Source organism: Typha latifolia, chromosome 6, assembly GCF_019914945.1.
Source record: "Typha latifolia isolate L0001 chromosome 6, TyphaL0001v2, whole genome shotgun sequence".
In the NCBI taxonomy this organism is placed as follows: Eukaryota; Viridiplantae; Streptophyta; class Magnoliopsida; order Poales; family Typhaceae; genus Typha; species Typha latifolia.
In genome coordinates, this window is record NC_133091.1 from 4,896,800 (window position 1) to 5,185,157 (window position 288,358).

Below are 288,358 nucleotides of genomic sequence, written 5' to 3' on the forward strand. Positions count from 1 at the left end.
TTTTTGAAACAAACTTAGTAGAAGCATAATTTCTTAAAAATAAGTAAATAATTAGCAATTATATAGTTTTATAAATTAAACACTAAGCAATGAGAAGAGTGTTAGATTATAAAATATAAAATAAAATAAAATAATCTATTCTAGGAAATAAATAAGTTTGGAAGTAATCTAATTAGGTTGTAACACTTTTGTGCTTACACCCAGTCTTGCTTGGGGTTGTAAAGATGAAGCAAAGGCTTGCCTCTCATTGACCCAGTAATTAACCTCAATGGATTTAACCTTCCTATCAACTCAAATGGGGTAATTAACACTAGGGCGTCCTTTTTGGATCCGCCACTTGTCGTCGCTAGGTTGGCGGAACGGCTCTGTGATGTTTAGGTGGAACTTGCAAGTTGGAAGGAAAGTGATCACAATAGTTACCTACTTTGATCAAGCAAGTCTCCGTTGAATAAGGGAATTGTCACTTTCAACCATGCACTAGAGAGCGACAGTGGCCACTCGTCTTGTTCTTATCCATGGTTAGATAGCTTTTTAAAGCTTTTACTTTCATTTCTATGGAGAAATGGAGCTCATGTTGACTGCTGAGCTACCATATATAATATGGGGAAAAGGTGAGATGTAGGTATTAATATCCCTTTCATGCTATACAGAGAGCCAAACACGTACTAAATATCTTGTGATTGGGTTTAATGGTAGAAGATGGCGGATTCAACGTTATTATATTCTGCCACTTTTGGAGAAGAAAACTAGAAAGACATATACTTCAGATTCTTTGCAAATTTTCAAATTTTTTTGGAGAGGTAGTCATTGCAAATCTCCAATATATTGACAAGCCACTATGCAATATAATTGACACGATTCGACTATGTGGGTTAAATCAGCCGAGTCAGTTGACTTAAGTCGAATCAAATTAAGTTAGTTAATTAATTTTATTTTATTACTTCAAATTTTAAATAATTTAGATAATCTGCATGTGGACCCGATCCGCTAGGACTTTACTTCTATAAATAGGAGCGGTTATGTGTTGATTATTATCATTGCATGAATATGAGTTTAGCCAAATTATTCTTATCATTTTTATTTTTTATAATGAGTTTAGCCAAATTATTCTTATTATTTTTAACCTTTATTATAGCCGTTAGATCGCCCTAATTTTTATAGGAGTTGATTTTCACAATAGAACCCTTTCAAGCATCCAAACCCTAGCCACTATCTTCAACCACGAGCCAACAAACTTTACGGCCATCCGTCGCCCTCTGACGACCACCGCGACATAGGATAATTACTATTTTGCCCTCTTTTAACATTTTTCTATTATTTTATTTATAAGTTTTTATCCCTACGTACGTTCACGTAAAATTAGAATCATTGGAACCTTAACTCATAGGGCTACCACTATAAAAATATTATAATTTTCTTACATCCAAATTAATCCAAATTTAGTTCGCCAGAGACATATAACTACAAATATCACATAGTCGTCATTTAATTATGGAATAGGAATAAGCTTATTTTAGAATAAGTCTCATTATTCTAGTATGGTAACTAAATAATAACTTACATTATTCTGATAGAGTAATTCACCATTCTCTTCGTCTTATTCCATACAACTATTAAAAAATAACTTAATAATAACTCACAAGATAACACTTATGTATACATCCCTTCATCTATAATTAATTTTCTCTCTCTCTCTTCACTATCTTTTCTCTTAAATACCAGTCATCTCAGCTATAGTTAGGGATGCTAAAAAAGCCCATGAACCCGAAGCCCGTCCATGTCCAACCTAATAAAATCATGTCATAGCCTATCCCAAGCCTGCTTTTGACTCGGTCTAACCCAACCCAAAAGTATATTGGACTATCTTGGGATCAAGCCGTGTCCAAGCTCGGTCGAGCCCGAGCCCGTAGTGCCTAGTCTGTCCATAAGGTCCATAGATAATGGCCCATCTTTTGAGCTATGTTCATCCGCAATTAGTTTGACCCAAGTAGATTTCGCAACCGCTATTGTTATTTATATTCTTTAAATTTCAAATATATGTTTTTATTATTGTGCTCATGAAAGAGCATTAGCAACAATCACAAAATTTGATTGTCACTAACTTGGTCGAGATTGGAAACAATTATGGAAGTGAGAACATTTAGAAATTTTTGAATCATATAAAATATTATTTCTAGACTTTTAGAAAGTATTCTACCATATAAAAATATTCTTTCCAAACATTTAGATTCAATTAGATATAGTATGTTAGTCTGCTCATAATTGGTCCGCTTAATAACATGCGCATGGATTGGACTGTGTCAGAATACTTGAACCAGACCTAAGCTCGGACCTGGCCCAATACTAGTCTAGGAATGGACTGGGCCAGACCTTGTCCAAGCCTAAGTTTGATTTTATTTTTTCTAGATTAAACACAACCTGATCCATGATCACCCCTAACTGCAGTTTATATTTTCTCTCTCATCTTCTTTTCTTTATTTTTTTTTAGTGCATATTTTACATAAAGTGCGAGCTTATGACTTTACATTATCCCGCAGTGTATATTTATATCCTTTAATGGATTGTTATTTTACATATAGTGCGGGCTTATAATCCCACATTTTCTCATAGTGTCGGCTTATAATCCCACATTATCTCATAGTGCCTATTTATATTCTCTAGTGTATAATTAATTTACATAGAGTGTAAGCTTATAATCCTCGTAATGCTTCTTTATATCCTTTAGTGCGCAGTTATTTTATATAGAGTGCAGGCTTATAACCCCACATTATTCCGCAGTGCTTCTTTATATTCTTTATTGTATAATTATTTTACATAAAGTATGGGCTTATAAACCCCGCATTACTCTGCATTGTCTCTTTATATCGTCTAGTTCATAGTTACTTTTCATAGAGTATGGGCTTATAATCCCATATAGTGCGGGCTTATAGCTCTGCATTATCCCATAGTGCCTCTTTATATTATATAGTGTATAGTTATTTTATATAGAATGCGGGTTTTATAACCCCACATTATCCCTAGTGCCTTTTTATATCCTCTAGTACATAGTTATTTTATATAGAGTGCGAGTTTATAACTTCGCATTATTTAACATGCATCTTTATATCCTCTAGTGCATAGTTATTTTACATAAAGTGCGGGTTTATAACCCCACATTACTCTACATTATCTTATAGTAAAAGATAATTATAATAAAAAATAATATTTTTTAGAATAATATTATTTACTAGTAGTACTACTTTAACATATACTCGATAATACTTTTGTTATTTGGTTTAAAACATTATCAATTTCTAATACAATTTCATTATTCTTCAATACTTTAATATCAACTTTATGTCACATCAAATATAATTATTACCCTTATACTAGGATTAAACTAAATATTAGATAGCTTAAACTAGTATTATCTCTCTTATTTCACAAGTGAACACATGCATAAAGTTTCCACGAAGCTAAATTATTAGATGATGGCTTAATCACCATCTTATAGAATTCGAAACTTAACAAGCCAGCCTTCTCAAGTCACAATGCACCCTGCTCAATTTGTTTTGGCTAGGATATTATTGTAATATCCTGAAAAAAAATTTGGCATGCACATGACTTGCACATGCACCCCTTTTCTCTCACCCCTCTCTATTTTCTTATGCTTTCTCTTTCCTTTTCCATCAATTTCTTTTTCTTTCCTTCTCCCTGCTCGCAGCCCATTTTCCCATTTTTCTTCCCGCCTCACCGTGGATCGAAGCACCGAAGCTCCCCCATTCATCAGGTAAGTTTAATTTAAAATATACTAATTAATTTGTGTTTCTTCGTCTTCTCCCCCTTCTCTCAGTTTCACCAAAAATTCAGCCAGCCAGCAAACCTATGCCTCGCCGCACTATTTCGAGAAGCTTGCCCATACTGCTCTCTCCCTCTAGGTACCCTTAATAGATACCCTGAACTCTTAAGGGAGGCTAACCTCGTAGCCTCCAGTCGTTGTTGGAGGGCATTTTTTGACCGTCTCCGTCGGCTTCGCTACATGATAGGTGGGTTAGCTTCCTCTTCACAATGAGTTTCCATTAGATGCTTGCATTTAGACCCTCATGGTCGGAGTTCACCTCCCCAACTAGGATAAGGGATGATAAAATATATTATATTATTGTATAGTAGAGCCCATGCATGATGTCCTAGTTTGTGGATCCTAGACAATCAAGCACGCCATTCCTCAGGCTTAGATGTATACACTTACGAGAGTCAAACCCTTTATGATATTTATGTCAAAAATCACTATGTCATTAACTCCCATTGGCTAGCTGGCGACCTTTGGCTAATTTGGGATGACTCTGGGTGCATCAAGGTCTTGGAAGCCTCACGGAGTTACATCTTTGCGCTGGTCCAAGGTCCCTCGTCGAAGTTCAATTGGATCCTTGGCGGCACCTACAGTAACCCCTACCATGAGGAAGACTCCGAGCTTTAGAATGCCATCAAACGCTTCGCTCAAGGTCCCCTCCCCCGTGCTTGTATTGGGGATTTTAACAACATCTCTAGTCCTGAGAAGAAACTCGGTGATGCAATAGCAAACTTTGCTCGGATCAATGGCTTTAGCTCCAAAATCTCTATTGTGTGACTCATGGACTTGGGATACTCTTATACACTTGGTCCAATAGGAGGGATGAGCACAGATTAGTCCAGGTGCATCTTGACCAGGCTCTAGCTTCGCCTTCATGGAGTTGTCTATATCTCTCTACTCGCATTATTCATCTACCGGCTATCTCTTCCAACCACAACCCTCTTCTATTGGACTCCACCCCTACTAGCAGGAAGGAAACTAGGAGCTTCAGGGTGGAAAACTGGTGGTTCAGTATAGAAGGCTACCGCGATCATTGCAAGACCTCATGGTGCAATGCGTATTCTCCTTGCAGACCCCTCTCTACCACCATATCCTCCCTTACAAGGGCGGTCAAGGAATGGGCTCAGTCGAATGCAAGTTCCTTACCCAAGAGCATCAGCAAGTTAGAAAAGGAGCTCACTCAGCTCCAAGGTAGTCCTAACCTTGGCATTGATTGGCTCAAGGAGAAGAGCATTAGAAGCCAGTTGGAGGATCTATATCTCAAGCTTGAAGTCTACTAGAGGCAAAGATTAAGAGCTGACTAGCTTAAAGCAGGTGATCGCAACAGCAAATTCTTACATTCTTTTGTGTCCACGAGGAAAAGAAGGAACTCTATCCACTCACTCAAAATGGACTCTGGTATTTGTACTCACCATTCGGAAGGGATCAAGGAGGCCTTCCAAAAAACTTTTCACTTTGGTTAACCCTTCTATTTTCAATACCTATTCTTATTTGTCAAAATTGATCACCTATGTGCCAAGCAGTGTTGCAGAAAAGTTGAATGAAGCTCCCATAGATGACGAGATTGAAGAGGTGCTCAAAAGCTTAGGCCCAGATAAGGTCTCGAGTCTAGACGGCTATATGCTCGCTTCTTCCAATCTCTTTGAGCGGAGCTGAAGGAAGGGATCTGCAAAGAAGTCAAAAGGTTTTTCTCGAGTGGAGCTATGGACCCAACACTCAACAAAACCCATATTATCCTTATCTCGAAGAAGGATGATCCCTCCACCACCGGTGATTACAGGCCCATCAGTCTCTGCAACATCATATACAAGGTTATAACAAAGCTTCTAGCCTTGAGAATGAAACCCTTGCTTGAGGACCTGATCTCCAAGGAGCAAAATGCGTTTGTGCCGGGGAGACAAATATTAGACTACCATGTCATCGCTCAAGAGATCCTCGCCATATCAAATCGTCCAAAAGCAATGTTGGAAGCTTCATTTTTAAGGCAAACTTTTCAAAAGCATTCGATAGGATGGAGTGGTCCTTTGTGCAAGGTTGTCTAAAGCTATACTGCTTCCCTGAACCTTCTCTAGCTATACAATGAGTTGTATCTCCTCTTTCCCTCGGTTGTTTGATCAATGGCATAGCTAGTGGAAAGATTACCCCTACAAAGGGCCTAAGGCAAGGATGTCGCATACCACCTTATCTCTTCATCCTTGGGTCCAACATCCTTTCTCTTGTTGACAAGGGAGGCCAGATTGGGCAAGTTTCGCTGTACCTGTCCCGCCAAGGGTGCCCCAACAATCACTCATTTGATGTTCGCGGATGACCTTATTCCATTTTGCAGAGCCTCAAACAAGGATGTCATCATGCTCAAGGAGACTATCAACCTCTACTGCAAAGTCTCAAGCCAAGTAATTAATATGGAAAAGTCGTCTATTATTTTTAGTAGATTCACCAGCCTTGAGCAGCGACTGTGTCTACTCTCTAGATTAAGAGTTTAAAAGTGGGTGATAAATATCTAGGCTGCCCTCTTCTCCTTCCCAAATCAAAGTTAGAAGCTTTCAAATTTGTCACTAAATTTTTTTTACATAAGCTGTTTGGATGGAAGGCAAAATTGTTGTCCCACGCCAGCCGATTAACCTTGACCAAATCAATTCTCTCAGCTCGATATCGATCTATTTCATGGGCACTGCCATCTTCCCTAAGACCTTACTTAATAAATTATGGGTTTAATGAGGGATATTTCATCAGGTTTTCAGCTGGGTAGCTCCCACATCTATTTTAAAAGATGGGACCATGTTTGTCGGCCTATCGCTAATGGTGGTCTTGGTGTGCACTCTCTTGAGCTCACTAACAAAAGCCTTGTAATCAAGTTAGCCTGGAGACTTTGTGTGCAACCTTGTGAATTCTTGGGCTCAAATTCTCAAGGTTAGATATTTCTGCAAATCCTCCTTCTCGGATGCAAAGGCTGGTCGAAAACCTTTTTGGACTTGGGCGATGATCTTGAAGATGTGTGAGGTTTTGAAGGACAATATTACTTGGTCCATAGGTGATGGCAAATCTATAGAAATTTTGAAGGAAATGTGGCTCCACCAGATCAACCTATCAAACCTCTCCCTCCCTAGCTATATTCATATGGTGCATGATTTCTTAAGAGGCTCCAAGTGGAATGCTACTCTAATTAGAAGATTATTACCTCTCGAGATAGGCACACGAATTATTAGTAAATACATGGGCCTGGCCATTGCAAGCTTGCCGGATAAGGTGATTTGGATGCTATCCCTTCAGGTATTCTCACTTGTAAATCGGCCTACAACACTCTCTCTAAAGGAAGCTGGCATAGTTCCCCCTCCTCGACAAATCATAAGCGCATCTAGAGGCTTGTTTGGGGATGTAAAATCTCCCTTCCTCGTATAAAAACCTTCCTATGGAGGGCTATTGTTAGAGCTCTTCCAGTCAAAGCTGCCATTAAAAAACACATTCGGGAGCTCGAGCTAAACTGCACCTTTTGCAAAACTGAAGTAGAAACGGTTGAGCACCTCTTGCTCCAATGCTTGTTTGCTAGGGCAGCCTAGTTCCACTCAAGGCTTAGTCTAAAGGTAAAGGGCTCTTCGGTCAGCTTGGGTGTTTGGATTCTCTCTCTAAAAGAGCATATCACTGTCGAACAGTTGGCTTATACCTTTAGTTTTCTTTGTAATATTTGGAAGCTCAGGAACGAAGTTGTCTTTAGGGTTGTCCTCCCTAACCCTAATGAGATCTGTGATACAGTGGAGGTGGGCTATTAGTGGTCTTCCTTGCTCGACCATCTTTCTTAGAAGCTTCTCGAGTGCCAGCTTGAGGAGGTTACATCAGCTTCTCCCATGTTTGGTGGCACTGTTTGCTAGGTTGATGCAGCCTGGCAAGGTGGGCATGAAGGTGGCATGGGCATATATATTTGCTCTCTCCCTGGTGGTCCTCGCAAAAGCATAGCCCTTTTTTTGAATGATTGCCCGTGTGCTTTAGTTGGGGGGGTACTCACTTTTCTCCGAGGTTCGGAGACAACAAAAGATTTCGCGTCGTCGTCTTGTTGCTAGTTCTTCTCTGACTCCCGGTCAGTTGTTAAGGCCATAAATGGTTGCAGTGAATGTATCCATTGGATGATTAGGCCCATTGCATTAGAATGCTCCAGGTGGATTTCTGCTAACCCCGCCTTTAAAGTTTGTTTTACGGACAAGAGTAATAACTCCATGACCCACAACTTAGCTAGGCTACCTAAGTGATCATGTCACTAAGGTTTGGACTGAGCCTCCTTATGACTTTGCTTGTACTACCGATTTCTAATGCAACTTTGGTCGCTCGACCCTTCAAAAAAAAATGGTACTCAATGATTTAGGGTGAGGATGCCCACGGCTCATAATTTTTAGACAAGTGGTGCTAGGATGTTATGCTGAGGAATTGGGTGGGTAGTATAGTATAAAGTGTATTGTTGACTTATGATAATGTGCCTACAAGGTGCTTAGTCTACGGTGACAAATAATTAATCAATCGTTTGCTAAGATCTACCCTTCCTCAGGGTTGATTGTGTTGTACGAGTACGAGTGTTTATGGGCCTAGTGTCAAGCGTGATGACTAGTCATAGCGGGGTGGAAAGAGTTATCATGCGTCGAGTCGATCGTATTAACCAAAACATTGTGTGCATAACTTATAACTATTATGATGTCTAGTTATTTATATATTTATGCACTATTCATGTTGGGTGTATTTTATATCTATTTTATCCTCCTAGTGATAGTGTCACAAAGTGTTAGATTCACCTATATTTGACATATATTGTAGATTGACTACTATCATGACAAGAGCTTTGTAGCAGTTTGCCTAGTCAGGCGTTACGCCTATTTTTATTTTCATAGTGTAAAATTTTATATTATGGATAGATTATTGTGGCCTGTGGCCCCTTCTTTAACTTTTTACTATTTTTGATCGTATTCAATATTGATCATATGTTGCTAACTCTCCCACTCTTCACATGAATCATATGTGAGGCAACCTCACAAAGGAGTCATGTGCCCACGAGCTCAGGATTTCCACATATTATACTTCTTTACATACTATTTTAACATTTACCTTGAAATCAATATGAGAAATGCTTAAGTTATAAGACAATTTTGACAAAAAAAAAAGAAAATGAGAAACGTATATATTACATTGCACTTTAAAAAAATTGGGATTTTCATCCTAATATCCCCGACCATCCGTTAAGTTAATTCAAGTTTCTGAACTCTATATTAAATATGTCAAGTGCAATCTTAGCATTATGTAATTTAGAATAAGGCAATTGATATTAGTTCATGATTCATTATTTTCAAGGTCATGCTCGCGTGTTAATGACTCGATCACGAAGCCACGCTATAAACAAAACTCCAAGAGTATCCAAATCATTGTGCTAAGTTAGCATACATCTCACAAAGAAAGGGAAAAAAAATAGTATTTATTCCCTTAAGTCTATTGGATAATACTAGTTTTATGGCATGATTTTGAGATAGAGAGAGAGACGTGTGGTTGGTGTGTGATGGTATCTCTCCTCCAACTCATACGTAAAAAATAATAAAATAAAAAGTAAGACATTGCAACATACGGGAATATTTTAAGGAATATTTAAGGATTATTTTATACGCACATCTTAAATATATATTTAAGGATTACTTATATTTTATTATCTTAACTATATATTATGTAATGATTATCTTCAATAACTTTATGCAAGAATTTATATTTACTTTTTCTTTTTGCAATGAGTTTAAACAACTATTTAATTTTGGGTTGATGTCCAGGCTCCGGCCATTCCATGAAAGAATTAGCATTTGGCCGTTCGTGTTAATAATTTTACGGAGTAGTCTAAGAAATAGTGTCTTAACTTTAGGATTCGCATACCAATGCTAAATAAGTAAAGTCCATGTGATATATTTGCTTTCATATTCGAGTAGAGCAGTGACTTACTACTAATTATAAATAAGTGAGTATTTAATTATAAAATATATTTAAAAAAATTATAATTTATAAATAAGTATCACTTTTACACGAATCAAACACCTCTTAAATGTCAAAGTGGGACCAGTGACTTCCATCTCACACTATAAGAAAATTTAATTATTAGGAGTATTTTTGTCAACCGGTTAGAATTTAGATGGTTGAAAAAGTTTATCTTGTATAAAGACACATAGTTCGATTCCGTGCACGAATAAGTTTATGTTTTAGTAGCATTAAAGGAAGTTAGCTGAAATGTCTTCGTCATCGATGCCATGAAGTTGGATGAAATGTCTTCGTCGCCGTTCAGAAATGTCGATATAGTCGACGATGAGACTAAATTAGGAGAGTTTAGAAATTCCATAAATATTCATACTCCTGTTCGAGATTAAACCTCAGATGCGATGCATGTATTCATTACTTGTGGTAAAAACAATTTAAGAGATTAAACTTTTTAGGTTATATTAGATTCAGTATAAGAATTAAACTCTACTTCCATTGGAAATTGGAATAGTGGCTTCAGATTCTGGTTAATTTGTTCAAGTTCCAGTCTGAATTAAGTTAGGCATAGTCACATTCATTCTAGTTGATTGGAAAAAGGAAAGAAAAGAAAAAGATCATTGGTAATGGAAGTGTTAGGAATGTAATTTTATTTATTTATTTTGTTCTCCAAGAGCTTAAGCCATTTGAGAAATAACAAAAGCAAGGGTTGATAGAACTATATTAGGCTTCTTGCGATATCCTTTTAATTTTAATCGGGCCTTAAATTTCATGAAGCTTCTTGGGCTTTTTATTGTGTGTGTGTGTGGTCAAACTAAATCAAAATACAGGCCCAAAGCTGTTTATTAAGACTTTATTGTAATAATTTCAAATTGGCATTCGAGTATTAGTGATAATTTGACAGCCCCAAGCTAAGGATTAGCTAGGAGCTTTTTGCAGGGTCATATTGCGTGCAACCCAACTTGATCAACAAATTTCTACCCTGCCAACATCACTATAGGTGAGATCCCCACTCTTCCTATACTCCCGCTGCCTTGACCCCTAACACAATACCACCTCCATCTCTCAAAACCAAAATGATACATCTTCCCTCTCTCTCTTACTGCTTCTCTTGGAAACAATTCTTATATCTCATACATGAGCTCCCCTCTCTTCCTAATAACTACCTCCTACCTAAGTAATGGCTCGCTTAAATATAAATGAAATCACTCATATATTCTCAAAGCTAGCTAGTATCCTTACCTTCGTAGACTTCCAAACCAGCAATCCAGATTCCGTCGCACTACATCCTCCTCTATCAACCTCACCTCCTAGGGAAGACCTTGTCTCTAAATGTTCATCTTCCCCGGGCTTAGGAAGATTAAAACATAACTCTATGTAAAAATTTATCCTAACATGGTAGTTCACTACTGAGAAGGCAACCTAGCATTCCTAGTTACTAAGAGTAAGATGAAGCTTATTACGTATAATTATTTGCAAGGTTTGGAGGCCTCATGACAATCTAAAACCTTCACAGCATCCTCCATAAACCTCGTGCAAGTATCGCCTTTCTCTCTAAAACTAAGTGTGGAAACATCATAGAGCTCTCGATTGTCTCCTCACCTGGAAGCTAGTCACTATTTCATCGTCACCATTATCTAGGGTGTCTCCCTTGATTACGACCAGATCCTTGCTTGGGTCTATGGTGATCCTTGCCATGATGACGATAATCCCTCATTTGGTCTTGAGACTCTTCTTTATCCAGAGTGTCTCATTTGATGCATCTTCCAAGAAGGAAGCTAGCCTTTCCTTTAGCCTTGCCATGATTATATCCTCCACCAAGAAAGTCTATATGTTTTGCCTCGTGAATCTAGGGTTTGCTAGTCCTGCATTCACCTAGTCAAATAAGTAGTCTAACCGCAATCTCGTTAGGGAGAGATTATAAGGCTAGTGCCTCTTCTACTTAGTGTCCATTCTTTCCGACGGCAAGGTCTTGCACTTAGATCATCTCTAGTGGCCACTTTTTTCTTATCAGTTCACCTCCGGAGAAGGCTAGACCCTATCACTTTCATTTTGAGAACTAGTGGACCTTGGAGGACTCATTTTCTCACCTCTGCAAGTCAGCATAGACACTGCTAACTTTTAACAAGTTTATCTCCACAAACCTAATCTCTTTTACAAGGCATATCAAAACTTGGGGGCTTCTTTACACTCACAAAATCTTGGAAAGAAACTATGAGATGTTGAAGTGGAGATCTTGTAGTGATCAAAACAATAAGTACTTTCATTCATTGTTCATGCCTCATAAGAGACGCAACACTATCTCCTGCCTCAAGCTCAGCGGTAGTGTCGAGTCGAGCTCAAATGTTAGTATCATGAATGAGTTTGTGAGGCACCTCAGGTCGACCTTTGTCGCCTCTAAGCCTCCTCGCTTTTCATGATTCACTCAGATCAGCTGGAACCTTCTCCCTAAGCTCCTTGATAGTGATGTAATTGGCTTGGGCACTTTGTGTTTGTAACACTCTCTATAAGCTTGTCATTAAGTTTTTTTTATAACTTTATTAAGCCGCTGCTCACAACCTTGATCTTTAAAGCTCAAACAATTTTCATGCCTGGTCACTAGATTATAGACAACCACTTCGTGGAATAAGATATGGTCTCCTTCCTCAGCTCATCTAGAAGCAAGCCCAGAGTATTTATGCTAAATGCTAACTTATCAAAAGCTTTTAATTCTCTAGTATGAAATAGTCCTTCCTAAAAGGATTGTCTTGTTCCTTATGGTTTTCCAAGTGATTATATTGTTTTTTCTTTTGTGAATGCATTTGCTCCTCCTCGTTATCAATCAAAGTAAATGTTCAGGTTGAGAATTCCTTCAATCCTTCTAAAGGACTTTGGCAGGGATGCCCTTTCTTGCCATACCTTTCTATTTTGAGCTCTAATGTCCTCTCTTTCATCCTCAACCATGTCTTAACTCCCAAAAAGCTTGAAGGGATGAAGCTAGCAAGGGTTGCTCAATCTATGTCCCACTTGATGTTTGTACGACCTCTTGCCATGTGGGAGTGCATCTGCTATAGAAGTCATCGCTCTATTTGAGTGCATCAACCTTTATTATACTTTATTCGGCCAAGCTATTAACCTCAACAAGTCTGCCATCCATTGTAGTAGAAGAGTTAGCTGTGCAACTACAGCTCTAATCTCGTCAGCATTTAAAGTTCATGATCTAGCAGAAAGGGCGAATTATCTAGGGTCATCCCTCCTTCGGCCAAAGTCAAAAGCAAAAGCATAAGCTTACATCCTTGACAAAGTTTAAACAAAGCTTACTGGTTGGAAATGTAAGCTTCTATCTCATGCAGGTCGCTTAGTTCTTATTAAATATGTTCTTAACACCATACCCACCTATTTCATGTCCGCCTACATCCTCCCTCAGAATATACTCAATAAGCTTAACGCTATCCTTTGCAAATTTTGGCAGGATTTTGAAGGGGATAGTCGATATCTATACCTCCTTAGCTGGAAGAGCATTTGCAAACCCTTTCGTATGGGGAGCATGGGATTAGTGACTTTGCATAGATTAACAAAGCTATAGTCCTAAAACTTGTGCAGCGGTTGATCAATAGTGCTCAATTCTCACGAGCTAGTTTACTAAAAGCTAGGTCCACCTCCTTCTAAAATGCCACTCTAAAGGTAAAAGCCTCATGGACAATGGAAGAACACTCTACGGTGGTTTGGCTCCATGCTTCCTTCTTCGGCTAGAATCACTCCCCTTGCTATCCTCTATGTTCTTGTGGGGTTTCCAGACAGCTTTCTCCTAGCTTTGGTTGGATTGCTTTCTGGTTAATAGATGTTTTTTTGTCTTTTTTTCTTTTCCTCCATGAGAGCTCCATCAAGGAAGAAGATGGAGGTGGGGTTAGGCTGGGCCAAACCACACTCCTTATGTACTTAGCCTCATGCAAGCTCCGATTGGGCCACGAGAGCTTGGTAAGGGTGGGATGTGGGTAGCCCACAGCCCCTCCCTTTCCTTGGACTAGGGCCTAGCCCAAATAATTGGTTTATTTTTTTGTAGCTATTTTGCTTAATACTGATTTTTTTTAAATTGAGGTGATATAAATCTAATTATTTGAAAATGACAATTCATTTATTTAAAACATTAGAGGGCATGAACCATAGTAATTGTGAATAATATTTTTATTTAAATCAATTATTTATAATAAATATTGGATTTAGTATTCTTAAAAGTTATTTTTGTCTAGACCAATAATTAAACTTACCAAACTCAAGATGAAAGGACCATGTTATGTTTTATTAAATAGTTCAATGATTAGATTCGTTTGCTTATAATGCAATTATATTCATCATATTAGATACACATTCGTACGAGGAGGATATTTGTGACGCAGAGGGAAGCAAATAATTGGAATGATTTCAAACAAGTGACTTCTCTATAATCTAAGAATTATATAAACATAAGAGGATGGTGCTAGCATTTTGATACTATAATATTATTATGACATTCATATTTATTTATTATTTATTAGTATTTATGTATTATTACTTTATGAGGACTAAATATATATTTTGCATATTAATTGTATGTTCTTCAGCAATGATCATGCCATGTGGCATGCTCTTATCACTGTTGTAAAACATAGTCTGGCCCAAATCTTGAAGCCTTATGTAGCTTGATCTTGAATGAATTGAATCTATGGATCTCTTTCCGGAAAAAAAAATAGAGCTAAGATTAGAGGTGTCAATCAAGTCAGATCAAGTCAATCTCAAGACAAATGAACATGGCTTATTAATAAATAGGTTGGAATATTAAACATGTTTCAGTTATTAAATGGATTTATAAGGGTTTAATGCTAGTTTGACGACCTCAATATTGACTTTGACCAAGGATTAGATTGATCCAAATTACATAGTGGCAATCAAACTATGTTAGGTTGGGTCAGTTCAAGCTAACTCAAACATAATCTGTTTACCATTAAATATAGTCACAATGTAACACCTACAAAAAAAAATTTGCCGCACGCGCCAAGCGCATGCGTTACCCTAGCTAACCCCCCTCCCCTCATTTTTTTTATTTCCCAACCATCACTATTCATCTTCTTCTCCACTTCACTCTCTCTCTCTCTCTCTCATTCTGTGGTGTTGCAGATGCTGGAGCTGACGAAGCCTCAGCACCGAGTTGAGCTGAGCTAATCCAAGCTCCCAAACCATTCTTGGTAAGCCCCTAACCCTCTCATGTAGTTAATCTATTTTCGGTAGCTATCTTCCCCACTTCACCCTCACTAGAGGAATTTGTCGACTAGTGACTTCAGCTCCATTTCGACCGGTCCGAGAGCTCCAATATCGGTATAGAAAAGGTGGATGCTCACCTTAGTAAGCTTCGAGTTCTTTTGAAGGGGGGAAAACCTCCATGGTCGCCGATTATGGAGTGCATCCCGTCACACCGTTGGCCACCCCGACCGATGGATAGTTTGCTCCCACTCCTTCCATTGAAGGCACTGGAATAGTTTTCAAAACCCTCTCCACAGTGGGCTCGAGCTTGTGCTCCCTTCATTGCCATCGAGCTCGAGTTCCCCTCGTTTCCCATTTTCTTTCCTCTCTTTCTGGCTGCCATCCTCCATTGGGTAACGAGCATTCTCGTCGCCTTCCCCTAGCCTCGGGGCTAGATCGTCGGTAATGGTAGTCGCCAGGCATTCAAGTTATTACACTGTCTCGTTAAAACTAGATTATGATGATAGTAGGAATATGATTGTGAAGTGAGGATATATCTTTAGCGATACCCGACAATGCAGGACCATGGCGTCTACTGATGAGCTAAGGGCTCTTGACTATTCCGTTATGGGCAGTGATGATTTTAGAGAGTGAGATATAGGCTTATAGTTGAGGTCCTTAATTTGATGACCATAGACAACCAGTCACATGCAGCGTCGCTAAGCATATTTCAGCAACATTACCACTAGATGTATATATACATCTTTGATGCATGAGATGATTAGTAAGCATGTGTTTGTGATGTAATGGATAGCTCTTTGAGCATATGTGAAATATGTGATGGAAGGCTCGATGAGTATGTAATGATCATTCATGATTAAGACTATTTTGGAGTATGTTGATATCTAACCCTCTATGACTCTGTGTGAAGATGATAAAAACTAGTATTTGAGACTTATGCAAACATGTGAATGCTAATGATTGAGATTGTGTATGAGTAAGATGTTTGTATCATAACTTTATACTTATGTAAATTTATCTTGATATAACCAAGAATTGGCATGGTCAAAGATAGTACCATACAGTCCCTATAGTTTGCATTTATAAAGTGATTCATTGTTAGTCATTTCAAATATGCTTATTTTAATTGTTAGTAATTACTGGCATGCATTGGAACATCCAAAAAATTGTGATTACATTATTATAGATTATATAGATTCTACTCGCTAGGCCGTGTGCTCACCACTTCTTGGTGGAATTATTTCAGAGATAGAGGAAGCAAACGTCGATAGCAAGAAGTAGCTATTTCTACTTCACATTAGAGTTTATATACTTGTTAGTTGCATTTAGCCCTGTGAGGGTATTATGATTTGAGATGTATTCGAACATGTATCTTTGATGGCTTGTTGTGGCTCATGCGACTTATATCTGAATTTATATTTTTGCTCGGTAACATTTATGGTATAGAACCTTTATTTCGTATACTTTGTGGAAACATGTTACTAACATGTTACATGATGTAATACGTGGGGGATTCACCCATTTGATAAATACGTGTATTTGGAGGTTTGTGTGTTTCACACAACTAGTTTATTAAACGAGTTACATGTGGGTGGAGAGAGTGGGAATAGGGCTAGGGGAGAGGGAGTTCCGGGACATTAAATAAATATTTGTCCTTTCTAAGAAAGCTATATAACATTCTATATTAAACTATGCCTTTTATCCTATCTATTTCTCCTTCATATTCCTCTTGTCTCTAATCCACTTCTGTGTTTTATTATGAGGTTCCTCCCTTCCAATTGTTAAACTTAGCAAATCCCTACAAATTGGAAGTCTTAAGTGTAATGCGAGAATAGTTTATCTAGTCAAGAAGAAAGGTTTCTGAAATATATTAGTGGAATACTATAAATGATAGAAGATCGGATATACACACATTATTAATATAACATCATAAAAAATAAAGTGTAGAAAGATAATTATAAACTCACATTTTTATGTGAAAAAGAAACTCTTAAAACCTAGAGTAAAAACCCATGGTTCCAGTTTAGGATTGAGCCAATTATTAAAAGTGTAGCAATTATAAGATATGCTTATAGACTACCCATACTATTATATCTACAAGGCTTTGCTTACTAGAACTCAGTAAGTACTACTTACTATGATTAATTTCCAACCTTGGTAACTCTTGAAGATGATAATATTATCTCATGATCCTCGAGGTAAAGTTTTTTAATGTCTAAAAAAATAAGATATATAGAAACATATTCGATAAGTTCCATTGCAAAATCTCCCAAACTCGTCATCTTGATCTCTTTCTAAACTTCAAAGTCAAGGCTCCAATAATTCAAAAATGCTTTAAGGTTCGGTCTTAAGCTCCTCCTATAATAGACCAAACTATCTTCAAAAATTTACAAAATGAACTCTGAAAATTCAAATCCACACCCCGTGGATTCAAACCACTTAGGGCATTCAAATGCCCTCATGAAAGCTCATTCTAAGTCAGTTTCATTCCTAAGGTGGTTAAAATTCTTCTTCAAAAGCTTGTACACCGAAAAAGGTCTCGGACTTTACGAAAGAATCATATTTTGGGTGGTTAGAACCACTATACCAAAATTATCAAAATTTCATATATGTCTTCTTCTTGCAAACCTACAATATAGATTGAAATCCATGAGTTCAAAATTCTAAATATTCTAAAAATTTTTGGGGAGATAGAATTTCTAATTCAACTAGGTTTAGTGATAAGAAAAAATAAAAGTCCAAGACAAAGCCGAAGTAAAAAATTAAATCCGAATTAGTTCAGAAAAATTATACCCTACTAGGTTTGAAAAAACTGACTAAGAATTGTATTTAAGAAACTGAAATCAAGTAGAAAAATTAAATTTGAATATTATTCTAACCACAAAAACTAAACTCAAATCAGTGAGTAAAAATCCCAATACCAGTAGAAAGCAAAAAGTCGAGTAAGAGTATTAAAAAGAAAACACAACAAATACATCACAACACATTTTTTTAATATAGAAAACCTCTCTCGCATAGAGAGGAAAAAATACTATAGACTCGCTTAAAGACGTATTTCACTAAGCAATATAAACAAGATTTACTTATAACTCTTTTTGACACTAAAATGTCGTAGTGTAGCATATGATTAACTATACTTATAAAGTAAATAGTCTCTCCTTCATAAATACCAGAGCAGTAGATCAACTCCCCAAATGCAATGTGTTGATAGTAGTAGATGTCAATGTAGACGATGTCGTTTTTGGATCATCCTTTATTGAAGCATAACCACTTGGACATATTTAAATGACTCACCTCGCAATTAATAAAAAATATACTTCATGAGGGATCCTACTTGTAAATGATTTTTTTGAAGTCCTTAAGTTTGATTACTTCCTCTAATCCTATATATCACTGTATATAAAAGTGAAGAATATTTTTTACTTCGAACTAAGATAATCCATAGAGGAAACTACTTAGGTTTTCTTAAGTATGTCATTCTAGTCATCTGGATGCCATTTACCTAGTCCAAGTGAGAGACTCTAGTAGTGAATCTATAGCAAGGAGTTATTGAACCTTGCTTATTTTGATATAAAATCTCACAACCCCTTAACTATAGAAAACCTCCAAAATACCTCTTCCATTAGTTATATGTTAGAATTTTTATTAAAGATAACATGTGAGTATTAGATTATCAATATTAGACTCTATGGGCCATTTTAACAATGAAATTTAGAAAGAGAAAAGAAAAAAAAAGTTGGAAGGTAAAATGATTATTTAAAGTTTTTTAATATTACCTTTAATGTGAAGGTTTTTCATAGTTTAGGAAATTAGTATGCACTAAAAATATACTAGGTAATGTATGTGGAAATAGGGAATAGGATATTTAAAAGCTATTTGGTGGCAATTACATAAAAATTTCAAAAAAAAAGAAAAAAAAAAGAAAATAGAGTAACAGTAGGTTGGGGAGTGAAAGCTCACAATTTGTGTAGCTTCCCCATCCGCACTATACATTGGCTGTCTTTTGGGCTTGGGGAGGTCGAGAGATGGGGAGGCTACGGTGGGCCGCAGAGGGGCGGTGGGAACTGGACATGGAGGCGCCGGTGACTATGGAGGGTACGGCCCGGCCCGTCCCCGGCCACCCTTTGCCGTTGGGCCTCTCCCGTGGGCCCCGCATCTCCCGCCCCAAGCAGCTCGACTTCATGCACCGTTTCATGGCCTCTCCCCTCGTCCCCTCCTTCGCCGGCGACCCATCCAACGGTGGCTGTGGCCTCCTCCTCCACCACGCCCACACCTTCCACCTTGCCGAGAACTGGTAATGACCCAATTATGCATTTCTCCTTTTCTATCTCCATATATCCGTTTTGGTATTAACCAATATGCACTCGTAGTGTTTGATAATTTTCTTGTGAGAGATGTTTTGTTGTTTTGTTAGAATGTGAGGTGACCAAGTTGGACTCTTGTATAGATTTGGAGGTTTTTGATGTTTAGATTAGCTTTGTGGAGGTTTTCTTAAAAGGATTTGTGGGTATTTAATGAGTTAGAATTTTCGTTCCTTAAATCAGTTGTGGTGGATATAGTCATTGCTATTGCAAGTAAGCTACCTGAAAATCATGGTTGACTGAGGATAAATGCTTTGTTCCAAGTTCACTCGTTCAGCGGAGTTCTTTTCACATTTGTTTGGATTATCTTGTAGGCTGCACATTTAATTCCTCTTCCTGCACCAATTTGGCAAATCATTTATCTTTGCATTTGAACAGATATTTTTTTATGGATCCGTCATATTGAACTGATAGTTACTGTAAGGAGGTTAAAAAAGAAATTTGCGCAAGATAGAATTGTTTTTCTTAAGCCCATTAGTTACTACCTCATATATCAGTAGTTTTGTAGATTATGTAATTGGAAGCATTACTATGACTATCTTTCTTCAGCTCAATTTGGTGGACTTTACTATCTCTTTTACATATGTTAGGAAAAAAGAGGGTTTGTCCAATTTAACCCTAGTTAGGTTATGATTATTGTTACTTGAAAATAATCTTTTCAGAAATTAGGATAACGCTGCTTACATTTTCCCTCCTTAGGGATCATAAATTAATGCTTCATCTTCATTTTCTCACTTATAGTCATTATTCCATCATTCTTGCCTAATATTTCAACTTAAGGTACTATTGCTATTATACCAATTAGTTTGTACTTAATAGGACTGTCAAAATAATCAAGCCAGCTCGAGCTAGGCTCAATAAGGCTTGGTCATGCTTGGATCATTTGTAAATGACCTGTGCTTGATTCATTGATTTAGGCTCAAAATTAATTTCAAGCCGAGCTTGATTCATTGGTTGAGGCTCAAAATTAATTTCAAGTTGAGCTTGATCATAGACAAACTTTCTAACTTCTTAAGCTCGGCTTGATACGTCTTAAGGTATAAATTCTTAAAATTTAGAACCATTCGATGAAGATCTAAAGTTTCATAGTATCATCTCAACAAAGCATGATTCAATTCAAGCTCGAATTAAACCTCAATCAGTTGAATTAGGCTTGGCATGAAATATGAATCATTGTGATTTTGCCTTTAAACAGCTCGTTTAGGCTCGAGCTCAACTAGGCTTCAATTGAAACAAAATGAGCCAAGCTTGATTATAGTTAGGCTTGAAATTAATTTCATGCCAAGTTCGGCTTGAGCAAGATTAGGTCAATCACACTGTTGGTTATTGAATGTCTGGATAGAAGCTATACAACCCAAAGAAGTGAGCACAAGAAAATGTTAAGTACAATTTACATGTTCCTATAACTCTATTGTACTACTTTTTGTTGCCTTCATTTGTACCAAGGCCATCAGAATGTCCTAACTTCATCAGCATGACATGAAATTTGATGGAAGTCCACGTGTTGAGATAGGTATGGCACTAATATTGCTAGTTCAACAATTGATTTAGTAACTCTTCATATTCAGGAATTCATAGGCAATTATGGAATTCATTTGGTTCTTAATAGTGAGGAGACTCTAGCGGTACAATACCACTAGGCCTTGAAATTGTTGGTTACCTCTTGATCGTCCCTGGCTTCTTAATGATTGGCCACTTGATCTGAAAATGGCTGAATCTAAGTCCATCCAGGAGTCTTTAATACTTATATGGACCTATAACTCATCCATATTCCTTTCAGAAACTTGAGCCATACCACTAAGAGTAAATTAAGAAAGCCTTAAAGAACTAGATAGCATGGAGGATTTTATGTCCATGATATCTTTTCACCTTGTAAGGATGTTTTCTGGAAAACATGAATTTTAGTCTCAAGCAAGTCTATAACTTTGTTGTTTTTGACAAATTTTATCTTGCAGGAATGTTAAGTAGGAGTTTTTAATATTTATTTGTGTTTATCTACCAAAACTGAAGACAATTTTTCATTTATTCAGTTTTAAGAAAGACAAAAGTTGTGCAGGTCTACAACTGTTCTGGAGCAGTTCCATATACAGAAACTTCTATCCTTTGTGACAGAAAGAGTACCAAACTGTCTTGAGGAGACATCATGGCCGAAGACCATAATGAGGAACATACGTGACGTAATTTCTCTAGGTTTTGGTACAGAACTTCTAGTTACACCAGATTCTACATTACTTCTTGAAACATACAATATTACGAAGGAGAGTCGAGGCAAAGCAATCTATCATCATAAGGCAAGCTATCTCCAGCACTCTTACATTTATGGGTTTTAAACTGTTGTGCAAACATTTATATTACTATACTTTGTTGGAATGAATTCCAATATTCTAGCTTTTTCAGATTTAGGTCCATTCAATTATCTGAAACTCTGAAAGTATGATGTGATGGAAATGGATAAGTTTTTTCTAGTTCATCATGCTCTTTATTAGTGTTGCTTGTGTCTTATCATGTCGCCAAGCATTCTATGCACTTAGAATTATTCCTAATATGCTGGCTTATGAGCATATATAATTCTTTACTCTGTGCAGCTTCCTCAACACAATTTAACATTGGAGGCGGCTTGGCCTGCATTATTTGTTGATAAGAGAGGGACATACTGGGATGTCCCTTTATCATTGGCAATTGATCTTGCTTCAATTTGCTCAGGTTCTGGCTTGGACTATCATCTATGCTTACAACATAATAGTGGACAACCAAAGCACTTTGGTGTTGATCAAACCAATGAGGTGCCAACCTCTCTCCTGCCAGGGTTATGTGCAAAAGCAGCCTTTTCCTTCAAGAAAAATGTAGACTTTTGGAGAAAGAAAGAAGGGAAGCTAAAAATGGTCCAACCTTATGATGTATTTCTTTCTGATCCTCATGTTTCGGGTTCAGGGATCATTGGTAAACCTCAGATTGCTCTTTAAGTGTTCACTTTGTGAGATGAAATATGTGACTATGTTGTTTCTTTGTTTTCTGTTTCATAGATGTTTGAAATATTCTCTTAAATGAAGTTAGATTTCCCTCAAACTATTGCTTTGATCAACTCTCAAATTATACTTCTTTTTCTTGTTCCCAGATTGTTTGTCTTACTGATGCCCTGCTGACTCGTATGGCTTTTTGTGACTCTTTATCCTTTAAATGTTTACATACTTTGGTTACTTTGAGTGTTCTCCATTAGCAGCCAATATATATTACAAACTGAACTTTATTTATGTCAATATGTAAATCATTGAGTTCGTACCACTTGATTTTACACTAAAATTTAAGCACCATTCTTTCTGATATCTTAATCAGAACCTTCGAGAGATTTTTAAGAGCTCTCGTGGGACTTGGAATATTGGAATTTTTTTCTAGTAATTGGTGCTCCAGTCCTTTTCACTATCCTTGATCATCACAATCTTTATTAGAGAACCTCCTGTTTTTAATTTGGTTTCCACTATCTGTTCGTTACCCACACTACGAAGCAATATGCTTATCCTGTAAAACATGAGTTACCATTCAGTTGTTAGCTCTATATCATATCTGGAACATGCAATTTATCTTCTTTTTCTGTAAGAATATTTGTTCTTGTATTCGCTTAGTAAGGACTTAAGCTAGTTTATATTTTCTCTCTTCCTCCAATCTTTTCTAATAATTTGATTATACTTTGTAACTACTGGATGATGGATTATTTGCTAGAGTGATAAGTATTTTATTCTTGTCCTTGCAGGTGCAGTGACCAGTGCATCCTTCGGAGATTGTTCAGCGAGACTGTCTGTGGAAGATGAGTCTCATATATGCAATGAATATAGGTTATATGTCCACAGAGATAAATTTGCTCTATTTGCCGATCTCTTTGCATCTGTTTCTTGTACAGCACAACTTGGAAATTTTCAAAGACGTTTTCTTGATCTCACGAGGTTCAATGCCCGAATAGATGTTCCTTCAGGTTCAACATTTTTAACTGGCGCAATTCATCTTGCACAAGATGTCTACCATTCACGTCAACTGGCTACAGATGCAATCCAAGCTATTTGTCCAGACTTGATAGTTTCTCTTCAACAACAGGTCACAGTTTGTTTCTTCTGTAGCAATATATGTGGTTCTGTCTCTCTGTAGATCTGTTACTACACTGCTGTCATAAGGGCTAGATTAGAAATTTTAGGTTAGAATATTTGAAAATTTTAAACATCTTTATAGCCATTGAATGGGCCTAGGGATTTACAAATGCTAATCCAAGTGATCAAAAAAAAGTGAAAGACCATCTCTCTCCACCTTTGGATTAAATTATTGGATCACAAGGTGCACTTAATGGCTAAAAGGTTGTTAAAGGTTTTCTATTCTTTTCTGCAAACTTCTTAACTAACGGTTGTAGTCTGTCTCATAACATAAATAGGTACATGCACAGATGCTAATGAACCCATCTGGATGCTCCAATTGTCCATATCTGTTGGAGACATACAGTTGCTTTAAATTCTATTTTCTCTATTAATTTCTTTCTAGGCTTGTTTTCCTTTATTTCCTTGGGAATTCTATGCTCTACTTTATTTAAATGAAAAACCATACTTGCTGTAAATGAGGAGATTCCTTAGATTCTTAATTTTCAAATATCTTCTTTTTAGACTTGTGCTCCTATATTTCCTTGAAAATTTCGTTCTTTATTTTATGGAAATGAAAGCTGGGTATAAGGTACAATTGGATCGCCCCTATTGGTTTTCCTCTAGGTATAATCCATCTGCATATTTGCCAAACTCATGCAAGAGAAAACTGAACCAGTGTTATATAGAATGACATCTGTTCTTCTTGGCTTCCGAGTTCTCTCTGATCTTGTGGGATTCCTGTAAACCTATCCCTCTTGTTGTGGTTGAGAACACTATGATGTCTGATTTTTGCTTGAAAATCTCCATATGAACTGCAACAAAACATTTGGGACAAACTAACTATTAAAGCTTAGGGCCTAAGCTATGTAATACCAATTGTAGCAACTCATTGAGGAACTAGATTGGAGGGGACCAGTGTGATATGTTTTTTTTTAAAACTATCTAGATCTTTTTATATTCTAAGGTACCATAAAGTATCTTGTACGGGTCATCATATTCTTTCCTTTACATCATACTTTGCTTTCCTGGTATAAAATTTTTGAACAAATCATGTGCGACATTCATCCATTTCATTTCCAAGTACTTGTCTGCAAAATTACCAGTTAATATCTTATTTGGTTGCAGGCTTTTAGCCTTATTCTGATAATTTTATCTAGAAGAACTGTAACTTCCACAAACTTTAAATTAATGTTTGTATCTATAATTTATATAACTTTTACAAACTTCAGGTTGGTTTTAATCAGAGTTAGACCAATATTAAAAATCTTTATTTTCTAAGAGGGCATCATCTCATTCCCTGTTACAGATAGTTGGGCCATTGAGCTTCCGAGTCGACTCCAAATTTGCATTTGACTTGAAAGATGGCAATTATTTCCCTCGGTTAGATGAGTCCGTGTTTGCGTTTGACTGGGCTCTGAAGGTTCTTGGTTCAGCTAGAGCAACAGCTTGGTATTCCCCAAGACATAAGGAGGCCATGGTTGAGCTTCGATTCTTTGAGAGCTGAAGTTCTTGGGCAAGTTTCCCTCTTCATGAAATAGTCTGGCATGTTTAAAAGTAGGTTAAATCAATGTTATCGCCAAACTGGATGCAAAATCTTGCCATGATTCTTTTTTTTTTCTTCAAACTCCTATGTATTTTAGTTTTTTTTTTCTAACTCTTCCCATGCATTTAGATGCTTCTCATTGTCGGTTTAAACTTTAAAGCACAATTTATGACATTGAAATGTGAGATCCTTGTTTCATGCCATCTTCATTGACCAAAATGATGATCTAACATCCACTTATTTTTCCAGAAGTGTACTCATCAGATTCTTGTTCCTCATTTTCACCATGTGTTAGAGAGAGCAGATAATCAACAATCTTCTAGTACGGGTGTAATGGAGCTGAGCTCTGGTCAAGCTTGATTCCAAATTAATTTCCAACCTGAAGTTTGATTCGAAATTAATTTTGAGCCTGAATTCAAAATTAATCTAGAATTGATTCGGTCTTGATGTGAGCCAAGTTCAAGTTAATTAATTATACTGCACAGTCAAGCCTATTCATTTCAATCCTAGATTGAGCTTGGATTAAACTTGAATTGAATCAAAATTTGACTTGATTCAACAATCAATCTATATGCAAATAATTTAAACTACGAAAACATAGAGATTACAGAAACCTAAATTAATAAGTAACAAATAAATTATTAAATGTCACTTGGATCAATATTTCCTTCTATGGCATGATGGCTTAAAAATATATCTTTAGAGTAACTAACAAAGGTTTATATTTAATTATATCAAATATATAATTTTTAAATACTATATTATTCATTTTTATCCTATCGAATGAGCTCTTAATCAAGCTTAGGCTCTAAATTTCGAGTCTGGCTGAGCTCAAGCAGGCTCTAGTATTTTAACAAGCCTACTTATAAGATGTAATGTAATGTTCCACCTCAGTCTACCTCCTGTTGCCAGAACTGAGCATCCCCCCTGCCATTCTGGGTATTCGAAGATGCTGCTAGGGCTCCAGTGAACAGTGCAATTGTAAAACATTTTCAAATTAGGGGTGAAAACGGGTCGGATAATGTCAAGTCCGACCTAGTTCCGTATCCGAAAAGAATAGTATACAGGTTGAAAATTTCCTATTCAATCCAGATTTGAATATGGATAGAATTTTATTTTTAAAAAAAATTAGTTTTCTTGAGTCCACTGCGAACTTGTTAACTAGTTTAGTGTTAAGAATTTATATATTTAGAATTTAATATATTTTACTCTCTGAACCTATCATGCCTCAATATATTGCCATTTAAGTGCCAAATCAATAAATGAGACGGGATGATATATTGATGGCTTGGAAAGCAATCTACCTGATAATATAGCTTTAAAGAGTGTGAGAGTATTTTCTACATTGATAGATAGATTTAAATCGCTTTCTCAAGGGCGATGTACTTTTAAAAAAATATTACGTGGCAGTTTATTTAGCCAAAAAATGTAGTACTTTAATAAATACTTTAAAAGCTATAATAGAACGATATTTTTTATTGGTCTAAGTTTGCATGCTAAACAATGTATCCAACTAGGTGAGTTAAAACTTATTTACCCCACTGTTGAGCTTTGGTCATTATGAATGTTTGGTATGATAATTTGCACGTATTTGTGTATATAAAATCTCTCTTTGGAGTTCGCAATTTTAATTAAAAAATTGTTATTCCCCAAAAGTGATTCTACTTATGTTGGCATCCATTAATCCACATATGCTAGAAGTCATCTCTCTAGTAAATAAATTTATAACTCATCATTTCGATCTTTAAGGGTATAATAGGAATGAAAGATATTACCGATTCAGCAGATAATTTTTTTTTAGATATATAATCTTGCACATTATTTTTTAACAATTATATTATCTTAATATTTTATTAAGTAAAAGACATATATATCATTAACTGAGAGTAATGTATATATATCAAAATAAGGGTATTGATGTCTTTTATAATTAACTTGATGAAAATTTAATTACATTTTATCTTTTTGATTATTTTTGATTATTTACATATATCTCCCATTAGTTTAAGATTGATTTAAATTAAATTTTAATAGATAGAAATAGAGAATTATATTTAAATTGAAGTTTATCTCCAAATAATCAAATTTAAATTAATATTAAATGATATCTCCTATAATTAAGGCATAATTATATTTAAGAGAGAAATCTTAATGGAAGAAAAAAAAACGTGTAGAGTGCTTCTTCCGTACCGTAAAGTTAATTGTTTATCAATCAGTTTGATGAAGATCTAATGGTTAAGATCTTCAAGGGTATAACAAGAAAATTGAAAAGTTAGGCACATATAATTAATCTTCTTAACTAATATATTATTTTTCTTACGTAATGTGGTTTTGGAACCGGTACCGGTTTTGGTATGAAAACTAGCTATTATAACTGTTGGATTAAGATTATAATTTTTAAAAGTGCATTGAAGTATTTGCCTAAGAAGTTTTATTAGGTAAGACATTTTATCAAAATCTCCCGTAGTTTAGTTTCGTGTGTTCCAAGAGGTAGCATCTATAGTATTACATGAGAAAGTAATATAAACAAAAAATTTATATCTTGTTTATTTTCTCGATCAAAGGTTGAGAGGATATATTTTGATATCACTTAATTGAAGTGAACATTAAGATGTTATAGTACAAATTTTATAGTTGTAAAGCCAAATGGCCTCTTAGGTACCTTGCTAGGTAAAGTATTGTGAGCTTTCACATTGTTAGTACTGCTCGTGTAACTGACCCACATAATAGGGAGAGAAGAATTTACCTTTTGCATCAATAAATAGTAGATAGAGTAGATTGATCAATAAACTTGGTCCATCTACTCGTTGATTGCAATGACAACAAAGAGACAATTGTCGAAAAACCAACACCTATGCAGCTCTTGATGGATAGATAGTAGTTTAAACTCTTACTGAACCAAGTGTGCTTTCGCTAGGAGATCATTTTCATAATGGCTGAGGAAAATGTACTTGGCGAGGCTAAAATTGGTAGGGAAAGAGCAAAAGAGGATGCTCACCATGCCTACGATGTCATCTCCCCAGAAGAAACCAACTCAGAAAACTGGATCCCCTCATGTAGGCTCTAGTGAATCCTTAAGAGGGTCGAAGCCAAGGCCTATTGCTGGAGTGACTTGACTATCCTGGCTGTCATGTCGACTAATAATTTAAGAGTCTGAATGCTAGATACTAAAACCAATATATTAAGCTATTTGATCTAGACTTCAAGTTGTGTGCGTTGCTAAATTATTACTTCAAATTAAATGATGTCGAAGTCTGCTCCAAGCTGTCGCACTGTCAAGCTACTCCTCCAAGCCAACCGCACCACTGAGCTAATAATCGAATCGATTCGTTAAGCTAAGATACTAAACAATTTTCTCCATAATAATTAGTTAGAGTTGGAATCGATCTTATTACCGTTTTAGTCATAGGGAATGAAACCTACTAATTCTACAATAATTGGTTGGTCATGTCTATTAATAATCGAAAGAATCGTGATGGATGAGCTAGAGACACCCTCGAAGATCTTATCATTTCAAGATTTTGGATATCCTACGTAACAAATAGTTGCTTCATTGAGAGAATACCCCTTAGGTGCATAATCCAAATGTCAAGCCATAGTAATGAGGAGTCCAATCTGATCTCAAAGCTCGCTAGCAACCAAGTTGCGCAAGCAAATTGGCATTCCATAAGCAAGTGATCCATAGTTTCAATCGCAGCCTAGCACACCTGGCATGTAGGGTCAATGGAGGGTATACAAATAACTCCATTGTAGCCCCATATGAACTTCCAGAGTTTGCAGCTATCTAAACTGGCATAGGAGTGGTCTATGCACCCTCTGAGACGATATTAAAGGCATATTTAACCAAGAACTCCCATGTGAGGTCTGCTTCCATATAAGATGATCATACCGAGTTGCTACTCCTTGCCCAATGAAGACGTTGAGGATAGTTTTAGCTGCCTAGAAAGTAGGCAGCAATCCTCACTCTATCTCAGCTCAGACTTGTGATAATATCTTTGACAAGAGATATACCAGGCGGGAGAGAAAAGCTAGATAGATCAAACTACGAAAGCCAGGGTCATCAAGTATTAAGATGGAAGTGTCATCCCTAACAATCCATCTGACACTTCTTCACATTGTTCCTAACCTACAAGATAGAATCCTAGATCAACAAAGCAAATGAACGTGAGCCTACTACCCAGAAGGAGTGCCATGGGAATCATCTAGCTTATAATAAAGTGGCCCAATCATTGGATGGCTGCTTCAACATGGGCTAAGCAAGCTTCATCATTAAAGCTTGATTAACGAGGTTAAGATAGCAAATACCAAGCTCATCGTTTTGCTTAGTTCTACATATAAGGCTCCATTCCCTTAGATATGTTTATTACCATCAGAGAAGCCCCTCCAAAAGTCCCTCATAAGCCCATTTATCATAAAGATGAGAGTTTTGGAGAAGAGGGAGAGAGCCATAAAATAAGACAAGGCGTACTGCATGAGAGATAAATTGAGCTTTCTGTCTAGTTGTTGGATCTTATCAGCTAAAAAAGCACGTCTCGGCCTTGGACTTTGGGAGGATAAAAAATTGCTAAGGCACATTTCTCCCACCTTTAGTTGTCTCGCCTTAAGACCAGAGATGATAGCGTTGTTGTTGCATTGGTCGATAGATTTGCTAAGATCCATGGTTGACTTATTAGAATTAATTGCTTTCCTAAACATTTTATAGTAGATCAATTACCTCCTTAAGATCTGAAGCTTCCCTAGTTGAGGTTTTGCCAAACAAAAGTAAGTTGATCAGCAAATAATAGATGCATAAGAGGATTAGCTCCTCGGAAAGCCTTGATAACAATGATGAATTTGCACTTTCTGTCCTCCTCCAGCATATATGAAAAGATATTTTAGCCTAGGAGGTAGGGCGAAAGAGGACATCCTTGGCGAAGGACCCGAGAGGGAAAGAAAAAAAAACCTTAGAGATACAGACACCGATTAAATCGACAAACTCAGTGTGGATATCATATAGCTTAAGGTAGACTATTATAAACTTCAATTCCATTATATCAAAAGCCTTGGATATATCAACTTTGAGCATGAAGAAACTTGGCATTTAGACCTCTTAAGCTATCATCTGGTTGTTACTGATGTGTCAACCCAAAACAAACGCCTTTTGCAACTTGGAGATGATACCATCAAACAGAGGTTTGAATAGGAGAGCTAGGAGCTTGGCGATAAATTTGTAAGTAGTATTACAAAGATTAAAATGTTATTAGTCGCCCACAATTGAATGAGCTTCTTTCCTTGGTATAAGGCATAAGCATTATATTTGTGGAATTTAAGTCATTTTCCATTTTCTTAGTAAGTAGCACCCCATAGAGTCGGCTAGAGAGATTGAAAGAAATGAGCACTAAGTCCATCCAATCCGGGAGAATGGTCTGGTCCAAAGATTTTGAGCACACAATTTATCTCTTCATTTGTTGGAACCACGCACAAGGTCTCTATAGAAGAAGTAGGGATTTTTGGCAAGGAGGGCAAAAGACGATGGCATAACTTCATAAGAGAAGGAGGTTAGAAGTCTTATATATATCTTTAAAGTAAATAACAAAAGCTTCCCTGGTCTAGTGAGGGTATCTAGTCGTCGTTGGGCATTTTGGTCGAGGAGATGCAATTGCGCCTCTTCCAAGCTATGGCGGTGGATGAAAGAATGCAATACTTTGATCTCATTAGGACAACCACCTTATTCTCGATCTTTGATGCTAGTATATTTGTTCTTTCAAAAGTAGGTCTTTGTATATGCTTCTTAGAGTTCTTACTTTAACCTAGTCTTCTTAATTGCAAGCTGAGTTCTGGAAGAAAACAAGGTTGCACTCGATACTCTTTAGACGTCTCTAGATGTTTATAGGGTGCAAACTGACCCACAAGCTAATCTTAATAGTAAGGGCTAGGTTAGAGGATAAACTATACTTTGGTTGTAGGAGATAGACCAAATAAACTGATAAAATGGAGTGTAAGAATCGATTTTGAGCCACTAGCTCTCGAACTTAAACCTCTACTTTAGCTTATGGCTAATAAGAGAATTATTAAATTATTGCTAGCTGGTGGAAGACTCGAACGGCTTGGCCAAGGCAGGCTAGCTAGGGCTTTATTAAGACATTCTCTAATAAGATAGTAAGGAGACTGCATGTCCAACTAAATGTAGGCCGATCTAGCAAAATCAAGATCCATCATTCCCACTCCACTTATCTAGGAAATAAAGGCCTTGTCTTTAGAAGCACTAACCAAGGAGCCGTCTTTCTTCTTAAGTGGAGAGGCAACATAGTCAAAGTCTCGATGCAATAGAGGGGAAGGAGAGTGTTGCTGGCATAAAAATTGATTTTGGAATAAAAGAAACTACCATTAATGTGGTAAAGATTTCCATAAACACCCTCTACTATCTAATTGTGTTATGTGGATGAGCCCCCCAAAAAAAACAAAAATACAGTTGAAGATGGATTCTAGGAATTTCAGGCATGTATTTTTATCTAGAGTGACCATAAACTGCTAGTTAGCCCAATGAAGCTAACAACAAAGTCATTCTTGAGGGGAAATTCGAGTGTAATCAAGTTAGCTGTATTCTTGCAATGTTTTATTTTCAACTGAAAAAGCCATGTTCGATTGTGTACTATAGAGGAAGCTTAAAAAATCTCAATTGTTAGGGACCCTTTGCATTGTTGATGATTCTAAGCTATTAGTTTTATTGCTGGCCGAGCGTAGTTCCAGTTGCCTCACTAGGGATAAGGATGAAGTAATATCAAATAAGCCCTATCGAAAGAGAGTGGAGGGTGAATGTTTGGTATGGGAGAAAGAGGAGCTCACCTTTTGCTTGCTTGAGAGGTGATGCAAGAGCTAGGATTTCTTTTCCTTTCACTTGAAATGCTTTTTGCATGGGATGCTTGCATGGGAAGGATGTTGGCCCTACTCCTAATAAATGTGTTATCCTTTGCATAAGTGAGTTTGACTAAGATCTAAGCCTATGATTTCTTTAGCCAATGGCCGATGGTCTCTAGTAGCTTCTTCAATTGATAGTAGGCTGTTTTTTGTCGGAGGTGACAATTTTTCACTATTGAGGTAAGGAAGGCTTCAACTTGGCCAACGAGGATAGTAACCAGACCACAATTGTTGCTAAGGAGAGGAGCAATAGAGATTTTATTAACCATCTTACTCACTCTGTCTATCCCTAGAGTGAAAGGTATTTCTAGAGCCAATAAGGAGTCAATAATAGGGGCTAGGTATCGAGGCATTTAGTACACATTGCACCTATAGTGGATGAGTGACCAACAACTAGCTTTGACTTTATGAAGTTGCTTTACAACTTCCCTGAAGGAGGGAAGAGCCATGATAGGTCAGAGCTCTGTAGTGTAAGCTAAGGATGTTGGACGCCTTATTCACCCTCCTTGAAAGCAGAGTCTAGTCAATTTTGGAAAGTTCCTAGGTTGGGGAATCTAGGTTTTAGAGATTTAGCAGTTTGCCTTGAATGTGTTCAGGATAGTTACTTTTGACCTTCAACTTGAGCTTGATGTGGAGGATACGTGATACGATCACGCCTCTGGCTATGGAGCTCTGATACTAGCTTGATACAATCTCGCCTTTTTGGTGAAGGGTCGATCTCTTCCAATTCTTGATCTGAACTAGATCTGGCACGAAACTTTGAAATAAGATCCCGAAATATGCCGCCGTCGGATCGACGTGAAACTCTGATATGTTGTAGCCCCAGAAAAGAGCTTTCCAACAAATCTAGTTGCAGGCGAATCGGATGTGGGGATTTCGAGATATCGTCCGATTTGTGGACAAAGGTCAGATGGTCTGTTTTGGATCCGTGGATGGAGGCACGTGATCCTAGGTAATGGTGGTTGAAGGTGGACCGGCGTTAATGTGGTGGCACCGGTGAAAAGTGATGGTGGAAGGGTTGTGGTTGATGGAAGGATTAGGGCAAGTGTTGGATAGATTGGACGAAGGGGGAGAAGAGGGCCACCCCTAAGGGACTAGGGTGATTAGCCGGACGAGGGAGGTTAGAAGCGGCGTCGCCGGGGATTGAGATAACGGGAGCGAAGAAGACGAAAGAGGCAAGACAAAACTCAATCTCAATAATCAATAATAATTTTGGTTGCCATACACACCCTTTTATAGGCTAACCAACAACTCAAATTAACCCTAAAACATAATTTTCGCCGACCGCATTCAAACTCGCCCGACCGCGTTCGAACACATCGAATTAGCTCTTCTGGATTTGCGAACTCGATGCAGGCGTTCGAACGTGGGAGCGAACACGCCTGTCGGTATTTGCGAACGCGATGCAGGCGTTCAAACACTATCTTGACTCACGTTCACAACCCTGTTCAAAAACTGCGTTCGAACTCACTCCACCCGCGTTCGAACGCGACTTACAGAAAACTTATTTTAATGGAAATTAAACATTAAAACATGAAACAAAAACACTCCTAAAGTGAATCCATGCTCGAGACGACGTCGGTGAAGTCCGAATCGTATCAATACGTTTAGCTCTTCCATAGAAGGGACAATATGAGGAGGTCGCTCATATTTTAATAGATACCCTAATTGGCTCGATCGAGCAATAAAATAAAATGGGATCCCAACAGTGGTTTGAAAATATTCATCATGACACGAGCATGGATGGACCTTATCCAACAAGAAGAGTGTGACACCCGCACTCTGAACACGTGCATAGCACGAGCCCACACGACACGTGCATAGCACCTGACCAATCAGTTTGTTACTGACAATCAAATAAACACGTAGTAACATCATAATTTTCTCCACAATATCTAAACTAAGAATAACCCAAGTCTAACTGTCAACAAAGATACGTATAACCTTACTTGGGCCCCACACAGCCACAACACATCATCAAGAGCTTTTCACAACTACATATACACAACAGAGGTATATACATAATTATACAAGTACAAAGTCACCGCTAAGGTATAAGACAAGGATACGATACACTTTGGAGGATGTCTACTATTACATCGTATAAGATAACTCAACCGGCATACAACACTAACCACACCCTACTCCTCACGCACCAAAGAAGACCTCTAAGGGAGTATCCTGTTCTTCTCAATCACCCGGGTTTTTGGAAAGTAGAAAACAAGAGAGTCATGAGCTAAAGGCTCGGTGAATAGACCTTACCCCGAATCGGTGATGCTAAGCAGAGAGTAAATCAAGTACTGGATAATATGAATCAGAAAGAGTATCATGTCATGAATGAGTAAATGAATGTGTCCTCAATACTACATAAATGAAATATAGATAACATGTCATGTCATAAATAATAAAAATACATAATCCTCGACAATGAATAAACAGATCACCACGTCATATGATCATCATAACTCTCTCAAATATGACACACGATGCATGCCGACCCCGACAATGCTATGATATCGTATAAAATTATATATGATGTATATTGACCACTCAATAATCGTGTATGTCGATAATAATGAAGTCATATGCATTTCTTAACATCACGATCATTACCGACATCTCGGTATAATATCGTCATACTAGACCACTATGCACACCAATACCCACACCCGGTCTCAACATCATGCCCGAAGGCTCGAGCATACTCGCCATCCGCAAGGAGTATCTCAAATATAATCATACCCCGCCACCTGCTAGGGTATCAACATCCATCCAAACCGGGCACACACATAGTTGATAGAAACATCGTGAGGATAACTCACCACATATGCCCTAGCGAACGGCATGTGTCTGAATGTCTGCTGCGCACACAGACTAACGACATCAGACGTAAGGCCAACATGATCGCGACCATGTCGAGCGATCAATCATCCACCAAGCGCGTCCTAACCCTCGCGCCCACTCGGGTATCCTCACGCTTTCTATCAACTATCCTATCAATCACATTTCATGCTTTCCTTCTAAATGACAAATCATATGCATATATCTAGTACGATAACAAGTCAATGCATAACAGGAATTTAGGTGGAATAGGAATCAAGAGAAAATGATGCAATGTAGTCTCCAACTATATCGTTAACACATGCATACTCATGCTAATCTATTACATGCATACTCATGCTACAGATCAACTCGGTAAACAATCATAACAGTAGAATCATCTCTGATCATCTCTATATATATCACCAATGTACTCTTATTCCAAATCAGCGTAATCGAATGCATGATAAAATATGCTCGACTATAATCATCTCTAGATAAAATCATATAATCATGCTGAAGGCCAAAACATGCATATACACAAATATATAATATAACCTAATTTGAGAAAGGCGTCTAAGAGATAAGACTACTCACACCACTGCAAATACCAGACCACCACTGGTTCACGCTATTATGATATCAATCACGCCTCGATAGCTAAGTCCACGGAATCTTGAACAGGGGGGTCGGGATCTGAAATTGTTTATAGCAAATATGTCAGTCTTTCTATTAATTTAAAATTAACCAGACAAAAGAATAGTTTCTTATTGTAATTATGTACTCTTCAAATATTTGTTTTTGTTATTTATCAATCATAATTATATTATGTATTTGTGTATTTAGAATATATTTTATCTGTCTATTATTCTCTTTGATAATTAAGAAAATAAGAATTAAGTTACTGTAATTAATTACGTAAAAATATACGTACATAACCCTAAAATTCCTTAGGATTAAAATAGTAATTTATATTGCAGGCATTTTGCTAAACATGGTATAATTAGAACTATATACTAGCTATGATATAATTATATTTAATTTGTATAACTTAATTACATTAAATTAACTAAGCTAACCTAATTGTGCATATATATATATATATATAGAAAGAGAAGAGAGAGAAAATGAAAAAAAAACAGAAAATAGAATTGCATTTAGTGCTGGGCTCAGCCCAGCACCATGCACAGCTAGGCGCTGGGCCGAGCCCAGCGCCACTTGCAGGGTGCAGACAGAGGAGAGGAGGAAAGAAGGAGGAGGAGAGGAAGAAGGAAGAGAAGAAGAAGGAGAAGAAGAAAGAAAAAAGAAAAAAAAGAAGGTTGGGCCATGGGGGAGGGGTGCGGCCGCTGGTGGCCACTCAGCGGCCGGCCTCTCGCCGATGGCTCGATCCTCCGGCGGTTCCGAGAGGAAGCCGACAAGGAGAAAAAGAGAAAGAGAGAGAGAGAGAGTTAGAGAGAGGGAGAGAGGGAGGGAGGGAGAGAGAGGGAGGGAGGCTCACCGGAGCTAGAGGAGGTGGCGGCGGCAGTGGGTAAAGAGAGAGAGTGTTTGAGAGAGAGAGAGGAAGAGAGAAAGGTCAGCGAGAGCTCGAAAGAGAAAGAGAGAGAGAGAGAGAGAGAGAGAGAGAGAGAGAGAAAGAAAAGAGGGAGAGAGGCGGTGGGGAGGGAGGCTGCGGCGGCGGCAGCGGCGGCGGGGGCCCACCGCGCCAGCTGGCTCGGCCAAGTTGGCCGGGCCAGCGCTTGGGGCGCGTGGCGCCCATCTCGGCTGCCACTGCATGGCACGAGCTGTCGTGCCATGCAGTGCAGGAATAATTTTTTTTTTTTTTTAACCTTGGGTTATTACAAAGAGTCTAGAGTTTTCGAGGTAACCAGGGAAACGACCTTTGCCATTTTCTTGGCTATCTTATGGGTGAGGTATTCTAATGGCAATCCATGAAACTGGACTTATAATCGCAGTGAGAGAAGATCCAACTTTTGATGGGTAAGTTTGGCTTGAACTAGTTGAGAACAAATAGATCGTGCTTGAAAGACCATGGTGAATTAGTCCAAGTATGCCATTTGTCGCATTCTTTCTCAAAGACGGGGAAGAAGACACACATGGTTGCTTCTATGAATTACATTATACCTTCTAGGTTCTAGGCTTTGGTTAGGGAGCATTTAAGCACGATAATATTAAAGCTCTATCTGTAACAAGCTCATCGACAAGACAAGAGTTAGGTTTTCTAAGTAGAGATGTTATCTTTGTGGAGGGGAATCACCTCGTCCATACCATCATTAGAGAAGAGAGATGAGAAGCTCTTTAGCATCTCCCCATACTTTAGAGGAGGTAATGAAGGCTTGCGGGGAGGGGAGAGAAAGGCATGGATGATGAGGAAACAGAGGAAAGTAGATGTTTACGTGAAGATGGTGAAGAGGGGAGACAAAAGTTGCGAGGAGGAGAGGGAGGAGCTAGTGAAAGACACTAGGATGAGAGTGGAAGGAGGTGAGACTTCTTATAAGTAGAAAAAAAAAACAAGATGAGAGAAAAGTAGATAGTCGAGAGGAGTGGCGAGGTGCAATATCAGGGAAACACCTAGCCAGGAGCTTAGGGGAGAATCTAGAAGATTAGGGAGTTATTTGCATAATTATAAGAAGCGGGCAAGATATTGACCCGATCAAGGGTTGGATCACTAAATTATTGGTTCAACTAGTGGTTTATTTGGTCAGATTACTGATTTTTTTAAAATATCTAAATAATATATAAATAGATCTAATAATTCTAAAAATAAATAAATATCTAGAAAAGTAGTATGAATTGTTTATATATCTTTCAAAACAAATATTATTTATATAGATACCATCATGGTTATTTCTAAGCTAAGTTATTTAATATAAAAGATAAAAAATACTATTAACTAAGAGAAACACTTGAAAAAAATAATAAGGATATTTTTGTCTTTTTATATTTAAATTGTTCGAATTTTAATGATAGTTTGTTCTAAGTAGTATTCACGCAAAAAATAAGAATTTTAAAAGGAATACATGCAAAAAAAAATTATATTTTAAGAGATATACGTATAAATTTAAATTTAAATAGACATACAAATAAATAAGAGACTTTTTAAGAGTATATATACACAAAAAAAAACTAATTTAAAGACAACATATATGTTATAAACTAAATATTTTTAAAATTTTAGGACTAATATAACATTATGATATAGAATAGAATAATCAAATATTAAGAATAATTATGTAATTTTGTAAAAATAGTTGATCCGGCCGGTTTATCAAAAATCAGCTAGGTTGCATAATTCATTGATTCAACCACCGGGTCTGTTGATTTTTACGGAATTGATTGCTTATTCGGTCTAATGACAAAACTGAACCGAGTTAGTTATTAGTTCACCACCCAGTCCGGTGCGATTGTGGTAACTATGATTAGTTGTTATGCTAGGTGAGGTAGGGACAAGCAAAGTTCTAATTCCTCGCCGACTTCAGAGGCAAATGAAGCAGGAGAAAGTTGACGTTATATCAGAAGTTACAACGACAAGTCAACCACTGATCTGAAAGCCTCTATCCATTGGTCGAGCACTGCTACTAATGAGTGGGTCCCCCCCCGGCTTGCTTGTTTAAGCCCCCTCTCTAAACGACGAAAAGCGTCTCCATCCTTTATTAGGAAGTCGTAGCTAATTTCTGCTCCAAATTTCTTCGACCACCCTCTATTATTGGGGTTGTATGCATCAATGAGCCAAGTGGGACCCATCTATTTGATGCGATCTTTCGCCAATTGGATGGAGGAGTTCTTCCACGTTGGCAAAACTCTTTCATCACTTCAACCCAAATATACCTCGTCTTAGGGTGCACGCTTTCTCAACTTAAAATATCATAATGTTGCTATATTCTTTAAAATATAAGAATTATCGTTAAATTCTCCTGGTTCTTTCATAATCATTATTATAATTAATTTTTAATAAAATATTTCTAACATATTATTACTAAAGTTAATAAATACATGTAGATGACTAAAAAATAAGATATATTTTATTGTTTATAATGTTGAGAAGTTTAGACTATATTACAACCGTTAATTTTTCTATCATTAGTGGCGCTAATATTTTTCACCATGAGACAAATTACTAAATAACCAAATTATTTCTCTTATCATCAAATCAAACTATATATCTATGAGAATAGTTAAGATTTTTTCTTTTCATATTTCTATTAATGATTAGGCAACGAACGATTGCAACTTGATCTGGAACCAAGCGAAGATAAACTGTAATTTATGGAATGATTTATATAAACTCGGACTTCCACAAAATTTTAAAAATTACGTCGAATGCCATTTCATTTGGATTGTGACTCCACCGTCTCCCCAGTGAGTAAACTAAGACCAAAAGCTTTTTATATAAAGTAGAGAAAAGTGGGTCTATTTGGAAATTGGCAAGAGGGGTAAAAATGTAATTATGGTTTAACTTCCCGAACTCGTCTACGGAGAGACCCGCTGACGATAGAACAAAATTGACAAGCCGGAAACTATCTCTAATCATCTTCAATCTTGAGGCAGTTCAGAACTCTCCCTCCCTCTCTCTCTCTCTCTCTCTCTCTCTCTCTCAACTCCCCTTTCGAATGGGAGGAGGAGAAGTAGAGCAAGAACCTCTATTACCTCCAAAACGCCTCCTCCACTCCCACCTCTCCAACCCTCTCCCCCTCTCCTCTGAGATCTCCTACGCCACCTCCACCTCCACCTCTGCCCATGGCTCCGCCCCTCACCGCAAATCCTCCGGCCTCCACCGCACCCGCACCGCCCCCGCCATGGCCGTCCTCCGCGACCTTCTCCCTATACCTGGCCCAGATCTCTCCAACATCAACCCCCCGAATCTCGCCTCCTCCGGCTCCGTCCTCAACACCGCCGCCCTCCTCCTCCTCCTCTACCTCACGCTCGGCGTCGCTGTCTACTCCGCCGCCTCCCCCGACGGATTCTCCGGCGTCGAGACCCACCCCGCCGTCGATGCCCTCTACTTCTCCATCGTCACGCTCTGCACTATCGGGTACGGCGACATCGCCCCGCTGACTCCGGCGACGAAGGTCTTCTCTTGCCTCTTCGTCCTCGTCGGGTTCGGGCTCATCGACGTCCTCCTCTCCGCCGCAGTGTCTTACGTCCTTGATATCCAGGAGGCCGCCATCCTCGCCGGATTCAGAACCGGGTACCTCGTCGATGCCCAAAAGGGCCGGATGCGGATCCGCTCTAAGGTCTGGTTTGAATTAAAACTTCCACCAAATTTTCGACTATAGGAATATAATTTAGTAGGAGATTTAAATCTTGTGATGTTTTCACACAAATCCGAAAATGTTGGGTTCAATTTGCAAATTGTGAAACATAGGGGGAATTTTGTAACTTTGTTTTTCAGTTTTTTCGGAATTATAACTCAATGTTAAATTTCAAACAAAATAGGTAGCCCTCGCTGTCGCCGCCGTCGTGCTATGTGTCGGGGTGGGGACCATTGCGCTGTACTTGCTCGAGGACTTGAATTGGATCGACGCAGTCTACTTGTCGGTGATGTCGGTGACCACTGTCGGATACGGGGACCGGGCGTTCAACACGTTACCTGGTCGGATATTTGCATCGCTCTGGCTGCTGGTGTCCACGCTAGCGGTGGCGAGGGCCTTCCTGTTCCTGGCCGAGGCGCGGATTGATAAGAGGCATCGGAGGATCGTGAAGTGGGTGCTGCATCGGGATTTGACGATCGAGGACTTGTTCGCCGCTGATATCAATCAGAATGGCTTCATCAGGTTGGTTCATCCTAAATTCTCTTCTCTTCTTATTTCCTGCTCCCAAAATTTGGTTCCTTTAATATGGAACTCAAGATTGCTTTTTGAATGCAAGAGTTAGTACCAAATTGGTTCCGTCAGGTAGCAATTAGTAGCTGATAGATGGCGCATCTAGTTTCTCCATTCGTTGTATATAACTTCTGGTGAGGGCTTACTTTGCAGATTAAAGAAGTAAACCACCATAAAATTCAGTTAAGCCAAAAGCTTCATCATGTGATGCAGTTAAGCCCAAAAACCAACGTTTGGTTTGGTTCAATCGACTGTTGATTGCCTGCATTGTTCACATCAAACAAAGTCTAGGTTTCGGATGAAACTTCAAATCAGTCAGAAACATCTCTTAGGCATCTAGATTGTCCCTCTTGGTGCTTCATTCAGATAGATCCACTGGACACGAGTTGCTCAGATCGCAAACTAGTTGCCTTATTGCCTAGCACCTGCAAAAGACAGCCTAGTGCTAAGCGACGTCATACGCAGCGAATCTGAGTTTCTATCAGAAGTTTCTAAGTGTAGCTTAACCATAGATATTTTATAAGTGTTTGTCCAATATTATTTGTATAAATATATTACCTATTTAGAAAGTCAGAAAATGAGGTTAAAGAGAATGAAATAAATGAAGCTTTAAGTTCATTGGTCAGATCGATGTACTCTCAAATGGAAGGGGATTTGTCTGGTTCCTAACATAAGTCTGATCTTGAAGTTCATATTTCCATAGAGTTTTAACTGGTGCAATACATACATAACTTGCAAACACTCATACATGTTGGGATCTCAGACAAAGTGGTCTTAATGAGGCAACCTTGGATGATAGGAGACTGAGTTTAAGCTTTTAAATTTTACAAATGGATCTTCCATAAAAGAAGAAGGCAAATGACTGACTGCCCCCCTATGCAGGGTACATATCTGCAGGCTAAGGTTTTCGTGTAAGGTAAAAACCAAACAGATTTGCGCAATTGTTCAAAATTTCTCCTTTTCTATCTTGAGCTGGAAGTCAGATTGCACTCACAAGAATTCATTCAATTGTGCACTCATGTGCATAGGATGACATATGTCCTGCAATAACTTGTAGGAAATTAATACCATATAGTGCAATGCAGCAAGTATCCATCAGAAACTTTGATAAAAAGAAATTCTAAATGTTGTGAAGGATGAATAGTGCCACCCATATTATCAGTTTTGATAGATTTTTTTTATTTTATCCTATAAAACTCATGATTTCATATATTTGTATTGCTCAAGGACAAGGGTACTCATAGAAATGTGCTTCTTTAAGATTTCATATATTTGTATTGTTCGTGAAACATATATCGTTTTGCTAGCACGAGTGTCAAACATAACGCACTCATTCGAGTGCATTAAGCACACCTTGAGCAGTACTCAATCTAAAGGCCTTTCCTAAAATGTTAATTTAACCATATTCTAAGAAGTGCAGACATGAAAATAGGACACAAATACGGCACAATACAGACACGGGAATACGACAAATCTTGAAAAAACATAACACGATACATTAATATGATGGATTGCATAGGCGAATATGTGATTTTACAGTAATTTTCATTAATATTAATTTCCTTGTATGTGTTAACTCGTGATTATTGCATTATATTTCTATAGCATATGCAGGAAATTCCTAATAAATAATTTATATTATCAACTTTTATAGTATATGATAAATTTTATATCTAAAGTTTCTCAGGATTGTCTAAAAGTATTTAAGAAGTGTCCGAATTTATTCTATATTTTTTAAATATCAGATACATTGTAAAAGTGTCAGACACGTGACTAACGAGTGTCCAACAAGTGTAGGATACGGACATTTCATGCTATTTGAAGTGTCCGTGCTTCATAGACCGTATTTAATACTTCTTCATTGAAATGGATATCTCAGTGACACAGGATATCTAACCAGATATGGACTTTTTATGTAGTTTGAGCAGTAATTCTTTATCTTTATCAGAGGTAATCAGATTATCAGAGTTTCAGTCTCAGAAAGGAAGTCATTTTCATGTTGTTTTAAGTACTGTTATAGTTTATGATGAAAAGTTATATAGATGGCATGGATTGTGGGATGAATCAGAAGACTATCCATGATAAGCTAGAGTAAGGTGAGGATTTTGTTCTAGATGAAAGAGATTAGCTATTGGACTATAATTTGATTTCTCAAAAAGAAAAAAAATTACTATTGGACTATAATTGTATTCTGAATGGCCTAAGCTATAAAAGGCTTGACTGATATTACCAGTTAATTTGAGAAATATCATATTCATTTTATTGGTATTCAATTGATTAAATAAATCATTGGAATCCCCAAAAATAGCACATTCTCGAAGAGTTGTATATTCCTGCTGATCAATGATGATTGCAATATGGGGCTTTCAGTATTCATGCGGCTTTCAGTATGGGCGTAGAATAGTTTGATGGACTATTGCTCAGTCAATTAATCTAGTCACCCCTTGCTTCTATAATGGGTGACCATCAAGCTTGGTGAGCTTATCACTTGTTTGGAACTGCTCTTAATTAGCTCCATTAGGTCTTACTTATGCTGCACAATAGAAATGCACTCCCATTATATATGATGATGAAACTGCTAGATAGATGTGTATTGTTTCTTGCTTCCCTTCAGTGTTCCTTTTAGCAGAAACAATTCTTTTTTCAATCCATTTTTCAAATCTAGATAATTTTTATGCACATATTCCCTGTTTGTTTGGATTAATAAACTTTCATTTGGTTAACTGTATAAGGCTAACAACACTTTAAACGTGGTTTTTGAGTCAAACAGTTAGACTACTTGTCAGATAGTGAAGCTAAATATAGCAGTTGGAACTTTACAATATCCAACTCTTAATACTTGCCTTTAAGCTCCTAAATAATGCAGTATAATTGTTCGTTGTTCTTAAAATTTATTGTTTTTTATCATCACTTGCTGCACCTACTAATGAGACCTGATTCTTGCTGTTGCTTGTTTCACTCTTCAGTAAATCAGAGTTCGTCATATACAAGCTGAAGGAAATGGGAAAGATCAATGAGAAGGATATTTTGCAAATTTGTGACCAGTTCAACAGACTTGATACCAACAATACTGGCAAGATCACCCTCCCTGATCTCTTAAATGCTACCAGATGACCCTTAAAGTTAGTGCCACATTCAGTTGGAGTAGAATAGCTTCACACTGCAATCTAACTGCAGGTGGACGTTAAATTCTTCCATCTAATGCAATTATTTCTTTTGTATATCAGTGACAACTGTAAATAGAATACAAAGTACATCAGCACTTGGAAAATTTATAAATACAATTTATATATACGAGCCTTTTCGGAGAAAACCAGTTCATGCGATTGCAGATCTTATTTGAGATGCTACTTGAATCGCCAAAAAATTGTAGTTTCTGGTACTTACGTGCTGCTATACCTATGGGAAGTTTTCAGGATGGAGAGAATACAAGAGAAGAGAAAGCAGAGATGCTTGTTTGGACAGAAATTGTACAAAAAAATAGTGAAGAAAGGGAGGAAAAGAAAGTGCCTTTAATAGTCACTTTTTTCTCTCTAAAATTCGAGAGAAGATGAAAGAAAGGAAGAAACTAAATTACATTTCCCATTATCTTCTTTTCTCTAGCATATCTAAACAAGAGGACAAAAGACTCTCTCTCTCCCTCTCGGTTTTCTCTCACGTTAATATCAGCAAAAGCAGTGCTGGAAAAAGTCTTCCCATGAACACCTAAAACCTAATAAATGTCTCACATTAGCCAACCAATTAACAACATGAGTACCATCTAAAGGCCATCCATTACCCTCCGACGATAGTCAAATATTTTGTCTAGTTTCAACCTTTCTTCATTGTTTTATTTTTATCTTTACATCCCGACTTTGGAATCACGTCATTCCAAAACCAAAAGATCCCTAACTCAAAGTTTACTATCCATTAAAATATTAGAATTTTCTTACGAACAGATCAATCTAGATTTAGTTCGTTACAGTGGTATTAGAGTCATCATTCCTTGACCTATAGTAAACACGCGATCCAACCCAGGGGAGATTGCGGTCATGAAAGACTAATAACTAATCTCCATTCTTGTTAAGGTTTCCTTGACACTACTGGCCATCACTATTGACAAACCACCTGTGTGGGCAAAATCGTTGGTAAAGTCTATGGACTTGCTGAAAGAAATTATCGAAAGTGAGAATCAAGAGGATCGAAAAGGATCCAAGTCTTAAGGGCAGCTATCATGACCTAGCATCATTACCCTACGTTGCTAGTGTCATCGGACACAACGAAACCAGCACTCCATGACCAATATCTTCAACTCGTGAGGGAGGCAAAGAGTCGGCCAAATTGTCGCCAAAACACCACCTCCGATTGTGGAAGAGTCCATGCCGCCTCTATAGACCCAGGCCATCGTAGTCACAACACTAGATTAGCTTCCAATAATGGGCTTGACATTGTCTATCCCAACCATGGTGGAAGCTAAGGCCCAAAATCCTCGCTTTTTATCGATAATGATCTAGGCCCCCTCGACCCAAACTATCACGTCTAGTCCCTTCTCCCGGACCTTCGCACAGAAGCCAAGTTAGAGACAAACACAAGAAGCAATAGCCTGATTGCCCACAATGGTCCTCTTCATTACAACAAACCCAAGTATTGTGTCCTCAGGGCCAGCATTTTAGCGACCATCAGCGGCCACGGTCAACTTCCATTGCCCTACTATAAGCACGTGGCGGACTTCATAGCCACCAACGAATGTCTGATAGTCAGGCTTGACGCCCCTTCTCTCTACAGCCTTGACTAAGCCTTATCTCACAAGAGCTCCACTATAGTGGGGCCATGGGTACCAACATGCAACCACCAAAGACCGTGGGGATCGTTAGGAGCACTTTGTGGTGTCCCGTGCAACTAACCCAGCTCAAGGAGAATAACCTCCTCCCACTGTCGCATACCAGTGTTCCACCGCCACGGGGACCAGCTAGAGGCTAACTGTCGGTGACCCATGACAAAACCCAACCGTCGCCAGCGGTGCTCTTAGGACAAAACACAATTTTGGGCCAAGAATTGGGGTTATGGCATTTGCATGGAGGAGATGAAGTGCATGAATCTCAAGGTAGGCCGAATTTTTACAAATCAGTTCAACCATCTCGTGCAAATTAGTTTTGGACTCCTGAGCATGCCCTTGAGCCCGAGTGCGAGCTTGAGGATGACTAGTGGAATGACCTAGTGGGCTTGTGTCAATCAACTGAACCGAACCCGCATGCAACTCGGGCATGATGTGAGCCAGACTCGTGGGTCAATAACCCATGAGATCAGCATCGACTAGGAGGTCACTTGGACCATGATGACAAGCCACATTTTGGGATTCAAGCTCGGACCATCAAATTTGATTTTCTAAAATTCTCATGAGTTCATGAGGAGACCTACAAGACTGGACCTATCTAGCAAAGTAATTTTTCACGTACCATGGCACATCTGATCATTAGAAGGTCTAACTCACATTATTCTACTTAGATGGCATGGCAATGAAGTGGTACCAATCGGTAGAGCAGATTCAACCGTTCAAGTCATAGTTAGGTTTGACCCAGTATAAGGACTTCGAGGCCATGTTAACTAAGCTAACTCAGTCAACAATAGTTTAGGTTTACCGAGAGAAGTTCAAACAAATTTGCAACTGAGTCACTAATTGGTCAAACTCGGCGCTAAAGAGCACGTTGATCAGTGGGCTTATGCCTAACATTCAAGCTAAGATTAAGACTCTAAAGCCCACTACTTCTGAGGAGGTCTTCTAATTGGCAGTTTTGATGGAGTCCATGTTAGATCAGCTAAACCATATCTATAAAGAGAGAAGGAAGATGGCCCAAGCTCAAAACCCACTAAGGCTGCACCTACCCCGCCCAACCCTGTACAAACAGCCCAGTAGAACCAACAGCAAATCACACACAAATTTATGTTGAATGACTTAAAAGACCACAAGAAGAAAGGCTTGTGCTTCTACTATGATGACTGATTTACCCCTAGTCACAAGTGCAAATGCTAATCGACTCACGTCATGTTCTTAGGCGATCTTGAAGAAGAATAACCTGAGTCCTCCAGCTGGCATGACAAGTTATACAAGTACAAGGATGTAAAGAACTAGTCACCTTAAGGACTAGGTGTCGAAAGCATGGTGAATTATTATGATTTGACCATAGGAGTCGAGTCAGTCGAGTCGAATCGATTTAGTTAGTTAAATTTATTTATTACTTTTAATTCAGATAAAGTGGATGTAAGCCTAATATGACAAATTGGATTTGACTCGCTATAACTCTAATCATATATATAAATAGGATAGGCCATGAGTTATTTATATATATGGAATGATACTAAGTTTAGTTATTTTACTATCTCATATTTATTATTTATTCGTAACCGTCAAATCACCTTACTTTCCTAGGAGTAAATTTTAATACTAAAAATCTATCAAGCTGTCAAACACTAGTCACCATCTTTCTATCATGTAGCCGACCTCCACCATCCCATGGCCGTCTGCCACCCTCCAACAACCGTCGGAACATCAGATATTTATAATTCTATCAAGTTGCGACCTTCATTCACTGTTTTATTTTTATTTTTCCGCTCCAATCTCAAAATCACATTATTCCAAAATCAAAAGATCTCTAACTCACGAGGGTACTATCATTAAAATATTAAAAATTTATTATGAATAGATTGATCCAAATCTAGTTCTTTAACACTCTCTAGCTCGTCCTCCTCCTCTCTCAACTCTAGTCACCTACTAACTCCTCCCTCTTTCAACTGCCTTCTCCCCTTAACTCATAGTGCTGATCTCCTCGTCTCTCCTCTTCTTTTCTCAATCACAACTCTACCCTACATCATTATCCTCTCTATCTCCACTAATATCACAACCAAATTGCCCACCACCACCATCTCCACCAAATATCACCATAAAATCGATCCATAACAACGGGTACCAGAGCTCTGGTACGATGGTTCAGACAAAACTTTGTCTAATAATTAGCTCATCCACTAATAAGTGGGTCACTATTATCAAAATTCCAAGCCGAACCACGAGTTGAATTATAAAGCAATTTAAACTATGGGTCACGTTATTTCTTTCTTTCTTTTTTCTCTTTCTTTCTTTCTTAAAAATTTACAAATTATATCTTATATTTTATCTATTTTATAATTCACATCTCATCTTTGAGGTTTTTATAACTCGACCCTTACTTTTTTCTTAAAATTCTTATTTAATATTCTCCATTAATTTAAACGGTACCAGCAAAGATATATTTAATGATGTACTAAATAATAAAAAAGATAAAGTTAGAAGAAAAATAAGAAAAAAAAACCTAAAGTCCAAAGAAACCGAAAAAACCTTGGCTCACCTAATTGAAAACAAGTGAATTTTCGGTGCAAATAATTAATTTGTAATTGTTACAAATTTATGTCTTACTTGGCTAGCAAGCCCGTAATCTTTAAAAATAGGAAAAAAATATCATTAAAAAGTAATGATAATATTTTTGTACGAACAAATAAAAAAAAATACTTTGACCTATTTTTCTTACTCCTTAAAACTATTTTTTTTTAATTTTTTTGTCATATTAAAAAGAACAATTACACTCTATTTCACAACCAAATACTCAATATTTATAGACTAACTTAAGGTATCTAAAATATTTTAAAAAAAAGTTCTAATTAGCCGAGTTTAGGAGTTAGTCCCAAAACAAAAGGAGCCTAAAAATTTTACTCATAATTTAATCACACTTGATTAGTTTTCCATATCCAACGTCACTTTTTCCCCCACCGACCGACCCAATTCAACTTCTTCGGCTATTGATTACTTCATTAGTTTTGGACCTTCTTCCAATCACGACAACCAATCCAAAAAATACGAACAATTTGCACCAAAAATTACTAATTCGTACTCAGTTTTCGTTGCATGATCATACCTAAATTTATAATTTATTTATCTATAATGTTATTTTACTAGTATTAAGAGGAAACAGAGAGAGAGAGAGAGAGAGAGAGAGATTGTCTCTTTCGAAAGATAGATATAGACTTTGTTTCTAATCAATTTAAAGTTCATATAGAGTTGTGGATTTTGTACATAGATTTATTTATTCCGTCCAAATCTATAAAAATTTAAACAAGTTATAACATGAAAAAGAAAAGACTCAGGATAAAAGAAAAATATAATGGCAAATTGCATTTTTTTTTTTTGTGTGGTTCAGCTCAAATTTGACGTATATTTATGTAACTTTTTTGTGGGTTCAAATTAAATTATAAATGATAGGTTTTATATCCAAATTAATCGTATAAATAATGAAGCTATTCAAATTATTTGGGCCTTTTGATTTAAATAAGTAAAATTTGAACCATGACCTTCCGTTTTAATACCATGAAAATAATTGATAATCCATCAACTGCTCTAGAAGATTGAGATAGAAGGATCGTTTTTATCTTTTATATATATACCAAGACAAATTTGCTGTCAAAAAGCTAAATATTTTATGGTGATTTACGTTACTGACGTTGACCATGCAATGTCTCGAACACGTGGAAAATCTTGTACCCTAAACCCTATACCATACTCTAATACTTGGAAGAAAGGACAAGTAAACAACCCATCTACTACCACTCTCTTAGATACATTTGGAATCTTTCCAATACTTAATTAACTCCTTAGCAATTGCTTTCCATACTATCATATTCATATATAAATATACATCTTGTTGCTTTGGAGTGTGGAACAAAACAAACTGGTATTTATTCTTTGGATTTATAGACGCTTCTTACTTCTTAGCTTAATTTGTTACATCTCTGGGGCCCACTCACCTAACTCAAAGGGGTGTTGGCTTTCTTAGTCGCCAACTGCCATCTTATTCTCCTACAACTTCACTTTCTTCTCATTTATTGTTTCTTTTTTTTTTATAGAGAATGCTAAATATATTAGAATTTAATTTTCACAGTTATAACCATAACTTATGATTCTATCATAATTAGCAAGCCAATCAGCAATATAGTTAGCCTCTCTAAAACTATGAATAGTTTTTATTATTTTAATAATTATAAGTAAAATATTTAATATCGGAAAACCAAATCCTCCGTAGCCTATGCAGGTAGGTTTCGTGACACTATTCAATGAGTTGATTAAGAGAAATAAATCTAACTCTATGATGATGTTCAAAAAAATTTTATCCTTTAGAAATAGTAGCGTCTCACATACTGGGATCGTTTTTGCTCTTAGTACTAATTTATACCCGCCACGTCTAGCCCCTGCAAAGAATAGAGTATAATTAGCTTGTTGAACTATGAACCTCGCTCTACCATCTATATTTACCTTCCAGGCGGTGACATATTGTTTCTTTCTCGTTCATTGGAACTCTCTTCGGTAACCATTTTATTATTTATTTTATTTTTAAAAGGTAATTCATTTTCAACATACAATTGTTTCTTCCAACGAGATTATCTAGAAAAAAACATAATCACTGGATCATTAAATTAATGGCATTTGATGTGAACGTGGAGACCAATCTGTATGATTCTGAACGACCAATCCTCGTGATTCGCGTCAGAGGTTTCAACGCCCAATCTCTAGTCGACACGGTGAACGTCGTTCTCTCTCTCTCTCCCATCTCCTCTGCGACATCCATTCCTCCTGCCCTCCTATTTATGGACGCAGCTCGTAGTTCATTTCTCCTGCCCTCTGTTCATTCCTCTCAGAATTAGCCGACCCGATTCATATCCTGAACCGGACCGGACCGGACCGGACTGGCTCGGACCTTCTTCAGCCCGGCTAGGCGTTGTGCTCTTCAAAGAGGTGAGAAACTACTAATAAGGAATTATTTCTTTTTATCCGTACTTTTTTGTGCAATTTAGAAGCTTACCTTTGTTCCCAGATTAATATTCCCTAATTTCTTGCTCTACTACATGTTTCGCTAATTACTTACTAATTAGATACTAATATTTAAGACTACAATTAGCAAGATTAGTACCGATCGTACTTGTCTTGCCTAAAGATTATATTATATAGGCAATTATTTCTAAGAGCATTGTTTAGAAATTAAGAACCTCTTTAGTACGGCCATCACATAGTGGTGGAGGAGGTCACAGATGGGCATAAATTCTTTCGTACTTCATGAAAGAAATATTTTTATTAAAAATTAAAAAAAAAAAAAAAGACTTGCACTTATGGACGTTTGTTTTGATCCGAGTCATAGTTTGCTTATTTTATTTTATTTTTTTTTTTTTTTTTGTAGCTAGGAGAATTAGCCATATACATACTGACTCATGATCCATTAAAAGGAAAATTAAGCCCTTCACTAAACTGTTAATCTCAAATATATATTACTTTCGTTATCAGCTATTGCTATTTACGTCAACCTTTTTTATGCTTGGAATCATTTGCTAAAAAGGTGTTAACCTTTTAGCTCTTTTTGGAGTATATGTTTAATTTGAGATTAAGCTACGAACTCGATTGGTTAATCTTATTATTTTAATTTTAATTTTTTAAAGAGTAAATTTAATTAGATATAAAAAAAATAAAAAAATATTTAATTACTGAACCAGTTTAAGAGTCCCTAAACTAGTTCAGAGAGGATCTCTAAACTCAAAACAAACAAGACCCAATGAGCCAAAGTTACCATTGGCCTTGAGATTTTAGGTTTCGGTGAAAATGATGAAATAAAACATAATCGATAGTAAATTCGAATCTTAGCAAATGTATCGGTCAATTAAAATATAAGCATTTTAGATTATAAAATATAAAAATTATTATTCTATAACAGCTAAATTTTTAAAGCAGTGGGTGAGTTAATAAGAGATTCATCTATTAATTTTACAAAATATTATAATAATACCATGTACTTTAGTGATTCTGTGATCTAGGCCACATAACAATCTGGCCACAAAAATATTTTAAATATTTTATAAAATATAATATTTGTATAACTATAGACTAATATAACAGCATGATATTTTGAGCCACATCGATATGTCTATTTCTATGTGAGCTAAAATAGAGCTGAGCTTGATGATCATGTATCATCTAAAAGAATATCTGACCAAATTTCGAAGGCAAAAGCCTGTTGCTCGATTGTTGCATCCAAATTATATATATTGTCCCACTCGAAGACAACTTCCCTAGCAAATTGCTCCCCGGTCCCCACCTAATACGTGGACTCACATGATTCTGCTCTTTCGTGGAGCCCACCTGAGTTGTCGTCCTGACGTGTGGTCCCGTTCTGCCACGTAGCAGCACATCTCTATGTTCGTCCCTCTCCACGTCAGCAGCCTGCATGACAATAATGCTCAAGTAGCGGGTGGTTCTCCCTTAGAACGTACCGTAAAATGTATTGATGACTCGGACTTTCCACGTATCCATCAGGGGTTAGTTAATACCCGCTACTCTTGTTAACGAATAGGATAACTTTCCTTTTCCAATATGAATGCGGGATAACAGACACGATAATAACTTAAATTATCATATAAAAACTATGATATATTATGCTAAAATCTATAGCACAATAATTCACATAAGAAAATTACAAGAAATCTATGGCAAACTACTAGGGGGAAACCTTATTTGATGACTTAGAATTCTGTCGTATGCTAATTAATTAATCCAACTCATCCAACTTCACCTAAAAAAGATACAATTTTGTCATACCCAAAGCATTATTCATAACAAGACATCCAAATAAACTGGCCTTCATTTCAGTATAACGTATTCCTCCATTTGGTCTTATCCTCCTTACCTCTTGCCTCTTGCCTATTCCTTCTTACCTCAATAATGCAAGCAATCCAACAAAACCATTTTACGTGGAGCCACTTGGTCCCTTTTAGTGCCCCCCTTCATAGTAATAAACATTCCTCGTGATCATTGAAGAAAGCCACTGTTACGGATAAGGCATAAAACCTCCACCTATTCTCCGAATAGAAAATCCCGATAAAATAACACTTTTCCCTCGCTTTTCCTATTAGAATAAGATTGACGGGGATGCACGAAATAGAACAATATTATCCATGCCAGGGGCATTTTAGTAAATGGCGGTCACCATATCTCACGGCAAGTTTATGAGAAGGCTTTTTGTTAATACGTTGCAGGCGAAGGAGAGGACCGGTTGGGATCCCGTCACCGCCCTCCCTATAAGTAGCAGTCCTCCCGCCCCTCGCCCCCAACCCCCCCTCCCCTCTCTTTGCTTCTCGACTCGAGTCCTTTCCTTCTTCCCGGATCTCGCGATATCTGAGCTCGGAGTGGGAGCCGTTAATGGTGAGGGAAGGAGGTGGGGGATTCGACTGGGGAAGTACGAGATCGGGAGGACGCTGGGGGAGGGGAATTTCGGAAAGGTGAAGTTCGCGAGACACGTGGAGAGCGGGCAGGCGTTCGCCGTCAAGATCCTCGATCGGAAGCGGATCCTTGAGCTCAAGGCCGATGACCAGGTAATGGAAATTAATCTTAGACGAGCCCTTTCTTCTATCTGTTTGTTCTTCCGAAGGGTATTCCGGGAAGAATATTCGGGGGGAAAAGGGGGGTCATTATGGGGATTTTATTTTGATCTTTGATCTTTGATCTTTGGAGTGGGAACAGATAAAGAGGGAGATCGGGACGTTGAAGCTGTTAAAGCATCCGAACGTCGTCAGGTTACATGAGGTATCGTTCTCATCATCCACTGCTTTGAATTCTTTTCGTTATCTACTAATCCGTCTTCTTGCAAATAAGTGCCTGGTAAAGTGAAAAATTACTCCGGTGCATCATGGATCGCTTTAGCTCTTTCTATAAGTCAATGAATACTTCTTGTGTCTCAGATTTTTTAGTTTGTTTAATTAAAACGAGCTGAGTTCGTCTCCCTCAGCTCCAGCTCATTCCAATGAGTAGGAAGGTGGCTTTTATTAGTAGGCGTAGAAGTATAATACTAGAGAGGATGATTGTTTTTATTTTAATTTAGCCACGTCAGCAATTACAAATAACTACAATATTTACCATATAAAGTTATATTAGTAAGTTTATCTTTTTATCTTCGTTATAGTAAGTTTTATTGATCTGGAGGCTGATCAGTTTACTATATCGACTTAGTTTAAGGATGCATACATAAATTTTAACGGTTTTTGGCTATTTTAATTCTGTCGGTGTTTTGTTTGTCTTTTAGACGCTTAATTTATCTTAAAATTTAAATATGAAATTAAGTATGTTTTGGCACTTTTTCCAAATCAGTGTGTTATATAAAAAATTAAAAGTTATTAAGAAAATTACTATGTGACAGAAAGAAAATTCATATAAGTTGCTTTAGGGAAGAAATTTCTCAATATAAATTAGTGAATTGGAAACTAGCTTATATAGAAATTTTATACAAGACTTAGTAATTTTTTAATAATTTTTTAGATTTTGACATAAGTCACTGATATATATGAAAATTAATTTTATATTTAATAGTCAGTCATCCCAATTAGTAGTTTGACATACCATCACGCACCTAGTTAAGTATTTTAAGATTTTCATTGGAGGAAAAAAAATTGGGAGGACTGGTTTGGTCAAAAACAACGCCTTGAGGACTAAACTGCAATAAAGAAAAGTTAGTTTTCCGGACGTCACCCACCCGTAAGCCGTCAGTTAAATAGGTGAGCCGTTTGGTGGGCCCATTTGAATCAACCAATGGGTACATCGGGTCCGTTCCACCTTTTCTGAACGATTCGGACCGCAGCATCGCATGTGGACCCTCTTTATTACAAACTCCGGACCCCATAATTCACGATAGCCAATAGGAGAAGCCCTGCCTCCGATTATTTGTGGGTCCCGTTCTTTAAGAGATGGGGCCCTGCCATGTGAACCCCTAAATCGGACCTCAAGTTCGGTTTTCTGCATACTAGACTACTAGTAAAACGCTTATTTCTATGGTCGAAATCACAGCGACTTTTGAGTTGCTTAATAAGCACTACATATTGGTATGCAATTCTTTCCCGATACGCTTGCACCACAAAGTTGCTTAATAATCTAATATTTAATTGGATGTATGGAGAAAATATTAGTAAAATAATTTATATAAATTTGTCTTTATATGCACTAAATTTAATATTAATAATCTAAATATTTTATCAATTTAAATGTGAATATACTTTGCGTATAGTTTTATCTTATTAAAATCTACAAATATATTATTTTAGAATATTTTGTTTTATATACACTAAATACATAAAAGTAAACAATAAAACTATACATATTAATAATTTAAAATTTCAAATATAATATTGTTTTCTTCTTTTGCATTATATAATTGTCAATCCAATCGTTCCTTTCTCTCTTATAACAACAAAGAGCAGATACCAAATTCCCAGAAATTATAGGTTAAATTTATGAAGCTGTAAATATTTGAATTTATTAGTAATGTCAAAGAACTTATTGTGTAATTCCACATGCTTCAGCCATTTATGAATCTGCTCATCCATTCGATGATCCTTATTTAGTTGGATGCAGGAGACCAAACAACTTGACTGAATGAAATAAAAGGATCTAAATCTAATTAGACGATTCCAGATGGTTGGAAGTAAAATATAGCTTGCTTATTGTTGTTATGTGTATCTCTTCCAGTAGCCAATGACAATTGTGTCTCTCAGGTTTCAGCAAGCAAGACTAAGATCTACATGGTTCTCGAATATGTAAATGGAGGAGAGTTGTTCGGAAAAGTTGTAAGCATAGTTGTTTAGTCTCACATTGTTTTAGCTTTTAAACAGAGTTATCTAACATGCTAGTTTATTCTATCATTAGGATTTGAAGGGTAAGCTCTCAGAGCAAGAGGGTAGGAAGCTCTTTCAGCAGCTAATTGATGCTGTAAGCTATTGCCACGAAAAGGGTGTCTATCACAGAGACCTCAAGGTAAATAAACTTTACATTTTCTAGAGTTGTTTGCAATCAGGTAGTAGTAATTAATATGGAAGCAAGAGGAAGAAGGAGAGAAATGTAGTGAAAACTGCCTGTTCGTATACACTTCATCCACATCCTAAAAATCTCATAGGACTTCTAACCTCCTATCTAACTCCTAAACTTGATCAAGAAGTAAGAAAGATATCATACCCTTACTTACACCTAAAATTACCAAGATGATGGACACCATAATACATGAGAACTATGACATTTGTTCCTCAGCATCTTATGAAGAGGTTAGATGATAGTGATGTGGCCTGCTTATTCTTCTACATTCATTTTGTTAAAACTACAATATATATATATTATTGGCATAATAACTTTATAAATTTATTACAGCCCGAAAATGTTCTTGTTGACGCAAAAGGGAACATAAAGCTTTCTGATTTTGGCCTCAGTGCTTTACCTCAACATCTTGGGGTATGTGATTATATATTTGTCTTGATCATATACTCTAATTCAAATTTTACGCATATATTTATTCGTTCACCTTCTTACATGTCAGAATGATAAATTATTGCATACAACCTGTGGCAGCCCTAACTACATTGCTCCTGAGGTAAGAATATTAGTTTCTTTCCTCTACGTTGTGAACTTATACTCTTGCTTCATGCAATACCTAAGGTGACAAGTTCTTTTGACTATTAAAATAGGTCCTTGCAAACAGAGGTTATGATGGTTCAATGTCAGATATCTGGTCTTCTGGTGTCATTTTGTACATTATTCTTACGGGAAATCTTCCATTTGATGACAGAAATCTTGCTGTTCTTTATCAAAAGGTATGTAATTGAATCGAGAGAAACATGAAAAAAAATTGGGCTAATTAGTGCTGTACCATTTCATAATGCGATTTTCTTGGTTGTTTTCAGATATTCAAGGGAGACTCGAAGATTCCTAAGTGGCTTTCTCCAGGTGCTCAAGATATCCTCAAAAGAATTCTAGATCCTAATCCAAGTACCAGGATAAATATAGCTGGAATGAAGTCACACGATTGGTTTAAGCAAGATTATATTCCTGCTGTCCCCTATGATGATGATGAAGATATTAATATTGCTGATGCAGCTCTCCCTATCAAAGAGGTACTGGAAGATTGATTGCATGACATTTCCTAATATTATAATGATGCTGTTAGAGATGTTAAAAATGCAAAGCATCCTTCTGTCTCTTGAAGCATGATGAGGCGGATGATCACAGGGCACCCTCCCATATTAATGCTTTTCAGCTGATTGGAATGTCTTCATACCTTGATCTTTCAGGATTTTTTGAGAAAGAGGTAAATACATCTTCTTTTCTTTGCCCTATTGGTTATATATTCTCGGTCGAAATTATCAGGAAACTAGACTCATAACTGGTTGGGAAAAAAAGATATGTTATAATAAATTTGATACCATTCTGCTCATTCAGACCACCTACTAGCCTAGTACTAATCATGTTTAAAGCTCATATGTTTCCTATAGTCTTCAATGGGTGCCATAGTGGTCAAAGCTCTGCTCTATATATTTTGATTCAGAACTGCAGCTTTGTTAATAGGGGGCCAACTTCTAATAATATTCATGCTATTGTGCACATTTGTAATTATAACATGAAGTTCTCAGGACAAGAATCATTTGGTTACTGGCTATTGCAGGAAGCCTCTGAAAGGAAAATCAGATTCACTTCAAGTTATTCGCCAAAAGATTTGTTTGAGAAGATCGAAGGTATTGTTACAGAGATGGGTTTCCAAGTACAGAGAGGAAATGGCAAGGTTAGTACAATTATATTCTTCCATACAATACAATCAGGTAGCACTTGTCTTTCAAAATGTTAGAAGCTCTAGAAAATATAATTCTTTTGATATGACTTGCAGCTGAAAGTAAAGCTGCACCTCAAGGGTTCAGCCAGCCTAAATTGCCCTGGGTCTCTATCAGTTGCTGCCGAGGTAAAACATTGTGATGTTCATTTTCTTGATCTTAGTAGGAATAAATATGCATCACCTTGCACTGAAATAGTGATATTCGGTATATGAAACTACTGTACACACACACATATTGAGCTAAAAAACTAACTATATGACTGTGTTCAGCTATTTGAGATCAGTCCATCTCTGTATGTAGTCGAATTGAGGAAATCATACGGTGATTCTTCATTGTATAGACAGGTATTATTTTCACTCTTTCTGGATACCAACTCCAAAATATTGTGAATAGAGTAATTTGTGCATTGCAAAAATCCTGGATAACCTATTGGTAATGGATGCAGATGTGTGCTAAGCTATCAGATAATTTGGGTATCTGTAAAAGCCAGCAGCTTCTGATGACGCAGTCCCTTATGACAGAGGCCTGTAAGTTCACCAGCGAAATGACTCATGCTGCTTTATAACTAGTCCTATTGGATTGTATAGAGAAAAAAGATTAGTGTACAAAAACTTTAGCAAGCTTAAGAATAGAAGGTTGATTGTTTCTTCGAAGGCCTTATGCTCTGGATATTTGTGGAGTCATGCTGTTTTGAATATTTGAGTGAGGCAGAAATGAGAATGTAAATATCTTACAGAAATAAAACAAGCAACTCCACAATTTCAAGGTTAAATGCTTTAGATAGCTTTAGTTGTGACATGATTCCATGTTTCACTGATACTATGTAGAAAGTAATCTTCTGATTGTTAGTCACTGGAAAAAGTATATGCTAAAAGATAGCTGCAAGGTGGTGGTGGCACATCAAGAGAGAGACTTCCATGCAGCTTGACAATTTGTAGAACGAAAAATCCATTAAAGCTTGATTATAGTCAACATCTTGACGTGCAAAAAATGATGAAATCAGAAATACCCTGTATACATGCATCCTTAAATTTTATAAATCATTATGCACAACATCAGATGATGTTCCAGAGCCAGACAAGCATCAACCACTTTACGTGTATTTTATAGGCTATGGTACATGGCCATTGATCAGCTTATAACAACAAATGACAAAACAAATTTAATCTATTATTTAATACTTGTGTGCAGCTTCAGAAGAAACCACCGATTGTTTTGCTGATCAATGAGAACCTTCTATGCCTTTCTCTCTGTAGTTCTCATGCTAAAAGATGCAAGAAAAAAAATCTGTGAAGGTCCCATAAATACTCTTATTGGAGAGCCTTCAATCAGTGCCTATTTAGGTGCCCATAAAACTCTGTAACTTTTGTAATTCTGATCTACAATAAAGACGAGACTCACCATCTTCACCATTGCCACTCCGAACCAAAAATTCAAAGAATCCAAGTTCATTCAGAAATTTCATTGCATGTTTATCTATCTTGACCTCGTAAGGATCTTTTCAGGCTGAATTGTCATGTGACTTTTGGGTTGTATCTGAGGAAATGGGAAAACGGTTGCCATCTATGCAGGTCATGTGAATTTTCTCCTTCTTTCAGCTAAAGATTTTCCTCACACTTGAGTCAGTAGAAAACCAGAAACAAATTTTACAAGAGGGGAGCAATAAGAGAACAGGTTAGTGGTCTCACTGCAGCAATAGACATTGATTTTTTTTTTCCTCATCTGCCTAACCAGAAGTGGTATTGGGTCATTATTTCTTCTCAAACTCATGATTCACCAGTAGTCCCTGCAGGAGCACTCCCCTCCAGAAAAATGATGGAAACGATTTCGGTCCCTAACAATAAGTTTACGCTCATATATTAAAGATGCAAGTTTGATAGCAGAATGGCAGTCCTCACACACTCGAAGATTCTTTGTTATTCGGATGGTTGACTTTGCAGGGGTGGTTAGAAGCCCAAAAGCAATTGCTAACTTTTCACTATGTTCAGTCAATGAATACTCCTTTGCTTGTTCATCAATGTCCTGCAAAACCAAAGATGTCATTGGCCTGTAGCCGGCCTTCTTTAGCCGGCCCATCATTTCCTCAAGCATTTTATAGATCTCATTACACCTAGGATGCAATTTATCGCCAGCAAGAAACTCATGAATTGCATTGTCAATTTCAATCGAACTGCTTCCCGGAACCCTTTGAATGTTCTTTCTCCTAATCATTTTCCTCATCTCTGCGACACCATTCCACTGGTTGGCCTGTGCATATATGTTTGATAACAGCACATAGTGCCCGTCTACATGAGGCTCCAACTTTAGTAGGTTAGCAATAGCTTCTTCTGCTATCTCTACATTTTTATGGATACGACATGCCCCGAGAAGTGCCCTCCAGACAATTGCATCTGGCTCAAATGGCATGTCTCTAATGAGCTGCCTTGCCTCTTCAATGTGGCCTGCTCTTCCTAAGAGGTCAACCATGCATCCGAAATGCTCAATCCTTGGTATAACAGCATATGCATCAATCATAGACTTGAAATAAGCCCTACCGTCATTCACAAGTCCAACGTGATTGCAAGCGCTAAGCACTCCAATAAAAGTAATTTCATTCGGTTTAATGCCCTCCTCTATCATCTTACGGAAGAACTCAAGAGCAACCTTCCCTAGCCCATGGTTTGCGAGCCCTATGATCATAGAACTCCAAGCAAGAACATCCCTCTTACGTAGCTTGTGGAACACTATTAAAGCATTATCAATATCCCCACACTTGGAGTACATGTCAACTAAAGAAGTCCCAAGCCTTAGATCTATTTCAATACTGTTCCTCTCAATAAATTTGTGGATCACCAAGCCAACGCCCAATGCCCCTGTGTCACCACATGCAGACAAAACGCTAACCATTGTGACCTCATCTGGCACCACATTCGCCAACTGCATCTCGTTAAACAACTTCAATGCCTCATTAGACTGCCTGCTCTGAGCATACGCTGAAATCATCAAGCTCCAAGAGAAGACATCCCTCTCACAAATCCTATCAAATATCTCCCTCGCAGCACATACATTGCCATCCTTGGCGTAGCCACGGATCATGGTATTCCAAGAACAAACATCCCTAATACACATCTCATCAAACAAATTGCGAGCCTTTTGCATGTCACTGCATCCCACATAAGCCGCCAGCATAACATTACACAAAAACAAATCTCTCACAGGCATTTGATCAAATACCCTTCTTGCAACCCCAATGTCTCCCACCTTCGCATACATCTCCACCAACGCAGTCTGCACAAACAAATCCGATATGAAACCAAGTTGCAGAACATGGCTATGAATATTTTCACCCATCCTACGCTCATTCGACCTCGCGCATGCCTGCAAAGTCAACGAAAGGGTAAAACTGTCGGCAACCACCGGCCCTCGAAGCCTCATATCGTGAAACATTCTTAAAGCTTCAGATGGATTTTGGGCTTGCAAGCAAGCACGGATCAAGGTATTCCAAAGGAAGGTGTCCGGGGAATCGATTTGGTCGAAGAGGGATCGACCATGGAAGAAGGATTGAGGAGAAGGGAAAGAGAAGCAACGGCGGAGGAACTTGGCGAGGACGAAGTGGGCGTGATCAAGAGAGGTTTTGAGGAGGATGGAGTGGATTTGGAGGAGGTGGTCGAAGTTTGTGGCTTCTTGGATTAACTCCATTGCTTTGCGTTCTAGGCTTTTGAAGGGTGGGATGGTGAGTGGTATCCCATGGTTCGGGAGGAGCATTCCTCACTGATTCTGGTTCTGAGTTTGAATTTTAACAACAATTTAATTTAACGGCTATAAAAGGAGGGAGCGAGTAAACGACCAAGAGATTAAGATGAAAAAGTTTTCCCATGTTATGTTATCTTCTTAGTTCTTATCGGGTATTTGCATGATGCGGGTGTAATCGAGTACCAAGGAAATTTAATTCAGATCAAGTCTAATTCGAGTTGTTGGGTTCAAACTCAAGCTTGAATCAGGCTTGATATCTGTGCTAAGTTTGATCAAATCATCAAATCAAACTTTGAATTGACTTCTATTTCTATTCGGGGGACGAATGCCGTACGTGTAGCACCGCTCTTCACACGACCGTCGAGCTACCGAAAGAGAGAGAGAGAGAGAGAGAGAGAGAGAGAGAGAGAGAGATATGCAGAGCGGTGCTGCGAAGAAACTCTTGGGTTTCTCTCCCAATTCTCGCCCCACTCTCTCTCAGGTACAGCAATTCTTCTCTATCGCCCTCCCCCTCTTCTTGATCACCAAAAGTTCGTACTCTATCATTCGTCCAGAGAATGGTTTCTAAAAATTTTGAATCTCTACTTTCTAGGGTTTCTTATATGGAATTGCCCCGTTTAGTTCTTGGCTCTTAGATTGCGATAGAACCACATATTAGTATTTGGTTTGATTCCTTTTCCATATCTCCTCATCCTTCTGTTTGTTTGTTATCCTAATTTGATCAGCAATGTTGCCCGTGATTGAAATGCTAATGGTTAATTTCTTGATCCTGCAGTTGGGGTCAAATGAATTAAGGTAATTAAATTGGGAAAAAATGTATTGCGTACTGGAACACTAATTTCTGAGTAAACATAAGTGAACATGAAATTCTTGATGTGATTCTGCCGCTGTTGTCGGTCATATACCACTGGGTTGTTTACATAGGATTAGTTAGATGAGAGAGATCAACAAAATACTGAGCCGAAAAAGTATGTCAATTAGCATAGAGTTGTGAAGTATGTTTCTCAGACAAAAGAAGGAATTGAGTTGCCAATGCATTTAGTAGATAGAAATTATGGACTCCTGTCTTAAGAAAGGTTTTGGAAGACGGGAGATAACCTATGAGTAGCAAAGTGAAGCCATAGAGTAAAGAGCAGAAAGGTAGAAAATGCTTATGTAACTGCGGCAAATTAACTTGGGACATAGCACTATCATCATCAGTGAGTTGTTGATTGACCATAAAAACATAATCCTTATAAATTTTTTGCTACTTAATTTCTTATTGTGAGATATTACATAGCTATAGTGCTATACAATTGATTTACCGCTTGAAATCACTAATTTTATCGCTCCTCTTTTACTCACTGACCTTGTGACTTAAAGACTCTTTGACATCTGAATTGCTTGTGCAGATTAAGGCAGCATATAGAAGAAAAGTGCTAGAGTCTCATCCTGATCTTTTCCCAGCACATGAAAAATCCCAAGCTGAATCAAAATTTAAACAGGTGCATTTTCTTGGGCAGAAAAGAACTATTCCCCATCTTGATTGTTTTGGTTCTTTATTGATCTTCGAGCAACAAAATCTAAATTATGTCATCCTTCATTACATTGTCTTGTTTTGGAGGAAAATGAAAATTTTATTGTAAATTGTCAAGTTCTAAGTTACCAATCACCAAGAAGCTTTATCACACACCATGTTGAAAGAAATTCCCCTATCTTTCATATTAGTCATTTGCTTTTTCAAAAGAAGTGACATTATTGACCTATTTGATTTATAGATAGTATAATCAAACAAATATAAAATTATAAACAAGATGTAGTTGTCTGAGGAGCACAAAGCAATATTAGAAAGGAGAACTTCAGCCTGTACCAAATGAGACTCAAAACAAAGCATCAAAGAGAGCATCTTCAAAGAAAGAATTCTGCATCATTGCTCATGCTAAATTCCTAATGGGATGCTGAAACAATCCATATAGACATATAGTTACTTGATGTACTTCCTTTACTCCTATTACTGATTTGACCTCACACCTTCCAGGTTTCGGAAGCCTACTCATGCTTGCAGGAAGGTATGTGCTCTCCCCATGAAGCTCCATTTAGATTCTACATATGATAATTTCCAAAGTCGCTGGCTATAGAAGTTGTGATAGGTTGCTCAATCATAGAGATGTAATCTGTTTTGTCATTACTGTGGTTTAGTCAATTGAGTTATCTTGGTAAGGTAAATATTAAAATTTATTGGAGATGGATATTAAAATGCTTCAACAGAACATGAAGTTTCCAGATTTGATCAACTTTCCTGGATTTGCCTGATGTGGTAGGTTTAGTTCGGACATTTTATGCTCTACTTGGAGGGATTTCCTGTATAGTTCTAGAGGACTGACTCATTGTAGTGGGTGTGTAGGATACTATTTTATCTTTCATTTTATTGAAGTTATTTTCTTTTCTTTGATTGCCTGCATATGGCAACTATCTTTTAGAACATTGCAACTATATGTGAAGATCAACCTCCAGTTGAATATGAACTAAAATTTTCAAATTATGTGTCTATATTCAATCATTTTGTTTCATTTTCATCTCGATTTTGTAATAATGTCTCACTTCCATTTGTAGGTTCTTATACTTCAGATAAACAACTATATCTTCACCCACAGTTACTTATATTATTATATACTCTTGAAAGCTTGAAAACTGTTCTATATTGCAAGTTGCGACCACTTTTCTGGTTTTATTCTTTCGAACTGGATGTTTCTCCACTACGAATTCTATCTTCAGAAAAACAATGCCTAATAGTTTATTGTCATATATGTTGTCAATGCAATCACTTGTGGATGTAAATGACATACCAAGTATTTGAACTTAATGAGCTGTAAATTTTGAATTTAATGAGTCATTGAGATATTGTGGAATAATGAGCTTCAATTATTCAGAGATTTTTCTAGTATCTTACTACTTGTAATGTTTTTGTAAATGTGATTTTATACTTCTTATTCTTGCAGGCACAAGATTCGGAAGTCCTATGGAAGGTACATTTATGTTTGACCCATATCAGTTCGTCTTACTATAGTACTTCTGTTGATGGTATATATATATAATAGGTACATATGTGAGAGTTGTGAGAACTGGTGTTCCCACGGGATACGGGAGATCCAATCGAACTTTGGTTAAAACCCCATTTGTCCTCCTAGTGCTGGGAATCGTTTCCTTTGGTGGCTTGAATGCTACAAGGTAAGTAAAGCTTTCAATTCCCCTCAGCTTCTGTATGTTCCTGTCTTGTATGACTGGTGCTGCATCATTTTGTATTATGCAGGGCATACAAGAGGCAAAAGGAGGCTTATCCTTCCCACAATCCATTTCTACCCTAATTAATACACCAAGTAATCTTTCAGGTAAATAATTTATATACAATATAAGCATACATATACCAACTGAGAGGCCAGCAGCTGTCATTGATCTTGAATGTGTTGATTGTCTGTGTATCATAGCAGAAAGGTGAACTAAAATTTATAAAGCTCCTCTTTGAGATGCATAGATATATATATATATATATATATATATATATATATATATAATTTATTTATTTTAAAAAGTGCACAAAAGTGCCTCAAGTATCCCAACAAATACTAGGACATCCACCAAAAAAAAAATAGAAAAATCTCTGTGATCTACCAAGGGCTGCTAACCAATTTGCAGATCGAATGGTTGATGGAAGAAATAGATATATACAATCCAACCGGTGGAAGATGTCAATGAATGTGTCTGATTTGGGGGTGGGTCCTTCCTTCTCTACAGGATCAGGATGTGAAGCCGAGATTTCAGAGTCGAATTCGATGAGAATGTTTATTTAATATGGGGGTTGATCATTGGTGCGTTGGAGAGCCAGCTTGAGGCCTCGGCTTGGACAACCCAAAAGAAGGCTTCTGAAGTGTCTGAAAATACTTCATGACCATGGTTTTGATGAAAGCCAGTTCCTGGGAAGAGGTTGATTGGCCCCAGCACAAGAACTCATTTCTGTTCTTCTAGACCTGCCAAAGGCCTTGACTAAATAATACACCGAAGGGTAGTTTTGAACTTGGGTAAACCCCTTTTAACTATTTGAACATTATCCCATTGGCCATTCTAAAATGCTTTTGCTCGAGAGCAGTAAATGAAGAGATGATCAATATCCTCTGTTAGCGGAGTTATCGTAATATAAAGTCATCTTGATTCACAAGTCGTTGAGTAAGTTCCTTAACCATAATAACTCACATACCCCCAATTGCCATGCCTCTATACTCAGCTTCGGACACTATACTTTGTTACTACTGGTTGCTTTTTACTCCTCCCGAGTCACAAGGTTTCCACCTACAGAGATGAAGTATCTTCAGGTAGATCTTTGGTTATCAGCATCAGTATAACCTTCAACCTTGAGGTGACCATGTTTTAAGAACAATAAACATTTACCTGGAGCATACTTCAAATATCTCAAATATGCGCTCAACGACAATAGATCATCCCCTTCGATCCTTCCATCTTTCTTACATTGAGTTTGGTGGAAAAGAAAGGGCTAGCCTGATTGAGTCCGTCATACAGACGACGTTTGACAAAGCATCATGCCAGCCCCCACTTAAACTTCCAAAAGAAAATTATAATTTTTGGCATTCTGGTCCAAGTGATATGCCAACCATCCCAGGTAGGAACTACACTACTTGTCTAGGCTCTGCAAGGAGGATTATAGAAATCCAAGAGGCAGTAGTGTGGCCAATAGGATTTAGGACAGTGGCCCAAATCCACTTATCATGACAGGGAGCAATAGGAATCATAAATAATACTATCTGAAATATCCCCAATAGGATTCCCCATTCCTAATGACTTTGAGTAAACTCTTTTCAAGGGTGGAAAGAGTCATGAAAATGCTTATAAAGCACTGGCTTTTTGCCCTTTGCCCATAATTTGCACCAGCATGAGTTGAACCAAGAGCTCATTAATCCTCACAAGCAAGTTCATCACCCTTGGCCCAGAAAGGCTCATTCAAAATGGAAAGAGAGACAGGAGTACTACTAAAACAGATGGGCAGGGAGGAAGTCAAATGGTAAATCTCAATCAAGGTAGCATGGCTTCTTTTTATTTTCTTTCTTTTTCCCTTTCAAATTGATCGTTTCCTTCATAGAAAAGAAACTCAAACCTTCAAAACGTGTAGAGATATCCTTTCATGACTTTTAAGTGGTGTTTTCTTTTTCCCCACAACATGAAAGACTTAATTCATGGGTTCCATTTTTCAAGACAATCAGACTGCACGAAAAGTCTATGCAGTGATCACATAATATATGACAGCGATGTAAAAAAAAAATAATGGAAAGCTTACATTTAACACCCTGCGTTTTAGACTATTTATGTTTTACGCATTACTTTCCTCTTCTTTTTTTTGACTTATTTACACATTACTTTTGCTTGGACTTAAAAACAACTCCATATCTTTTTTATTTTAAATTCCAAAAAAACACCTAACCAATAGTTAACAACGATACTGCAATAGGAGGATATTTGATCAAGTGTCAAATTGAAACATAGAACTATCCAAAATATTTACCGCTATGTTTAGGGGAGAAAAATAGATTAAGTCCATTATGTTGACTAATTGAAATATTATTAAGTCTATACAGGCATATTTTCTCATTTGAGATTAAGTTAACCTAGAAAATGAATTAACTAACATTCGTCTGATAAGATGGAGGGTAAGGGTGTCCACTTTGTAAAATAAAAGTTATGTTACTTTCTGCAACTCTTCCAGTATAAATTGAACTCTTTAGGGCAATAGTTAGCAGATAATAGTTGCACAAACTGGACGTTGCTAATCTCTTATAATATATTGTAAACCAGCAGCAATATCTTTCTCCCAGTAAGCACATATATTAATTTCCCTATACATGAAAGAAGAGAGATTTCTGATGAATAATACAGAATCCGGCGGCGGGGAGTTATGGCAAGGGTTCCTGTGAATCTCCTAGCCGAGACAAGTGAAGGTAAGCATCAGTGCCTACAAAAGAGTAGATATAGAATAAGAATTTGCATGAGCATGAAGAAACAATTGAATTAGAAGAAAATTTATTTATACATTTCTAGAGTTTTTGACCAAATCAACCCTATTACAAACTCTTTTTTTTTACCGAAATAGACCACCATTCAAACTTAATACTAAAAGAGGTCTAATGATGATCTAATCAACATTTTATGTGTGGCAATAAAAAAAAAAGAAGTAAAACAGATTTAGTTGAATTTACCAGCATTTTATCTAAATGCTAATAATAATACCATTTTATTTTGTTAACTTATAAGTATAAATGTTGAACTTATTAGTGTGTATATCTAAAAGTAAAAAGCTGATCTTATATAACAGTTATAATGAAACAGACCTCTTTTGGTATTAAGTTTAGAGTATGGTCAATTTCGATAAAAAAAGTTGAGACAAGCTAGTTGGTCAAAAACTCTGGCATTTCTACATGTATCATATTCCCGGGAGGATCATGACAAAGTACCTAGGATATGACTGAATTGTTAATGTTCTCTGACATTTATCTCAAACTAAATGAAATTAAAATTCAAGATATGTTAAAATGAGATAATCAAACAGACCATGGCCATAACTCTGGCACATCATTTGCATGCTTCATCAAAAGAAATTCTAATAACTAGTATTGAAGGTAGAAAGGGGAAGACAAAGAAACAAAAAAGATTTGACTCACAAAAACATGAAAGAGTTATAACTCATACCAAGTTACCAACATAAGCTAATTGGTGTTTCGCATCTTTCAACTCAAATAATTTGGACTAGCATTAAAGAGCACCAGACATGCAAATTCAGAACCAAGAAACCAAGAAAAGAACAAATAGATACTACCAAGAATCGAGTATACTACCAAGAAAAGAACAAATAGATATCATGGATCTTAATATACGATCAAGCACTAAAACATACAAATCAAACTAAAAGGATTATTCTGGAGAAAAACTTGCATCAATAAATGCTTTTACTAGTATGAAAGGCATCAGCTTGCTACTGAGGTTGAGAGAGATCAATTCAACAATACAACTTTCAAAGATTGAGAAACTTATAATTCATTTGGTTAGTGTATAAGCCTTAAAACATAAATAAAATTCTTATGCACATTTTGATAAGAAAAATGATGTGATAACTTTATCACACACCCTCTCAACCTGAGATAGAAAAACATGCATAATTTAAAGTTATACATATTGACCATACTTAAGCACGCTTCTAGAGAGAAAGAGTGATGTTTTTTGTGCTATCTACAAAAAAGGGGATGCTAATTCGCACATAAGAGAGTGATATGTACCAACAAAACCGTCTAAGAAAAGGAAAAGAAGTTGAAAAAAGGACAGAAAAGAAAAACCAACAACAAAATTATGTTGCAGAAAATAGCATGTTAAACTTCCCAAGTCCTATATATTACTAAAGAGATTTGATTCCTCCAATTAGTATATAAATAGTAGAGAGGAGCAAATTTGTGGCTTAACTTATATCCCTCTCTTCCTCTCTAAGAGGAAGGAAATGGGGAAGTGTAACAAAGGGGAAAAAAAGGAATAAACACACTGAATGGTGTAAAGAGGCAGATTACAACAAAAGTTTCTACTAAAGCATGGATTAGTAGTTATAAGAGGTGAACTAGCATAGCCTTTTATCATGCTCCGGATAGTTATTTAGACAAACAGATGTGCTGGTCTGATGCTCTTATTTGTCACCGCCTGTCCTTTTTCCTTTCTATTCTAGCCCTTCAAGTGATCTACTTCAAACATAAAGAAAAATTCCTTGGTCCCATCTAATTCTAACATGATAAAACAGATGTTAATCGAAGCATTATAAATTTCGACATCAAGAAGTAAAGTGAAAAAATTATAGTCATGTTTTATATTACATTTGTACCTAAATAGACCAAGTTCAACACCTTTGTAAAATCAAAATTTATAATTTTTTGCCTGTTAAATATGCCATCTTTTTGAACCACAGGTGGAAAGCCGGTGAAAGACAAATGCTGGAAAGAAATTGAATAAGTATTCAGCTTTAAAGAATAATGGTCATACCATATCCTTCCATTGAGATAATTTGCAAATCACCTCCAAAATATCGAGCATAAAGACGACTGATGGGCAACCCACAACCATATCCAGCCATAGTTACACCTTCAGTTACTCCTTCATAACTCTCATCCAGTGGGTTTGTTGCTGTACTATAAAGATAAGTGAAAATCTTTGAAAGACCACTTCTTGCTATTCCACCACCTTCATCAGATATCTGCATTTGGAAGAGATTGAAAGTCAATGAAAAACTTCAAGCTGCAAACTTGGGCAAATACATTTCCAATAAAACTATTAACTCAACCCCTGCGGTTTTCAAGTTTATAGTATCAGTCCCCATGGTTTCTTATTTCAAATTTATAAAAGAGGGATGTGGCTTGAAATTTTATGTATTAGATCATTGTGGTTTAATATCTATAAAAGATATCCTTATGGTTTAGTATCTCATAAGTGTGATCCTTGTGGTTTGCTACCTTTTCAAAATTGCTCCCTTAACTTTAAGGGATAGAGAGAATCATTATGATAAAATAAAACATAAGGACTAACTAAAAAAGTCTGAAACCACAGAAATTTCTTTTACAAAACTAAAACCACAAGGAGTGATTTTATAAATTTGCAAACCAGATGGATCATATATATAATAATTAAAACATAGGTAAATTTTTCAAGAGAAGCAAACCACAAAGACTGAATTTGTAATTTTACCTATATATTCTATACAAGGAAGAGCTAATATGAAATTAATGTGTTTGCAATCATGTAGCCAAATATAGATGAAGCTTAAGATAAGGCTTTAGAGCAAGAACATTTTTTATTTTTATAATAGGAATATACGATTACACTTCCAAGTGGACACCAAGGTTCACTGACATACAGGAAGATCTAAATCTGGTTGGTAATAACTAGTTAGTGATCTATAAGTAAGTCCTTGATATAGTAAATCAGGTTACGACTCTCACAATCTCATAGTAAATCAATAATAACTTTCAAAATGTTAATGAATATTGTTCTCTTCATAGTTCCACAAGAAAAATGTGTAAAGTTTCATCAATTATCCTCTGCCCATGATGTCTCGTTAGCAGAAGGAATTACTTCTCTTTATTTTGGATAAGAAAAAGACTTACAGTTAATCTTTGCACTAGAGTTGCTAGTATGGATAATTCTTGGTAATATGAAAAATAGAAAAGAGAAACAATAGACGCAATAATATAACCGAAAGTTTGGAATAACATACTGTCCAAGATAAATAAAATTCCATTGTGTTGAGGTTCAAGTTTTCTAGATTTTAGGACAGCCTTGAAGAACCTAGCATAGCAGCAACATCAAAAATGTAAGGGGACATTAAAGACTCATACCTTGATAGTAACATCCTCTAATCCATCAGTAACAATTATTCTAACAGGGGGCGGCTCTTTATCAGAATCCATGAATCGTTCTTGGACTGCACGTAGTGAGTTCTTTACTAACTCAAAAACCATAAGATGCAAATGTGATGGTACATACCTGTATCAAAGTTTCGAGAATTTTACCAAAAGATAGGAAAAAGACAACCAATAATTTGTAATTAAGTAAACTTGCCTCTGAAATTAAGGAGTACAAATTCACAATGCAAATATGGCATTGACCATATAAAAACAAAACAGAAAGAAAGCAATCAACTGCAAATATGTGCAGGCAGACCTAATACACAAAGATTTGTTATTAGATGGATTAATTTATGTAACCATGGCGCAAGAGTTCATACTTGCATAGACATTTAGAGGCCTAGAATATGGTTGATAAGTTACTGCTACAGAGAATCAGAGATATCCAACTCTTCCAGAGACATACTGTGAAAGAAATAAAAAAACCAAAATTTGCAGGAATAAAATTATTAAAGAAAGGAGAAATACCAGTCAAATCACAAAATTCGTGAAAAATAAAAACAGAATGTATGTTACTTAAACTCTTTCTTCAGAGGGAGTGAGAAAATTTTCCCAGTAAGCATGCACAATGGACTTGCCTTCGTTGGATTATCAACTGATCAACCATAGTACCATATCACCTAAAGTAGATTGATTGTATGATGCACGTTTATGCATCACCTTTGCCTGATATAGAAGTACATAATGATAGCTTTTCAATTAAAAAATCTATAAATTTCTTGAACATTGATTCCTGTCATAGAACCGTATACTAGCATTGTATACTCCCTAAAAAAAATACCAATACGTGAAAGCATAACTTGCTATCTTTTCTTTAAGATAACCGATAAAGACTTACGGAAAGGTAAAACTAGGATCGCCATAAATGTCAATTTCAGGAGCAGATCCATACTCCCGCAGACAAATACTGCGTGCATCCTCACTAGCAGCCCTGGCCATTTGCATGGGAGATAGTCTAGTGCTTATCAGTCCAACACAACCAGGTTCTGGATCAGGGTCATGCAATGCTACATGCTGCCCTGAATTCACCAAAGACAGATCTATTACGATAGTGAGAAAGCAACATATTTGTTCATTCCTTCACATGCATATCGTTGTAAGAAATGTTATTATTGATATTACTAATTAAATGGTGAACTAGTTATAATAGATCAAGAAGAAATGAAACAACAAAACCATTTTAGGAAAAGAAGAACAGAGGAATATACTGACCTATCAGCATACGAATACCAATCCTCGACAGGTAAAAGCGGTCAAGAAATTGATGAATTTCCTCCAAATCTCTTGGAAATATCTTAGGGTCCAATTCTTTCTTCAACTGCTGTACACCCAAAGCCATTGTCGGTACCACATTGTTATGTCTCACTTTGATCATCTTGATCATTCGAGTGAAGGCTAACTCATCACTCATGTCTTTAATTTCTGGAAAGGATCGAATATCATGGAAAGAATCCAGATACCAATCACGTACCTTCAGAATAACATAAATTTATTAGTCCTTAAAGGACCTTAGGTTATCTGATTATGCAAATATTATGTGGCCCTAGGAACAATGAGCTTACAGGTAAAGAATTATGTGATAATGATGGACATCGTGAAGACTATTAATTGCCATAAGATTAGAAGCGCCAGTCAAGAAGAAGTAATATTATTGTGGGTAGTGAAAATAAATTAGGAATACAGTGGACGCCTAAGACCCTCATGGAAAGCAAAGCCTACCTAACTAGTTTGTATGCCGAAGAAATAAATTTAGCATGACAGATACAGGCAACTCTCTTTCATATCCAACGTGTGAACCCTCATATATTGAAGGATGAACATGAATAGTTCATCCGTACTCCAAGCCCAATAGAAAAGCCGAGGACACCAGAGATTCACATATGAACACCTCGCAAGCAAGAAGAGATATAGGCTCATCAAATCCTAACGCAAATACTAAAATGATCCAATACCATAGACAAGAACACCCTTAAAAGAAAATACTACATCAAAAAATTAGCGTAGTCCTCTATATAACTTAATTTTTGACTTTTCTTATTCATGCGAAAAAAAAAAAGGAAAACTTGGACTCCCCATGAAGTAAACGGATGTGGACGAACAAATAATAAAAAATAGTAAAAGAAATCTGACGCAAGATACGAGAAAACCCAACAATTCTAATCACGAAATCTTGACAAAATAGTTAAAAAAAAGTTCTAAACTTTAAGGACGCATTATCAAAATCGACGCGAGAAAACCAAAACCCACATCCCAAATCGCACCCAGAACTCGAGAAGAATCACAATATCCAAAGAAATAAAAGAGAAAGAAACCCTAGTATACCTTCAAGACGGCGGTCTTCTGAGACAACCCGAAGGGCAAGCTCTCGAGCTCGATGGCCCTCCTCGCGATCCTAACCGGCAACTCCTTGTGAAGGAACTGGGCGGAGATTAATAAATTCCTCTCCATGGGCCTGGAGCCGAACTCCATCATGTACCTCAAGCTCACCCCATTCTGCTTCATGGCTCCCCATCGATGCACCTCGTCCACCGCCGCCTTCGAGAACGACTCCGCCGCTTTCTTCGCCGCCATTAGAAGCCTTAAGCGACGTTCAGAAGAACCCAAAGCGAGAAGGAGGAGGAAGCATGGAGAGATGAGATTGAGGAACCGGCGTTGGGGAGGACGAGTAAATGAGCGAAATTGGATCGCAAGGGAATTAAATAACAAGCACGAGGCCTTTTTGCTAATTTTGCTCTCTTGTTCTCATCTCTAGAAATTTTAGTTAAAGTTAACCTTTTTATGGTTTTAGTGGACGTTATCGAGCGCCCAGTGACCGACGCACGACGACACGTGCCGGTCGGAGTGACGTGGACCTCCGGTGGTATGATTGCCATTGAAACGCTGACACGTGGGGACCGAGATTAGTGGATCCTGTTACACGGCATTTTTCGCGCTTGAAACCCGAAAATGTAACCAATAGAGAGTTTTAGAAGATTATTTTTTTAATTCATATTTATCTGTTAACTAAATAAATAATTTAGATTTATCTACCGTATAGAAATTAAAAAATAAAAATATTTGATTTATATTTATTTTGAATTTAATATTTTTAAATTAACCATTTGGATAGACAAGTTTGTGAGCAGTTTTGTTTTGGTCAAAAGCTTCTTCAAGTATTTATGACCATTTGCACCAGAACATCAAAATAGATTTCAATTCTGTGCCAAAATTACGTTTTACCTCTTGTGATATAGTTTAATTTTAATTTACGCCTTGTACTTTAAATTTAAGTACTTTAACCCCTTGTATAATCGATACCAAATTATAATTATTTAAATCGACCTAGTTTATTTGCATAAGTATTTGCAGTTATAACTGAGTTGCTAAACGGTCAAACTATTATTGCCATTATTAAGTAAGGCTTTTACATCTAGTTGTAGCTTAATGTAGACCACAGAGTTAAGTTAAAATCGGATCAAACTACTGAAGAACATACTGTAATTTATCATTTTCGTGTCCTTTACAAACTGTTAAATATTAGAAATAAGAAAAATTATATGTATACTCTTTTTGTAGTTGGGTTTAATTTCACTTCACCAATTATTATTTTATTTGTATCAAATTATCTCTTATGGTTATATCCAAATTAAAATTAACCATACCACATACCGAATTTAAAGATACTCATTAGATATAAAGTTAGTAGAGTATTAAAATAAGTTTTTCAATGCATCTAAAATAATATACTGTCTCTATAATTTTATCTCTAATAAATATCTTTAAATTCAACTTATAGTACGATCAAATACGACACTATAGATAGTAAAATAAATTGAAGCCTAACTAGGAAGAAGGGTGAAAGATAATTTCCCCTTAAAAACTCTACAACAAGTAAATTCCAACTTAAAAAATAGAGAGAGAGAGAGATGTAATTAATTCAAATCACCTCCCTTTTCTGTATCATTGCCTCACTCAGATGAAAATAAAAAACTATGTATGTTCATCATGGGTGCGTAACACGGCGTTCAATAATCCTAGAGTCCGATGGTTCCGGGGTCTGACGTGGCATACTTCGTTTGGCTAGCTGTATGCTGACTTGGAAAAAGTTGTACTTATCCACGTGGAAGATGCCCTCAGCATTTGCAGTTAGTAAGCTGGCACTCCACGTCTAGTGTAACGTTCACAATTATTACCATAATTTCCTCTCGATAAAGACATGTAGAAAAATTTGGAGAAGATGAGGATCCTTGAAGAACTCGAGTTTAAGGTGAGAGAAGTGATTAATGCATGAACAACGTTGGTTCATAGACCAAAATTTATTTATTACTGGGAGAGATTATTTATCACATCCAGTTGCTCTCTGTTCCAGCGACTTGAAGTCTTACGGTGTTAATCTAATATAAATATCAATTTTGATCCGATTTAAATAAATTTAATATATTAATTTTAACTTTTAAAAAATTTGTCAGAAGTTTTGGGGGAAATTAAATTTCCCCTTTAATTCTTTCATTCAGAACTAGCATTGGAATACTAAAAGACCCATATAAATAATTTATAGATATATTATTTTCACACCCAAAATTAGTTTTAAAAATTTTAAATAAAAAGATTTTTTTTTAAAAAAAAAGGCTTAGCAATCAGCAATCAGCGTAACCTCGGCACAAGATTGCACTATACTGGCACAGCCCGAATGCTCTATTGAGAGCACAAGTGTCGGTGGGCCATCCTTGGTTTTAAAACTATAAAGATTGCTTGAGATAAAGAGTTTATTTTAAGAAATGTAGAGGGGAAATTCTATCGTTACCCATGGCCCAATGGTAAAGACAGACAGACAACATCACTTGCACCGAAATGTGGCTGGTATTGAGCATATTAGAATAATGGCTCACACGTGAAAACGAGAGAGCGGTGATAGTGGTGGGGGCTCCAGTGAGTGCTTCGTCTACATCCTTCTGTAGCTCATATTACAATTATAAATCCCCATCTAATTTTATCCGAATCTCCTACTGGTTTTAGATTTGATTTCCTATTCAAAACTAATGATATAAATGCTCGTATTACTATAACCTGCAGAATCTAATAAGTGTTTCAGTTTAGAGACCCATCTTTTTAATGAAATTGTAATTTATGTACTATATTTTTATTATTTATAAATTGAGTCTTATAATTTAGTGAATATGTGCAGAGAATATAATGAGGATAGATTTAAATTAACACAAATTATGGCATATAATATCAAATAAGAATATTCTATTAATTAAAATTATATTTATTTCTATGGACAAATTATATTGTATTGCAAATTAATAGATCTATAAAAATATAATATCAATTATTATAGTAATCAACCCTCATCATTGAGGATTACAATCAATCTTTATAAATTACGGTCTCAAGATACTGTGTCGATCTTCTTTCTTTGTTTAGTGATAATTAGATTCTATCTTATGACTATTTTATTTTACTAGGAATAAAGTAGAAATATAAAATAAAATAGGAGAAATTAGTTGCAAAGATTGTGAGAGCAAATGGGATCATTGGATGACACGGTAGTGAGGTGGATAGATAAGTACTTGACCAAAAGTTCTCCTTGCTGGATTCGTGCGCACGTAGAATTCTTCATTCATCTCTATCTCTAATTTTTTTTTTTAACGTCTGGATATCTTCTACTGGATTGCGTGCATTAATCTTTTCCAGATTGTTTGAGTAAAACAACAAAGATTGCATGATATTTTAGCAACATAATCTACTTAGACCCTGAACTATTTTTTATATCCACTCATACCTTTGAACTTTTCTTTAGTACAACTCCCTATAGATTGAAAAAGGTGAAATAACAAAATATCCCTCTATTTTCTTTAGTATATTAAAAATTTTCTTTCTTCTTCCCATTAAAATTAAATATAGAATGATTACATTGTTGCCCATGTGATTTACATGTAACAATTTATCAATAAAAATAATAATAAACTAGCAATCAAAGGGTTGAATAATCCCTATTTTAGCACAATCTGCCTTTAGGTTGGTTCGAAAGAGCTCGCTGTAGTACCCAAAATTTCCCAGGATATATAATTAAAAATCCCAGTGAAATTGTCATTTCCAATGAATAAAAAGTCTGGTGCATAAATAGTTAATATTTCGTACAATTATGAATCTAACAGCATATACTCGCAATAAGCAGGTTAAGAGTTAGTCAAATTCAGTATTAGCGTATGAAAAAATAATACTAATGGTGGATTATTATACTTTGGAAGAAAATATCACCATGGAAAATTATGTCCTCAGAAACTAAAAATAACGGTATGTGGCGGGAGAGGCATATGATTACATATGACCACAAAACTAAACACCCATCATGCTTTGCTCGTCTTAACAGTGGGGTTTGAAAGAAATTTTCAATGAATTTGACACACGGTAGTTGAATTTTTCTCTACCAACATGAAAAATATGCACGATCACCACTCATGAATGAGATGACCAACTTGCGCTCACAAAACCAAGCAGGCACGTACGTACTTGAAATTTTCTCTATTATAGTAAATATGGCCAGAAAGTAAGATGGCAAATTGAATCCACGGTATCACAGAGAAAATTAATAGACAAGTTCATATATCAGGCAATAACTTTGTGTGACTCCCTTGTAATAGTTCCTTCTCTACTTCATGAAGATAAAAACTCTGTGTACATCAAAGGAGAGGCCCAGCTAAATACAGCACCGAGTAATGAAGTACAGCTAAATTCTCGAACTGATGGTCAATCAAGGAACAAGAGACAAACCACAAGAACGGTGACAAAGTGAGGCATTACTATACAAGCCGAGAAAAAACTAAAGTCTGTGATGGCTCATCTATTTCCGTTAAACTTAATATGGTCAAAAACTCCAAAAATAAACACCAAATACGTGGGGGTATACATATATACTGACAGTACTCCTATCACAAACACTACTGGAATCTGTGGAAAGCTTTGGTTGACAATAATCTTCTTGTAGTTTGAGCAGGCGGTGCCAATCCAGGAATATCTCTGATGTTTTTGTTATGTGGGTTGACGATCTGGCAAGATAAGCAATTTTTCGAAAAGGAGAAAGAAGCTGCTGGTATAAATCCGATCAAATAAAATTTATAGATATTAATACATCATGCATGTCTAAGTATCTTGTGCGACAGTTACAGTCAGATACAAGTGTAGGGGTTCACCAGATATCAACAGAACAATATGCTTCACATTAAAGTAATAATAGGTCTACAAGGGAGAAAGTGGGAAAGAGCAAACATAGGCATGAGAAAGATTTTCTTCGTAATCATCAGTCAGGCCATGGGGAATATCTTAACAAATCATAAGTATCAACAAAACATTCAAAAATGACAATATCAAATAGAGAGAGTAGGTTGAGTTAAGAAATTGCTAAACATACCTACTACTGATTAGGTTTCTACTTTCAAATTTCAGCTATGTAGTATATGAAGATTTTCATTTACAAACTATTTAAATATTAGATAATACGTAACATGATAAACCTTTTATATATCATTAAGAAAAGCTCTGGAGAAGCATACCTTTACAATGATGATCGCAATTACACCACAAACAATCAGAAATAGCAATGCCATGATGCACTTATCAGTAGCCATCTGGAAGCACAAGTTATGACATTTATGAGGGAGCAACTGAGATTACATGAGAAGAAAACTATGGATGTATATGTTAGAATGTGGATCAGAGCCAACCTGCCGACCAATCTCTTTCACCAGTTGAGAAGCCTTCTTAATAGAAAACTGAATCGTATCCAGCTCATTGACAATGCGACCCATTTGTTCAGTCTGCAGAATCATAGCATTAACCACTCTGGGCATGAAAACAGCATAAACTGGAAGTCGAGAAAAATCCATTTATCATCAGAACTATGTGTATATGCATGCTAGCATCTTAGGCTTCTAGGGTTCTCAACTGACTAGGCTGGACCAAAGCAAGCCTGGTCAAATGAAAATTACTGCATATGAAAAACGAAGGTAACATGAATTGGAAACGACTAGATCAGGTCCATGGAAAATGATTGTACACGAGCAGGAGACTATAGTAGCTTGGGGACATTTTTTCTTTTATTTTTTATTTTTTTCCCCTGATGCCATTTGTTTCTTTTCTTTTTGGCTATGCTAATGCGGGAAAGGAACAGACCTTTCCAAGTTGACAACTGTAGATTGGATAGGTCGAAAAGTACCCTTTTGTATCTGCTTTGTGTGAGATACTAATAAAACCTAGGAGTCTAGCAAACATGAAAATATAATGAATATAGTGGATACTTTAAAAGAAGGCCTGAGCTAGCTGCTTTTGGTAGAGGAGGTTTTGTCATGCGAACCGGATGACGTTGGATCACATCATAAGGATATTGGATTTGATGGATCAAATCTATTTATTTTTTAATTAATTTATATTTATCTCTTATGTAAACCTAGTTAAATCATGTAAGCCTCTTAAAATAAGTATAATTAAGTCATGTAAACCTCTAAGGTAAGTCCAATTATGTAACACCCCAATTTAAAATAAAAAAAAAAAAAAAAAAAAAACCCCGACTGACGTGCGTCAGCCTGTCAGCCTGCCACCCTGCCCTTCCCTTCCTTTGCCGTGCACGCCACCCATCTCCCTCATCTCTTCTTTCCCTCACCGCAGCCCCTCCGTTCTCCTCTCTCTCCCTCGTGGTTGCCGCCAGCCGCCGAAGCCGCCGAGCTCACCGACCCCCCCCCTCCGGTAAGCTTTCCTTCCCCTCCTTCCTTTCTTCCCTTCTTCCTTCCTCTCCTCGGCCTCGTGCTGTGCCGGACCCATGCCGTCGCTGTCCCCGCGCTGCGCCGCCGCAGCCCATCTGCCTCTCCGCCTTCCCTTCGTCTCCTCCCTCGGATGGGGAATACCGAGGGGGGGTGGGTGGGTGGGGCGGGGGGGTTGTTTAACCCCCCGTGATCCCCCTCCCCCTTTTCTTTTGTGGGCTGCGGTCATACCGCAGCCCATCGAGCCTGGGTGGGCTGCGGTCCAGACCCCCAGCCCACTAGGCTTGGGTTGGGTGGGCTGCAGACCGCAGCCCACCAACCAAGCCTCTGGTGGGCCGTGGTTGGACCCAACCCACTTCGGCCAACCTTGTGGGCTGCAGCCCAATTGCAACCCACCTTGGCCCCTTGCCTATTAGGTTAGGTTTGAGCCTAACCCAATACCCCTAGCCCAGCCCTTTGGGGACCATTTAGACCTTATAACCCCGTTTACTTTTTTGCACCTGATTTAATTAGCCTGATCTAGTATCATGTGAATTGTAGGATGACATAAGACCCGCCCTAGGAGACCCTTGACTCATGTAATTGCCAACCATAATTACGCTAATAAGATAATTGATTCTATTAGTTGGCTAACCTTACATATGACTTTACTTGCGTGAATTAATAGGATTGACACCGCGTGAGGAAGATTTTGGGATTCCGGACTAGCTGACGAGTTTTACCATACCGAGACCCCCCAGGCGAGTAGAGTTATACAAATCTAGAATAACATAGAATAACATAATTACAGTCATTATACCTGTCATGATACGGTAGGAAATGTCAGTATTAATGCATGCAGTTGGTACTCCCTGTTATATCTTTTGCATATGTAGTTATTTATAACCTGTTCATCATAGTATCATGAGGATGTTAATGTGTATGATAATGCTTTACATGTGTCCTGTATGGTATACCATTGCATAGATGTATGATTGCTGTGAATATGGAATGTAATGATCATGATGACTATAACATGCTTTATACACGCATAAACACTGCACCACTTCCACCTATCATTAGTAGTCGAATTCTGACTAGGCAGTACCCCTACTCACTCAGCCCAGGGTTAAGGGTAGAGTGTATCATATATGTCTATACTATTAGCGGCCTACACCTGAGGTCGGGAAGCCTGTGTGGCATTCAGGTAGTTATACTGCATAGTTAAGACTAGATTATGATGATAGAAGAACATGATTGTGAGGCGGGGATATAACTCTAGCGGTACCCGACGACGCAGGGTTAGGGCGTTTGTTGATGAGCCGAGGGCTCCCGATTCTCCCGCCGAGGGCGGTGATGATTTAGAGAGAGTGAGATATGGGCTTACGACCGAGGTCCTGAGTCTGATGGCCACAGACAACCGGTCACATGTAGTGTCGCCATACACGTGTAGGTGACATTACCGCTAGATGTGTATATATCCCCCCTCGATGTATGAGATGATGGATGATTGTTTCTTAAGAGTATTTACCCTGTGCGGTGAATAGCTCGGTGAGCGATGATAAGTATGATTATTGCCTTGGTAGACATGAGATGACTAAACTGCTATTTTATTGCTATGCATAACATGTAAAACCTATGATTGAGATGTGTATGAAAAGAGATTGTCTCAAGCTTCATATCTGTGTGAACTTATCATAATACGTTTAGGAACTAGCATGTTCCAGGATAGTGATTGGTAATCTTTATCAATTGCATTGACTTAGTAAATTGTGGTAAGTCATTTCAATAAGCATATCGTTATCGTTAGCAAATATGGGCATACATTGGATATATACATGCGATGTCATTAATTTAGATTGTATGGATCCTACTCGGCTGGCCGTAAGCTCACCCTCATGGCGGTATTATTTCAGAGCTAGGGGACGCAGGTGCGGGTAGCGAGGAGTAGCCGCTTTTCTTTCCAGTGTATTAAGCCCCTGCGAGGGTGTGATGATGACGTTGTATTTTCTTGGACTTTAGCTTTGTATTTTGGATGTATATTTGGAAGACTTGTTGTGGCCTGTGGACTTGTATCCGGACTCTTATAATTGAGTTTATTTATGGTGAAATTGTGCTGTTGTGTGCCTTGTGAAATCCTTGTACTGACACGTCATGTGATACACCGCGTGGGGGGGATTTACCCACGCGGTTTACACGTGTATTTGGAGGTTTGGGTGTTTCAAATTAAGTCATATAAGTCTTTAAAACATATCCTAGTTCGAGTCATGTAAACCTTTAGGGCTAGTCCTAGTATGACTCATTATACCCGACCTCTCTATATATACATATATATGAGAAGTTAGACTTTTTTTAATCATCCAAACATTTAGAAATTTATAAAGTTTAGCTAATTTGTTATTATCGCATTTCCCGTTTTATCGTAGCCGTTAAATCGTCTTTATCTTCATATGAATAGATCTTAACCGTAGAACCCTTCTAAGCTTCCAAACTCTAACCACCACCTTCCTTCACGAATCACTCTACCTTATAATCGTCCACCACCACCCTTGGTCGTCTGCCACCTCACTGTTTTATTTTTATCTTTCCACTCCGACCTCAGAATCATGTAAACCAAAGCTATTAGATCCGTAACTTGTGAGGCTACCACCCATAAAATAATCATAATTTTCTTACGTCCAGATCAGTTTAATCTGGTTTGTAACATTTTGTAATTAATTTGATCATAATCATTTGATTTTCTTCTTACAAGCATGTCAAAAAAGATCCAGCATAGCACTAAATCAAATTGCAAACATATGCAACTAGGCCCATTATAACTGAAACTGCAGGCAAAATGTAAGGTGGCAAGCAAGTAAAGTTACCTAAATTTGTTCATGCCCTTTTAACAAATACAAGACTCCTCACTTTCAATGATACAATAATAAATATTCCAAGATCAACTTACTTGCCCCTTAAGATTTGCAGCAGTTTGAGCTCCTACTTCAACAGTTTGCTCAACGACCTGCAAGACAACTTTCAGATGAAAATCTAGAAAGTGAAATGATGAGAGACAAAAGAAATTGCAAGTTAACACCGCACCATTTTTGAACGTTCAATAGCCTGATCAGTCTCATCCATTTTCTTCCTTCCAGCATCAACGAGCTCTAGGTTAGACATCGCTGAAACATGAAACAATTAAGAACCATTCTGAGATGCATATCTCAACTACTACTAGAAAACTCAAGTTTATGTATACACAATTAGTTGCTAGAGATGTGAAGCTTCAAAAGAGCTGAAAATAAAGGAAAACAACAAGACATGAGGAAAGGAATTTCTGCAAAGACAGACACTGCAATGCATAACCCCAACTATGGAAACCGAGAAGAGATTTCCAGTCCACAAGATGGATGTGAACGGAGCTGCATATTCCTTCTGGTTCTTGTGTGTGAGACGAGCACTTTGTGCACACAGACTGTAGAGAGGGGGAAGCAGTGGGAAGATCACACATTTATTAAAAACTCACTACTAGAATCAAGAACTGAATGGCCAACTTCTAGCAGCCATATATATGAAGAAAAAATATCTAATTCACTGTGCATATAAAGACTGGACACAGTAGCAAGGATTGCATGTCCATTAAATCATAAAATTCATTAGCCAGTAGGCATGTCTAATCATCAGATATGATCACTATCTATCCTCTTATATTGGTTGCTTGGACAATTCATCATTCAAACTAGAAACAGACATTAACATGAATAATATTGTCAGGAATGCTTAGATACCCCAGACATAAAAAAATAGCACCCTATAATCTTGCTTAATTGTTTCATTGGTCATTTTTTACCTATCATGTTTTGGATATGTACTTTCAAGTCACAGTTTCCCAGTTGGCCAGTTCCAACACATATATTTACTATTTAGCAAATACTCTTACCTTTCGTGATACTAGGACTTGCATGCATAAATAAATCTAATCTTGTATGTCAGAATTTACCACGCAAGTGTAAGCTGTCTCAAGAATCCTAGTGAACCTCACTATGTATACGAAAGCAAGTAAGCGATACTTCCATCTCAGTATACTGGAAACTTGTCCTAGTAAATATTCACATGGAACTGCATTAACAATCACTAAAGTAGTCCAAAACATGATTTAACTCCGATATTTATTCTAGGCATCAATTAGGTAATTACACCTTCATGAACACATTTTATCCTTCTTTCCTAGTACATTATTTTTAAGTATCAAATGCAACATCCAGTATGCTGTATATCATAAGCTCTGAAAATCAACTTGACACCTACTATTCCTATCTTATCAATGAGCTAATCATACATAGCAGTGTTTCAAGTGTTGACATAGAGTATCTTCTCAATGATTCTCATATGCAAAGTCCAAACAGCCGGTAATTTCTGGGTTGACACTATTAGCATAATTAAGCACCAAGTTTTAAATTTTCATAGCAAACAGAGATGCCACCTAATCCTTTGCTTCAATAAAATGCTAACGCAACTATGTATACTCCTCCAATGCATCCCTTAATGTAGAATCTTCAACCTCATTAGATCATCAACATACCTACTACCTCTTAATATACTTGTACAAAATTTGTAGTACTACTAATAAGTAATAACAAAACACAATGAGCTCCTCCAGTGTCACTGAAATGTGAAGAAATTAAGGATCACCTGATGCCATTTGCACATTGTCCTCAGCAACAGGATCACTACTTCCAGCACCCATATCAAACAGTTCAACTCTTTTGTTACCGAGGCTACTTTGGTACCTGCAGGTTCATCATCGTTGGAGAAAATAGATATCAATAAGGAACAAATCAAGAATAGAAGAGGATACACTTTCATGAAAATGATTCAAGAGAAGGAATTTGGACACTATAGAAGGTCAATTTGGTTACATAACAAAAGGCTAAAACTTAACAATAAGAAAACAAAAATATGTCAATGTCTCCTCTCCCGCTATTCCTGATGTGAGATGTTGCTGCAAATGCAGCTAATATAAAATGCGCAATATTAAAAATTAACAAAAGGATACATTGACCCTAAAATTGCAGAGAAACTAAAACACCATAAAATGGTAATTGGATTTAATTTCCAATCAAGGAAACCAAATGTCAACTAGTATTAACCACAATCGGATAGAAAAAACTTGGCAGCTATGTATTAAGATAAGTTGATAACAATGAAACTAACTTGTATTTCCATAGCCTCTTAGAAATGACATCATGCTAGTTATATTAGTAGATGACGAATATTAGGAGAACATCACAGTATCACAGAAACCTTAAAAGTTGAGCTAGTCTAGAATAATATGTTGGCAATACTGATCACAAATGCTAATCTTCAATTTGCCCAAGAAAGACTGTTCCTATTCATATTCAACAAAACAAATATTCAGTATTAAAAGTACGACAAGAAGTTCAGAGAATAGTTTGAAAGACAGAATATAAGATAAATTTGAGAAGAAATCCAGATACCAGAACTTCTATCTTTGTTTACTAAAGCAAACCATAATGCACAGCATCTCTTAAACCATGCTGCAAAACTTTTTTTTTCCAGCAGATGAAGCAATCACATGCTTACTTTCCAGTTTTTTATTCCCACCAGTTACCATTTATAAATGGCTCAAGTAATTAGCAGCTCACATATAATAGTACAATCATAACAATAGTAGTAGAGGTAGCGATGGTAGTAATAATAATATGAGACAATAGAACAAGTCCGAAGGCTGTCCTTCCCCTTCCTCTTAAAGCTTGCTCTACTTCAATAATGGAAAAGTTGACACCTCACTGGGAATTGTTAGCATGATCAGTTGGAGAATGCTCAGAACCTTTATCAAACTATTCTTCCAGTATAAGGGACTTTGTCAATTGTTATAAAGTCATTACTGTTACAAACTGAAAGTACGGGTTATGCCATGTATAATGGTACTAGTTTAAATTTTAACAATTCTACTTGTTCAAGTAAATTCTGCTAAGAAAAACACAACAGGAGAAAATGTGGTTAGAAAACATAATTAATTGCATTAAAGCACTTTGGGATGATTCTTTGCTAATGGAGATCTTTTCAAGACCATAAAGCCTCTACATTTCAATGTGGAAAAATATTACTATGGCCAAACTGAGGTCTTGATAGCTCTGAAACTTAGGACTCGAACTATGTGAATGAAACATTTTAACCAATTTAAGAGCCTCATAAGCCAACTAAACTTAGGAAACAAGGTAGAACAATCAACAAATAAAATCCATAAAGTGCATATTCTATTTTCCTTTTTCATAATCTCCCCAAGATGGATCTCAATTAAAGACTCTCTAAGCATTTTCTATTGTAACCTTGCAAGTACATGACATTTCACATATCTAAGCATTCAAAGAAAATGATTTTTCCCTGAAATAGTAAATATAGTCTTTGTATTGCTCACATGATCATATTCAAGTACAAAGAAACAATATATTGATATCAGTACATACACCAACGAACATCTGAATAGCAATAGTTTGACAAGACTAATAGAACATCTTGAATAGGAACCTCAGTATTCTTTCACTATAAAATTTGTATTGCAAAGTACAACAAGAAAAGGGAAGATAAGATAAATAAGCTTGTTTTTGCACTAAATATTTCAAGACTTACGTTTTCCTCAAGGCAACATATGAATTTAGCTCTTTGATCTGTCATAAGGCAGGAAACTGATAAGATTGGAGCAAAAATAGACGAACTGAAGAGAACACAAGGTAAGATGAAATTACAACCATGGATTGCTTCTTCTCATTAAGCTGCTTATTAACCTCAGGAGGATTTTGACTCTCTTCATCTTTAAGAACACGATCAAATTCTTTGACTAAACTGTAAAGCAAGTTCTGCAACTGTTACATACACATGCTCCAAAATGGGTTGTCAAAACAAAATTTCGCAGTGGAAGTTAACAATTAGTTCCAATTGGAATAAGTCACAAGTGATAAAAGTGCATTCGTTGTCATGAGTTCAGATGCCTATGTGAACTACTATATAGTATGTATAACAGATATTAAAAGCTGAAATAGTCTGTGAAGATTCAGCAATACTGGAGAATAGAGAGAACAAGTTAATTTGACCTACAATTTACACTCCCTCATTTTTCCAGTGAGCTCCTCCAACTGCTTGGACTGTCTATTAGGGTCCTTAATCTTGTCCAATTTCTGGAATCCATTTCTGCAGCAAAAGGAACAGTTTCACAAAATGAAGGAGCAGAACCAATGACATACTTGCAATAATATATTCAAGCAATCTAAAGTAGCAATTTATAAGCAAAAGCTGAATGCAAACAATATGTCCAAGTCCTACAATGTGGTAGAAGTGCATAAAAGAAAATACTATATCTTAGTGTGAATTTTCATTCGAATCTCTTGCTATACGGTGCCAAATGGACCTAAAATTCTTCGCAGAGGTTTTAAATTTTTAGCAATTTCTAAACCCATATATAGCATACAAACCTTTCAGCTCTGCCAAGCATTGATCAGTTGGGCCAATTGGGTATGCCAACTATTTGGACTCCTAGAGTAACAGCGGTAAAAGCTATATCAAATCAAATGATTTACATGACACCTGCACCGGCTCACTCATAATGGTTATGGGAGAGGTAGGAGCACGACGATCTCAGCAAGATCGCCGGGGGAGTGACTGTGTCAAACCTTAACCCCACGACCTCTGTTTTTAAACATAGAAAATCCTCCTTCCCCACATCGTCTTCTCCTTTTCTCTCAATCTCCCCACGTTTTTCCTTCTCAATTGAAGGTGTTCATTGGAGTGCGCATGCAATTGGAGCATCACCAGAGCAAAAGGACTCCATCTCTCAATCCGAGTGAGTTCTCATGCCGATCACCCTTCATTACAATTTTTATATTTGATCTTTGTCGAAGAAATTCTCCTGGCACCGACCTCATAGCAACATTGCACCGGTCTAAAAAATATCCATCTCATCGCCCTTGTGTTGCAGGTACCATTATTGGGATCCCAAGGTGTGCGAGGGAGGCTACACCATGAAACCTACTAGCCTCTCACTGCCAATTTCCCGACCGATGTCCGGCCACTGACGACAATTTCAATTGCATGCTCTAGCCCATTATGTTTTCCTCTGTTGGTCGAAGTTGTAGGTCTCCATGTTTGGAACTTTTGATACCTTGTGGTTCCAATGAACTTAAGCCCCAATTCACTTCCGGAATATCTTTTTCCTAATTCTAAAATACAACTCCTTCTAGAATAATAGCTAAACATTATAATAGTTCTATTCCAAAATATAAATACTACTTATCATACATCTTATACCACACACTAACCCCATTCTCAATTTACCATTGACTTGACTACACGTTCTCTCAATATCTTATCATGATTCATCACTCCTCACTCATCTCTCATCTCTCAAACGTCTTATCATTGTTTGATTATAATCCATCTCTCCACTTTCCTCTCTTTTAAACATTTGACTACAAGTTTTCTCAAATATCTTATTACAAATCATTACTTCTCTCTCATCTCTCAAGCATCTTATCGTAGTCTTATCATAATTGATCTCTCCACTCTCCTCTTCTAAACATCTTATCAATATCTTATCATAATTAATCACTTATCTCTCTCTCAAACACCTATAATACATAATACCACCTCATATAATAATATAATAATAATATTATTATTATTATTCTAAATTCTAAACTTAAGTTTATATATTACATAATTGCTTAATAATACAATATTTAGTTGGACATAACAAAAATGTATTTATAATCTAATGTTTATAATATTTTTTATTTTACATTAAATAAATAAAATTTAACTTAAAAAGTATAAATGTCAATAATCTAATATTCCATGAAAATAAGTACATTTAAAAAGTACTATTATTATTAAATATTTTTAATCCTATATATTTAAATAGAAATATATATATATAAAAAATTTCTTAATAATATAATGTTTAATTTGATATTACAAAAATAAGATTATAAATATCTTATTATTAGAATAATTTTTATATCTACTAATAGCATCAAAAGTATAATAATAAATAAACATATATGTTAGCAAATTAAATATTTATCCAAATATAAAATAATATATTTACTATCTAAACTATGTATAATAAATTTACTATTTAAACTATGTGTTAACCCAATCAAATCTTTCTTTATTTAAATAATAAAATAAGAATTTAAGAAAAAATAAATATATGAAAGTGTATATTTTAATATTATTATTAATCTTATTTTTAAGATAAAATAAAAGGCAAATTTTCCATGTAAAATAAAATTTTATTATTGTTGACTATAAAATATAATAATATCTAAAATATTTTTCATTATAAGCACTAAATATGTAGAATTTAATATAAAAAGTATAGATACTAATAAAATAATATTTTATAAACTTTAAATATATTACAATTATCATAATATATTTTTATAATCATTGCGCACCTATTTCATAATATATAGTCCACGACAAACATAAACAATTGCTTATAAAATAGTTAATAAGAAGTATTGCACATATAGCAAACATTGCATGAGTAATTATCAAGCATTGCACGTGTACCGATGATATCTCAAGCAATGCGCACCTACCGACAAACTCTCCCCTATTGTGCACATAGCAGCAACTTCTCAAGTAATGCACAGTAGAGATTAAGCATTACACAGCTAGTGGCCTCCAAAGCATTGCACAAATAATGGCGCAATACAAAAGCATAGCAGATGTATTGAATGATAATGCATATATGGATGGCATGCATGGCATACATAGAGCCATCCCATTTAATAGTTAATCTATCTCATCAATCTATTTTATTTCAAATCAAAAGATAATTTTATTAATTTTAGAAGAAATAGAATACTATTTTCCTATCTTTTCCTTCACTTTATATCACATCAAAAATAATTATTACTATTATTCTAAAATACAAGTGAGCATAATAAAAGTTATTCCTAGAAATAACAAATAGGAATTGTTATTCCTATTTTAACCCTATTCCCAATGTTTCAATAGGCAGCTGCAAGTGGCAGACATCACCCCACCATCTAGTGCCTAGGTGGAAGGCGGGCGACAAGGCAAGTGACAAAGCGGTCTAGCATTTTTAATATAAAAAAATTAAAATAAACATATATAATACAAATATATAATATATGTAAGTTGTAACTAATATACATTACATTAACACTCTAATAACTAATTAACTAATTCCTCGTTTCAGTGATTCACTAATTCAACAAAAATGTCAGAAACGAATTAAACCTAAAAGTTAACTCACTAGTAATCAACAAATTAAGTGATTAACAGTAACACATTTTACTTTAAAAAAAATTTCAACAAAAACAGAGAATATTAAGTAATTAACAATCTTAAGTTCTAAATTAACTAGAGGAATTAAGTAATAAGAAACAGGAAAAAAACATATTATCATATAATTACTGAATTAATTTCTGAATTAAGTAATTAACTATCTTAATTAACAGAAATAGATAAAATTTTGGATCTAATGGTGTAAAGTACACATATATCAACAAACAAGTGTCACTGTTTTAAACTAACAAGTGTCAACTTTTTTAAATTTCTTTCACTGTTTTAAACTAACATGTGTAGCTGTTTTTGAAATTTCTGTCACTGTTTTAAACAAGTGTCCCAACACAAGTGGTAGAAGACCAAAACCCAAGAGGAGAATACATAGGTAAGGTAGGGATTTGGAAATTTTGGGTTTCTAGATTTTAGTTTAACCAATTATTGGATCGGGTATTTTAAAAAAAATTGAAAGCTTGCACCCATAAGCCCGAAATGCATTGGCATGTCGTCCACAGCATGTCCCGACGTGTCGCTAGAGTGTCCCGACGTGTCCGAAATAGATTTTAAATTTTATTTTTTAATAACGGATGCTTCGCAACGTGTCCGCCACGTGTCAGAGCCATGTCGCCGACAACAAACACTGTCCTTTACGAACACTAGACATTTGACAATAACAAAAAATACGATTATGAGATTAGAATTATAGCTCGAGTAGTACCCAATAATGTAGGGTTATGAAGTCCTCAAACTATGTGCTCATGATCCTGCAGGAGTATGTGGCAAGAGATAAGAATATGTACTTATCATGGTTCCAAGTTTCGGCCAATCCTGAGTGGGCTCAGCCGAAACGAATCGGGTCCAGGGTCTAAACTAGTCCAATGACTGGTTTTGGCCTGGTATCGGCCGATACCCAATCTATTTCGAGTCAGGATCGACCGTATCGGCCGAAACTAACCGAAATCAGGAGAGAAAAAGGGAGAAAGAGGAGAAGAGTAAAACAAAGAGAGTGAGAGCTAAACAAGCTCGTCGGAGGGAGTGAGAGAGAAAAAGAGAAAATACCTAAAAAGAATCGAAGAGGGAGAGACCGAGAGAGAAGGGAGTCGGTGAGGGAGAGGGAGAGTTATTGGGAGAGAAAGATAGGAGAGAATCGGAGAGGGAGAGATTGAGAGAAGGTAGTCAAACAAGGGAGAATGGGAGAGAGAGAGAGAGTTAATGAGAGAGAAAGATGAGTCGGTGAGAGAGAGGTAGTGCAAGAGTTAATGAGAGGGAGGAAGAGTTAGTGGGAGAGAAAATTAATAAGAGAGCTTGGGAAAGAGAGCTTGATAAGAGAGAGTTAGTAAGGGAGAGAATAAGAATTTGTTTTTATTTGTATGAGAGGGATAGTGTAAATGGTAGAAAGAGGGAGATAAAAATTAAGAAAATAAATTTTCTTTTTTTATTTTTAGATTTATATATAAATAAGTTATATTTATATTTTTTTTTTTTCTGTATTTTAAAAATTATTTTAATATACAAACCAATACGAATGGCCAATCTCGATCCTGATTTCGATACTTGGAACCTTAGAGCTTATGAACTAAGGTCATTAATCTAATAACCACACATTATTGATCATATACAGCGTCGTCAAGCATGTACAGGTGACTTTACTACTAGATGACTATCTCTCCTTAATGAGGATGAGTTATAACATTTTTATAATCTTAAAGTTTATGTGGATTGTGATTATGACCTTGTAGCTTTATGTGAACTTATTATGTGGAATGTGGATTCAAATTTATATTAATCATGAGTAGTCATTAGGAAAGAATTTATTTACTATGCATTTTACTGTGATATTTTTTAGCATGTTATTTCTTATTCATTGTGTATTATATTACTCTTAGACTATTATGGATTAATTTGATGTGCTTTGTGCTCATCACATCTGGTAGAATATTTTACAAATTTAGAGAAGAGCAGCAACGATATCAAGGAGTAGCTATTTCTAATAGATTATTAGTCATTTCCTATTCATTAAAAAATTAGATAATGTATAGCCCCTGCGTAGGTATTTCATTTTAAGAACATGTATTTCTAAAAACTTGTTGCGGTACGTGGTATTTGGGTATATTGTGTTTCAAATTATTTGTATTTATTATAATTTTTATCTTCAAAACTGTATAGAAATATTGACCGATATATCACGTGAGAATTATGTGAGTTCCATTCATGTAAGAGAAACGTGTATTTGGAGGTGGATGTTTCACCTAGTTACAAGATCTAGTAGATGTGGAAGAATATTCCTCATTACTTTACATTACACAAAGCATTTTGTAGATATATATAGTAGCTAGTAGCCTAGTACAGCATATTGCACTCAGCCGATTGCAGGTGCCTTGAAGCCTAAAGCGGTTTCTCTAAATCAACCTTACTGAGCAACGAATTTGTTGAAATTATGAACTAATAACTCAATAGACTTTATATACTCTTCAAATAAAAGATGACTAAAACAAATTAATGGTAACAGTCAGAAAGAAAGGATAAGATATAAAAAATAACATCATTGAGAAGAAATAAAGAAAGAAAAACCTATCTTTTTTAAAGATAGCCTATCATAGTATAAAATACTTGAATAAATTATTTTGGCTTAGGATGGCACCAACCATGAACTTGGGCATCATTCAAGGCAGCCCAACACATTATATAGTGAAAGGGCCTAAAACCGGCAAGTGGACTGCCATTGTGGATGCTAAAACCATTTTTCAGGACAATGCTCATTACAAGATGACACAATGAGAATAAATGAGTATATGTACAAAGATATGAAGATTAATGGAGATAGAAGTCCTATTTTACTTGACTTTAGTGAGAGACTTCTCTTATATGAATTTGAGTTATGACAAGTACAGAAAATCTTTGCCCTCATAGAAAGCAATCTCGTTTCTCGATTGACAAATTTTACCTATGTTATCTATATTTATATAAGAAGAGAGCAGAGAATGAAGTCAACAAATAAAACAACCCCAATCATCACCAACATGATATCCTAGTTATAATTTATGAGAGATTTCTTCTCTATAGGGTCAAGAAAAAGATAGGCATGTAACTTTATATGTACCTGAGATGACTTAAGTTGATAAGGATTTGCAACATGCTAGATCTCAAAGTTTATGACCATATTTAAGGTATAAGTATAATATAGGAAGACCAGCACAACATTTTCAATTATATAGGATTTTATGTAGAATAAGAGATTGAATTCTTGGCCCAATCCACTTAATGAATCAACTTTTTCATGTGTTATAAGCCCGGATCGCTGTATCATAAGAGGCAACATTTTATTCAACAATTCTTTGCAAACCTCATATCTTTGATCTCTAAAATGTTATTCCTTTTTTCTTTTAATCCAAACTTTTCAAGATCTCATACACATTGAAACTTGCCAGTTGCCACTTATGGGGCTAGACCAACTAATTGGGTTCTTAGGCAAAATTTAAACTGCACTCCTATAAATGCAAGATTAGAAGATAAATAATAGTTTGATGTTAATAATAATGCTGCTATATATAAAAACCTTTTCTTCATAGTTAAGATCATCTCCCATTAACTAGTCTTTCCTAAAATTTTCTCTCCTGTAGTGTACCCCTAGCTGCACTCCAAATTAATAGAACCAAATAAATCTCTTTATGGTATTGATGATTTATTTGTAATGTATGCAGCGGAAGCAATATAAGTTTTGTCAGAAGCTCTAACACTCTTGTTAAGTACCAACAAAAGAGGGGATGGAAATGAAAGGATTATTTAGAAGATACCAAACTAATTATTATCTTTTATTTCTCTCACGAATCATCCCAATACAATTACAAAATGGTCACTACTCTTGACTCTTGATATTCAGAATCTTAGGGTCTTAAATTCAGGACCCTTCAACTCCTTGACTTAAGGACTTAAGACTCCAATTAGGAGAGACAAATGCTGCAATCCATCAAAATTTAGTTTAGAAATAATCTCTTGTTTTTTTTTCCATCAAAACATATCTGGTACATTTATCATAGAATGCAAGAGTTGTGATTAGAACGAAAAGACTAAGCTATAGAAGGAAAGAGAGAACTTACTGGAGAACCCGGAAGATGTCTTGGATCTCCCCATCGATCTGTTCTAGCTCCGCGCTCATCGGCAAGCTACTCGCCATTGTCTTCCCCAAAAAATCACAATTCCCTCACAGAAGTCGCCCAATTCCGTAAGTTTACACCATTAGCGGACTCAACCAACCGTGCGGATAACAATACATCAGTGATAGGAAGGGAGGAGACGGCATTGATACAAGGATTAGGAACTGGGAAAAGGAATCGCTGACCCAAGCGGTCACCGCGATTGCGGCGGACGAATCATGGAAGGAACGAATCGAGTATACCTAGGGCTCCGTCGTAATCACTGGAATAGCTCCCTCGAATACTTTGTTATCCAAGTTCAACATGACCCAGCGCGAACACTGCAGCGGTTGATTGATCAAAGTAGTTGACGGACGGTCAGGCTGAGATCGGACGGCTAGGGTTACTTCAGGGATGATGGCTTATGAGTCGGATCGTCGCATCTCCGGTTGCAGGAATTTACTGCAGAGTATTGCCAAACTGTTTTCTTTGGTACGGAAATAGACAGCCACCAAATTTAATAACAAAATATTCTGCTTCACTGTAATTGTCAGTGTGAAAGCCTAAACTTATCTAAGAAGAAATATTTTAACAATTCAAAGTCTTCCTTTGATATATATAAAAAACGTGCAATTAAAAAGTAACTAAGGCAAACTTAACTTAATCTAAAAAATTTTAAATAAATCGTTGATCAATTCAGTGTTTTATATATTTATAATATTAATAAGATTAATATTTTATTTCGTTAATCTTACATATATAAATGCTAAATTTGTTAGCATTTTTACCTATGAGCAACTTACAGATATATTGAAACATACTCTTTTTTAATGTCAAGTTTGGAATATAGCTTATTTCTATAAAATAATTTTGAGACAGGACTAGTTTAGTCAAAAAAAAAAAACTCTTTGATGTAAGCCGAACATTCGTTGTTAAATATTTTCCTGAGAACTAATTTTCTAAAGTGAGATTGTAGTTAGGTCTAACATTATTTACATATCTAGCATGTATCGGAGCATAATGAGAGAATATGTATGACATTATTAAATGCATGAAATTTTATCTTCATATTGTTATTGTGTTTAATATTTTGGAATAATTCTACTTAGACCCTAAACTATTGTTTTTTTATACATACACTCCCTAAATTTTTTTTATTACCTATAGGGTATAAACTAAAAAATATGTTCTTCTATACTATCTTGAACTACCAACCAACTCTAAAAGAGTTAGTAAGATATCTTCTGTATGATTAAGGAGGTTATGGGTTTAAAAAAAAAATATCTTGAACTTAAAAAAAACTTATATATATCTTGAAATTTAAAAAAAAATAGATAAAAAAAAGTTTAAAAAGTATACAGAAAAGATGGTATAATTTAGAAGATTTATGTAGAATTATTCTTAATATTTTTTAAATAATATTTACTAAATTTGCTAATAACACCGTTTATTCGAGCAAGTCTAAATTAAGCCTAAGCAAACTTGAATTGAATCGGTCTTGATTCAAACTTTAATTAACCTTGAGATAAAAGCTTAAATTAATAGTGAAGGTATAATAAAGTTACATTATTTTGGTCGAGCCAACTATGATCAAGCTTGCTCCGAATTAATTTCAAATATATTCTGCAGATCAAACTCGAATTAGCTCACTTTCAGGCCAACTCAATTATTTTGACAGCCCTACTACCGACACCATAATGAAATTGAAAGCAAAGATAGGAACCTCCTAAGAATTTCGTCATGTACAGATGTAGAACATATATGGATAACCTAAATTCCTCTCGGGATCTCAAATTTAGCTTTCCTTACCAAAATTTAGAGAGAGAAGAAATTTTTTTGATGTGGCTGTTTGGATAATTTTTAAGTTATATTTTTGACTCTCTCAAGTATCGTTCTATATAACTTTCAGACCTTCAAAGAAAAAACTGGACATCTCTATCGATGCCACCACCTTTTTCTCCTCCTCACATCTCTCAATTCTCTATTTTTTTCCTCCAAATTTTCTTAAGCTATTCAAACATGATAAATTAGATTAATCCAAAGGAATCCTTTAGTTGTGCTTTTCAATTCCTACATGAAATTTTTTCCTAAGTTACAGAAACAGGCCTATAGAATGACAGACAGAAACCTTAAATTTCACTATCTATACTCTAGAACCTTCTGATTTTACTTCATATTCTTGCAAATAAAAATACCTAAAATTTGTAGCTGCAGAGCTGGAATGTCTCCTGCTAGGAACTCAAGTTGCGAGCTATATGATGCTTGAGATTGTTGATATATCATACAAAGGTCTATAATTTATCTTTAAACACCGTTTCATTGGAAGAGCATGGTTTTTAACCACAAAACACATTTCACAACTTTGTACCTGCAATGTCTAATATCAATGTTATACATTTTGATTTAACTTATTTCACTGCGTAGTTTGGCAGAATTAATAAATCATATTATGGGCATATATTGATAAAATCAATCAAGTTTCATAGTTCATATCATGATAACAATGTTTAGCATTAGAAGAAACTACTTAAAGATTAAGAACATAATAAACATCCACGGCACTTCAATCTTTGGCAAAACTCTTTGGTGGAATGTGATGCATAGAGTTGACCTGCAACCAATTAAATCAGACAATATAAATTCAACATAGATTGAATATTCCTTATACTTTATGTAGCTTAACAAGGAAGAAAACTAAGTACTTGGCGTCAGCGTTCTCTTCATCTTCTTTTCTCTCTTTTCCATTTAAAGTCAAAAAAGGAAGCAGCTAAGGTAGTCATGCAATTTTACAAATTTAGTTTTGATTCTAGAATTTTTGAATCTCCTCAAAGATAAAATTCAAGTGACTTGCCCTTTGGGCTTGCGAAGTATGCTAATTTTTCAGCAAAATCAATTATATAACAGATGTCCGACTCCCAAAATCAAAGATAGGAGCAAAATGACCAGACTCATATAGTCAAATATGACATGCAACTTAGTCTAGAGTATAATTCTTACCATGAGGAAAGGGCATCAGTAGGAGACGATTGACCCAGAAAATTACCTCCTTAAAGCGATCTTTGCCAACAGCACCCATGCACCGCGGTGCTATCCTGTACTAGCACAGCATGTGTGGATCGGCACAGGCAGTGCCAACACAACAAAATTTGTTGTATGGTGTTATATCTCTACAAAGTGTGGAAAACCTAAATTCGTGCAAAGATTTTATTAGTATACATTCTGTGAAGGCAATGTAGAACTCCACTTGCATATTTTCCTAGTAAGACACAGGAATTCATGCTGTTGGATATCTACTTTTCAGGGATGCATTCTCTCATGTGAATAAGAGATCACTGAAGAAGGAATCAGAAAGGCAATCTTTAGCAGACTCATATAAGCTTAAACGCTTTTTCAATGACCGAAGCTCCCGTTCGTCCTTTGCTGTTCGTTTCTGGAAATGAAATGCTTAGAAAGTTAGAGAATATTACTTTCTTCACCGTCGTGGTGCAGAATTAATTTTTCCAATTAATACTAAAGAGATTCGAACAAGTTGAACTTACAAACGATTTCTTCAACAGCAAGATATCTATCAGATAAATTAACCAGAGCACATTTGTCTTTGGAAAGCTGCATAATTACGAATATTAAAAAATACAGTTGTACTTGCTGAATAGAAAATCTTAGTAACTGAAGAAAAAATATATATCAATCTTTGTCCAGATTATTGTTGGTTTAATTGTTTCCTTCCCTGTGTCTTTACAATAAATCTAATACTAATTGCACCATAAAATATGGTTTGGTTCTGATATAGATGAAAAATTACACACAACTTACTAACTGCTCTATTGTGCACAAGAAGTATCAGGTCCAAAGTAGACCAAGATTTCATGAGATTATGGAATACCTAAATAGTCCAAAATACTGCACATTATGAAGGAACAGCTGAATAGTGTAAACATAAGTTTTACCTTTCTTCCCAGCATTCTTCAGTTACTTCTTTCATTTTCCGATAGGTTTCTGACTGCATTGAAAAATGAACAATTAATTGGATTGCAAAGAATGTTCAGATATCAAAGGTCAGTGCTTAATCTTGTCTTTACCTGTTTATCTCCTTTTGGTCCCTCAAACAATCCAGGATCAGCAGATAGATCAAGAAACAGTATAGCATCCCCTGTAAATTAACATAAAACATCACAAATTCCATCTGAAAATTCATCACTAAAGATATACGTTCAAAAATTTTCTTATCAAGAAATTTTGGGATAAATATTTGGTACCCAGACTAGCAAAATACCATTAGACTTTATATTATCACTGAAAGTCAAATTACAACTTACAAGCACACTGAAAAGGAGTGATAGTTGAGCACACTAATGGATGACAGTTCAGAAATAATTGTCACTGGAGGGAAATAATGTTTGACACCATCAGTATCACAAAAAAGGAAAACTATGTAGTGCGTTGTTGCATATCCAATTATCAGTTTATATCAGCATTTTTCTAAATTACAACATGCAAAAGCTGCAATCTTTTGCCATTGGACACAAGCTAAAACCTAGATATATTTGATTGTTTCATGCAATACTTCCAGTAATGATAGATAGACCAGCTTTTCGACAGAGAAAATAGGTTCTGCATTTTATCTAAAATGCTCTCATATGGAAATATATGAAATATATGGAAGTTCTCATCTGACTACTCTACATTTTTTAAGGTTCTGTGAGACCTTATCTAAACTAACAACTTGTAATGTTACAGTGAGATACTACAATATTATATACATGCACCCTTAAAAATACTCTATGAGGAAACGTCCTTGTATGTTTTACAAGAGTTCATTTCATCTGAGCTATTGCAAGAAAATCTTCCCTAACAGATACTACTGAATTAGAGTCAGAGTACTTTAGAGGTCACTCCATGTTGATGTGCAACGAGTATAAAAAAGTTTAAAGAACAAAGAGATTTATGACAGTGGTAGAAACCAACAATTTAGCTTACTATTTGGGTCAGCTACATGATTCTTTTCTAAAACTTGCAAGGATAGCTAGATGGCAACTCTAATGAAATGCAATTGAAATTCCCTATAGAAACATATGATTAGGTTGTTTCTTGTAAATGACATCATAGTATGATGGTTAAGGCTTGCTCCATACGCCGCGGTGGTATGGGAAGGGGAACAATCTTCCAGTAATGGAGCCTCTTCCAGTTGGATCACTTTTTGTACATGGAAACATCTAGTTTCGACCTTGATAAGCTTAATTTTTCATTGTCAATCAACTACATTTTTTTCTTTCAAAAGCGATAAATGCAAATGATACATTATCTTAGCATGCACCAATAACCTTTTCTTTGCACAAGATGATCAATTATGTCAGCAGTGGTTGAACATGGTTTGAAGTTTCGTCCGAAACCAAGATGCCTTGTCCAAAATGCTTCACATTTCGGTCCTATTTGATCCAAAACTGCTTCTAAGCTAGATTTGACTTCAGTCAAACTTGTACATAAGTCAATATTAACCTCATTGCTTAAAATGTTATTAGATTTTGTGTGAGTGAAAAAAAGATAAAGAAGACTATTGATCAAAAGAAGCTCAAAATCGATATAACGAAACTAGAACCAAAACTGGCCGAAATGTTTTGTTTTTTAAGCAAGCCAAAACCATACTCGAAACTGAAACTTAGAACTATGGGTTGAAGATGTTTAAACTTTAAAAGAGATTTTCTCATAGTGGTCAACAGAAAACATATCAGAATAGGAACTCTAACTGGAAATCTACATGTAAAATATGTTTATGCTAGACTAAGAATGTTAATCATTAGGCAATCAAGCTTAGATGCAATATACCTTTCCTATTAATACAAAACCTGAAGGAGAGAAATCACCTGTATTGATCCGAGAAAGGGTGAAATCAATTATCGCAGTGATTAGACCGAAGGTCCTTAAGCACAGTACCTTTCCTTGGATAGTGAAACTAATTGACTCCGTTTCATTGCGAGCCAAAAGAATATTCCCCCTGAAAATCATCCAAAGATTGTTAAAAAAACAATATGAACAGATCTTCTAAACAAATTTACAAAATATTGAAAATGACAAGTCGACCAATGCAAATCTCGATGTTCAAATTCGCATGCGCTTTCTGCCACAGCTAGAGAAGCAGTAACCTGCAACAATCAAGTGGAAACCAGTAAACCTTAAAGTGCAAGAATTGCTAGTTAACCTGATCGATATAAAAGTATACTAGCCTACCTGCACTAGCAAACTTCGAGCCTCATTATAGTTTAGGAGTACAAAGCTTTCAAGATCTCTACCCCCATCAGCTAATACAAACACGATATAGCACTGAAATAATGGTTATCATTTATCAGAGATCAACTAGAGAATATTATAAACTTCCTAACAATGTTATATCACCAGATTAAAGTAATTTTAAATGTTCATGCAAAATACTTCAAGTTAAGGGACCTGTTCATCTGAAAATTCCTTTGGATGATCATTTTCTGAACTATGCTTTGCATCCCAGTCTTCCCATGCACTGACCAGTCCAGAATCATAGGGACCTCGGCAAACCTTAAAGCTAAAGAGAACATATTTATCATGATCATTGATATGCTAATGTTAACCACTAAGTGATATGCTGAAACTAAAGTCCTTTTGGAAGAAGAAATACTTCTTTACAGCATTTTGCAACCAAAACCATGGCATGCATGGGGAAGAATGTCTCTTACATACTCTTTCGTTTCTATGAACCCCGTGCACGAATTCTCATTATTAGTTTCCCCCTGTTCTATCCTTAAATTATTCAGAGTCAAAGAAAGCAAGACTTCTTCAAGAACCTCTTCAGATTTCTGCAATAACAAACATGAAGTTAGAAATTGATGGAGTTTTAATGAAGGTACAGCTTATAAGTTGATGTGTGTAGCAAACCTTCTGTACTTCTCCATTTACTAGTGCATCCCCATCAATTGGAACTACTTTGCATACTGTTTTACCTGCTCTAAAGGCCTCTCCATATGTCCCTTCGCCAATTTTTATAATGCTACTCGGCTCACTGTTTTCAAGAATGAAATAAGTTGTTACATAGACCTCCTAAAAGTGGAGTGTAAAAGAATTAAAAACTCAGAAAAATCTGAGAGATATAGCAATAACAAATTCTACATAATCAGTAAGAATCAGACAATACACCTATCCTTGATTTAATCAAGTCACTGTCTTGCAGCTAAAAAAAATGCCAATCAGCAGCCTGCAGTGTTGCTATGCACTCATAGCCACATTATATGCTCATGGTAAGTGAGCACAGAAAAAAGTAGTTATTCTTTTTCTTTTCTGAAGATAAGGTTTATTTATACACTTTGATAACCAATCCGACAACATAGTTGTTCTTCCAATATATGATAACAATTGTAAGAAGTTATTTAATGATTATCTGAGTAGCAGGCCAGGAAAGAGAAGTTGGTATGATTTAAAAGTAGAAGAACTAACCAATAAATGGAGAAGACTTCAGCCAGACTAACTGGAGCAGACTGCCGGCAAACCATTAAAAGCTGAATGAATGCACTCAGACATTCACCACTCAATGATGGCAAAGACACAGGCCCCTTCTCAATTTCTCCTTCTAACCCTTCACCTATATCAGCTTGCTTCAGAACCTCCACACCTTCAATATTATCACCTGTTATGATATCATCTTTTATGCGAAGTGCATCAAGTGAAGTCACGACAAAGTTTTCGTTTGAGGCGCCACTCAAGCTGCTATCAGCAGCTCTTGAAGTAATACTCATCTGATAAGAAATATGTGTAGAGCAGATCCTTGATCGCACATCCTGTTCTGGAGTTTTCTCAACAAAATTATCACAAGCATTGGAACCACTATCTGCAGAGGGAATCAGTGGTGTTTCCATAATTTTGAACATTGGTTGCAAAAGTCCACATCCGGAAGCAAGCTTCAAGATCTTCCACCTCTCTAAAATCAAAGGCAGATCATGCATGATGCTATCCTGCTTTGTGCCCATGGTCCAAGTGCTAAAGTTTTTGGGTGAAGGACTCTCTTCTAGCAGCTCAAAGGCATCTACTTCTTGAAAGTATGCCTTCTCCTTCCTGAAATCCAGAGGCTCTGCTGCAGCTTTCTTCTGTAAAACCAATCCAAGCTTTCTAAATAAACCAATCAATACTTCCAACAAATGAAATCACTTATGAATTAGAATCGCACCGAGCGTGGACCCTGCTTCGGTGGTCTCTTAGTGGCACCCCCTGGTTTAGGGTGACGACGAAGATCCACTCCAGCAGCAACAACGATACTCTCCCTTCCTCTATCAACAATGACAAAAGAAAAAAGAAAGGAAAAGAAAATGAAGAGGTAGAGAATGAGTAATCAGCAGCATTGTGAAGAGTCGAAGTTGCTTTCAGTAACATAATGTCATAACCAAGTAGAGACCCTAAGTTTTGAGTTAAGAGGTAGAAACAAAAGAACAACAAGCCAGACGAGATGAGTGGCATCTTACACAAGAAATCACGCATAAAACTACAAAGTTTCGAATTTCTATAACCAAATAGAAGCCTTAAATTATTTAATGCACTAGAATAACAGAAACGGATGAACTGCAAGAGAGGAATCACATGCTTCAACAGAACCTAAGTATATTTACAAATAAAAAAGGGGCTAAATTAAAAAAACATGATATGAGAAAACTGAGTAAAGTTACAAACTTTCTCAGTTAGAGCACCCTAAAAGTTCACGAAAAAGAGTAGCAACTACACTAATAACGAGTTTTAAATACCTGATGGAAAGGGATCGCTTCCAGCTAGTCCTCTTGCTCGGTGCGACGCTCACTCGCCTCGCTCTACTGGATCGGCTCCTTTTGATAATCAAAATTAAGAAAACCAAGAATTTAAAATTTTGCAAAAACCATAGAAAACCCTGAAAACTTTAAGGACATCGTATGGAATGTCTACATCTCGTCGTCTCTAGGATTAGTGCCTTGTGCTCTTCGCCGTCCATAGAAGACGGCGATTTGGGCATTTGGACGTTCTCCATCTTGGGATGCGATCTCCTCCCAGAGATCGCCGCCGGAGCCTGGAGAGATCGGAGAACGAGATGTAAACTGAGGAGATTAACGGAAATAGAAGAGAGAGAGAGAAGGATCTAGGGTTTCGATTGCTTACCTTGTCGGCAATCCATCGCCGGGATCCCGGTGCCGGGAGAGAGATGAGAAAAGACGCAGTGCGAGAGGTTGGACAGAGCAAGAGAGGGAATTTTGAACTTGGTTTTGGGCCAGAATTCACATGAGGCCCAAACAAAACCTCTCCAAAACTCTCCCGTACGTTTACAGACAAAATTTCCAACAAATTAACTGCACTCTAGCCTTAGCCTAACCCTAATGTATTATTAGTCTTGAATCTAACATGTCCACTATTAAAATACTTTTGAAAAAAAAATTGGGTTAATTTTGTTTAGACCCTCTAAACTATCACTATTTTTCATATACACTCCATAAATTTCTTTTTATTACCCACATATATTCTCTGAACTAAAAATATATATATCTATATATATCATTTTAAACCAGGAAAAATAATAAATATATGAACCTCTACATTAAAACAGACCCTTAGAAGTGAAGAGAAAGGAAAAGAAAGGTTTATCCAAATAAGCTGAGAGAAATTTATTCTTTTTTTTTCTCTTGTATTCTCTCTATCCAAATATAAATGTATTTCTGGTTAACCAATATAGATATGATTAAATTGTTGGTGTAATGTTAATCACTTTCATTCAAATTGACTATGAATCACATTTTTAACCTTTGATTTTTATTTTTTTTTCAAAGCTAGATAGATTGTGTTATTAGCCATAGTTACTATATGTGTGTCTTGGCTACAAGTATAAAAGTGCATTTTTTTTTTAGTGGAACACTGCATACCAAAGGAAAAAAGCTCTAGGCAATATAAAAAGGAGGAAAACAAGTTTTTTTTTTCATCCATTCATATATTTAGTTTTAAGGTTTTCTGTTCTTGGATGCGAGAGAACTGGGAGCATGTATAAAGATAACATGGTTTTTCTTATTACTATTCTATTTGAAAGTTCGTCAAATAAGAAGCTATGTCATGCTTCCATCTTGATCGATGATATGTATTGATATGAAGTTATTGAAGACCACAAGAATCGCTGCAAATGAGAGTTTAGCTTGGAAACTTATGATTTTCATGAACTCTGCATTTTTAAAAGAGAAAAAAAAACTTTATTGCAAGGTACAAGACATGTCACAGTTCAATAACAAGCAATGTTTATATACACCTTAACTATCATATATTCTTCGTTCATTAATTATCACTCCTCAATTAAATTAGACATAATAGTAAATTTTATCCATACTTTAAAGAAAGCATCTATTTTACAATATTTAATATTTGTTATCTATGTTAGTGAGAGAGAGAGAAAGAGAGAGGAGGTAAAAGTTACTTAGTTCTCTTTTTCATTTTTGAAATCTTACGTAGCTTTTCCTTTTCTCTTGAGCTGATTGACACATTCCTATGCAATATGATCAAAACTAGAACATTTATAATGTCATATTTTGCCCACTTGATTTTTATATTTTTGTTTTGTTGAATTGTTAACCAACCAAAAATTTGCATTTCTAGAATTTTTCTATTTTGCAAAACTATTGTTCTTCCCGAATTTCTCATCTATGAACTTGAAGTTTCTTAAAAAATTTAGTGAACTTTTTCACAAACATAGTCAAAATCATAGTTTCTAGATCGTCTCTAATAATAGCTAAAACCATGCTTATAGAGAAGAGAAAAAGCCTAACGGGAACTGACCTTTTTAAATTTTGAGAGAGTTGACTCAAAAGTTTACAGATGTTTATACCAAGTGTTCAACAATCATAGTGTCAATATCTTTACTTTATTCTACGACAGTAAATTTAGCGTAAAATCTATCAAGTAGATGTTACGATCCGACCATATGGGTTAAGTCGAGTCAAGTTAGTTACTTAGTTTTATCTTATTATTTTAAATTTTAAATAAATTGAATAATCCGTATGTGAATCCAATCCACTATGAATTTTACTCCTATAAATAGGGGTGGACATGTGTTGACAATTATCAATTGGGAAGAAATCTAAGTTTAGTCAGTTATTATTTTCGTTCTTATCTTTTATCTAGCTGTTAGATCGCTTTATTTTTCTAAGAGTAGATCATAGCCGTAAAAATATCCTAATCTTTCAAACTCTATCCACCTCCTATCTCCACTAGCCACCCTACAATACGGCCATCCACCACCACCCTTGGCTGAAATGTCAGTTGCTACAACTATATGATAGTTTCACTCATTCATATAGTGACTGTTTTGGAGGATCCCAACAATACGAAGCAATAAGTTGGTTATTAGTTTATTTTATATGATTACTAAGTTTACAGTAGGAATTAGTAGGAATCTGCCTTTTTTTAATTCCAACTTTAAACTATAAAGAAAAAACTAACGAGTCACATATTAAGCATAGCAATTATACCAAATAGTCAATCAAATTTTTATTCAACCTTATAGAATTAGAATTGATTACTTTTTATTTAACAGAAAAAGAAAGAAGGAGTTTGTCATTTTTTGTTCTATCACTGGATAGAATGGGAAGACAAGGTGAATTATTCGTCACAACTTCAGATAATTACCATTTTGTCCTATTTTGATATATCTCTACTATTTTATTTTTAACTTTTCATTCTGGCTCTGATTTAGGTAAAATTATAGCCATTAAAATCCTAACTTATGATGCTACCTCCACCTAAATTTCTATAATTTTCTTATGTCTGAATCAGTCTAGATCTGGTTTGTAACATTGGTATCAGAGCCGACATTCCTTAGAAGATGGTTAACACGCGTTCCAAGACCAACGAGGAGGGATCGGCCATGGAAGACCATGATCTCATCTCCGCTCCTATGGGAGTTGATCTAACGCCCCCACCATCACCACCAACAGTTGACGATAAGCCGTTGGCATGGGCGAAGGCATGGGTAGAGTCCATATACTCGTTGCGAGAATCATTAAGGAGAGCCACGAAAAGTTCCAAAAGGATTGAGAAGGCAATCCAAACCTTAATGGCCATTCTCCTAGCTCAGCGTAGCCAGCCCGTGCCGCCCGTGCTGCCAGCGTCGCCGACCATGGCAGAAATAGCCCAACCATGACCACCAACTTTAAATCATGAAGGAGGTGGAGAGGAGACCCCTCCTCTGGTCGAGGAGGAACACCTTCCGTCCCTGTAGGCCGAGCTCATTGTTGCATGGATGCCAGAGCAGCCGCTAGAGACGCCCTGCGAGTTGTCTTCCCCACCCGAAGGGGGTGCTAGGGTTGAAAACTCTAGCCTCCTACCGACGGCCATTCGATAGCTCTCGGCCCCCGCCACCACATCTGCTCCCTTCCATGAGACCCCTGCACCTGAGCCTAGGCTGCCATTCACACTGGCACTAGCTGGAAGACTACAAGCGACGATGGTTTACGCTGCAGCAAAATAGTGGTAGATGGCTGCGTGTCTAATGTTCCAACGACCATCGATGGCCATAGTTGACTCCCACTGGCTGACTGCAATACCGTGGTGGCCACCGCAATTGCCGGCGACCATCGCATGGCCGAACCCGACGGCCACGCTTGCGATGATATTAATCGAGCCAAGCCACGTCGAGGTGGCTTCCACAGGCCTTGCTACCGTTGGGGCTCCACAGCAGTGGGACTACGACCACCAATCGCAATCGCAGGGGGTTGGGGGACCCAATGGCGAGGCACCATGGCCACCGTTGTAGCCACCCGTGCCCAAGGTCAATATTTGGCTTCCATCGCTGCTCACCGCTACAAGGACCGGCTAGGGGCCGATTGTCGGCGACCCAAGACCGAACCCAGCCACCGTCGCCCCCCATGCAACTTGTGGCGGCGCCCCTAGGCCGAATTTCGAATTAAGCCCTAGGGTTAGCTTTTTGGGTATTAAGTGAGAGAGATGAAGTGCATGTATCTTAAGGTGTGCTAAATTTTAGCGATCTAGTTTAATCAATTTGCACGAACTAGTTAGGAGGCCATGAATGAATCGGTGGGCCTGCATTATCAGATTGAGTCGTATCTACATGTAGACCCGTGGGCCTATGAGCACGACAAAAATCAGAAGATCTAGCTTGTGTACTAGTCACCTTGAGGATAAGGTGTCGAAAGCGTGGTGGATTGTTACGATTCAACCACATAGGTTAAGTCGAGTCAAATTAATTACTTAGCTTTATATTATTATTTTGAATTTTAAATAAATTAGATAATCCATATGTGGATCCGATCTACTTAGAATTTTGCTCCTATAAATAGGGGTGGACATGTGTTAATAATTATCAGTTGGGAAGAAATATGAGTTTAGTCAGTTATTGTTTTCGTCTTTATCTTTTAACTAGCCGTTATATTGTTTTATCTTTCTAGGAGTATATCATAGCTGTAGAAATATTCCAACCTTTCAAACCTTAGCCACCTCCTATCTCCAGTAGACACCCTGCAATACGGTCATCCATCACCACCCTTGGCCATTCGCTACCCTCCGACGACCGCCGCAATGTCGAATAATTATCGTTTTACCCTATCCTGACCTATTTCCACTATTTTATTTTTAACTTTTTATTCTGATCTCCAATTTAGGTAAAATAAGATCCATTAAGTCCTAACTCACGAGGCTATTTTTATCTAAATTTTTATAAATTTCTTATATCCGAATTAGTTCAAATTTGGTTCATAACAGTAGAAACCTAAAAATTTTGCACACTATCTTGAGTTCACTATATCACTGAGTTTAGCATAAAACTCATCGAAAGTTTCATTCTCTTCCATGCGAAGAGTTTCACAACTTATATTCAAATCTTTAAAGCTTCAAAAGCTTAATAGGAATGGTATCCTCATGTGTGGTTTATAAGATAACCCATGCATCTCTAGCAACCTCATATGTAGATATTCTTCAGAATTCGTCCGAAGAAACACAACTAAAAATAACATTTATGATCTTGCTATTCTAGCCAACTTTCTCATAGTTTGACTTTTTCCAAGACTTAACTAGTTTTTAAACATGCTCATCATCTACCAAGTGCATTGGTAGACTCCAGCCGTTTACACGATAAGCCAAACACGCTCACCTATAGGTTTTATGAAAGCTCTCATCATAGCTTTCCAATAACCATAATCCACTACATTAAGAATAGGAAGTCTAATTGATGATTGCTATTTCTATGAAAATTCATGCCAAGCGGATCACTTTTAAGTTAAGAGAATTTGGCTCTAGTACCATTTGAAAATATTTAGATACATGTATGTATCTAACACTTAAACATGATTTCCAAGTCTTGCTTAAATAAGAATGAGGAATAGTAATTAATAAGTAAAGTAAAGATGAACACCGAGATTTTTACGTGAAAAAACTCTAAATAGGTAAAAAAATTATAGATCCAAACTCCGATCAAACAAATCACTAATAACTGTATAAGATTACAAGACTGACTTACAAAATAACCCGTCGATCCCCACGATTTTGTTTGACTCAGTCTTGATCGCTAGACTCCATAATTCATTACTTCCCGTGATTAATCTCCAATCTTAGTAGCCTTCGAGGTTGATTTTCAATCTTGGTGACCCTTAAGGCATGATGAAGAAGACAATCAAAGCCTTAGTCCTAGTTGGAGAAAAATATTATTTCTTCAAAAGCAATAATCGATGTGCTTAGGGTTAGGGCATCTTAACCCTTATATACTATAAATATAAGGCATAATCTAAGTTAAATATGGTCTCATGGAATCCCAAATTTTGTAAAAACTCTATGGTCTATTTGAACGTATGTTGTGCTTGTTCGAATGCCTAACTCGATTTTCAATTGCATTCAAAAAATCGAAAACAACTCTCTATATCTTTGCGCTTCAAATGCTCGAAAACCTATCTCTGTATCTTCAAACGCCTATTAGATGCATTCGAATGTCCTTCAAATGCGTCAACTTAAAATATTTAAATCTCAAAATTTTTCAATCCAAATCTTATCAAAATTTGTAGGTATGCTCATATACATGAATAAAAATATTTATAATATTTTGTACATATTTGACACCACTAAAAACCTAACAATTCAGGTGAAAAAATATCATACCTTATCTACTACTACTGCATATCTTATCTCAATGCTAGTAATCAAGAGTATGGACCTCATAAGAAGCTAAGCATGGATATTGTTAATTTGTTATTCTGTTGTGATATTATTGTTATTTGTTTAGGATACTTCTAATTCTTTTGTATATGTAAATTTATATAAGAGAAGTCCAGCCAAGTTTGGAATTTACGTTGCGTTTTCCACTACTCTTCATACTCATTTAATTTATTTTAATATAACTCTATGAGTAATTAATGCAAAAATCTAGTGTATATCACACCTTGTGTTAACACTATATAAACATATATGATATAAGCAAACGTAAAAAAAAATTATAAAGCAAGTAGACAAAGAATCACCGTCTTATAGCTTAAGAAATAAGATATGACTAAAATATACAATTAATCAAGCTATAATATAGAGACTTGCACAAAATAGTCTATTAAGATAAATGCAAGTAAAAAAAGATAGCAAAGTAGCAAAATAGCAAAATAAATAGCATAAAAAAATAAGATCTGACCCTTTCTAATTAATACGAAAGTGATTTATTCTAAGATGACATGTTTTGATACCAATTGAAAGTCCTATATTTTCTCAAATGATGGGCTTGTCTTGCTGCATTTACTCTCATACAAATGTATTTTTTAAGAAAAATCAAAATAAATTAAAAAAAATGGGTGGTTTGTCTTGGTAATGTTTTCTAATTAGATTGTGCTACTATCTAGATAGATATTTATATAAAATATTATTTAAATACCTTAAGTGAAAGCAATTAAGTAATCATCACAAACACCATAATTAATTTTCTAACATAGAAAATCTGCCTCCTCTCATTACTCACTAGAAAGGAAAAAATTATAGTGGGGAAAGACTATAGTAGGGAGAGACTATAGTGGGGAGAGATTAGCGGCTACTTATCATTCCTCAAAATAATGGTGGTGAGCGGTAGGATGAATAAAATTTAGTTTCGTGGCATCTTTTTCTACAATGTTTTAACTATGGTAAGACCTTGACATATGGAAGGATTTTCTATCTTTTATAGTGGGGAGAGACCCAACTAAAGAATGGTTAAAATTCTTTATTTAACTCCTCCAATCTATATCAGCTTGAGGCGATTGGCTACAAAAAATAAAGATCAGTCGAATAGATCAAAGATTAATTGAATGAATTTTAATAGTTCTTTAGATAATGCTCTCAGATTCAAAAATTTTAGTCACCGTTCGAATGTGAACAGTTTCATTCATGCCGCAACTATAATTTCGAAATAGTAAACTTCAATCTGATTTAACATATCTATTTGAAATTAGAATAAAGAGTTTGACCACTGTAATACTTGCATCACCGGGCACGCTTTCGTTTAACATATTTATTTGAAATTACTTTTAGTAGTTTAAAAAAAATGAAAAATAAATTATAAAATTACTCTAATTATTAGAGACAACCTCGTAACGAGAAATAATTTGTCATATATTTTTCTTGCTTTTTTGTTACTCTACCAAACTAAAAATATTAAATATCTAAAATTTAATTTATTATATATGACTGTGTTAAGTATATCCATGTGGTTTGAAAACCATTAGGACATACCGATCTCTTCATGAATAATATCATCTACAAAATGGATTGAATTAAGATTGTATTATTATCTTCTAGATAAAGTTAGCTGTAGATTATACAATACTAATAATTATCACAGTAGAACTCACGTAACAGTGATGTCCTGAACTAAATAACTATGATAACTTAGTAATTGAAGCATAGATGAGCCAATGATTAACTTTTTTTCTAAAACAATTATAAGAAAAGAAAGTTACAACACTAAAAGTTAAAGCAAAAGTAGATAAATGTATATAGATCAAAAACTATTATTTTTGAATACTAATGCTGATCGATATAAGAATCTTTATTTTTACTCTATCATTTACAAGTATGTCTCTTCCTGTAAATTATATAGAGAAACACATTTAACTTATAGACAATATATTTATATATTATCAAAAAATATTTAATCTTATGCATCAGCCAAAAGATTGTTTTGCGTTGTTAAATAGTAATATCTTGTTTTAACGAGCTAATAATTGATCTCTAGAGGCATATCAATTTGGTAATTATTATTGGTGTATAGGATTTCTTATAGATCCGTGAGTAGAATTATAAATTAATATTATTTTATTTTTTTATAAACAATTTTCTCAATTCTACTGGGAGAATTTTCTTTTATTTACTACATCCATGTCAAAGTTTAAAGCATCAACAAAAGTATCAGTCATCTTGCATCTACAATTATCACCTCTTGATAATAATAACCTTACTCTCTATTAACCTTTTGACATATAAAATCATAAAATCATACGGTTGCTAAGAGCGTAGAATCAATAAGAGCCTTCATGGTTGCTAGTCATGGTAAGTTATGATCAACTAAAATAATTTTTTTTTAGATAGAGTTCTAATATTAAGTTAATTACAATTAGACTTTTTTAACTATTATTATTTTCCACATATTTCTCTAGAAGTTTTTAGTGAGACGCAACTATCTGAACTATTAAAAATATCTTAAACACTCATTCTATTTGATTTCTGTTACGTTTTCTATTCATAAGTTATCAAGTGCAACTCATGTGAATAGTTATATTATATATTTACCGGCATGCTGTTTAGTGATGAAGATATAAAATTTAGTATACTACATACACTTACCTTCGTAGTGAGTTATATTTTAGTTTTTTTTTGTCTATGACATTAGTCTTTTTAGTTTTTCAATTTTTCAGATTTTTTAGAGTTTTTGACTAAATTAGTCATTCTTTCTTTTTACCAAAATAGACTATCTCTCAAACTTATTACTTAATGAGATCTAATTCACTGTAGTCGTAACAAAAATGTTAAACTAATCAGTATTTTTAAAAAATACTAATCAATTCATCGTTTTTATTGCTAGCCATATTTTTTTCCTTAACTGCTGAAAGATTAAGTTAAAGAAATTTATATATATAAAACGCTGATCAGTTTAACATTTTATGTATATAAATATGAATTAATTAGTGTTTTTCTTTAGAGATAAAATACTGATTAGTTCAGTATTTTTATTAGGGCTATACACCCCTATTTAGTAATAAGTTTAAGGAATAATCTATTTCAATAAAAATAAATTGAAACAAGACTAGTTTGGTTAAAAAGTCGAGATATTTTTGATAATTAAAAGTATGTATGTGTCGTAAAATAATTTAGAGAAGATAAAAAATATTGATAGTTCAGAAGTTATAAGTATTATTGTAAATTTTATACCGTTATCTACATAAAATTGATCCTATTTTAGCAAAAGAGCAAAATGGAAAATGTCACTATGCTGTAGAAAATAGCAAGTTGGTCTGTCGGTTTCCGGTGTGAACGCCAGGACGGGTTTTCTGACTTCCTTCTAAAGCTTTCGAGTTTCGAGTTTCGAGTTTCGAGTTTCGAGTTTCGAGTTTCGAGTTTCGAGTTTCGAGTGCGCTCTCCCTCTCCCCCTCTCTCTCTCTCATAATTCCTCCATCTATAGCTCCTATCTCGATCTGGGGGTTCGCAAATCGCATCACCTGAGGCGATTTTCCTCTGCTAGGGTTTCTTTTATAGAATCTCCGACCTTTCGCTTGCTCTTTCCCCCTCGATTTGGGCAAGATGATTTGAAGGTTTCTTATGGTGGAATTGCTGGCAAATGGCCGACAGTAGGCGATTTGCCGTGAATCCTCAGCTAGGTCTGTCTGTCTCTCTCTCTCTCTTTGTTCTCTTACGTTTTCTCTTTTTTCAATCTCCAATTTCCTTATTTTTGCTCGAAATACATTGGCACGAAGTGAGTGCTTTACGAATTGATACTTTAAAATTTGATATTTTATTTTTATTTTGAAAAATTGTGGCCTTTTAACTGTTTGGAATCCGAGGTTTGAATGGGGAAGGAAAACTTAAGGTTTTGTTGTAAGCATCTCTGCTTCTTTCGAGTAATACGTTAAAAGGAGGAATTTTGATGGGTTTTTGGAATATTAATCCCGTCTTTCTTGTATCAATGTTTTCTCTCAAACATGAAGTTGGGTTCTTCTGCTTCGCGTATTAGGGATAGGTTGGCTGGACGGATACTTTTACAGTTTCGGTTTGTAGGAGTGGGCTTGAGTACATTCTAGATGACAAGTGCATTATATCAGAAGAGAGCAGTAAAGCTTTAATTAGCTCTCTTTTGTGATGCTGTTCAGAAGTCATAAGTTATACGCTTCTGATTAGTTAACTTATATGCTGTTCGTCTGATGGATGTCATTGGCTTGGATTATGAGATATCTGGGCATGTTGGTATAGCTTCATTTGGGACTGGCCTTAAAGTAGAAACGGAAGTATGTGCCACTTGATATCGCTGACCTGGGTAAAGAAGATAGTACATTGGAAGGACAAAATATACATCTATCATTCTATTTAAGAAATCTTTCAGTTCAAGCAGATTCTTATCTACAGGCACTACAACAGCTTGATGTGGTTTATAGTCCCTAAAACAACCAGAGAACTGAGCTGAATTTTAGAGGGAACCTTTTGTTACTTACTGTATACCTTTAGTTAGTACAAATGGCTAAATTCATGATTTTGGGATTTTTCCTGTATAGGTATGATTTTGGGATTCCTTATCTGGAAGATCAGTACATGACTCCGAAGTTGTAAGATGAAGCTTGACTTAAGTACAGAAAAAAGACAAATATAAGAACACGATCAATAAAAGGCCCTATGTTTAAAGATTTTAACCCTGTGGATAACATGAGATTCTGATATTGCATCATCTATCTGAGATCTAGCATACTAGGTTACACCTTGTGTTGTACCATCAGAATATTAGGGTATTAGGTATAAGATAGCTGTTGGGCCAATAGAAAACTGGCTTAAGATAGAATAGGTTAGTATGCAATTAAAAAGAAGGTTTTCTAATTGGACAGGTATAAAAAACTAACAGTCCGATTCATATAAGCACAATAAACAAAGGTCCCATCTAGAATGAGAACAATAAAAGGATGGTAATCAAATGCTAGTTTTGTTTACAAGTAAGAATTAGTGATAAATAACATTTGTTCATCTCATAACCAGACTGCGGAAAGAAATATTCTTTAGCAATCTATTGTCAACTCCTCAATCTTGAATCAGATTTTAAATATTCCTTTATAAAGCTTATGATGATTAGACTCCATGTCAAATTTCCCTCTGATGAGATGAAAATAAAAATATTTTAATTGGAAATTTCGAATAAAGGCAATATAATGCCCTTTGGAACTGAGAATTAGAAATTTCGAATAAAGTCAATATAAATATTTACTTTTTGTAATTATATATATATATATATAATTTTCAATAAAAAATGTTTAGTATTAGTCAAATCAATTTTCATGTGAATTAAACCATATATTGTATTAATTGGATGATAGCTCAGTGGTCACTTGCTTTTAACAATACAGCTGCCCCATGTTCGAGTCTAATATGTAAACAATTTGAAATTAAAAGTGGTATTGGCTTATTAGACCCTTAGGTTTTCTTTTCCTAGACATCCTAAGCATATTGAGCCTTAAGATTTTGATAAAGGGGCCTCAAATGCATGGGTAGATGGACTAGGGTAGGCTTCTTTTAGGGCCCTAAATGCTTATACCTCTTCCCCATTTAGGGTGCTAAATGTAGTTCTATGGGCCTTTCCTAGCAGGGGCCTCTAGGCTTTTGACAATGCACTTGATCCATGTTCAAGTCTAATCTGTAAAAATTTTAAAATTAGAAGTGGTATTACCCTATTAGACCCTTATATTTTTTTTCCCTAGACATCCTAAGCATATTGGGCCTTAATATTTTGGTACCGGGCCAGCACTAGATGGACTAGGGTGTGCTTCTTTTGGCACCCCAAATGCTTAGACCTATTCCCCATTTGGGGCCCCTAGCTGGGGGCCCTAGGTGATTAAAAGTTGACTGATCTTGGCCCGAGCGTAAGAGTAGTTAGAAAAATAATATCTAATACCACGGGAAGACATTCTAGTATGAAGAGCAGTGCTAGAAACATGCAATATTTATGTTAGTAAAAAAGTGGAATGCTAGAATTCATGTCACTCCTAAAGTAGGAATTGGATAACATAGCATAGAGAACAGACACTGTTATGGAAGACGGTAACATACTTCAACTTGGAACTTTATTTCTCAAAAGGTCAAGATGAGTAAATCAAAATGTTGAAGCTTTAAGAAAAAATACCAAGGTTCCAAGTATCGGAATTGGAATCGGCTATCCAAAAAACAATATGTATCAATAGTATCGACTTATATTTTAAAATAATTTTTAAAATACAGAAAATTTAGAAATTTTTTAGAAAAAAAGTATAACAATATATAAATAAAAATTATTCATATATAAATTTTAAAAACTAAAAAATAAATATTATTTTCTCAATCTCTCCCCTTCCCTATTACTCACTATTTCTCCCTCACATAAATAAATTTTTTTTATTTTATCTCTCCCACTAACTCTCTCTCTTATTAGACTCCCCCTTACTAGCTCTCTCTCCCATTAATTCTCTTATCAAACTCTCTCCCCCACTAACTCTCGCTCCTACTATCTCTTTCTCTCACTAACTCTCTCTCCTTAAAAAAAAACTCTCCCTCACCATCATCGACTACACTTGTCTCCCTCTTTACGATAGTTTTTTATTTTTCCTTTCTCTCCACATCTTTCTCTCCCTTCTTTTCCCCTCTCTCTTCTTCCCTCTCTTTCTTATTGCTGCAACCCATAAACTCTCTTGTTCCCTCTCTCTCTGTCTCTCTCTTCCTTCCTTTCTTTCTCTCTCTTCCTCCCTCTCTTTCTCTCTCTTCCTCCCTCTCTTTCTCTCTCTTCCTCCCTCTCTCTCTTCTTATCCATACTCATCTCAGGTAGGACTGGTTGATATATCAGTCGAAACTAGGATCCACGAAAAATACCTCAATTATTCATTGCCAAATTCAGTGCTAAATTCATGTTCAAAGGTTGAAACCACCTCCCATACCCTAATACAGTGAGTATGAGAGAGAGAGATAGAGAGAGAGAGGAAATAAGGAGAAAACAAAGAAAGGGAATCATGTTCTTGTAATTGAAAATTTGAAACAACTCACTCCTCCAACATGATGTAGCTGCTGAAGGCTTGAAACCTCAAGAAACTCCAAAGCATCCCCTCTAAAGCTTCTGCATGGCATCCAAACTAACTTTTCTTAGATAAATAAAGTTTCACATGACATTTTAGCTTAGCGCTTAAGCAATTTAATAAAGACCTCAAAGTTCATGGGATATGACTATGACATGGTATAAATAAGGCTATATGACATTGAAAAAATAGAACATAACATGCTAAAATAAATAATAATACAAACACATAAAAGGATTGTTGTACTAGTGGCACGTGCAGTGTTGATACCCAATGACACACCTCTAAAATAGGTTTTTATAGGGTTTTTATACATATTTTAGTTTTAATAAATGTATTAAAACCTATAAGAATATCAATTATTCATCATTTAAATGAGCAAACTAATAACTATAAATCATTCAAAAAATATGCGGGTAAAAGGATATCAGATATTCATATCTATATCCAGAAAATTATATCTGACTCGTATCCGAATTTGTATCCGGACTTTTTTTCCAAAAATCTTACCCGTATTCGAACCCGTATCTAGATCGGATAGGAATTCTTTATCCGATTCTAGTCGGATATAACTCTGAATCATTTTCACCCCTATTATTATGAGAACAAGTCACAATGATAATGCTAATACAGGACAATAATCACAATACAATTCAATATTATGAGAACAAATAACTAGCATTATTTTTCTCTTTGCATATTACCTTTACAAGCTGGAAGATTGCAAATTGCTTTGGATGGAGTAGGCAAATCTGTGATTTTAATACACAACATTATTTTTCTCTAATGCACTAGTTTGTGATTTTTACCTTAACCCTAATTTGTGTTTTCACTTTTCAGCATTATATTAATGCAACATATGCAAGAAATTCCTTTAATAGATGATTTCTGCTATAGATTTCCACAGGATACAATAAGTCTCCTGTCCAAAATGTTATCTAAAAGTGTTTAAAGTGTCTAACGATTGTGTGAATTTATTTTTATATTCTTTTAAATATCGGATACTTCTTAAAGTGTCCCACACATGTGTCGGGCACAAACATGACATGCTGTTTGAAGTGTCTTTGCGTCCTAGCCTAATAGTATGTAACAAAACTCCTTCATGAAGATGAAAATATGTTATGTTTGAAGTTAAAGATTTTGTTTTCATTAAATTTCGAGGAAGTTTGTTTTAAATTTTAATTGTCCTTTTCTTTTTCTTATGAACCAATTATTTTGCATCTTAGAAGATGTTGGTGCTAGCAATGTTAAGATGCTCACTCTAGATTATCCTCATATGTTGGACAGATATTGCACAGATTTTGCATGAGGCAAAAACTCGTTGGCTTCGTCCAAGTGAGATTTGTGAAATTCTTCGGAACTACCAGAAATTTAAATTGACTCCTGATCCGCCATACAAGCCTTTTGGTATGCATTTAGTCACTGTTCTCATATGCCCACATGAATGGTAGAGGTCCAATATTTAGTTTGCTTCATGAATGGGTACTCATATGCTCAAACGAATTGACATGAATTGTGCAATATAAAACTTGCTGCATGGATATGCATATATAAATGTGTAAGTCTGTGTGCATGGATGTGCATATGCGCATGCACAAGTGAATGCACCGATATATGTGTATGCATGTGGGTGATTCAGATGGTCTGCTGTATGTGGCTTACATGTGAAGGTTGTGATTGTCCTTTAAGATCATGAATTTGATCTCGGACAAATTTATGAAAGTTTTCTTCCAAAGCTATGTATGCTTTATTCCATTTAGCATGATTTTCATTTATAGGTTTCTCAACTAACCTTTCTCAGGTTTTCTGATTCACTATGAATGGATTAATATGTGTAGAAGACAATGGACTACTAAGTCGTGTTATTTCTTGTTGATTTACATTGTTTTATGTTCAAGTTGATTCTAAGGTTGTTGGTGGGCAAGGTTAGATTTTATTGCATGGTTGAAGCCAGAATTACATGCTGATACCTTGCAGGCATGCAAACTAAATCCCTTCGGAACAATGAGTCAGCGACACAGAAGTGCAAAGGATTTGCTCTTTGTTCAAATTATCTTAGTGCTATCTAACTTATCTTTTTAAGTCTTTTCTATTCAACACCTTAATACTTTTTCTCACTGTCCAGACCCCATATACCATTTTAAATAGACATACAAGTAAGAACAAAAGTAGATGTAACAGTATTACTTATTGGTGATCACATGCTCTATGCTTGGACTTGTTAGGCATTGGAGATATGCTAAAAAGCATAAAGTGATCCAGAGTTGGTATACTAGGTTCATCTTTCTTCTTTTACGAGATAATTTAGGCTCAATCCACTATCAGAGGTAATAGCAGATATAACTGTAATTCTGTTTATTGCATGCATTTCATAGGTTTAAGCCTCCCTTCTGGGTCATCTTACTCAGCTATATGTACATATCAGCAACAAAAAGCAAGCTCAATAGAAACACATAGGCTCTATTATCTATAAGAGAATTTTGATATCTACATTCGACATTCTTTATGGATTTGTGCATATGCCCTCTTAGTGGCTACGGTTTTATACTTTTATACCATACGTGAGCCTAGATATCTTATAACCATGGGAGTAAAAGAATTACATAAGAGAAGATGATCGATTCGGATTGGTATGTAGTTATTACCCCATGCTCAGCTTTCTATTTTTCTCCCTGGTTAGTCAATAGGATGTGTCTCAACTCTCAAGCTTCCTTTTAAGATCTCCTTAGATCAAGAAGGTACTTTCTAGTTAAGCATGCCTGAAGCTTGAGACCATGCAAACAGTATACATATGCCATATGCATTAGTCTTGTGCTGTTAAAATTTGTGGTAGAGGCCAATGAATAGTGATAGCCTGATTGGCGTCGGAATGGACAAAACAGAAAACAACTGATCTTATGTCACTGCTGAATAATTTGGCAGGATATAGGTGATATCGAGGGTATGTTTTGGTGTATTACAATTGTTCCACATATACATCTTGGTTGTTACCACGAATTATGACTAATTAACTAAATATCTATTTCTAGGTGGTTCTTTGTTCTTATTTGATCGAAAAGCACTTCGATATTTTCGCAAAGACGGCCATAATTGGAGAAAGAAGAGAGATGGAAAAACTGTTCGAGAAGCTCATGAAAAATTGAAGGTAATATCAGTCATACATGAAAAGTTTTTGCCGTGTCAATTTTTTGGTATAAAACTAATGAAGGTTTTTCTTTTTATTTTTTTACTTACTATTAGTGATAGTGGATGAAGGATTGTTTGTTACTATAACGAGAGAAAAGCTTTCATTCTTTCTCATTAAGAAGAATATACATATATACACACATGTAGACATGTAGATTATCCGCTAGGTGTATCTTAAGAATATATATACATTGCGGTCAAACACATAGAGTTTGCTAATTAGATACTTAAGACGTGGAGGAGGATATGATTTGGTGCAGAGATTAGCTATGTGCTCAGTTGATGAGACATGGGGAAGACTGATAGTGCTGGCTGAAAATTAATTTTAAACAAAATTACAGTCCACTTCAATGCACTTTGCTCTCTCATGCAATCTGTATAGGACTCCTATTATGACAACAAATAGCAGTGAGCATAGAAGTTGAGGCATCTATATCACCCACTAGATGTTGAAGATGAATGATCTCCTTAGAAGTGGTGGACATAGTCCTATATTCTGTTCTAGTAATAGAGAGAGACAACATCTTGCTTCTTGCTCCGCCAAGGTATAAGAGAGTCATAGAAAAACCACAAAATCGAGTAGTAGAACGATGACCGGTAGGATTACTATCCCAATCAGTAGCAGAATAAGCATGAAGCATAGGAGATGAATGTGAAAACATTAAGAGAGCGAGTAATAGCCCCGCACACATATCTAAGAATCTGAAGTCATATTGTATGATGAACTAGTAGCAGACCTGCCATAAACTGACTGATTATGCTCACGACATAAGAACTATTTGGTTTGATTATATATATAAATAAAAATGCTGACCAACAAGCTGCCTATATCTAGTCGGGTATGCAAAAGGCACACTATATATAGGACAGAGCTTCACATGAAGCTTAAGAGGTATACCAATTGCTCTATCATCAGATATAGCTGCTCGACTAATCAAATCAGAATTATACTTTTCTTGAGATACAAATATGCCTTTCTCACTGTTAGCAATTTGAAGACCAAGAAAATAACATCAGAGACTCCGAGTCCTTTGTTTGAAAATGCTGAGTAAGAAGTTTTTGCAAAGACTTGATAGCAGCTAAATTATCACCTGTAATAATCATGTCATCTACATAGAGTACTAGAATGTTCTTCCCCTATGGTGATGTATGCATAAATTTAGAGTGGTCATAATTACTTATTAAAATTGACCACTATCATGGCTCGGCGGAATTGCTCAAACCAAGCACGAGGTGCCTAATTGAGTTTGCTGATGGCACGACAAAATTGACAGACATGGGATAAAGGAACAAGCAATCTAGGTGGAGGTTGCATATAAATTGTTTCAGTTAAATCGTTGTGAAGAAAATCATTCTTTACGTCCATTTGAAACAAGGGCTAACAACAAATGGTAGTCATCGCAAAATAAGTATGAAGAATGGTAATATGAGCCATTGGAGCCAATGATCGGTGTGCTAAAGGCACGTGGCATGTCGTGCCACTATCGACACAGGGCATGTCGATTGACACGCCCTTAGCATGCCTTTAACATATTTTTAATAAATTTTTTAGGATATTTAGAGATATTTTTGGGACTTTGGTATGTCAATCTTTAGTTTTTGGTCTAAATATATATTAAAACCTACATTATAGTGTTCTATCTTTAGATTATTTTTATAAATGACATATTTTATTAAAGATAAAGCAATAGTCAAATATAAATATTATTCAACATATTATATAATTAAATATGTTCATTAAAACTAATATAAATGATTGAACACTTTGTAATATGATTGAATACTTCATAATATAATTAATCACATAATAATATTCATAATATTAATTAATAATAGTTTAATTATTAAAACTAATATCTAGTTGAATATAGAATGTCGGGGAGGATCAGAGGCTTCATTTACCGGCAAAAAAATAATACGAGAATGTTGTGTTAAATACTATCGATAATCTTCAAAATTCATCCTCTAATAGTATTGCTTGTTGTAGTGTTTCACATAGTTTTTATATAAATATAAATATTTAATTCTCATATGATATGATATGATATTGATATTGATATTGGACGTAACAGGAATGACTGACACCTGTATTTGCACAACATTAAGTTGATTGATGGAAATATAATTTTTTTTGGAAAAAAGGTTCCACATAGGCACGGACTGGCACGCAGCCATGTCGGTCGGCATGGCTTGATATGGGAGTGTGCCGCTAGCACACCTTGTGCTAGGTTTCGTACCATGATCAATGTTTTGAAAGGCGGTCGCGGATGGCGAGCGGTCACCCCACTGCCTAGCGCCAAGAAGGAAGGCGGGCAATAAGGCGGGTGACAAGGCGGTCTAGTTATATAAACAAATTAAAAAAAATTATATATGGTATATTTATAATTTTTAATACTAATATAAATCAGTGATTTACAGATCAAAGCATGCTTGCCGTGATTCACAAACTAATAGAAAATTTACCAGTGATTTACCTATTGCTATTAGTAATTAACACTTAACACTGTTAATTACTAATTAATAATTAGAAAAGGAACCTAATGTTACTGTAGCAGTGAAGAAGGCCAACAGTGAAAGGGAGAAAGAGAAGGAGAAAACTGGGAGGAACTTACTGTTACAACGGCAACCTTTCGCATCGGCGGCCAAACCGGGAGGTGGCCACTGAGAGTGAAAAGGGAAGAAATCAAGAAAGAAAAGAAAATAGAAAGTTAAGAAGAGAAGGGTTTGATGAAGATGGAGGTTCAAGAAAAGTTGGGTCATGAGACTCAGTGAGAGTAATAGAGGATATTCTTTAGAAAAGAAACATGACGGGCAATCCGCATTTGATGAGTTAAATGGCATAGCATTGATGAAATTTTGGTTTGGAATTGTACCCAAAAAGAACACATCACACAAATCAAGCTAATATCTTATGAACAGAAAGCAGAATAAAGCAAGTACATATGAAAACATGAAGGTGGCTTTAAGCCTTTAATCAAGTTTAATAAATAAAGGATCCTCAACTGAAGAATAATCTCGTAGGAGACGAGAGGGCATGAGAATGATAAGGTTAATAGAAGTCAAAAGAACTTATGCCGTAAAAGAAGAAGGGACAAAAGAAGTGAGAAGAAAAGCATGGATAGTCTCTAAGATATGACAATGTTTCTGTTCTGCTACATCATTGTTGATAAAGGGTGCCATGCGAATGGAAAATGAAAGCAGAGATGTACTCTCGAGCACAGTCAAACCTAAAAACCTTAATGCATTCGTGAAACTGAGTGTGAATCATAGATGCGTAACTTTGATAAATTTGGGAAATTTTAGATTGATGATGAATGAGATAAACCTAAGTATTTTGAAGAAGTCATAAATGAAGCTCACATAATACAAAAATATCCACACATGAAAGGTGTAATGGTGTAGGGCCTCAAATAACAGTGAACTAGATCAGATAATGAACCACTTCTATTATTACTTGAAGAAAAGGGAGAGCTAATTGTTTTACCAAGTGACGACCTATACGATCCGAGAATTTACTGCTCTAGAATGAAAAAGGCCTTTAAGATGTGATTGTGACATATGACCTAACCTAAGGTGCCACAGATGAGTAGTAGAGAGAACAACACTATTGAAATTGGAAATATGTGAGATATGTAGATGAATAAAAGACATATGGTAAAGGCCACTAGTTTTACGACCAACTTCAATCTCTTGGCTGATTTACTGATCCTGCACAAAACAAGAATGAATAATAAATAAGACTTTATAGGCAAAATCATAGATACTGCTAACTGAGAGAAGATTATGTTTTGATCAGAAACATGCAAGGCATGAGTTAGTGTAAGAGGACTAGAAGACTCCGAGATAGTAGTAATAGATCCAAGACTTGCAAATGGGAAGAAGAGAACTATTTGCAATCTGAAGTGGTAGTAATTTTGATGTGCGTGAACTAGTTGTAAGGAAGAGGAGTCTGGAGTCATATCTTGAGTAGCACTAGATCCCACAATCCAAGTGTCATGACTAATACTAGAAGGAGCATACATGATTGAGTTATTTGTCGGAGAAGCAGACGAAGTGGATGTTGGACATTGTAGAAGATGGCTACGCAATTGACTTTATTGGGCTAGTAGTGGAGTAGCAGTAGTAGGACCAATAGAAGGTATCTTAGAAGAAACCTCAGTACTCACAACTGTAGTCGGATGTGGACGACTTTTTTGTTTGTAGTAGTTGCATTTTTCATGACACAATTTCCAACATGTCTAAATCAAATGCCTTAACTTGTGATTATGAGAACACTAAAGGTGAGAGCAAGTTGAATACATAATAGGATGGGGGTATGGGAGAAGCTGCAATAGCAGAAACTTTATCCATGTATTGTCAGTCACTACATAGCCACACACTGTATATTTATATGTCCGCATTGTTATGTATTATATGACTATATGTCTACATTGTGGCACACTATATGACTACATGGCTGTATGTTCACATTGCCACGCATTATATGACTATATGTCCACACTGTCATGCATTACATGTATATATTTTCGCATTGCCACATATTTGTATGTGGATATATAGAGCTTTTTAGGTTTGCATTTGTAATAAAAATATTATTATATTCGAAAAATATATATTATTACTACTATATATCCAATCAAAGGTATTTTTGTCATTTGGTATAATACATCACCAAATTTCAATACAAATGTAATATTCTCCAATATTTTAATATCAACTTTATGTTACATCAATTATAATTATTATTCCTTATATTAATATTAAACTAAACACTAGAATAACTTATACTGGTGTTAGTTCTCTTCTTTTAGTATCAAAAGTTGGAATACTTATGCTAGAATAGACCTTATTCCACAAGTGAATAAGGCCTAAGTGAATAGGGCCAATAGTTACAATGCCCACTTCTTTTTTTAACTAATACTGTTAGTACCATTGATATTGCCTCTTATGTTTCTTTAATCAAGACTAGAAACATTTATTTTTCTCTTATCAGCAACACTTGATTGAGATGTCTTTCGGTCTTTCCTAATGAGAATCATTTTTTTTTTTCTTCATTTTTTTCATACCTGATGTTGTCATCAAGGATTTAAAGTGTTGCTTGCCCTTGATACGAGCATCTTATTGGCACAGTAAGTGCTAATATGGTATGTGCATGTGTTACTCGACACTTGTCCATGGTTGTCATCATAGCTATCAGAACTAGACTAGGCTGAGTTGTTGGACCAGTAAACTGGTGAATTGACCACCTAGCCGGTTTGTTTTGGTTATAAAACTGAGGAAGGAGTTGACTTGGTTCAACCAATAACCTTATGCAACGCAGATGGGGCAACCGAGTTTGTCATTCATTTAAAAGTATCTAATTGTCCTTAAACATTTAAGTATTCTATTGGTAAATTAAACTAAATATTAAATATTCTATCTTAATTCTTAAATGATCTAAAAACATACCTACAAAACCCCTGCCTCGGCTATGAAATAGGAGTATAGGACACACCAACCACTCCACTCAAATATCCATTGCCATATCGCTCATCTTCTGCAAGACAAAAAACTAAGGGACAAAAGGTAACTCTTTGTAACAATGGTCTTTCATCTTTGAGTCTTACCTCACTTATATTATATGTAGGTGGGATTATAGTATTGCCATCACCATCTCCCTTAAAGTACAAACTAATCAGATCACTGGCAGTGTGTGTTGAAATATATATATATATATATATATTGTTCTAAATAATCCTAAAAAACCCAATAAGTATCTAGAAAAGCAATACAATCCATATATAGATTCTAACAAAATTTCAATATATATATATATATATAATATGTAAAATTATTTTTAGATAAATTGGTGGTCCAATTGGGTGATTCACCGGCTGAATCAATAACCTTGTGATTTGACCTCTTATCCGGTTAATGTTCAAGCCAATTTTGGTAAGTGATAACTATGATCCTCTTTGATTAAAGTGGATCATATTTGTAAAAAGTAAACATTATGTAGTCTTTTCCTAATCAAAATTCTCACTTGGAAATTGGACATGGATAGTTTGGGATTGTACCATATTGTACCAAATTCACCACATAAGTCAGTCACGTGATTATGATGGATGATACTTGGCTCATATATTGATTTGACATTCATATTTAGATGTTTTATAATTTTTTTCCCCTTTGGAATTGAATTGTTTACAATACTTCATTCTGATGGGCTTTTGTTCTTTGTCTAGTGTGGTAGTGTTGATGTACTTCATTGCTATTATGCCCATGGTGAGGACAATGAGAACTTTCAAAGACGTAGTTATTGGATGCTTGATGGGTAAGTTTGCTAATTTTCCACCTCCTTTTGCATAAGTAGGTCTTACTTATGAAGCTTTGCTTTACTGCTATTATTTTATTTGAATAGCTTTTGGAGTATTTACTAGTCTTTGTGATCCTCTCTCCATTTTTGTTTTCTAAATCTTACTATAGCCGATATTTTGACTTATACTGTTGTAACTGTTCATGGTACCATAGCAGGGACTTTCACTCAGTTGCTTTTCATGCCACAGGGACTGTGGAATATAGTCCTAGGTTCTTAAAGCTTTAGAAATTTATGTTTATCTTTTGCTTAAAGAGTCTTAGTAATAGTAAATCCAGTTATTTTGGGAGATAAGGTAAGATCTCTAAGGAAGGCCTTCAGTAGCTGAATATATGGATGTTGATTGATGAATGAAGAAATTTTATTAGTCATGTTGGAATACTCTAATCCCTTACTATCCTCTTTCCATCTCTTTGTTTTTGTTTCCCTCTTTCAATCTAATATCTTTTCATCTTATTATTCTAAGAAGTTAGTTGCTGTCTATTACTCCCCGTCGATCTTGTTTTCTCTTTATATTCTTACTCCTCTCCTCTCCGTGAGAGGTGTGCCATTGCATAGTAGCTCTTCCCTTTATACTACAATTTGGTATAACCGTATAAGGTTGAAGTTCCAACCTTATATAACTCTCTTCCATTTTATTTCTCACTTTCTAATTTTTAGATCATATGTTATTCATTTATTACTATAAATAACTATCCTAAATTTCAAGCATAAAGATTTTCCATGATGTAGGGAGTGCAGCTAAGATAATCTATTGATATTACTCGAAGATGCTGTTGAAGTGTTGAACTTAATATTTGTAACACCCACAACCCTAAACACGTGCATGGCACGAGCCCACATGGCACGTGCGTAGCACCTGACTCTTTGGTTAGGTACTAACAATCAAATAAATCTGTATAAATATCATAATTTATCCATAACATCTAAACTAAAAAAAACACAAGTCTAACTGCTAACAGTACACGGATAACTCTACTTGGGCCCCACACAGGCCACAACACATTATCAAGAGCTTTTCACCACAACATATACACAATGATAGTTTATATATAATTATACAAGTACAAAGTCACCTGTTAAAATATAAGGTAAGGATAAAGACACATTTTGGAGGATGTCCACTAATAGATCAAATAAGATGAGACATCTAACGCATAACACTAACCACACACTACTCTTCACCCACTGGCAAGATCTCTAAGAGAGTATCCTGCTCTACTCGTTCACCTGGATTTTTGAAAAGGAGAAAATAAAGAGAGTCATGAGCTAAAAGCTCAGTGAATAGACCTTACCCCGAATCAGTGAAGCCAAACAAAGAGTAAATCGTGTACTGGATAATATGAATTAGAAAGAGTATTATGTTATGAATGAGAGTATGAATGTAACCTCAATAATATATAATTGAAATGTAGATAACATGTCATAACTGATAAAAATATATAATCATCGACAATAAGTAAACAAATCTCCATGTCATAGTATCATCATAACTCTCTCAAATATGACACATGATGCATGCCGTCTATGACCACGCTATGATATCAAATGCAACATATATGATGTAAATTGACCATTTGATAATTAGGTATTCAGATGAGAATAAAATCATATGCAGTTCTCAACATCTCAGTCATCAATGTCAGCTCTATATATCATCATCATATTAGACCACTGTGCACAGTTAACACCCGGTACGCGATCTCAACATCATGCTCGAAGGCTCCGAGCATAGTCTGCCATCCGCATGGAGTATTTCAAATATAACCAATGTGCTTATATCCCAGATTAACCTAATCAAATGCATGATAAAATATGCTCGACTGTAATCATCTCTAGATAAAGTCATATAATCATGCTGGAGGCCAAAACATGCATGTACATAAAAGAAAAAAAAGAAGAAAGAAAACCATCGCTTTTTGTTTCATTAATATTATAATATAACATATCATCAATTCGCCTCGAAAACCAATATCCCTTTTACCTTTTCATGTCACGTCAAAGATAATAATTACACTCCTAATCTAGTTCGCAACTAAACAACAAGGTCTTATTGACATGTGGAATAGGGTAAAATAGGAATAACAAATTTTATTTGTTATTATCAAAATAAGGGATTTATTTTAGGAATAATTATTCTTATATTCGGTTGTATTCTAGAATAAGAGTATAATAATTGCTTTTGATTTGATATAAACTGAAGTAAAAGATGAAAAAAAATATTTAATTTTTTATAAAATTATGATAAATATTCTTTGATTTGATAAAGTAGATTGTTAGGATATAAATATCAAGGGTAAATTTATAAGTGAGTTAGTGTGTGGTATAAGATGTAATTTTGATGAATAGTTTTTATATTCTAGAACAAGACTATTATGATATATAGATTTTATTATGGAATAATGGGTTGTATCTCAGAATAAAAAAAGTTATTCCTGACGTGAATATGAGCCAAATTTTCTCGGCCTAATTTAATCTACTTAATTGAGACTAAGAAATGAGTATAGCTAGCACCATGCCATTGCTGGACTCGAGCCAAACAATGCCTAAAATAATAACATTCACTCTATGGTAGATTCGCCTCCCTATTTGATCATTGTAGCTATAAGCCTAGAAGTATTGGAGTGAGTGGAGGTATACAGGGACCTCTTAGATTAGTCACTTTATCAACAAGGCCTGGGAAGTTATAAATGAATGAAACTGTAAGAAGAGCTATATGGTCACCCTTTATACTAGTCCTCAATTGTAGTATAGGTCTTATAGGCTATAAGTTGTGTAGATTAATAAGCCTAAAAATGGCATAATAGGCAACAACCAACAATTTATTCCTGTCGCCATGGGCCGTTGGCCGCCTTGTTCTAGTTCGCCATTTCCTGGTGCCATATCAATAGCATTGGTGGAAAGCAAATTTGCCATAGTGGCCACCGTGATATTCTTTAATGGCGAATTGTGCATTAGTTTCACATAATGAATTTTACTTGACAGCTCGTTCTCATCATAAAGGTCATTATTTGAATTTCAAATAAATTTTTTCCATACTGTTGTTATCAACTTACTTAAGAGTTGCTACTCATATTGGTTAGATCGAGAAACAAAATTATCAGTGGAGCAGTTGAATCCTTATTTTGTTTATATGTAATTTTTGGTATGTGGAAGCTAGATTAATTTACATTCTGTAGCCTGTTGATGGTTTATTCTTTAATAGAATGACGAAAGGAGCCTTGTAGATAAGATATTGTAAACTCTTTGACACACTTGAAAAATCAGAGAGTATCTTCATCTTTTGGTTCTTATCTAAAAACTAACGCATCTCAATTTATTGAAAATTTTCTTTGAATAATCTTAATCTTTGTTTTTGGCCAATCTTGGGACAAGATTAATTACCATCCAGGTTCTTCATGGCTGAATTAGTACTAACCATTTCACCTATCTGAACTTGGATATGATGGTCTTACTCTGCATCCTATTTAGTGGGGCATAAAAATCGTTACAATTTTGTTATACTTGATTGTAGCTGTCCACTACTTTCTTCTATCTTTTCTTTCTTTCTCTTTTTTTTTTTTTGAGCAATGAAGAGGTCCATCTCACCCATAAAAATTATTTGCTCTGACAGTCATGAGTTCCTGTTCCATGGATTGATGAGAAAGGACTTGGAAAATTGAATAGCCTGATGATGATTTGGTGGATCAGTATGGAAAGTGTGTGTGCGTTTCAGGGAAAAAGGGGGTAGGGGTTAAAGTGTGTGGGAAGGAAGAGTTAGCACACATAGTTTAGGGTTTGGTGTAAACCTTTTGCTACTGGCCAATCTAAGTTGCTTTTATTGCTATCTTCAGGTTTGGGAGAAGGTAATAAAAGTTTTCAGATTTGGTAAATGGCTAGTTAAAAGTCTATTTTTTTTTTTTTTTTAAATCTGTATGTGAATAGGAAACTTTTGACTTAGCAATTACTGAATAGCTGCTTTTGTTCTTTCACCATTCGTTCTTCAATGGCATTAACATGCTTCTTCATGTTAAAGTATATTGGATAGACTTACATTTTTTACATCATAATTTTCTATCAGAGTTGAATTTTCTTATTCTATTTTCTTGACATCTACAGGCAGTTGGAGCACATTGTTCTTGTGCATTATAGAGATGTCAATGAGGTGATTTTTTGATCCCTTTTGTACTCTCAGAAAATTGATAAAGTTTTCGACTATTCATACATTTCCTTTTATTACTGTATGGGATCATTAAAGAAACCGATGAGGCGATGATATCAAACAGCAACAAAATTCACTTCGCAATTTCAGATGTTTCTATGTCCATGTATCTTCCAAGGACTTCAACCTTGGGCTGCCGTTCCTACCTTGGGATACTAAGATGGATTACTTTTGTCTCTTTTTTAGTAATGACTTTTTTTTTCAGTCATTTGTAAACTCCTTGTATATTTCCCTGAGATGCATAAAATGCATCTTAATAGTTTCTTGGTATTTGAAAGAACTTCAATTGTTTAAGTCTAGAATTTCCAGTAGGATGCTAAGAGATCACGCTGAAGTTTAAAACTAAAAGCGATGACCTAACATAATGTAGAACTAAATGCATTTGACTTGACCATTTCCTTAATGAGTCTGTTTCTGGACAAAAAAGTTGATCCACTAGTTGTGCTAGATCAGGGATATTGGAAGAGCACAAGGTCTGGTGTGATCCATATTTTTTTATTACTGGATGTTTATCCAAGCTGCACCAACCTAACCAACTTCTACCCCATATAGAGGTGATTTGAATACCATTAAGTTGAATATTTGGATGCAATCAAAATGCACAATAGTAAATGTCGATTTTTACCAACATTTTTTATGCTTTTGTTTGTGGGTGGCTAAAGAATAGTTTGACCCATTTAGGAGATGATAATTTTGAAGCTTATGCAAAATATTGTTGGTTTTAGGCAGGTACAACTGGTCTGCTCAATCTAAGATAATTTAAACTGCTGCAGAAAGTTTCTTCTCTTTTATTTTTTCCTTCTATTATGAGGTGATGGTAAGCCTCATCCCTTGTATCTAAGAGGTTATGGGTTCAAGTCCTAGAGGCAAACATCTTCAGAAATGAAGATTGCATAAATCCTCCTTACCTGGCCCAGCATATTGGGGAACCTTGTGCACTGGGAGGCCCTTTTATGGGTTAAGTGCTGATTTGTTTTCTTGTGTGTACTTTGTGAAATGACCCCGACTCTGGTTGTTTCACCTTGTTGGCATACTTTTAAAGTGCACACATGAGTATTGACTATGTTTTAGGGTATATTTTGCTACCTGTAGTTAGGCTTCACTTGCACCTGTTAGGAAGTCCCAGTAAATAGTGTGCTGTGCAATCCAGGTGACAAAGTGCTCAATTGAGTAGTTGTTCTACAGACTGGCCTGCAAAATGATTACAGCAAGTGCTTTGGTAATGTTGATGTTTTAGTAGCATTATTTAGTTCATTTTACTTTCAAGTTACTGGTTAAACAGTGGATTTGACTTTGCGGCTTGCAACCAAAACAGCTAAGACGACAGCTGTTACATTAAGCAATGCAATTTCCTGGAGAATTTTATGTAATCCAGAGACATTAATGTATATTTTTGATGTGGCTAACACTGTGATTTGGGGGTGGAGTGTGTGTTGGTAGTGCAGGTTGACAGATTATCATATCTTCTGTTTGATAAGTTGTTAATTAACTGTTTTCCTACAGGGAGGTAGACCAACCTTTTCCCAGATATCTAGTACTGGCCCAATCAGAGTGAGTCATTCTGAAGGAACTCAAGCATCTACATCTTCTCAATTCAACCCTCCTACCTTTTCATCTCAAACATCTAATGTATCAAGCCGTAGTGCTGCTGACTTGAGTGGACAAGCTCCATCTTCTGATTTTGACGATGCAGATTCTGGCGAGGAATTTGGTAGGGTTTCACTTTCTGATTCTATGTCATATTCAGGATTCCAGTTTTCTTCTTTTCCTGGAAAAACTATGACAAGGGAAAGTGTTGCAGGGTGTAACAAGTCCATACTACATCTGTATCAGAGAGATATTCCTGATGCTGCGGTCTCGAGTAGATTGTTTGATCCTTTGTTCTCTAATCAGATCCCTTTGCAAAGCCTTCTATTTAGTGCGGAGCAACAAAAAGACAATGGAGCCTCACAAGGTAATGCTATAATGGTAGTACCTATGATGATTTTTCTAGCATCAACTATAGTTTCAAACATTATTGCTGCATTGCCTTCACAGATGAAAGGAAAATGGATAGAAACGGCAACAATAACAATTACACCAAAGCCTTAATCCCAACTATTTGATATTGGCTATATGGATTGTTTCTCTCCATTCATCTCTATTTAGTGCATCTGATCAAGCACTATCATATCCTTTCTTATGGATTCCTCCAATGTTCCTATTCAAACCATCTTAATATATTCTCACATAATTTGTCTTCTAAAATTCGCACTTCTAACTTCTTTTGTAATAATGCTACTCCTTGTTCTATCTTTTCTAGTAAGTGCACATCCATCTTAACATCCTTACCTAGATGACATTGGATTAAAGAATAAAATGGACATGCATGCTACTAAGAAAATTCCAATGATTCAGTAATTTGTTTGGCAATATGTTCCATTAACATTATTTTGTCCTATATCCTAAGAGGTATTTTCTTTGCAGGTTCAGTCAGTGGACCATCTACAGATTGTCATCCAGTCGCATCCAAATTTCCGAACTTGTTAAGCATGAGTAAGAAGGAATTTGACACAAACGTGCAGGATATTTCATTTGAACACCCAAGATTTTATAATGACATTTCTAGAAGTGTGAAGGATGACCATGCTGTTATACTTCTGTTGCAGGTAGAGAAGATAATGTTCTGCCTAATGTCCATTCGCAGATCTTTATTGATGTCAAGAGAGGAAATCAGGTATATTTTGGTTTTTTTCCTTGTATGTATACCTTTCAAGAGTTGGCATTTGCATGTATATCCCTTAAAACATTTGGTTTTTGCATAAATAACCTTAAAACCTTTATTTTTTTTGCATGGATATCCCCCAAAAGAAAGTAAACATTAAGATTTCATCAAATTAACGGTAAAAAGACAAACACTCTTAAGCCAGAAATGGTCTTGTTGTACACGCATCAAACCAGAGACCAAAGCAGGCGTCGATGTAATAGAAAGTATCATGGTACCTTTTCTTTCTTGGACTTGAAAAGAGCCTTAAAGCCAAACCAGTGCAGGGTCCAACCATGGCATGTTGGTTGACTTTTTGTGAAACCCATTTGATTCTCGGCCAACAATCAAACCTTTGCTTATTAATGCTCCTTTCACTTTTGGAAGAAGGCCCTAAAAGAAATATTCTAATTTTTTATACTAGAAGAAGAGAACTAATGCCAATATAAGCTATTCTAATGTTTAATTGAATACTAGTATAAAGAGTAATAATTATATTTAATGTGACATAAAGCTGACATTAAAGTAATATAAAATATTAAAATTATAATGGGAATTGGTGATGTTTAATACCGAATGACCAAACTATCCTTGATTGGATTTAAAGTAGTACTAATTTTTAAATTTATCTGTAATTGTCATATTTATTATTAAAAGTGCAAACTATATTCTCTATATACCCACATTACATGGTTAGAAAGAGAAAATCTTTCTCACATTTCCCAACATCCTGTAATTACCAACAAAAGAAATTAAAAAAAGAATTCTTTGCACCAACGCATTAATAAAACGCTAAGTTCTCCCAAGTAAAATAAGTATTGATTTTTAATTGATGATGCCAAAGTGGTATATTTTAGCGTACCATTCCATTTATTTAAATTTGTGAAATAAGACCATATGAGAAGATGTAGAATTAACCCGCAGTGTGGGGATATATATCTGTGTGCTAGATTATAATGTGCACCGTGTGGTTACTTCTCCGTATTGCTATAAGAAGTTTGCATCTTCTCACATGGCCTTATTTTACAAATTTAACGTAACATGTCTTATGCTGTTGGGAGATTGTGACCGCAAATCTACTTCTGGAACAAAACAATCTTAGTGGAGAAAGCAAAAAGCGGGAGGGTTGAGCTCCTGTGCTTCTGTTGTTGCAAGTCATTTGTTGATTGGAAGGATGACCTTTGTTACCTCTTCTTGCTTGCTCAGAGAAGTGGGAGAGATGTGTTCTTGCAACGAGACTGTGTATGAAGACTCAATTCTTTATGAAGGAGAGGGGTGCTGAGGAGGAAGGATCTTAGTGATGGTCTTGTTGAAGGAGTGATGTCATGTACACTCATGGCAATTAAGTATCGTATCGTATCGTATTCTCAAGGGGCAAAGTAGCAATTTTGTGTTATTATTAAATTGATTTAATTAAAATGTATGGAATAAAAGGAGAGAGAAATAATAATCAGTATACCAGAATAAGCCTAAGTAGTTGTTTAGTTGCTCTATTAGAATAAGAAATTTTATTTTAGAAGAAACCAATTTTTATTCCACAAGTGAATAGAGGCTAAATCATTTGAGAATTAGTAGATGACTTCCAAACAGAACATCTCCTAACATTTCATTCCCATCCCACCACTGAGAGCAGCCGTCAGCATGCATATAAAGGAGCAACCAACGACCTTCAATTATAAGCCCTTGACCACTTTATAAAGGAAGGGGGCTGTTCACCTTTGCTTTTGAATCTTAACTAAAATGAAAAAAAAATTGTTAACATATATTCTTTTCAGTTAAGGGCATCTATGTCTTTTCATCTGCAAGATTAATAAGCTTTGAACTTATAGGTATCAAACAGTAACATCAAGAGTATCCATGCAAAATTATGGGTTTGAAGGGATACATGCAAGTCTGAAACTTAGAAGAGTACACACAAATGAGAAATTTTGGAAGGGTATACAAGCAAAAAACCTTATATTTATTTTTAATATGGTTTTATCTGAATTATATTATTTTAGAAACATAGACCTTCCTCATGCTAATTGGATCTGTTCTCTTGCACAATGAGTTAACAGACCATAGTATACTTCTACAAGAGATTGATATATACATATGGGTTGATGAGTGATTTTAGATAGATGTCTCATGCATAAGCAGTATCCAGAAAAACAATTTAACTGGGCGCACAACCGTATAGTGTCAGCGACTCAGTTCTATGGATTCTTTTCTCCTACATCTCTATTTTGTGCAATGCTTTGTTCCGTAAAATTTTAGCTGTCTACAACTATACTGCCATGCCGTCATGAATCATTGCATATTGAGTGATTTGGCCTTTTGATGCTTTATGAATTTTCTTGTAGATTTTTATTAGATACTGGAACTTTTTCAGCTCATTGCTTTGATTTTGAGATTATCTTTTCTATTATTTGAGATTCTCTTTCATGGGATGTAATGGTCAAGAGGAGATAGTAACACGAGAATTTTTTGGTACATAAACTTAAGGTTGACTTACTGATGATTTATTATATTATGCATTACTTCTCATACTGTGCCACATTATTTTTATATATTGCTGATGTAATCAGTCCCTGTAAATATAGTTGGATTTTGGTCCTATTTTCTCTATCAATATAGAAATGTGGATTCCTTGTGTTAGCTTGTAAGAGTATTAGATATGCGTGCTATGTAAGAGTGAACACATGTACATACAATATTATCTATACCCGTAATTTCAAGACATAAGTGCATTCCTAAATCATAGCCCTAATAAGTTTCTTTTGAATCGAGTTACAATGGCATTCTCAAGAGATGATTTTCTCTAGTGGTAGGAAATGCCAGTTAACATGAATTGAGACTTCACCCACTCATTATCCATCAAATTTAGATCTTGTATCAGCAATACTGGTGATGGACAGTATGCGAATGATGTCTTCTTTTGGGCTGCATGGGCATGCTAAGCTATATTTTGTTCCTCAACCTAGTTTTCTTTACTAAGCTAGACTTACCTCAAAAGAGTCAATTACCCCTTATCCTACATGACCTTACCTGCAAACTGGCACCAACACTGGCGGTGCTCCTCTCTCTGTTAATCACATGACAAATTGAGATCATAATTTCCTGGAAAATCTTTTACAGGGAGGAATTTTTGACATACAGTATTTTTTATTTAAATCTTTGCAAATTGAATTGCCTAGTCTTATATCCTCTCAATGCCAATCGGATATTGGAGCTTATTTCTGAAAATGTTTTTATATGCTGATGGCATTTGTTTTACTGTTTTGTTGCTTTGCAAAGGCAGTTCCTGTGCATGCATATATGGCTCATTGAAGGTCTATGTACGCTGCCATCTTAATTGTTGGCTTTGAAAATGTAGCATATATTGTGCAGGTGAAACAGGAGAATGTTGAAAGTGTAAATCGTCTAAAAGACAAGCACTTGATTAGTGAGACTACTTTTATTTATCCAGAGACGAAAGAGCAGCTTTCTCATACTGCACTGCATTTTAGAAGTGATCGTGGCATTGCTGATAAGGACCACCCTCTTGAATATGAAGAAGTTTCCTATGCTTTCAAAAATAAGCTAGAAACTAATTCGCTTGACAATGAGCATGAAAACTTGAAAAGGTTAGATAGCTTTGGAAGATGGATGAGTAAAGAGATTGGTAAGGACTGTGATGATTCATTGATGGCGTCAGATTCTGGCGATTACTGGAATGCACTTGATACCCAGGGTGATGACAAGGAGGTTACTAGCCTATCTCGTCATATGCAATTGGATATTGTGGCATTGGGGCCTTCGCTTTCCCAAGAACAACTATTTAGTATCCTTGACTTCTCACCTGATTGGGCTTATTCCAGCATTGGAACAAAGGTACTCTTTTTGTGCTTTATTTTCTTTTTCTTATTATTCTGATTTAGCCCCCTTTGTCAGGAACTAATGTGAACGACTATTTTTTTCCAGGTTCTCATCTCAGGAAGCTTTCTGGGTAGTGTTGACCCCAGAAGCATCAAGTGGTCTTGTATGTTTGGTGAACATGAGGTTTGTGCTGAATTTGTGACAACAAGTGTCCTACGATGTCAAGCCCCTGTACACGCTCCTGGCCGGGTTCCATTCTATGTAACATGCAGTAATAGGTTAGCTTGTAGCGAGATCCGAGAATTTGAATATCGTGAAACTTCATTCTCCTCTTTAGTAACAAGAAATGAACCAGAGGACGAGTTCCTTCTTCAAGTACGTTTGGCAAGGTTGTTATCAGTGGGACTTGACAGGAAGAGTTTAGTTTGCTCTCTTGAAAACTGTCATAAATGCAACGTTGAGAAAAAGTTAGTCTCAATGTTGAAAGGCAATGAAGCCGATTTTTTTAAAATTGAGAAGGATTCCAAGGCTGACAGGGTATATATTAGAAATGCGAGAGATAAATTAATTCAAAATTTATTCAAGGATAAACTATATGTGTGGTTGGTCTGCAAAGCTCATGAAGAAGGTCGAGGAACCAATGGCTTGGATGAAGACGGACAAGGAGCTATCCACCTGGCAGCTGCTCTTGGGTATGAATGGGCAGTGGCTCCCATAGTTGTTTCTGGTGTCAATCCAAGTTTTAGAGATGCACGTGGTCGGACGGGGCTTCACTGGGCAGCATATTATGGCAGGTTTGTTAAGTTTTTTTTTTGTTGTCTTTGTTAGGCTATTTGATTTTGTGCAGTTTGCTGTAGTGATTTGATAGGTTCTGGATCTTATTCTGTCCCTTGAAGCTAGAGAGAAGGAGATGGCAGGTAGAGTAGACTCAGCAGAGGAAGAATAATTTTTATTATTTCCTCAACCAAAGCCTAGCTTTTATATCCTTACAATCCTAAACAGAATAAAAGTCGGACAACTAATTAAGATAAACTATTCAGATCTAAGCAATCCTAAACAAGTAAAAGTCGAACAACTAATTAAGAGATTAACTAATCTAAACAAGATAAAATCCTCAAGTTATTCCATCTCTAGCTTGCCACGACCTTATCAGATCTGCGTTGGACTGTCACTCAACGTGGAGCCATCATAATCCACCTTGGAGGTGATTGTAGCCTACCATGTTTTCATGTATATTTGGAAAACGATATTTGCTTTGCTTCTTTAGGAAGCAATAGCAAATCCTTCTAATTGGACAAGATGAACATGTTCTTTGAAAGCCATCTATAGGGTTCGTTTCATCTTTTGTATGCTAGATTTTAATGTTTGTGCCTAAAAATTTCTGGCGAGATGGAGAAATCTTAAAGACCAACTAGATAAAGATAGATATGGAAAGTAAATGTTAGAGTCCAAGTCAAAGTTAAAAGTTCAAATCTGACTAAAAGTAGGAAAGTCGAACCATACTAGGCAAGGTTTTGAAACTCAGTATTGGGATTGGAATTGACTGTCCAAAAAAATGATATGTATAGGCTGTATAGGTCGCTTGTATTAGATTGGGCTATTTTTTAATTACATAAAATTCCAAATATTATTTAAAAATATAGAATATTTTTAAAAAAAATTTAGAAAAATGACAAGAAAATAAAAAATAATAATTACTCCCATATGAAGCCTAAAAATTTAAGAAATATATAACTTAAAATTTTGATGAATACTAACTTGGCTCGTGAATTTTATAGTCTTGATCATCATAATTATCATAAGTTTGTAAATAATAATGTCTAGGGTCTGGTGCTTCAAAAAGTGATTGCTAGCCATATCATATGGATCTTATTGTGTTTGAGGAAGATAATAATCATTGTCGATTTTGTGTCTGTGACTATTGAGGATATTAACCACAATACGTATTCAGTGGCGGTTCAAAATATTAATACTTGATATACCGTAATCATGGAGAGCAACATCCTTATAACGACATCATTGATATATATGTACATACTACATCTTTAGTTTTTCTTTATTCAATCCCTATACTACTTTGACTTTCCTTAGCAAATATGGAAGAGATGATCTCGTCACCAAGTGTACTATTAGGATCATTAAGATTATCATTGGTACTAATAGGTATACTATCTCTCGTTGCTGAATGACTCATGTCAATTGGTTTTATGTTTTGCTATGGATCAAGGAGAAAGTAGTCTACTTTTTTTCATTATGTAACGAAGACATAATTTGACTTAACGTCTTGCTATTTATGTCAAATTTGCTTCCTCTTCTCATTCATAAATAGACTATCATTCAGTTGGACTGTTATGAAATATAGTTGCAGCAATTTTAACAGGACTAAATTGTTTAGCCCTTAGTCTAGATCTCCTCATGTAAAATTTGAATCATAACTCACTTCTTTATTGCAAATGATTTGTTTATGAATGTCGGGCTCATGTCTACTGATTATCTTCCTAACTTTTAGCAAGACTTTAGTATCATTATTGATATTTATAGAGAATTGAAATATTTGATTAAAAAAATATCCTGTAGAAATTTGTTAGTACTCAAATTTCAAAATATTTATAAGTAAAAGTAAATTAACAACATGCTACTAGTAGCGTGTATTTCTCTATGTAGTTCTATGTTTTATTTGGAATCAATTAATCATCTACCACTTCCTATGACTTGTCCACATTTTTTTGTTGATTCTTTTGCTCTGCCCATAGTCTTATATAAGAATTCCATTTCAGACTTGTCGTTACTATCTACAAGTTTTAATATTTTGATAAGAGACTTGAATACTACGGTTGTAATTTTAATACTATCCCAAAATGCATTTCTAAAAGTTGTGTTGTTCAAAATTTCATCTAAATTTTGATTTGTAGGTTTCATATTCTTAATTTTTTTATAGACTATTCCTGTGATGTAAACATTTGTATAATATTATTCTTGTAGCGTTTGGTGTTCTCCAATGCTAAAAATTAGTGACAAATCTAGTAAAGTTGGGTTTGATGGTATCTTTAATACCAGTTATTTACCTAAGAAAATTAAGAGCCCAACTATGGTTGTTTATAAAGTTTCTCTACCTCTAACCTTCATGTATGACTATGCCAATTTTAGGATCTTTAGCAATATCCTCAAACATGAGATTAATACAATGAGCAGCACATGACGTCTAATATAAATAATGTCTTTTAATTATAAGTAATTTTCCAACAACCTTACAATTGGCCCAATTATTTGTAATCACATGGAATATTATTTTGTACCTATTTCTTCTACTATCTTATCCATCAATTGACAAATATAATTTGCACTTTTGAAATGAGCGGTAGCATTTATAGACTTAAAAAATATTATTTTCATGCTCAAGTACACCAAGAAATTAATTATATATTTTTTTATTTTGTGTAATCCACTTATCACATATCAATGTACAACTAAATTTCTCTCAATACTTTATTTGACTTAAAATATTTAGTAGTAATATCATTTAAACTAGGAGACGAAACACTAGAAATCCAATTGATTGTATAGCATCCGCTATAGTGTGATAATAAAGACTATTAGTTACATTGAATGGATTATGGTTGTATAAGAAAAATTTGGAGATAATTCTACCAATGTAATTCTTTTAATTTTTAATTTTTTTGAGAGTTGTCCTAATAGTGGTCTGTGTATGATCATTTTTTTTCTAAAAATATGTATTTCTTACGAGTAGATTTGCTATTTCATATTCTTTTTCTCTATGTATATGAACTGATTTAGATCTCTAAAAACTATTATTACTGCTTCTTCTCACCTCTTTCTCCTTTCTATACATGTCTCTACTATTTTTCATTGCCTTCTTCATCAGTTTCTTTTCATCATCTTCTTCACTCTGCTCACTGCTATCATTATTAATATTTACAGGGTTATGCATTAATTCTTGACGAATCAATGACTTGTGTAGATTATTTATTCTTTTTTTGGCTTATTATATGAGTTGACATCTGTGTTTTAACTTTCACAGTCACATGAGCGTAAGCCCTTACTATTTTTGTCTTCTAGCCAAATATTTTTTCAAATAGCTGACACCACCACTCATTTCTTTTCCATATCTGTTGTATTTGACATATTTTTTATCTTGCCCAATAGCACTGTAATGTTGCCGCTCGATGTCGGTGTTGTGTGACTTTATTTTTAGTCATTTTAATTTTCAACAGAAATAATTTTAAATAAAGATCAAAATGAAAGATAAATTAATTTAAAATTTTAAAATTGAAACCCTCTCTTTCTTCCTCTCTCTCTCTCATTATAACTGGCTTACTGCCCTAAGCATTTTTTTTCTTTTTTCTCTCTTTTCCTCCTCTTCTCTCTCTTATTGCCGCAAGGCAAATGCTTTTTCTTCTCTCCTCTCTTACTGCCAAAAATAAGTTTTTTTCCTGAATTTCTAATTTTTTTTTTCTCTCCCTTCTCTCTCTCTTTCTTTATCTCTGTCTTCCTCCTTATTGCAGCAAACATAGATTGTTTTTTAAATTTTATCCATTTTTTTTCTCTCTCTCCGTTCTCTTTCCTTCCTCTCTCTCTCTCTCCGTTCTCTGTCCTTCCTCTCTCTCTCTCTCTCCATTCTCTTTCCTTCCTCTCTCCCTCCCTCTCCCTCCCTCTCCACTCTCATCTTTCAATCTCACTCTGTTACTGTAGCAAATTTTCAGCTGCAGTAAGAGAGAGAGAGAGTAAGAGAGAGAGAGAGAGAGAGAGAGAGAGAGAGAGTATGGAGGGGGCTTGTCGGAGGTCGCTAGAAGAAAGAGAGAAAGAAAGAGAGAAAGAAAGAGAGAGAAGAAAGAATAAAATAAAAAAAAAATGTACTCATCTGAGGACACCGGAGGTTTAGGTTGCTAAATCTTGGTCGGAGGATGTCCCCAGACGTTGAGGTTGTTGGGGAGCTGCCAACGGGTTGGGTGGGAGAGTAGAGAATGAGAAAGAGAGAGGAGAGAAAAGAGAGAAAAGAGAGAAGAGAGAAAAAGTGTAATTGATGTTCAATCTGTATTTGACTAATCCAACCCGTATCAGGCAAGATCAGCTGATCCTGACTCGATACGGATCAGGTATTGATCGATATCAGGCCGAAACCAATAATTGAATTAGTTTCAGCCTTGGATCAGGATCGGTTATGGTCGATCCTGATTTGCAATTTAGAATATTGATTACAAATCCAACTTAGAAAATCAAAATCAAGTAGGAAAAAGAAACTTGAATCCTAGTCAGATTAAGTAATCTGAATCCTTTTAGGACTAGGAAAATTGAATACTATTCAAACTATGAAAATATATCTAATTCAAATCCAAAAGTGAAAACCAAGAGTAGAAAACATAAAGCTGATAATGAATAAGGAAAGTAAAAGCACAAGTAACATAATCACACGATTTATTTTTAACGTGGAGCTCTCACCAAAGGATAAAATCAGGGATCCAATCAATCTCTCGGATTATTCTATTTCATTATCAAACGAAGATACAAGATTCTCAACAATTACTTCTACCCTACTCCGGACAACCTCTAATTGAAGCACTCTTGATCAAACTCCCGTTTCAATGATCTATATAGTGAAGTAGATTGAATTTTCATTTGATTGTTTTTAACTCGATGTGGATTAAATTTTTGAACTCCTCGTGTTGGTATAGATGTCGATATAGACAACTCAGTTCAACTACTCCGAAGTGTTGCAAAATGTATTCGGTATTTGACTAGCATTTAGACTGTTCCATTACAGAAATCATGTCACGGTTCGAACCTGCAAGGATCGGTTCGAACCGGTTATACATAATCGCTGAAATTGGCTTGATTTTGAATCCATTCTGCAATTTCTTTGCATGTATAAAACTTTCATAAGTAGTGTGACTTGATTATACACAAAACCAATATTGTATATCATATTTATGAGTGCTTTGTGTCCATGAATTTGTCATGATAAAATATTGCACATACAATGCCAAGGTTATGAATGCTAGTTATTTGTCTTGTTCAAGGTTATAGCCGATGAGCCACATTACAGTAGTTAGTCTCCCTTGACTACCAGTTAGCTCCTCATGGCTAATTAATGATGATTTCTTCATATGTGCTTTCAATGCTACTGAATATCACCATCTTGATGTGTTATTCGGCTATCTTTTTTTTTTCTCTCCTCGACATAGTTAAAATTTTGGGCAAGACAAGGAAAAGAATGAAAAGTATAAATCAAAGTCGAAGATGAAAGCCAACAACCAAAATCGATTCGGTTTAGAAAACAAAATTCTACTAGTTTAGAAAAGTGATTTAAAATCGAACTTTGAAAATCGAAGTTAAGTACGAGATAGAAATCTGAGTACTACTCAAACTACAAAAATTGAACTCAACTCGATGAATGAAAAATCACGTAAGAGTAGGAAAATGAAAAGCCATGACAGAATATGAAAAATGAAGCATGACAAATACACCACGACATGTTTTTTTCTTAACATGAAAAATCACTCACGCATAGAGAAAAAAAATCATCGATCCGCCCAAAACCGATTAATCTATTTAATTAAGAAATAGAAATAAGACTGACTTACAACCATTCTTAACAGTCCAATACCGTAGTGTTTAAGTAATCTTTTGAATAAGAACTGCCTAACTAACTATTCTTTCTCTTTGGTACACACTAGAGCTACATATTAACCTCAAATGCAATGTGTTGATAGTGGTGGTAGGCAAATGATTAGTTCCTCTGATGCTTTAGAATCATCCTCTGTTGAGGCTCACAAAAATATATATGGTGATGCTCCTCACAATTGATGAGAATAGAATTGAAATGGGTTCTCTTTCTATTTTCTATCTTCCTCTAATCCCCTAGATCGTTTTTATAGATGTGAGGAAGTATTTTACTTCATACTAGGAGAATCCACCAAAGAAAACTCCAAGAATTGGTTAAAGAAATCCTTATTTTCTGTCCATGTCAGCCATCCGGATGTCCCTTACCAGTGAAGCATAGACACGGGCACGGGACACGGACACGACACGATACGGACACGGCAACACAACAATTTTTGAAAATATAGGACACGGACACGACGAAATAAAAAAATAAAAAAATATATTATTGATACATCTAAAGTAAAAGTTTGCAATCTAATAGTGTTAAATACATATATCAAGCTATAAGAACTAAGAAGTATCATTCAAAGAACTAAGAAGTACACATCAAGCTATAAGAACTAATTTAAAAATAATAACAAAATTGAAAGACAATCAAAAGCGTAAAAAATTCTAAAAAGATATCAGATTATTATTACAAGCTCCAAAAGTGCAAAACATGTCCAACTGTCCAAGTAACTGAGTTCTACAGAAGTTTAAAAACTCACAATCATTACAAAATAGCAACATAAGGTAGATCATTCATCTTCAATTGCCTCATTGCCTTCATCAACAAACATTATAGTCTCCAAATCCGGTTCATAAATTGAGAGATCAGCAAACTCCAACATTCCTGCACCATTAAAGGAATCATAAGAATCTCCTCCAACATCCCACATCTTGGTCTCCTTTCTCAAATAATCTGGAGACCTCCTTAATAGAAGGTGAAGATTAGTATGCACATATACTAAATCTTCAGCTCTTTGTGGAGTTATCTTGTTCCTTTTCAATTAATGGATGAAAGAATAGGTGCTCCAGTTCCTCTCACAACTTGAAGAAGAGCAAGGTTGCCCAAGTAACCTAAGTGCTAAATTATGAAGAATAGGAGCAGAAGCACCATGAGCAACCCACCACATGTTTGGATCAAACTCATTTCTATCTACTATTGAATCATACTCAGCAAAACTTTTGGTTGATGTGGAGAAACTAGTATACTCTTGGTATGCCATTTTTCATTCTTCTGCATTTGGAAATAACCTTTTTAAGCATTTATTCCTCATATTAGAAATTTCCAAATCCTTATGCGGTGGTACACGATTTGGATCCTCTTGAATTCATGATGAGCTATAATACCTATTAACATAATCATATAATTAGTAAACAATAGCAATGAAATAACAATAAAATTTTTAATCATAAGAAAGATGACTATAGAAATTAAATTAACCTTGGATTCAAAGAATGTGCTAAGCAATGTAATGGCGTATTGCTTTTATCCCATCTATCCACTAGGATCTTGTGCACCACTGAATAAAAAATAGATTCTTCGCCTTCTTTCTTGTTTTCATGCATAAATATGACTGTCTTCACCTTTTCAATCATTGTATTCCACATTTCATATATCAAATGTAAGCATGGTTTATCTGTGTCTGCAACCCGTAGCATACTGTATATAAGCTCTGTGAAGGCAAGTATATATTCAATTTTATCCCACCAAATATCATCAAGAACTTTATCTTTGACAAACTGTGCTTTGCCAATATCATCTTCCCTATAAGAATTCCATTTATCACTGATTACCATTGATTGAAGACCCTTCTTGATCATTCTAAATCTTTTCAACATTATAATCACCGAAGCAAAGTGAGTCTCCGCAATAGCAAGCAATTTTAAGTTGACAAATTCATTAAAAATAGCCAACCTCATTGAATGCTGCATGATGACATTTTTTATGCACATTACATCCCCTGCAATTACTGAAATTTAGCTACACTCATCAAACACAATCTCATTTGCCTCGGTGTTTTTTGCTGCACATATGTTCTTCAAAGCTAGGTTAAGAGTGTGAATTACACATGGAGTCCAAAAAATGTGAGAAAACCTTGCTTCAAAAAGCATCCCTGTTGTCTTATAAACAGGTGCATTAGCTGTAACCACTTGGACTATATTATGAGGTCTAACCTCTTCAATGATTTTAATGATCAAATTAGAGATAAAAAAATTTGTCTTTATATTCTCCTTCACAATTCACAACTCTCAAGAACATAGGCTGAAACACCCACACCTCCAAATACACGTGTAAATCGCGTGGATAAATCCCCCCACGCGGTGCATCACATGACCTGTCAGTATAAGGATTTCACAAGGCACACAACATCACAAATTCACCATAATTAAACTCAACCATAAGAGTCCGGATACAAATTCCACAAGCCACAACAAGTCTTCCAAATATACATCCAAAATACAATGCTAAAGTCGAAAATACATCATCAATCATAACGCCCTCGTAGGGGCTTAATACAGTTAATAGACATACTGAAAAAGAAAGGCAACTACTCCTCGCTACCCGCACCTGCGTCCTCTAGCTCTGAAATAATGCCACCAAGAGGTGGTGAGCTTACAGCCCAGCGAGTAAGATCCATACCATCTAAAATAATGAAATCGCATATGTATATACATTGTATGCCTATATTTGCTAGCAATAACAATATGCTTGTTGAGATGGCTTAGCATGAGTTACTAAGTCAATGTAATCGATAAAGATTATTAGTCACTATCCTGGAACATACTAGTTCCTAACGTATCAAGATAAGTCCACATAGATATAAAGCTTGATACAATTTCTTATTCGTACACATCTTAATCATAATGTTTACATGTTATGTATAGCAATAAAAGAGCAGTTTAGTCATCTCATGCCTACCAAAGCATTAATCATACTTATCATCACTCACCGAGCTATTCACCACACAGGGTAAATACTCTCAAGAAACAATCATTCATCACATAAGCATCCATCATCTCATACATCGAGGGGGAATATATACACATATAGCGGTAATGCCACCTACACGTGTATGGCGACACTATAAGTGACCGGTTGTGTGGCCATCAGACTAAGGACCCCGGTCGTAAGCCCATATCTCACCCTCTCTAAATCATCACCGCCCTCAGCGGGAGAATTGGGAGCCCTCAGCTCATCAACAGACGCCCTAACCCTGCGTCGTCGGGTACCGCTAGAGTTATATCCCCACCTCACAATCATGTTCTTCTATCATCATAATCTAGTCTTGACTATGCAGTATAACTACATGAATGCCACACAGGCTCCTAACCTCAAGTGTAGGCCGCTAATAGTATAGTCATATAAAATACACTCTACCCTTAACCTTGGGCTGAGTGAGTAAGTATTGTATAGTCAGAATCCGACTACTAATGATAGGTGGAAGTGGTGCAGTGTCTATGAGTGTATAAAGTATGTCATAGTCATCATGATCGTTACATTCTATATTCACAACAGATATACATATATGCATGCGTATGTCATACAAGATACATGTAGAGCATCATCACACTAATGTTTATGCTACATTAACATTCTCATAATATCATGATGAGTAAATTATCAATAACTGCATATGGAAAAACATAACATAGTATACTAAATGCATGTATTAATACCGACACTTCCTACAGTGTCATGACAGGTATAATGACTTTAACTACATTATTCTAGATTTATATAACTCTACTCGCCTGGGGGGTCTCCACAGTATGTTAAATCTCGTCAGCTAGCCAGCTCTTCCGAAATCCCAAAATCTCCCTCACGCGGTGTCAATCCTATTAATTCACGCAAGTAAGACATACGTAAGATTAGCGAACTAATAGAATTAATTATCTTATTAGAGCATTTATGTTTGGCAAATACATGAGTCAAGGGTCTCCTAGGGCGAGTCTTATGTTATCCTAAAATTCACATGATACTAAATTGTCATTACGGGGGGTCAAGCTAATTAAATCAGGTGGAAATAGATAAACGGGGTTAGGGTCCAAAGGGTCCCAAATGGGCTAGGCTAGAGGTAATGGGTTAGGCTCAAACCCAACCCAAAGGCAAGAGGGCCTTGGTGGGCTGGGAGCCCAACCACAGCCCACTAAGGTTGGATTAGTGGGCTGCAGGCTGCAGCCCAATTGGGTTAGTGGGCTGCAGCCTGCAGCCCACTCGAGGCGGCGAGGTGAGCTCCATGGCCAGCGGCCATGGAGGTCCTTCCTCCCAAACCCAAAGGCTCGAAGCCCGTCCAGGAAGCCCCTTCCCCGGAGCTCTTAGACCGACGGCCGGACGCGGGGGTGTCGGCCGCCGAGGATGATGGCGAGATGGGGGGAAATTAACTATTGAATTTTAACGAGGTTGAGGCTTACCGCGATCCGTGCGCTCGACTTCGTCGGCAACCCACGAGAGAGGGAGAGCGGTAGTGAGGTGGAGAAGAATGGGGGGGGGGGGGGGGTTCGGGATGGCTGCGGTGAAGGGAATGAGATAAGGGAGATGGGGAAGGTGGCGTGCACAGTAAGGGAAGGGGAAGAAGAAGGAGAAGAGAGGACGGGGAGGGTGGCAGGCTCCCGTGACGCACGCGCTCGGCGCCTGCGTCAGGGATTTTTTTTTTTTTTAAAATTGGGGTGTTACATAGGCCCACTCTTAGTCATCGCTAAAAAATTTATAAGTGGTCTCCTCTGTGCATTAGTCCAACCATCACATACAATAGGGTTTTGCAACATTTCAATATTTGCTCTCTCTTGTTAAAGTAGTGTAGTTCTCAACATATTGTAGCCCGGAGGCACAAATCTAGAAATATTATTATTTGTTGCAAATTGAAAGGCTCTAACATAATGAGGGTTTCTTGCCAAATGAAAAGGCAACCCTGCTGGATAAAACATTCTTGTAATCTCACAATATAATTGATTACGAGCACCATAATTAAATGACTTCTCAATAGGTGTCATTTATTATTGCTCTTTTTTTTTCTTGATGTCCCTCCCATATCAAAACCTACACCTCCAACTGAGCTACTAGAAGATGCCGCTTGTCCAAATTTTGCTAAAGGAATTTGTTTAGGCATCGAATTTTTAATTCTCAACTCAGCCATATCAATAACCCTTTTTATTTCCATAACATGTTCACTACTCACTTTTGGACAACCTCTAATTCCATGCCTACTAATTTTCAGCAAATGAGTTTTTACTCTATAATATAATCCCTTGTAGACTTGTTGACAATAATTGCATGTAAAATTATGATTTCCTCCACCTTCTTCCAATTTCTCTATCTTAGTAACATATCTCCACAAGGGAGCATTATCATCCACAGAAGATGCAGTATTTTGACTAGAATCAGTATTATTTTCAGTATTCATTTTTCTTCAACCGCAATAAAACTACATTAGTAAAGAGATATGTATTAGCAGATTAATAATTTAACAGATAGAGATTAGAGAAGCTTTAATATAATTTAACAATTTAATAATAGAGATAGCGAGAGAGAATGAGAGAGAGAGAGACAGTGAGACAGAGAGAATGAGAGGGAGGAAGAGATAGAGACAGAGAGAGATAATGAGAGGGAGGGAGGGAGGAAGAGACAGAGAGAGAGAGACATCGTGAGAGTGAGACAGCGAGAGAGAGAGAGAATGAGAGATTGTGAGAGAGGGAGGAAGAGAGAGAGAGAGAGAGAGAGAGAGAGAGAGAGAAAGAGAGAGAGAGAGAATGAGAGAGGGAGGGAGGGAGGAAGATACAGGGAGAGAGACAGAGACAGGGAGGGAGGGAGAGACAGTGAGAGAGTGAAACACCGAGAGAGAGAGAGAGAGAGAGAGAGAGAGAGAGAGAGAGGGAGATAGGGAGATACAGGGAGGGAGGGACGGAGACAGGGAGGGCATGGAGGGAGGGAGGGAGGGAGGAAGAGACGGAGAGAGAGAGAGAGACAGGGAGAGAGAAGAACTTGCGTCATCGCCATGCTCAGCTCGCCGCACTCGCTTAGCAACCCGTCGCGCCTCGGATCGTCGCTCAGCAACTGCTCGAGGGTTTTAGGGCTTCGATCGAATCGATCAATTCCGTTGCTCAACAGTGAAGGTAAGGTTTTATTATAGGGTTTGAATCTGGGTTAATAACATTTGACCGAACCCTACCCGACCCGTTAAACAATATCTAAAATACCGCTCGTGTCCCAACAGTGTTTGATTTTTTTGGTTTTTTTTTGGGAAACTCTAGACACGTGTCCCACGTGTGTCCGTGCTTCATAGTCCCTTACCTTAGTCGGACGAGGTTTTGAAAGCTGCTTACTGAAACTGAATTTTGGTTGAAATGTTTTGATCTTCTATAAATTATGTAACTTGTCCATATACTTGAATCCAAATTGTACAACTTTAGTACATGTAAGTTTGTACATGAATTTGTTATTACACAATAGTTGCACTTACAACAGTGATAGTACTCCTATTATAGAAATTGGAATGTTTAATGAAATGCCTTCTGTATTTAAAATCTGTTTTAAATAAGACTATTCAGGATCGTCATTGTTATTCTACTTCCTTTTAATTCATATTTTGTATATAATACTTTGAATTTGTCCTATGCTTCAAGCTATTTTTAATCTCTAATTCATACTCTTAAACTTAGAACTCCATCATGAATAGTTGAATACTTAACTATTAGGCCTTATCTTCTAGTTTACATTGCCGGCCTATCATACTTAATATACTTCGTACGTGTTTTACCACTTCATCTTAGCTTTTCTTGTTAATTGCGATGCTTTATTGTATTTTCTCATTAATTCCTCTTACATTTGATTTGCTCATCCTTCCTTCTAGAAGGGGGACCTTTTACTTGGATAAGATCACTCCTTTTGGTGTCCCATGCAGTCGCCGATGTTTTAAAAAATTGTAGGCCATTGTTATGGATCGTGCGTCTGTTCTCGATCAAGCTTGGATGCAGGAAAGTAGTCCGCGCAGTCGGAGGAGAATATTATGAAAATATTCTCCCGTAGTCAAAAAATTACGAAACCAGTGGTGATCATTCCGTATCTTTCTGATCTACTTTTGCAGATTCTGATTGCACCTGGGGTGAAAATACGCAATATTGCGGTGAAGGTGGAGATGATGGGTGATGGTGATGATGGTGATAAAGGTGGTGATAATGGTGATGGATTTGGTGGAACGTGGTCGAGGGGGATTAGAGGTAACTGGTGTCAAGATAACACACGGCTAGGGCTTGAATGAGGAGAGAGAAGAGTTAGGTTAGAGGAGGAAGGGAAAAAATTTAATATTCATTCATAATAATTCATTAGGTTGCCATCCACATCTTAAAAGGCTAGCCTAACAAGCCAAATTAACAATCGGTAAACCTAAAAACATTGCATTCTCGCCGATCGCATTCAAACGCATAATTGACATTCGTAAAGGGCATTCGAACACGATCTCCCCAATTCGAACGCGACATTCAGGATTCTTTTTTTCTGAAGAAAACAACTAAAACAAAACAAGAAATATGGCCCATAGGTTGTATCCATGCACGAGATGACTTAGTATGGTCTGAATCACATCAGCCATCCCCTAAATATAAGGTTGTAAAATAACACAAAGCTACAAAACATTAAAATATCTCCAAGTATCTACAAGAAAAGCTGTTGTTCCTTAAATGGAGGCGGTTGTTGTTATTGCTGTTGCAAGAGTAGTCTTATAGTGTCAGCAGCCTTTTGGCTGTTGCTTTTCCTGTTCTCAGTAGCAGTCTTCAGTACTAATCCTTACAAGTAAAAGCCATGAAAAAAAGAACAACCTCTTAAGAGGAATTACGAATCTCTTAGAATGAACAATAGGTAGGTTTGGGACACAAGTAGGCATAGTAATTTATATTTAATACCTACACGAGAACTGTTAATGGGTGCAAAAACCATCTATTACCAGCTACTAAGCCCAATTGAGTGATTAGGTGCCCGATTGACTGCCTAGGCGGGCATCTAGGTTCAAACCGCCTTAAGGACCTGCCTATCTTTTAGATGGGTGCTTTTGGCGGTCTCCTAGGCAGCCACCTTGATAGTTTTCCAAAACATTGACATCACTGTTGGACTTGTCCAAACAACTGCAGCTGACTTTAATGTACTTTATCTCGTGTGAACATTGTCCATTACTTGTGTTGAATGCAATGATCTTTTATTATACTTTTTTCTAGTGACGCCACTCATCCATCTATGTTCTCAAATTTCCCATTTTGGCACCATGGTTGATTTTTTGTATGTTATTTTCTAGTTGCCTAATATTCATATCCATAAAGCATGGTCAGTTTTATACTTTAGATGCATTTCTCTGATTTAACATGTGTAGTTACCAACTTAATTACCACATTAAATGGTCAGTTTTATACTTTTTGGACGCTGTTATGCATGTATTCATGTTACTGTACTTTATTGCTTGCAGTTCATCCATTTAAATGGTTTTGAAGATCTATGTTTGTTTTTGCTTCAACATAATGCCAAAATATAAATTGATCTTTTATCATGAAGGATAAAATGCCATTGCAACGGAGATTATTAAAGAAAAGTAGGGAATAAAATATTCTATAATTCAACATGATCATACACACGTGCATTCCTCTGTCTGGTGTTCTTCACATTTACATGAATTATTTAATGATAGAAGTACTTCAAAACATCTTTTTTCTGGAAGGGTCCCATTGTTAGATCATAACTGGAGTGTTTCTTGTCATTTGTGTTCATTTTGCTTGACTTTATATTGCATAGACATGCAAAGGACTTCTTATGTCAAATGACATCATTATTCTTTACCAGAAACTTTTAATTGTTGGAACATTGTGTGTCATTCCTAAGTTGCATTAGGCTTAGATACAGCAGGTAAGTTTGGTAATAGCATGGATTCATGTGTTGGGCAGCATAGTACATTCATCATATACTATACCAACATTCATCATATACTATACCAACAATGCGGCTCCCAACCAAGAGCCTAGCATGGCCTTATTTTATGCAAGGCACACAAGGCTGTGCCAAAATTACTTTGCCGGCTCAGTACTGTGGCACATGACATGTACAGTAGCAACCTTGTCGGCATGGGCTGCAACGTCACGTATAACCTTGGATATTAGTATGAGCAAATTGTTCCTATTTGTTTCATATGAGCCATTTACCTGATTTGGCCTTGGGATAGGATGACCTAATTTCCTCTTTTAATTAGAATTTAAAATTTTATTGGTCAGAGAGGAGACAGTTGCTGCACTTGTCAATATTGGAGCTGATCCAGGTGCTGTTGAGGATCCAACCTCAAAATTTCCTCAGGGGCAAACTGCTGCTGACTTGGCATCAATTAGAGGACATAAAGGAATTGCTGGTTACTTGGCTGAAGCACATTTGACAAGTCATCTTTCATCATTAGTACTAAAAGAGAGTGCCATGGATAGTATTTCTGCAAGCCTTGCTTCTGAAAAGGCTGTCGAAGCTGTGCAGGAATCAAGTATTGTTGCTCTCGATGGTAGCAATGGAGAGCAGTTTTCACTAAGAGGATCCCTGGCTGCTATAAGAAACTCGGCTCAAGCTGCTGCACGAATACAAGCAGCTTTTAGAGTTCATTCATTCCGTCAAAGGCAATTGATGGAGAGCAAACATGAAGATACTGAGAACTTGGCTGAAGTGATTGTGCTGTCCTCTCTAAGTAACAAGCCTAAAAAATTAAGTCATTTCAATGAATCTTTGCACGGTGCTGCTATTAAAATTCAACAAAAATACCGTGGATGGAAGGGGCGGAAAGAATTTCTGAAGATCCGTAACAAGATTGTGAAAATCCAGGTACATTATCAAACAAAGTAATTTCCAGCTACATGTAATTCTGTCATTGCTTGAATATACCATAATCCCTTTTAGCTACTATTTCTGCTTGTCTACAAAATTTGAAATCAAAGTCAACTAACGACACTGTTTATATAGACGTAGTTGAAAATGCAAGCAGAAATATGTGTCTTGCTGGAGGTCAGGCACCAACAATTCCAGAAATGAATTTTTGATGGTTAACTGTCTTATGGGATTCTTCTTCATTTCCATTCCTTTTCATTTACCCCTTCTCTTTTCTTTTTTAATTTCTTTTGAGATTGGAGGTATTTTAGGAAGTGCAGGAAAGTTTAGGACCCTACATGTTGAATGAGGTTACTATCTAGTTCTAGCCAACTTCCCAATACTAGCTTGCAAATTCCAATATTGTCCTCTTTATAAAAAATGTAATGTTTTTTTTTTAATCCTTCGTAGGTTTAGAGTTGTGAAGTAAAATTGGTGCAAGGGGTTGATATCAGGGATGAAATAAATCTGATATTTTTTAGTAGTATGCTTGTGATTAAACGTGTCAGTGCTATGTTTTGTATGTAGGGATTAATAAATTATTTCGTTTGGTTCAGTTATTGCACCTTCTCCAACTCAAGGGAAGTCATGTAGGAAGCATTCCATAACACACTGAAGTTTTTTACATGTAGTCTAGGTACAAATAATTGATGCTCAACAAAATCATCTTATCTTGGAGAGTGATGATGCTTTTGTCTTTCATCATTCTATTTTCACTTCTTAGGTCTTCTTTTCTGGAGGTGATATGTATGTTACGACGATTCTACCATCATAACATTTTTGTTTGAACAAATGTTATGTTGTCATGATAGGACATTTCATATTTAAGAAATAAAATGTTTGTCACTTGTCAAGAATAATATTTTAATAGACGGTTGCGGATGACGGGCGGTCACCCTTATCGCTTAGGCAGAAGGCGGGCGATAGGGCAGGTGGCAAGGCGGTATAGCACTTCTAAATTAAAAAAATAAAAAATAAAAAAGTAAACATATATAATACAAATATTAAATAAATATATGTAATAATATAGTATATACACAATATTTAGTAGTGCGCTATAGCAAATTACTAAATAACATAATCACAATTCACAACCATAATAACAAGTTCACAACCATAAGGTCCATAACAACTAATATAAATACATAATTAAAGATTCAAAATTATTATAGCTATATGTTCCTAACAACAAGTTCACAACCATAAAAAATAACATGATAAAAAATATTAAAACCATAACAAATAACATATGATCAAAGAACTTATCTCATCTATCAGAGGAAACACTTTCAACTAGATTAAGTGGTTAACAAATAATAGATTAATAGATTAAGTGATTAACAGAATTACAGATTAAGAAAAAAAATGTAAAACAACAATTCAACAGATTAACTAATTAACAATGAAAACACAATCAATAATTCCTTCAATTAACACAACAGATTAACTGCCTAGTATAACATATTAACAGATTAAGACAGAAAGTTGAAAATAAAAAAACATAACAATTCGGTGTTTGCCGCCGGTGGGAAGAAGTGGGAGAGAGGATCATACAATTTGTCATCGTCAATCCTTTTCTATCAGTTGCACTCATAGTTGCTCGATATATAGGATCTAGAGAGTCGTAGAGGAAGAGAAAGCCTTCACTACCGCTGGCCGTGGAAAGGTGAGCCGTAGAGGAAGAGAGAGCCTTCACCGCCGCTGGTCGTGAAAAGGAGAGCTGAAGAGGAAGAGAGAGGGGTTTAGGATTTTGGCGAGCTGAACCGCTTCCATTAGTTTTAAGAGATGTTTTTTTTTTAATATACAACTTACCTGTACCTGATTCCAACTTGACTCGCGTCCATTAGTTTTAAGATTTGGTGAGCTGAACCGCTAGCCCGCAAGGCCCACTTGGCGTTTTTCAGCGACTAGGTGGCCCACAAAGGTGAGTGAACACCTTTTGCCAGCACCAATTGAGATGTGGCGGGTCGGCCAGTGCGCTATCCCGACATGGCAGCCACCAAAAACACCATTCAAAACATTGGTCAAGAAGACGAGCACCGTTTTTTTTTCACGAAGCTATTTTTTACATGTTGTTGTTCTGACTTCTAGGATTTCTGGGAAATGGTAAGGAGCAAGTGAATTAGAGAAGGTTTTGGGGAAGAAGAGTTTAATAATAAATAATATATCCAACACTTGTTCTCTCCTGTGAATGACCAAAATAATACCGAGTAGTTTTGCTTTCCCTAAATTCTGGAGTCCATAGGACTATTAGTTCCTTTATTAAATATCTTTGTAAAATGGCATACTAATGCGCGACGAGGCCCTCACCAATGCTTGTCAGGAAGGTCAAGATGTGTGCAACCTTTCATCTGTATATGTCTGTATGTTCAGTTGAATTGCAATATATATGTTTTCTATATGTATGTCAAGTTGTCATCCAGCCACCTTCCTACAGTTAATATACGTATGCGCGCCACTGCTTGGAATTACACATGCATGCTTGCCTGAGAAACTTGCGTATGTTAGCTTCGAAGCACCATCCTGACTGGTATGCTACCACTGTCCTAACCAACACATACTTTATTGACAGGCTGCTAACACATCTCATGCTGGCAGCACTTAAAAACTTGAAAAACATATAGACAGCAACTAGGTCAGGTCTTTGTATTGCTGGTGAGGCTTATCCAGGGTAAGTTCACAAGATTTTTTTTCCATGGATTTTCAATAACAGTTTGAATCTTGTAATGCAATTTAATATTAAAAGTTTAAAACCATATTGCTGCTATTCCTACTTCATACCATCTTAGGGAACTGTATTTGTCCCAAAATTCCTCTATTGCAGTCACCAGAATTATCAAATATTAACTGTGTGCATTTTCAGTTTTAAAAAATAAACTGACCTTCAACTTTGTCATTCTTGGACAGTGTCTGATTAGGCTATATTATTTATTATTTGGAAGAATATGGGCATGCAAAACATGTGATACAAGATGGATGTATCACTGCACATTTAGCTTGCTGACCAGCTTGTTTCAGGCACACGTGAGGGGACATCAAGTTCGGAAGCAATACAGAAAAGTAGTTTGGTCTGTCAGTATTGTTGAGAAGGCTATTTTACGTTGGAGGCGTAAAGGTGCTGGATTACGAGGCTTCCGAGCTGCGAAAGTTACTGACATTGAGCAGGAGGCTGCAAAGACTGATGAATATGAGTTTCTTCGTCTTGGACGGAAACAGAAGGAAGCTGGTATTGAGAAAGCGTTGGCAAGAGTTCAGTCAATGGCTCGTTATCCAGAAGCTCGTGATCAGTACATGAGATTAGTGGCATGTTCCAGTAAGTCTAAGGTGATTCACTCTCTTTCTGTTTATACATCTAATGTAATTTAATTAATCTGTTTTTAATACTTATGGTATTGGAGTCAGTAAAACAAAGCTTGTTCAATTGGTCTAACTATGCTACTAGAGTGGGCTGTATAGTTTTATCTTTATGTCAGTGTATTTATTCAAAATACAAGACCTGTTCTGTTTTTTTTTTTAAATCTAATCTTTTATCTTTTCTGGTTCAGTATTTCCTTTCTTGCATATGCATAGAAGATAATATGTTTAATTTTTACTCATGCTGTCCTATTATGTCTTGACAATATGCGGAATGTGAGATGTGGAAATTGCATGTCTAGTTTTAATTGTTAGGATGTGTGTTTGTGTGTATATATATATTCTCTGTTATAGTTCTATTGTAATCTAAGGTCATATTTCAATTATCATTGCAAAGTTTAACTTGCAGATATTCTTCTTTGGTAATTGATAGTTATATTGTGTATCACATCATGAGATTAATTGTGAGGGAAGAGAATTCTGATTTCTTATTGGGCAGCATAGTCCATGCCACCCAAGTTGTCTTGTAGTTACAGGAACTTGGCACAATAAGTAGGTTTTGGTACATGAATCTTTTGTATTAATTTCCTATTGGTATTTTCATCTTGTACTCTTGTGATACGGACTGGGTTGTATCAGACTGTATCATGAAGATATTGGACTCGATGGATAGAGTCTATTTATTTTTTAATTAATTTATGTTCATCTTTTATGTAAGCCCTTAAGGCAAGTCTAGTTAAGTTATATAAACCATTAAGGTAAGTTTAATTAAATCAAGTAAGCCACTAAGGCAAATTCAATTAAGTCTTATAAACCTCGAGTTGTATAAGCCTTTAGGGCTAAATCCGAGTAAGACGCATTATACCCGACCGCTATATATAGAGGGGTTGAACTTCTTTGTTTATTAATCTAAACATCCAAGCAATGAACCACAGACACGGGACACGGACACGACACGATATGGACACGGCGACACGGCAAATTTTGAAAATATAGGACACGAACACGGCATAGAACACGGCGAAATAAATAAATAAATAAATATATATATATTATTGATACATCTAAAGTAAAGGTTTGTAATCTAATAGTGTTAAATGCATGTACATCAAGCTATAAGAACTAAGAAGTATATATCAAGCTGTAAGAACTAATTTAAAAAGAAATATGTATTAGAAATTTAACAATTTAATAGAGCGAGAGGGCTTTAATATAATTTAACAACAGATATTTAAATTAAATATAATTAGTTTATCACACTAATTATAATTAATATAAACAACAGATATTTAAATTTAAGCCCTAATGCTCTCTCAGTGTATAAAAAAAGGAAAAATGAAACTATGAAAGGCTTTAAAGGAGAGCAGAGGGAGGGAGAGAGAAAGAGAAAGGAGCTACTTGTGGGAAGGGAGAGAGAGAGAGCAGAGAAGCTGCTTGCAGGGGGAGAGAAAGAGAGCAGAGAGGCAATGAGTGTGTGTGTGTGTGTGTGAGAGAGAGAGAGAGAGAGAGAGATAACCGCGCCATTCGTCGCAGCTGTCCGTCGCTCACTACCGCACAACTGCGCACCGCCCGTAACCGTTCGCCGTCGTACTGTCGCTCGCCATCGTGCACTATCGTCTTCGGCTGAGAGGGATTTGGGGCTAAGGCCAGGGACCTGGCGTGCTTATGGGCCGATGGCACAAGATATACTGGCATGATAACCGTGCTTTAGATTAATTTTTTTTCTATAAACCTTATATAGCTTTATCATCAAATTTATGTGTAGTTATTGCTGCAACAGAACAATCAAGTTTACCTCTTTGAACTTTCCAAAGTGTAGTGATTAACAAATCTGTTGCTTCAGCTTCCACTTTGATTGTTTTTTGGAATCCTTTCATTTTTTCTTCATGTTTTATGTTTCTGTCATCTTCTCAACAGGAAGTCATCTCCATCTGCCACTAGATATTTGTCGCATTGTACTTGTTTTACCAATCAATACTTGTTAGGCTACCCGGTCATTGGCTTCTGATTTTTTTGAAAAGTTCTGGTTTGTTTTTCTCTATGTATATATCCTTATAGCAGTTTATTACTTAATTTCATTTCACTGCTTTGTTCTAATCAAAGGGGAAATGTTGGTGTTCCTTATTATTTCTCACTATTGAATCACCTTTGCTATATGAGATGTTGGAGTACTTGATATAGGATCTATTTGGTATTCTTTTGATCTATAGACTGGTAACCAAAAATATTTTTACTGAATTACTTAATTAGAATTATCTTGCTTGAGTTTGTATTGAACAAGTTTTCATGGCAAATAGCATAATGTTAAATATATGAGTACCTGTCCCTTCGGCATGTGACTGTCTCATTTGCAGGATAACAAGATGGCAACATTTATGCATCATATCTTAAATCCTAGTTTGCCTAGTGGATTCCTTAACCCTGCCAATATGTCTGCTCTAGTTTTATCTCTATTTCATTTTGTCTTTTTGTTTAAACTTGATTCCTATTCAATAGAATAAAAAGCTATAAATTACTTCTCATAGCAAGGAAAATGGAAATCTCTTCCTAGGGGCATGTCTATGTTTACCTGCACATTTTGCCATCTCCTTTGTCTTGAATCGGTTTTCTGAGTTATTTTCTTTATGAAAATGTTTCTTCTACAGTTGGGAGACGGTGAAACCTCCTTGCAAGTACAAAGTCATGGAGAAGAAAAGAAGCAAGACAAGGATCAATCTGCACCTATGTTACACTAAACTAATACCAGTCTAGTTTGAGTTGACTATTGCTAGGGTCTTCAGCAGTGTTCTACAGTTCTCACCAACGCATGATGGTTCTGTAAGTAGTCTGACTTGCAACATGTAAAGGCTATTTGGCAAGTGTGAAAAGATAGGAAATATTATACATATGAATGACAGAAAGCCCTTTGTGAACAGAAGGTATGTATTCGGATATATTTGTCGACCAGGTTTGGAACTGGCATTGACTCTGACAATAAGAATTATTTTTTCTTTTTAAGTATGTAGCATTTCCAACAACAGTAAGTTTTTCTTCTGTTGATTGTATTGTTAGTCTTTGCATTGCCTTCTATTGCACCCATGTAAGCGTCAGTAAATCATTGCTATTGTTACCCATGCTTTTTAAAACATGGTCACTTGAAATGTGTATGCATGATCATTTACCTACTGTAGCTGGATTGTTGAGGTTGTCAACCCACTTTGCATCTCTATTCAGAGTGACAAGGCGAAATCATAACAAAGAAGAGCTGTTTTTCAAAGAGTTGAAGATGTTTTTACATGTATGAACCAACTAACTAATGTTTTCACTGGTAGTATTATTATGGAGCATGGACTCGGCTGGTTTGGTAGCAATTACTGGAACACCTCTGGTTTGCAGGAAGACAATGGCACCCGTCTTTCCAGGAGAAGTATGATTTGGAAATTTTCTGCCCTTTCTGGAACTTAAAAGTTATTTACATTTGTCTTTTCTCTCTTGTAAGTTGGTTTTGTATCTTGGTTTCAGCATGAGTTATTGTAATTTGCATATATAATAAGACCGTACTGATTGTTGGTAAGCATATAGAAAGCTAATTTCTCAACAAAAGCATATGAAAACTGACTTGAATAGTGCAACAAAAAATTGTGTACTATTATTATGGAATCTGAGAAGTTTTTTGTAATCCCTTTTTAGAATAATTAACATTTGGGTTCGTTTCCAAATGTGATGCTGCATTTATTGATATAGAGCATTTCCTCTTAGTGTACTTAAGAAAAAAAAGGAGCCCATTTTGATGGTGTAACTTTCTATGATATAATATGAGAATCACATTTTTGAGGTTGATGCGCATGTTATGCAAGGAATAAATTAGAGGATTCTTATGCTATTGGGGTTAATGCCTGAAAGCTTATCAAATGATTATGCTATTGATTGTAGGGGGTGCAATGTTATAAAACGCAACAAAAAGAAAAGAAAAGAAGAATTGACCGATATTTTATGTCTACCTATTGATGGCTTTGTTCTTTAATGTTTGTTTTAGTATCACTATTTTTGATGTGATGGTCAGTCATATTAAAACAAAACTCTTATAATATTAGGATGAAGTTAAAACTAATTTTATATAGTTTTTTTAACTCTAATACATGATCGTGCATATTATATTAGTAACAGTATTAGAGCAGTAAATGAAAAATTATAACAAATCATAATAATTAATTAAAACTAATGTGCATAGAATTTTCTGAAAAAATTGATGTGTAAAACAAAAGTTGAAACAATCACCTGAGATTAAATGATTTGATTGTTGTTACTAGTGTCCATGAATTTATTGAAGTTTGCCTTTCCCTTCACGATATAAGTTTCAATCTATCCTCAATAGAGACAATTATCTCCTATTTTTAGATAGGTTTAGATTATTTTAGATAGATTTAGGTTAGAATAATGGCGGACCCACCAGATATACAGTGTTGATGACTCGACCAAATAAGTTTTATATATATATATATATATATATATATATATATATATATTAATTTATTAAATTTACTAATCCATTTCCTCTTATATTTAATATTTAATATTTACCAACAAATTTTAATTATCATTTTGCCTTTAAGAGATATCATTTTTATCATTCTGTCTTTCTCCTCTGTCCTCATTTATCCGATATAACGAATATTTTAGCTATTTGTTTCATTTAGATTTATTATTTTTTTCATATCAAAGTACAAGTATCATACTATTGATTGGTATAAACAATTTTAGGCAAGTTTAAGAAATAAATTATAACTAAATTAGTTTAGGAGTTTGTTCTACCAACCAAATACCATTTTCACGACAAAAAGAGGGCAAATGCCTCCCAGTCCCTCCCTCTGTGCTCCGCCTTCACCCATGTATTCTAAAACCTTTTCAGATTCCATGTTATTCTCGAAATAGTCATCAACTGACATGACATTGTCAACAAACAACACAAACATATCACATAAGCCCTCTGAAATGGAAAATTTATATTTACAGCACACTTAGCTTGCTGTTTTGTCAATTAATTATATACATGCTGACGATTATACTCAGCGCTCACTACGATTCAGACATACAAAAAGTGAATTTACAGGAGTGAAAAGTTACAGATGGAGATTCATTTTGTCGAATTTAAAAGAACTTGTAGACCCAGAGAAAGAAAAAAAAAAAGAATCCTCTCCGAGGCTAGAGTCATAAATAAATAACTAGAGAGGAACGTTTGAATAGGTGTGCGGCTCCTCTCCATTCATGTTAGTCAAGCAGGTTTTTATGGTTAGAATTGCGATAGCGAGAAAGATCATGTCTTGCATGAGAAAGAAGCTTATCTGATTGGGCTAGCCGCTTGCTGAACTCCTCACAAGCAACATTTTGTGAAGTGCACTCCTGTTGCGAAAATCCAAAACTGATTAAAGAGAAAACAGGCTACATAATAATAGAACGTTTGAATGTTACATACCGTACTCCCAGTCTGATGTATATGGTCTTTGATACTTTTTAATCCAAACAGTAATTCCAATTTCTCGTCCAACTCTGCGATCTTTCGACTAAGATTAACTTTATCCATCTGCAAGGACGTGAGAGATAATTACACATCTGTTATAAGAAGACAGGTATAGAATCTGCAAAATATTATCTATTGCACCTTTAGCATTTCATTTTGCGCTGCTAGCAACTCTTCTCGCTGCTGAAGCTGTTCAATAATCATCCGACGAGAAATTATATCTGATTTCCGTTGATTTATTTCCTCAACCAAGCTTCAAATAGAGACAACCCTGAGTTAGTCTTTAACTGCTTGATTTTGTTGGATAAGGAAGCGCATAGGAATATGGCTCAAGAGCGAACCACCTCCTTCAACGTGCATATATATTATCACTGTGTGGTGAACTGTATCTTCAGATAATATTTTAGGCTTTTTTTGGTCTACTTTCTTCCTATGGTTGAAAGGTATGGAGGCAGAAATAAAGCGTCTCAAAGTCAAAGAAAGTGGTTAAATACTATTGCAAATGAGAGGGTACATCACCTTAAACAAAAAAGAAAAAAAGAAAAAAGAAAAAGAAAATGGACACAAACCTGTCCCTTTCCAGAAGGAGATGATCAATTTGTTGCTTCAAATTTAGGATTTCCAATTCCTAGATTGGCAAAATGGCATAGTTAAACAAGAGATCGTTATCAAGGTATCAGAAATTCATTGTGTTGTACCTTAGCCTTCGATTCTTCTTCTTGTTGCTGAGACTTTGCTAATAGATTTTGCAGTTGTTCTTGGTCTAGCAAACTCTGGATATATCAAAAGATTCAACTTCCTCATTGATGAGACAGATTGTTGAACAACTAAATGAGCAAAGGAGCATAACTCACAGCATAGTTGGTCATGTCTAATTTGACACCCAGTAGATCCCTAATCACATCATGTGTCATGATATCTGCTGCTACTAGTCTTGTAGTTAGCAAGCATACCTGGGTACATCATAGGATAAGAAATATTAAGAATGACAATAGGCTTCACTGTAAAGAACTAAAGAAAAAAAAAAGAAAACTGATTTTATCCAGAAAAACTTCTCACAACTCAACTCACAGAAGTCTTGACAGTTGCCCAAAAAGAAATAAATCATATGAGGAAAATATAAGTTAAACGGATAGATTTGGATACAAATCTAGAACTGGCTAGTTACTTAAAATCACTTAGAAAAGTTAGGATATAATTTTCAAAGACTAATGATTAATTTCTTGGGACAGAGATGCAAGGACAAGAGAAGCCAATGTTGCAAGTCAGCATATTTTCTGCTAAAAGACATGGAGCAATGCAATGTGGGTCGATAAAATTAAGTTTCTGACTCTGGATTATGGTGAAAAAGAAGTTTAAAAACTTTGAAAAGGTATGCCTAAAAATTTGATATTAGAAGATAACGGGGTCTCCATTTTTTTGATTGTCTCGTTGGTACCATTAGTCATTAGGAAAACTAATCTAAGCTAATGATTTTGCTTAATATCATATCTGAAAAAATCGATAAAATATCATTTTGTGGGAACACAAGCTGTGAGAAAATAAGCAAATATCGGTGAGGGAGGGCATGATATAAATGTTGCAGAAGAAAGAGAAGCAACAAATTGTGATTTTTTTCCCTGACAAACCTATATCTTTTCAGAAGAAAAAAGAGTATAATCTGTAAATCTATCAGCATGACTCCAAATTATGTAGCACAAATTATAGATTTAGTAACATGGAAAAACATTACCTCTTTTTGTTTATTAGCAGCTATTGCTTCTAGCTCTTCTATCCGGAGCATTGCTTTTGATAGTTCCTGGTCTTTCTCCAAGTTCATTTGCTGAACTATACTTGATATACATCGGAATGGTGAGCTAGATCCCCTTGTCCTCACAATGGATTTTTCTATTTTGTTTACATCTAGCTCAGGCTTTGATGTTGATGGATCAGCCTTCACTTCAAAAACCATATGTTCTAATCCTTTGAACTGTACAAAGCAACGCAAAATATTAGCAGGTATGTGACAGAATATAGTAACATATATGCTGAAGCATATCCCATACCTTTTCCCGGAACAATGACGATTGCGCTTCAGAATGCATGAGCAGCTCAGAGATATGATCTTTATATTCCTTGATCTTTAATTCAGTAATTATTTCAACCATGACATCAGAAAAGTAGAGGGATTATTTGACAAATTAGGACTTACAAGATTGGGGAAAAAGTAGGAACTGCAAGGTTTGAATATACCTCTTCCTCTTTACATCTTGTTTCCATTTCAAGATCTTCTATATATCTTCTTGCTTCATGAAGTTCGATTATCAAATCACCTAGTTTCCTGCATATTAAATTCCTATGACCTCATGATTTGTATAAAACAGGCAATCGTCAAGTTGCAAGCATGCTTTCTTACATCGGAATTTGAAGCTTTCCTCCTGTAACACATAGATCCTCTGCAACATAAACTTCACCACCATTTTCTACCATTGCAATCCTCTTCTTTAGAGCCTGAACTTCTAGCTCTAAATCTTTTCGTATTAATTGATAACTTCCAACCTCCTCTTTTAGTTCATATACCTGATTTTCCATACAATGAGCAACAACAATTAACACCTTAAATATGCGTACAAGGAGATGTGCACACCCGACAAGCTAGCATGAGCATGTGCTATGAATATGCAGCACATGCAAGGACATTTCTACAACACTGCAAAACTAATTTGAACAATTTTTAAACCAAAGTGTTAACTAAATACCCAATTAACATTATTTTTCTTTCCTAATCTTTATTTAATTAGTTGAACAACTTACATTTCACATGAACTATCTTGCAACCATTTTTTATTCACTGGAATGCCATGCTGACCAGAAGTTCACAAATTTTACCTTCCTCTCCAGTGCATTAATGGTGTCCTCAAGTTCTTCAACGGAACGTTCAAGAATCTTAACCTCTTCTTCTTTTTCCTCTGCATAGATTTTAGCTGTCTCTGCAGTCTGAAATATTGAATCCAAATTGAGTTAGACGACGTTTGTTTTAACTCTCAGAGGTCTGAAGATGGCCACAGAAATACATAGTTGCATACCTGGCGAGCTTCAACAGCAATGGCTTCTTTTTCATCAGCTAAAGACATTGCCAGTTCAAGCTTGTCATTCATGTCGAGTTTCTCTTCTTGGAGATGATCCCTCTCCTTACTGATTCTTCTAAGTTCATTCATTACTTCTTCAACAGATGATCTAATGCTTTCCTGCGCTGAATTTCTTATGAAAAGGATTTGCTTCTCTAAACCATTTATAACCTTATTCTTCTCTTCCAGCAATTCCTCTATTTGAGCAGTCTTCGAATATCCATCTTCAAGCAAGAAATGTAACTCCCTGTTTTCCTTCAAAAGCATGGAGCATAAATTTTGGGCTTGCCTCAGTTCAGAATTTGAAGTGGACAGTGCAGCTTCATTGTCAGCCAGTTGTGCTTCCAACATTTTTTGTTTCTCCAAGATATTGTCAATTACAGAATTTTTCATTGTGAGCTCACGTTGAACCTGGATCAGGGCAGCTGTTATCTCCTCATTTTTATCTTTCATGTCCTGTGCATAAGAGTTTGACTCCTGCAATAACCTAAGGTCAAAGCATAATCCTTCAACAATTTCATTTTTCCTAGCAAATTCTCTCCTTAATGACAGATAATCTGTTCCAATTTCAGCTTGGTTCCTCCCATTGCTTGAGGATCTTTGTTGAAGAGTGCACACTTTCCTCTCAATGATGCAAATGTCTCGGAGCAGTTTTTTAAGCAAGGAGCCATTTAGTTCTTTTTCATTGTCAAAGTGTAGAATAGAACTAAATGTATCAGCTACATAGAGCAGATTGCTTCTTATCTTATTCAATCCTTGTAATGATTGTTTTCCAATTCCAGTCTTTGGATGATAATTCTGTAACATCCCCATCTTTTCTCCATGCATAAGCATTGCACTGACTTTGATGACTGAGCTTTGCATATTGTCATGTTGATGAACAAGCAATCTGTCAACTTCTTCTGTTGCTAATGGTGATGTAATCAACCGAGTACATTGGCACCTAAGATGTTGAATGTCTTTGAAAATACCTTCTACATCACTTGTTGCCTCTTTGGTTCTGTCATCATGGACTTCATCCTCACATTTAAAATAGCCAGCAACATCATCTGGAAGAAAGTTATTGTCGGCTCCTATATCCTGAGACATGTCAGAACTAGAATCATCTGAAGACACTGGTTCACTTGTTTGCTTTTGTTGCGCTGGAAAGGAGTCCATATTAGATACTTGTTTGTCAACAGAAACAATGTCCTTTGAGGTCAATTCTTGAACAAAGTTATCACAGAAAACAGCAAGACCACAGATTTTCTCTTCTAATAGTTGTATATCATCTGTAAGATCCATAATGTCATTCATCATTTGTACAGATTTCTCTGGTGAATTTATTGGTTTAGATGGTAATTTCACTTTCCCATTACCAGCATCATCTGTCCTAACAAGAGGTACAGAGAGCATGCTTTGAACTGTATGGGATTCATCCAAAACCTCCTCAGTTTTTCCAATATTTGGGACTCTTGTACAAGACTTCACATTTCTGCTTTTTGAACAGGACTCTGCTTCCCTGCATTCAAGTGAAGGAGGATTTACTTTCAAATAATTGATTTGCTTGAGCAAGGTTCCTAGTTGACACTGATTTACCACATGAAAATTAAAATCCCTCTCCTTTTTGTGAGATATCACATTTATAATTGATCTCAAATTTCCAACATAACTTATCAGCTCTTGCCCAAAAGTAGACATGTCAGAATAAATGGCATCCAGCCCCTCCATTGTAATCTTCTGTATCTGTTGAAAAGATTCTTCAATTGAACATGCTATTCCTGATACCTCTGCTAAATGGGCGTGCATCTGTTTTTGCAGTATCTTATACTGTTGTAATGCAGAAGAAGTGAAGGCATCAAATTGGTGCAATTCTTCAATTAGAACGGTTTTTTCTGACAGTAACTGTTTGGTTGCTTGTTTCCAGGAATCCCTTTCGTGTTTTGCATCTTCATTGGCCTTCATTAAAGCTGTTAGAATAAGTTCAGCCTCTTCCATGGTTTCTTGAGCCTTCTCATACTTCAGAAGCAAGCTTGTGGCCTGGTTTGCTTTCTCATCAACGTTCTGTGACACATCATCAAGCTTAAGCTGTAATGTCTGTTAAAATTACAAAATTGGAGTATAAGTTTAGTCAGTAATGAACTCAATAATAAATTACAAGGTATTCACATCAGTGTAATCTGTGTCTTCTTTAATCCAAAGCACTTTTTTAGTCGATTTTTTTTTTATATTCTCAACAAATTTACTTTATAATATAGTTTACAGGAAAGAGAATTCCTAGTGAACGGCAATTTAGAAGTTGTCTGGTTCTAGAGAATTGTAACTTACTTAGCTACAAGAGTGTTAAATATTTAAAACCTTTTCCAAAGATTTCATGTAAAGTATGCATTTTAACCCATGTAAGTGCGTGTGTTCATTTTCTTAAGAAATAGATCCTATAGAAATGTGCTCTAAAACATGAAATGATGTTTGTCACTTCTCTATAAGATATAATCTGGATTAATATCAAAACAAGCTGCAGAAAATATTCTGAACCTAAATATTATCAACCGAGTGAAATGTTGCATATTTCGCAAAGGCGTATGTTGAATGGTTAATAGTATAGTATAACGATGGCCGTGCCGGTGATGGCACGACACCTAGCACCTACGTTCGAACATGAGTGCGTGCTAACCCGTGCCGATGTGGAGCCCATTTTTTTTAAAAAATTCCTATTTCCATGAATTATCATCAATCATCTCTAGTGTTACTTTTGTGCTGACAAATAATGTTATCGTCATCAATATGATTAACGATTATCGACATTATTTAATAAAACATTCTCGTGTAATTCTTATGCTAAATAAAATATTTGATCTTCCCTACTATTCTAAGTTCAACTAGATTTAGTTTTAATTATTAAATTAATATTAATTAATATTATGTGTTAAATGTAGTATATTTTCAATTATATTATGGAGTATTCAATCATAGTAATATATTATGAAGTGTTCAATCACTAATATTAGTTTAAAAGAATGTTAGTTATATTTGCATAATATTAGTCTAATCCGATATAAGCAGTCGATATGACAGATACAACCAAGGTTCCCAGTTTCGGCCGATCCCGAGTGGGATCGGCCGAAACGGATCGGGATCGGCCCTAGCCGATCCCGATCCCAGCCGAAACCCGATCCGTTTCGGTCGGGATCGGCCGTTTCGGCCGATCCCGACCGAAACGAGTGGGAACGGGTCGGATTCGGCCCGGATCCGACCCGGGGGACATCAATAATTGATGTCCCCACCCCCCCACCTGCCTCTCTCCCTTTTCTCTCTCTCTTTCTCTCTTTTCCTCTCTTTTCTTTCTTTCTCTCTTTTCTTTCTTTCTCTCTTTTCTTTCTTTCTCTCTTTTCTTTCTTTCTCTCTTTTCTTTCTTTCTCTCTTTCTCACGGATCTCTTACTCTCTTTCTCACCGGCGACTGAATAGTGAGTAGATCTCCATCTCTCCGGTGATCTCGACCTCCAGCGACGTTATCCGACGACCTCGATCTCCGGCGACCTTCGGTAAGTTTTTTTTTCAGTTTTTTTTTTTTTCCATTGTCTTTGCACCCGCAAAGTGTGCTTCCGCGCACTGCAGCAGTGCTTCTTCAGGGCACTGCGGCGAAAAGTGCCGTTGCGCACTGCGGCGGCAAGCATTGCTTCTTTGCACTTGCCGCCGCAGCAAGTGCGGCATCTGCTTGCACTTGCCGCCGCAAGTGCGGCATCTTCTTTGCAGCGGCAGACTTGCCGAAATCTTCTTCTTTGCGTGAGTCGCAAAGAAAGACTTCTCTGCTGCTGCTGCAGTAGAGAGTAGAGACTATATTTTATTTTAAATTTTATTTATATTTTTTAGTTGCAGAGCTAAAATATCAATGGCTCCGAAAGAGAAGTCATATGATACTGACATTGGGTGGCAACATTGCAGCACTATTGGGCAAGATAAAAGACGCGTTAAATGCAACTGGTGTGGAAAGGAAATGAGTGGTGGTGTCAGCCGTTTGAAAGAACATTTAGCTGGAACACAAGGAAATGTAGCAGCTTGCACTCAAGTGTCTTTGGAAGTTAGAAAGCAGATGTTGGCTCATTTAATTGGTAAAAAGAAGGATAAACAATCTGCACAACAAAGAGAGTCAATGATTCGTGAAGAATTGATGCATAATCTGTACACATTGATGATGATAGCAAAGAGCAAAGTGAGGAGAATGAGGAGGACAGACGGATGAGGAGGGCAATGAAAGAGAGCGAGAAATATGCATAGAGAAGAGGAAGAGATGAGAAGAAGCTTTGGTGGTAATTTTCGAGAGATCTAGATCGGTTAATATACGAGGAGAGAGAGAATATGGGGGCGGTAGTTCTACCCATAGGACTCACCGGTGTTACGAAACGGAGTAGTCTCGAAAATATTGGACCAATGGATACATATCTTCAAAAAAAAAAAAGGGTCGTATACGTACTTCAATCAAGACAGCTCTCAAAGGAATTAAAAATGCAAAGAAACACATTGGTAAAGCTATCTCTAAATTTTTCTTCTACAACCATATTCCTTTCAATGTAGCTGATAGCCCTTACTATCACACTATGGTGGATGCTATACAATCAGTAGGGCCTGGTGTTCCCCCTCCTAGTTCAAATGATATTGCTACTAAATATCTTGACTCAGAGGTAGATGAACTTCATACTTATATTGAGACATTTAAATTTGGATGAATTTGGTTGTACACTGATGTGTGATGGGTGGAGTACACAAAACAGAAGAAATATAATTAATTTCTTAGTGTACTCTAGCATGGGGACAATATTTTTGAAGTCTGTGGATGCTACTGCTCATTTCAAAAATGCAGATTATATTTGTCAGTTGATGGATGAGGTGGTAAAAGAAATTGATGAAAAAAGAGTAGTCCAAGTGGTTACTGATAATAGGGCAAATTATAAAGCTGCTGGAAATTTACTGATGATTAAAAGACCTCATTTATATTGGACGCCATGTGCTGCACATTGTATTGATATGATGTTAGAGGATATTGCAAAAGAGCCTGAAATTGACATGGTCATATGTGAAGGTCAGAGGTTAACAAATTTTATATATAACCATGGGTGGGTTCTTAATTTACTCAGGCAGATGACTGGTGATAGGGAGATCATCAGACCCGGCGTCACTAGATTTGCCACTCACTTTTTAGCCTTGGAGAGCATCATGCGCTACAAGGATGATATTATGCGGATGTTTACATCACAGGAGTAGTCTATGAAAATTAAGAATATGAAACCTAAAGATAAATCTTTAGGTGAAACTTTGAAAAATATGGCTCTTGGAAATACATTTTGGAATAATATTACAATTGCCACCGCAGTATTTGAGCCTCTTGTCAAAGTATTAAGACTTGTAGACAATGATGACAAGTCTGAGATGGTTTCTTATATGAGGTAATGGACATAGCTAAAGAATCAATAAAAAAAAATGTGGGCCAAAGTTATAGGAAGTGGTGGAAGATGATTGATTCTAGATGGAACAAACAACTACATAGAGATATACACGCTGCTGGTAAGTATGCTTTTAAGTTCTAAGTTTTAATTTACTTTTATTTATGAATATTTAAAAATTTGAATGCTTAAAATTTACAAATTTTAAATTTCTACAGGGTATTTTCTTAATCCAAGATTTCAATTCTCTAAAAATGTCAATAATGATAGTGAAGTCTTGTTGGGGGTTAGAAAGGTAATCAGCAAGCTTGAGCCCGATATTCATAAACAAATCCTGTGCGATAAAGAAGTGAGTTATGATTCAATTAAATAATTTTATTATTATTTGTTTCAAGTTTTAACTTTCAATATAATCAATAAGCTAATAATATATTTCGATTTCGGATGGAGAGATATAGATTGAGAGTCAAGGCAATTCAAGATTGCTAAAGTTCTTCTTTGCGGCTATATCTCATAACACTCCAAATTGAAATGTGGTCTATTTATGGATGGGAGGAGGCACCAAATTTGACGCCAATAGCAAAGAAGATTTTAAGTCAAACTGTGTCTTCATCACAGTGTGAAAGAAATTGGACTACTTTTTCCTTAATCCACACAAAAACACGCAACCGACTGACAATGGAAAGATTGGATAAATTAGTTTTTTGTCATTATAATATGAGATTGAGGGAGAGAAATTTAAGAAGAAAGACAGAAAATGAACAACTGATTGATTTAAATCATGTTTTTGATGAAGAAGACCCTTTGACTCTATGGATCAGAGAAATGGAGGACAAAGTTATTAGATGACGAGAGATAACCCATGGTTAGATGAAATATTGGGAGAGATCACGACGACAGGGCGAGCGTAGGCCGGTACGAGTCATAGTCCTGATGATACATATGGTGGTGAGATCGTTCCATCTAAATTTGTTGAGGAAAGTCAAGGAGGCATAAGGAGTGAAGACAAAGAAACTGAGGATATATATACATATCAGCGACGTCGTCATGAGATGCATTTTGGTTCCTATGATTATGGTACATCGAGTATTTATTGTTTGGAGCCATCACAAGATCCATATGCTAGTTATTGTCCTCAGTATCCTCAGTATTCTCAGGCACAAGATCCAAATGCTGGTTATTATCCTCCTCAAACGCAAGTCACACAACAAGATCCAAATGCTGGTTATTATCCTCCTCAAACGCAAGTCACACAATAAGATCCATACAATATGACTAGTATGATGGAATCACTTTTTGGAGCATCAGGTCCCAGACATCAATATTTACAAACTTATGGTGATTATGATGATGAAGACTATAGAAATTTACGAGAACCAGCTCGGTATTCAACAAAGTTTTAAATTTTGAGTAAGTTAATACATTTTTTTAAGTTTTTAGACTTCATATGTGAGTAATTTTTGTTTTCTTATTTTTTGTCATTTTTCTAAATTTTTCTGCATTTTTAAATAATATTTAGAATTTTATATAATTAAAAAATAGTCCGATCCGATACGAACGGCCGATACGGCCGATACGGCCGATACGTATCGTTTTTCTGGACAGCCGATACCGATCCCGATCCCGATACTGGGAACCTTGGATACAACCAATACGACCAATATATATTATTTTTTCAAACGGTTGATCCCAATACCAATATCGAGTTTTGGAACCTTAGAAATTACTCAGCTATTATTTTGTAATTACAAGAATTTGCTCAGTTATTAGTCTATTGTTACTTGCTTGTAATTACTTAATGTTTGCAACAGATTGTGAAAATCAACTTGTTTGATATGCATGCTTGAAGAGAATCAATACACGAGTTTCTAAGACCTTTAGCAATTGAATCGATACCCTATTTAGTCCATTGAACTATTTCTTTCAATTGATAAATCTAGTCAGCATCAATCTATAAGTCTTCAATGATGCTAGTTATATTTTATGACCTAGTCAAACTAACCTCATAATATTAAAGGCTGTAATACATAGAAGAAATTTAAAGATAAGGGTACTAGGTCACCAAATCGTATGATGTTGCGTCTAATAATTACTAATGCTGCTCAAGTACTCAAGGAGGGGGTGACACATGATAACAGTTATTCAATAGGCAAAATCTTAAAGGTTCAAATTTCAAAAGACCAAAGAATTATCTTAATGATGTCATACTCATTATGTCAATATGTTTCAAGGTATAGCTAAAATATTCTAGTATGTGCTCTTAAAACCATCTACATTTCATTTTCACTTGAGTTGTTCTTACATGTAGTGCATCCTCAGGTTATTCAGCATTTCTTAGAACTTATAAATTACCAGGTTCAAGTGAAGAGAAATTGTTCACCTAGTTTCTACATTTGCTGAAATTTCAAGTTTAATAGTATCAAATACCTTGGCAGTCCCTACCTGACATTTTGGGTCAAGCTCATTTATCACTAATTCTGTTTTCTCCATATCCAATACTTTTTCAGCATTCATATCATTCAAGTTTTGGGTCACCATAGATCCAGTATCAATACTTTTTTCCGTTTCTATGACAAAATCTTCATCATATTTCAAGTCATTCTTCAGTTCTTGTATTTGCGAGAATTTCTCATGTTGCTGTTTCTTTAGATGAAACAACTCTTTGGAACTTTTATCATTCTCCAACTGCTGACTCTCCATAATAGCAAGAGCTGCTCCCCTCAAAGAATCCAGCTTTGCTTTCAATTCCTGCCCGATTTGACCTGCATTATCTAGGTTATTTTGCAGATCTGAGATTATCTTATCCTTGTCAATATTAACCTTTATAGCCCTCTCAACATGTTCATTAACCCACAAGTTTCTCTGGGGAAATAAATTGACAACATTCTCAATATATTCAGATGCATTTTCGAGTGATTTTCCACCGTCAATGAGGAAGCTTGTTAAATCAACAATTGCGTTCTCCCATTCCTCCGAAAGTGAAGTAATTTCTACATCTCTGGCAGCAACAAGATCCCTAAGCTTTGCATTTTCTTGACTTAGAATAAGCAATTGATTATAAAGTTCCTGATTTGTGGTACTTAGGAGCACAGAGCTTTCTGCTGCTGACATATGGACAATGCTCAATGCATCATCATCCTTTGGTTGGTTATTCAAAATTTTGTCATCTTCAAGGTCTTTATGCAACTTTTCCAGTCTTGCAGCCAAATCATATTTTATAGTATGACCACTTTCTGGTACTTGATCGTTGTTTAGATCACTAGCCTTGAATGCAGTACCATAACTAAAAGATTGTATATCATGTTCTTGCTGTCTTTCAAGATCTGCTCTCTCACATACTTCTCTGATCAAGAATTTCAAGTGCTTGCAGTTCTCCTGTTTTACATTCTCTAGCTCTGTGAGTAATTTAACCTGTTGCGATTCATCATAGCTTTAATAAAGATTCTGTCATCCATTAATTCATTTTGAACAGCACCTAATTTCAAGTGTAAAAAATTCCCTCTCACCTGATAAGGGTTCACATCTTGAACCCTGTCATCAACACCACATAGTGCTGTCCCATCTGCGAAATCTCCTTTGATCAGTGATAGCTCCCCCTATGAATGTTCAAATTTGTCAATCAATAAAAAGTATGAGATTGGTCTGACTTGGTTAAGATTGTTGCCAGTGGATTATGGACAAAAACTTTTGCAAAGAAGGAAGCAAGTGAATACCCTTACAGTATACTGTTGATCTTTATCTTGCATCATGTGATTATCGCTACAGGTGTCTCCACCCTATGAGGAAAGCAATTGCAAGCTAAAAGATCCAGGCATTGAAAAATAACTCTGAACAAGAAATCTTAGCTGGAATAATTCTTACAGAACAATTTTCTTGTCCGTACTCTTGATACTGTTTAAGTTGGGGATGCAAGTTATTGTTTCTGCAGAGAGAAAATGAAGTATCACATATTACTTCAAGCTGAAATTTATCCCGAAGAGTTATTCCTGCATTAAGTATCTGATATATGCTAAATCATTCAGCACAAAACTACCCTAGTACGACTTCACAATTATCAAAAAGTCAAAACAGTAAGCATTATTGGATAATGATAAAGATGTGAATGAGATCAAAAAGTTGCATTAGATTAATATGCTTCTAAAGGTTTATGGGAGTGAAACAAAAATTAAGCTCTATGTCATCAGGAGCATTCATGGAGGCTTGCCTATTTGCCAACCAGCTCACCTTTTCGCCAGAAAATAACCTACTTAGCATTTCTAGAATTACTCAAGCAGTACTTGGAAAGCTGCTTTGAAAAATATACATTATAGAACGAATATTTGCAGCCAAAAACACAGGAATGTTCCCATTGTGTCATTACAGTCTGACCCTGAACTTTTGGTTGTCATCTGAAACAAAAGCAGTTTGTATGTGCTTATTTTTACAGGATAGTGACAATCATGACGAGAAAAGGAACAAGATTTTATGTTATTTGAAATGTTCCATCTGAATATTAGATGCATGGAAATAAAGATAGAAGTCAAATTTGTCATTTGATTTTGATGTACCGAGGATGACATGATGAACATCACGGTATAGGCTCCTGATAACAGCTTCTGCTTCTCTTGACAAAATATGCATCCTAGTTATCAACTTATTATACTTATACTGTTTAGCTTTTCACAACAATATATATATATATGCTGCAGAGATAAAATTCCATCAACTTGAAAAATAATCAATAAGTCTGCATACCATATCATTTTAGTCAGTACTTGACATGAGTGAAAGGCTAGCAACGTGAATACATTACTAGTGCCTAAGCAACTGATGATGCAGTGTATAAGCTCTAAAAGCAATTTTGTGAATTTCAGGTATGAAAAGCTCATATAAATAATCATCAAAGAAGTCTTAACACATAAGAATTACTGAAGTAGCCAACTAAATTTACTGCTAAAAGGTTAACATGCATTATATGTCCAAGCCCTTATTTAACTGGATAATTGTGAACCAGAAAAGAATAGAAAAGGCTGAACTAGAGACTAAGCTATTATGAGGACTAGTTCAATTGCCATTAAACTAAGACATCACCCCACATGCAGCCCCTAAACATTGCATGCCCTTCCGCAAAAAATAGATAATAAGAATTAAATGGGGCTAGAGAAGGCTTGAACTTATGGCATCTAGAAAATTGGCTGTGATACAATATTAGATAACCAAGTGACCCAAAATTTCAAGTCGTTAGATAACAAACTAGCAATGTATATTGTACCTTTAAGAAATTGAAATAATTATGTTGTTTAAATATGCAGAATAACATATCATTTTTTTTATTAATGAGAGAATTTAAAAGAACCTTGCGTATAGATGCACATTTATGCACGCATGCATGCAATGCATGCAGACATGTGCACACACATAATAACTTGCAACTACTCTAAAAGCTTAAATTGTTAGATTATAGTGGTTTTTATTTTTTATATACTCATACACCACTTTACTCCCAGGCTTGAAACATTTATGAATTATGATAGACCTAAGAAATTGACTTTACTGAAATGGATGGAGATCTTTTAACTTGACAAGGTAGGCTTAGTGTAGTTTGGACTCGAAACCTTTTGCTCTGATATTGTTGATAACTCACAAACTACTTTATAAGAGCTTAAGCTGTTAAAGAAAGATGGTTTCTGACATTCATATTCTAAGTTTCTAACAACACAGAAGGGGGTAGTGCAGCCTTGTATTGCAAGTTCGTCATGGAAAGCAAACACCCTCACTTGGTAAGGCCACAAACATCTTGCCTCCAAGAGTCTTAATCTTGTATCTGTTAAAGCCTTGTGCAATAAGACACAGTCAGAATAATACAATTGTACATTTTTATGTATGAAAATACCAAAAGAGAGCCATAATGTCAACTGGCTAGACATAGGTTGTTCGATAGCTACATTCTATAGAAGAAAAAAAATATTGGAGCCTGTCACTATGGCACAGTTCTAAACCATGTAGTCAATCAGAGTCTAAAATTTTCATTAGCTAACAAGATTAAGATGTTAAAGAAGCATTCTTAGGTCATTCATGTGCTATTCGGTAAGAAAACTAGGTATTTTCTAAATTCGCTATTCATATGGAAAGAAACACATCCATTAAATAATGTTAATTATATAGTCAATCGAACTATTTTCCTCTTTTCAGTTTTCACAAAACTCTAACATGCAAGGAAACATAAATCACTTGTTAATCTGATTAGCTCGAAAATGTGAAACCATATTAAGATCATAAGATGGCAGGAATTAATTTACCTAATGACTACAATATTACTTTCTAGGCATGCAGGTTGTTGCCTCCTGCATATATCCAACTCCATTATCTTTTCATCATCCTGAATATTACATTGTGAGAAATTACTCAAAAAGAGAAGTTAGAATTGAGTTAAATAATGTCCCAAAGATCATGAGGCAAAATTGAATACCAAATTGATTTCAACCAAAATAACGATCATTAAGCTAAGGAATGAATAGCAGGTTTTCCGGCGCTGTGCCAGAAATCAGGAAAATTTCTAAAGATCATCTACGTCAATTTTATCTGCTTGAAGCATCTTGTTGACTCAAAAGTTTCATACGTATTTCCACTAGAATCTAAATCTTGTTTCACTTGAAAACAAAGAAGTGCTAATGACAACACAATGTAAATGAACTACAAAGTACAAAGTCAAGCAAATCTTTGAAGTACATACTTGAGGTACTTAAAATCTGATCGGATGATCAAATGACAACTGACATGAATTCATTGAAGCTTGCTAGCAAGATTCTCAATGGCCATACAATTTGACAATGGAAGAACTATGATAGAATGATAGAAATCGAGTCTATCTGTACCTTTTAATCTTCCCTTATTTGTTCAAGAATGTATATTATGTAACTACCTTTCGTCTAGTTCACTAAAAAAATTGACTAGGCATATTAATAGTTTGAGCCTCCAAGGTCCAAAATATTACCCGAAAATTTAAAAGTTAGACATGATAATACATTACGAAGCTTACAATTAGTAGATGAGTTTAGTAAAAGGATTATAGTATTTTCTTTATTCTACATCCCAGGGATGATATTTCATGTCTTTCTAAGAAAATAAAGAAAAGAAATTAGTGAGATTTGGTGATCCTTTCACTTGAATTTGAATTTTGTACTACAAATATTGCATGCTTGCAGGTACATGACTGAAACATAATTTCTCAAACAATTTCAGGTGTCAATGTAACAAATTCCAAAATACTCATACGCACATTACACATACCTGAGTCCCTGGCCTATTAGGTGTTTCATATTTCCTTTCAAGAATGTGAAGGAGCTATATGCGGTTAAAAAGAGAATATTAGAGAGGTAAGCTTAAAAGGTCAACATGAGAACGTATATTGAAGGGAAAAAAACTAACATGGTTACGCAGGTTTGAGATCTCTCCTAACAATGTCTCACGTTCTCCTTGCTCACAGTAGTGTTGAAGCCTGGATACAAAACAGACAGATCAACATCCACTTGCTTAAGCTAACTAATGGTTTTTTCAGCTAAAGGAATTAGAAAGAACAAAATAATGATTATAACTTAGTAAGATTTAGAGCTTACACCCTAAGCTGGTCAACCAGCCTCATATTTTCCAATGCAAATTGACTCATATTAGGATTCCTATCAATTTGTTCTCGTAGTAACTGAATTTCTTTGGACAACGCAATATTTTCTTCCATGAGATAGCCATCAGAAGACACCAGGTCATCTGCAAGTAACTCCAATCTTCCGAGTTTTTCATCACGGAGTTTAAGCATTTCTCTAGTCCGCTGAGCATCATCTTCCATCAGGTGCATCTGCAAAAAATTGTAAAGTTGTGAACATCAGTCAAAATACTTTTAGAGTAAATATAGAGCTCTAAGTAGAAGAATATGAGAACTTATATACTTGTAATATGCATATGCCACCAAATTATTTCAACATTTCCATGTGGAAATTCTCCAATATATGAACAACACCATGACGCAAAAGTATATTTACCAGGTGATTCATGTGCTTCATTTCAGCCTCTAGCATCCGGAATTCAGCTTCTGTCATTTTCTCTCTCCTAAAACTACCAACTAAAGCAACTTCCAGGTTGTTAACCTGATTTTAAAACAATTTTTAGTTGCTTAAAGTTTTTTTATAATAAATAATTGCCTAGAGGTAATTGATAGAACTGTAGAAGCATGTGCTACATGCACATACCTTCTGTTGCAGAACACTTAAATCACTGAAAGCATCATTGTTCCCTCCTTGGAAAGAATTGTGTTCTTTATAAAGATCACCAGAACTGACTGGCTGAAAACTGGAAGATGGATGACATACAGATCTAGAAGTGTTTTGGTGCTTCTTAAGGAAACTGAGTTGATCCTGTTGAATAGAGTCAATAGACAGCTAACAAAGTTGGCATCAAGTAATCATCTCCAAAGAACTTAGGCAAAGATATAAATATCTGACCTTTAACTCTTGTACCTGCCGCTGCAATGCCATAACATCTCCTGAAGCATCTTCATTCACTTTTGCCTAGAAAAAGAAAGAAATAGAATTAGAAGATATGCAAAATTTTCCTTTAATCTGTCAAAAGCAATAAGCAAATTCCTCTGATCCAGTACATTATTTTGAATGAGCTTGGCACGCTGAGCAAACTTTAGAGTGCTTAGAGTCTCATTTGAAGAGCTGCAAGGTGCAACTCGCTATCAGTTGTACATATTAGATATTTTATTCATAATGGTACTAGATACTAGAATGAAAGCTGAAAAATTGGAAGAAACAATACGTACCAAATAGATGGGCTGATGTTGGCTACAATTGTAGTTTTAGAATTCCCTCCTAGAGAATCCTGCAGAGCGAAAAAAAAAATTGATATGAGTCATGACAACCATGGTAATTAAGGGAATGGTGGGACCAGGAGAGAAATTGTTGTTAGTTTCTAGTATGCTCTGACCTGAAGGAGGAATGTGAGCCTTGAATCTCTATAGGGCACGTGACGGTTTTTGCCATTTGCTACATCAACTAGAGTCATGATCACTAATCTGGAAGATGAAAAAAAAATTTCTTACGAGCTTTGATGCATTTAGAGGTAGACCCTAATGCCAAACTCAATAAATAAATAAATGAATAATGCACACTGTTACAAAAAAAGTCATGCTAATATTATATAAATATGTCCTCATACCTACATGGTAACTGAATAGATATGCATACCATAAAAGTGGTATCAGAAATTTAATTAGAATGAGACAGCTAATCAGATTTTCATGAATATCAATATTTCCTGTAAATCACTCCATCTACAGACATTAATATTTGAAAGAATGGTGGGAAGATTATTACTTAACATAAGCAACATTTTACAGTATCCTTGGATGACATTGCCCTATTTAAAGTTGTTACAATCCGTTAGGTTAGTCAAATCAGTTGAGTCGAGTCGAATTAACTCAAGTTAATTAGTTAGCTTTATCTTATTATATTGAATTTCAAATAAATCGGATAATCAACATGTGGATCTAATCAGCTAGAATTTTTACTCCTATAAATAGTAATGGACACCTGTTGATAATTATCATTGAATGAATAGTTTAGCCTAAGTATTATTTTCGTCTTTTATCTTTTACTATAGTCGTTAGATCACATTTATCTTTATAAGAGTAGATCATAACCATACAAGCATTCCGATCTTTTAAATTCCAGCAACCTTCCTCCACCAACAACCACCCTACTTTACAACCGTCCCACCACTCTTGGCAGTCCGCCACTCTCCGACAACCGTCACAACATCGGATATTTACTTTTCTACCCCGTTCTGACCTTGCTTTACTATTTCAAACTATAATTTTCCATCCAAATCTCTAATTGACTTCATTCCAAAGTTACTAGATCCAAAACTTTCGAAGTTACTACTCATCAAAATCTCAAAATCATCATACAAACAGATCGTTCCAGATCTGGTTCGTAACAAAAGTATAAACCACTAGGATGGAACAAATGTTCAAAAAATTTTAAGGGTTAACACAGCTGGACCCAAAAGAGGATCAGCTTGGTACCATTCTAGAAGAAGAAATTTGAAATAGGTTATTGACTCAAACAAGTGGAGAAATATGTGTCTATTATCTACAACAATTAGATTCATTACTTTCATAGTAGGAAACAAGATTACCCTAATGTTGATAAGGATCTATTGATGTTTGCTGCTTCTTTCAAGCGCTCTCCTTCTGCACCAGAGCTTTTCTGCCTAGTTAAGAGGATCAATTTGGTATTAGTAATGGATAAAAGAATATGAAGAATAGCTATATTTCTTAGCATTTAGCATCACCTCTCTGAACCAGCAAGATCCACTAAATTCAGTCTTCCATAACGGAGATGTGTCATGGAATCAGTTTCCCATCGGCTCTCAATAACACAGGTAAAGACACTATGGGAGCGACTACTCTCACTGTTCATGTTGGTTGCTGCCATTTTTCTGTTAGCAGCACCCTGCAGTACACAGCAAGCGAGAGATGTACCTAAGTATCAGGAAGAGCCTTTGGAAGTGCCATAAATTGACAATGCATGATTATATTACCTGTAACAGAAGTTCAACAACATCTTTGACAGATGAAACATCATGCTCACTTAGGTTTTCAACATACACACCTTTCTTCATGTCTTCTCTTAGCTACAGGAAGGAATCCTCTATAATACATAATCTTGCATGAAATGCTAAAGAGAGTCTCAAATCACCAGTATATTACCTGAAGGTTAGTTGATGATGGTTCAAGTAGATCTGTAATCTGTTCATTGTAGATCTCAAGAAAGGAGCATTTACAATTATACCTCAATTGCTCATTGCTTCGACACTCCTCTTCCTTACATCAAATGAAGAATCATTCAGTAAGAACAATAAGGCTACTAAGATTAAGTATACTTCAGTACCATACCTCCCGTATCCTTGTAAACAGATATTCAAAAATACGAGGTGTCATCCCACGATCATTGCTAGGAGTATTATCCAAGTCACGAAGCTCTCCCATCATTGTATATGTCTTTCCACTACCAGTCTACAAGTTAGAAAGAAAAGAAATCATGTCCCTGTTCCCTGATCAATTTGAAAGAAGCTACACATGTTGCAACAGCCCACCTGACCATATGCAAACATGCAGCCATTATAGCCAGACATGCAGCTCTCCACCATTGGTAGACCAACAACTCTAAATAGTTTCTCCTGCTCAAAAAATGGAAAAGTAAGAATGCCTTTGATTTTGAACCACGGCAAATTAAACAGGACGAGTAGTTCTACACTAAATATGGCGACAAACCTGCGACATTGTCTCACAAGCAATGTTGTCAAATGTAAACCTACTTTCAGGATGCCCTGTCCATGTTAAGGTCTGTGAATTTTCTTGAGTCAAACATCTGTTGTAGCCATGCAGAGTACTCTCAGAAACATTAATTGGACGAATTCGTATCAACACCTGTATGAATCATCCATGACGTAATATGAATATAGATGTCATAGTGACCAGATGCTTATAAAATGCAAATAAAGATAATTTTTATAAAAAAAAAAGGACTAACACAAATATAAAATTTGGGTTGAGGAAGCTTTATAAGATGAGAACCAAAGTTTGGGAATAGAAGTGAGGATAATGAATTCAGAAGAATAGCATCTAAGAGATTGTTGAAACAATAAATGAAGAAATTATCCCAGCCACGACAATCCCCATTCAGGAAGGGATCCCTCCCATCCACCCATAGGGATTTGGAGAGAGTAACAAGTAACTAATAAAAACATTAACAGAACTTGCATTATATCTTATAATGTGTAATTTTGTCATCACAATATCATGTAATGTAAAAGCTGAAAACGAACAAATTACAGTTCTATCCATGGTCGCGGACATTACGATAAATTCCAATCGGGTGTACTCTTAGCGATGCCCAAAATGAAGAGGAATTGCAACAAAAGAAGAAAAAAAATCACCTTTCCAACGTAAAACTAAGAATAAACACTAAATCTGACCTGCACATTATGATCCTCCCAAAAAGATGGATCCTCCTTGAGCTCAAAATACGGAACCTCAACCGGCACCAAAGATTTTGCTTCACCAATCCCCTTCAAACAACTCCTCTCCCTAACCCCATTCCCGGCATGAAACCTAGAAGCTGCCCTCGCCGGTGTACTATGCGACGCTTTGGGGGTCAAAATTACTCCCCTAGGGTTCTGAGCGGGATCTGGGATGGAAATTAGAGGGGATCTCGGAGGAGGGAAGGGAATCGGATCGATAACGTCTCTGAGCTCGTCGTTCTCGTTGGCTTCCGCGATGCGGATCCGGGAGCTGCCTCGGCGAGAGGCAGCAGCCATGGCAGGAGGAGGAAGAGAGGATCAATGAGGAGAGGTTAAAGAAGGAAACCCTAGAGAAAAAATGGAGAGGGTTGAATGTGGCGGTAGAAGAAGCGGAGCTAGTGGAGAGTGGAGACGTCTCTGACAGGAATAACGTGGAGGGGGGAGAGAGAGAGAGAGAGAGAGAGAGAGAGGGTTTTCGGGATTCCGCTGGATTTCAAATTTAAAGTTCAAGCGGGGGTTTGACAAGGGAGAGGCACTTTGCTGACAAACAGTCCCCACAAGATCCACACTACTCATTTGTTTGCTTATGATTAGGATCACGGAAGGCAATTTTTGACGCGTTATCACACTCGTGATATAAATTGATGACGCCAGAGATACTAAGGTAGATTAGGAGTCTGTAATCAAACTTGAAAGCTCCAGCAATAAGGGAGCGACAGCAAAAGCTAGTGTGTTTTCCTATGGAACCCTTGGCAGGGAGGTTTTGCTTGGGAAGAGACAAAAAGGTGGATGTAGACATGATCATTGGGCGGGCTGGGCAGGGTTCGGTCCGGGCTTAAGTATTTGTCCATGACCCGACCCACCAATCACTCAGGCCGGGCCGGGTTCGGGCTGGGCTAGAATAGTCTAGCCCGTTACCGCCCGTTGGCCCGTGAGAGATCGGGCTAACCGGTCGGGCCGGGCCAGTCCGACCCACCAATCACTCGGCCCAACCCATATTTTAGCTATTTTTAAAATTTTTGTAACTATTAGCTTATTTTAAAATATATATATTTATATTCCTCCATTTAAAAAAAAATTAAAATTAATTAATTTTTTTAAATGTGTGCATAAAATAATGCAAAACGGTATAATACCAAAATATTTTTTACAGTAGCAGTGGTAAATTAATGTAGCAGAAGGGCAAAATACTGTAGCAAACGGGCGGGGTTAGTTGCGGGCCAAACGGGCGAGCTTTCGGGCCGGGTCGAGCAAGCAAAGAGCTGACCCATGTCGCCCATGGGTAGTTCGGGCTTGGGCCGGGCTTAGCCCAGTCCAAACTGGGGCTGGGCACGGGCGGGCTGGGCCATTTCATCATGTCTAGGTGGATGATGTTGATGACAAGCCCATCGAACCGAACCAGGGAAAACCTAAAAGGCTAAAAGGTAAGGGGATCTCCCAGATCTCAACCAGGTGCCCAAAGGCCAACCTGATGCCAAAAGTTGGGCGTCCTTGGTTAGTGGTGCTAAGGGGAAGATGAAAGGAGGAATAGGCATAATCCCTAATGATGTCTTGAAAATTATCATGGAGGAGATTGAGGATTGCATGATTGCTGAACTTAAGGTGATGGAATGGTGTTGGCCTAGATGGAAGCTAACCCTCTTCGGCCATTTTCTAAGTAAAGCTCTTCCTCTTAAAAACTTTAATGTTGCTCTGGCCAAACAATGGTCTAGAATAGAGATCTTTTCGGTCTCAAATATGGTTGACGGTTGCTATGTTTTTTTTTTAATATTTCAAAGAGAAGGACTTGTCATTTATCCTAACTGAAGGGCCCTAGATCATCAACGACCAGGTGCTCAATCTCATCAACTAAAAGGATAACTTCTGGCCAACGTCGAAAGCCTTTCAAGTTACCTTGGTTTGGAATCAATGATTTGCCCATGGAATGGTGGGAGCTTGAAGCCGTCATTTTGGTTGCTACTAAGTTTGGTAAGCCATTGTGGGTGGATAGGACTACCCTTGATAAATTTTGTAGTTGTTTTGCAAGATAGTGCATTGAAATTGACCTAGCTATACCCATTTAAAAGATAGTGTTGCTGGGTCATAAGGATTACAAGATCCACTAGAGAGCTATATATGAAAGCATCCATGTTCTTTGCTACAAATCTGGAGTCATTGGGCACCAGCATAACCAGTGCCCTCTCTCCCCCATCAAGGAAGAAAGTGATGTCGAGGAGCCAAGATGCCTAATGTCCCCAAGATGAGTAGAGTACATTTGAGGCACCAAAATGTTCCATTCAAAGGGGATCGCTCCGATTGGAGTCCAATTAGAAATAGGAATATTATAATACCTATGGCCCTTGGGGCAATATGCAACGAAGAAGAAAGGGTGATGGTTTGTAGTCATTCTTAGTTACGAACTGTCTTGATTCGATCTGTAACAGTTCTGAACTCAATTGAGGATATGATTTTCGAAAAAAAATACGGATAATTTAGACAATAGATCTTTCTGAATTTGTCGCCATTGAAATGAGCTTTCCAACGAATCTAAGATCATAGGGTTTGGTTGGCTAGATCTTGAGATATCAGCCGAAGAGTGGTCGAAGGTTAGAGAAACCCTAGTGATAGCCCTTCAATGGCTAGATATGTGCTAGTTTAATTTCTTAGTGTGAAAAGAAAGAAGTTGTTGTAGAAAATGGGGATTAGGAGTTAGAGGAAGCCGACCAAAGACTTGGGCGGTAGAAGGAAGGAGGTGGGAAAGGGCGCCAATGGCTAGAGGAAGAAGAGAAGGAGATAAAGGCACAATATCATTTTCAATTATTAAATAAACTTCAATTAGGGTTTCCTCCACATATTTATAGAGGCTCACCCTAAGGATCCATCAACTAAGTTAAAAACTCTAACAAACTAACAATTTTCACCGTATTGCATTCTAACGTGTTTGATCGCGTTTAAATGCGGAATTACAGTTCTTTATCGTTGCAAACATGTGCAGGCTTTCATATGATTGCTTTCGAACGGTGCGAGCTCGTTTGAACGCGCAAATCATATTCTCTATTTTTATGAACAAATGCAGGCATTCGCATGGCCCGTTAAAATATAGTCCCTACGTTCGAATGCCCCCCAGCAAAAATTTATTTATTTTTTGAAATAAAAATTAACTAGATAAATAAACTCATCTCAATGAATCCAATATCGTAAGTGGAGTCAATATGGACTGAATCGTATCAGCCTCCTCCTAGGGTAGAGACTCGAAGGGGCCAGGGAAAATTGGTGGATATAGATTTGGTCAATCCAACATCTAGGTCAAGATGAACTAGGTAGAAATGTAAATGAGTAAAGACTAAGCGAGTCAACTCTAGGCTCAAAATTAGTTTTGAGCCATAGTTTGATATTTAGGCTCAGCTTAGCTTAACTCGAGCTAAGCTAAATCGAGCCCAAGCCGAGCCTAAGCTTGATTAGAGGAGGAGAATGAAGATGTCGAAGGAGGAGGAGGATGAGAAGGTCAGAGGAGGATGAGGCTGACAAAGGAGGAGGTAGTGGCTTGTCGATGGAGAAGGAGGCCATTGGAGGAGCCGATCGACGAAGGAGGAAGATGAAGATGATCAAATCAAGAGAAAAAGGAGGTATGGAGGTGTAAGCATTTAATAGGAGTTTTGTTTGCTGAGCAATGTGTCGAATGGACAAAAAGGAGTAGATTAATATATATTGAGCCTGAGCAAGCCAACTTCAACTCAGGCTCGGCTTGAAAGAATTTTGAGCCTTATTTTTAATTTAGACTTGGCTCAGCTCATTCTGAGCTGACCCCGAGTAAAACCCAAGCAGCTTGTTTATTTTGATGGCACTAGAACTAGGTCAACTATTAGACCAGACTTAAATGTCCTAATCAGGCTGGTTAGAATCAATGCTGGATCAAGGGAGACCAAAAGAACCCATCGAGTTAACCCTAACCAGCATCATTCGAACTCGGGTAAGGCATAAGTCGGCCACCTTAGGAGGAGGAATAGGAGGGCAAACGGCTCCAATCAAGACAATCGTTGAGGCCCTCTCGAAATTCAAAGTAGGCATGCTTGCTAACGTCGGCCACATTGTGAGAAAAGGGAGCCATACCTCGAGCAATGCGAATCATGTGGCACAGGACGCATGTCATGCGTTGGAGAATATGCAGCATTCCAAGGATCCCTTGAATAGAGTGGGTGTCAATTCAACTGGTCAAAATTGGCTCTAGAAAGACCCCCACTGACAATGCCAGCAATGAGAGGCATGGGTCCAAACAAGTAAGAGGAAAAATTGCCTAGATTAATGGGTATATTATCCAACTTGGCTCTTATGCTGATACACATTGTCACTCCCTTATTGCTCATACCATGGGTGGACGAGGTGCTGGGATCTTTTCTCCCTCTAACCCAATGCCCAACCCCCATATGGTTAACACTATTAGCACCTCAGTTGTGCAAACCGGCACCTCTCTATGCACAAGGTAATGGTCGAGATGTGCAAACATGGCCTTTAGGGAGAGAATGTGGAGAAACTAATAGAAGAGGTTGTTGATGCAGCCTCCTCTATGGTTGTGTACAACCCAAAAGGAAAAGGTAAGATTGGTGGAGAAACATGTTCCATGGAACCCATGGACTCGATGGAGGTGGAGCATATCGTCATACAGCATGTGCAAGGCATCCAACAACTTGGTTAGTTGCTGACAATTAAATAATCTATAATAACATCATAATTTATCTACAATATCTAAATTAAGAATAAATTATATCTAAATATCAACAACATATTAATAATCCTAATAGGGCCCCACACAAATCATAACATATCATCAAAAGTATTTTACTATTACATATATACTAGGGGTGGTAATCGGGTCGAGTTAAGTGGGTTCAAGTTGGGTCAGATTCTGGTCAGGTCAATTTTATCCTAACATGAACACGACTTGATTAATAAATGGGTTGCATTTGTTAGACACGGACACGACTCGATTATTAAACGGGTAACACGACACAACCTGTCTAACTCGTTTAATTAATGGGTCGTGTTAACATGACCCGTCTAAACTGTTTAATAAACGGGTCATATTAACACGGCACGATAACACGACCCGTCTAACCCATTTAATAAATGGGTTGTGTTAACACGACAATATAACACGACTGTCCTAACCCGTTTACACTATTTAATTCAAAATTTGTTAATTTATCCTATATAAATAATATATTAAATAAATAAAATAACCAATTTTCATCTCAAAACTCATACAACATAAAATTGCAAAATTCACCACAATATAAATCCATACAACAAATTGTAGAGAATAAAGTTTAGAACAAAATTTAAAACAAATCCATACAACAAAGTTTAGTGATACGATCTCCCATTTTAGCTAAGGTTCGATCTCTTCCAATTCTCAAATTTGGACTGATTCTGATATGGAACTTTATAAATAGATCCCGAAAGATACTGCCGTCGAATCGACGTGAAATTTGGATTTGTAGCCCCATAAAAGAGCTTTCCAACAAATCAAGTTTCAAACGGATCGAATATGGGGATCTCGAGATATCGTTTAATTAGTGGACGAATGTCAGGGGGTTTGATCAGGATCCATGGATGGAGGCACGAGATCCTAGGATGATGGTGGTTGGAGGTGGACTGGCGTTAATAGGGTGGCACCGGTGAAAAGTGGTGGTGGAAGGATTATGGTTGATGGAAGGGTTAAGGCAAGTGTTGGGTAGATTGGAAGAAGGGGGAGGAGAGGGCCACCCCTAAGGGACTAGGGTGATTGGCCGGTCGAGGGAGGTTAGAAGCGGTGTTGCCAAGGTTTGAGAGAACGAGAGTGAAGAAGACGAAGGAGGCAAGGCAAAACTCAATTCATTAATAATGACTCTATGATTGCTATCCACATCCTTTAGAGGCTAGCCAAACAATTCAAAATTAACCGTAAATAGTACATTATCGCCGATTGGGTTCGAATGTGCCCGCTTGTGCTCAAACGCACCTAATTTGCTCTTCTCTGGATTTGCGAACGTGATGCATGCGTTCGAACACGCGACCGAATGCAAGTGTTTCCCATTTCTCTGGATTTGCAAACGCGATACTGGTGTTCACAGTGCGTTCGAACGCACAATTCACACTCTCTAGACGTGATGCAGGCGTTCACAACCGCGTTCGAACGCACTCCACCCGAGTTCGAACGTGACTTACAGAAAACTTATTTTCTTAGGAATTAAATATTAAAATAAAAAACAAAGATACCCTAAAGTGAATCCATGCTCGAGATGACATCAGTGAAGTCTGAATCATATCAATCCACCACGCTTCCGCAACCTTGTCCTCAAGGTTTGAAATTTGGGAAGCGATCCATGATATCTGACTCTAGCTCCTCCATGATTTGATCTTCTGCATTGGTGTTGAAAAAGAGGCGAGCTCACTTGTGTCCAATTGGTGTGAAAGGGCATCGGCCGCTTGATTCTTGATCCCCTTCTTGTAGACCAATTCTTAGTCATACCCAAGGAGTTTTGTGACCCATCGTTGTTGGGCTGAGGTGTGCACACGTTGCTCCATGAAGTAGGATAAGCTACGCTGGTTCGTGCGGATAGTAAACCGTTGGCCAATCAAATAGGGTCGCCATTTGGTGATGGCGTGTAGAATTGCTAGCACTTCGTTCTCGTAGGTGGATAGCTGTCACGACTGGTTTGATAATGCCTTGCTCATATATGCCACGGGTCTGCCCTCTTGCATCAAAACTGATCCAATGCCCTCACCCGAAGTGTCGCATTCCACCACAAAGGGCTTGCTAAAATCCGGTAGTGCTAGAACTGAAGCGGTAGACATAGCTGTCTTCAAGGCTTCGAAAGCCTCCGTCGCCTTGCCCGTCCATTGAAACTCACCTTTTCTGAGTAAGGAGGTTAGTGGAGCAGCAATTTTGCCGTAGTTGGCAACGAACCACCGATAGTATCCCGTCAACCCAAGGAATCCCCTCAATTCCCACTGATTAGTAGGAATCGGCCAGTCCACCATATTCTTGATCTTGCTTGGATCGGCTTCAACTCCACTTGTTGATATTATATGTCCCAAGTACTCCACTCATGGCTCTCCCCAAAGATACTTGCTCATCTTGACTTTTAACTAGTTTTGTCGCAAGATATAAAACACCTCATGCACATGCCGCAAGTGCTCGCTCCAAGTCCTACTATACACTAGAATATCGTCAAAGAGGACGAGCACGTACTAACGCAAGAGCGAGTGGAAAAGATCATTCATCAACTTTTCGAAGGTGGTTGGTGCATTGGTGAGCCCAAACGGCATGACTCAGAACTCATAGTGGCCATCATGAGTTTAGAACGCCGTTTCGTGCACATCTTCATCTTCCGGGTCGACGCGGATTTGATGATACACCGCTCTTAAGTCAAGTTTGCTGAAGTAAGCTGACCTTGTGAGTTCATCTAGCAACTCCTCGATCACCGGTATTGGATACCGATCTTTGACTGTAATTGCATTCAAGGCTCGGTAGTTGACACAAAATTGCCAACTCCCGTCTTTCTTCCAAACCAGCCAGACCGGCGATGAGTAGGCACTTCTACTCGGTTGAATAATCCTTTGCTCGAGCATTTCCACCACCAATTTGCTGATCTCTTCCTTCTGGACATGTGGGTACCGATAGGGCCAGACATTTGCTGATTCAGCCCCTGGAATGATTTAGATGTGATTATCGTGACGACGGGTCGATGGCAGTCCTCGAGGTTCCTCGAAGAGATCCTTGACTCCTGCAGCAACTCTTGCAGGTCAGTGGTTATTTCTCTTGGTGATGGATGTTCTGGTTCAACAACAGCCATTTGCAATAGTAGAGCTCGGTCCCTTACACTAGGAAAGCCCACAAGTGGTTGATGTCCAGCCACACCTTCATCTTCAGCTGCAAACTCATCCTCCACATCCTCCAATCTATCTACTAGCATCACTGATCCCATCAATTTAGCGCAGCGATGTCCGGGTATAAACTTCTCATCACAACGAAAATATAAGCCTTTGGCCCTTCGTTCCTCTACTTGAGTAGGTGTGAGTGCTCCTCTCGGACCTCTAGGTACGTACTTCACATTTTGGGATGGCTTTAGGAGTGCTCGAGGAGGCACCATTGCAGCAGCAGTCCTTGGTACGCCGGTAATATTTTCCACCGCTATGGTTGGTTGAGCTTGATTGTGGCTTCCTTGGCTTATCCAATTCTGTTTCAAGTGTAACTTCATGGCCCTATATTTTTCTTCCATGAGCACCGCATCTTCGAAAGCCTCCTTTAAAGTTCTAGGCCTTAAAGTCATCACGTCGGTTGTATGTCACCCTGCAACCCGAAGATGAAGGTGCTGTGACGTTGCTGATCTGACCATGGGGGTTGACATCGGCTACTTATCCTCTCAAACTCTTCTTGGTATGCCCCAACCGTGGTCTTTTGCACCATCTTTGAGAGGAGAGCATCGAAGTCTTCATACCCCGACGCTCTAAATCGCCACGTGATATCGGCACAAAATTCAGCCCAAGTTTCGATAGCCTCATTGGCATTAGCTGCTCGAAACCAATGAAGCGCTGCATCTTCAAGGTGGAAGCTCACAAGCGTCACCTTGTATTCTTCTACTATACCTTGGTATGCGAAGAATTGCTTCGCCCTATACAACCAATCGATCAGATCGCCACCTTTGAACTTAGGGAATTTGAGACGCACGATTTGTCCACGAATGTCGTTGTCTCGTTCCGGATCATGTCCAAGTACTTGTCTAACCGGAGGAGGATGCACCATGAAGGGTTGATGATCCCTCCTTCGGTTTTGATTAACTCGTCGTGGTTCCGGATCGTATTGACCCGCCCACGAATCTTGATCTCCAAGGTGATCTCCATAGTGGTTCACTCGTCGGATGGGTTCACCTGCAACTGGCCTTGCTGGAACCATTCTTGCTTGCCTCTGCTCATAGGGTGGTGGCAGCAGCGGCTCTTGTGGTTGCAAATTCTGAACCAGTGGCGGTGGGTTCATGGGAGTGGACTCGCGTCGTGGGGTCGATGGTGTATTCCCATTCGCTATGGCTTCCCTTGTCGCCCGTAACTCTCGCATCATCTCCATAATCATCTGGTTATTGATTGTCATTTGTTCGGAAAGAGACCCCAACACGGCTTGAACACTAGGTTCTTTCGTATTCCAATTAGATTGGGTGGTTCCGCGAGTGAAAGTCTCTACAACCATTTCCTCCTCCTCTATTGGGAGAATCTCTTCTTCATCATCACGCCGTGCAGCCATGGCTCTGGTTGTCATCATAAGAAGCACGTGTCCGAGGAACGGTGGCTCTGATACCAGCTTGATACGATCTCCCCTTTTGGCTAAGGTTCGATATCTTCCAATTCTTAGATCTAGACTAATTCTGATATGAAAGTTTATAAATAGATCCCGAAAGATACTGTTGTCGGATTGATATGAAATTTGGATATGTTGTAGCCCCAGAAAAGAGGTTTTTAACAAATCAAGTTTTAGACAGATAGGATGTGGAGATCTTGAGATATCATCCAATTAGTAGACGAACGTCAAGGTTTTGATTAGGATTCGTGGATAGAGGCACGATATCCTAGGATGATAGTGGTTGGAGGTGGGCCGACGTTAATGGGGTGGCACCGGTGAAAAGTGGTGGTGGAAGTGTTATGGTTGATGGAAGGGCTAGGGCAAATATTGGGTAGATTGGAAGAAGAGGGAGGAGAAGCCACCCCTAAGGGACTAGGGTGATTGGCCGATCGAGGGAGGTTAGAAGCGATGTTGCCAGGGTTTGAGAGAACGAGAGTGAAGAAGACGAAGAAGGCAAGGCAAAACTCAATTCATCAATAATGACTCTATGGTTGCCATCCACATCCTTTAGAGGCTAACCAAACAATTCAAAATAAACCATAAACATTACATTATCGCCGACCGCGTTCGAAAGCGCCCGCTCACGTTCGAACGCACCTAGTTCGCTCTTCTCTGGATTTGCGAACGCGATGCAGGCATTCGAACGCATGACCAAACGCACATGTTTCCTATTTCTCTGGATTTGCGAACGCGATACAGGCGTACACAGCGCGTTTGAACGCGGCGTTCGAACGCACAATTCACGCTCTCTAGACGTGATGCAGGCGTTCACAACCGCATTCACAACCGCGTTCGAACGCACTCCACCCGCGTTCGAACGCGACTTATAGAAAACTTATTCTCTTAGGAATTAAATATTAAAACAAGAAATAAAGACACCCCTAAAGTGAATACATGCTCGAGACGATATCGGTGAAGTATGAATCGTAGTATAAAGCCGAACACGACCCGATTATTAAATGGATTAGGCAGGTTGACCAGTTTACGATCCAAACCCAATTAGACTAAACCCAAATCCGATTAAGAGTCGGATTATCATGTTGGATTATCGGGTCAAGTCAAATTTAAGATCAAGCTACTATAACTCCTCGCGAGTGATCTATGTACAATCAGACTCTGGTCGCCCATGCTATCGAACGAGAAAACGGTGAACCCCTCCTTCTGCAGTAGATGTTATTTAATTATCCAAAATAGCATCTATCTTTTTTTGTGATGTAGATGGAAAAGCAGAAGTGATATGTGGCACAGGAAGAATGTCTAGAAGGGTAGCAGATGTAGCATAGGGTTCGATGGGGATGTGCATAGGTGGTTGGTAGGCTACTAGATCCTCAATATTAAAAGTACAACTAATGCCATAATTATGAGAAATATCAATGACATAAGCTAGCACCTACACGTTTCAGAACTTAGAACTTATTTGGTGGGGACACCACTTTTCGTCAGGTTTATTCTCATAGGCACGAAAGGGCTGCACCCATGGCATTTTAGCTTAATGAGGGTTGTGACTAATCACCTTATAGGACTATTTTCGTTCTTTGTCTTTTATTTTATTTTGCATACATAAAGGCTTGTAATCATCATTTATGGGATAATGAATATTTTGATAGCTTTTACATATTGAGTGTTTGTTGGTGGATTCCAACGTCGGTTGATTTTGACACCCCGATTGGTGGATTCCGACACCCCGATTGGTGGATTCCACGGGTTTGATTATTTTCCTACTTCTTCTTCTCACCTATAAATCGAGACGTTGTCCTGCATCAGCTTTGGTATCAGAGCAGATCATTTCCTAATTTATGGACGCTCCACCGCTTGGATTCTACACTGCGCCTAATCTTTTCTTTGTTAGATCAATTGCTTCACGAACACCAGATTGCTATGATATCTATCGCCCGATAACATTAGGATTCAAATCTGAGTTACGCGAGGAGATCACCCTCAACGAGGAAAACAATAAACCATTACCATCACCAAATCTCCACACAGATTATCACAAGTAAGCTTTATTCAATAAATTTTCTTTCTCCGTTTTAGATCCAAAAAGAAAGAACGTTCTGTTGAAAAAAAAAACAGAGGAAAAAAAAAGAGCGTCTTTGAAGAAAAAAATTAAATGTCGAAATTCAGTTTATTTGTTTCATATTTATCTTTAATTTTGAATTTCAAAATTTTTGAAATTTCAAAATTCAGATTTAGAAGATAATTTTTTTCCTTAATTTTGGGAAATTTGTTTTCATAATTTTGGGATTAATTTCCATAATTTTGGGGATTAGTTTCCATAATTTTATAGAGTAGCTTCTATAATTTTGGAAATTAGTTTTCACAATTTTAGGGAGTAGTTTCCATAATTTTTGAGAATTTATTCCCATAATTTTAGGATTAATATGTATCTTATCTAGCTTCCTAACTTAATCCCAACTAACCCAAAACCTAAACCCATTAATATACTAAACCCAATCTCCGCCAACCGAACCAACCCGATCCAAACCCATCGTCATCTTCCTCCTCTTTAGCCCCAACCATCACTCACATCCATCATCCCATCTTCCTCTATCGCCGACACTGCCGCCGACCTCCACAGATGACGTCGCTATCGATTTCCACAACCCTTGCTCTGTCGTGCCACCATCTTCACCACCATCACTGTCGTTGCAGCCCCCCCAACCGCTACAGTCCCTACCGTAACCACCCGCCGTTGCAGCCTCGTCATAGCCATCCCTGCCACTGCACCTCGCCGTAGCCTCCTCTGCTGTTGCTCTCCGCCACTGTAGCCCCTGTCGCGGTCGCCTCTGTCGCAGCCACTCGCTGCTACAATTTCCTATCGCAGCCGCCCATTCACAGCCATCTCTACTGCTGCGACCACTGCTGTCGCAGCTTATCTCCACCGCCATCGTCGTTGTTGTAGCCCCTGCACGGTCTTGCCATTGCATCATTGCAGTCGCCGCTATGTTTGCCGTTGCCATTCTTGTAGCCCCTTGCCGCCGCTGCTGTCCCTGCCATCGTAGCTGTCGCCACCGCCGCTGTTGTCGAATTACGGCCATTGTCTTGACGACCACCATCTTAAGTGGACATGCGACATTCGGTAACATCCGTCATTTCTTTACTATTATTTATTAGTCTTAAAATAGCAACTGTCTTTCTATTGGTGTGGATCATAACCATATTGAGCCTGTTATTGCTTGCTATTGCCTACTTATTTACATTGCTTAAATCATTTGTTTCATTTCGACAAGTGCTTGAGTCTGCTATTGCCTACCTACTTCTTTTTGCTTATTAAAAAAATAAAGTAAAAGACAAAAGATGAAAATAGTCCTGAAAGGTGACTAGTCACAACCCTCATTAAGCCAAAGGGCTACGGGTGCAGCCTTTTTGTGTCTACAAGAATAAATGTGACAAAAAGTGGTGTCTCCACCAAAAAATAAAAAGTCATGAGATACAGACTTAGTGAATAGACTTTACCCCGAATCAGTAATATGAAATAAAAAGTAAATCATGTACTGAAAGAAGTATCATATAGCATATAAGCATGTCCTCGATAATATCATATGTATAATAAATATCATGTCATAATTGATCAAGAATATAATTCTCGACAATATATAAATTAATATTTATATCATACTATCATCATAACACTCTCAAATATTACACATATGGTGCATACCGACCATGATCATACTATGATATCAAATACAACAATATCTGAAACATAATAATTACTCGATAATTATACATATCAAATAATAATAGAATCAAATGATAATTACTTAAGTTGAGTTGAGCTGAGCCTAAATATTAAATTACAGTTTGAAATTAATTTCGAACCGAACCTAAGCTAGAGCCGGCTCGTTTACACCCTTAGTGTCAATCTTGTGCTATTATCTAATGGCTCTACCATACTATACATAAGGTCATTTCTTTTATAACTATATCACCTAACTACAATTATTATATAATAGCAAGCGGATAGTCTACTTGCCGGAAAATGTTAAATTTTCTTAGTAATAAGGATGTTCCACTTTAATCCTGGTCTATTATGAGGGAGTTGATTCCTAGGAGCTCTAAGATAAAAATACTAAGTCAAAACCAACATCTCAATATTTAAAACAAATGAATAGGGGAGGGCTCAAGGGCTTGGGCCTGGCGAAGCCAGGTCAGCCTAACCGCTTGGGCTCAACTACTGTACACCGCAACAAGTCGAGCAGAGCCAACAAAAAATGGGTGAGGTCAAGGAGATCACCACGTTAGAGTCTCGATTAAGGTGATGATCCGTGGAGCACTAGCCCGAGAGTCGCGACAGAGAGAGAGAGAGTCAAGATGCCTGGAACGCCTATTTTTATTCCATGAATAAACGGAGGCTAAAATTCCGTTTACAATAAGTGGGCCTTCAGTGCATGCAATTGTCACCATTGTCTCTATCTGTCAAACTTCCTTCAAAGGCCCTATCGAAATTGGATACTAATTGCCCAGATTCCCTTGACTTGTTACCGTTCACACACACACACTGCCATCACGGCTAGCGAGTGAACATGGCAGGTCCCCAAGTCCAAATTCAATAAATGGCAAACATAAATCCAAACAGATAAATATATCTTCTCACGCGTGTATCATCCAAAGCTTATTCCAAACAACCGATTCTCATCCAAAGCTCCTGCCACTCACTAAAATCGACGAACCCCACCCGTTGGATGAATGGAGCCAGAAGGAACCATCCTCTTCTCCACCGTCGGATTGCAGCAGTTCGGCTTCGACGTCTTCTCCGTGTCCCTCCCCTCCGACCCGATCGCCACCTCCGAGTTCACGGAGCGGCGGCACACTGACGGCGTCTCCGTCAACTTCAACGCCCAGTTCGTCGACGAGGGTGACGCCGTCGCCTTCGTCTCCGAGCGGACTGGGTCGGCACGGTTGTTCCTGGCTCGATCCGAGGATTCCAAACCCGAACCGCTCCCAGGGGCGCCTGATAGCCTATTCCACGATCGGCCGACGGTTAAGGATGGCCGGGTGTACTTCGTCTCAGCCCACGAGCCCCCTTCCGAGCCGATCAAGAGCTGGGCAGCCGTGTACACCACTCGGCTCGGTTCGACCGAGCCGCCGGTCCGGGTCACTCCGCCCAGCGTGGTCGACTTCAGCCCGGCGGTTTCCCAATCCGGCGACCTCATCGCCGTCGCTTCGTATGGATCGCAGAAATGGAAGGGCGACTTCCGCGAGCTCGAAACGGAGATCACCGTCTTCCGCGCAGCCGATCCAAGCCGCCGCGCCGTCGTCTGCGGTCGCGGCGGATGGCCGTCGTGGTGCGGCGATTCGGCGGTGTTCTTCCACCGCAAGGCCGACGATGGTTGGTGGAGCGTCTTCCGCTCGGATCTAACGCCGGAGCTCGAGAACGCCGGCGGCCGCGACGCCGCACGCCGGATCACGCCAGCGGGAGTCCACGCCTTAACTCCAGCAGCGGCGCACGACGGCAAGAGGATCGCCGTCGCCACGCGGCGCAAGGGGATGAGCCACCGCCAAATCGAGATCTTCGATCTCGAATCGGAGCAATTTTACCCAATCACCGAGCTCATAAACCCTAACATCCACCACTACAACCCCTTCTTCTCGCCTGGATCGGGTCACCTCGGGTATCACCGATTCCGAGGGGAACCGGCCAAAGGGGATTCGATCGTGCGCTATCTCCAGCCCGTGGCGAGCCCACTGAGAGGGCTCAGGTTGCTCCGAGTGCACGGGGCCTTCGCCTCCTTCTCCCCCGACGGCAATCTGATCGCCGCGAACGGCGATTTCTTCTCCCCGCCCGGGTTGATGATCCACAGATCCGACGGCTCGAAGCGCTGGATCTTGATCCAGGAACCTTCGTCGTTCTACACGGCGTGGAATCCGAGGGAGAAGGGTGTGATCTACACCTCAGTAGGTCCCATCTTCGACTCCACCAAGGCGACGGTTCGGATCGCGCGGATCACGTTCGACCCGGCCGATCTCGACGACCCGGAGCAGGTGCCGGCGGCGGTGACGCTACTCACCAGGTCCGGCCCCGGCAACGACGCGTTTCCCTCGTGCTCGCCGGACGGGAAGTGGTTGGTGTTCCGATCCGGTCGGTCCGGGCAGAAGAACCTATACATCCTCGATGCCGTCAACGGCGAGACAGAGAGCGGTGACGGTATCCGGAGGCTCACCGAGGGTGAGTGGATCGACACCATGCCGGCGTGGTCACCGGACGGCGAGCTGATCGCCTTCTCCTCGAACCGGCACAACCCCTCCAACGCCGACGCATTCAGCATCTACCTCGTCAGGCCCGACGGCTCCGACCTCCGCCGCGTCTACGTGGCAGGCCCAGAGGGGAGCCCTGACGTGGACAGGGAGAGAATCAACCACGTGTGCTTTAGCCCGGATTCGAGGTGGCTCCTCTTCACGTGCAACCTCGGCAGCGTAACGGGCGACCCGGTGTCGATGCCGCACCAGTTCCAGCCCTACGGGGACCTTTACATGTGCCGCCTCGATGGGACGGGGCTCAAGAGGCTGACGTGTAACGCATACGAAAACGGAACGCCAGCGTGGCACGCGACCAGTGGGGTCCCCGATCTGGGTTCGCTCTCGCTGGGGCCCACCGCCAAGGTAGCCGGGGAGAAGCTACAAGGTCGGTTCGATGAGCCGCTTTGGCTAACGTGCGACCTTTGAGTGAATAGTGAATAGTGAATAGTGAATAGTGAATAGTGAATAGTGATGATGCTTTGCGTTGCCGCATCTCGCGCTTGGAATAATTTAATGCACGTTTAATCGGTGAATTCTTCTGATATTTAACTAAAAGAAATGATATATGTGTGTGTTTATTCTGATAATCGCATCAAAATGGAAGACTAGAAATTTGGCCTTCAATTCACAGTCGCTATCGACCCCTCCTTCCATGTTGTTTTCTTTATGATTTCGTTTGATAATGGATGTGTCGGTTTGGACGTTTTACCACATAATGCTCTCCTATAATTCTTTGTTTTAATTATGACTAATACTTTAATATACTTGTAAATATTAGTCCTTGTCTTTAGGATAATTTTAGACGGTTACAAAAGACCATGCACGTTCTTTATTTAGTCTAAAGTTCTCTCTATATGTCTTTAAATATGATAGATATACATAGAAGATAATAAACGGAAGTTTAACATAAATTTAATTCTCAATCTCTGTACATTTTCAAGTTTTAAGTTTAAATCAATTTTAAACTAATCTAAGATATACATATTAATTAAAAAAAGTAACCCCTCTAAATTCCTTTATTTCTACGTATAACTTTTTAAATTTAATATTTGTGTTTATACTCTTCATTTTTTAATAACGTTAGAACATGTATATATATATTTTTTAAAAGGATGTATATGGAAATAAGATATTTTAGAAGGGTATAATATCTTATTTGAATGCTTTTGTGAAGTCCAAACTTGATGAGGATGCCCGGCCTACGGCTCCCAAAAGTCTTAAGCAATGAGCTTATGGGTACGAAAACAAAATTCTCCAGAATTGACCTTCTTTTGACAAAGGCAGATTGGCAGCACGAGGTATTCTTTTGAGCCTGTTAGCTAGGATCTTTGCCGAGCATCTTTAAAGTTGCATGTTTTTATATCACATTCTTGGCGAACTTAACTATATTTCTTTTAAAAATAATATCTAAATAAGTATATTTTGTTACAGACACTGAATTCACTTTTTAAAATATCAAAATTGTCGTTACGAAATCTAGCTAACCTTCTTCAGAAACAATGTTTGATGGTATGTTGCTAAATTTAGTGAGATTAAGCTAGCAAGCATGTCCGGGATATTTTTATATTTTTTTCAATATATTGAAAGGTGGTAGATGGTGGTGAACGGTTACCTATCGCCTAATGCTTAGGCAAAATATGAGTGTATATATATATATATATATATATATAGAGAGAGAGAGAGAGAGAGAGAGAGAGAGAGAGAGAGAGAGTGTGTGTGTTTTACGCCAGGGCACCGGTGCGCCGTGATAGTTGCCTAAATTACTTTTAAGACATTAATTTTATTTATAGAGTTAATAAGCAATAATGTAGAATTATGATTGATTAATCTAAATAATAATAGGGTACAGTAAGAAAGTTATAAGCAAAAGGAGGGATCAGATTTCAGATTGTAACAAATAGTCAATAGAATATATATATATATCAAAGAGATTATGTAACGACATCTTACCATTTTATTTTATATCGTAAAGGACGTTATTTAATAAGATAGTTTGCTGCCAAAATCTCAATCAAAAGAATAGTGATGCAGAGAGTCGAATATATATATATGTATATTATTATTATATATTGAATATATAATAATATACTCAGTTCCTATATGAATCTCCCTCTTGGAATTCCACTAACTAAACTTTTCTGTACGTCGGACAGGTATAATAATATATCAACATGGCAAGATGACGTGCTACTAATACCAAAACAGACTGTCAAGTCTGCGAAATATATGTGGATCTACGCAAAAAGATGACACACTGATTGTTGGTGAGTAATTACCGCGAGGTAACGAAGCCTTTCCCAACGGTAAACCAACGCTGTTTATGCTTTATAGTGCGCAGTAGATAGAGTGGGTGAGTCGTGCATGCACTGCATGTTATGGAAAACGGTTGCCACGACTCTTAATACGTGGCTTACATGAAGCGAACTCAAGCACCAGTGAAGTCCAGCCCTAAGCGGTTCCCGTAACGGATCACTACTACAGCCAATCCCACCATATTAGAGTAAGAGAGCAAGAAGAAGAGAGAAGATTAGAAAGATGCCAGGACTCACCATTGGAGATACTATCCCTGACCTCGAGTTGGAGACCACCCATGGCAAGATCCGTATCCACGACTACGTTGGCGATGGCTATGCCATCATCTTTTCCCACCCTGGTTAACATCTTTTTTAGACCCAATAATCAACACATCATTTCACTATTATATGTACTGTTACTTAATTGGTGAGTTCTTTAGGTGACTTCACGCCGGTTTGCACGACGGAGCTGGGGAAGATGGCGGCATACGCGCCGGAGTTCGAGAAGAGAGGGGTGAAGCTGCTTGGCCTTTCTTGCGACGGCGTCCACTCTCATAAGGAGTGGATTAAGGACATTGAGGCATATACGGTGTGATTGATGTTGTCATGTTTTTCTTCACTTTATTACCTTGAGAAATCGTTTTCAAGATAGTTGTTTTGAAACTGTGGATTTTAATTTAGCCGGGGAGCCATGTGACTTACCCGATAGCAGCGGACCCAAATAGGAACGTGATCAAGCAGCTAAACATGGTGGACCCGGATGAGAAAGACTCGAGTGGAAACCAAATGCCGTCACGGGCTCTCCATATAGTGGGACCTGATAAAAAAGTACACTATTCTTGATTTAACGTGCAACAACACTCAAGAGCCTATTCATTTGTCCTCTTACGAAAGTTTTTAATGTGTGGGGTTGGATTAGGTCAAGCTGAGCTTTCTGTATCCATCATCGACGGGCCGGAACATGGACGAGGTGGTGAGGGTAGTGGACTCGCTGCAGAAGGCGGCGAAGCACAAGGTGGCCACTCCGGCGAACTGGAAGCCCGGGGAGAAAGTGGTCATCTCGCCGAGCGTGTCCACAGAGGAGGCCAAGAGGATCTTCCCACAGGGGTTCGAGGTCGCAGATCTGCCGTCCAAGAAGGACTACCTTCGTTTTACCAACGTCTGAGCGATAGGTGTCGGTGTCATGTAGTTCGTGTGTTACTTTCGTTGGCGTCAAGTTAATTAGTGCACTTCTGTTCTTCTGTTATAATTCGCTATGCCTAGCTTCTTCGATGTTTACCTTTGTCTGTAATTTGTAAATAAATGCAAGTTGCTTCTAGCTAGCTTTAGTTGTCACGTTGTCGTCTCTGATTGGTTTCCTGGCGTCTTGCGCACGTATCTTTGCAACTTTTGGTTCTTTCCTTTCATGAGCAAATGTGAGATCTAGTGGTATCCAAAGTGGAGTGGAAATGTGGAATGCATGGCTAGTTGTATTTATTACCTTTCATGAGGAACAATCATGAGCTGTATAAGATATAAGAGTAGTACAACAAATTATTCAGGAACATTTATTTTACTAGCAACGATTACGGAATCTAGCTAGTTACATCTCTTTATGGTAACAAGCTCAAACAATTCTTTTATTGGAAGGATAGCGCACGCGGACAAATAAATCTGTGACAAACAAAATGAACACAAGAAAGCCATTTGTGCAATGGTATTAATTGGAACTGTAGGGGGTTTCTAGTTCACGACCCTGCACATCTTCCTGACCTCCCCCCCTTTTCCAACGCGAACGCCGATGTGGCCCATCTTCACCATGGCAGCCGCAAACTTTACCTGCCAAATTGTTTGGTCCCTCGCGTAGATCGACACCAAGTCCGCCGTCTTCTTGCTAGTCAGCAAGGCGTTGTCGGAGTCGAACAACACTCTGTGGGCCTCCACGTTCTTGTAGTACTGGTTGTCAAATAAATCCGGGGTCACGACATCCTGATCCACCGTGACATTCCCGCTCGCCGGCGACGGGCATTTCTTCTTCAAGGACGCGGCTAAGGATGCGTCGATCGGCACCCCGGGCTTGAGGCGGTCTAGGAAGGAGGAGCAATGGGAGTCGCCGATGGTGTGCGCTCCGGAGAGGACGACCATATCCTCCAAGTTCATCCCTTTGACTGCAAAGTTTTCCTTGAGCATGTCAAGGTTGAAGGTAGGGTCGGGGAGATCTCGCATCGACTCGGCCGCGAGGGAGACCCTCCCGTCACGCCTCCCGGAGGGGATGGCGTAGTGGAACCCCCCGGCGATCTTGGTTGCGTCGCGTGCTGCGAAGGCGATGATGTCGGCGCAGGAGACGACCCCCGGGCAGTGCCGCTCGAGCGCGGCCTTGACCTTGTCCACCAAGTCGAAGCCTTCCAGGCTGGGGTCGTTTATAGGCGCCGTTTTCTCGGGGTGTGGGTTTTCCGGTGTAGGGTCGAGTAGTACAGAAGCATCACACCCCTGGTTCAATCATAGCAACTCTCATTCACATCTAGATATATATATATAAATTCTAAAGTAAATTGTGTCAAACTCCGACGATACGCATATGTAACTAATGTACAAGTATAACTTACTCTAACAAAGCAATCGTGGAAGAACAATCTAATAAGGCCGGCGGCCAGGCCAACATCATCGGAGATAGCCTTGCGCACAAACCTTTTCACAATCTTCTCAGCCTTTGGGCACGTATAACGATAATATCCAACTTCTAGGGAAGCAGAGGATAAGGGAAGCATGGCTTGGATGACCATGGCGAAGAGTAGGCATGATGCCAAGAGGGGAAGCTGAGTTCTCTCGCTCCTCATCTTTCAGTTCGCTTATGTACACCAGAGCAATGAGCACGAGGAATAGCTCTGCTTAAGAAGTTGGTTATTTATAGGCGGGGAAGAAAGGGATAGGATGGGCTCGAGCAAGTAAAACCGATCGAAGGATCAGATGAGAGTTGTTGGCCTCTTTCTTGTGCCAGATTACTATTGTTAATAAGTGAAACGAGAACGTGGGCTGCAGCACCTCATTAGTTGACTACCTTTCGTCATATATGATTAACAAAATTTTAGTATTATGTACTTGAAATATTTTAAGTTTAAAGTTGTGACTATGCCACATAAAATTAATGACCATCGATCTGATCATGAATGGCCCAATAATTCGCTTAGAAAAGTCTTCCACCGAACACATTCATTGAAGCCAGCTGATGAATTCAAGATGGCAATTGCCATTTGTATCTCAATCAAGGAGGTTAATTGGAATATTATTATATTTATCCCGTGGGGTTGCTATATCTTCTGCCAAACACAATGTGTAATAAGGATTAGTTACTCGATATATATTGAATGTTGAATTACACTCTAGGGGTAGCCTCTAGAGATTGCCAACACAAGTCCATTGAGGAGTGCAGTAAAATTATGCACAACTTTACTAATCCTAAAGTATAATAAAGAGCATATAATATATTAATATTGGAGAAAGGACAGGATTGGAAATTCAAAAGGACGGCCGAAGTAAGGGCCCATGGCCATCTGCCCCTTGGCTGTCTTTGGAAAGGGAAAGGAAGATGCCTTGTTAAGTTTTTTTTTTTCTCTTTTATTTAACAGATAATAATACTCTAAATTTAATCATAAGCTAGATAAAGATACTATAAATATTTTAACCAAATTTAAACTTCAGTGCCTGTGGGGGCAGTCCTAGTGACAAATTTGTATTAGAATAATGACTACCAATTTCACATATATGCTAAACTTTTATTCAAATTAATACCCACCTCTCGCCTACATATTATACTATTCTTCATCTATGAAATATCTTACTTGTTAGATAGCATTTATAACGACCCAACAAAAAGAACTTGCTTGCTAACACTACTCATCTTCGGCACTGCATTCATGCATCTTAAGTCAAAGTTCCAACAGTGGGTAGTCTATAGCTTTCTCGAAAAACGAGAGAAAAAAAAATTAAAAAAAAAGGGGAGAAAAACCTCGTGGTGGGTAGACCTAGACCACAGCAAAATGACAGAGAATCTCACCAGAAGTTGGTGAACCATCGTGCATTCTTGATTACAGAGCGCTGCTTCTTCTTCTATCAAAACCAAAACGGGACCGTTAAATTGCTGCCTACTTCCATTGCTAACATTATTCCTCCATAATAGGCAACGGCAAATTGCAGGAGGCCAGTAGCATGTCTCCATCCATGGTAACAGATCAAGAATAGAGTGAATGCTTTTGACGGGAAAGAGATTAAATCGTAAACGACGTACGTGACAGTATGCTTTCAGATGTTACCGTATCGCTTACCTACATATCTACGTCTGGGCGTTATGGAAAAGACCTCGTACCTTATATATTTGCAGTTTGATTTCTCACTTCAATTCTTTTTTCAGAATAATGGCATCTACTTTTTTTTTATGACACATTAATATAATTAATATGAAACACAATTTCTTTTGCATGTATGCCGGTCAAAAATTCTTTATTTGTTCATATGCCTCTCTAAAATTGTCTTAAAAAGATATATGTACATAAACGTTGTGTTTTAAAAGGTATATATATATATATATCAAATATAGAGATGATGAAGGGTATATATTAAGGTAAAAAAACACCAAAATAAAATCTGGGAAAAGCTCAACTTTACCTGATTTGGGTCTACAGGGCAAGATTTACTATATTTTTTTTGTAAGTGGACAGTTTTGCCCATTACCTAATTAGACATCTCATAGTATCTAATTATATGCCAAGTGGTCTGTACATGGGCCATCTTTTCGGATAAGAAGGAAGATATCTTTGACGTGTTCTTTTCGGAAAGATTTTTCTTTTTCTTTTCCTTTTTCTTTTGTGTGTTATTTAAGGTCCTGTTCGGAATGTAGCGAGTGAGGGAGATGCTCATCTCCCTTAGTTTAGTTGTTTTCTATTACTTCATAGCTAGGCTGTCTCACTAAGGGCATTCTAGTATATAAACTGGTTACTCTTCACATATATATATATATATATATATATATAAGCTAACCGACTTGATTAGACCTACTAATCAAATGACTCAGCTAAATAGCAAGCTGAAATAAGAAATGACTAATTTGAAGTAGAAATTGTCTACACTAATATAACTAACTTGACTCAATAAGCCCAATGCCCTGTGAGGAAATCTGATCCGACCCAAATCACATTATTCCATCACATTGGACATACCTCATATATCTTATCCCATTAACTCTAACTCATCCAAGTAAGGGGCTAACTTGATCGACATGGGCTAGTTCTAGGCTAGCTGAATATGAATTGCATCCAAAGCCTTTCAGAGCTTGCCCAAGATGAGGATATGGCCAACCTATGTTGTGAAAGACCATCGCAAGCGTCTAACCAAGGCTCAGCACGATTGTGGATTTGGGCAAGGCCCGAACGTAAGGAATGACCCTACTGGTTGATAGATGCATGCATAGTTTTAGTTAGACCAGTTGGATTTGAGGTATATCGAAAGCTTAGAGAAGCACATCTGAAGTGAGTTCATGACTAATCTAGATAAGGTATGACCTAAAAAGGATCAAAATAAATCCAGGCTTTAGCTTCAAGTTGACCAAGGCCTAAATGGAATTAAGAGGAAAGCTGGCTCGGTTGGTGGGTGCACATGCATGGAGACCTCAACATGGATCTCCTCCTCGTTCTCCTTTCAAAAGCATCATGGCAGCGAACTTCATGCATTCGTGCCTTGAGATAAATTTCTCATCATTATAAGTGCTCAATACTTGGACTCTTCTTTCCTCCACCTGGCCTATTGTGAGGCCTTGAACCCCTACTTTTCTCGATAGTCTTCTTACCTCTGGTATGCTCAAGCAAGGTGAGGGGTAGGCACGATCCTAGAATAGTGTTGTCCAGGCAGAGGATCCTTAAAGTCGTCCCACTCATCAATGTCATCAATCAGTGGCTTGGTGATGGTCGGTGGCGATTGCGAAGGAGAGATTCCATTGCCGTGGGGTTTCGTTGTGCATTGATAAAAGCTTGCGTGAAGAAGACCTTCGCCGACTCTTGCATAGCCCGCTGTGATTCTATCAAGGTGACCATTATCTAGACCAAATTTAAATGTCTCGGCATGGAGTAGGCATATTCATTGCAGAAATCTAATTTGGAAAGTTTTGGGAGAATATTTATGAAAAATTCATATGACAGTACAAAAATTGTGAAAGTTTCTCTATCTATGTTTTTGGGATACAAACCCTTTTAAGATGCGAACTCTCTCTGGTGTCTAATCAAGATCTAATCTGGCACTCTTAAGGGAGCATAACCCGGAGGCCGAGGTGGTGATAGTGGATGATCTTGTTTGGGGCTATACTATTGCTAATAGTTAAGTAATATTTAATAAAACTTAGCATCAAGCTGCTTTTGATAGATTTAGAGAAAAGACAAGTCGATTTGCTAATAGCAATATTGCCATATTGACCCCTTAAACATAAGAGTAATTTCCAAATTTCCATTTCTTTTATCTACGTGTTTCAGAGCTATTTATTTATTTATTTTACTTACGAGTTTGAGAGCTATTCTGATCCAATAATAAACTTATATAATTGGATGAAACCAATGGTAGAATCCCTATCTTGGAGTGTTGGTGTTAGGGTCCCCAGTTTAGTAGCATCAGATGGCTGCCTAACCTAAAAGCTCCAAATCTGATTGCATAGAAGTGGTGATCAGAAAGCTTTTGCTGCCACTTAAATCAGACTGGAGTTTTCCTATAATCCAAGAATGTAATTATGGAAGCGACAATCTTTCTTATTTCTTAAAAGATCTTTTTACTAGAGTAGAGTGGAGCCAACAGTACTACTTCTCATAAAATTGAACAATCAAGTGTTAAAAATAAGCATAACATTGAGTAATAATATTTTATAAATTATATTTTACATTTTACTTGTTTTATGATTTACATCATGTTCTTGAGAGTTCTGTAACACGACCTCTCCTTTTTATTTATAATTTTTATTAAATACTCGGACGTTATTTTAACTAATTGACATTAACTAAATTACTAAAATACTTTTACCTCTCTACCTCTCCATCATCTTCCCGCCAACCTCCTCCTTCCGTGGTCACCACTGCCACCTTCCTCCTCGTCGTTGTCGTCGTCCTCTTCTTCTGCCAATCCCATGGGGATGATTATTTACATCTACTTAAGATTTGTCTTTCTCTTCTTGTTAAGTTAGTTATCTTAAAGTAATTGGTTGTATTCTAGAGTTTTAGCTATTGACTTATGATCATCAAATTCTTTAAAGACTTCGTGTATCTCAAGTCAATATAATTCTAATTTCAGATAGTAACAATAGAGGCTAATCTTTTATTATATATAAGTTATGAATAATTTTACTTATAACCTATGAACTATTAATATATTTCATATACACTCTTTAGATTTTTTTTATTACCTATATACACTTTCTAAATTAAGAAAAATATTTATTTATATCCTCTTAAAATTAAAAAAAATAAGATAGACTTCTAAACTAAAAGACTTATTAGATAAATGTGTACGTGGTTAAAAAAAAGTTCAGAAAGTATACCTCAGAAAATAATAATATTTCAGAGAGGATCCAAATAGAACTATTCCTATAGATTATACACATAGATCAACTCTCCAAGAAGCCAATTGGAAGGCAATCACAAGGTGCATTTATTTCCTGGGAGTTTTGCTTTGCTGATAAGCAAAATGAGGGGCCATCAGTTAATGACTATTAGTTATATATGGTCAAAAACATATGTCATGTTATTAGTCATTTTAGGCATGCGGATGGCGTCGTGATTGCATATGATTCATGCCGATGAATCTTCCTGTGAGTCCTTCGTATCTATTATTTGAAAAGTAATCACTAGATTCCATATAAACAAAGAGAAAGTCTCTCTGCACATTTTTCGATTGTCGTTTTAGACACCCTCCAAATTAATGACGAGAAAGGAGAGATGGGTTGATGGGTGGTGGGCGAGTGATTCATTTTTAAATGTCTTTGGTGCTAAAATCTCTCCAAATTTCTTGTCTTCTTACTAAAGTTCTTATTAGATTTTCTCGCTAGAGTTAAATAAAAAAAATGCGACCCTCATTAGTTCTAAAGAAAATTTGCATTGCTTTTTTATTTCATTTACATGTTCCACTTTTGTTTTTAATATTTATAAATTAAGGCTTGCATTTAAATTTATATGTGATTAGAAAACATCTTGCTGTTATATCTATTAATTATACTTGTTAAGTTAACTATATAAAAAGATTATAAAAATACTGCCATCCAAATTCTATCTTACTATCGAAGCTATACTCAACTCAAAACTCTAAATCTAAATTATAGCTAAACCTACACACTAAGACTACCCAACTCAAAACATACCAAACCTTCTGATATCATCTCCATCTCCGTCTCCATCTCATCTCCCAAGCCCAAGTTTTCCCTCCATCTCCATCTCCATCTCGATCTCCATCTCCATCAGAGGAGTTCTCATCTCCTATCTCCCAAGCCCAAGCTCAAGCTTTGCTTTCATCTCCATCTCGGTCTCCATTCCCTCTCCATTGGAAGCTAAACTATTCACAATGAGGTCGATTTGATGGGACCTTATATTAAATCTTGTTCTTTAGTTTATACCAAGAAGAATTGACATTTAAAATAAAATGTAATGGACGGTGTAAATAATTTGAATTTCTACATGTGCATGTGTACTATCTGGCAACACATTTATAAGGAAATATAATGAGAAGAAAGAAGAATAAGAAATAAGAGCATTTTGATTATTTTAGAAATAAATTATATGTAGATGGCAAAATATTTTTGTTTATGCCATATATTCATACTATGTTAGTGTTAATCGAACTCAGAATATTTTTGCACATATATAATAAAATATAGAGCTCAATTTATAAATATAAAAATTGGAGGATTTAAACTATAAAAGTTAGGGCATTAGATACAAATTTCCTTAATTCTATTCTTAATTCAATGAAAGTCTATTTTCTCTCCTCTTCTTAGACACCCGGTGGCTATTGTTAATATTTGTTGGATTAGGCCTACTCATGGGGGGTCCTAATACGAAGGAGTAGTAATTCATGTCTTAGTTTTCTATATGAAGTGGGAGATGGTGAAAAGTCTTCTAGATAAATTAGGAGATAAAGAAATATATCTAATTTGACTAGGAGAGAGACATATTTTGGATGCATATATAAAGGCATAGAACTAATTTTTTGAAATAGTGATTATAGATTCAAGATTGGTGTGAGGAGAGTTTGCGGTGGTCTGTGGATATTTACATGATATGATCCAATCATATGGGTTGAGTTAAGTCAAGTCGAATTGAGTTAGTTAGCTAGATTTATTTATTACTTTAAATTTCAAATAAAATGAATATAAGCCCAATAAAGCAAATTGGATTCAATCCACTATGATTCTATTTCTATAAATATGAGTGATCATTGGTTAATTATTATCGCGGAATCACTAGTGAGTATAACCAATTTTATTATTTGTTTTTATCTTTTATCATAACCATTAGATCGTTCTTATCTTTGTAGGAGTAGATTTTAACCCTAGATCTATTTAAAACATCCAAACCGTAGCTCCATCTTCCTTAACAAGACACTTTACTTTACAGACATCCCTTACCATCCTTGGCCGCCATCCCTTACCATCCTTGGCCGTCCGCTAGCCTCCGATGATTATCGTAACGTCAGATAATTATCAATCTATTCGCTCTCAACCTTTCCACACTATTTTATTTTTAAATTTTCACTTGATCTTCCAATTAGTGAAACCAGAGCCATTAAATCCATCCATAACTTCCGTGGATAATAATCTCCATCCACCACTGCATACCGGCATTCCATCAACGTGAGGACTAGCTAGAGGTCAACTGTTGGTGACCCACAACTGAACCCAGTCATTGTCCCCCATGCAACTTGTGGCAGCGACCCTAGGCCAAAATTCAATTTCATCCCTGAAGTTAGGGTTAGGGTATTTGCACGGAGGAGATGAAGTGCATGAATCCCGAGTTAGGACAAAATTGCTAATCAATTTAATGACCTTATGAGAACTAGTTTGAGACCCATGAGCATGAACTTGAGCTCGAGTATGAGCCTAAGGATAATTGGTGGAATGATTTGATGGGCCTGCGTTATATGATTGTTCTAGATTAGCATGCAGTGCTAGATCGATGTGAGCAAGACCCGTGGACTCATGACCCACTTGACTAGCATCCACCATAAGGTTGGTTGGCTCACCATGATGGAGCACACGGGGGAATCCAAGCTTGGATTGTCAAGTTTAATTTTCTAAAATTTTTTAGAGGAGACCCACTAGATTGGACTTACATAGTAGAGCAGTTTTTTAGGTATCACGACATGCCCAACACTAGAAGATCTAGTTTGCATCATTCCACTTGGAGGGCATAGCTATCAGGTACTAGTTAGTTGAGTAGCCTTGACCATTTGAGTCTCGGCGTAGATGCTATCCATGCTCGATTTTATTCGACCTAGTACGAGGACTTTCATGCCATGTTGGCTAAGCTAACTTAATAACAATAATTCGAGTTTACCAGGAGGAGTTTGAATAGATCTGCATCCTACTCACCAAATGATCAGACTTGGCCTTGAAGAGTACTTTTCATTAGTGAGCTCAGACTTGATATTCAGGTTGTCAAGGCTCTAAGGCCCATTGCTTTAGATGAGGCATTCTCCTTAGCTATACTGATAGAGTCATAGTTGGACTAGCAAAACTGGCATCGTAGAGAAGAGAGGAGGAAGGCGACTCACATCATGGACCCATTTGAGCCAACTCCACCTGCTTCAGCTCAGCTTGCACAAACAAGCTCAGCCTAACCACCAGATCACGTGTCGTTTTGTACCTATTGACTTGGAGTAGCCTAAAAAGAAAGGTTTGTACTTTTACTGTTACCGTTTAACCCTCGATCATAAATGAAAGCTTTAGCGCGTCATGTTGTTGGGTGATCTCAAAGGGGATGAATTGAGTCCGCTAATTGACACGATCGATTGTATGAGTACAAGGACATGAATTACTAATCACCTTGTAGATAAGGTGTCGGAAGCATGTTGGATTGATATGATTCGACCACGTGGGTTGAGTCAAGTCGAGTTGAATCGAGTTAGTTAGTTATGTTTGCTTATTATTTTAAATTTCAAATAAAGCAGATTTAAGCCCAATAAGATGAATTAAATTTGACCCACTATGATTATACTCTTATAAATAGGAGTAATCATAGTCTAATTATTACAGTAGAATGATTATTGAGTTTGACTAATTTTATTATTTGCCTTCATCTTTTATCACAGTCATTAGATTATCTTTATCTTCGTATGAGTAGATCTTAACCCTACATCTATTCAAAACATCTAAACCCTAGCCACCATCTTCCTCCACGAGCCACCCTATTTTACAGTCATCCTCCACTACCCTTGACAGTCTGCCACCCTCTAACAACTGCCGCAATATTAGAAATTACCAATCTATTCAGTCTCAACCTTGTCTCATTATTGTATTTTCACTTTTCATCCCGACACTAGAATCATGTAAAATTAGAGCCGTTGGATCCATAACTTTCAAGTTATATCAAAATTTTCATATGAATAGATCGATCTAGATCTGATTTGTATCATTAAAAGGCGTTTAGAAGATGTGATATTACATAAAGAGCTATGAGATGGACACATAAGAGGTCCAGAGTGCATGGTATACACAGACGATGCAAGATGAGTGTGCAACACTTCTTGGCTGCATTTTAAATGCAAAATAATAGTAAAAAGTGGTAAGAGAAGATTTTTCATGGTCTATAATGTATGAGTTTAATATCAATTTGTATAATTGATGTGCACTTTTAGAATCAATTTATCTAGATATTTTAGAATCTATGTACTTTGTATCTTACATAGAGGATTTGTTGCGGCCTTGTATTTTTTTTTTTCCTATTAGAGCACTTTTTATCTAAATTCTTTTGTCTGAGTTTACTATGATTATTTTCTTCTCTTTTGATATTTAGCAAGATTAAATAAACATAGTGCGAGAAAGCTTTCGAAGATCTGATTTGTGCATAAAAAATGGTATCAAAGCTGAGGGTCCGGTGAATCCAACATGAGGTATCAGAATTGATGGTTAGATGATCCTAGATCACTCTTTAAATTATTTTATGAAATAACAATTGTATTCCAATAAAGTCATGACGTGACGGGAAAACAAGCAAGCCAAAAACTAAACTACATTTTCTAATGCAAAAAAAAATCTCCTCACTAAAGAGAAGAAAAAACCTACTGATCTCGTCAAATTCAGACCAATTTATTTTATTAAAATCCTAGGAATAAGATTCACTTACAAACCCCTCTAAATGCACCGATATCTAAGTGTTAAAGTTCGTCTCTTACTCGCAATCCGTTGCGATAAACTATTCCATGAAAATTGAGTGCCTAAGATTGATTCACCGCAACACGGATTACTTGCTGTGAACACATGGTAAAGATTCATCTCCTAGTTAAGCTCCTCCGATGTGCTTCAAGATATATATATATATATATATATATATATAGTATTTTACAAGCACTCGAACTGCTTTCACACCTCATAGTTTGATAGAAATTAAGCTGTTTGAAGAATCCTTGGATTGATTGTATGCATTATAGTACCTCTGGATCCCTTGCGAGGAACATCTCCGGTTTGTACTAAATAAATTCTAAAAGGAAAACTCCCATACGAAATATGAAATTAAACTTTCCTAGTTCCGTTCTGAGAGATCAACCCGGATCATTTAAGTTCGACTTGAACCAAACCCATACACAATAAGTAATTCAATGAAAAACTTGTTCCAAAGTTAGAACCATTTTAAATCGGTTCAAACCTAGTATTGTAGTAAATGCTGAATTTCTAAATATTGCTTCTTTTCACTTTGATTTATTTTTTTGCATGTAATACTCTCCCAAAAGTAGTGTGTCTTGATTGTACTTAAAATCCTATATTTATATCATTGTTACAAATATTGAAAAACCTCTAGACACAAGTATGTATCTAAACACTAGGCAATGATCTCACTCGTTCGCTTAAGTAAAAGTCGGAAGAAACATTAAAACCGAAAGTAGAGATGAACGCCAAGATTTTAACGTGGAAAAACCCAAATGGGAAAAAAACCACGGATTCAAACTCGGATCAAAACCAATCACTAGAATAGTAGCAGTTACAAGACTGACTCTCAAAACAACCCGTCGATCCAAACGACTTTGTTCCTCTTAGTCTTGCTCGCTAGAACCCACGATTCATCGCTTCTCGTGATTGATGTCCAATCTCAGTAACCCTCGAGATTGATATTTCGTCTAGATAGCCCTTAAGACGAAATATTAAGATTTGTAGATGAGAAGAGCCTTGTTAGTTGAAGAACCGATGTAGCCTCAAGAAGTCTCCTTCAATAATACTTCTTCAACCACACTAGAGATAGGGTTTCACAATCCTTATATATCATCTCCAAGATAGAGCCAAATCCAAATCTTATCCGTACTCATGAAAGTACAAGATAGAGCCAAATCCAAATATTATCCGCACTCATGATCTTCAAGATATAGCCAAATCCAAATCTTATCTATACTCACGATCTTCAAGATAAAGCAAAATCCAAATCTTATCCATACTCACGATCTTCAAGATAGAGCCAAATCCGAGTCTTATCCGTACTCACGAAAGTCCAATATTCTTAAACTTTGTTGGTGCGTTCGAACGGGCTCGAGTGCGTTCGAACGCGACAGCTTGAATTCTTCAGGTTGCATTCGAACGCGTTTGTGAACGCAGCTCTCGGTCTGTGTGAACGCAGTACCCGCGTTCGAACAAAGTGCAAGAAGAAAGTGCAAGAAGAAATTCACATATATATTTTTTTTTTGAATTTGCATATAATGTACTGAGTCAAACTGGACTCGAAACAAGACGGCTTTCACACTAACTCATTGTAGCCCTTTTCATTGATCTTTTATGAACATATTTTTTATGACTAAGCATGAGGTCAAACTGTACAAATCATAGTTAATAGTGAGCTATTAAAAAAAAATATTCATGATATCACACAATAATACACATACATTATGAGTGCATTAAACATTTATAATTATTGAAGTCGAGGGAGTGACAAAATTAAAATTGAAACAATATACTACAAGATGACAAAATTGACTATAATAACTCATAATCAAGAGAAAAATCATATTTTTATGTCAAGAGTATATTATTGAATCTAGGAGTGCATCAATTTTTTTTTTTTTAGCAAAAAACTCTCGACAAATCTGAAACTAAAAGCAAAGAAAATTTTAGAGTAAAATAAAACCTAAAAAGAAACGAAAAAAAAAACCATAAAAATGAAACATGCAAACCAAAACAAAAAGAAAATCAATCCAAAGCACAAATTCCTGAAGAAGTACGAAGATACTCAAATCTCTGTAAATCCAAAGGTTTTGTAAACAAATCACATTTCTTGACCCATATAACCTTTGTTTTCATCCCATAAATAAAAGCACTTCTAGGTTTTTGCAAAAGTTTGCAATGAGGTCGAATATGCCCTAGAATGCCGCAATGATAGCATGTCGGAACAAATCTTTTTCTACTCACCTTTTGTCGAGGAGTGTGACTAGAGTTTGCCTTTGGTACCGTCGAAGATTTACCAGTTTGTATATTCAAGTTCTGTTTAGAAGGGTTCATCCAGGATTGCTTTGTAAATGCGGTTGTTGGCTTCAGTTATTCCTCATTTTGTATACCTGCAGAAACAAATACATTTTTATTATTATTTGAATTACCAGTGTATCCAACACCATACCTGTCTTTTCTAGAGATCTGAGCTTTTAGAATCTCATCAAGTTTGTTCTTCCCTTTTAGAAATGTCACTTCCTTATTCAATCGCTCTAGTTCAATTTCATCAGCATTCATTTTATTTTTCGCATTGTCAAGTTGTTCAGAAAGGTCTTTGACACGTTCAAGCTCCAATTTATACTTCTCCTCAAATTTAATTCTTTCTGGTTCAATTACCTTGAGTCGTTGATGTAGTCTAAGATTGCTTTTCTTGAGTTTAAACGACTCCAAGTATAGGTCATTATATGCCTTTTGAATTTCAGATTCATCTTCTTCAGCTGGTAACATATCCTGATCATCTGTACTATCAGTATCAATAACATAATCAATATTAAGTAGAGAAGAGGCAAAAGCTACAAAGTTTTCTTCATCTTTTCCAGAATCATCATCAGATTCATCTGAGTCATCCCAAGTAACTTTCATAGCTTTACCCTTCTTCTTAAGGCGATTAAGGCATTCTTGTGCGATGTGTCCAAAACCAGAACATTCAAAACATTGAACTTTATTCTCAGAATTCTTATTTTTCTGTTTGACATTGTTGTTGGTACCACCTGTATTTGAACTCACAGTATTCTTCTTTTTCACAAAGGCTTTGCTTTTATCAAGTTTTTCAGCATTCAACTTGTTTGGTTTCCGAAAGAATTTATTGAACTTTTTGACAAACTTGGTCAACATCTCAACATCTAAATCACCTTCATCATCAGACTCCTCTAAATTTTGTTCAACTGTGGATAGGGCCATCCCTTTGGACTTCCTTGGTTTTGAAAGACTGGACTCAAATGTTTGTAGATTTCCTACCAATTGTTCAACTTTCATAGAATCGATATCCTTACTTTCCTCAATAGCTGTAACTTTTGCGTGAAACCTTTCTGGAAGAGACCTAAGGATCTTACGGACAATTCTGTTTTCAGGAATTTTCTCTCCTAGGTTGAAACTGGAGTTGACTATATCACTCAGCTTTGCATAGAACTCATCAAATGTCTCATTCTCCTCCATACGCAGGGTTTCAAAACTAGTAGTCAACATCTGAAGTTTTGAAAGTTTTACAGCCATAGTTCCTTCATGAGTTGTTTCTAAGATCGTCCAAGCTTCTTTTGCTATCTCACAAGTAGAAATTCTTCTAAATTCTTCCAAGGAAACACAACTAAAAATTGCATTTATTGCCTTGCTATTCCATCCAACTTTTTCATAGTCTGACCTATCCCATGACTCTATTGGTTTATCAGCAAGTTTATCATCCACCATGTACATTGGTGGACTCCAACCGTTCACAACGGCAAACCATACTCGTTCATCTATAGACTTCAAGTAAGCTCTCATCCTAGCTTTCCAATATCCATAATTTGATCCATCTAGGATAGGAGGTCTAATAGATGATGGTCCATCTCTATGAAAATCCATGCCTATCTGATCTCTCTCAAAGGTGAGAGAACCTGCTCTGATACCAATTGAAAAAACTCTAGACACAAGTATGTATCTAAACACTAGGCAATGATCTCACTCGTTCGCTTAAGTAAAAGTCGGAAGAAACATTAAAACCGAAAGTAGAGATGAACGCCAAGATTTTAACGTGGAAAACCCCAAATGGGAAAAAAACCACGGATCCAAACTCGGATCAAAACCAATCACTAGAATAGTAGCAGTTACAAGACTGACTCTCAAAACAACCCGTCGATCCAAACGACTTTGTTCCTCTTAGTCTTGCTCGCTAGAACCCACGATTCACCGCTTCTCGTGATTGATGTCCAATCTCAGTAACCCTCGAGATTGATATTTCGTCTAGATAGCCCTTAAGACGAAATATTAAGATTTGTAGATGAGAAGAGCCTTGTTAGTTGAAGAACCGATGTAGTCTCAAGAAGTCTCCTTCAATAATGCTTCTTCAACCACACTAGAGATAGGGTTTCACAATCCTTATATATCATCTCCAAGATAGAGCCAAATCCAAATCTTATCCGTACTCATGAAAGTACAAGATAGAGCCAAATCCAAATCTTATCCGCACTCATGATCTTCAAGATATAGCCAAATCCAAATCTTATCTATACTCACGATCTTCAAGATAAAGCAAAATCCAAATCTTATCCATACTCACGATCTTCAAGATAGAGCCAAATCCGAGTCTTATCCGTACTCACGAAAGTCCAATATTCTTAAACTTTGTTGGTGCGTTCGAACGGGCTCGAGTGCGTTCGAACGCGACAGTTGAATTCTTCAGGTTGCATTCGAACGCGTTTGTGAACGCAGCTCTCGGTCTGTGTGAACGCAGTACCCGCGTTCGAACACATTTGTGAACGCGGCTCTCTGTCTGTGTGAACGCAGATTTCGCGTTCGAACTCGTTTGTGAACGCAGCTCTCTGTCTGTGTGAACGCAGATTTCGAGTTCGAACTCGTTTGTGAACGCACCGCGTTCGAACGCGTTTGTGAACGCGGTGTGAACTCGACGGCTTTTCTCCAATAATCTTGCAATTCTTCAAACCAGAGATATTCTAGACTTGTGTAAAGCTCATATACATGAAAAAATATACTTAGTATATTTTGTACACAATTGCCAACAAATAAAAACCTAACAAATATTTTGTGCCATGAATTGGCCATTACATCAATAGTCTTCCCTTTGACAATTTGGTAACAAAATACTATCTTAAATATTTCTCTACCCAATACAATCATCTAAGATTAAGATAACACACCTACTTCAGATCTAAAGAACATAAAGGCTTGCAAGCCATAAAATACAATTGTGTTAAAAGAAAATTTCAATTTGATAAAAGATTCGCAATTTCTGCAAGTAATAATTCTCAATGCTTTGAAAAAAAAAATTCAGTAACCATCAACCAAATATATGTCGAAATAATTTTTCAAAGGATCCAAGTTTAGATGCAAAGTTGGCAAACAATCAAAACATACAATTATTGGGTTGCAATAAACTCCAACACCAATTGAGAAAAGAACAAAATCAATTTTCCAACTTCAGTACGTAGTTCCGAAATTTTTTCAATAAATCTGGAAACAAATTGCACATGCTTTTCAATAAAGTCCATCTTGACAAAGAACCAAGATTTTATGATCTTAGATCAATTTGGTAGCTCTAGTAGACATGCAAACTATTAGCCCCCGTTTGTTTCGGGGGTCTGGGAGGGTCCCTAAACTGATTTATAGACTCGTAAACCAGTTTAGTAATCAAATACTAAAATAACTTTATTTTTATTAATTAAATTCAGTTTTTAATAAATAATTAAATAATAATATATAAATTAATAATTAAAGAGTAATGATAATGCTGTTAGACTCACTGCATGCAGATGTTGATTTTTTTTTTTTGATCATTAATAAGCACGAAGGCTAGATATGGGCTGGACAAAGGGCCAATCCTCCCTAGATACAGAGGCACTTTAGGCCCCACCGAGCTTTTTTTAGCTATCTAGTCTAGGCTTCAAGCCATATAGAGGCACTTCCTATTAAGAGACAGTGAAAGTCAAAGTAATCAGAGAAACATGAAGATGATGTTGACTAAGCAACATAATACTCCGCAAAATGTAGTCCTCAAAAGATTATTGAACTAGGCTTCCTCCTCAGGAGTCTTAGTTAAATTCAGACTACTAATTCATCTTTGTCTTTGATCTTCTAGACGAAGTACGAGATACAGTGAAATGTCTTCTAGTTAGTAAGAACATAAGAAATACCTCTAATTTGATTAGGACAAATGACACACTTTATTTAGATGGTTGTATAAAGATATTGTTAGTCAATTTTACATAATGGCAAGTTCGTGGACATACTAATAGTTGACGATCAATGTATGATCAAATTATACAATTTGTGAAAGAGTATGAAGCGAAGAAAATCAAAAAAAGGAATCTAATTTAAGTCAAAAGAGCACTTCAACACCTCTTATAGGCTTGGTGCTCTGTGGTATGTGAATCACATATATTCTCTTATGGAAATTAAGTTGGGTGTAGGCTAGGTAAGTCGAATATGGAGCAGATGTGCAAAACCTGACTATGAAAAATTTAGAAACCATTTGAACTCAGGATTTTCTTATTCTAATCACCTAGTCCAAAGAATTTTTTTTTTCATTGCATATAGAAGAAGACCGGTGACTAAAGGAAGTGTTACAATTCGACTATGTGGGTTAAGTTAATTGAGTCAAGTGAAGCTAGCTAGTTAGATTTGTTTATTATTTTAAATTCAAATAAAGCGAATAACTAGCATACATTACTAAGACTTTACTTCTATTAATAGAAGTAGTCATGAATTGATAATTATCGTAGAATTGGTCATTGTGTTTAGTTATTTTATTATCTTATTCTTATCTTTTATTTTAGCCGTTAGATCGTCTTTATTATCATAGGAGTAAACCGTAACCGTACAACTCTCCCAAGCTTTTAAACCCTAGCCACCATATTCTTTTCCAAGCCACCTTACTCTACGGTCGTCCACCACTACCCTTGGCTATGCGCCACCCTCCAATAACCATCGCAACATTACATATTTATCGATATGCTCCGTTATGACATTCCCCTACGTTTTTACTTTTAACTTTTCATTCTGACCTCAAATTTATGTGAATCTAAAACCATTAGATCCGTAATTCGTGAGACTATCACCATAAATTTTTTTATATCTTACATCTAGATCGATCCATATTTGATTCGTAAAGTTGGTATCAAAGTGATACGATTCGAACTTCACCAACGTCGTCTCGAGCATGGATTCACTTTAGGAGTATTTTTATTTCATGTTTTAGTGTTTACTTTCCATTAAAATAAGTTTTCTGTAAGTCGCGTTCGAACGCGGGTAGAGTGAGTTCGAACGCGGTTTGTGAACGGGGTTGTGAACGTAGTGAAGAGAATGTACTGTGCGTTCGAACGCGGTGCGTTCGAACACACTGTGAACGCCTGCATCGCGTTCGCAAATACCGACAAGCGCGTTCGATTGCGCGTTCGAACGCCTGTATCGCGTTCGCAAATCCAGAAGAGTGAACTCGGTGCGTTCGAACGCGGTCGGGCGAGTTTGAAGGCGGTCGGCGAAAATTGTGTTTTAGGGTTAATGTGAGTTGTTGGTTAGCCTATAAAAGGATGTGTAGGGCAACCAAAATTATCATTGATTATTGAGAATTGAGTTTGCCTTGCCTCCTTCGTCTTCTTCGCTCCCGTTCCCTCAATCCCCGGCGACGCCACTTCTAACCTCCCTCGTCTGGCTAATCACCCTAGTCCCTTAGGGGTGGCCCTCTTCTCCCCCTTCGTCCAATCTATTCCACACTTGCCCTAATCCTTCCATCAACCACAACCCTTCCACCATCACTTTTCACCGGTGCCACCACATTAATGCCGATCCTCCACCAACCATCATTACCTAGGATCTTGTGCCTCCATCCACGAATCCAAAACAGAGCATCCTGATGTTCGTCCACTAAATGGACGGTATCTGGAGATCCACGACTCCAATTCACCTGAAACTTGATTTTTTGGAAAGCTCTTTTCTAGGGCGACAATATATCAAAGTTTCACGTCGATCTGATGGCGGCATATTTCGAGATCTTATTTCAAAATTCCGTACCAGATCTAGTCCAGATCAAGAATTGGAAGAGATCGACCCTTCACCAAAAAGGCGAGATCATATCAAGTTGGTATCAGAGCCTTAGCCCCCAAAGAGAAGATCGTATCACAAAGCTACTGTTTTTCAGTCATTGGTGAACATGTGGTCTAAGACAAATTCGAGGGAGTGCCATAGAGAACTAGAAATTCATCCCCATCCCTATGGAAGTTTCTCCAGCACCACCACTACCAATAGCCATTGTCGACGAGCCACCGGCATAAGTGAAGGCTATATTAGAAAAAATTTTGGCTGATTTGAAGGAGAGCTTGAAAGAGATGTAAACCTCCCTCAAAGACTTGATTTGACTTTGGCAGAGGCCTTACCAACCACCCACTACTACCCTACATTGCTACTGCCATCAGCCATCGTGGAATAGCCACCATCTCCACCTTCAAGCACTAATAATAGTAAAAGCATGGAGACCATCCAAATTGTAGTAGCCACTCATCCTCCGGCCATGATGGAGCACCCTCCACCCTTGCAAATTGATCACGCCGTAGCCATGACGTTGAAGAAACCCCCACTGATAGCCCCGACATTGTCTTCCCCACTCGCGGTGGAAGCTAGGGTCAAAAAATTTAGCTTTCCACTAGTGGTGATCTAGGCACTTCTAGTCCAAGCCACCACTACCAGCACCTTTGTTGGACCACTCGCACTCGCACCCGCACCCAATCCATGGCTATGTTTGTGCCAATGCTGGCAGGAAGGCCATTGTTAGTAGCCTTCTTGACTATAGTGAAACCATGATTTGTAGGCCCGGGTTTGGCGTTCTAGTGACTTTCGGTAACCATAGTCGGCTTCCTCAAGCCGACCGCCATCTAGTGGTAGCCATCGTAGTCGGTTCCTCAAGCCGACTGCCATCTAGTGGTGGCCACCACAATCGGCTTCCTCAAACTGACTGCCATCTAGTGGTGGCCACCGCAATCGTCAAAGACCATGTGTGGTCGAACTGGCGTCCAATGGTGGCCACGCTTGCGATGAAATTGCTCGAGCCAAGCTATGTTAGGGTGGCTTCGGCGGGGGTCTCCGTCGCCTTTACTCCACTTTAGTGGGGCAATGGCCACCAACCATAGTCACCGGGGCTCAAAGGACCCGTCGACGATACGTCATGGCCACCGCTATAGTAATCTGAGCCCTAGCTTGATTTTTAGCTTTCATTGCCGCTCGTCGCTATTTTGTTGCTGTGAGGATCCACTGGATGCCTACTAACGTTGGCCTGCAATCTTGCCCAGCCGCCGCCGGCAGCCATGTAGCCCACAGTCGTACCTTCAGGCCAAAAAATACATTTAGCCCTAGGGTTAGGTTTTGACCATTGAGTGGAAGAGATGAAGTGCACATATCTTGAGGCATGCTAAATTTTCATAATTTGACTCGACCACCTTGCGTGAACTAGTTAGAAAACCCATGAGTGTAACTTGAGACCCGGGTATGAGCTCAAGGATGACGGTGGAACAACTCGGTGGACCTGCGTCAATTGACTAAGTCGAACCTACTTGTAAATAAGTGGACCAATGAGCACGACATGAGCTAGAAGATCTAGCTCGCATACTAGTCACCCGAGAACAAGGTATCAGATGTGTGGTGGATTGCTACAATTTGATTATGTGGGTTAAGTTAGTCAAGCCACTCAAGTCAAATCGAGTAGAGTCAAGTTAGTTAGTTAGATTTATTTATTTTAAATTTAAATAAAGTGAATAATTCGCTTGTGGATCTAATTAACTAAGAGTTTACTCATATAATTAAGAGTGGTCGATTATGAGTTGATAATTATCATGGAATTGATAATTGAGTTTAGTTATTTTATTATCTTGTCCTTATATTTTATTTTAGCCATTAGATTGTTCTTATCTTTATAAGGGGAGATTGTAATTATAGGACCCTTCCAAGAGTCAAACCCTAGACACCATCTTCCTTCACGAGCCACCCTATTGTACAACTATCTATCACCACCCTTGGCCATCCGCCACCCTCTAACGATCGCTACAACGTTAAATATTTACCGATTTGCCCATTCTGACCTTCCTCCACTCTTTTATTTTTAACTTTTCACTTTAATCTCATATTTATGTGAAACTAAAGCCATTAAATCTGTAACTCATGATGCTATATCCCATAATTTTTTTTATATCTGGATCGGTTTAGATCTAGTTCATAATAGAAAGTCATGCAACTAGAAAACAACTCAAGGAGATTAAAGAAATACACTTAGAGAATTCTAGGTTATCTCAGAAAGCATGTTAGTTTAAACTGTGTAAGGAAAGATGCATTCCTACCTCTGAGTACTTATTCTACATCAAAGGTTGATCCATAGAATATGAAGAGCTAAACTACTCCAACCGACACCATGAGCCTTGAGAAGCAATCCATAGCAACATACAACATATTAAAAGGAGAGGCAACTATTTATGAAGTAATTAATTGTGATAGACTGCAAGCAAGAGACGAAGTTTAAAACTTGGATGATATATTGTCTAAGGGTTGTAAGTACTTCTTGTTTCTATGATTGAAAATATATTAGTCCGAATTGGGTGGATCTATGGTTTGTTTTTCTCTCTTGATAAATTGAGAAGTACTTTTTCACATTAAAAGAATCATGTCTTTGCCATGCTTTTTTTCATTCTTGCTTTTAGTTATTTTTATTTGTCCTACTCACATTTAGTTTTTCCTATCTTTCTCAAAATTTTAGACATAGAGGGTTAGCTTTCTAGACCTGCTGTTGGCGCATTGAGATCCATAATAGATATACAAGAGTTGTATAGAAGATATTGTTAGTTTTTTGTGATTGACAAAATTGTGAGAAAGCAAAGTCTTTCATGATATAAATTCTTTAGATTTGTTGTAAAGATCAATAGCACAACCTCTTCCCATCTAGAAATTAAAATTAGAGCTATTTTTATTTGAAGAATACTATTGTAGGAATTCTGTTTGAAATTCGTTTGAATGAGATTTTCTGAGAGCTCACTATATCTAATGTGGGAAAGAAGTTCAAATGAGATTTTCTAGAGAGCTCATTATATCCAACGTGGGAAAGGCGAATTTCAAATAAGATTTTCTAGAGAGCTCACTATATCCAACGTAAAAAAGGCATTTGAATGAGATTTTTCAAAGAGCTCATTGTATCCAACGTGGGAAGAGTGTTCGAACAAAATTCACTTGGAATACTCGGGCATCCGAACGAGATTCAATTCGTTTGAACGGAGCGTAGAAAAATCATATTTTTAGTCAAAGTTGTCACCAAATTAGGGCTTTTGGAGAGCCTATCTTTTGGGACTATAAAATGAAGTCTTGAGAAAAATATCAGGTGCCTTTGGAAGGCTATAAAAAATATTTTAGGAGAGCAAAAGAAGAAGAATTAGAAGAGTTGAATGGTAAAGTTTTTGTACCACATTTTGATGAAGCTATACTAGATTCAAGATTGGGTTCACTATTGCCTCAAAGGTCACAGAGGCAGGTTTTTAATCTTGAGAGTCACTAAGGTTGGACACCAAGCACAAGAAGCAGTTGTACGAGAGGGAGTCAAGCAAATCACTTCAGAGACGGTTGTGGGTAATAATGGACAATCTGCATGTATTTTGTAACTGCTGATTATTATAGTGCTTGGTTTGATCCCGGAAAAGAGATTCGTGGTTTCTTTACCCTTATTTGATAAGAGTTTTTTCACATTAAAAATATTGTGTTTGTATGTGCTCTTACATTTCCTATTTAGCTATTGTTTAGCATTTTAATTGAGTGAACATATTTTAGCAAGTAAGTAAAAATGTTCAGATATAATAGTGCGTAGAGAGTCATGTGGTAGACACACAAGTGCAAGATGAGGACCATGCACTTGTGCATTATTCTATAATGCGCCACTATGAGCTACCACATGACAACATTAGAATGTTATAAGAGAGTCCCCGTGGTATGTCGTGTATGTATTTTGTATTAGTTTGTACTAGTGGGATGTGTTATTGAGATTAACTTATCAAACATATTTTAGAGTTTGTGTATTATGTATCTGGCACAGTGAATTTATTATTACCCGGTGGTTTGTCTCCTATTAATAAATTTTCCACATATATCTTTGTATCTAAGGCTACTGTAATTATTTTATTCTTTAGCTATGTTTGGGGAGATTGGACCATGCATACATATAGCGTCAGAATGCTTCCAATGAATGGTATTATGCTATGTACAACAAGTAGTACTGGAGCTAAGAATAGATGAATATATATATATATATATATATATATATATATCAACCATATCGCTAAGCTCTTTTCTAATTAGTTTTTATGGGACAAAGAATGGGTCTTAGATGTCTCCACATCATTGGCCAAAAGAAAACCACTAGACCTACGCATGAGAGAGCTAGGGAGCTGGCTATCTGCGATCTTAGGACTGTAAGGACTTTTTTGGTGATTTAGATGATGCTCAACTCAGACCATTCTGAGGGTATGCTCAAGCTTATTTGTAATAGGACACCTTCCAGGTTATTGCTGTCACCAAACTTTTTTAGATCTAATTGCTAATAATGCTTTGCAGGGAGAAGGTCCCTAAGTACTTATTCTCTATGAAAAAATAGTTTCTATTAATGCCTATATAGGACAATCAAAGATGAACAGTAGAATCGGTACCCTCATCTGCATGGTGCTGTGCATTAAGCTGAACGTCGCCATGCATGGATGGAGTGCTATGAGGATTCCTTATGATCATATCCAGTTGGCTTTGTCAATCTAGCTTGTTGTTAATGAAATCTCGCGTTCGATTTAAATATTTGTTCGAGACCGACTTTCTCCTTAAATAAAAGAGTCAAACACGAGTAAAAAATTTAGGTCAAAATTAAATACTAATTATTTTGCACAGCATAACATCAATTGTCAAAAGCATTCTGACAATCCTATTTAGAAGATTTTACATAGTATATGAAAAGGGTAAAGTGTCAGAAAAAATAAGAATTTCTCTGCGAAAATGAGTATGTAGAGTTTATAACCCATGAATTATTAATCAACATTGATATGTAATGATTCTTGTCACAACTGGTGGGCATTTGTAGAAAAAGTAATTCAACTTACTGATAGGATTACAGTATAATAAAACTAAAGACTTACACCAACATTTTATTTGGAACACAACGAAATAATAGAACAATACACACTGCAAACCAGCTCATCCTTAGCAAGTCATCCATCATTTAGTTCACAAACCTGCAACTCTTCCTGATCTCGCCCTGGTTTCCGGTGAGCACCTCGACGTTGCCCATCTTGATCATGGCCGCCCCAAACTTGAACTGCCAAGTACCTGGCCTCTTCGCGTTGGTCGCCACCAAGGCCGCCGTCTCCCCACTCGTAAGCAACGTCTGGTCGGACGAGAAGAGAACCCTGTGAGCGTTCACATTCTTGTAGTACTGGTTGTCGAGCTTGTTCGGCGTCACGATATCCTGGTCCACCGTCGGGTCGAGGCTTCCAGTCGACGGGCATCTCGTCTTCAAGAACGCGGCAAAGGACGGGTCCATCGAAGGGTCCTGCTTCTGCGTCGCGCTGAAGTTGAAAAGACGTCGGGAGAAGGACGAGCAGAGGGAATGGCCGATTGAGTGGGCGCCCGAGAGGGTGACGAGGTCGTCGACAGATAAGCCTTTTGAGGCGAAGCTGGCCTTGAGCTGGGTGAGGTTGAATATGGGAGGTGGGAGGTTTTGGGTCGTCTCATTCGCAACAGAGACCCTGCCGTCGCGTCTTCCGGAAGGGATGGAGTACCTGACGACGCCGAGGAAGTCGGCCGCGTCGCGGGCCGCAAAGGCGATGATGTCAGCGCAGGAGACGGTCCCGGGGCAGTGGTGTTCGACCGCAGCCTTTGCGTCGTCGATCACTTCGAAGCCGCGAAGGCTAGGGTTGTTTGGCGGCCCTGTCTTTTCGGTATTTGGGTTCGCCGCGGTCGGGTCGAGGAGGACGGAAGCATCACAGCCCTGGTACAACGAATGAAAAATAAAAATAAAATTATCCTTCTCTATCAGCTTAAGTTTTTAAACTAGTTACTAAATTAATATGATATCAAAATAGGACGTGACATGATGGTTAAGAACTGATCATATATTTCTAAAGTAATAGAGTTGCATCGGGTTTATATATATACATATGTGTATAAGTTACGTACCCTAACAAAGCAATCGTGGAAGAACATTCTAATGAGACCAGCGCCAATGCCAGGATTCTGAGCCACAGCCTTGTGCACCACCTTTCTCACAATCTTTTCAACCTTTGGGCACTTGTACTTGTAGAAGCCAACTTGGAGTTGGGGGTTAGCAGAGATGATAGGAAGCATGGCTTGGAAGGCAATAGCGAAGACGAGGCATGAGAACAGAAGAGGAACCTCAGCTCTTCCAACTGACCTGCTCATCTTTCACCAGTTTTGTGTTTGGAATTGGATGATATGAGAGTTCTAAAGAGAAGAGGAAAGATAGCAAGAAGAGGAGTTGGATGGAGAGGTGTTAGTGGGCGTTGCTCTTTATAGACGAACGGGGGTGGAGTGCAATTGATCAATCAAGTAAAACAAAGTATACATAAGATATATAGAGTTCTCCTCTTTTTTGTGCTATATTTTTGTGAGTTTAATTGGTCAGCAGACATAGCCAGCTCTAACTATTAAACTAAGCTTTTGACTTCCATTGGTCGTATGGCTGTACTGAGGTCGAAGTAGGTGGTCGGTGGGTTGGTGGAATAAAACAATGTCAAAGCCTCCAATTAAGATGTAATGACTTTTTATCAAATAATCTTTCGTAATAAAGAAAAAACAAGAAAAGGGGGAGAAAATGTTATAATAAAAAGTTATATTTGTGTAACACCACCCGTCAGGATATATTTTTTAACAAAATTTCTCTACAAATTTTTTCTACGAGGTGTGAAAATGGAGAAAAAGAGGGTATCTTTGTTAAAAAAAACTTGGAAATATTCCCTTAAATTTTAGAAAAATGGAGGCCGGTATTGTTTTTGAATTAGGTAAAAGGATGTAGGTGGTACATAAATTAAAAAAATAAATCCAACAATTAATTAAAGTGCAAAAACAAGTCAAGATTAAGAAATATATTCTTGAAAACGAATTCTAGAAAACGACCCATGAACGAGAGAAACAACTGGGGTCTACAAACGTGTGACAGTTAATTTTGTCCATCAAGAAAGAAAGTCTCTTACTTCAAATTATTATTATTATTACTGTTTACATCCCTGCCTTAATGTTTTTTTGTGATAAGTAAACCTTTTGAACTGTTGAATAATATTTCACTTCTCAATTATCTAAGATATTTAAGTGTGCTCATTATTATTATTTTAGTTAAAATTTGCAGGTATAAGATACTAATTATATTTTTACAGGAAATTTGCATATAATAACTTGTCTTTTAATAAAATTATTATTTAAATCTTATATTTTCACTATTTATAAATCGAGCCTATAATTTAGCGAATATGTGCAGAAACACATCACTATTAGATCTGTTAGTTAAACTTAATCAAACATCTGAGTTAAGTTAACTATACTAAATAAATTATGAAAACATCCTTAATAAAGTCATACTAAGGATATTTTAGGTATTTTAGAAATAAGGATATTTTAGTTATTTTAAAAATTAAATATTTCTATTTAATAGAATATTCTTACAATATTAGTTTAAATTTAACTCATAGTATTTTTTACATATATTCGCTAAATTATAGAGCTCGATTTGTAAATAATAAAAATATTAAATGTAAACCATAACTTCTTTATAAAATAATGTGTTATATGCAAATTTACCTATTTTTACCTTCCTCTTGGTAATAGAATTATATATATCTAGTTTTTAGAGTGAACTATTTTATTATCAGATCGGTAAGTAATCGGTGCGATAAAAATTGGAACCAGCGACTACACGATTATGCGACTATGCAATCCCGACTAGGTCATATACTTTTACAAAGTTAACTAATTATTTTTAATATTTAATTACTCTATTCTATACCCTAATGATATATTATTTATGAGATTTTTAAAATATTTAGTTTCTAACATATTTGTCTTTTAAAATTAATTTTTTTTGTGTGCATATATACTCTTAAAAGACCTTTATTTGTTTGTAGTCCATCTAAAATTTATATTTACATATATATCACCCAAGATACACACTTTTATCATATATATATATATATATATTAAAATCTTTATCTTTTTTCATAAATATCTGTTCGAGTAAACTCCATTAAAATTTGAATAATACAAATGTAAAAAAGATAAAAATATTTTTATTTTAGTTTTCAAGTATTTCTCTTAGTTTGATAATTTTATATCTTTTTATTAAATAACTTAATTTAAAAAGTAGCCATGAGAGTATTTATATAAATCGCATGTTTCAAGAGATATACATTTAATTAGACTACTTTTGCATATTTCTTTTCAATTTTTAGAATTATTTAGAATAATCTATTTAAATATTTTTTTTTAAAATATTAGTAATATGACCGAGTGAACTACTAGTTGAACCAATAACCCAATGACCCGACCTCTGATTGGGTTAATATTCGGTTTGATTATAATAACTACAATATCTATTGAAGAAAATAATTATCTTATAAGCAATTATCCTTCGTCTATTTGCCTTTTAACTTTTGACTCTATCACCACTTACTAGAACTAACAACAGCGCTTTTATCTCCTCTTTATTCTAGTTTGATAATTTAACTATTGGGTATCGTAATTGGCAAAATAATAATTTTATTCGACTCTCTAAATTTTACTATAATTTAAAATTATATTTGATGAGATTTTATTTTCTAAAAGTGCTACGTTACTGTCTCGTTGTCGATATTCTTGCAAATGTCTTTCTAAATATAATTAACTGATTGACATGAACCCTATTGTAGATATTATCTTCTAATTTAATATCATATATCTAGATGATACTGACATATTCTACTTCTTAATCTTGGTTCTGGTGAGAGCTTTTTCGTATCAATACTTTAATTGGATTAAAATAAATTCTGAAAACGAACTCTTCATTTTTCTTTTTAATTTAAATATAGAGGAGAGGAGCTCTTGCTTCTTCTGAAAGAAGTTTTGGACCTGCTATAAGAGTCAGAGAAGCAATGAGAGGAGTACGTAGACGCAGTACTCAAAAGGTGGAGAAAGACTGAAATTTTTTTCCAAATAGTAATAAATTAAAAAAATATTAAATATTAGGAAAGCTAATATCAGCATTAAATAGAAATTTTACTATTAAGATGCTAAAAGTAAAGAATTACTAATCATTCAAGATAACTACAAGCGATAATTCCATATATGCAAACCATTAAGGACAGAGAAAAAAAGATGAGATTTACGTGGTTCGACGATGTAATTATATTCACAAGTGACGTAAAACTTTAATTTACTAGTCGAGATACAAATACAAGTATTTTTATACCTTTAATCTCTCCCATATATAATAGAGATATTCTTGGGTGTAACTTACCGAAGAGAAACTTACAAGGCATTTGAATGGCTACCCTGCTATATTCGAACATCCTTGTATAAGCCCTTTTTGATTGAGCCAAGCCAAACATATATAGTAAAGTCAAATCTAACCTTGCATTGCAAGTCCTTTGGTCTGCATATCTAATTTCTTGTTCTCAACTGCTACAAACAATCATAAAAATTAAATTACAACGTTAATATGCACTTAAAAGAAACAAAATACTTATTGGATGCTATCATTGTTGATGTAGTAACAAACTTACCTTGACTATTTGCCATTAGTCAGAGTCTCAGAGATAATACGGAAGTGTTTTTAGGAGAGTACTTGATAAAGTAGAGCACACACAATTTTATTTTATTTTTATCAATCTAAGCCTAAGGGTCAACTCTCTATGAATACAAGAGGACTGAAGTCAGTCCCAAAACTTAGTGGGTTAAATATTTAGGCTAAGTCTCTCAATAACGGACCCTATCAATGAAGCCTAGCTTAGCTGATATATCACCGAGTTATTTTTGCTTAGTTATTGAGTCATTATTTTAAGCTATTACATTGCCCAGCTACTTTATCAAGGATGACAGTGAGCCATCAATGGAGCCAAATCAATCTCTCAGCCAATACTGCAAAGAAATATTTTCTATTTTTTTTTTCTCATCCCCTATTTTCCTACATAATTTTTTTTCTAGATAAAACGTGTTAAAATATCCTTACTATCTCTACGGTGGACCCTGCATCTAGAACGAGGAAAACCCCATATTTGGAGAGAAGATTCACTTCAATTAGGCAATAAAAATAATGTTAGGTTTTGTAAGTGACAAATTCGACCAAACACAATGATTCACGCTGTATTTTTCCTAGTTAACTATGAATTAATAAGCTATGAATAAATGTTTGATTAAAGGAAAATATAAAAAGAACGAGGGGTATTCTCATTATATTATTGTCACGTGATTATTACATGACAACTTATTGATGGAAATATGTAACGGAACCCTAACGAAAGCTATCAAGTGAGTTGTTTTTGAAAGCTCAAGGGGTCAGTGTTTACCAAAAAAAAATAAAGTTCAGAAGGTCGATGAGAATAGATAAAGTTTAGGGATGAAAAGAGAATTATCACTTATTTTTATGTCATCTTGCTTTTCTTTTCAGAAAGATATATACAAGAAGAGCAACCTAAGGGTTTGTGATAACTCTCAAAAGCTACAGTTCAATTTTAAGGGTCACTAAGATCAGACATCAAGTAAGGAAAATAGTATATTGAGGGGGGAGTTAAGCAAATTGCTTTAGAGATGATTATAGAGAATAATAAATAGACTGTAAATATATATTATATAACTATTGTTATCATAATGCTTGATTTGATCCTAGTTGGAAGATTCATATTCTGTTTATCCTTAGTCGATGAGGAGTTTTCTCACACAAAAAGTTCTTGCATTTGTAGGTGCTTTTGTGTATTGTATTTAGTTTTTTGCTGATAATTTTAAAAATAAAACATCTCCTAGATAATTTTTAAAATTTTAATTAATAAAAATAATTAAGTATTATAAATTTGCATATGACACCTTAAATTTTAACAAAATTATAGTTTACATATTATATTTTACCATTTATAAATCAAGCCCTATAATTTAGCGAATATGTGCTAAAAATACTTTGACGTTATATATGTTAGCTAAACTTAATTAAACATCTGTGTTAAGTAAACTATACTATAAAGATTACGAAACTACCCTCAACTAAGTTATACTTACCCTATACTAACTAAAGTTAACGCAACTAAATTAAACCTAATTAAACTAAACCTAACCTAAACTAAGAGCATGTTAGTCATTTTAGAAAGAAAATATCTCTAATTAACAGAATATTCCCACGGTGTTTATTTAAATCTAACCCATGATATTTTCTGCTCATATTTACTAAATTATAAGACTTAATTTACAAATAGTAAAATTATACGGTGTAATCTACAATTTCATTAAAAGACAAATATATGATATGCAAAATTCTCTGAGAGGATTTCTCCAATCTCAATAGACACCGTGCCTAAAACACCCATAGTTGGTAGGCCACAAAACCACTGGCGAAGCCTAAAGAGAATGACATCCAGGATTGTGCGTCATAAAACAACAACAACAACAAAAAGAAAAGTCCCTCTCTTTCACCTTTCTTTCTCCGTAAGCTGATCGCGTCTTTGATAGGAGTTTTCCTTTTCTTGAATAAAACTAAGCTGTCCCTATTAACGTTACTGTCGAAAGAGAAGCACCAAATTCGACTTAGCAACTGCTAAGACCACTACATCTCACCTTAGTATGACAGCAAGAACAAACTTTATGCTAAAAGGAAGTTCATACTTTTATGATCATGATGAGAGCTTGCTATTCTTTTTTTTTTTTTCCCCTCTCTCTATCTCTCTCCGTCTTAATATAAACATTTTATAGTCCTAATATGCAATCACCGGTAACCCTACGTTTAAATGATTTTGAAAAACACCACTTAATATGCCCTAGAATTTTTTTTTATTTCAGAATAACAACTAAACATCGTAATAACTCTATTACAGAATACAAATATTATTCATCAAAATTTTATTTTATACCACACGCTAACCTAGTTACTAATTTACCCTTGATATCTATCTTATTAATCTACTTTATGACAAATTAAAGAACATTCATGATAATTTTATAAAAAATAATATATATATATTTTAATTATTACACTCTTATTCTAGGTTAGAAGTAAATATAAGAATAACTATTTCTAAAATAAAGACCTCATTTTGAGGAGTAACAAGTATCTATTCTAGAATTGATCTTATTCCTTAAGTTATTTTTAATCTAGCCCCTCTTTTTTTTTTTTTCCTGAGGTATACGTTGAATTATTTTAAACTAACTAATCTTTAATAAATAATATCTAAATATGAGTACTCTATTAGGGACGCTAAGTTTACTTTTTTTAAATACAAAAGAAAATTGCTCATACCTTTCTTTCATTTTGCTCTTGATTGTACGACTCAGTGAGAAATTCACTAAATATCAATCATAATCCTTAGGGATGAGAGTTAATTTATAACCTCTATCATATGCTAACATAATCTGATCACTGTGCTATTATGGCAGCTGGCATAAAAAAAAGAGTACTCTTTTCTCTTTTCTTCACATTTGGTGAGAAAAAATGTAGTGAAAAGCAGCAGAGGTTTTCATTTCCCCTCTCTTGTTTACTTTTATTTTTCTTCCTAAAAGTTCTACTAAAATTAACAAATACTTGAGATCATCTCTATATAACTATTCAAAGGTCATAGAACTTATTTTAAACTAAAAGATACGCACACATCCTGTTTCATTAGAAACTATGAGAGTTTCGTGCGTTGAAACCAACCTTGTAAGACAACTTTTATACCAACATCAAAATCAAAAATATGAAATATTAACTACACAACATAACCAACAATACTATAGCCATCAACTTATAGATATACGCATCAAAAGTCATAATTTTATGGAGTATCACACAGTTTCAACAGTTGAGTGAATGGAAAAATATTAAAGGTTGTACTATTTAATATATTCGTCATTGCTAAGATTGTCAAAATTACCAAAATAATAAGTCTCAGAATTCTAAAGATAGCTAGATATTTCCAACAGGAAAGTGACGAATTTGCAGATTGATTTTAACTGCTAATCAATCCTAACTATAACCTTAACTTAAAAAGGGCCATAAAATCCTTGATAGATCTCGGATAAAATGTTAATGCAGCCGTTGATAAATATAGGAATAGAATCTTATTTTAATAATTCATTTCATTGGCATGCATTGAATTAGTCCAAACTGCCCAGTAAAACTGGGTCATATTTTATGCATCTCTATTTTTGGATCAGCATCTCCATTATATAATAGCTACATAAGATATAGATGTGATACATATGAGACCACGTTTAGCACTGGTATTATTATAATGTGAGAAATAATTTGAGTCTTAAGTGTTAAGTCAATTATTGGCTATAACTTATATAGCAACCGAAGCTTAGGAGGAGGATTAAATGGAGTTTTTGACCAAACTAGCCCTCTTTCATATTTTATTTACCTAAATAGAGTCTTCCTTAAACTTAATACCAAAATAGTTTTGGAACATTGTAGTCTTAGATAAACCGCTAATATGTACACATTTTACCTTTAAATAAAAATGCCAAAAATTTTATTGTATAAAACGTTTATGCCTTCAGGGTTTTATGCTTAGAAAAGGTTGAAAAGAAGAGGACTAAAGAATAAAAAAAAGAATTCAAAGTAAATTTAGGTCTTCTTTTTGCAATTTTGAGTGCTTTTGGAAAACTTTTTTATATCTTCACAAACTATATATTTATAACTAAAATGGATAACCGAGTACAAAATTATGACTTTATAATTTTTTTAAATATTTTTATCAAACACTGATTAGATCAGCGTTTTACTTAATAAAATACTAATGTGATCCACATTTTACTTCAGACAGAATAAAACGCTTAACAATTTAACGTTTTATTAAGAATTGAGGACTAAACTATTTTAGTCAAAAATTTGGAATAGACATGCATATATATATATATATATATATATATATAAACCAGAAATGCCACAAGCTTAAGGGCCCACATTTATTAATCAATTGTAGTATTTAATGAAACTTGCACTTGTGGAGATTTCATACCCTAAAGTCAAAGATGGTAGTCCAGAAGAAATTGAAGAGAATTGTACCAGAATTTATGGACGCGTAATCTTAGTTGTAATGAACTAAAGACAGATCATATATGATTTTTTAATACAATGATTAGCTATTGCTATAAGTTATTATCGTTGTGATTTTGCTTTCAAGCCAGTCTATAATCATATAACTATCATCTCCAAAGAAGATAGCAACTACTGTAGGTGAGATCGAATGACTTTGTTTAGGAATAAAAAATTAAGACCATCTTTTGCGGAAGAATAATTAATGTGAGTTATAAGGCCTAGGATTAATTCCTCCACCTCTTCACCTCTATTATTATGATTTTAATTAGTCCAACAGGTACTGTTAAGACTATTGGATAAGTTAATGCCATCTGCGTGGTTAACTATTGGCTTTCGCCAAACTACCATATATATAATAAAAATAAAATATATAATTCCAATCTCTTCTCAGTTCGTCACTACAATCGTAGATAATTTATAGTAGCTGTTTCTTGGTTTTGGCCGCTGGTATTAGCTTCATGTTATTATAGTGAGATCTATAGCATCGCGTACTTTACCATTTAATCTAAAAGTTAACTGAGATGATACGTGCTAATGATAAGATTTTATGCAATTTATTACGGGCTGATTCAAATCTATAACCTCTATCGTGCATAGACTAGTAAGATCCAACTACTACTACATATGATAATTATTATTGTAACACAAGATAAGGTTGCAGCTCGTCTAGTGGTCAAATAAATCTCTAGTCAATCTCTACGAATATAGTCAAGTGGTAGTGCTTAACATTTAAGAATTTATCGAAGAAATTCTCTAGCATCATGAAATTAGTGGTGATAATTCATTTTATAACAATAAACTACATACATTTTTAAAAGAAAGAACGATGGATCTAGGCATTTAAGTAGCTGTCAGTCCTCATGCTAATTAATACTATTGTTTCCATCTATTTGCACTTTGTTATTACCATGTACATCCTACTTGTATTATGTTAGTTTTAGACTGAAATTTGTTTATTTGAAGCTTTTGACTGGTCTAGTTTCTGTATGCTAAATAGTTAGAAGGGAGAGCTTTAGTGGTGCATAGGTGCATAAGTCATTGAATGATTTAGTGACTTCTATTGCAATCCTTTAATTTGGTGAGGGTACCAAAACTTTCTCATCTAGTAAGCAGATTTTACTGATAAGTATTTGGAAACGATAGTCTTGGCATTAACGAAAAGCTTCCATTGGTTTTTATATATAAGGTTTTTTTCAAGGCTAATTCTATGTGCACTTTTTTAAATGTAAATCAAATACCACCGTAAATTTACACAAATTTTATTTATTTATTTGTGAAATGTGGATGAAACTGATTAGCTTGAGTAAATTTTTATAAGAATTTATATTTAATTTCTAAATTATAAATAATTATGATCAATAAAATTATTTTAAGATAAAAAGACTGCAATGTCCTCCTCATAATAGACTGTGTAAAGCTAATTAAGAGAAGATAAATAATTACACTTGTTACGCAATGATGATTATTTTCACTAGTTATTTTTAATAGATCTTACGTACTTTAGCTACAGAGAAGTGAGCATTTAACTAATGTAATTTCAGTTATTTCTTACAAATATAATTTTTATTTACAAAACATGGTCAGTGATTTACCTAATGTAAGATTTAATCAAAATATATATATAAGTAAACATTTGGCTATAAAATATATTTAATGAAGATCTAGTTCAGGAATAACTCCTCCTTATATACCAACAAAATACGTTGGCTTGTAAATAGGATATCCTTTTTTTGTTTGTTTGTTACAAGATAGGAAATTCTCATTAACTTGCTTTAAATATAATGGCAATTTCCAGCTTGACATCATTGACGGACTCCAAGTTAAAAGATGCATGGATGGAGGACCCTTTAAATTATGACGCAAAGTCTGGAGGTGGAATTATTATTATTATTATTATTATTATTATTATTATTATTTTGATGAAGACGTGGAAGTTGAGTTATGGAGGATATTTAATCCTTTTTGGTTATTCTTTTGATCCAAGCCATGCAAATAAAGAGAAGGCAAATATAAGAAAGCAGAGATAAAAGTAGTTTCATATCTTAGTGAAACTATTTGTATTACAAAGCCCATAAACAGTGTCGGATTAGTCGCAAATTATAGTTGAGCACTGAACATAATGTCGAATGGGGATTAAATATTTGGTTTGTTAAATATTGTTTGAAGACAAAATGGTTACTTTGTCGGTTGTACCACATCTTCTATTGCATTAAAAAGAAACAGTAAACGACCCTTCGAGGTCATTACAGACTCGTGAGGAATAAAAGTCAAAAATCCAGCTTGTGCTGCCCACGTTCTATAGCTTTACTTCTTCAACTAATTGGGCATAAAAAAGAGGAGAAGACTCTCTCATCTTATCTTTGGTTAATTTACTTGCTCAGACTCATCCCTTCTCATCTATAAATAGCTATCGGCAAGAGCAGCTCTTCATCATCAGCTACCTCCACTGCTCTCTTTGTTTATCTCTCTCTCTCTCTAAGATCAAGCATACATATACATATAGTAAAGATGAGCAGAGGTAGCGGTCAGCTTCCTCTCTTGGCCACATGCCTTCTCTTTGCATTGGTCATCCAAGCCATGCTTCCCACCTCCTCTGCTTCCCTACAAGTTGGATTCTATGGTTGCACGTGCCCAAAGGCTGAGGAGATTGTGAGAAAGGTGGTGCACAAGGCTGTGGTCAAGACTCCTGGCCTCGGCGCCGCCCTTATTAGGATGTACTTCCACGATTGCTTTGTTAGGGTAACTAAGTTATACATTACAAATATATACATTTTTATAACTAAATTCTTATTCTTTATAGAATTCACATGTATATAAGAAACGAGACTATAATTACTTTTAATTTCTTTTGCACCAGGGCTGTGATGCTTCTGTACTCCTCGACCCAACACCAGCCAACCCCAACACAGAGAAAACTTCCCCTCCAAACAATCCTAGTTTGCATGGCTTCGACGTGATTGATGAAGCCAAGAATGCCCTCGAGCACCACTGCCCAGGCATCGTCTCTTGCGCGGACATTATTGCCTTTGCCGCTCGGGATGCGGCTAGATTCCTCGGTGGCATCAAGTACGCCATCCCTTCTGGAAGGCGAGACGGAAGAGTCTCCATCGCGGCTGAGGCGCTCCAAAATCTGCCCCCTCCTTTCTTCAATCTAACCCAGCTCATTGCTAGCTTTGCTGCTAAAGGGTTATCCGTCGATGATCTGGTCATCCTCTCCGGAGCACACTCTATCGGTGACTCCCACTGCTCATCGCTCTCGCTCCAGGATCCATCGATCGAGCCATCATTTATCACATTCTTGAGGAGCAAATGCCCACCGACGGCAAGCCCTACTACGGTTGTGGATCAAGATATTGTGACACCAAATAGATTGGATAACCAATACTACAAGAACGTGATAGCTCACAAAGTTTTGTTCTCTTCCGACGTTGCCTTGCTGGGTAGCCCTCAGACGGCGGCCTTAGTGCAAGACTTTGCAAAGCACCAGCGAACCTGGAAGGCAAAGTTTGGGGATGCCATGGTGAAGATGGGCGACATCGAGGTGCTTACTGGAAATCAGGGTGAGGTCAGAAAAATATGCAAGGTTGTGAACTAGCTACCTAGCTAGTTTCAATATGACTTGCTACGCATATAATGTGGCTTGCGGTGGATGACTTGATATTTGTTTTCTTAGGTGTATTGTTTCGTCGACGTTGCACTTTGTGACTCATTGAATTAGTTAATGTTGTTTGTCTTGATTTATTTCATTTCCTAATATTGTTTGTCATTAGTATAATGCAAAATAAATTACCATGAGGTAAATCTTTATGCTACCTTTGAGTTCTTATGAACATGATTTATAGTGACATGGTAAGTGATGGAGTAAGCATCGCAGAAGAATTCATGATGGTCCAAGGTTGTCGAAAGGATCGCTGTTCAAGTTGAATTTATGGGTCCTCGGATGACATTGTTAAACTAGGCAAGATTACACCTTATTTTGGATGGAAACATTTTTCAGAGCAAAACTTGATAACATTGAGCCCCATAAATATTTTTGCCAAATTTCACTATTTAGGTCTCCAAAATTTTAAATTTGCTATTTTAGAAAAGATCTTATCAGCTTAAATAACCTTTTGCAGAGATGTCGGAATCAGATGATCCTTTTAGATTTTGGATCTCTACGATTAGATTCTTCTTCTTCGTTTTTTTTTTTTGTGGCAAATTTGATATTTGCCCTTTTGTATTGTTGAATGATAATAATATGAGGATTATTGGAGATTGGATAAAGCCATTATAGTTTTGTTTTTCATTATTTTTGGTATTCTCTTGAATCAACAAGTCTCCGATCATTAGAAAATTAATAAGATTGAGAAAGGTGCTCTCGCTCCAGCCCATCGACATTCAATCCTTACATGCTCCTTGCAATAGTTGGTATCAGATCTTGTCCTCTTTCTTATACCATGCCACTGAGAAGATGTGTTGGTGTGTAGGAGGACCCTGTTGAGGTGTATGATCATGCTTGTGGTGATGTCGCTCGTTTGACAGGTCGAGGCGTTAACGTTAACTTGGTAGGCTACTGCGTTGATAACTTTGGCCCAACAGCAACACCACCATCCTCTTTCATGTATTGGATAAGGAGGAGTTATATGATTGTGTGAATTGTTTTGCTGGTTATTAGTCAAACGAAAGAAGGACTATAGTTACTGCGACTTTGGACGATGGGAATCATGTTTGAAGACTGAAGTGCCTAATTTCCATGTCTACTTGTAGCCCGAAAAGCCCTAGATTGTATTACCAGGGTGGAGGAGGTCTTGGATTTCAAGGAGGCTCCTAATGCCAAATGAGTTTCTCTGATTACTACTTGAAAAAACCTAAACACACGTATATATCTAAATCCTAGGCAATAATATTATCCATTTGCTTAAGTAAAAGCGGAATGAATATTAAAAAATAAAATCAAAGATGAACACTAAGATTTTTATCTTGAAAAACCCAAACGGAAAAAAAAACTACGGATCTTAACTTGGAGAAAAATCAATCATTAAAATAGCAGCAGTTACAAGACTGACTCACAAAACAACCCGTTGATCCCCCCGACTTTGTTTCTCTTAGTCTTGCTCGCTTAAATCTACAATTCACCGTTTTCTGTAATTGATCTCCAACCTTAATAGCTCTTGAGATTGATCTTTCGTTTAGATGACCTTTAAGACAAAAGCTTGATGTGATATAGAAGAGATGGATCTTGTTAGTAGAAGAAACGATGTAGCCTCAAGAACTCTTTTTCAATTGCCTTCACTAACCTCCCTAGAGTTAGGGCATCACAATGCTTATATATGTAACCAAGATAGAGCCAAGTGCAAGTCATATTAGAACTCACGTAAGTCCAAAATTTGCATATTACGCAGGTGCGTTCAAACGCGGTCTGACTGCGTTTGAACGGGCTGACTTATTCTTAGGTGCGTTTGAACAGTCCCAAGTGCGTTCGAACGCGATGACTTGATTTTCATTAGTTGAGTTCGAACGCGCAAATATACTCCTCTGTATGTGTGAATGTGCTGTGAACGTATGCAGGGTGCGTTCGAACGGCCCGAATGCGTTATCTTTATATGTGAACGATTGTACATGCGTTCGAACGGCCTGATAACATTCTCTATATATGCGAATGCCTGTGCACACATTCAAACGGCCTAAACTCGTTCTCTGTATGTGTGAACGCCTATACATGCGTTCAAACGCTCGTGCACGCATTCGAACGTCTCGAACACATTCTCTCTATGTGTGAACTCCTAAGAGCCCGTTCAAACTCGGTGCGAACGCAGAAACCTTTCTCCTTTGATCTTGAAAATTTTCAATCCAAATGCTTTCAAAACTTGTATAAATACTCATGTACATGTATAAAAATACTTAGAATATTTTATACATAATTGCTAGTAAAAACCTAGCAATCCCCCTCTTTGTCAATTTGTGACAATATATCTAATTTACAAAAAAATTACAAAGAGTCCTAAATGAGCATTCAATAAGTTTAAAAGAAGTAACACTTCAATGCCTGCAACTAAAAACATACCAATCCAAGATCAAGTGAAAATAACTTGAAGTAAGATCATACAAAATTAAAAACAGTAAACACATAGGATCTAAACTTCAATTATCATAGACGCAAAGCAACACATTTTCATTTAAACTAAGCATTTAGCACATTATACAGAAGTAAGCATTTAAACTAAACATTCAGCACATTATACAGAATAACACAAATAAAGCAGATGCTAATGCAACTCACTCTTTACTTGTAACGCCCCTGCCCGGCACGGGCACGTACACGCCCACGCGCCCACACGGCACGCACAGCACACGCGACAGGTTGGGCGGGGCTCGTCACACATCGATACTCTCCTGTATACATACAATCATGACATCATCAAATACTACCTGCTAACATATTCATGATCACATAACCCATCACTAATTAAATCATATTATTAACCAAATAAACCTGTTAACATATGAATATCCCAGTCTACAATAATATACATTAAACCACTACATAATCTGGCAGAACCCACACAGGCCACAACAAACCATCAAGATACAACTAAAACGACTAATATAAGAGTACACTATGATTCGACCTGTATTATACAATTCATCGTCTAATACAACAGAGTACAAATATCAAATACTAGTACAACTCAATTCCTATATAAACTATCATCTATACCGTCTCGCATCTATAGCTCACCTCATCATCGCTCTAAAATATCTTCTCAAGTTATCTCAAGTCACTATCACATACCACATATCTGAGAGGGTTAGAAAAGAAATAAAGAGAGTCATTAGCAAAAGGCTCAGTGAATAAACCTTACCCCGAATCAGTGATGTCAAACAAAGAGTAAATCATATACTGGATAATGTGAATCAGAAAGAGCATCATGTCCTGAATGAGTATATGAATGTTCCTCAATAATACATAAATGAAAAATAGATAACATGTCATGTCATAACTGATAGAATATATAATCCTCGACAATGTATAAATAAATCTCCATGTCATACCATTATCATAACTCTCTGTCAAATATGACACATGATGCATGCCGACTATGATCATGCTATGATATCAAATGCAACAATATATAATGCATATTGATCACTCGGTAATCAGGTAACCAAATGATAATAAAATCATATGCATTTCTCAACATCATAATCATCAATCATCACCGACATCTCGGTATAATATCACCATACTAGACCACTGTGCATAGTCAACACCCGGTACCCGGTCTCAACATCATGTCCGAAGGCTCAGAGCATACTCCTCCACCCACAAGAGTATCTCAAATATAATCATACCCCGCCACCTGCTAAGGTATCAACATCCATCCAGACCGGGCACCTGCATAGTTGATAGAAACCTTGTGAGGATAACTTACCACATATGCCCTAGCGAACGGGCATGTGTCCGAATGCCTGCTGCGCACACAGACTAACGACCTCGGACGTAAGGCCAACAGGATCGCGACTATGTCGAGCGATCAATCATCTCCAGGCACGCCCTAACCCTCGCGCACACTCAGGTATCCTCACACTTTCTATCGACTATCCTATCAATCACATTTTATGCTTTCTTTCTAAATGACAGATCATATGCATATATCCAGTATGAAAACAAGTCAATGCATAACATGAATTTAGGTGAAATAGGAATCAAGAAAAAAATGATGCAATGTAGTCTCCAACTATATAGTCAACACATGCATACTCATGCTAATCTATTATATGCATACCCATGCTATAGATCAACTGGACATAACCTCACCACAGTATAATCATATCTCATCATCTCTATTTATCATCATCATACTCATATCCAAGATCAGCCTAATTATATGCATGATAAAAATATGCTTTACTATAATCATCTCTAGATAAAGTCATATAATCATGCTGGAGGCCAAAATATGCATGTATATAATATATAATATAACCTAATTTGAGAAAGGGATCTAGGGGATAAGACTACTCACCGTCTGATCAGAAGATACAAACCACGCATCTCTCACGTCCGTCAGGTAACCGAGTGACACTCATCGCTAGCAAGATTTACGGGGTCTCAAATAAGGGGGTTCGGGATCTGAAATATTTAAGTAGTATGATGTTAGCCGTTTATCTAATTAGAATTAATTCAGTTAAAGTATAAAGGTTTATTAGGTTTAGAATCACTTTTCTTTATTTTTTGATTACATAACTAGGTCTATAATATATATACGATTCAAATATTATAATTCTTTATTATTATACAATGTTAGTTATAACATAAGGAGAAGAGGCCTGTTTCCTTTTATATGAGAGTATTTCTAAATATATAATTATAAAATAAAATAAATAAAATAAAATGCTAAATAAGTATAGACAAGGTCTAATTTTAATTAATTTTATAATTCATACACTATCTTGATTAATTAGGGACAATGCAGTCTTTACTCGATAAAATAATAAATAAATAACTAAATAGACTTAGTATTTTATTTGTTGCAGAATAATCATAAAATTAATAGAAATACTTAAAATATATATGATGAGGGTATTAGAATATAAATCTAATAATTATAATTTACAAATCTATCTATTAATCTAATAGATATGTAAATAAATAAATAAATATAAGTATTACCTATATTTATACCTAATTAATCATTAATTATAAAAATTATCATTAATAAAATTATATTGAAGGATATATAATATTATTAAAATAGTTAATGTCTAAATAATCTATTTGCATTAATTAAGAAGAAAAATACCTAAATAAATAACATAAATAAACTAATTAAATCTGCCATCAGTGCTGGGCTCGGCCTAGCATTATCTGCTACAGCGCTGGGCCGAGCCCAACATTGTGTAGAAAGAAAGAGAAGGAGCTAAGGAAGAAGGAGAAAAAGAAAGAAAGAAAGAAAGAAAGAAAGAAAGAAAGAAAGAAGAAGAAGAAGAAGAAGAAGAAGAAGAAGAAGAGAAGAGGAAGAGAAGAGGAAGAGAAGAAAGAGAGGAGGTGAGGAGGAGGTTGCGGACCTGGACCGGCGGGGAGGGCACCGGTCGCTGCTGGCCAGCCAGCGGCCGGCCTCTCGCCGGCAGCTCGGCTCTGACGAGCCAAACCTCGGGCAAGAGAGAGAGAGAGAGAGAGAGAGAGAGAGAGAGAGAAGGAAAGAGAGGGGGAGTGAGAGGTCTCACCGGCGGCGGCTCCAGGGAAGGTGTCAGTATAGAGAGAGAGAGTAGAGTGAGAGGGTGGCCGAGAGAGAGAGAGAGAGAGAGAGAGAGAGAGAGAGAGAGAGAGAGAGAGAGAGAGAGATTTAAAGAGAGAGAGAGAAGGCGGTGGAGGAGGAGTAGTGGCGGCGCCGGGGCCCGTTGGGGCCCGCCGCGGCTAGTTGGCCGCAGGCGCGTGGCGCCCCACCAAGCTGCATGAGCAGCTGGCATGGGCACGAGGCCAGCCATAGTGTGGCCGGTCGCGTCGTGCCCATAATTTTTTTTTTTGTTGGGATTGGGTTGTTACATTACTCCTCTAAACTAAATTCCTTACTCCTCTAAATTTGATCTCTCGCTTACTCTCCCCCTTTTTGACACAAATTTCCAAAGTCTAAGTACTAGGAGGAAAATGGCGATGGAGGATAGACAACACAGAGTTAAGCACTGTCCCCTAACGAGCTTGCTCAGCCCGTATCTCTACAGTAGTAGCAGAAAACCCAACAATTGCCAACTATAAATCATGAACTTGAGTGCTAAGCTGATCAAACTGTTTAGTCATAAACTGAAACTCTCCCTCAGGTTTATATGATTCATCATCAGAGTTGCCCTCAGAAGAGATTTCCTAGTGTGATCGTCGTTCAACGGTGGAAGAGGAAGTCAGTTTATAAGGAGATGGTGGATCATGAGTTTGATTCCTCTTCATAGTGATTCAATCCAATGGTTTTTGAGCCTTAACCGATGCTTCTGACGAATCAATTCTCACACCACTCTGCACGCACAGTTTGGTGATGAAGATCCCAAATGGCAAACCTTCAAGGGGAGCCTCTTTTTGTGCAGCTGACACAATGCTATCATAAATAATGGTGGCGATGTCAATGGATATGCTTGTAAGCATCGCATGAAGGAGAAACACCCGATCCTGATTGATGCTTGAGTGCCGAGTCTTTGGGGTGACATTGTAGAGAAAGATAAGATGTAACATGCGAGCCACTGATGTCAGCTTGGCATGAGGCATTATATTGCCTATCCACTCTTCCCCTTGTGCTAAAATGTCACCAGAAATACACTGAACAGAAGGAAGAGGCTCGGAGGAAGGGTACTCAAAATCGCCCGATGGAAGATGAAACTCTACTCGAATGACATTAGAATCCAGATAAACAAACACACCACGGGCTGTTGACCGTATACACTGATCCATAATAGTAGCATTACTAAAGAATTCACAGAAAACCTCCACATAAGCTGTTCCGTCCATCTTACATACTACTAGCCATCCACGCTCAATAAATAACTTTTCAATCCCCGAAGATGCAAAATCTGATATGGCCATTGGCCTCTCACATATTATTGGGCGTGTTCCAAAGTTATGCTTATATCTTCCTACAATAGTTGATGATAAAAATTTTGGGACAGATGACGACGAAGAAGGTGGCCTTGGCCTCTCGGAAATGGCTACTTTTTTAGGCGTTCTAGAGAGAAAACACATCTTAACATCCAAAGCACACCCAAAGCATAATAAAAAAAATAAAAAAATCTAAGAAACTATGAAATCCCTAAGTGAAATCCATATTCCACTTGAAAAAACAAGTTTGTGGCGTTCAATCGCTCAAGAAACATCAAGATGAAAACTCTATCGTTATCAAAACTTGAAAACACGCAAAATCAACCAAGATCAAGAGGCTAATTTGAAGCAAAAAATAAGAAAGTATTCATAAATCATACATCGCAAAAAGTGATAAAGAACATGAAGATTCAAGCCAAAAGCACTAGATCCGGAATAGAAATAGCCTTTGAGAGAATGTAGAGTGGAAGATTTAGTAAAAAGCGTGAAGATCTTGATGATTTGGGAGAGTGGAAGAAAAAGGGTTTTATGGTTTGAAGATAGGGAAGATGAAACCCTGGGTTCGGACGCAATATATAAAGAACTCTGAGTGCGTTCGAATGCACCAATTCACACGTTCGAATGCGCCAATCACTACGGTCGAACTAAAAAATCATGCGTTCAAATGTGTTTTTCTGTGCTTTAAATTAGAAAATTCTAAAACATTTTTGGAGATGCACTTCTAAAAGTTCAGAATAGTTTTAAGACAGATATGACAATCAAATGAAATAAGTCATACATAGATCAATCAAATCATTAAGAACATATTATGATCAACTCTAATGCATCACTCAAATTATAAATTAATCTTGATTGATCATAACAAAATGCATATGCAAGCTGAGCATTGACAATATGAAACAACCTTCTTAAATAAATTTTCCTATTAAACAATAATGTAACACAGTAGTCAAACCGACTTAGTATATAATAATGCACTTTTCGACTTCTTCTCCAAAACTTGATAAGGATTTTTCTTGTATTTTTTTATTACTAAAACCATATAGGTGCAATGATGGCTTTCACACATGAGTAGGTAGCCTTTTTCTTGTAGTACATAATGAACACTGTGTAGACAGATATATATTTTTCTTTGAAATTTTTTTAAGCAATGTACTGAGTTAAACTGGAGTCTTAACAAAATGGCTTTCACATTAACTTATTGTAGCCCTTTTCATTGATATTTTATGAATACATTAAGATCAAACTATGCAAATCAAAGTCAATAGTCATGCTGAATATAAACAAGTTATGAGTACATTAAATTTAATTTAATTATTACATAAGTTGAGAGAGTGAATAAATCAGAAATGACACAATATACTACAAGATGACAAAATTAACTACAATAACTCATAATCAAGAGAAGGTCATCTACAGAAGTGCACCAAATTGTTTTTTAAAAAAAACTCTCAACAAAAAACTCATATACAATCTAGAACTAGAAACAAAAAAAAAATCAAAACATTTTTAGAGTAAAAAACCTAAATATCAGAAAAATAAAAACATGCAACCCGAACACAAAAGAAATTAGTCCAAAGCACAAATCCCCAAAGAAGTACAAAGATACTTAAATTTCTGTACATCCAAAGGTTTTGTAAATAAATTCCCCAATTGTTTCTCCATCTCAACATGTTTGAGTGCTATTACTTTATTTTCAACTAACTCTCATATAAAATGATGTCGGATATCAATGTATTTTGTACATGAGTGTTGAACAAATTTTTTAAATATATTAATAGTACTCATATTGTCACAATAAAACACCATAGTATATTGTTCAATGTCATAATCCTTGATCATCTGTTTCATCCAAACTAATTGAGAGCAATAATTGCCCGCTGCAATGTATTCGGCCTCTACAGTAGATAAAGATATCGTGTTTTATTTTTTACTGTGCCAAGTAACCAGATTATTTCCAATATAAGTTTAGAAAATATAGATTTGTCACTTGACATATGTCTTGAATAGCCATTGTCTAAATACCATAAGTCAAAATTTAAAGTTTTCAAGGCAGTATGCACAACATAAAATTTCAAATCGCTTTTCTTAATCCATATTGCCTTTGTTTTCACCCCATAAATAAAGGCACTACTAAGTTTTTGTAGAAATTTACAATTATGTCGAATATGCCCTAGAATGCCATAATGAAAGCATGTGAGAATAAACCCCTTTTTACTCACCTTTTGTTGAGTATGTCTAAAGTTTACCTTTGGTGCCTTTGAAGATTCACCAGTTTGTTGATTCAACTTTAATTTAGAGACATTCATCCAAGTTTGTTTTGTAGATATGATTGATGGTCTCAAATTTTCTTCCTTTTATAGACCTGCAGAAATAAAGAAAGTCTTTTTGTTATTTAAATTACCAGTGTATCCAACTCCATACCTGTCTTTTTCAAAAATCTGTGTTTAAAATCTCATCAAGTTTGTTCTTCCATTTTAGAAATATCACTTCCTTCTGCAATCATTCTAGTTCAATTTCATCAGACTTCATCTTATCTTTAGTTTCATCGAGTTGTTAAGTAAGGTTTTTGACACGTTCAAGTTCCAATTTGTACTTCTCCTCAAATTGATTATTTCTGATTCAATTATCTTGAGTCTCTAAAGTAGTCTAAGATTGTTTTTCTTAATTTTGAACGACTCTTAGTATAAATCATTATATGCCTTTTGTATTTATAATTCTTCTTCTTTAGGTGGTAACGCTTCTTGTTTATCTGTACTATCAGAATCAACAACAGAGTCAGTATTAAAAAAGTGGAGACAAAAGCTACATAGTTCTCTTGGTCTTTCTCAAAATTATCATCTCACTCATCTAAGTCATCCCAAGTGACTTTCATAGCTTTTCACTTCCTCTTAAGACGATTAGGACATTCCTGTGCAATGTGTCCAAAACTAGAACATTCAAAACATCGAACTTTATTATCAGAATTTTTGTTTTTCTATTTAACATTGATGTTACTCACCCCATCATTCGAACTCACAAGATTCTTCTTTTTCACAAAGGTTTTGTTTTTCTCAAGTTTCTTAGTATTTAACTTGTTTGACTTCCTAAAGAATTTTTTGAACTTTTTAATAAACAAGGCCAACATCTCAACATCTAAATCACCTTCATCATCAGATCTTCTAAATTTTGTTCAACAGTGGTTAAGACTATACATTTGGACTTCCTAGGTTTAGAAAAATTGGACTCAAACTTTTGTAGATTTCCTACCAATTGTTCAACCTTCATAGAATCGATGTCTTTACTTTCCTCAATAGTGATAACTTTCACCTGAAGCCTTTTTGGGAGAGACCTAAGAATCTTACGAACAATTCTGTTTTTAGAAATTTTTTCTCCTAGGTTGAAACTGGAGTTGACTGTATCTTTTAGCTTTGCATAGAACTCATCAAAGGTCTCATTCTCCTCCATATGGAGAATTTCGAAACTAGTAGTCAACCTCTGAAGTTTCAAAAGTTTTACTGCTATGGTTTCTTCATGAGTAGTTTCTAAGATCGTCCAAGCATCTTTTGCTGTCTCATAAGTAGATATTCTTTTAAATTTATATGAGGAAATACAACTAAAAATAGCATTTATTGCCTTGCTATTCCAGCCAACATTTTCATAATCTACCCTATCCCAAGACTCAATAGGTTTCTCAACAAACTTATCATTCACCATGTACATTGGTGCACTCCAATCGTTCACAATGGCTATCCATACTCGCTTATCTATAGATTTCAAGTAAGCTCTCATCCTTATTTTCCAATATCCATAGTTTGATCCATCTAGAATAGAAGGTCTAATAGACGATTGTCCATCTCTATAAAAATCCATGCCTAGCTGATCTTTCTCTATGGGTAAGATAACTTGCTCTGATACCAATTGAAAAAACTTAAACACACGTATGTATCTAAATCCTTGACAATGATATCACCTCTTTGCTTAAATAAAAGCAGAATAAATATTAAAAAATAAAAGCAAAGATGAACACCAAGATTTTTACGTGGAAAAATTCAAATGGGAAAAAAACTATGGATCCAAACTCGAATCAAAACCAATCACTAAAATAGTAGCAGTTACAAAACTGACTCACAAAATAAGCCATCGATCCCCATGCCTTCATTTCTCTCAGTCTTGCTCGATAGAACCCACGATTCACCGCTTCTTATGATTGATCTCCGACCTTAGTAGCCCTTGAGAATGATCCTTTGTCTAGATGACCCTTAAGACAAAAGCTTGATGCGATGTAGAAGAGACGGACCTTGTTGGTAGAAGAAACGATGTAGCCTTAATAACTCTCTTTCAATTGCCTTCACCAACCTCCCTATAGTTAGGGCATCACAATGCTTATATATGTAATCAAGATAGAGTCAAGTCCAAGTCATATCAAAACTCACGTAAGTCCAAAATTTGCATATTACGCAGGTGCATTCAAACACAGACCAAGTGCGTTCGAACGGGTTGATTTGTTCTCAGGTGTGTTCAAACGAGCTCAAGTGCATCTAAACACGATGACTTGATTTTCTCTAGTTGAGTTCGAATGCACAAATACACTCCTTTGTATGTGTGAACGTGTTGTAAATGTATGCAGGGTGTGTTCGAATGACCATTGACTGCATTCGAATGGTAGAAAAATATTCTCTGTATTTGTGAACGCCTGTACATGCGTTTGAATGACTCGAGCATGTTATCTGTATATGCAAACGCCTGTGCGCGCATTCGAACTGCCTAAACATGTTCTTTGTATATGCGAACGCCTGTGCACGTGTTTGAATGGCCTGAACGCTATCTCTGTATGTGTGAACATCTATACACGTGTGCGAACGTGCCGAATGCGTTCTCTGTATGTGTGAACTCCTGAGAGCGCGTTCGAACGCAGTGCGAACGTAGAAACCTTTCTCTTTTGGTCTTAAAATTCTTCAATCTAATTACTTTCAAAACTTGTATAAATGCTCATGTACATGTCTAAAAACACTTGGAATGTTTAATACATAATTGCTAACACTAAAAACTAACACTAAAAACCTAACACTACTAGATTTTGTGGTTGAGTCGCTGCAAGGTGGCGAACCTCCGAAATCACCAGATCTCAAAAAGGGAAACTAAAGATAGTCATTATTGAAGTTGAAGAAGAATATCTACTCAGCATCGCCACTACAGGAGGCTGTCTTAACGACGACTTAAAATCTATGACAAGGAGTGTTTACAATGGACGATTACACTTGTTAATTCTATTGACTGTACACAATGATCTTTCTAAAGTAGAACACCGTTTGGTTTCTTGCTAAATTGGAGGTATGTGTCAATAGGTTCCCTTTTTTACACACTATTTCATAATTATAGCCAAGTAGCTTAATTATCTATCGATGTTATGCCATTGCATATATTCACTAACTCCAAAAGGATTTCAAAGTCTATTGATCAATGCTAATAAGGAAGCAATGACCAATGAGACAAGACTCCTCTTTATGATAGCACAAAGAATTGCAAACATTTCCCGCTCATAAGTAGATAGTTGCTAAGATTAAGATAGAGCCTTACTAAGGTAGGCCAGAGGTCAACCATCTTGTATGTGAACAGGTCCAATGCCAACCTTGAAAGCATCACACTCAATAACGAATATATTTAGAAAATTGGCTAGAGTTAAAATGAAAGTAGAGGTCAGGGTTGCATTTCAACTTCTCAAATGCATCCCATTACTTGTCTGCCCATCTAAACATAATCTTCTTCTATAAGGATGTTAATGGGGCAGCAAAATTTCATATCATTTGATGAACCAACAATAGTAGCCCATAAGGCAAAGGAAATATTGCCGTCTATTTGGATGCAATACACATAGACAGGAGTTTGGTACATATTAAACTTAGTTGGGCCTCGAGTTGCTTGTGGATATTTGAAATTGGTGTGCACCAATACTGGTAGGTGATCTCGATGAGGCTGATTTAACGAGACTTATGGGATAGACTTCTTGGAATTGTTGGAGCTGTGGAGTGATTTTGGAGTAAATGAAAGATCATGGAAAGGCATAGCTAGATGGTAGGATGATCTAGGGTTTAAAAATGATAGATGTGAGAAAGAGTATCTTCGTGATAAAAAAAAGTCATTAAGAAGAGAGTACCGCAAAGCTAGAGAAGTACTTGCTACAGAAATTTCCAAAAGAAAAATGATGGATCTAGAAACTTAGGTATCAAACCCCGGTGCTCTTAAAGAAGCACTGCTATACTGTTAGTTGGCAAGAGCCCAAGAATATTTTATAATAGTAATACCGAAATTATCATCACTGTTTTCAACAAATTAGAATAATCCAACTGCAAGATTGACATCTACTTTTGATCACCTCTCTAATTTTGTTTGTAGAAACACGAAATGTAAAAAAGCTGCATATTAGGTTAGGTTGCTCGTGTTAGTAGGAACTGTAACTTTGTGTACCAAGATATGCGGAACCTCTCTCTCCCTATATACTTTGGGTTGTATTTACACTTTTGAGATTGTATTCTCTTCCGAAGTGTAATAAGTTTAACTTGGTTAGCAACTTTTCTTTTAATTAAAAAGAAAATTTGGCTATCAATATTCATATCTAGTCGTATAATTTGGATCAATATATTTGTACTTTGTTATTAGCATGTGCAGCCTACTCGTACTGGACTCATTTTGTTTGCTACGGGTATCAAGAATCATTTAGTTAGCTAATTTAATTGAACAATATAGATATCTACCTGGAAGTCACCTACTTGAATAAAATTCAAGTTTGTAACTCACATAGAACGGTACAATATTTAATGTGCAGAACTACATTAGGAAAAAAACTAGTTAAATTGTTTAGAATCTCAATAAGTACTTACGTACAACCGACAAAAATTTGGATTAAGTATGAATTTGGATTAAATATTTGTCGGTTGTACCAAATCTTCTATTACATTAAATAGAAATTGTAAAAGCCCCTTCGAGCTCATTGGTGAGAAATAAAAGTCAAAATTCCAGCTTGTGCCACCCACGTTCTAGCTTTTACTTCTTCAACCTAATTTGCATAACAAAGAGAAGTCTCTATCGTATCTTTGCATGGTTTACTTGCTCAAACCCATTCCTTCTCATCTATAAATAGCTACCAGCATGAGCAGCGCTCTTCATCCCTTCTCACTGTTCTCTCTCTCTCTCTCTCTCTCTCTAAGATCTAGTATACATATATATAGTAAAGATGAGCAGAGGTAGATGTCAGCTTCCCCTGTTGGCCTCATGCCTTCTGTTCGCAATGGCCTTCCAAGCCATGCTTCCCACTTCCTCTGCCTCCCTACAAGTTGGATTCTATGATTGCAAGTGCCCGAAGGCTGAGGAGATTGTCAGAAAGGTGGTGCACAAGGCTGTGGCCAAGACTCCTGGCATTGGTGCCGCCCTTATTAGGATGTTCTTCCACGATTGCTTTGTCAGAGTAATAAAATTATACATTACTAAATATATTTTTTTATAATTGAAATTTTCTTCTTTCTAGAACTCATATGTATATATGAATGAGAAAATAAATTTTGGACCAGGGCTGTGATGCTTCCGTACTCCTCGATCCAACACCAACCAACCCCAACACGGAGAAAACTTCCCCTCCAAACAACCCTAGCTTGCATGGCTTCGACGTGATTGATGAAGCCAAGGCTGCTCTTGAGCATCACTGCCCAGGCATCGTCTCTTGCGCGGACATCATCGCCTTTGCTGCTCGCGATGCCGCTAAATTCCTTGGTAGTATCAACTACACCATCCCCTCTGGGAGGCGCGACGGAAGAGTCTCCATCGCGGCCGAGGCACTCCAAAATCTGCCCCCTCCAAATTTCAACCTCAACCAGCTCATTGCCAACTTTGCATCCAAAGGATTATCTGTCAACGATGTTGTTACCCTCTCCGGAGCACACTCCATTGGTCAGTCTCACTGCACCTCCCTCTCGCTCCAGGATCCATTGATCGACTCATCCTTTATTGCATTCTTGAGGGGAAAATGTCTATCGACTGCAAACCCTACTATTATTGTGGATCAAGATATTGTGACGCCAAATAAATTAGACAACCAGTATTACAAGAATGTAATGGCTCACAGAGTGCTATTCTCTTCTGACGAGGCTTTGTTGAGTAGCCCCCAGACGGCAGCCTTGGTGGATGAGTTTGCGAGGGACAAAGGAGCCTGGGAGGGGAAGTTTGGAGCTGCCATGGTGAAGATGGGAAACATAGGAGTGCTTACTGGAAACTATGGTGAGGTCAGAAAGACGTGCAGGGTTGTGAACTAGCTAGCTAGCTTGTTTTAGTATGACATGCCATGCATATGTGACGACTTGGCTCATGATGACTTGGTATTTGTTTTCCAATGTGTATTGTTTTACGTTGCACTCTGTGAATCATTTAGTCTGCTGATGTTGTTTGTCTTGTTTAATTCCATTCTTTTTTTCTCATTTCGTAGCTATTGTTTGTCATGATCAGTGTAATGTACAATAAATTGCTTTGTGCTAAATCTTTGTGCTGTCTTCCAGTTCTTTTTACCATATTTCTTTCGATCCTTAGAACATGCACGGGAGCCCTATTTCTTATTTTGAAACAACTCTTTTCTGGCTTACGCAAGATGGATCTAGTATATCCAATTTCTTAATTCAAACTAATCAAGTTAGCTGAAAATAATAATACACTAAATAGAAAAATCAAAGCAATAAAATAAATACAAACCGATAAATAAATACTGGAAAAAAAAACTATTTTGACATAGTGATAATAACTAGGAAAATCAAAGCAATCAATCAAGCAAACGCAAAAAACTTGTACGATAAAACACCATTATGCGAACCAAAGATAATAAAAACTATGAATGGAAGTACTTATATCTAATGTAATATTAAGACATATGCCTTGTGGAATAGTGCTCACCGAGAGAAAATTGAAGATCAAACGAGAAATCAACTGAATCCAATGAACTTTCCATTGTGCAGGCTAGGTGTGCACTTAAAAACAGATTTTACATACGACTTTGTATATAGATCGTGGGTCGGTTTATACTCGGTAAGTCAGGTGCGCACTCGATAGGCTGATCAAAAGCAAATAGTTTTGAAACTAGTTTAAATTTTGGTATTTTTCTTTTGGGATTCTCCTAGAATGAATAATGGTCAAACATTTACACAATACTTATAAAAGGATTCCAGGAGTCAAACTAAGTGAGAGAACTTGAGCAAGATCATAAATTAAATATTTAAGAGTCCTACTTTTCTTAGGGTGCTTGATTTTTCCCAAAGTTGAGGAGAGCTTTCTTTCGTCTTGTTTGGATTTACTAATTACTAAAGAACAGAGAAGCTGTACCATCTGTCACTAAACACGTGCCCCTCACGTGGGTAGAACCCATGTGATTACCACGTGACCCGCTGATCAATATTTCAACAATATATAAAAGTAGAAATCCAATATTTCCATAAATAATACAGACAAAGAAGAAGTCCATAACACCATTAGCCACAACAAGCCCTAAAATATACATCCATAGACAGATAAAAAATTGCCCACGTAGGGGCTACAAGCGATGTAGCTTAATTTACAAGAATAAATAAACAAGAAAATTTAAAGAAAATTCTTTGCCAGCTTCGCCACGAAACTCGGCTAATCAACTAATCTGAAAATATTTCAACCAGATAGAGATGAGCATAAAGCCTAGCAAGTTTCTAATTATACAATCTAAAACTAGTGCAATGAATAATACAACAATAAGCAAATATGAATATACGCATCATGATCAAATCAATGCATCAGTCTGGACTATCAAGTCCTCAAACTTGAGCTCACACTGAGCTCCGCCCATAGGCCATGTCAACACCACACCACATACTATGTATTATCTCAAACTACTAAGTCCGTAATATAGACTTATGTAGAGCTATGCTCGTAGGCCACATCAATCCTCACACCCGACCATGCACATATCCTAAGGGTAAACCCATGCGATAAAATTGCCAACCCATTACTCGGCGAACAGCATGACCGATTGTCCGCCACCATAACTAAGAATCTCAATCCTAAGTCCATCACAAAGTTTAGTATCGCACATTAATAATATTATCTGAGCCATCAGTTCCACATCATCGCACCACTATATGAAAATCATGAGTCATCGCTCACAGACGTTCTCACCCTGCATAATCGGGTACCGCTAGGTTACGTCTTTCTATTATTCTCTCTTTCTATCTTAAATATCCCAAAGGGTATGACTCTCGTTGATCGACATTAAATCGCCTATCGCCTAGCGAAATGGCCGCTTGATTGTTTGGGATCAACAGACTAAGTGACCTCAGGCGTGAGCCCTAATATAAATAAGTATAAAAATATCCTCTACCTTAAACCCTAGTTGGGGAAGTGTTGGGTACTATTGAGACGCAATAGTCTCTTCATTTATGGTCGTGCACCTATGCAAGTGGTATGATATTACACAACACAATAAGCATAATAAAACACATGTTCATGCCCAATATATATGTGCAAAAATTCTGATATGCAAAATCTTACTAAACAACAAAATAAATTACCATGCTTGACGTGCAATAATAACATTAAAGAAAATGTATGTACATACATACTATGAATGTGATGATGTCATAAGGTAATTTATTTTATTCTCTACACTACTCTTAGATTATAGGAGTTTGTTTTGCCTGAATCGCCTTCCTGATACTAGCTACAACTAAGCCACAATATCATCCTCATAGGGTACAAAGTCCAGCTTGATAATAAACATAAATAAAAAGCATAAGCACAACAATCCTATCACTAATTAGTTAAATAATCTTATTGAAGTTCATTGTAGGCTTGAGTAAGTCCATCTACAAATTTTCATATTATTAATTAGATTAAGCTAGTATAGTTGTATTAGCGTCTAACACATTATTAAAAGCAATTTCAATTAATTTACCTCAAATTCTTATTCCACTAATTATTATTTGTTAAGTAAATCACATTGGTAACACCGGATTAGACAATTTCGCTAATTAAGATAATATGCTTAATATACTTTCCCTATAACAATCTATATTAGTTCTCTGGTAGGAGCAATTAATATAGATATACACAAATTGCTGACTCAATTTTATAAAAAATAATTTAACCAAGTATACACAACCTTCCTAAATCCTAAATTAGAGTTAGCTACTTTTATGTGTTATTTATAATGACACTCTCAGGGCCATGGTCTAATTCATTAAAATTAATTTATAAGATAATTTATAAAACGAACACTATAGTTTGCTAAATATATTAATTAATTAAGGCTCAAGATTGCTAGTAGTAAAAAATAATTAAATAATGACTTAAATAATTTAAAGAGATAATTAGTGGGTAATTACTCTATTATCCAGCACAAAGCCAAAAGAAACCCACCAAAAATTGGCGCAGAGCCCACCTTAACTAGAAAAAAAATACATGGGTTGGGCTATAGCCCAACCAACCCCCAAATTGGGCTGGGCTCCCTGCATCCCCACCCACGACAAACTTAGGCTGGGGTGCATGCAGCCCATCGAGTTCGTGGTGAGACGGGGTAGGAGCAACTAATTGCTCCTGCATCCCTACCCACTAAAAGCAATTTCAAATAATTTACCTCGAATTCTTGTTCCACAATTATTATTTGTTAAGTAAATCACATTGGTAACAATGGATTAGACCATTTCGCTAATTAAGATAATATGCTTAATATACTTTCCATATAACAATCTATATTAGTTCTCTGGTAGGAGCAATTAATGCATATATACACCGATTGCTGACTCAATTTTCTAAAAAATAATTTAACCAAGTATACACAACCTTGCTAAATCCTGAATTAGAGTTAGCTACTTTTATGTGTTATTTATAATGATACACTCAGGCCACGGTCTAATTCATTAAAATTAATTTATAAGATATTTGATAAAGTTAACACTACTATTTGCTAAATATATTAATTAATTAAGGCTCAAGATTGCTAGTAGTAAAAAATAATTAAATAATGACTTAAATAATTTAAAGAGATAATTAGTAGGTAATTACTCTATTTAGCCAGCACAAAGCTAAAATAAACCCACCAAAAATTGGCGCAAAGCCCACCTTAACTAGAAAAAAAAAAATGTGAGCACGTGTAAATTGGGTTCGGCTCCCTGCATCCCCACCCACTACAAACTTAGGCTGGGGTGCATGCAACCCAACGACACCCCAGAGCATGGGCTGGGCTGCACCCAGAGCATGGGCTGGGCTGCACCCAGCCCAGTCAGGCACACGGGTTGGGCCGCACCAAGCCTGACTGGGCACTCGAGCTGGGTTGCACCCAATTGAACCCAGCCCGAGCCTGAGGCACCACTCCCCTCCCTCCTTCCTCTCCTCAACTGAAAGAAGGGAGGATGGTGGCTGCCGGTGGTCAACGCCACCAGTAGTCAAGGTCAATAGACCAACTGATGCCCCCGCTAATGGAGGAAGGCACCCACGGTGCCTACCCTATAGGTGAAATTTAAAAAAATAGAATGACTTAAAGAGAAGCTTTAATGAGATTTAAAAAATTCTTTATCTTACTCGTGATTAACTTCCAAGAAAATTTAATTTCGTGATAAAATTTAATTTTTTGAAGTTTACATGAATAAACATGTAGAATGTAAATGTTAGAGTTAACAAATTATAATTTGATTTATTAAAAGTTAATCAGTCTGCTTTTCTCTATCAAAGAAGGATATATAATTTAAATTATCAAAGTAATACATCTATGTCCAATTCTTCGATGAGAAAAATGAAATTGTAGGTGGCGAAAGATTACCTTGAGGAGGGAAAAAGGAGGACATGTCTACATCGAAAATGTAATAACCCAAAAAAAAAATTGCTTGGCACGACGCGTGGAGGTGGGACCCGACCCACCGGCCACTCTGCCGCCTCCGCATGGCATGCTCTCTCTCTAATATTTTTTTCTCTCTCTTTCTCTTCTCCACATTCTCTCTCTCTCCCTAGCTCTCTCTTTCTCTCTCCCTCTAGTGCACCAGCGGTCATTAGCAGCCGGGAAGAGTCGCCGTCGACGCTTTCATCCACCGGTGAGCCTCTCTCTCCTCTTTTTCCTCTCTCTCTCTCTCCCTCTTTCTCTATCTCTCTTTCTTTCTTTATCGGCTTCCTCTTGGGACCGTCGGAGGTTTGGATCGTCGGCGAGAGACCGGCCGCTGAGTGGCCACCAGCGGTCGTACCCCTCCCCTACGGCCCAACCCTCTTCTTCTTTCTTCTTTTTCTTTCTTCTTCTTCTTCTTCTTCTTCTTCTTCTTCTTCTTCTTACTACTGCATTTACCGTTTTATCGTAGCTATTAGATCGTCTTTACCTTTCTAGTAGTAGATCATAGCCCTAGAACCTTTCCACCTTCAAACCCTAGCCACCATCTTCCTCGAGTAGCCACCCTACTATACGGCCGTCCACCACCAACCATAGATATCCGCCAGCCTCCGATGACCGCCGCAACGTCATATATTTACTATTCTGCCCTATTATGATCTTGGTCCATTTTTTTAATTATATATTTCCATCTAGACATCCGATTGGCATGAAATTAAAGCCATTAGAACCCTATCTCGTGAGGCTACCACCACCTACAATTTCATAATCAACTTATGGATGGATCATTCCAGATCTGGTCCGTAACATTGGTATCAGAGCCGATTTTCCTTGGAAGATGGTTAGCACGTGTTCTAAGGCCAACGAGGAGGGATCGACCATGGAGGATAATGATCTCATCGCTATTCCTGTGGGAGTTGATCTAGCGCCCCCGCCACCACTAGCAACAGTTGACGATGAGCTGCCGGCGTGGGCGAAGGCAATTTTTAAAGATTTTTCTAATGAGATCAGTAGATCCATCATGGAGGCTATTCAAGCCTTGATGACAGTGCTCCTGACTCAGCATGGCCACCCCGTGTCACCAACATCGCCAGTGCATCCCACCACGATGGATTCCGGCCACCCACGACAGGAAAACTAAAGCCATGAGGGAGGGAACGAGCCTGCCAAAACCACGAACTCAACCTTTCCTTTGGCCACGGTGGAGGTCCCTCCACCACCGCAGATCCTCATAGCCGCCATTGGCACGTCGAAACAACCACTAGAGATGGCCCTCGAGTGGTCTTCCCCACTCGTAGTGGGAGCTAGTGCTGAAAAACCTAGCCTCCCACCAGCAGCCATCCGGTCGCTCCGGGCCCTCACCACCACGTCCGATCCTCCCCTATTTTCACCGACCGAGTCCAAACATGCCCGATCGTGTTCGAACGCACATATTTCGTACTTCTCTAGATTTGTGAATGCGATGCAGGCATTCGCAGGCGCGTTCGAACGCAGCGTTCGAATGCACATTTGCACTCTCTAGATGTGCGAACCTAATGCAGGGGTTCACAAGCATGTTCGAACGCACTCTACCAGCGTTCGAACGTGACATACAGAAAACTTATTTTTTTAAGAATTAGACACTAAAATAAGAGATAAAAACACCTCTAAAGTGTACCCACTAGAGACGACATTTGCCCCGACTCAGCCTGCACAAACAGCTCACCCTAACCAACAGCTGATCAAACGCTGCTTTTTACCCAGCGACTTGGAAGAGCGCCGAAGTTAAGGCCTCTATTTTACTATGATGACCGATTTACCACTAGCCATAAATGCAAGCGCCACCAGCCCACATCATGTTCCTAGGCGGACTAGAGGAAGACGAACCCGAATTCACTGATTGGCACGACAAGTTGTATGAGTTCAAGGACGTGAGAGACTAGTCACCTTGAGGACAAGGTGTTGGAAGCGTAGCGGATTGTTACTATCCGACCAGTGGGTTAAGTCAAGTCAAGTCTATTTATCTTTTAATTGATTTATGCTTATGTAAGCCCTTAAGGTAAGTCTAATTAAGTCATGTAAGCCTCTAAGGCAAGTCCTTGTTCGAGTCATATTTAGGGTTAGTCTAAAGCAAGTCTTAGTTCGAGTTGTATTTAAGGTTAGTCTAAGGCATGTACTAGTTTGAGTTTTATAAGCCTTTAGGGCTAGTCCGAGTATGACTCATTGTATCTCATCTCTATATAAAGAGGACTGAGCTTTAATAATGGGAGCATTGAGAATTAATTGAGTTTAGTTATTTTTTTATTACCGCATTTACCATTTTATAGTAGTTGTTAGATCGTCTTTACCTTTCTAGGAGTATATCGTAGCTCTAGAACCTTTTCACCTTCAAACCTTAACCACCATCTTCCTCCAGCAGCCACCCTACTATACAATCGTCCACTACCACCCTTAGCCATCCGCCACCCTCTAACGACCGCTACAACATCGAATATTTACTATTCTACCCCGTTCTGATCTCGCTATATTATTTTATCTTTCCATCCAGACATCCAATTGACGTGAGCTACCATCATCTAAATTTTTATAATCATCCTATGGATGGATCATTCTAGATCTGGTCTATAATAGAATCTCAACAAACTATTATTCACGTGAATTGGTCCCCAAGGTACAAGACATAATTTGAAATGTTATTAAAATATATATATAGCTCTGTTGCCATCTCTTTGTTGACATCATCTAAGAGAGAGAGAGAGCGAAAGGGAGGAGAGATTCATAAGAAAATTGGAGAGGATTTCTCAAGGGCAAATCTTAAAGCCTTGGAAAATCTATTCTTGTAGTTTGAAAAGAAGGGCTAAGAACATATGAGACGAGTCATGTGCTCACGAGGACGATTGATGATTTTTCTACAAATTGGATTGATCCATGAGAATTCCCATGGATTTAGTGACAAGCATGAAACGTCCTCTTCAATATCTAGATTGATTGCAGGAAAGTAGTCCGTGCAATCGAGAGAAAATATTCACAAGATATTCTTCCTAGTCAGAAAATTACAAAACTAAAAGTGGTCGATCCATAACTTCATGATCTATATTTTTAGGATTTAGCCCTTCGCATTTGGACCGCAACTGAGACAAAAATATGCTCGAGTGGGAGTGATGGTGGTGGTGATGGGTGGAGAGGATGATAGGGTTATTGATGATAATGGAGATGAGGGTGGATGGTTGATGTAGTTTAATGGATACGGATGAAGGGGAAAAGTGGTCGAGATCCCATGGAGGAGGAAGACTCGATAGACGAGAGAGTTTAGAAGATAGATGAGACCTTGCCAATGGTAGAGGTGGCTGGTTGGTGAAAAGAAAGGAAGGAGATTAGGGTAGAGAGACTAGAGAGAGGATAGACGAAGATAGAAATCATGTTTCATTCATAATAATTATTTTGGTTTTCATCCACACCTTTTAAGAGGCTAACCAACAAGCCAAAATAATAATTATTAATACTAATAATAATGGGCTCTCATCGATCGTGCTCGAACGCACAATATACGTTCTCTATGGATGTGAACTAATGTAGGTGTTCGCACGCGGGCATTCGATCGCGCTTAACCACGTTTGCACGCGGGGCGTTTGAATGTGCCCGACTGCGTTTGAACGCACATTTTGCATTCTCTGTCGATGCGAACTAATGTAAGCATTCGCAAGGGCGTTTGAATGCGACCTATAGAAACTTTATTTTTTCTGAAAATAAATAACTAATGCAATAAGAAAAGACTCTATTAAGGCATTCGAACGCGCCTAACCATGTCCTCAAGGTGCACAGTCGGGGAAGCGCTCCAAGATGTCCGTCTCCAACTCCCATATCGTCTCATCAGATAGTTTTCCAAGCCACTCGAGTAGGACCTCCATCTCCAATCTAGTACTATGACGTCTTCGATGCCTCGCAAATACATGAACTGGCTCCACAATCTCTGTCTCCTCCAATGACTCTAGTAGAACTAATCCAATGATCTAATGATCTCCAATCTGCTCCCTTAGTAATGAAACATGGAAGACTGGATGTACTCTCGACCCCTCTCTGCAGCTCTAATCAATACGCAACCAGATCTATAAACTCTAACACCCGAAATAGACCGATGTAGCAATGTGCTAACTTCTAGTTTTGCATCGGACGCAAGGTCACCTATCGGTACGGTTGCACCTTGACGAACACCCAACTGCCGATGTCAAACTTCTATTCCCAATGGCTGTGATCATAAACTTGCTTCATGCAATTTTGAGCAAGTTTAAGATAGGCACGCAACCTCCTCAATGTGGTGTCTCTATCCATCAATGCCAAGTTCACCTCCGTTCGATCCGCATATGCCATGGGGTCATGGGTGCGTAATGTCAAAGCCATGTGCCCATAGACTATCTCGAATGGAGTCATGCCAATACTGCTATGGTGGGTAGTGTTATAAGACTACTCTGCCCACGGTAAGAACTCCAACCATCATCTCAACATCTCTCTCACAAAACACCGCAAATACTGCTCAATGCCTCGATTGATCACCTCGCCTTGGTCGTCTGCATCTGTGGATGGTAAGCCAAACTAACATTCAATCAAGTCCCCGCAACCTGAAAAACTATACCCAAAAGTTGCTCACAAATACACGATCATAATTAGAGACAGTCGTGCGTTGCATACCATGAAATTTTATAAAAAATTTAGCCACCGACTTGGTTAAGAATAGATGCGACAATGCAAAAAAATGCGCATACTGGCTCAATATGTCATCCACCACAAAAATAACATAGTAGCCATGTACCAAAGAGAACACTTCTATGAAATCCATTGAAATGTCTTTCCAAACACGGTCTGGTATTGGTAGAGGTTGAAGTAATTTGGCCAGTTTCAATGTGTTTGCCTTCGCCCTTTGACAAACTTCGCAAGCACGAATAAAACTCCTCACATTCCGCTTCAGTCCTGGTCACGTGCAACTCTGTGATATCCTCCTATATGTCCTCAAGACACCCTCATGACCAGTCTCCAAAGTGTGGTGGAAGTGCTCCAACAATTTCTGCCACAATCCATCATTTGAGGGTACCCGGATGCACCCGCAGCCAGCAGCAAACTGCCTCGGTTGTCCAACTCCGGATGGCGCTCCGGATAATCCAATAACTCCTATAATAACCTCATAATATCTGGGGCAGATGTACATGTATACCTCATCTCGTCAAGAAAAGAAAAATGGGAGAAGAATTCTTGTATTGGGTTAGCGTGATAGTGCAACCGCCGCTCTATTTTTTATCTACTTCTTGTACTGAATTTTATAATCATACCCCAGGAATTTTGTGACCCATTTCTGCTATGCGGAGTGTGGATTCGCTATCCCATAAAGTATGGAAGAGTCTTTTGATTGGTTCGAATAATAAATCGCCTATATATCAAATAAGGCCTCCACTTCGTCACCACATATAGTATTGCGAACATCTCAAATTCGTAGGTCGATAATTGTTGGGATTTTTGTGATAAAGACTTGCTAAGAAAGGCTATGGGATGTCCATCTTGCATTAGTACAGCTCCTATGCCAACTCTCGACCCATCGCATTCCACAACAACCTCTTTGGTGAACTTTAGTACAGTTAGAGCGTGCACTATTGTCATTGTTGTTTTCAACTTTTCAAAGGCAGTAGTGGCATCCTCCATTCATCTAAAAGAGTCTTTCCTCAACAAAAAAGTGAGAGGAGCAGCGATCTTGCCATACCTGGCGATGAAGCAGAAATAATACCCGATCAGCCCCAAGAAGCTACGCAATCCTATGGTAGAAGTAGGGATCGGCCAAGCTGTCATGCACGCCACCTCTTGACGATCCGATGCCACTCCTTCCATTGTTATGATGTGGCATAAATACTCCACTTGTGGTACTCCCCATAGGCATTTGGACTTCTTAATCTGCAGCTAGTTTTGCTTCAACAAATTCAGCACATCCTCTAAATGCTGCCAATGCTCTATTTCAGTCCTGCTGTACAGAAAAATGTCGTCAAAGAGTACCAAGACATACCGTTGCAGCAAATGCTGAAAAATATCATTCATGAGGCCATAAAATATTGCTGGAGCATTGGTGAGACAAAATAGCATCACCCGAAACTCATAGTGCCCGTCCAGACTCTGAAATGTAGTTTTGTGCACATGCACCGGGTGATACCCTGCCTTTAAGTCAAGTTTGCTGAATGTGGTTGCCCCTACAAGCTCATCCAGCAGCTCCTCTATGATCGGAATGGGATACAGGTCCTTGACGGTGATATCATTTAGTGCCCGGTAGTCCACACAAAAATGTCACGATCCGTCCTTCTTCCGCACTAATAACACGGGCGATGAATAGGAGCTATGGCATGGTTGTATGAGGCCTTGTTCCAACATCTCGACCACCATCTTGGAGATAAATTCCTTCTACACATGTGGATACTGATATGATCTTACGTTCGCTAGTGCAGCCCTGAGCACAATCTCTATGCAATGGTCCGCCGTTCGCCTCGGCGGCAACACTTTTGGCTCCTCAAATATTCTAGCAAATTTATCCAATAAATTAGACAAATCAATTATAGTACTTGGACTCATTTGAGGCTCATCTCCTACTGGTTTAACTAAAAAAGATAGGCCCAACCACTCGCACAATGCAGCCCCATTATTTGCTGCATCGCTGAAATCAGCAGGGATCGAACACTATCAAGCTACACAGCTTTGTTTCCTTGCTTAAATTTTATCCACAAACTCTAGAAATCAAATGTGACGGGTCCCAAGCTCTACAACCACGGAGTGCCAAGGACAATGTCCGCTCCTCGCAGCACCAATGGATACAAGTTCACAATGATGTCGTGTCCTTGCACACGTATACCTACCCGGCAGCACAAGCTCTCTACCGGAAGCTTCGTGCCGTCTCCAATAGCGATCTCAAACCCCATTGTCAGTTCAGCATCCAAGCCAATCTTTCTCATCAACCTCTCGTCTAGAAAGTTATGTGTACTCCCGGAATTGATAAGGATATACACACAATGCTTTCTAACGAGTCCGTCCACCTGTAATGTTCTAGGCGCGGAAGTACCCGAATATGCATACATAGATATCTCAACTTGAATATCTTCCTCCGCGTCCTCCTCCACGTCCTCGCCATGGATCTCCTTTGTATACTCTCTATCACCAATAACCTTATCGTCCCCTTTGAGACCATCAATGAGCATTACACTCCCGATCGGTTTGGAACATCGATAACCGGGGGTGAAATGTTCATCGCATCGAAACTAAAGCCCCTTCACTTTTCACTCCTCCACCTAGAGAGGTGTGAGAGTTTGAATGGGGGGTCTTGTGCGTCCTCTAACATCGAAAGAGGGTCTCTAGGGTGGTCGTGCCCCGTAATAAAAGCGTTGTACGTTTGGATGTAATACACATAGACAAGAGCGGGTACATATTAAATTTAGTTGGGTCACGAGTTGCATGTGGATATTTGAAATTGGTGTGAACCAATGCTAGTAGGTGATCTTAGTGAGGCTGATTTAACGAGACTTATGAGACATACTTCTAGAAATTGTTGGAGGCTGTGAAGTGATTTTGGACTAAATGAAAGTTCGTGGAAATAGCAAAAGTAGATGGTAAGATGATCTATGGTTTAAAAACGATAGATGAAAGATGAATTACTAAGAGGATCAATATAGAAGATGGTAGAATATGAGTAATGTCTGTGGTTGGGCTGATCTTAGTGAAAAAAAAAGTTATTAAGAAGAGACGACTGGAAAGCTAGAGAAGTACTTGCTATAGAAATTTTCAAAAGAAAAATGATGGATCTAGAAACTATAGTGTCAAACCCCAAAGCTCTTAAAGAAGCTCTATGCTATGCTTGCTAGTTGGAAAGATTTCAAGAATATTTTATAATAGTAATACCGAAATTATCATCACTGTTTTCAACAAATTAGAAGAATCCAATTGCAAGATTGACATCTAATTTTGATCCCATCTCTAATTTTGTTTGTAGGGACACAAAATGTAAAAAGCGGCAGATTAGGTTAGGTTGCCCGTGTTGGAAGGAATTGTAACTTTGTGTACCCGGATAGGCTGAACCTCTCTCCCTATATACTTTGGGTTGTATTTTTAGTTTTGAGACGGTATTCTCCTCCCAAGTGTAATAAGTTTATCTCGGTTAGCAACTTCTCTTTTAATTAAAAAGAAAATTTCGCTGTCAATATTCATATCTAGAGGTATAATTTGGATCAATATATTTGTACTTTGTTATTAGCATGTGCAGCCTACTCGTACTGTACTATGTTTAGACTTTAAAATTGTTTAATTAGTGTTTTTGATTAGTCTAAATACTCACATCAAATAAAATTCTCAATTAGATGAGTTATCAACTTGTTTACCTCCACTAGTTTAGTTTTGATTAATGTGAATGCCACGAAGTCATGGACTCATTTTGTTTGCTACGGGTATCAAGAATCATTTAGTTAGCTAATTTAATTGAACAATATAGATATCTACCTGGAAGTCACCTACTTGAATAAAATTCAAGTTTGTAACTCACATAGAACGGTACAATATTTAATGTGCAGAACTACATTAGGAAAAAACTAGTTAAATTGTTTAGAATCTCAATAAGTACTTAGGAAGGATTGGTACAACCGACAAAAATTTGGATTAAGTATGCATTTGGATTAAATATTTGTCGGTTGTACAGAATCTTCTATTACATTAAATAGAAATTGAAAAAGCCCCTTCGAGCTCATTGGTGAGAAATAAAAGTCAAAATTCCAGCTTGTGCCACCCACGTTCTAGCTTTTACTTCTTCAACCTAATTTGCATAACAAAGAGAAGTCTCTATCGTATCTTTGCATGGTTTACTTGCTCAAACCCATTCCTTCTCATCTATAAATAGCTACCAGCATGAGCAGCGCTCTTCATCCCTTCTCACTGTTCTCTCTCTCTCTCTCTCTCTCTCTAAGATCTAGTATACATATATATAGTAAAGATGAGCAGAGGTAGATGTCAGCTTCCCCTGTTGGCCTCATGCCTTCTGTTCGCAATGGCCTTCCAAGCCATGCTTCCCACTTCCTCTGCCTCCCTACAAGTTGGATTCTATGATTGCAAGTGCCCGAAGGCTGAGGAGATTGTCAGAAAGGTGGTGCACAAGGCTGTGGCCAAGACTCCTGGCATTGGTGCCGCCCTTATTAGGATGTTCTTCCACGATTGCTTTGTCAGAGTAATAAAATTATACATTACTAAATATATTTTTTATAATTGAAATTTTCTTCTTTCTAGAACTCATATGTATATATGAATGAGAAAATAAATTTTGGACCAGGGCTGTGATGCTTCCGTACTCCTCGATCCAACACCAACCAACCCCAACACGGAGAAAACTTCCCCTCCAAACAACCCTAGCTTGCATGGCTTCGACGTGATTGATGAAGCCAAGGCTGCTCTTGAGCATCACTGCCCAGGCATCGTCTCTTGCGCGGACATCATCGCCTTTGCTGCTCGCGATGCCGCTAAATTCCTTGGTAGTATCAACTACACCATCCCCTCTGGGAGGCGCGACGGAAGAGTCTCCATCGCGGCCGAGGCACTCCAAAATCTGCCCCCTCCAAATTTCAACCTCAACCAGCTCATTGCCAACTTTGCATCCAAAGGATTATCTGTCAACGATGTTGTTACCCTCTCCGGAGCACACTCCATTGGTCAGTCTCACTGCACCTCCCTCTCGCTCCAGGATCCATTGATCGACTCATCCTTTATTGCATTCTTGAGGGGAAAATGTCTATCGACTGCAAACCCTACTATTATTGTGGATCAAGATATTGTGACGCCAAATAAATTAGACAACCAGTATTACAAGAATGTAATGGCTCACAGAGTGCTATTCTCTTCTGACGAGGCTTTGTTGAGTAGCCCCCAGACGGCAGCCTTGGTGGATGAGTTTGCGAGGGACAAAGGAGCCTGGGAGGGGAAGTTTGGAGCTGCCATGGTGAAGATGGGAAACATAGGAGTGCTTACTGGAAACTATGGTGAGGTCAGAAAGACGTGCAGGGTTGTGAACTAGCTAGCTAGCTTGTTTTAGTATGACATGCCATGCATATGTGACGACTTGGCTCATGATGACTTGGTATTTGTTTTCCAATGTGTATTGTTTTACGTTGCACTCTGTGAATCATTTAGTCTGCTGATGTTGTTTGTCTTGTTTAATTCCATTCTTTTTTTTCTCATTTCGTAGCTATTGTTTGTCATGATCAGTGTAATGTACAATAAATTGCTTTGTGCTAAATCTTTGTGCTGTCTTCCAGTTCTTTTTACCATATTTCTTTCGATCCTTAGAACATGCACGGGAGCCCTATTTCTTATTTTGAAACAACTCTTTTCTGGCTTACGCAAGATGGATCTAGTATATCCAATTTCTTAATTCAAACTAATCAAGTTAGCTGAAAATAATAATACACTAAATAGAAAAATCAAAGCAATAAAATAAATACAAACCGATAAATAAATACTGGAAAAAAAAAACTATTTTGACATAGTGATAATAACTAGGAAAATCAAAGCAATCAATCAAGCAAACGCAAAAAAACTTGTACGATAAAACACCATTATGCGAACCAAAGATAATAAAAACTATGAATGGAAGTACTTATATCTAATGTAATATTAAGACATATGCCTTGTGGAATAGTGCTCACCGAGAGAAAATTGAAGATCAAACGAGAAATCAACTGAATCCAATGAACTTTCCATTGTGCAGGCTAGGTGTGCACTTAAAAACAGATTTTACATACGACTTTGTATATAGATCGTGGGTCGGTTTATACTCGGTAAGTCAGGTGCGCACTCGATAGGCTGATCAAAAGCAAATAGTTTTGAAACTAGTTTAAATTTTGGTATTTTTCTTTTGGGATTCTCCTAGAATGAATAATGGTCAAACATTTACACAATACTTATAAAAGGATTCCAGGAGTCAAACTAAGTGAGAGAACTTGAGCAAGATCATAAATTAAATATTTAAGAGTCCTACTTTTCTTAGGGTGCTTGATTTTTCCCAAAGTTGAGGAGAGCTTTCTTTCGTCTTGTTTGGATTTACTAATTACTAAAGAACAGAGAAGCTGTACCATCTGTCACTAAACACGTGCCCCTCACGTGGGTAGAACCCATGTGATTACCACGTGACCCGCTGATCAATATTTCAACAATATATAAAAGTAGAAATCCAATATTTCCATAAATAATACAGACAAAGAAGAAGTCCATAACACCATTAGCCACAACAAGCCCTAAAATATACATCCATAGACAGATAAAAAATTGCCCACGTAGGGGCTACAAGCGATGTAGCTTAATTTACAAGAATAAATAAACAAGAAAATTTAAAGAAAATTCTTTGCCAGCTTCGCCACGAAACTCGGCTAATCAACTAATCTGAAAATATTTCAACCAGATAGAGATGAGCATAAAGCCTAGCAAGTTTCTAATTATACAATCTAAAACTAGTGCAATGAATAATACAACAATAAGCAAATATGAATATACGCATCATGATCAAATCAATGCATCGACCGGGACTATCAAGTCCTCAAACTTGAGCTCACACTGAGCTCCGCCCATAGGCCATGTCAACACCACACCACATACTATGTATTATCTCAAACTACTAAGTCCGTAATATAGACTTATGTAGAGCTATGCTCGTAGGCCACATCAATCCTCACACCCGACCATGCACATATCCTAAGGGTAAACCCATGCGATAAAATTGCCAACCCATTACTCGGCGAACAGCATGACCGATTGTCCGCCACCATAACTAAGAATCTCAATCCTAAGTCCATCACAAAGTTTAGTATCGCACATTAATAATATTATCTGAGCCATCAGTTCCACATCATCGCACCACTATATGAAAATCATGAGTCATCGCTCACAGACGTTCTCACCCTGCATAATCGGGTACCGCTAGGTTACGTCTTTCTATTATTCTCTCTTTCTATCTTAAATATCCCAAAGGGTATGACTCTCGTTGATCGACATTAAATCGCCTATCGCCTAGCGAAATGGCCGCTTGATTGTTTGGGATCAACAGACTAAGTGACCTCAGGCGTGAGCCCTAATATAAATAAGTATAAAAATATCCTCTACCTTAAACCCTAGTTGGGGAAGTGTTGGGTACTATTGAGACGCAATAGTCTCTTCATTTATGGTCGTGCACCTATGCAAGTGGTATGATATTACACAACACAATAAGCATAATAAAACACATGTTCATGCCCAATATATATGTGCAAAAATTCTGATATGCAAAATCTTACTAAACAACAAAATAAATTACCATGCTTGACGTGCAATAATAACATTAAAGAAAATGTATGTACATACATACTATGAATGTGATGATGTCATAAGGTAATTTATTTTATTCTCTACACTACTCTTAGATTATAGGAGTTTGTTTTGCCTGAATCGCCTTCCTGATACTAGCTACAACTAAGCCACAATATCATCCTCATAGGGTACAAAGTCCAGCTTGATAATAAACATAAATAAAAAGCATAAGCACAACAATCCTATCACTAATTAGTTAAATAATCTTATTGAAGTTCATTGTAGGCTTGAGTAAGTCCATCTACAAATTTTCATATTATTAATTAGATTAAGCTAGTATAGTTGTATTAGCGTCTAACACATTATTAAAAGCAATTTCAATTAATTTACCTCAAATTCTTATTCCACTAATTATTATTTGTTAAGTAAATCACATTGGTAACACCGGATTAGACAATTTCGCTAATTAAGATAATATGCTTAATATACTTTCCCTATAACAATCTATATTAGTTCTCTGGTAGGAGCAATTAATATAGATATACACAAATTGCTGACTCAATTTTATAAAAAATAATTTAACCAAGTATACACAACCTTCCTAAATCCTAAATTAGAGTTAGCTACTTTTATGTGTTATTTATAATGACACTCTCAGGGCCATGGTCTAATTCATTAAAATTAATTTATAAGATAATTTATAAAACGAACACTATAGTTTGCTAAATATATTAATTAATTAAGGCTCAAGATTGCTAGTAGTAAAAAATAATTAAATAATGACTTAAATAATTTAAAGAGATAATTAGTGGGTAATTACTCTATTATCCAGCACAAAGCCAAAAGAAACCCACCAAAAATTGGCGCAGAGCCCACCTTAACTAGAAAAAAAAAATACATGGGTTGGGCTATAGCCCAACCAACCCCCAAATTGGGCTGGGCTCCCTGCATCCCCACCCACGACAAACTTAGGCTGGGGTGCATGCAGCCCATCGAGTTCGTGGTGAGACGGGGTAGGAGCAACTAATTGCTCCTGCATCCCTACCCACTAAAAGCAATTTCAAATAATTTACCTCGAATTCTTGTTCCACAATTATTATTTGTTAAGTAAATCACATTGGTAACAATGGATTAGACCATTTCGCTAATTAAGATAATATGCTTAATATACTTTCCATATAACAATCTATATTAGTTCTCTGGTAGGAGCAATTAATGCATATATACACCGATTGCTGACTCAATTTTCTAAAAAATAATTTAACCAAGTATACACAACCTTGCTAAATCCTGAATTAGAGTTAGCTACTTTTATGTGTTATTTATAATGATACACTCAGGCCACGGTCTAATTCATTAAAATTAATTTATAAGATATTTGATAAAGTTAACACTACTATTTGCTAAATATATTAATTAATTAAGGCTCAAGATTGCTAGTAGTAAAAAATAATTAAATAATGACTTAAATAATTTAAAGAGATAATTAGTAGGTAATTACTCTATTTAGCCAGCACAAAGCTAAAATAAACCCACCAAAAATTGGCGCAAAGCCCACCTTAACTAGAAAAAAAAAAATGTGAGCACGTGTAAATTGGGTTCGGCTCCCTGCATCCCCACCCACTACAAACTTAGGTCCGGGTGCATGCAACCCAACGACACCCCGAGCATGGGCTGGGCTGCACCCGAGCATGGGCTGGGCTGCACCCACCCGGTCGGGCACACGGGTTGGGCCGCACCAAGCTCGATCACACTCGAGCTGGGTTGCACCCAATTGAACCCAGCCCGAGCCTGAGGCACCACTCCCCTCCCTCCTTCCTCTCCTCAACCGAAAGAAGGGAGGATGGTGGCTGCCGTGGTCAACGCCACCGGTAGTCAAGGTCAATAGACCAACCGATGCCCCCGCTAATGGAGGAAGGCACCCACGGTGCCTACCCTATAGGTGAAATTTAAAAAATAGAATGACTTAAAGAGAAGCTTTAATGAGATTTAAAAAATTCTTTATCTTACTCGTGATTAACTTCCAAGAAAATTTAATTTCGTGATAAAATTTAATTTTTTGAAGTTTACATGAATAAACATGTAGAATGTAAATGTTAGAGTTAACAAATTATAATTTGATTTATTAAAAGTTAATCATCGCTTTTCTCTATCAAAGAAGGATATATAATTTAAATTATCAAAGTAATACATCTATGTCCAATTCTTCGATGAGAAAAATGAAATTGTAGGTGGCGAAAGATTACCTTGAGGAGGGAAAAAGGAGGACATGTCTACATCGAAAATGTAATAACCCAAAAAAAAAATTGCTTGGCACGACGCGTGGAGGTGGGACCCGACCACACCGCCACTCGCCGCCTCCGCATGGCATGCTCTCTCTCTAATATTTTTTCTCTCTCTTTCTCTTCTCCACATTCTCTCTCTCTCCCTAGCTCTCTCTTTCTCTCTCCCTCTAGTGCACCAGCGGTCATTAGCAGCCGGGAAGAGTCGCCGTCGACGCTTTCATCCACCGGTGAGCCTCTCTCTCCTCTTTTTCCTCTCTCTCTCTCTCCCTCTTTCTCTATCTCTCTTTCTTTCTTTATCGGCTTCCTCTTGGGACCGTCGGAGGTTTGGATCGTCGGCGAGAGACCGTGGCGCCGAGTGGCCACCACGGTCGTACCCTCCCCTACGGCCCAACCCTCTTCTTCTTTCTTCTTTTTCTTTCTTCTTCTTCTTCTTCTTCTTCTTCTTCTTCTTCTTCTTACTACTGCATTTACCGTTTTATCGTAGCTATTAGATCGTCTTTACCTTTCTAGTAGTAGATCATAGCCCTAGAACCTTTCCACCTTCAAACCCTAGCCACCATCTTCCTCGAGTAGCCACCCTACTATACGGCCGTCCACCACCAACCATAGATATCCGCCAGCCTCCGATGACCGCCGCAACGTCATATATTTACTATTCTGCCCTATTATGATCTTGGTCCATTTTTTTAATTATATATTTCCATCTAGACATCCGATTGGCATGAAATTAAAGCCATTAGAACCCTATCTCGTGAGGCTACCACCACCTACAATTTCATAATCAACTTATGGATGGATCATTCCAGATCTGGTCCGTAACATTGGTATCAGAGCCGATTTTCCTTGGAAGATGGTTAGCACGTGTTCTAAGGCCAACGAGGAGGGATCGACCATGGAGGATAATGATCTCATCGCTATTCCTGTGGGAGTTGATCTAGCGCCCCCGCCACCACTAGCAACAGTTGACGATGAGCTGCCGGGCGTGGCGAAGGCAATTTTTAAAGATTTTTCTAATGAGATCAGTAGATCCATCATGGAGGCTATTCAAGCCTTGATGACAAGCAGCTCGACTCAGCATGGCCACCCCGTGTCACCAACATCGCCGATGCATCCCACCACGATGGATTCCGGCCACCCACGACGACAGAAAACTAAAGCCATGAGGGAGGGAACGAGCCTGCCAAAACCACGAACTCAACCTTTCCTTTGGCCACGGTGGAGGTCCCTCCACCACCGCAGATCCTCATAGCCGCCATTGGCACGTCGAAACAACCACTAGAGATGGCCCTCGAGTGGTCTTCCCCACTCGTAGTGGGAGCTAGTGCTGAAAAACCTAGCCTCCCACCGGCAGCCATCCGGTCGCTCCGGCCCTCACCACCACGTCCGATCCTCCCCTATTTTCACCGACCGAGTCCAAACATGCCCGATCGTGTTCGAACGCACATATTTCGTACTTCTCTAGATTTGTGAATGCGATGCAGGCATTCGCAGGCGCGTTCGAACGCAGCGTTCGAATGCACATTTGCACTCTCTAGATGTGCGAACCTAATGCAGGGGTTCACAAGCATGTTCGAACGCACTCTACCAGCGTTCGAACGTGACATACAGAAAACTTATTTTTTTAAGAATTAGACACTAAAATAAGAGATAAAAACACCTCTAAAGTGTACCCACTAGAGACGACATTTGCCCCGACTCAGCCTGCACAAACAGCTCACCCTAACCAACAGCTGATCAAACGCTGCTTTTTACCCAGCGACTTGGAAGAGCGCCGAAGTTAAGGCCTCTATTTTACTATGATGACCGATTTACCACTAGCCATAAATGCAAGCGCCAGCCAGCCCACATCATGTTCCTAGGCGGACTAGAGGAAGACGAACCCGAATTCACTGATTGGCACGACAAGTTGTATGAGTTCAAGGACGTGAGAGACTAGTCACCTTGAGGACAAGGTGTTGGAAGCGTAGCGGATTGTTACTATCCGACCAGTGGGTTAAGTCAAGTCAAGTCTATTTATCTTTTAATTGATTTATGCTTATGTAAGCCCTTAAGGTAAGTCTAATTAAGTCATGTAAGCCTCTAAGGCAAGTCCTTGTTCGAGTCATATTTAGGGTTAGTCTAAAGCAAGTCTTAGTTCGAGTTGTATTTAAGGTTAGTCTAAGGCATGTACTAGTTTGAGTTTTATAAGCCTTTAGGGCTAGTCCGAGTATGACTCATTGTATCTCATCTCTATATAAAGAGGACTGAGCTTTAATAATGGGAGCATTGAGAATTAATTGAGTTTAGTTATTTTTTATTACCGCATTTACCATTTTATAGTAGTTGTTAGATCGTCTTTACCTTTCTAGGAGTATATCGTAGCTCTAGAACCTTTTCACCTTCAAACCTTAACCACCATCTTCCTCCAAAGAGCCACCCTACTATACAATCGTCCACTACCACCCTTAGCCATCCGCCACCCTCTAACGACCGCTACAACATCGAATATTTACTATTCTACCCCGTTCTGATCTCGCTATATTATTTTATCTTTCCATCCAGACATCCAATTGACGTGAGCTACCATCATCTAAATTTTTATAATCATCCTATGGATGGATCATTCTAGATCTGGTCTATAATAGAATCTCAACAAACTATTATTCACGTGAATTGGTCCCCAAGGTACAAGACATAATTTGAAATGTTATTAAAATATATATATAGCTCTGTTGCCATCTCTTTGTTGACATCATCTAAGAGAGAGAGAGAGCGAAAGGGAGGAGAGATTCATAAGAAAATTGGAGAGGATTTCTCAAGGGCAAATCTTAAAGCCTTGGAAAATCTATTCTTGTAGTTTGAAAAGAAGGGCTAAGAACATATGAGACGAGTCATGTGCTCACGAGGACGATTGATGATTTTTCTACAAATTGGATTGATCCATGAGAATTCCCATGGATTTAGTGACAAGCATGAAACGTCCTCTTCAATATCTAGATTGATTGCAGGAAAGTAGTCCGTGCAATCGAGAGAAAATATTCACAAGATATTCTTCCTAGTCAGAAAATTACAAAACTAAAAGTGGTCGATCCATAACTTCATGATCTATATTTTTAGGATTTAGCCCTTCGCATTTGGACCGCAACTGAGACAAAAATATGCTCGAGTGGGAGTGATGGTGGTGGTGATGGGTGGAGAGGATGATAGGGTTATTGATGATAATGGAGATGAGGGTGGATGGTTGATGTAGTTTAATGGATACGGATGAAGGGGGAAAAGTGGTCGAGATCCCATGGAGGAGGAAGACTCGATAGACGAGAGAGTTTAGAAGATAGATGAGACCTTGCCAATGGTAGAGGTGGCTGGTTGGTGAAAAGAAAGGAAGGAGATTAGGGTAGAGAGACTAGAGAGAGGATAGACGAAGATAGAAATCATGTTTCATTCATAATAATTATTTTGGTTTTCATCCACACCTTTTAAGAGGCTAACCAACAAGCCAAAATAATAATTATTAATACTAATAATAATGGGCTCTCATCGATCGTGCTCGAACGCACAATATACGTTCTCTATGGATGTGAACTAATGTAGGTGTTCGCACGCGGGCATTCGATCGCGCTTAACCACGTTTGCACGCGGGCGTTTGAATGTGCCCGACTGCGTTTGAACGCACATTTTGCATTCTCTGTCGATGCGAACTAATGTAAGCATTCGCAAGGGCGTTTGAATGCGACCTATAGAAACTTTATTTTTTCTGAAAATAAATAACTAATGCAATAAGAAAAGACTCTATTAAGGCATTCGAACGCGCCTAACCATGTCCTCAAGGTGCACAGTCGGGGAAGCGCTCCAAGATGTCCGTCTCCAACTCCCATATCGTCTCATCAGATAGTTTTCCAAGCCACTCGAGTAGGACCTCCATCTCCAATCTAGTACTATGACGTCTTCGATGCCTCGCAAATACATGAACTGGCTCCACAATCTCTGTCTCCTCCAATGACTCTAGTAGAACTAATCCAATGATCTAATGATCTCCAATCTGCTCCCTTAGTAATGAAACATGGAAGACTGGATGTACTCTCGACCCCTCAGGCAGCTCTAATCAATACGCAACCAGATCTATAAACTCTAACACCCGAAATAGACCGATGTAGCAATGTGCTAACTTCTAGTTTTGCATCGGACGCAAGGTCACCTATCGGTACGGTTGCACCTTGACGAACACCCAACTGCCGATGTCAAACTTCTATTCCCAATGGCTGTGATCATAAACTTGCTTCATGCAATTTTGAGCAAGTTTAAGATAGGCACGCAACCTCCTCAATGTGGTGTCTCTATCCATCAATGCCAAGTTCACCTCCGTTCGATCCGCATATGCCATGGGGTCATGGGTGCGTAATGTCAAAGCCATGTGCCCATAGACTATCTCGAATGGAGTCATGCCAATACTGCTATGGTGGGTAGTGTTATAAGACTACTCTGCCCACGGTAAGAACTCCAACCATCATCTCAACATCTCTCTCACAAAACACCGCAAATACTGCTCAATGCCTCGATTGATCACCTCAGTTTGGTCGTCTGTCTGTGGATGGTAAGCCAAACTAACATTCAATCAAGTCCCCTGCAACCTGAAAAACTATACCCAAAAGTTGCTCACAAATACACGATCATAATTAGAGACAGTCGTGCGTTGCATACCATGAAATTTTATAAAAAATTTAGCCACCGACTTGGTTAAGAATAGATGCGACAATGCAAAAAAATGCGCATACTGGCTCAATATGTCATCCACCACAAAAATAACATAGTAGCCATGTACCAGCAGAACACTTCTATGAAATCCATTGAAATGTCTTTCCAAACACGGTCTGGTATTGGTAGAGGTTGAAGTAATTTGGCCAGTTTCAATGTGTTTGCCTTCGCCCTTTGACAAACTTCGCAAGCACGAATAAAACTCCTCACATTCCGCTTCAGTCCTGGTCACGTGCAACTCTGTGATATCCTCCTATATGTCCTCAAGACACCCTCATGACCAGTCTCCAAAGTGTGGTGGAAGTGCTCCAACAATTTCTGCCACAATCCATCATTTGAGGGTACCCGGATGCACCCGCAGCCAGCAGCAAACTGCCTCGGTTGTCCAACTCCGGATGGCGCTCCGGATAATCCAATAACTCCTATAATAACCTCATAATATCTGGGGCAGATGTACATGTATACCTCATCTCGTCAAGAAAAGAAAAAATGGGAGAAGAATTCTTGTATTGGGTTAGCGTGATAGTGCAACCGCCGCTCTATTTTTTATCTACTTCTTGTACTGAATTTTATAATCATACCCCAGGAATTTTGTGACCCATTTCTGCTATGCGGAGTGTGGATTCGCTATCCCATAAAGTATGGAAGAGTCTTTTGATTGGTTCGAATAATAAATCGCCTATATATCAAATAAGGCCTCCACTTCGTCACCACATATAGTATTGCGAACATCTCAAATTCGTAGGTCGATAATTGTTGGGATTTTTGTGATAAAGACTTGCTAAGAAAGGCTATGGGATGTCCATCTTGCATTAGTACAGCTCCTATGCCAACTCTCGACCCATCGCATTCCACAACAACCTCTTTGGTGAACTTTAGTACAGTTAGAGCGTGCACTATTGTCATTGTTGTTTTCAACTTTTCAAAGGCAGTAGTGGCATCCTCCATTCATCTAAAAGAGTCTTTCCTCAACAAAAAGTGAGAGGAGCAGCGATCTTGCCATACCCGGCGATGAAGCAGAAATAATACCCGATCAGCCCCAAGAAGCTACGCAATCCTATGGTAGAAGTAGGGATCGGCCAAGCTGTCATGCACGCCACCTCTTGACGATCCGATGCCACTCCTTCCATTGTTATGATGTGGCATAAATACTCCACTTGTGGTACTCCCCATAGGCATTTGGACTTCTTAATCTGCAGCTAGTTTTGCTTCAACAAATTCAGCACATCCTCTAAATGCTGCCAATGCTCTATTTCAGTCCGCTGTACGGAAAAATGTCGTCAAAGAGTACCAAGACATACCGTTGCAGCAAATGCTGAAAAATATCATTCATGAGGCCATAAAATATTGCTGGAGCATTGGTGAGACAAAATAGCATCACCCGAAACTCATAGTGCCCGTCCCGTACTCAAAATGTAGTTTTGTGCACATGCACCGGTGATACCACTGCCTTTAAGTCAAGTTTGCTGAATGTGGTTGCCCCTACAAGCTCATCCAGCAGCTCCTCTATGATCGGAATGGGATACAGGTCCTTGACGGTGATATCATTTAGTGCCCGGTAGTCCACACAAAAATGTCACGATCCGTCCTTCTTCCGCACTAATAACACGGGCGATGAATAGGAGCTATGGCATGGTTGTATGAGGCCTTGTTCCAACATCTCGACCACCATCTTGGAGATAAATTCCTTCTACACATGTGGATACTGATATGATCTTACGTTCGCTAGTGCAGCCCTGAGCACAATCTCTATGCAATGGTCCGCCGTTCGCCTCGGCGGCAACACTTTTGGCTCCTCAAATATTCTAGCAAATTTATCCAATAAATTAGACAAATCAATTATAGTACTTGGACTCATTTGAGGCTCATCTCCTACTGGTTTAACTAAAAAAGATAGGCCCAACCACTCGCACAATGCAGCCCCATTATTTGCTGCATCGCTGAAATCAGCAGGGATCGAACACTATCAAGCTACACAGCTTTGTTTCCTTGCTTAAATTTTATCCACAAACTCTAGAAATCAAATGTGACGGGTCCCAAGCTCTACAACCACGGAGTGCCAAGGACAATGTCCGCTCCTCGCAGCACCAATGGATACAAGTTCACAATGATGTCGTGTCCTTGCACACGTATACCTACCCGGCAGCACAAGCTCTCTACCGGAAGCTTCGTGCCGTCTCCAATAGCGATCTCAAACCCCATTGTCAGTTCAGCATCCAAGCCAATCTTTCTCATCAACCTCTCGTCTAGAAAGTTATGTGTACTCCCGGAATTGATAAGGATATACACACAATGCTTTCTAACGAGTCCGTCCACCTGTAATGTTCTAGGCGCGGAAGTACCCGAATATGCATACATAGATATCTCAACTTGAATATCTTCCTCCGCGTCCTCCTCCACGTCCTCGCCATGGATCTCCTTTGTATACTCTCTATCACCAATAACCTTATCGTCCCCTTTGAGACCATCAATGAGCATTACACTCCCGATCGGTTTGGAACATCGATAACCGGGGGTGAAATGTTCATCGCATCGAAACTAAAGCCCCTTCACTTTTCACTCCTCCACCTAGAGAGGTGTGAGAGTTTGAATGGGGGGTCTTGTGCGTCCTCTAACATCGAAAGAGGGTCTCTAGGGTGGTCGTGCCCCCGTAATAAAAGCGTTGTACGTTTGGATGTAATACACATAGACAAGAGCGGGTACATATTAAATTTAGTTGGGTCACGAGTTGCATGTGGATATTTGAAATTGGTGTGAACCAATGCTAGTAGGTGATCTTAGTGAGGCTGATTTAACGAGACTTATGAGACATACTTCTAGAAATTGTTGGAGGCTGTGAAGTGATTTTGGACTAAATGAAAGTTCGTGGAAATAGCAAAAGTAGATGGTAAGATGATCTATGGTTTAAAAACGATAGATGAAAGATGAATTACTAAGAGGATCAATATAGAAGATGGTAGAATATGAGTAATGTCTGTGGTTGGGCTGATCTTAGTGAAAAAAAAAGTTATTAAGAAGAGACGACTGGAAAGCTAGAGAAGTACTTGCTATAGAAATTTTCAAAAGAAAAATGATGGATCTAGAAACTATAGTGTCAAACCCCAGTGCTCTTAAAGAAGCTCTATGCTATGCTGCTAGTTGGAAAGATTTCAAGAATATTTTATAATAGTAATACCGAAATTATCATCACTGTTTTCAACAAATTAGAAGAATCCAATTGCAAGATTGACATCTAATTTTGATCCCATCTCTAATTTTGTTTGTAGGGACACAAAATGTAAAAAAGCGGCAGATTAGGTTAGGTTGCCCGTGTTGGAAGGAATTGTAACTTTGTGTACCCGGATAGGCTGAACCTCTCTCCCTATATACTTTGGGTTGTATTTTTAGTTTTGAGACGGTATTCTCCTCCCAAGTGTAATAAGTTTATCTCGGTTAGCAACTTCTCTTTTAATTAAAAAGAAAATTTCGTTGTCAATATTCATATCTAGAGGTATAATTTGGATCAATATATTTGTACTTTGTTATTAGCATGTGCAGCCTACTCGTACTGTACTATGTTTAGACTTTAAAATTGTTTAATTAGTGTTTTTGATTAGTCTAAATACTCACATCAAATAAAATTCTCAATTAGATGAGTTATCAACTTGTTTACCTCCACTAGTTTAGTTTTGATTAATGTGAATGCCACGAAGTCATGGACTCATTTTGTTTGCTACGGGTATCAAGAATCATTTAGTTAGCTAATTTAATTGAACAATATAGATATCTACCTGGAAGTCACCTACTTGAATAAAATTCAAGTTTGTAACTCACATAGAACGGTACAATATTTAATGTGCAGAACTACATTAGGAAAAAACTAGTTAAATTGTTTAGAATCTCAATAAGTACTTAGGAAGGATTGGTACAACCGACAAAAATTTGGATTAAGTATGCATTTGGATTAAATATTTGTCGGTTGTACAGAATCTTCTATTACATTAAATAGAAATTGAAAAAGCCCCTTCGAGCTCATTGGTGAGAAATAAAAGTCAAAATTCCAGCTTGTGCCACCCACGTTCTAGCTTTTACTTCTTCAACCTAATTTGCATAACAAAGAGAAGTCTCTATCGTATCTTTGCATGGTTTACTTGCTCAAACCCATTCCTTCTCATCTATAAATAGCTACCAGCATGAGCAGCGCTCTTCATCCCTTCTCACTGTTCTCTCTCTCTCTCTCTCTCTCTCTCTCTCTAAGATCTAGTATACATATATATAGTAAAGATGAGCAGAGGTAGATGTCAGCTTCCCCTGTTGGCCTCATGCCTTCTGTTCGCAATGGCCTTCCAAGCCATGCTTCCCACTTCCTCTGCCTCCCTACAAGTTGGATTCTATGATTGCAAGTGCCCGAAGGCTGAGGAGATTGTCAGAAAGGTGGTGCACAAGGCTGTGGCCAAGACTCCTGGCATTGGTGCCGCCCTTATTAGGATGTTCTTCCACGATTGCTTTGTCAGAGTAATAAAATTATACATTACTAAATATATTTTTTTATAATTGAAATTTTCTTCTTTCTAGAACTCATATGTATATATGAATGAGAAAATAAATTTTGGACCAGGGCTGTGATGCTTCCGTACTCCTCGATCCAACACCAACCAACCCCAACACGGAGAAAACTTCCCCTCCAAACAACCCTAGCTTGCATGGCTTCGACGTGATTGATGAAGCCAAGGCTGCTCTTGAGCATCACTGCCCAGGCATCGTCTCTTGCGCGGACATCATCGCCTTTGCTGCTCGCGATGCCGCTAAATTCCTTGGTAGTATCAACTACACCATCCCCTCTGGGAGGCGCGACGGAAGAGTCTCCATCGCGGCCGAGGCACTCCAAAATCTGCCCCCTCCAAATTTCAACCTCAACCAGCTCATTGCCAACTTTGCATCCAAAGGATTATCTGTCAACGATGTTGTTACCCTCTCCGGAGCACACTCCATTGGTCAGTCTCACTGCACCTCCCTCTCGCTCCAGGATCCATTGATCGACTCATCCTTTATTGCATTCTTGAGGGGAAAATGTCTATCGACTGCAAACCCTACTATTATTGTGGATCAAGATATTGTGACGCCAAATAAATTAGACAACCAGTATTACAAGAATGTAATGGCTCACAGAGTGCTATTCTCTTCTGACGAGGCTTTGTTGAGTAGCCCCCAGACGGCAGCCTTGGTGGATGAGTTTGCGAGGGACAAAGGAGCCTGGGAGGGGAAGTTTGGAGCTGCCATGGTGAAGATGGGAAACATAGGAGTGCTTACTGGAAACTATGGTGAGGTCAGAAAGACGTGCAGGGTTGTGAACTAGCTAGCTAGCTTGTTTTAGTATGACATGCCATGCATATGTGACGACTTGGCTCATGATGACTTGGTATTTGTTTTCCAATGTGTATTGTTTTACGTTGCACTCTGTGAATCATTTAGTCTGCTGATGTTGTTTGTCTTGTTTAATTCCATTCTTTTTTTCATTTCGTAGCTATTGTTTGTCATGATCAGTGTAATGTACAATAAATTGCTTTGTGCTAAATCTTTGTGCTGTCTTCCAGTTCTTTTTACCATATTTCTTTCGATCCTTAGAACATGCACGGGAGCCCTATTTCTTATTTTGAAACAACTCTTTTCTGGCTTACGCAAGATGGATCTAGTATATCCAATTTCTTAATTCAAACTAATCAAGTTAGCTGAAAATAATAATACACTAAATAGAAAAATCAAAGCAATAAAATAAATACAAACCGATAAATAAATACTGGAAAAAAAAACTATTTTGACATAGTGATAATAACTAGGAAAATCAAAGCAATCAATCAAGCAAACGCAAAAAACTTGTACGATAAAACACCATTATGCGAACCAAAGATAATAAAAACTATGAATGGAAGTACTTATATCTAATGTAATATTAAGACATATGCCTTGTGGAATAGTGCTCACCGAGAGAAAATTGAAGATCAAACGAGAAATCAACTGAATCCAATGAACTTTCCATTGTGCAGGCTAGGTGTGCACTTAAAAACAGATTTTACATACGACTTTGTATATAGATCGTGGGTCGGTTTATACTCGGTAAGTCAGGTGCGCACTCGATAGGCTGATCAAAAGCAAATAGTTTTGAAACTAGTTTAAATTTTGGTATTTTTCTTTTTGGGTAGATGTTACAGAAGCTGAGACGAGTTATCTACATCAATGACCATCACCAACACACGAAGAGCTTTGAGGAGTGATGCATAGTGATATACTTGACAACTAGACATGAAGTCAATCTAATCATTGAATAGTTAAGGGAGACCAATTTTACACGGGCGTCAGCTCTTAGATAAGGAACGTCTAAGTGTTTGTAAGTACTTCCTATTTATGAGAATGTAATGTTATGGATTGATCTAATTTAAGTGGATTTTATTTTTTCTCTTGACCTATTGAGAGGTTATTTTATATTAAAAAAATTATGGTCGTGTGTTTGTGGACTTTTTTTTACTTTTTTATTCCATCTCTTACTCGGATTTCCAAACTAAGAAAGTTGATCAATGAAATAGAATGACTTAAATGAGAAGCTTCAATGAGATTTAAAAAATTCTTTATCTCTCTCATGATTAACTTCTGAGAAAGTTTAATTACATGATAAAATTTAATTTTTGGAAGTTTACATGCATAAACATGTAGAATGTAGAAAAAATATGGTTGTTAGAGTTAACAAGTTATAATTTGATTTATTAAAAGTTAATTAGTCTCCTTTTCTCTATAGGTTCATTGAAGATCGATCGAGAAAATGCAAAGAAGGATATATAATTGAAATTATCAAAGTGATACATCTATTTCCAATTCTTCGATGAGAAAAATAAAATTGTAAGCGGCGAAATATTACCTTGAGGAGGAAAAAAGGAGGACATGGCTACATCGAAAACACCTCTTCGGATTATACCATTACATCAAGAAAGAGAGGTGATATTGTTTCTACATTTTGTTTCTTTGTTTTGTGAGACCGATGTATGACCATGATTGTATGTATGCTATGAATTGGAAGAATATTTATAGAAGTTATTTTGTTCTTACTTATCATAGATGTGGGCATTAAAAGCACAATAGATCTAGATGTTTCCTTCCATGTGACATTAAAGTTCACTTTAGCTCTAAATGTTTTTCTCACCAAGCACATGTGGACACATCCTTTGATTTGCGTAACATATGTAGTTTTCATGATGAAATACTTGCTACTTCTTAAGAGAACCGTAGTCTATAAGCTATCACATCCTTGTAGTATTGGCTATCCAATTAATTTGGCGTCACAATATCTTGATTCACAACCACAGTAGGGCTTGTAGTCGATGGGCATTTGTTCCTGAAGTAATAAAAGATGGCCTAATTCAGGGATCCTACAACGAGATCAATGAGTAATTGAGGTCACTGATGGAGTGTGCTTCGGAGAGGGTGGCTAGATCATCCATGTATAACCCCTTGGATGCAAAGCTAGTGATGAGCTAGGTGAGATTGAAGAAAGGAGGGGGCAGATTTTGGAGCCTCTTGGCTACAAAGGAGACCCTTCCATTTCGCCTTCAAGAGCAAATGATGTAGTTAATGCCACTAAAGAATTTAGCTGCATCGCAAACAATAAAGGCGATAACATTTGCACAAGAGAAGATGCTTGGGTAGTGATGCTCGAGAGCAGCCTTTGCTTCGTCGAACACTTTGAAGCCCTCCAAGCTACGGTTGTTTAGAGCGAAAGTTTTCTCTATGTTGGGGTTGGCCGGTGTTGGGTCAAAGAGTACAGAAGCATTAGAGCCCTGGTTCAAAAGTTATTGGTAATTATTTGTATTCATATATGCATACAAATTCTACAAAAAGTAAGATTTAATTATTAATATATATATATATATATATATTTATATATATTTGTAATGTATAACTTAATTACCCTAACAAAGCAATTGTGCAAGAACATCCTAATAAGGTCATCGCCAAGGCCTTACTATGAAGGCATGAGGCTAAGAGAGGAACCTGACATCTATCTCTGTTCTCTTGGATCATAGTATTCAATGTTGGGCAAATATGTAATATAATTATGAATTGCATATTTGTTGACACCATCTAATAGAGAGAGAGAGAGAGAGAGAGCTGAGAGATCCATAAGAAAATTGGAGAGGATTTCTCAAGGGTAAATATTAAAGCTTTAGAAGATCTATTGTAGTTTGAAAAGAAGGGCTAAGAACATATGAGATGAGTCATGTGTTCACGAGGATGATTGATGATTTCTCTACAAATTGGATTGATCCATGAGAATTTCCATAGATTCAGATTTAGAGTTTCGCACCCAAGTATTTATGATTAGAGTATACTTTGATATAGACTGGTCCTTAGGTTTAGGTGGAAAACTATTTCTTCTTCCCATGGTATAAGTGTTTGACCCCAACAAGTGATATTAGAGCCTCCTATGACAAATGGTAGCTCTTCGTTGATTTTGAAAGAATTAAGATTATTTTGATCAGTTTTTTATCGAATTATGGGTTAAAGTTTCTTGATGATTCATAATAGATTTTTTGTCTTAAACTTAAAGTCTAGAAAAGCACAAATTAAAAAGTTGATTTCATTCTCGAATTGCATGTAATGTGGGTGCATTCGAATGTAATCACTTATCTTGCCAATTGCGTTCGAACGTAGTCAATTATCTTGCCAATTGCTTTCTAATGTAGTCACTTATCTTACCAGTTGCATTCAAACGCAAAAAATCACCCCTCATTATGTGTGAACGCACCTTATGGTGCGTTTGGACGAGATGCGAACATGCTATGAACGTGGTAATTTTGTTTAAACTATTGTTATTGTGATGCAATTTTATGTATGTTTTAAGGTTAAGTTATAAGTTATGATTTTTGTAAAGGCACTTAAGTTATATATGCACCTTAAATTGAATTAGTTGAGTTATAATTTTATTAAAGTGACCTCTTATAACAAGGTTAATTTGTGTTCATTGTACATAAAGTATTATGTGTGCATTCAATAAGTGAAAATATTGATCGGCCTAAAGGAAGGCTAATGCTTGTTAAAGTTGTTTGTGCAATTTAATGATAATAAAGTACAATGATGATTATTATGTTTAATACCAAAAGGAGTGCATGTTGATCGATATGTTATTGAATCATCAATACTCTATTATTACACCAAAGTATCATAATAAATTAATTCCTTGCCAAAAGGTGATCACTTAATGGAAACTGATACCTTGATAAAGATGGTTTCGTTTAGCCTTTATTTGAATTTAATTTATAAACTTATGTGTTTTCAACTAAATTGTGTTGTTTTGTGTGTTTATTCTTTATTTATTATTCAGCTAGCATTGCTACAGGCCTAAATGATATACCTATGTTAAACCAATTTTAAATCATGGAAAAAAAACTTAATGATAGTTCTTGGTATAATGGGCCTAGACCTTGCATTACAGATTGTCTCTCCTACTATTACAGATTCAGTACTTTTGAAGAAAAGAAGGAGAATGAAGAGTGAGAGAGGCCAAATCGCATGTGTCTCGTAATAATAAAGAGATCTATATCAGAGGCATTTTGGGGGACAATTTCAAATTCGATTGTTACGGCTAGGAAGTTTTTGGAAGACATTGAGAAGATATTTGTTAGGAATGAAAAGTCTGAGATTGGTACACTCTTAGCGAAAATCATCTCAATCGAGTATAAAGGAAAATGAAACATATGAGCGTACATTATGGCAATGTCTAATGTTGCTTCAACATTAAGGGCACTCTTTCTAATAAACCTAGTTAGAGTCTTTTCTTATTGTATTAATTATTTATTTTTATTAAAATAAATTTTATGTTGGTCACGTTTCAACGTGGTTGGGGGCACATTTGAACATCTTTACAAACGCCTGCATCAGGTTCGCAAAAATAGAGAACACGAAATGTGTGTTCGAACGTCTGCATTAGGTTCGCATTGATAGAGAACACCTTTTGTGCGTTCAAATGCGATCGACGAGAGTCCACTAGAATTAGGGCTAATAATTATTATTTTGTCTTGTTAGCTAGCCTCTATAAATGTGTGGATGGCAACCAAAATCAAAATGCTATTGGAATATTGGTTTCTTGCCTCTCTATCTTCTCGTCTAACTTCTAATCTCCCTTGACTGTTGGCAAGTTCTCTCCTAACTTCTAATCTCCTTCGTCTATCAAGTCCACCCTCTTATTTGGGATCTCGACTACTTCTTCCCCTTCATCTTTATCCCTTAAACAACATCAACCTTACACCCTCATCTCCATTATCATCCATAACCCTAACATCCACTCGACCTGTCACCACCACCATCATCTACACTATATCATATTTTCTTCATAGTTTCTGCTCGAATCTACAAAGGGCGTAAATACAAAAAACATAGATCAGGGAGTTATAGATCGATTCCACTTAGTTTCGTAATTTTTTGACTATGGAAAAATATTTGGTGAATAATTTCTTTCGGTTGCGTGGACTGCTTCTTATAATAAATTCAGATCTTGAAGAAATCATTCCATAACCTATCATTGGTATCAGAGCCAGGCGAACCTCAGATCTCTATTAATCATAGAAACAAGGAAGGTGGCATTAACAAGGAGATCAATGGAGAATACACCGACAAGGGAAGACTCAATCCACGATAACCCTAATCGTGAGGTTGATTCCTTTGGGGCGACTACGGCGGGACCGAGTCAACCAACGTCCATGGGTGTGAACATGGGTTTGGCGGAAGCCTTAAGGGCATGTTTCAAACATTGCTGCATAGGGTTGATGCAATGCAAAATAATCATAATGTTTTAAAAGAATATGTCATGAACTGATTGGCTTCGTCATCTCCTCGAC

The 288,358-nt window shown here is 37.0% G+C and overlaps 18 protein-coding genes and 1 long non-coding RNA gene across 32 annotated transcripts; 12 read left to right on the forward strand and 7 right to left on the reverse strand.

Annotated features, from left to right (window-relative positions):
• The first annotated feature begins 18,994 nt into the window (after nt 1-18,994).
• Nucleotides 18,995-25,256, forward strand: LOC140791409 (protein TRIGALACTOSYLDIACYLGLYCEROL 4, chloroplastic). The gene is made up of 5 exons (XM_073141967.1): nt 18,995-19,325; nt 21,449-21,683; nt 21,978-22,332; nt 23,141-23,478; nt 24,817-25,256. Exons 1-5 carry the CDS (start codon nt 19,057-19,059, stop codon nt 25,012-25,014), a joined length of 1,395 nt encoding a protein of 464 aa, XP_072998068.1. The 5' UTR covers nt 18,995-19,056; the 3' UTR covers nt 25,015-25,256.
• Nucleotides 25,257-39,257: 14,001 nt separating this feature from the next.
• On the forward strand, nt 39,258-43,902 carry LOC140791478 (two-pore potassium channel 5). Its single transcript, XM_073142073.1, has 3 exons — nt 39,258-40,001; nt 40,204-40,541; nt 43,556-43,902. The coding sequence occupies exons 1-3, from the start codon at nt 39,378-39,380 to the stop codon at nt 43,701-43,703; spliced, it is 1,110 nt and encodes a 369-aa protein (XP_072998174.1). The 5' UTR covers nt 39,258-39,377; the 3' UTR covers nt 43,704-43,902.
• Nucleotides 43,903-50,109: 6,207 nt separating this feature from the next.
• Nucleotides 50,110-58,044, forward strand: LOC140790106 (CBL-interacting protein kinase 1-like). The gene is made up of 14 exons (XM_073140033.1): nt 50,110-50,382; nt 52,668-53,003; nt 53,152-53,214; nt 55,173-55,244; nt 55,324-55,431; nt 55,819-55,899; nt 55,985-56,038; nt 56,133-56,258; nt 56,349-56,558; nt 56,651-56,752; nt 57,107-57,223; nt 57,326-57,397; nt 57,542-57,616; nt 57,718-58,044. The coding sequence occupies exons 4-14, from the start codon at nt 55,200-55,202 to the stop codon at nt 57,835-57,837; spliced, it is 1,110 nt and encodes a 369-aa protein (XP_072996134.1). The 5' UTR covers nt 50,110-50,382; nt 52,668-53,003; nt 53,152-53,214; nt 55,173-55,199; the 3' UTR covers nt 57,838-58,044.
• A 243-nt stretch (nt 58,045-58,287) lies between these two features.
• LOC140790105 (pentatricopeptide repeat-containing protein At4g21065-like) lies at nt 58,288-61,324 on the reverse strand. Its single transcript, XM_073140032.1, has one exon. The coding sequence runs from the start codon at nt 61,014-61,016 to the stop codon at nt 59,046-59,048; it is 1,971 nt and encodes a 656-aa protein (XP_072996133.1). The 5' UTR covers nt 61,017-61,324; the 3' UTR covers nt 58,288-59,045.
• LOC140790108 (uncharacterized) lies at nt 61,057-65,108 on the forward strand. 3 transcript variants are annotated; one of them, XM_073140038.1, is made up of 7 exons: nt 61,057-61,485; nt 62,396-62,488; nt 63,022-63,052; nt 63,983-64,009; nt 64,082-64,211; nt 64,294-64,372; nt 64,677-65,108. In XM_073140038.1, the coding sequence occupies exons 1-6, from the start codon at nt 61,420-61,422 to the stop codon at nt 64,346-64,348; spliced, it is 402 nt and encodes a 133-aa protein (XP_072996139.1). In that variant the 5' UTR covers nt 61,057-61,419; the 3' UTR covers nt 64,349-64,372; nt 64,677-65,108. The 3 variants fall into 3 exon arrangements, with proteins under 3 accessions (XP_072996139.1, XP_072996138.1, XP_072996137.1); XM_073140037.1 differs by having other exon boundaries at nt 64,776-65,108; XM_073140036.1 differs by lacking the exon at nt 64,677-65,108 and having other exon boundaries at nt 64,294-64,508.
• A 1,702-nt stretch (nt 65,109-66,810) lies between these two features.
• On the reverse strand, nt 66,811-73,231 carry LOC140790107 (pyruvate dehydrogenase (acetyl-transferring) kinase, mitochondrial-like). The gene is made up of 6 exons (XM_073140035.1): nt 72,803-73,231; nt 71,693-71,951; nt 71,319-71,499; nt 70,412-70,559; nt 69,063-69,273; nt 66,811-66,999 (listed from the first exon to the last, which is right to left on the reverse strand). The coding sequence occupies exons 1-6, from the start codon at nt 73,049-73,051 to the stop codon at nt 66,941-66,943; spliced, it is 1,107 nt and encodes a 368-aa protein (XP_072996136.1). The 5' UTR covers nt 73,052-73,231; the 3' UTR covers nt 66,811-66,940.
• Nucleotides 73,232-77,083: 3,852 nt separating this feature from the next.
• On the reverse strand, nt 77,084-93,989 carry LOC140790331 (novel plant SNARE 13-like). 2 transcript variants are annotated; one of them, XM_073140359.1, is made up of 10 exons: nt 93,609-93,989; nt 86,296-86,388; nt 85,950-86,043; nt 85,831-85,868; nt 83,869-83,966; nt 82,279-82,358; nt 82,145-82,201; nt 78,187-78,279; nt 78,016-78,090; nt 77,084-77,511 (listed from the first exon to the last, which is right to left on the reverse strand). In XM_073140359.1, exons 1-10 carry the CDS (start codon nt 93,683-93,685, stop codon nt 77,404-77,406), a joined length of 813 nt encoding a protein of 270 aa, XP_072996460.1. In that variant the 5' UTR covers nt 93,686-93,989; the 3' UTR covers nt 77,084-77,403. The 2 variants fall into 2 exon arrangements, with proteins under 2 accessions (XP_072996460.1, XP_072996459.1); XM_073140358.1 differs by having other exon boundaries at nt 77,084-77,552; nt 93,609-93,941.
• A 2,079-nt stretch (nt 93,990-96,068) lies between these two features.
• LOC140790898 (serine/threonine-protein kinase haspin homolog) lies at nt 96,069-102,896 on the reverse strand. 3 transcript variants are annotated; one of them, XR_012109467.1, is made up of 16 exons: nt 102,783-102,896; nt 102,573-102,693; nt 102,398-102,475; nt 101,830-101,929; nt 101,103-101,749; nt 100,548-100,671; nt 100,353-100,468; nt 100,086-100,197; nt 99,870-99,962; nt 99,723-99,784; nt 99,506-99,636; nt 97,724-97,794; nt 97,592-97,644; nt 97,184-97,250; nt 96,688-97,074; nt 96,069-96,255 (listed from the first exon to the last, which is right to left on the reverse strand). XR_012109467.1 is itself a non-coding variant. In XM_073141211.1 (16 exons), exons 1-15 carry the CDS (start codon nt 102,796-102,798, stop codon nt 96,958-96,960), a joined length of 1,908 nt encoding a protein of 635 aa, XP_072997312.1. In that variant the 5' UTR covers nt 102,799-102,896; the 3' UTR covers nt 96,700-96,829; nt 96,939-96,957. The 3 variants fall into 3 exon arrangements, 1 of the variants encoding a protein (XP_072997312.1); XR_012109466.1 differs by having other exon boundaries at nt 96,642-97,074; XM_073141211.1 differs by lacking the exon at nt 96,069-96,255 and having other exon boundaries at nt 96,700-96,829; nt 96,939-97,074.
• Nucleotides 102,897-112,226: 9,330 nt separating this feature from the next.
• On the forward strand, nt 112,227-159,119 carry LOC140790552 (calmodulin-binding transcription activator 2-like). 4 transcript variants are annotated; one of them, XR_012109415.1, is made up of 14 exons: nt 112,227-112,489; nt 117,194-117,313; nt 118,936-119,051; nt 125,317-125,405; nt 129,546-129,591; nt 131,152-131,359; nt 131,450-131,602; nt 132,115-132,183; nt 132,297-132,364; nt 135,761-136,243; nt 136,334-137,022; nt 152,141-152,726; nt 155,341-155,439; nt 155,787-155,927. XR_012109415.1 is itself a non-coding variant. In XM_073140676.1 (14 exons), the coding sequence occupies exons 1-14, from the start codon at nt 112,450-112,452 to the stop codon at nt 158,855-158,857; spliced, it is 3,063 nt and encodes a 1,020-aa protein (XP_072996777.1). In that variant the 5' UTR covers nt 112,227-112,449; the 3' UTR covers nt 158,858-159,119. The 4 variants fall into 4 exon arrangements, 3 of the variants coding, with proteins under 3 accessions (XP_072996777.1, XP_072996778.1, XP_072996779.1); XM_073140676.1 differs by lacking the exon at nt 155,341-155,439 and adding an exon at nt 158,768-159,119 and having other exon boundaries at nt 155,787-156,092; XM_073140677.1 differs by lacking the exon at nt 155,341-155,439 and adding an exon at nt 158,768-159,119 and having other exon boundaries at nt 155,787-156,081.
• A 189-nt stretch (nt 159,120-159,308) lies between these two features.
• LOC140790553 (uncharacterized) lies at nt 159,309-159,704 on the forward strand. Its single transcript, XR_012109416.1, has 2 exons — nt 159,309-159,399; nt 159,498-159,704. It is a non-coding gene; the product is annotated as an uncharacterized lncRNA (long non-coding RNA).
• A 1,371-nt stretch (nt 159,705-161,075) lies between these two features.
• LOC140791229 (kinesin-like protein KIN-12E) lies at nt 161,076-182,712 on the reverse strand. 6 transcript variants are annotated; one of them, XM_073141659.1, is made up of 34 exons: nt 182,160-182,712; nt 181,456-181,611; nt 181,278-181,361; nt 181,078-181,197; nt 180,892-181,005; nt 180,723-180,815; nt 180,474-180,634; nt 180,318-180,392; nt 179,106-179,193; nt 178,942-179,000; nt 178,774-178,837; nt 178,619-178,684; nt 178,367-178,531; nt 178,160-178,264; nt 177,740-177,975; nt 177,552-177,621; nt 177,414-177,467; nt 176,423-176,502; nt 174,006-174,066; nt 173,864-173,920; nt 173,651-173,740; nt 172,572-173,555; nt 164,685-166,802; nt 164,488-164,595; nt 164,015-164,178; nt 163,852-163,939; nt 163,665-163,739; nt 163,352-163,588; nt 162,474-162,572; nt 162,318-162,392; nt 162,189-162,247; nt 161,761-161,872; nt 161,575-161,682; nt 161,076-161,501 (listed from the first exon to the last, which is right to left on the reverse strand). In XM_073141659.1, exons 1-34 carry the CDS (start codon nt 182,499-182,501, stop codon nt 161,370-161,372), a joined length of 6,699 nt encoding a protein of 2,232 aa, XP_072997760.1. In that variant the 5' UTR covers nt 182,502-182,712; the 3' UTR covers nt 161,076-161,369. The 6 variants fall into 6 exon arrangements, with proteins under 6 accessions (XP_072997760.1, XP_072997763.1, XP_072997761.1 ...); XM_073141662.1 differs by having other exon boundaries at nt 164,685-166,769; nt 172,587-173,555; nt 173,858-173,920; XM_073141660.1 differs by having other exon boundaries at nt 172,587-173,555; nt 173,858-173,920.
• Nucleotides 182,713-195,635: 12,923 nt separating this feature from the next.
• On the forward strand, nt 195,636-198,383 carry LOC140790443 (uncharacterized). The gene has a single exon (XM_073140540.1). It carries the CDS (start codon nt 196,246-196,248, stop codon nt 198,220-198,222), a length of 1,977 nt encoding a protein of 658 aa, XP_072996641.1. The 5' UTR covers nt 195,636-196,245; the 3' UTR covers nt 198,223-198,383.
• A 1,856-nt stretch (nt 198,384-200,239) lies between these two features.
• Nucleotides 200,240-201,425, forward strand: LOC140790775 (1-Cys peroxiredoxin PER1). The gene is made up of 4 exons (XM_073141026.1): nt 200,240-200,449; nt 200,531-200,679; nt 200,772-200,918; nt 201,010-201,425. The coding sequence occupies exons 1-4, from the start codon at nt 200,332-200,334 to the stop codon at nt 201,253-201,255; spliced, it is 660 nt and encodes a 219-aa protein (XP_072997127.1). The 5' UTR covers nt 200,240-200,331; the 3' UTR covers nt 201,256-201,425.
• A 114-nt stretch (nt 201,426-201,539) lies between these two features.
• LOC140790774 (peroxidase 2-like) lies at nt 201,540-203,091 on the reverse strand. The gene is made up of 2 exons (XM_073141025.1): nt 202,676-203,091; nt 201,540-202,559 (listed from the first exon to the last, which is right to left on the reverse strand). Exons 1-2 carry the CDS (start codon nt 202,904-202,906, stop codon nt 201,813-201,815), a joined length of 978 nt encoding a protein of 325 aa, XP_072997126.1. The 5' UTR covers nt 202,907-203,091; the 3' UTR covers nt 201,540-201,812.
• A 22,379-nt stretch (nt 203,092-225,470) lies between these two features.
• On the reverse strand, nt 225,471-227,050 carry LOC140790952 (peroxidase 2-like). The gene is made up of 2 exons (XM_073141272.1): nt 226,663-227,050; nt 225,471-226,474 (listed from the first exon to the last, which is right to left on the reverse strand). Exons 1-2 carry the CDS (start codon nt 226,903-226,905, stop codon nt 225,707-225,709), a joined length of 1,011 nt encoding a protein of 336 aa, XP_072997373.1. The 5' UTR covers nt 226,906-227,050; the 3' UTR covers nt 225,471-225,706.
• Nucleotides 227,051-237,186: 10,136 nt separating this feature from the next.
• Nucleotides 237,187-238,563, forward strand: LOC140791019 (peroxidase 2-like). The gene is made up of 2 exons (XM_073141366.1): nt 237,187-237,490; nt 237,609-238,563. The coding sequence occupies exons 1-2, from the start codon at nt 237,260-237,262 to the stop codon at nt 238,344-238,346; spliced, it is 969 nt and encodes a 322-aa protein (XP_072997467.1). The 5' UTR covers nt 237,187-237,259; the 3' UTR covers nt 238,347-238,563.
• Nucleotides 238,564-252,582: 14,019 nt separating this feature from the next.
• LOC140790530 (peroxidase 2-like) lies at nt 252,583-253,600 on the forward strand. Its single transcript, XM_073140648.1, has 2 exons — nt 252,583-252,759; nt 252,863-253,600. Exons 1-2 carry the CDS (start codon nt 252,583-252,585, stop codon nt 253,598-253,600), a joined length of 915 nt encoding a protein of 304 aa, XP_072996749.1.
• Nucleotides 253,601-267,199: 13,599 nt separating this feature from the next.
• LOC140790531 (peroxidase 2-like) lies at nt 267,200-268,216 on the forward strand. The gene is made up of 2 exons (XM_073140649.1): nt 267,200-267,376; nt 267,479-268,216. The coding sequence occupies exons 1-2, from the start codon at nt 267,200-267,202 to the stop codon at nt 268,214-268,216; spliced, it is 915 nt and encodes a 304-aa protein (XP_072996750.1).
• A 13,597-nt stretch (nt 268,217-281,813) lies between these two features.
• On the forward strand, nt 281,814-282,831 carry LOC140790532 (peroxidase 2-like). The gene is made up of 2 exons (XM_073140650.1): nt 281,814-281,990; nt 282,094-282,831. Exons 1-2 carry the CDS (start codon nt 281,814-281,816, stop codon nt 282,829-282,831), a joined length of 915 nt encoding a protein of 304 aa, XP_072996751.1.
• The last annotated feature ends 5,527 nt before the right edge of the window (nt 282,832-288,358 follow it).

What these genes read in the sequence shown, in the direction of transcription:
- LOC140790331 (XM_073140358.1), bottom strand. Translation starts at nt 93,685, where the DNA reads ATGGCGAGTAGCTTGCCGATGAGCGCGGAGCTAGAACAGATCGATGGG. An exon ending in AAAATGAGGGAGTGTAAATT is followed by an intron (nt 86,044 to 86,295) that starts GTAGGTCAAATT and finishes CTTGCTTTACAG; the next exon opens with TTTAGTCAAAGAATTTGATC. An exon ending in TGAAAGAGATTGGTCGGCAG is followed by an intron (nt 78,091 to 78,186) that starts GTTGGCTCTGAT and finishes TTGTGCTTCCAG; the next exon opens with ATGGCTACTGATAAGTGCAT.
- LOC140790107 (XM_073140035.1), bottom strand. Translation starts at nt 73,051, where the DNA reads ATGGCGGCGAAGAAAGCGGCGGAGTCGTTCTCGAAGGCGGCGGTGGAC. An exon ending in GATCCTAGTTTTACCTTTCC is followed by an intron (nt 70,560 to 71,318) that starts GTAAGTCTTTAT and finishes ACTTTGATACAG; the next exon opens with GTATGTACCATCACATTTGC. An exon ending in TATCTCAATGGAAGGATATG is followed by an intron (nt 67,000 to 69,062) that starts GTATGACCATTA and finishes ACTCTTTTGTAG; the next exon opens with GCACTGATGCTTACCTTCAC.
- LOC140790952 (XM_073141272.1), bottom strand. Translation starts at nt 226,905, where the DNA reads ATGAGCAGGTCAGTTGGAAGAGCTGAGGTTCCTCTTCTGTTCTCATGC. An exon ending in TCCACGATTGCTTTGTTAGG is followed by an intron (nt 226,475 to 226,662) that starts GTACGTAACTTA and finishes TCGTTGTACCAG; the next exon opens with GGCTGTGATGCTTCCGTCCT.
- LOC140790775 (XM_073141026.1), top strand. Translation starts at nt 200,332, where the DNA reads ATGCCAGGACTCACCATTGGAGATACTATCCCTGACCTCGAGTTGGAG. An exon ending in AGGACATTGAGGCATATACG is followed by an intron (nt 200,680 to 200,771) that starts GTGTGATTGATG and finishes ATTTTAATTTAG; the next exon opens with CCGGGGAGCCATGTGACTTA. An exon ending in TAGTGGGACCTGATAAAAAA is followed by an intron (nt 200,919 to 201,009) that starts GTACACTATTCT and finishes GGGTTGGATTAG; the next exon opens with GTCAAGCTGAGCTTTCTGTA.
- LOC140790552 (XM_073140676.1), top strand. Translation starts at nt 112,450, where the DNA reads ATGGCCGACAGTAGGCGATTTGCCGTGAATCCTCAGCTAG. An exon ending in AGATTCTGGCGAGGAATTTG is followed by an intron (nt 131,360 to 131,449) that starts GTAGGGTTTCAC and finishes AAAGTGTTGCAG; the next exon opens with GGTGTAACAAGTCCATACTA. An exon ending in AGACAATGGAGCCTCACAAG is followed by an intron (nt 131,603 to 132,114) that starts GTAATGCTATAA and finishes TTTTCTTTGCAG; the next exon opens with GTTCAGTCAGTGGACCATCT.
- LOC140790443 (XM_073140540.1), top strand. Translation starts at nt 196,246, where the DNA reads ATGGAGCCAGAAGGAACCATCCTCTTCTCCACCGTCGGATTGCAGCAG.
- LOC140790898 (XM_073141211.1), bottom strand. An exon ending in GAAGTCTTCTCCATTTATTG is followed by an intron (nt 100,672 to 101,102) that starts GTTAGTTCTTCT and finishes TCTTGAAAACAG; the next exon opens with TGAGCCGAGTAGCATTATAA. An exon ending in TGCTGTTGAAGAAATCGTTT is followed by an intron (nt 97,075 to 97,183) that starts GTAAGTTCAACT and finishes TTTCATTTCCAG; the next exon opens with AAACGAACAGCAAAGGACGA.
- LOC140790532 (XM_073140650.1), top strand. Translation starts at nt 281,814, where the DNA reads ATGGCCTTCCAAGCCATGCTTCCCACTTCCTCTGCCTCCCTACAAGTT. An exon ending in TCCACGATTGCTTTGTCAGA is followed by an intron (nt 281,991 to 282,093) that starts GTAATAAAATTA and finishes ATTTTGGACCAG; the next exon opens with GGCTGTGATGCTTCCGTACT.
- LOC140791019 (XM_073141366.1), top strand. Translation starts at nt 237,260, where the DNA reads ATGAGCAGAGGTAGCGGTCAGCTTCCTCTCTTGGCCACATGCCTTCTC. An exon ending in TCCACGATTGCTTTGTTAGG is followed by an intron (nt 237,491 to 237,608) that starts GTAACTAAGTTA and finishes CTTTTGCACCAG; the next exon opens with GGCTGTGATGCTTCTGTACT.
- LOC140790774 (XM_073141025.1), bottom strand. Translation starts at nt 202,906, where the DNA reads ATGAGGAGCGAGAGAACTCAGCTTCCCCTCTTGGCATCATGCCTACTC. An exon ending in TCCACGATTGCTTTGTTAGA is followed by an intron (nt 202,560 to 202,675) that starts GTAAGTTATACT and finishes TGATTGAACCAG; the next exon opens with GGGTGTGATGCTTCTGTACT.
- LOC140791478 (XM_073142073.1), top strand. Translation starts at nt 39,378, where the DNA reads ATGGGAGGAGGAGAAGTAGAGCAAGAACCTCTATTACCTCCAAAACGC. An exon ending in GGATGCGGATCCGCTCTAAG is followed by an intron (nt 40,002 to 40,203) that starts GTCTGGTTTGAA and finishes CAAACAAAATAG; the next exon opens with GTAGCCCTCGCTGTCGCCGC. An exon ending in AATCAGAATGGCTTCATCAG is followed by an intron (nt 40,542 to 43,555) that starts GTTGGTTCATCC and finishes TTCACTCTTCAG; the next exon opens with TAAATCAGAGTTCGTCATAT.
- LOC140791229 (XM_073141658.1), bottom strand. Translation starts at nt 182,501, where the DNA reads ATGGCTGCTGCCTCTCGCCGAGGCAGCTCCCGGATCCGCATCGCGGAA. An exon ending in CTAATAGGCCAGGGACTCAG is followed by an intron (nt 176,503 to 177,413) that starts GTATGTGTAATG and finishes TGTAATATTCAG; the next exon opens with GATGATGAAAAGATAATGGA. An exon ending in CGCAAAATGAAATGCTAAAG is followed by an intron (nt 161,683 to 161,760) that starts GTGCAATAGATA and finishes ACGTCCTTGCAG; the next exon opens with ATGGATAAAGTTAATCTTAG.
- LOC140790105 (XM_073140032.1), bottom strand. Translation starts at nt 61,016, where the DNA reads ATGCTCCTCCCGAACCATGGGATACCACTCACCATCCCACCCTTCAAA.
- LOC140790106 (XM_073140033.1), top strand. Translation starts at nt 55,200, where the DNA reads ATGGTTCTCGAATATGTAAATGGAGGAGAGTTGTTCGGAAAAGTT. An exon ending in TCTATCACAGAGACCTCAAG is followed by an intron (nt 55,432 to 55,818) that starts GTAAATAAACTT and finishes AATTTATTACAG; the next exon opens with CCCGAAAATGTTCTTGTTGA. An exon ending in TTGCTGTTCTTTATCAAAAG is followed by an intron (nt 56,259 to 56,348) that starts GTATGTAATTGA and finishes GGTTGTTTTCAG; the next exon opens with ATATTCAAGGGAGACTCGAA.
- LOC140790108 (XM_073140038.1), top strand. Translation starts at nt 61,420, where the DNA reads ATGCAGAGCGGTGCTGCGAAGAAACTCTTGGGTTTCTCTCCCAATTCT. An exon ending in ATTCGGAAGTCCTATGGAAG is followed by an intron (nt 64,010 to 64,081) that starts GTACATTTATGT and finishes TATATATAATAG; the next exon opens with GTACATATGTGAGAGTTGTG. An exon ending in GGTGGCTTGAATGCTACAAG is followed by an intron (nt 64,212 to 64,293) that starts GTAAGTAAAGCT and finishes TGTATTATGCAG; the next exon opens with GGCATACAAGAGGCAAAAGG.
- LOC140791409 (XM_073141967.1), top strand. Translation starts at nt 19,057, where the DNA reads ATGGGGAGGCTACGGTGGGCCGCAGAGGGGCGGTGGGAACTGGACATG. An exon ending in AAGCAATCTATCATCATAAG is followed by an intron (nt 21,684 to 21,977) that starts GCAAGCTATCTC and finishes TACTCTGTGCAG; the next exon opens with CTTCCTCAACACAATTTAAC. An exon ending in TAGTTTCTCTTCAACAACAG is followed by an intron (nt 23,479 to 24,816) that starts GTCACAGTTTGT and finishes TCCCTGTTACAG; the next exon opens with ATAGTTGGGCCATTGAGCTT.
- LOC140790531 (XM_073140649.1), top strand. Translation starts at nt 267,200, where the DNA reads ATGGCCTTCCAAGCCATGCTTCCCACTTCCTCTGCCTCCCTACAAGTT. An exon ending in TCCACGATTGCTTTGTCAGA is followed by an intron (nt 267,377 to 267,478) that starts GTAATAAAATTA and finishes ATTTTGGACCAG; the next exon opens with GGCTGTGATGCTTCCGTACT.
- LOC140790530 (XM_073140648.1), top strand. Translation starts at nt 252,583, where the DNA reads ATGGCCTTCCAAGCCATGCTTCCCACTTCCTCTGCCTCCCTACAAGTT. An exon ending in TCCACGATTGCTTTGTCAGA is followed by an intron (nt 252,760 to 252,862) that starts GTAATAAAATTA and finishes ATTTTGGACCAG; the next exon opens with GGCTGTGATGCTTCCGTACT.